Source organism: Thunnus maccoyii, chromosome 11 (assembly GCF_910596095.1).
Source record: "Thunnus maccoyii chromosome 11, fThuMac1.1, whole genome shotgun sequence".
Taxonomy (NCBI): Eukaryota; Metazoa; Chordata; class Actinopteri; order Scombriformes; family Scombridae; genus Thunnus; species Thunnus maccoyii.
This window is the reverse complement of record NC_056543.1, coordinates 24319303-24607660: the sequence shown is the minus strand read 5'-3', so window position 1 is coordinate 24607660 and position 288358 is coordinate 24319303. Positions and strand designations below refer to the sequence as shown.

General features: G+C 39.9%; 6 protein-coding genes and 2 long non-coding RNA genes across 15 annotated transcripts; 2 read left to right on the top strand and 6 right to left on the bottom strand.

Moving 5' to 3' along the window:
* Positions 1–60381: 60381 nt before the first annotated feature.
* LOC121906550 lies at positions 60382–63933 on the bottom strand. Its single transcript, XR_006098667.1, has 2 exons — positions 61485–63933; positions 60382–61397 (listed from the first exon to the last, which is right to left on the bottom strand). It is a non-coding gene; the product is annotated as an uncharacterized LOC121906550 (long non-coding RNA).
* Positions 63934–84479: 20546 nt separating this feature from the next.
* On the top strand, positions 84480–90535 carry LOC121906586. The gene is made up of 4 exons (XR_006098679.1): positions 84480–86298; positions 89231–89371; positions 89898–90014; positions 90355–90535. It is a non-coding gene; the product is annotated as an uncharacterized LOC121906586 (long non-coding RNA).
* Positions 90536–121771: 31236 nt separating this feature from the next.
* Positions 121772–129179, bottom strand: asmtl (acetylserotonin O-methyltransferase-like). Of its 3 annotated transcripts, none has more exons than XM_042426155.1 (16): positions 129097–129179; positions 128121–128236; positions 127226–127357; positions 127084–127131; positions 126928–126992; positions 126769–126833; positions 126536–126644; positions 125089–125416; positions 124767–125009; positions 124296–124458; positions 124009–124208; positions 123762–123894; positions 123535–123675; positions 123244–123366; positions 122542–122696; positions 122037–122148 (listed from the first exon to the last, which is right to left on the bottom strand). In XM_042426155.1, exons 2-16 carry the CDS (start codon positions 128211–128213, stop codon positions 122131–122133), a joined length of 2016 nt encoding a protein of 671 aa, XP_042282089.1. In that variant the 5' UTR covers positions 128214–128236; positions 129097–129179; the 3' UTR covers positions 122037–122130. The 3 variants fall into 3 exon arrangements, with proteins under 3 accessions (XP_042282088.1, XP_042282089.1, XP_042282087.1); XM_042426153.1 differs by having other exon boundaries at positions 122057–122148; positions 122459–122696; XM_042426154.1 differs by lacking the exon at positions 122542–122696 and having other exon boundaries at positions 121772–122148.
* Positions 129180–129472: 293 nt separating this feature from the next.
* p2ry8 (P2Y receptor family member 8) lies at positions 129473–133043 on the bottom strand. Its single transcript, XM_042426782.1, has 3 exons — positions 132963–133043; positions 131349–131665; positions 129473–130799 (listed from the first exon to the last, which is right to left on the bottom strand). Exons 2-3 carry the CDS (start codon positions 131660–131662, stop codon positions 130043–130045), a joined length of 1071 nt encoding a protein of 356 aa, XP_042282716.1. The 5' UTR covers positions 131663–131665; positions 132963–133043; the 3' UTR covers positions 129473–130042.
* Positions 133044–134008: 965 nt separating this feature from the next.
* On the bottom strand, positions 134009–141153 carry upf3a (UPF3A regulator of nonsense mediated mRNA decay). Of its 2 annotated transcripts, none has more exons than XM_042426693.1 (10): positions 140743–141153; positions 138731–138837; positions 138509–138615; positions 138174–138272; positions 137909–138019; positions 137746–137801; positions 137502–137660; positions 137260–137393; positions 136219–136519; positions 134009–135449 (listed from the first exon to the last, which is right to left on the bottom strand). In XM_042426693.1, the coding sequence occupies exons 1-10, from the start codon at positions 140881–140883 to the stop codon at positions 135261–135263; spliced, it is 1404 nt and encodes a 467-aa protein (XP_042282627.1). In that variant the 5' UTR covers positions 140884–141153; the 3' UTR covers positions 134009–135260. The 2 variants fall into 2 exon arrangements, with proteins under 2 accessions (XP_042282627.1, XP_042282628.1); XM_042426694.1 differs by having other exon boundaries at positions 136231–136519.
* Positions 141154–143156: 2003 nt separating this feature from the next.
* cdc16 (cell division cycle 16 homolog (S. cerevisiae)) lies at positions 143157–152605 on the bottom strand. The gene is made up of 18 exons (XM_042426692.1): positions 152393–152605; positions 152142–152196; positions 151776–151873; positions 151518–151556; positions 151237–151377; positions 150192–150351; positions 149976–150070; positions 149211–149344; positions 148258–148337; positions 148061–148110; positions 147908–147981; positions 147673–147798; positions 146947–147099; positions 146166–146229; positions 145995–146056; positions 144799–144934; positions 144178–144268; positions 143157–143965 (listed from the first exon to the last, which is right to left on the bottom strand). Exons 1-18 carry the CDS (start codon positions 152438–152440, stop codon positions 143712–143714), a joined length of 1860 nt encoding a protein of 619 aa, XP_042282626.1. The 5' UTR covers positions 152441–152605; the 3' UTR covers positions 143157–143711.
* Positions 152606–153048: 443 nt separating this feature from the next.
* cfap97d2 (CFAP97 domain containing 2) lies at positions 153049–155129 on the bottom strand. Its single transcript, XM_042425447.1, has 6 exons — positions 154893–155129; positions 154605–154706; positions 154361–154441; positions 153936–154054; positions 153591–153774; positions 153049–153417 (listed from the first exon to the last, which is right to left on the bottom strand). Exons 2-6 carry the CDS (start codon positions 154701–154703, stop codon positions 153049–153051), a joined length of 852 nt encoding a protein of 283 aa, XP_042281381.1. The 5' UTR covers positions 154704–154706; positions 154893–155129.
* Positions 155130–157495: 2366 nt separating this feature from the next.
* On the top strand, positions 157496–287869 carry fgf14 (fibroblast growth factor 14). 5 transcript variants are annotated; one of them, XM_042426751.1, is made up of 6 exons: positions 157496–157676; positions 158820–158922; positions 252198–252308; positions 255829–255932; positions 282875–283073; positions 285021–287869. In XM_042426751.1, exons 2-6 carry the CDS (start codon positions 158823–158825, stop codon positions 285161–285163), a joined length of 657 nt encoding a protein of 218 aa, XP_042282685.1. In that variant the 5' UTR covers positions 157496–157676; positions 158820–158822; the 3' UTR covers positions 285164–287869. The 5 variants fall into 5 exon arrangements, with proteins under 5 accessions (XP_042282685.1, XP_042282686.1, XP_042282684.1 ...); XM_042426752.1 differs by having other exon boundaries at positions 158812–158913; XM_042426750.1 differs by having other exon boundaries at positions 158812–158922.
* Positions 287870–288358: the final 489 nt, after the last annotated feature.

Sequence of the window (288358 nt, the reverse complement as noted above, 5' to 3'; positions counted from 1 at the left end):
TAAAGAGACCCAATGATTTTCTGTTGTTTTTCATGCACTGTTGGAGTGTTGAATTTCTTTGCCAAACACACCAGTTTTTTCTAAGGCAGTGTATATTTTGTTGAGTTCAAGAAATGTCACTCACGACCAGGTGCCATATTCCACATAGCCTCCTATGTATTCAAGCAGTTTTGTATACATCAGGTACAGTTGTCACTTGTTGAGGAAAACATGAGCACATTTTTGGATGCTGCAGAAATTACGGTTCTAAAAAAAAAAAAAGTATCTCTTCACTATTCTAACTAACATTAGAGAAAATCCATTCATGATTTTTGAGAAATGTTCATAATGGAATCAACAAATCCGCATCGTAATCCGAAGCGAGCAGTTGTTTACAATATGATTAGCTTAACTCTGCATGTTATATGTGACATTTCATCCTTAATTTCCAAGTAATTCAGACTGTATTCTACAAATTGTTCCAGACAAAACTGAAAAATTTGGATTGTTTTGGAATTTAAAGATTATTTCGAGAACCTTTCAAACACTGCTGTCAGAGCTGCGCTAAACATGTAGACCCGTTTACGGTCTACATACCTCTAACAGTCTCCAAACATTTTTCTCTGTTAACAGACCTCCATTTAGAATTGTTTATCTATGTCTCCATTTTAAATTAAACATATGCGTGTTTTATTTATTATTTTGTCTGAAAGTTTATGAAAGATGAAATAGTTGAACTACAAGTGTACATTTTTACATGGCTTTGCATTTATTTTTGTATGTTTTTTTAAGTGTTGAATTTGAATTAGGAGGTGTGGCTGTAGTGCATTGTTTGCCGAAAAAAAAAAAAATGTAGCGTGTCCAAGTTTACAAACATTTCAGGGATGGTTGAATTTAACAATACTCCATGGAATTTGTTGTACCCATTAAAATGATTATCATTTCATATGCAAGCATGCCTAAACATGAACCATCGTACAGTTTGTTTTCCCTTTCTGATTCACAAAATATGAATGTACATCTTGTACAAGTAAACTATCAATAAAGTTATAAATATTTGTACTGGAGTTTTAAAATACTTTAAGCTGCACACGAAACTTTGTGTTTTTATGACTGAAGCTGCTGTGGAAATATTTAACTCAGCATACACAAGAAAACAAACAGGATGATAATCCTTAAAATAATTATACGGAGAGACAGCGCAAACCACATTTTCAAGACAACAACAGCAGTCCAGAGCAAATCCTCGTCCCTAATGTCCGAGGTATTTACATCCTGATGCAGATTCTCGCTCTCTCCCCTGTCTCCCATTATGTTGTGGCTGATCCTCAGCAACCGTCTCAACCTGTGGATCAATATCAATATAAGTCTGGAGTTGACATTCACACAGACTCCATGTTAGCCAACCCTGCTCATCACATCCAATCTGAGCCGCACACCAGCGGAGAAAATTGAGCTGCTATAAAATCCAGATGCAGCAGCTCGGCAACAACCCCCTGAATCTGGAGCCCCCCTACACGGTACATCTCTCTCCCCGTGTTTGTCAAAATGACACAGATAGTATTGGTATGGAAAGTGGGGCTGTTACGTCCTCAAATAGAAGCAAGATGGCTGTAACCGGAGTGGGGAGCCTATAAGTGTGGAGGGAAAATAGAAGGCAAGCAAGAGATTTGAGGGATTCTGTATATATGACATGTAATCTTCTTTGAGCCCCACGCTCAAACAGGATCTTTTCTCCTTGTTTCCACGGCAATGATTAACTTTGAGCAGATGACATGAGAAGGTCAAGAGTTGGCACATGATCATCAGCATCTACATTTGAAGTCAACCCCCGCGCTGCCACACACACACACACACACACACACACACACACACACACACACACGCATCCACAAACACACTTGCACAATCCCTCCACTTGCTCTATCCTCACATACTAAATTTTGCCCATCTAAAATGGTTGGCCTCTTTTTCTTTAAGTGTATTAGTTTCCTCTGGGAGTTTAATTCCAGATGTGTGTACACAAAGTAATTACACCATGTGGTATAGTGGCCTATTGTCTGAACCCCATGCAGGAATTAGCCCAAATGGCGTCCTGTTGAGTGCAGTACCCCCTAGAAGGTCGCTGCGCGTTTAATTTGTACCTCGTTGCTCATACATCAAGATTGAGTGATATAGTCGCAGACTGATGGCTCCGTATTTACCCAGTGACCCCTCCGGCTGGGGCCTGCTGGGCCAGCTCTGGAAATAACAGCATCCTTTTATGTGTACTAATAATTAGCAAGGCACACACAGCCATCCATCAACCACCAATGAGCCATGGCTGCTTTGTCAACATGTTGAAGCACATAAAGCTATTTATGTTGGCCACAAGTAACAAATACACAATAATATATTAATAGTAGAGAGGAGTGTGTGTGTGTGTGGTGATATTAAGTGGATGGCTGTGCTTAGTTTTAAATTCACATTTGGGTTTATAGTTTATGAGCTTTTGCTTCTGAATGTGTTTTCAGAAGAGACTCGTTCCTCGTTGACCCGACGTATCATTTTTTATCCTTGGGTGAATTATGCTCGGATGCCCCCGAGATATCTGGAAAACGCAACCCGCCAGATTTTTCTTTGTGTATTTTGATCATTGAGGTTGTCCACTTCTAAATCTCACTCTGTTTGTCTGGTTTGTACAACCACCGAGTGCACAACATGCGCGTCCCAGAAATCTGAGCCCCGGTGCTACGCTGCGCTAGCCTATCAGAGGTCAAGTGCTCAGAGGTCACGTGAAAATAGTTTTTATCACATTTCATTCCCATAATCCTCTTTGAAATGTCACACACAACTATGATCAGACGGAATGTGAGCTGTCGTAGCCTCAACATGAAGCTTTGCGGGGCACTACTAGTAGTGTGAAATGACAGAGCTTAAAGGCCCGAGAGGACGGAGAGTATTTTACACATGGACGTGAAGTTAGAGCTTTTGTCATGTTATGTCACAATAACTCGAGGGGCTACTTGCAACAACTCTGAAAATAACCGTCTGTTTGGTTTAGCTCAGAGTTTTTTGTGAACCAACTTTGTGGTTCTTAAATCCCAAGTAAATCCTGTTCCGGCAGTTTCAGTTTTAGCTTGAAGTGAAGCCACCCAGAGAAACCTCAGATGAAAACAATCGAGCTGAAGTGCTGAAGTCACTACGGTCGGCCATGGATCAAAGGCCGCCTTTCATCCCAGTTTGTTTGGGCTAGACTTTGGTTTGCTTTGTTGGCTAATGCTCATAAATGTATCTGGAGTCATCAGCAGTGCAAAACTATATTAAAACTAACATTTTAAGTCTAGGTCAACACTTTGTCTTTTTTTGCAGTGGAGGTGGAAAGTGTCAAGAATTTAAACTTAGAAAATTGAGGAAAGAGAAAAAAAAACAAAACAGAAACAGCATTAAGTTCACATTCCGTTCAGCCGTTTATGTTACACTCATTAGCAGTTTATTTTCAGTTCAAGCATTCGGCTTGTGTTGTTGTAATCCAAGCAAGTTGTCTAATAAAAACACAATATTTTCTGTCCTATTGCAGTATAATGTCCCATCAATTTGGGGTTATTACTAAATGTATCAGCTCCATCTATAAATATTAAGTCCTAAAACTTTTTCTCATAATAAACAAAATGTGATTTTAAGAATAATTTAAGCTCAAGCCTGACATTGCTTAGGTTAGGTCGTCTTTTATCAGCTTCATCGCACTCATTTATTGCATAGACACATGATTTATTTCATTTAAAATACCTGTAATTACTAAAAAGACAGATGTAGTAAGAGATATGGGATATCTGCACAGTGCCTGTGTTTAACTTGTTTTGAGCTAAATGTTTTGGTTTGGGCTTTAATCCTTTTAGCTCTGGTTAGTGTGTTTCTGTGTAGTGGAGTGTCGTTGCAGCTCCATCCAGTGGGCTCAAAGTATTTCTGACCGGAGTGTTTCCCCTGTTCTCCTCATGTTTCTCTCTCTCTCACTGCCGGAAGGATCCATTCAGGAGTCGGGGAACAGAATCAGCTTAAAGACAGTGTCACATGGCTGCCAAGTCAAAGTTTACTCTTGGTTTCAACACTGTAAAAAATAATCACAGAAGTTCACATGCATAAAATCAACAACAGATTTATTGTTTTGGGGTTTTTTTTCCAGCCACATTATCATGTTTAAAAAGTCCTAATGAAACATTCACCTAACAAAACTTCAGATATGACTTTTTCACAGTAGACATTTTGACATGTGACAGTAGCAAAAGCACAGGTGTACATAATAAAATTAATAGTTTCAGGGTCTTATTGTCATGCTGATTCACTGTCACACTGTCATAAGTTACTGTTATTAGTAACACTTGTACTTTTCCTTCTATGACAAATCAAAATGTCTGCTGTGAAAAAGGACTATTGGCCTAACGTGAGATTAAAGTGTTTTACTTATGAATGAGCAGACCACTGACTCTACATGCCTTTTAAAATACAAAATGTAAATGTTGTTTTGAACAACAGGGGTGATGTAATAATTTTATGTATTCTTCTGGCTGTGAACTTTTCTTATCTGGTGAAGTTATCACTTTACAATAAATACTTCCCGTCCCATTGCACAACAGGTAACCAACACATCAAGCCTGCAAATAAAACACATATCTGTTAAATTAGCAGACATAAATTATAAGTAAATAAAGTAGCTTCTATTCTATTCTATTTTATTCTATTCTATTCTATTCTATTCTATTCTATTCTATTCTATTCTATTTCACAGCACACATGTCTTTTTTAATATACTTCAATGACAATTTCTCTCTCTAAATATCAGTTATTTAGCTCTGTCACCATAGACATAAACAGCTTATGTCAAAGATCCTTATTATAAGGAGGTGTGGACATGTACAGGTTTCTCCAACACAGTCAAAAGAGAACAAACTTGCTGTTCCATCAGTAGGTATGAAAACTGATATTTTTTGTGAGGAAAGTGAAATTAAGCTGATTTGGATGTACGTATTTGTTGTACTTTGTTGTGTGAGTCGATGGAGCAGCTTCAGAAAGTTTGATGACATTACAGATCAGAGTCTTGGCTCTTGCTCATAAACACTCTTTAAACTGCCCACAGCCATAAAGAACATATGAACTCTATTGTTAAGATTTCTCTCAAAATCAAATTGCTTCATTTTGAAGAAAAAAGAAACAATCACTGATAAATGATGCATCATTGTTTTTTCTTTCTTTTCTTTTTTTTTTTTTTTAAACTGAAACATGGTGGATATGGTACAAATAAACACTCAGCAGCAGTTTAAAATCGTAATTCATTTTGAAATGTCCTCCATTGAAGTGCTGAGTAACAAACACTTCACTTAGAGCTGTTTTCAAAAATATGTTTCTTAAAATGTCAAATCTCTTTACTGGAACCTTCTTCAAAGCTTTTTTTAATTACACAACTTCAAACCAGTGTTTAGACAACAAATTCAGCCAGAGAAAATAATCATTGCATATTAATTTGATCAATAATCCCAACCAAACAGCTGTTTCATTTCCAGCCGGGCTGCCTGTTTATCTGCGCGGCACTTCACTGTTGACAATACACTCCAGTCTACTGCGCAGAGAACTTGGATACCATTTGGCTTGTAAGCACAAACAGTTTAGATTATGTTCGGATTTACAAAAAAATTAATCTAAATGGGAAAGCAAATATGATCAAGTTGAGAAATTGAAACAGATGTCAACATTAAACGTTTGCGAAGCATCCCAACAGACCATCAGAGTAAATTCCAAGACTATTAGCTTTAGTTAGCTTTGATTGCCAGGAGGTCTCAAATTCACATTCCTCATCTCAGTATATGTTCATCCAGTTGCACAGTTAAGAAGCAGGTGGTCCACAGTGATGTCTTAATGGCATTTGTCACAGTGAGTGAATCACAGTTAACCGTTAAACACTTGGTTACTGAGAGAAAATCTAAAAAAAAAAAAAAAATCAAAAAAAAATCTAAGTAAACATATCATGTAGGCCTTCTCCTGCCAAACTTTTATGTGAATGTATGACAGAGCAGAATAACTTTCCACATCTTTATTTGAGGCTTATTTTCACAGTCAGTCACCCAGAATGGTTTATGCTAATCTGGACTAAAGCAGAGCAAAGGTCACCAAAATGATTTCTCCTTTTCAGCACTCTGCCTGGAAATCTCTCAGAAGCTTTTTGTTTTGATGTGGCGCAGAAAAACATCTGTTTGACAGAGAATTAGCTCTGATACATTTCTAAAGCCAAGGAAAGAGACTTTGCACCTTGTTAAAGCATTCCTCTATGGACACAAGTATGAGCCTTGTTTGTACGATGTGACAAAATTAACGAATAACACCACTTGTGCCTTGATTCAAATCTGTTTTTCTGTCCCACTTTGCCACATTTGCCCATAATGTATTTTCAGGATTACTCCTGCCACTGATGATGCATTCTAATGTGTTTTTGTATATTTAGTGAACCTCTTCTAATGTACCTTTGATATATTCTCCAATTTGCACAGCTTTAGATAAACAGCAATCATCTCATTTTATATAATCTCATTTTATCTGATCCTGTCTCCTAGAAACATAATTTCTAAGAGGATCTATGACTAATTTGCAAAAGTAGATACATTTTTGAAGAAATGTGATATCCTGATGACTTTTTATGTTAACATAATGAGGAAATGTTATTTTAACATACCTGGCAAGGCACATAATGTTAAATGATACTGAAGGTATCAGTAAAATGTTCACTGACAACCCTGCAATCCAAAATCTGCTCATAGAAACTAAAGCATGATATCATTTTTCATGCACTCACAGCACTTGGTTAAGGTTAAGGTAAGTCAAAACTTGTAGGCTTGATTTAATACAGAAAAAGTTTGCAGTGACTTAACCACACACAGGACTAAGGATGCAATCACCAGTCTCCAGTGTCAAAGTCCTGTGCTTTGTTTGCTCACCATCAGCCGTATGAGTTGTGTGTGGTATAAAGATGGACAGTAGTGCTTCATGCAGTTAAAAAAACATTGCCTGGGAGCAAAACCCACAACATTTCTCACCACAACGTAATCAGAAAAACAAATTAGTACTACATAAATGTAATTTCTAGAAGACAAAGTTGTGTCATCTCATCTCATCTCATCTCATCTCATCTCATCTCATCTCATCTCATCTCATCTCATCTCATCTTATTTTATGTCATTCTACACACTACTCCACAATGCATCTAATCTTATTGAACAGATAAAAAGATAAACCTGCATCATTGTGTGTCCTCTGCAGGGAGTCTGGGTGGAGATTTTTAGAAGAAGGGGCCTTACAGAATCGGGGTAATCAGACAGAGGTTGAATGTTAATGAAAAAGCAAACAGCCCACTGCTGCAATTTGTGCTGGAAACCACGTTTGAGCAATTGCTGCAGCTCTGTACTCTGCTCCGTTCCCCTTGCAAACAAGGAACACTTGAGGGAAAATAATTATCTGTCATTTCCAGTCTGGGGGTCAAATGCATTTAGATGCAAATGAAAACAACTTCTGGTTTTTGAGTCTTACTAATGAAATGGGAAAATGCAAATATGGTGCAGAAAACATTTTCACTGTGATCAAAATTATCTGATCACTGGGAGCTTGTTGGGGAAATGGGCAACTTCGTGCCAAGTTTATCCTTCTCAGACTAAAAAGAGATCATGCGAACAAGAGAAGGTCGACTGGTATTTTGTGTAGTCTGACTAATGAAACATGGTCTGTAGAACAATGGGCAGAGCAGGTCTGGAATAAAAATGAAATGGTAAAGACATGTGAAACTAAAATTTACCTTAAAAAGTTCCCTCCATCAAGGAAATATTCAGTATGTGTCATTCAGCATTTAGTCCACAAAGAGATTTAAGTATGGATGAACAGATTAAGCTTGTGAGTCTCTGGTCTAAACCTGTACTTTCCAAGGCCAAAAGGTCAGACCTGAGTGAATGAATTCAGATTTTTGTCCTCGGGGAACATTTTGGTTGTAGGACTTGTGATTTACATAAAATATGGTCGGCAGCTCTCTGTGTGCAGTAATGAAAAATAACTGAGGCTCTCAAGACTTCACATCAGTCTGATTTGGATCATATTAATATACAAAACTATGGCTAGGATCTGAAAAAGACTTTGTAGGTAATGCTTAATGACTGCAATTGTACCTATGACAGAAATTGCTGAAATTTTGAAAGCTAGGTCAGTAATCTTGCAATCAAGAGGGCCTCACTGACAGAATCAACTGTATCGCCTTACAAAATGTGACCTTATGCGTGAATGGCACCAACTCAATGTTTAACTAAGGTTCAGCTGCAACTTAACTCAAAATGGTAAGAAAGCATTTTGTTAATGGACAATACAAAAGTTATTAAGGGCTGAACCTCATGGTTCAAGACTCATCCCAGTGTTTTAATCTTCTCTGGACTCTCCACTTGATGAAAAAAAAAAGTGAAATTCCTCCCCTATTATTTTGAAGTAATTGAACTGATTGAACTGATACAACTCGCCTTTTCATCAATAACTAAAATTGGACAAAGACTTTGTAATGGTGCACTCCAGGTTAAACCTTAATATGTTAATGGAATAATCATTATAAAATACACCAAATTTCACAATAAAGTGCAACCAGCAATTGAAAAAAATATGATGTGTCCCGTTTACTGAATCTTCCAGCCATTCTTGAACCAATTAAGAGCTGTCTCTATCTCGAAGTGAAACAAATAACTAAAAATCCAGCACTGAAAGATCATCCTACACAACAGTATGTTATGTGGTTCAGTTCATGTCTCTAGAAAAAGGTTTATCCTTTAAAAAAAAGATCTAATATGGTTGTTTATTCAATATTTCTGTTTTCAGCAGCATTTAAAAGATCATCATTTCCCGTAGCGTTGGTTAAATGGGTTAAATGTTACGGCCGTACAGAAGAGGCAAGTCAATATGGTGAGTCAAGGGGTCATGGCTAGTTCAGATGACTGTATGCTGTAGTTTACAGCAGCAGAGATTACAGCTAAAAAGGTGAAAAAAAGACTTAAGAAGAGGGTGCCGGGGAATTTTATAGATATGGACAAAACCAAGCTTGCAATTTATAAAGATTACCAAGTCATTGTTGTTTAACTTGGTTTCAACTTCTAATAGCAAATTCTGCAGAGGATGCCAATTTGTATATGGAAAGTAATTCCCAGAAACTCACTTTATTTTTACATGGAGACCGATGAAAGAAACACACAAAGAGAGATTACACTGAGTTAAAGAAGCTAGTGGAACAGAGGCTGGTGTGACGTCAGGACTTCGGCTCACTATAAAGTTTCTCCAAAGTGACATATTGCTCCTATTAGCTACTAGATGATTTTGATAAGGAAAATATACCCCTGATAAAGACACACAATCATTATATTTATATGGGAAAATCCACCCTTGCATGGCACACACAAAATTCATCTTTTTGATGTGAATATTTTATGTTTTTTGTTTGTTTGTTTGTTTGTAATTTGGAAGAATTAAATAAAATCCAACTCTGATGAGAAAAAGTGAAAGGGTCCCTCAGCTCCCAAAAATATTTTAGAGTATCCCCTCTTGATCAATCTGGAGGAAAATACATATTTCATTTGATGAGAAAGTAGCCTATACTAATTCATAAATGTGGTTTGGAAAAACCTCCTTGCTTTTGTCACTTCAGAAGAGATTTATCATGATCAGCAACAAAACGAGGGCAAGTAATGCAACTGGTACAATAAGCAAACACAATGCGTAGGAAATTAATCAGGCTTGGCCCAGGGCACGCTCTGGAAAAATGATCTCATTTGACCAGACGGGTCGGGGCTTCTCTCTAATCATATCATAGTACAACACCATGACTCCTCATCTCTGTTGTGGTCATTAAGAAAATAAAAACAGCAACTTCAGTTTCAGATTCAAAACAAGTATAAGCACTGCTGAATTCCTAGAAAAAGACTGCTGCAGTGTTTGTTCAGCAACCAATTCATATTTCTAATGATTATGAATTATGCATACTTTCCCTCTTAATAGAAAACAGATGGATGGCAAAATTAACCTCGACAGATTGTGCTCAGATAATGATTTTATGCAAATCGCATCACACAGAAGACAATTTGAGATGTATATTTACAAAACTGACAGTATGACACTAAAATTACACTGACTGTGATCTAAATAACAAAATGGTCGATCTGTTAGTTGATCTTTGGTTTCATATGCACGCTGGAATGATCCTACATAATTAAAAGTTAAATAGTAATGCACAGTCCCAAAATTAAAAATCAATAACTATGCAGTTTTATTCAGCAGTATTGTGTACATATATCACACATGTATATCATACACGTGACCTTGTGACCTTCACGAATGAATCAGAACCTTCTAGTCTGGTTCTAGTGCCAGTCTTATCTTCAGTCTACTACTGAATGCGGCAAATACAGCATTATGAGAAAAATATGAATATAAATGGGACAAAATGCATTCAACAAAACTGAACAATCCCCATGACAGCTAACTTGGGTCCTCTCCAGCCATGTAAAATAACAATATGTCATATACACACATCTGACCTCTCACCCTGGAAGGATTTTACTGGCAAAGAGCAATGCCTTTAGGGGGGCACGTATACTTCCACCACATACTCTCTGCACGATGGGTTACTTATTGTTCTCCCTTAAGGTGAAAAATAGGAGAATATTTCATACGATAAAGGCAAATGGGTCTATAAATTGCCTGAGGGGAAAGCTAGCTTTCCTGATTGCTACTCATCTCACTGTTTCCCAAATGTTTTATGCTCCTCTGACTGGTAATCAATAGTTACACATGCAGCCTCTCAGCTAGCACTGGTCTTTTATAGTATGCCTAAGGAGTAGTTGTCAGTCAATGGCAGCCTTATAAATAGACTGAGGCTGCATGTGGACAGACGGATGCTTTCCATGTCAATTGTGCGATGCCACAGTCCGAACAGTCAGATTTTGTTTTTCAAATGAGGCTGTTGTATTGTAGATACTGTAGAATTCAAGACTGAATTAAATCCTTTTGCAAAAATGAGAACACAGGAAAGATGATTTAGTTTAAAGAATAAATCAGTAAATTTTTCTGATAATTTTTTCCATCAAGTCTTCAGTCGTAAATGTTATTAAGTTGATAATAAATGCATTTTGCAGTCTTTTTCCCCACAAGGTAAGCATTCAAATGATTCATTGGAGAGGGGCTTCCTAATGAACTAAAGAGCTAGTTAAAGGGCAAAGCAAGCATGCTAAAGGGGAGTTAAACACCAGTGAAGGGATTTTTTAGAACCTGGCAACCCTTAAGTTGTTCTCATTAATCCTTATGACTGCTCTATACAGCATTAGGAAACTAAAAAAAATTATCAGCCATTAATAAATCTATAAAAACCTTTATAAATGGCACCTTTTTAGACAGTGGTACAAATAAATACATTATTTATAACTAACCCAGAGGAGAACATAAACCCATATTTGTCATCTTTGAAAAAATCACATTCTTTAGGTGTTTACAGGCATGCGTATGGGCACCCTCAATTGCAGACACTGCAGTGATGATTATCCACCAGTAAAACAGATACATCAGTGAATCCAGCAAGGCTGCTGTTTGCTTTGAAGAGAACAGAGTACCTAATTACCCTTATTTACAGGACGCTTCTGCATAAAGCATCATATTATCTTGCTGTGACAGATTCACTTGCCTAATAAATGTGATCATTAGGATTTTCACTTCTGCAGCTACGCCTTACAGATATCACTGCTTTGCTGGCAATCAGATCTGCACAAAAACACATCTTTGAAGTAAAGGCCAGAGAACCCTATCGTGAGTTATTATGGATGTGTTGGAGGAATTTATAGAGTGTTATTGACGCCTGCAAACCCACTGGGAAGACACATACAGACATTACCACTAATAAAAATGAATGTACTTTATAATCTGCCTTAGAAACAACTAAGAGTGTTTTCTTTTTGCTTGGATGGGCTTGATAACTGTTCTGCACAGCAAATAAACGTCGCAGGTACATAATGTGGGACAAGCTGATGAAAAAGGATCTGCTCTGTTAAGCTACTGTACTCAGTGTCCCTACAGGCATGCTTATGCTATATTTATGAGCAAATTAACAGGGTTGGATTTGACTGGAGAAGCTTCTATTAGCTGAAGCTGTGAACGATGAATTCAATTGTGATTTGAATAGCACAGACCACACCAGATGACTGTCACTGGGAGGCACAAAATTGGCTCCCGCTAAATTGAGTTGTGCTTGTTATGATGAATGTTCAGCAGCAAATCAGTTTGGATTGAATTTATCATCAGTGCTCATACAGAAACTCAGAAGAAATATATAACCCCTCTCTGTAGAAACAAACACTTATTCTAATGTGTACATTCAATCCAACGTGTTTGTTCGTAATACTACTTTGAATTCTCTGACTGAAGCGGTGTATTTTGAATGTTAAACTTGATGAACTCGTCCTCCTCTCTGCTGTTATTCTGAGATCCAATTAGACGTACATATCCCACACAACACTGCAGTTGGAGGCCAGAGTGCGTCTGTTTGTCCAAAGGGAAGAGGCGTGGGAGAAACACATAGTGGTTTTACCCGCCAACACGCTGCACTGGGCATGGTGCATATCAATACAAGCAGTAACTAATAACACTGGCTGCAGGTATGTCTCCCAACATCAGAGGGAGATGAGTGCAAAGGTTGTTTCATCTTTTATAGATCCTGTTTGAAACCAGCAATTGCCTCAAAGAAAGACTGAGTGAAGAACCAAAGAGTAAGAACCAAAGCCAGCGTGTGTGTGTGCGTTTGTTCATATGTTTATGTGTGTATAAATCATGTATGTGTACATTTTGTGTGTATACTGTGCCCCAGCAGTGTAACCAGGCTGTTTGCAACAATCTTTCCTTGTCTTTGAAATTGTTTATGTGGACCCAGATCCCTACGGTCAGATAAGCACAGGGCTGTAGTGTTCCCTGCGGAGGTCAGCCTTTCTGAAGCCCCCCCTCATTTGCGATCGCCCTATGTGATAGCACCCAGCAGGCCTGAGAACACAGGCCTAATGTTCTAGATGGATGGTGTCATGAAAGAAGACAATTATCAGGCAGTGAGCAAGGTCTCCCAGGGTTATGGTTTTAGTCAGATTATTTATTTTATGTAGTTTTTGAAGCAGGAGCTTTAAAGTTTAACAGCCCTAGGGTTCCTTGCTTTTTTTTTTTTTTTTTTTTAGCCCCGGCTGTGTGTATTTGTGCGAGGGTGTATTGCTGGGAATAGGGTTTTTGATGATCTAATTGGCTATTATTGGATGTTTTCAGGCAATAACATTGTGCTGTTAAGGTGTATGTGTTATATTGAATCGACTTCACGCAAGCCCTCTCTACACCCTTGAGCATGTTGGCCAAAGCAGCTGCTGCATACATACACTTGAGAAATACCGGTAGATGAGAGATGAAACAGGGGGAATATGCTGCCTAAACTTACACCTTTCGTTTTGCAAGAAAGTGCTACTTTTTAATTTTTTTTTTACAGATTTTGTAGATTTCCACTCACTGGTAAAATGACCAAGTGACAAGAAACATGCATTTGTAATACTGTATATTGTGTGTAGGTGAGAAAGAGACATAAAGGGATGAACAGAGATGAGAGAGAATGGATGGATGTAAATGAGGTAATCACATGGTAACTAAAGGAAGGTGGAGCTCTATGTAATTTTAGATGCAAAACAGCAGAAACTTTGCTTTACTGTGTTTGGCCCCACCAAAAAGGATGATTACTGGAATTGACGATCTTAAAAATATACTTATTTCCTTTCTTGCAGAGAGTTAGATTAGAAGATTGATACCACTCTTACATCTGTACATTAAATAAGGAGCTGAAAAAACAACCTGGCAACACTAGCTGACTGGATCTTTACTTTTTATTTAACTAACCAAGAAATAGTTACAGCACGTAACAACCCCTAAAGCTACAAATGGTTGTTTTTACATATCTGTTTTAAACAAACAAGATACAGTGTGTTAATTAGTCCGCTTTAGAGGTGCAACTTTGAACTTTGTACAGAGTCAGGTTAGCTGTTTCCCCCCATTTCCACTCTTTATACCTGGCAAAAGTTAATCACCTCCTGGCTCTGGCTCCATACTTAATGCACAGTTATGAGAGTGGTATTGATCATATAATCTAACTGTTAGCAAGAAAACAAATTGTAATGTATTGTAGTGTGTTTCCCAATATAACCAACTAAATTTCTGTATAATTTAAAAATGAAAAACAGATGAGTTTTGAGGAAGGTGGTATGGTGATGGGGAGGTATCGTAACAGGGTAAGGGTCTTGTTCTGTCCAGTTTCTTCTGGCTCCACAAGGCTAACAAGAATACAAACAGCCCATACACAACATATATAATGATACTATATGTTAATATGTGGTGCAGGTGCAAGTGATTAACAACGTGCTGTTGGTTTTCTTCACAGTCAAGAGTTTTTGATCTTTCGCACCTGTCAATAACACTCTCTGGTGTACAGGACCATGGTTGTAATAATTACCTGATTGATTACTGCAAGTATGGCATACAAATATTCATGTTAGATAAACAGATGTGATAAAAATAACATGTTGAATGTAGGACTATCTATGAATACATTTTCTCAAACGGACCTTTTTTTGTGTAAAATGTCCTATTTTGTAGTATGAGATAACGAACAAAGCCTTTTGTAACAAAATGTTGTCTCTGCAGGGTATCTGTGTCTTGTGTGTTTTTCATACAGAGAGAATGAGCAAGCTTTGAGTGTGTGTTTGTATACGCCTTGTGGCATGCTTCAGGCCATTAGCTAAACTGCTGGATGCAACAGAGTAGCATTAGGGTGGATATAGTACTACACTAATCGCAGTGGTGTACCGATCATAATTACACATGCTCAATCCAGTAATTGTTGATGAGTTGAAGTCTGTAAATTAATATAAGCACAAATATTTTGCCACATTATTCCATGGGAAATCCATAGGCTGACTTCTACTGAACCTCCAGTTGTGGCACATTACAGCAGCTCCTTATGCACGGCCAATGATACTACTTCCTGTGCAATCAGCCTCACTACTTTCCCAGCTAGCGGCCCCATGTCTCCTGCAATTACATCGTCCCTCTGTAATCTGTACTTCCACACAAATGAGACCAGCCTGAGTAATTTGCGTGAAGATTCGCCAAATTAAGAAATATAATGGGCGAGAATCCGGTCTGTTCTCCTGGTTATTGAATACAGCAGCGCCAAAAGCGATGCTCTCTTCGTACCCCGTTGTTTTTTTGCGGGTAATCACATTCACCAAGTTCCAACCGGGTGAGCCCAGGCCTCTCCCAAATGGAAAACAAAGGCGGTCATGACAATCTGTAATATTAATCTGACTGGTTTAACGGTGTCTCGGGGGCTCCTCCCGCCTGACTTCTCAACTACCTGTGGCTGTGTTTTAATCTGATTGCACTAATAGCATATTCAAAATCAAGACCTTGCCACCTTCCCCCACTGTTACACATAACTTCTAATAGAACATCCTGTATTCCACATGAACACTCACAAATTTGTAAATAATTACTATCACATGGGGGGAAAATAATAGGCGGCCCCAATTGAAATTCACTAGCTCGAGGCAGTGTGGTAATCATAGAGGAGAGCGGGACAGGGAGAATAGGGGATACGGGGGGTAAAGAGAGAGAGGAAGGTAATCACATTGTATAACGACCACAGAGTCTGACAGTTTGATAAGAAAAAGAGTTCAGAGTGAATAATGAGCAACTTTGTACATAGTACTTATGACTTTATGTGCTACATCATTTGTCAGTAACAACTACATGTTCTTGCTTTAAAATGCCTGTTACACATAGTTAAAACAAACTTGGCACAATCAAATGGATTCATTGTCCGTTTATGGACGGCTCCTTACAAATAGTCAGCTATATTTCAGTGGCTACAGGCTTATATTTGTTACTTAAAAGCAAACACCGCACGCATTCTGGGAAGTTGGTGATGGATTGGATGTGTTATCTGCCTATTAGCACAACAGCCCATTATCAATGTGCCCAGGTTACTGCGCTAGCTATAAAGCAATAAAGACAAGCTGATTCTAGCCACCGCTGAGTAGGAGTTCAGTGGCTGCCTGCGTCCTATCACTTTCAAATGAGCACCACAAATCACTTCAGCGGGATGCCTACACCAGTAATGTGGCCATCAGCATATAAAAATATGTATGGGAGACCATCCAATTTGCTGCAGGCAGATAGAAGGAAGAAACCCGCAGTGTGCTGAGTGATTGTTAGATGGCTGATTGCTGTGCATGCATACAGTATGTGAATGTATGACTCTGTATGTGCATGTCTTGCTCTGCATGTTGTTAATAACAGCAGAACAACATGTGATTGCATGTATCCAGTGTAAACAAGACAACCGGAGGGGAAAGTTGGGCCTTTTCGGTGTCTGTGTTCATCTGCGATTATGGATTTGTTGTGTGTGTGTGTGTGTGTGTATAAGTGTCTGTGGAAACATGTCTGTCCGCTTGTGATCATGCGTGTGTGTTTGTCTGTGTGTGTGCAGCTCACATTTTGTACAAACCAGTCCGATCGTCACAAGGGTGTTTTGTGTGCACTTTGTTCTCCACACTGATGCTTTCCCCGGCAGAAAATAATTACAGTCTGTTTGTGAGCTGCTGCAACGGAGGAAGGGCAACACAGGAACCAGCCTCATTTTACTGCTTCAGAAGACGTCACATTGCCTAGGGAAGAGGCGAGGAGAGGGGGTGATGGAGAAAGAGAGAAAGTAACAGGAGAAAGATGAGATCTATAGATGAAAATGATAATTACTCCACCTCATTTTGGATGTCTGTCAAACCACCCACTTCTCATAAAAAATCTAAATGTGTGCTTAACACACACTTCAAATGTAAGCAAACAGAGGCACATTTTACCTCATAGTTTCTTGTTCAAACAGCTGGAATAATATGGTTTGTCCAAACTGAGAAAGGAGAGGCTCATTTTCGGTAGACAAAACAGAAAAAAAAAAAAGGGGGAAAAAAGTGATAATAGCAAGCTGATTTCAAGATAAATCAGACAACACAGTGTTGGAGACAATGCCGCCTCTTTTATAGAGATTTATGACACACTCTCACATACCCACACCCACAGACAGTGTCGACCCCCCTCTCGATCACTCAACACAAGGATTTACATATTGTACACTCAGACATGCATACACACTCATTAGGAGAGGGGGCTCGTGCATGGTATATGCTAGATGATAGTAGATGATACCCACCTTCTTGACAAGAGATCTGAGAGAGATCCCTGTGTAAGAAAAAACAGCGTTGAAGGCTCCTAATATCTTTGATAGCATCGTTATGGTAATGATCAGGCGTAATGTAAAATTCATGAAGTGTACCTAGCATTTGAGGATTGCCAATACTTGTTCTGCTGGCAAGGAGGAGGATACAGAAATCATGTTACAGAAGTCATGCATGCAGATGTTGTTATGTTTTGCCCTAATTGTTTTTCGACAGTTAAGTGCAGCTAAATGACTTTCATGTGTTGGCACGTGTACACAGGGAGGGAATTGCTTCTTACCTTTTCTTTCAGCTGTTTGGCAGAGTGCTTATTGGAAAAAAAACATCGCCTTACTAATTATTCCAACCATTAGACCTATTAATTTGCCCAGTCAAACAATCCAGACAGACATTGTATAAAAATACCAACAATAGAAATATTGTGATTTCCCAGTGAGCATCTAAGCTTAGCCAAACAGAAGAAAATGCAAAACAATCAGAAGGGGTCTGCAGCGGAAACCTGGTCCATTCTGTCACTTCAAAAAGTCTCTGCATCAACCTGTCCATCATTGACAGTTATGAGTTTGGACTCTCTTGGTGTCTGATAGTCTGTGCGTATCCACACACACGTCTCTTTGTGTATATGTGTGTGTGTGTGTGTGTGTGTGTGTGTGTGTGTGTGTGTGTGTGTGTGCCTAAGATCTCTAAAGAGTGTCTTTCAAACAAATTTCCATTGAGCACTCATCAGTAGGAGGTCCAGGTCCATTGGAGATGGCATAGTCACTCTGGAATCACACAGCTAACCAGGACTGTCAGCCAATCGGGATGTTTTTGATTTTTCTTGAAATCCACGCTCAGTTCAGATTAACCTGGACTCCGACACAGACATCAGAATGGAGAGTGATTAGATGGCTGCGGATGTTCACATCTGGGGAACAATTAGCCCGGATGCACGGCCTAGCTGGAGTGAACAGAAGTGACAGTATTGTCAGATTTGACAAGTGACTTGAGCTGTTCCAAATTTAGAACCATTGAAGTTACATGAGGGTAAAATCAGGTCAAAGACATGCATTGTGAAAAAGGGTCACTTCATTGTTGGAACCACTGTCACCTCACAAGAATATGCAAAAGAACTGTAATAAAGGTTTGGACACAGTAGACATTAAAGAAAATTATTAAGAGAATTAGAATATGACTGTCCAGTTAGTTGACCCCCATCCAAGACATCATATGCTTTCTGGACTGCTCTGGATTTTGTACAGGCTTCATATCAGCAGCTCACCTGTGGTTTTACTGGGAGAGCTGTACATGAGACATTTGCTGAGGAAGGACCCCCAGACCCTGGATGTCAAAAGACTGGGGAAGATCTCTCAGTGCTTAACTGAGCAGCTGCCTGCTGTGTGCTGGAACTGTCTCACAAGGACAGTGGCTGGTGTATGATCTTTGAGCAAATCCCGTCACATCAGTTTATACAGTGGTTTGTTGGTCCATCCTAAACCACCGACTAGTGAGAAGGAATGCAAGGATACATGTATATGAATGTCACACCACCCACCATAGTTGTAGCATACACCGTGTTTCTATGCAAAAACTGATTATTCCACTCACTTTGAGTGTCCTCACTGTCAGTATCACCCACAAATAAGTGGCGTAGATATTACAGCTGAACTGCTTATGTTTGAAATTTCGCTACATGAATGAGGTCTAACATTACTTTGTCCCTTTTTATAAGGAAAATCTCCCAAATGACTGAATAGTTTGAATGAATTCTAGTTTGAAGTGATGTAGCATTCAGTCAACGCAGCTCCAAGTTTGGCCTCACATTATTCACATAAAATTGTCCACTGAAGTGTTTTGCAGTACATGTTTATTCACCCCAGACAGCAAATGTACCGACTACACAGGCATTAGCTGTAGCTAGCAACCTGTGCCTGTGCTGTGTTTGTGTTGACAGCTCAGTTTGACTGAATTTACCAAAATCTAATCAGAACTTACCAAGAACTCCACTTCTTTCTTTTTTTTATTGTCTTCATACATTCATGGATTCATATATAAAATTTTGCTCAAGTTGAATATTTTTCAATTTACAGAGACACATCATTGTCTCTATTTGTGCCACCCAGAGCAAATTTGTATCTATTTGTGTCCACTTGTGTCTCTGCCTCTAAAATTAGCTTTGTGTTCAATCTAAAAACACATTAAGAGGTTTACAGTGATCACAGAACCAGATTTACATTTTTGTTATGTATTATGTTACACTGGCCACCATGTGCACCAGTAGCTACCTGGTACAGTGTCCCACAGAAATGATATTATTTCTGATGTACACACTGATTCAAAAGCTACTTTTGAATATTGGCTTGTCTGTTATCAAAGCTGTTGTCTGAAAATAAAAGGAAATGATTTCCATGCAGAAAGTGGACACTAGTGAATTACCAATGATGAAATGACAAGGATGTCTGTCAATTGGATGTTTGATGCAGGCTCAAACTCAATGAGAGGCTGTGAGCAGTGGAAAACAAACACTCTTTGAAGCGCATTATTTTATGACATGCTGTATTCAATGGTGGAAGTAGTGAATTAATGACAGATGAAAAAAGTCAGTATTTTCCTTTAAGATGATCCAATAACTTTAAGAATAAGAATTAACATATGTGACTTCTGCACCCTACTTCTGTCCACTCAGTTTTTCTCAGCAGAACTTTCTCTAAAAGGCAAGAACTAAAGTTAAAGCTGCTATAATCTACATTTGTATATTAACAGTGAATCAAATGACTACTTGTATGTAAAAGAGGTTGGCTGTGGTCTGTGGAGCATTTCAGCTCATTGTTTTGTTTTTTCGGCTCAACTTAACTGTTCTGGTTCACTCTTACCGCTCTCATCAGTGTCATTTCTACATGCAGCAGGCAGCTATTTTAAGTGAAAAACCCATCGTACACAGCGGCAGACGAAGTTAGCAACTAGCTGGTGAACATAGTGGTGCATTTAGCAGCTAAAAAACTGATATTTCTCCAGTTGGTGGAGAGCAAAATGGAGCTAAAAGGAGAGTTAATATCAGACTTACATCTGTTAGGTGGCCGGACACACAACACCAAACAAATGCTAATGTTGCTCTGTGTCTACTGGATGAGTTAATGAGCAACTGTATACATATAGAACTGCTATGTCAACTTAAAAGGTAATAATATGTCATTGTTGTGTTAACAGCTTGCTGATCCAAGGGGCCAAAAAAATCTGTTTTTGGAAGTTCAAGACTCATTTATAATGTGAGAGGAGAAAGATACAGAGCTGATACAGATAATTATAGGTATTGCATGTTTAAAACTGTGGAAAACAAGATGTGCTGTGACAATACAACAGACTATAATCAACAGTGACACTGTAATTAAACAGATACTTACGGACCTCCGGAGGAGGAGAAGTCTGGACAAATCTCAACGCCTCCCCTGGAACATACTGGACTTATGAACTGACAGCACTTCATACAGGATCCCTGAACTCTATGCACTTTATAAATGTTTGCACTTTATTGCTTGATGTAATGTATTTGTAATTTAGTAATGTAAAATTCCATAAAGATCTATAAAAAAAGAGAGAAAAGAACATCATAATTAGAAGAAGCTTGGTGAACTGTTTGTCTTCTGTCTCAGAGGATAAAGTAGAGATGCTCATTAAGACATAACACTTTGGGGTAAAAATGGAATTATTGCTTGCTCACCAGCCCATGCAGACACAAAACTTGCTAGTGCAAAACAATCCACAGAGTTTAAAGCAATAGTTTGACATTTTGGAAAATATGCTCATTTGCTTTCTCGACAAGCGTTAGACAAGAAGATCAATACCACTCTCATATCTGTCTGGTAAATATAAGCCTACAGCCAGCAGTAGGCTTGCCAACTGTCTCACTACCAAATAGGGGACAAAATGTGGCATGCCACGGCGGTGTGGGTATGTTATTGTGTGAATATACGGTGTATATTCATATTCTTATTCAATTGGAAAGGCAAAAAATGTGTATATTCCATTTGGCTTAAATAAAACTGTATCATTATATAAGCTTATGTGAATAAACCTCATTATAAATGATCAAAGAAGTTACAATTTGGACCTTTACTGCATAAAAACAATAAAAAAACAAACAAAAAAACATTTCAAATGCAAAAGAGGAAAAGACAGACATGACTCACCAAGTCTACTTTTTCCATGGATTTTTTGCTGCTCTTGACTGATTCAAATCGTCCTTTGTCCTTTTACACAAGCAGAGAGAAGTCCTTACATGACAAGTCACAGTTCATTTCAGTTCAGTTCATATTTGAAGTTCATTTTTGATCATCTCTGTGCTGCATCTGTTTCTTGAGTCTGACCATTTAATGGTCATCAGAGAGAAAATCCTCTCTATAAAGGCATTTGAGCTTGGCACACTGAGGACAAATGAGACAATCCTGAACATGTTGATCAAGTTGGCTTTCCCCATGTTTTGGAAAACTGCCACCCACTTCTCACTGGTGGATTTTTTGGTATCCTGTCCAGCTTTCTGTATTTCCTACCAGCTAGCACAAAACTCTTCTTGAGTTTTGTGTTAGCTTTGGTCCATAGTTGATCCATACTGACTGAGTTAGTCCATTCTGACTGCCACCACCTGCCCCAGGTCAGTGAAGGAGAGCTCCTCATAGAGAGTTCGCTTTCACCATTACATTTTCTTGAGAGAAATCAAACCACTTGTCAATGTATACAACGACAGAGTCATAGAACTTCACAATGTCCTGTTGCTGCTTTGACCTTTGTGCTGACACTTGTTTGTCCATCAGCTGCTTGGTCTGGTATCCAAAAGATCTGCCTTGTTTCCGCTGAAGCATTGTCATTTTGAACTTTACAGACTTCCTCGTAAACTTCTGTGATGCAGAGCTTTGCTTCCTCCAGCTTTTTTACGAGTTAGTCAGAAACACACCCCACATTGTGGAAAAAAGCACAGATGAATCTCAGCAGCTCCAGTTTTTTCTTCATCCTCAAAAATCCTCTTCAGTGCCACTGGACAGATCTCCCCCAAGGGACCTGAATTATGAAGTAAGAGCTGGCCAGCTTTGCAGGAGACAATCGACAGCTGGGTGAAGAGAGAAGCATTGTGTGCAAACATGATGTAGACTTTCACGCCATTCAATGTCAACAAAGGCAAAAAATGCATGCAGTTCCGCTCTTTGGGAAGCAGATACTGAGAAGTAGTTGTATATCTTTAAAACAATTGACGCAATATCCACTGACAGCTGATCACATGCGTGCTTTCAGGTGTTATGAGCTATGTGAACTGGACAATTAGCTTTCAGAATTGGCACCACTCAATAACTGGTAAACAGAGTGATGTTTTCCAAAGTTTACATACAAGTTTACATTAGTTTGCATTATCTGCTGCATAGGCTGTGATGTGTCTAATATCCAGTTCATACTGTTCTAGACAGTTCATGAGAGCTTGATGTATGCCATTTGCAGTTTCATCACCATCTTCATAAAAGTCAAGTAACTTGCACTGCACTCCATCAGACGCACACTGGAAACATTTTTCTATTTCCGTTGTTTGATGCATCTGTGGCAACTGAGAAATACACGGGCTCACCTTCATTTAGGGACAGATCATCCAAAATATCCTGCAGTCTTTGGTCCTAAAACATTCATTCTAATCATCTCAGTTTTTGTTCTTCTCAAGTTTGTTTGTGCTTCCCATTGTGTTGTTGTTGCACAGTTTTTTCTTTTTTGCAGGTTTGTAATATTTTATAATATTTGTATTTTCAAGTTTATCCATATTTACACATGCCAAACCGACCAAACAACACCAGACATTACAGAATTTTTTTGCAGGAATTGACGCATTTACGCTATATGTACAACTGATACACATGAGGGGGCCTGTGATTGGATGACAGGTGATCTCACCTGGTTAATATGGGACAGTTGGCAACCCTAGCCAGCAGCCAATTACCTTAGCTTAGCATAAAGACTGCAAACAGGAAGAAACAGCTAGCCTAGCTCTGATCGAGGCTGATAAAATCTAAGTACCAGCACCTATAAAGTTCACTATCTAACATGTTATGTATTGTTTGTTTGATACAAATTAAAAACAACAGATTTTGTTACCTTCAGACATGGCCAGGCTGGCTGTTTCCCTGTTTCCAGTCTGTATGCTAATGCTAAACAACATTATCATTCATTTGGAGTTGTGTTTCTGTCCACCTGGTGAATGTAAGTCCAATATTCACTCTCTTTTAGCTTTTAGTTTTTTCTCTCTATCAACTCCTAGGGGAAATATCTGGCTCTTTAGCTGCTAAGTGCTCCACCATCTTCAGTAAAAGTTGCAGCTGGTCAGCTAAACAATGAGCTGAAACTCGCTATAAAACTCTGTAAAGCTGAGAGGAGCTGCAGAGTCGGGTGATAATTCTGTAGGATCATCACTACAAGCAACGTGTCAAATGACATTACATACTGTCATTTGACATATTGTTATTGTGAAAAATATTGATTAGCCATAGCCGCTTTAAATATGAGTTGAATCTAAGTTTTGAGCCTGAAACAAACCAGGTGTGTGCTGTAATTTTCCAATCTCCCTTCCAAATGTGCTGCACTTTTATTTCTGGATTTAAATTCAGTGTTATAATGCCTTGGCTTGTTTGCTCTACAAGGCTTGTTCTCACCAAAACAGCCAGCACCCTCCTCCCTCTGCTCCCTTCCCCTGTATCAGTTTGACCTAGTGGGGTCCAACTGTGTCTGCTCCCACACCTGTACACCATTTCACCCTCATAGTTCCCACTGTGGAAACATGTTGACTGACAGCTGCACTTCAAAGAACTGTTCCGTCTTTTGCTTTCATGGTTATCATCTGTTATGGGAGTTGTATGGTAGAGAAAGAAAAAGAGAAAGAGGGCGAGAACAAGTCTCAGGCAGCCGGTTGTGTTGTGGGGCCAATTTGGATGATTGGCCTTGAAATGCAAGCTGAAACGGGCTTCCCTGTGTTCCTTTAAAGTGACCCGTGCCCGGCAGTGTAATGTAAAATTATCCTCGCCATGTTTGTGTTGTGTCAGATGTGGTGACTGGCAGAAACTGTTAGTAATTGTCTAAGTGCTCCGGTGTGTCAAAGCTGTCCATCACTCATCCCAGCCCCCTCCTCCTTAGTTCTGCTTCTTCAGCTTCTCATAATATTTTCACTGAACTGCAGAGGACAAACTACTTTCAGTGATGGAGTTGTCACTTTGGTGCTTTTGCAAGGAAAAATATTTTACCTTGGGAAGAACACACAACCAACTGACATGTGTTCCTGCTTTTTGGGAGAGAAAAAATGAGAGGCATACTTGTTCTTTCTTTTGTTCTTTGATACTTTTACAAATTCAAGACTATGAGCTTTTCTTGTCATAACTCATTGAAGTCGAAGCTAACCTGAATGTGACATTATGAAAATACATTCCTGACTAAATCATCTCTAAAAGAATGGACACACGTACATACTCTCTTATGTATGCACTTAAAATGGAAACTATTGCCTGAACGCTTGAACAGCACAGTATCACCATGAAAAGACTGAGCATGAAGTTTCATGTGTTTCTCTGGAAAATGGTTAAAGAGATGTTCAAACACAGCATCATCTACAACACACCAAACACGAAAGAGGCACACACTCAGTATACACAACATGTAGAAGCACTGCAGTGCAAAAACATGAAATTCAAGAGTATCTGATAAAGCATGATGTGTGAATTGCGGCAATTATTAAGTTTTCTCTTAATCAGAGGTTTATTTAGTTATTATGGAATATGGATTTGTCCCTTACGAATGATTTTGCCCGTTCAAGCCATGAACATGTTGGCTAAATGGGAGGAACAATTGGGTAACATATTTATAGCCTTTTAATAACATGTTAAACCAGGTATAAACAAACTGTGCGGGCTATATAGCCTCTTTTATAATATGATGAACCAATATCTGCATTATATGTGTTAACATTTTATTTACAATTATTGCGATCACAATAATTAATGCAAACCAATCTCTGCAATATTTTCAGGGGCTTGCAATTTTACAGAACTCCCAAAATTTCTCAGCAGTAAAGGCGCTACTATGAGGATTTTGACATCAGTATATCATCGTAAATTTAATGTCCATACCTTGCAATGAGAATGAAAGACAAAGAGAAAATTGCAATGAGCTGAGATATTGTGTGCAACCAGGTTGGATTCACAGGAGTTCTGCTGGAGGGATTACGGCACAAAGTAAGCCTTTCCAAACAAAATGTGCTTTATCAGCAAAAATAACTCCTCATTTACAGTTAGCAAGGCTCAACCTCTCTTCTCATCATCAAAACAAAACCCCATTCTGGTTGACCGGAAAAAACGGCGAAACAGAAAGTGAAAGGGTTTATGGGAAATGTAGTCTTATCATGGCTCTTTAAGTTCAGAAAATAAAAAAAAAATTGCAATGTGCAGTATGCTTTTTATCCTAGGAAGTGATAACATATGACTCTTTCTTCATTAGGAAGTAGTTTGGAAAAATCGTAACTTTTTTTCCCTTGACTTGCAACTTTTGCCAATTTCCATAATTTTACTGCAAAAAAATCACATAAAACTTTACAAATTGCACCAAAATTTTTGAGAAAAGCCGCTGCAAATCAAACATTTTTGATCGCAACAATCACAAAAAAACTCCTATCACATCTATGTCATGGTAGTAAATGTACAAATCTAGGACTTTTGGACTACACTTTTTAATCAAACAGTGGTAATGTGATACCTTTTTATCTAGAAATCCTGTTGATCTTGAGTTTCTGTTGGTACCACTTACTTTGTGAGTGCCTGATTGAACAACATTGAACTGACATTAGGTTGAATCATTATTGCATATTACTCAGAAACAGAAGCAGATGTTTATTTGAATAAAAACTTCAGGAATTATTTGTTTAATGTCCAGTTTATTGCTTCCCAATGCTGTCAAACATTGACAGAATTTTTCAAATTTGTGATTTAATGGGCAGTTTGCTCTGTGCTTTCTATCCTGGGCTGCTGGAGAGTAAGACTCAGGATACAGGACTGGTGTGAAGTCACAGCGTATTAACCCCCCCTTCCTGTCCAAACACACTGTCGCAGCCTTCCTCTGGGGAGGAGAAAAATCATTCGTTATTTTAATGGGTGTCAAATATGTTTTCCAAATCTACTAAAAGGTTATCGTTGTTACACGCGGACAAGTGCTTATATCTGAATCAATGTTAACTTTGTTACTAGGGAAATTTACTGCCTTCCCGGGCGACCACGGTGCACAAACTTAATCGGCATGTTTTCACAAAGTGCAGCTTGAGGGTGATTTATATGGCCGAGGTGACTGACTGCTCTTTGATAGAGCGGGAGAAAAAACACATATCCGAGAGGTGTGATGAAGGCATAAATAACGCTCTCTGTATTTTCATTTGAATGTCTGACACATGAAGATTATGTATTGTTAGTGTTAGAACTGCAGGGGTGTGGGGGAATTAGGGCCTGATGGCAGCAAATGTGGTAATATGAATGGATGACATATGACTCTGCAGACAACCTCTGGTGGTTTACACAGCCAGAAACTTATTTAGCCCACCTCAGACCACATCCTACCTTCTGGTCTCTCCTCACCTGCCACTGCGGAAGTCGTTCCTTTTTTGCAATGATCACTACTGGATGAAATAGATCCCTTCATGGGTGAAAAAAATCATTTAAAAAAAGAGGTGAAAGAAAGAAAAAGAGACAGAGAAAGGCAAAGAAAGAAGGAGAGTACTGCTGTTACTCCAGTGCCAAGGCGTCACTATTTGTCTTGGGCAAGTTAGCTTTATCTAATAAAGTGTCTTTGTATTAAGATGGATACTTCAAACGCTCTTTTGTCTCTATAATCACAGAGGAGGGAGGCAGAACTCACACATTCCTCGCTCAATTTATTATTAATAAGTACATCAGTGGGAGAAAGATATCCTGGGGACCAAAACACCCGCCGAGCGCAACATTCATCAAACGTAAACGAATATCACAATACACAGGATACAGAGGCTCCAATAACAGATAATTGATGAGTAAGGTCTTTGGGTGCACTGGATCATTGTTGATGGTTATCATTATACAGTATAACATCATTTCATAGTTTACACCAAATGATGAACTGTTTGTTGAAGGGAAACATTTTTGCTGCCTTCTGTATGCAATTAAGCGGTCTGTTAGCAGCAGTGGGGTCATTCTGTGCTGTGGTTAGCGGCATAACTGCGTCCACTCAATACTTCTGTTTTCTCACAAGACCTTAATCTATTGCAACCGCAGCAATTACCCTTCTTGACAGGATAACAAAACACAAACACAAACAACATGATCACATCCAAGGCTTTTTTTATTTTTTATTTTTTTTTATAATAACCTCTTCATCTTCTTGTGGAATGAAGCTTTGAATTTTGTTTTCTTTTTAAGGTTGTGTATAAAATCTCACTTGTAATTTGATGAAAGATACAAAATAAAATTAAAAAAACTTAGATGAACAAAGATAATTTAAGGAGATGTTTTGCTAGTATCCCCAGCTCTATTTGTAAGTGATAATGAGGCTCTATTCTGCAAGGCCCTGACAACAGGAAAGCACTGTTTCAGATGACAGATGGGGCTGAGAGTGTGTGACTATCATAATAGGCCACTCCCCGCCCTGCTGCACAACCTGTGCTCCGGTGTTGGGTTTCCGACAGCCAGTATCAGCCCTGACACATGTAGCTATAGGACCCATGTCTGAGGGCAGGAATTCAATCAATAAAACTCACCCCTCGACAAGATATACCATGTTACAGCAGAGACACTTAGAGAGAAGGCGAGCCATCTGTTCCTTTCTTTACCACTCTCCTCCTGTCACATGTCAATCTGTGCTGCTAATGTCCATTATATTGGGTTATCATTCATATAGTTTAATCCACCTTCGCTGGCTTTATGTAATGAAGCGGTAACTCGATTGGGTTTGGTTTGCCGTCCCCGGTGCCTGCTCTGAAATCGGCTTGCATCTGTCTCTCTCCCCTTAGGGACCGGTGCATCGCCGTGGAGCCATTGTCACTTTTCAGGTGATACAGTGTTACAATAACACTTCATTGACAAACTGCATGCGTGGATCATCAGAAAACCAAGCACAGGATTCATTTGCTTGATTTTATTTTGTTGTTTGACTTCCCTTAGCTGACTCTTAATTTTGATACTTTCTCAGTCTGGTTTTAATTTCTTCACAACCAAGTAGCTCAGATTAGTGGCAGGTGGAGGTTTGTTTTCCCCCTAAAAAAAAAAAAGGAAAAAGAAAGACAAAACATTTAACTACTATACAGCCCAAATTTGATGATTTGACCTGTAGGGCCTCTGAGGACACTTGTTCTTGGAGAGCCTCTACACAATCAGCCCTGCCTTTGAGGTGAATACAGAAGTCATTTGGTAGACAACCTTTGAGTGCCCTAGAATGAACCACATAATAAGAGCATCATTAGTCACATCCCTACACGATTTGTTGAAGTCTAACAACTCAGGATGTGTTCTGGATGTTTTTAAAAAAAATCCTATTTTTGACTAAAATAATGCATTACATAGCTTGAGTTTAGAGGGGGAACGTCATTCCTTTTTTATGGGCTGTAAGTAGTTTTTTTGACATTTCTAAAGTTGTGATATTCAGTACAAAATGCTGAAAATGTGGAATATGAGTCCTGGTTTATAAGCTCAGAAGCAGATTTTCTAATAATACTGCACTTGAGGGATGTTTTTGAAACACAATCTGTCATGAAACATGTAACTAAAAAGAACTCAGAGCAACATCATGACCTGAATCTGATCTCTTAGTCCATACAGCCTCAGTGTCTCACTTCATTGGGACAATTCATCATTCGGGGTATGATAAAGTTCTCTGTTGTTTCAGTGGTCTGCATAATTCTGGTCTCATAAGAATATGAACACTTCCCCATCTGTTTGGTGTTAGCTTTCAAACCACACTTAGCTGCAAACCCACAGCCATGCGAGACATCTACTGTTTAATTAAAAAAAAGAAAGGAAAAAGTCAGAATAAAATTATACTGCTATAAAAGAGCCTTGCCAACAATAACATTATCGTTTGACACGCAGCATGTCAAAAAAAACCCAGCTTCATATCACAGTAAAGAGAACCGACCTTTGAAGAATGTGTGTGTGCACACGTGTGTGTGTGTGTCTGTGTGTGTGTGCGTGTGTGTGTGTGCGTGTGTGTGTGTGAACCGCTGATTTTAAAGCTTCAAAGATCGCTTTTAGGATACCACAAAAGAATAACCTCTGACACCCAAACAAACAAACATAAGCCACATTTAAATAGCACAAGTTGGAAAAGTCTGAAAGCTCGGTTCTTTGGTGCGTGTGTGTGTGTGTGTGTTTGTGTGTGTGTGCTGTACTGTATGTGTCATAAAGAGCAGGGACATGTCTATTATGCGCAGTTTGATTAAAGCATGATGGCTGGTGTCCAATCTGCTTTCCAGGGGAGCGCTATGACAGCCAGCAGCGCGTCTACCTGCTGCCTCCTCTGCGTGTTAGGTGATTTACGGCTGACTCCCTCCGTTTATGTACTGCCTTATTTTCATTTCTACCCTGCTGAGTGCCAGGTTCAGAACTCCTGAAGAAATATTATGCTTTGCTGACAAAATACAGTGACAGCCATCTCCCAGCCTTAAAAGAGTGCCAGAGTGTTTAACAGTATGAGAGCCTGGGAGACAAGGCGAGGTTGAAGGCATCTGTAAGCACGCGGCCCATTGAAATAACCATTTGATCTAAACCAGCCCTGATTGGGTGGAATGATGTTTATAGCCGAGTTAGAATCTACTTTCAATTAAAAAAATGACACAGGGGGGAAAGGGGAGGTCTGTAAAACAGACGGTAAAATTTATTGAACAACTTTTACTAGGGTCTTGTCTGAGAAACATGTGGCGCACAAATGAAATGTTTGTTTCGACAGACGGGGGTTCGCCTGCAGACGAGCAGGTAACTTGACGCCAGGGACTTTTTCATTAACCCTGAGTTCAAACCCTGCTGCTGTTTCAGGCTTTTGTGGTGAAGCAACAATTTGATGTAAACGGATGAATATAAATACCACTGTTGTTCAAGCGCCGCCATGTTTCCTATTCATTCCAGCCTGTTTTCTCCTTTACAAGAACTACTCTGAGCTGTAATGAGGTGTTGTAGCATCCCGAGGCGTTATCATTTGCCGCATTATTATTTCAAAAGCTTCGACAACAGCGCTGTCTCTGATGTAATTCTCATGCATATGGAAGGTGTTCCAGTGACTTGATATCCTGGTTTTGAGGAGAAGACGACCCTTTCACTAAATAAAATGAGTGATCACAAAGCTAATGAGGCAAATGAGTGTCTGGAACAGTTGGGGCCAAGCATCAGATGGACATGCTGTTGTCTGCCTCTAGCTACATGAGCATTGCTTGTTTTTATTTAGATTCTAGCCATGAAACCAGCACCAACTAATATGAATCTGACGCTACAAAAAAAAAAAAAAAACGCCACCCCACCCCCCCCTCCCTGCATCTGAGACTGACTATAAATAAAGATTGTCATTGTAACCTAATCAAATTATGAGACGTATTTTGGTTAGGCTGTCAGTTGTCTAACGCTCTCTCTCTCTCTCTCTCTCTCTCTCTCTCTCTCTCTCTCTCTCTCTCCTCTCCTTCTCAGCAGACGAGGCAAAGCAAAGTGAATCCCCTGAGGTCCTCTCATCTCTCTTCAGGAGCTGCCGACTCTCTTCTCTTTATGGCACACCCAGAAGGATTAAGCACAAATGGCATTCACATGATTTCAATAAGCTCAGGGAGACAAGAACCAGCCTTTCAGCACATTAGCTTTTTGCTGCGGAGGACACAAAGCAGACACCGAGCAACTGCGGGGGGAAGAAAGAAGAAAAAAAAAAAGAGCCCACAGTTAATAATGATCATAATAATGGACCAGTCTGGCACTGCTGAAATGGAATTCCACCAGCCCAAAAATGGCCCCCTAAGTGGTGATGTCATCAATAACAGCCCGGATTGTGTTAGACGTGAACCTGAGGTGACACTGTCGTAAAAGGTGACCCCCATCCCCCCACCCCCTCACCCCCTGCGTGGCAAAGCCAGAAAAGCGGCCCTTCAAAAAAGCAATTAAAAGAGTTACCTGGAACAAGTCAACACATGTGACAGGTCACTCTAAAGCACTTGTTTAAAGGCACGATCCATGATCCAAATGTAAACAAAAACATCTTTCAAAAATGTGATTGGACCCTGCCATCACTCCCTAAGTGAATTATAGTAACTTTTGATATTGTTTTCAACTAGACTACTAATGTTTTCTGATGCTGTAAGCAGCTTTAAAACAGTCCTATGATTTCAGCTGTGATTAATTAAATCTGCTATGATTTATATTTTTATATTAGCAAATGGATCAAATGAGTATGTGTAATGTGAAAAGGATAGCTTGCAGAGATAAACCCACAGAAAATTATTACCTAATTCATGTTTTGGTTTTTGGCTCAACTTCACTGTTTGGTTCAGACTCCTTGTTCTCATCAGCGTCATTTCCAGCAACAGCAGGCAGCTCTTTTCAGCAAAAAAAAAGAAGTTCTTAAAGGTAGAGTCAGTCATTCTGGAGAAAGATTGTTGATATTTGAACTAAACACCCAAACAAATACCACTCTCCCTCTGCCCCCAAAATCATGGACGCACATTGCCAAGGCAATGACCAAAAGAGAAATATGCAGGAATTAAGAGCGACATGTCAGCTGTAGTCATTTCTCTTCCTCTCACACCTTATCATGAGTGGAAAAAAAAAAAAAATCTCATATGAGCACAACAGTCCATCCACACTCGCCGCCTCTCTGTGGCCTCCCCACTTCTCACTGACCTGTGTTCAACGTTTCTGTCCACAGAAGCAGCCGTCTGTCAGCAGCTGCTCTTGGGGAGCTGAGAGGACAGCGGCTGGACAAACTGCCTTCACCAGGCTGACTGACAGAAGTAGAAATTTACTGAACCAAAAAGTTTGCATGTTGGCTCTGTGGGACAGTGTTTGTATTGATTGATTTATCGATACAGTTAGTAAGTTGTAAACACATATACAGCAGGATAATTGTGTGATTTAAACAGCTGCCTTCTCAGATTACACTTCACTAAATGCGACAGAATTAGATGTAAAAAAATGCGGGGGAATCCATGCGTTCAGAGCAGCCTGAAGCCAGTGCTTTTTATTACTTCTACATAAGTTTACCTCATTATTTGACATTTTGGCCACCTTTGAACATGGTAACATTATATCCATCCATTTTCTTTACTGCTTATCCTCTAGAGGGTCACTGGAGCCAATCTCAGCTGACATTGGGCAAGAGGTGGGGTACACCCTGGACAGGTTGCCAGTCAATCACAGGGCTAACATATAGTATAGAAACAGACAACCATTCACACTCACATTCATACCTATTGGCAATTTAGAGTCACTAATTAACCTAACCTGCATGTGTTTGGTCTGTGGGAGGAAGCCGGAGTGCCTGCAGAGTGCATGCAAACTCCACACAGAAGGGCCCCAGCTGGCCGATGGGTTTGAACCCAGAACCCTCTTGCTGTGAGGTGACAGTGCTGACCACTGCACCACCATGCTGCCTAACATTGTGTATATGACTGAAAATAAGGAAAAGCAGCTAGAGTACCAGATATTTTCCTCAGGAAGGGGTGGAACCCGAAACAGAGCCTAAAGAAGAGTGAATATTAGACTTGGACTTAGACCCCAAATTAATGGTAATGTTGCTCCGTATCTTCTGAATATATAAATAAGCAGGTGTCTGCTAACAGATGCCAACTAGGTGTTAATATGTAAGTGTTGTATTATCAGTTTTTTTCCTGCTGCCCCAAAGTGGCCAAAAACTCAATTAATGAAGGTTTAACAAACAAAATATTTTGTTTTCATCTTTAACTGATACTCTCAAATTTTATGTGCTAATTTACCTGAGAAATTACTGATTCAGCCTTTAAGACTGGCTAAGATTGATTCCGGCCTTTTGGTTACTACTGTTACATAAATAAAACCAATAGACTATCAACAGTTTCTCCGAAGGAACAAATCCTTGTCATCTCATTAGAGCAATTTCAACTGTTAGCTTGTCAATAACGCTTCCCACTTTGCAACCTTTAATCTTTTTTTTCTGTTTTTCCCTTTTTCATTTTCATTATTGCTTGATGTCCTTTCTTGCTGTCGTGTTCTCCTTGTCTACCTCTTTCTTTCCTTTCTCCCTTGTGAATGTGACTAATCGTCTAGCTTGGTGAAGGTAGGATGGTGCTAGGTCTCCTCCTTCCTTCCCTCTTTCCCTCCCTCCCTCACTCTACCTCTCCACACGCTCCACTCCTGCACTGTCAGTGATTTTTCATCGCCCTTGTTGGGGCCATTTTATGCATTGTTTCCCTGATGCAGTGATTGATGTCAGGGGCTGGTAATCTGGGGGAATGAGAGGCTGGATGGTGGCCGCTGAGTCCCCTCTGTCTCTGACACGTGTCGGCTGAGCGGTGGCGCGCCATGCCGCGCTGGGGCCCCCGTTTGGCCGCGGCCACTGCTGAGGCTGCTCACTTTGCTCACTCAGCCAGCCCTCATTTCCATTTCAATCTCAACCTCATGAATGCAAAAACTCTGGCCGAAAATTAATGACACCACGCAGGGGAAAAGTGGGCGCAAGGGAGAGGGATGGAAAGACAGAGAGAGATGGAGAGGAGAGTAAGAAAGAGAATGCGGAGCTGGGATCTTTTTCACCCCTTTTGTTCCTCCAAAAGTGCCCCTTATTTTATTCCCCTCTCTCTTTCACCAGGATCCTCCAATGAATGGCATTACAGACAATGCCATATCCAGAGTGACACAAATTTATTTCGGTTGCAGCGCCATAGTGTATTTCCACAGAACCAGGGGCGATTTGTCTGGGGACAATTTGGTTTCCATAAAGGATTTAAATGGTTTCTGTGGAGATAGTGGGGTGAAATTTAATTTGTTTCTCATTTACTACAGCAGGTATGAAAAGGAGAAAAATTGGACAGCTGATGGGCTAAAAATTGGTGCTGTCCCTCTGCTGTATCCCCAAAGGACCAAGGCCCTGCATCATATAGATTGAGTTCGACCCCCCCAGCCCTCCCAACCACAAGCCAAGCCAATGCACACACACACACACACACACACGCACACACAGAAACGCACATACACACACAGCCTGCCTCCAGCCTGGAGAGAGCTGTAACCTTAAACCAACTTAAACAGTAACCTTTGGGGAGGCTGCCAATCACTCCTAAAACAACGTTTCCATCGATCGGCCTGTCTGCGTGATTTATGGCCTCATTTTACACTAATTGAGAATTAGAGGGCGGATTAGTGGGCCTCAACACTTCGGCCTGATATGCACTCTGAGCAGTGTAATCTGTCACGCTGGGATGTCCGACACTCTCTTACTCACAAAGGAGGAGAGGAGGGAGGGAGCATGGGAGGAGAGCAAGGGGAGGGGGGGGGGTCCTTTCTAATTGAATTTCCAGATAACACGGAAATTAATTTGACACCACTGAAATTTGACTACAGCTCTGAAGCTGTGCTCTCTTGCTCCCCCATTGTGAAATGTATGTTTCTTCTCTTTCTTCCCTTCCTTCTTTCTCTCCCTTTCTCTCCTTCGCTCTTTCTTCCCCTGTGCCTAGCAAATACTATTGATCCAAATCACTTTGAGTTGAGGGCTGTCTGAAGCATGGAATCCCTAAATCATATTTGTGCTCATATTAAGGCAGTTCATCTGCTGCTATCTTCAGCCATATAAAGAATATTACCTTTCATTTTGTTTGACTGTGTTCAGATTATCTTTCTTTTTTTTCTTTTCTATTCGTGGAGGGGAATCTCCTTTCCCAAGGCCAGCGAATGCATGCAGGCGAATGCCCAGAGTCAACAGTTGGAATTGAATTAGGGTCCCAGCTCGCCAGGTCCATAGTCTGGGTAATTTGTCGTATAAGTGGCAAAATGAAAGCACTCTCCACGGTTCTCTGAGCACCTGCTGTTGTGTCACTCATCACTGCAGATACAAAGAGCGAGAGGGAGACAGAGCAAGTGTCTCAAATGCTATCAAAGATCACATGTTAACTTGCTTTGCCATAATCAACTCAGATGTCATCGCAGCTCTTTTTGTCATGGATATATTATGACATCAAAATAATCAACAGTCCTAAAGGGGATCATTTCAGTCTTAAAGATCTGTAATAATGCAAGTATGAAATGCATATAAACACTTTCCCTCTATCATATTATCCCCCTCATTCATAATAAAATTCACAAGTGGGAATTTAATGTGAATTGCAGTAGTGGAAGATCCCAATATCACAGTGTACAAAATATATTACTATCAGAAAAGGTACAAGTACTGATTATGCAGAATAACCTGGTTCAAAGCGTTATGGCACATCTTTGGATTCTGCAGTATTTTAAAGTTTCAGCTTATCAAGTGGAACCTAATTTTTACTACGTTATACAGCTGAAGTTCCCATAAAATGCATCATATTTTATAAACTGTTTTGCATTAAAAAAATCTGCAACAGAACCAATAACTACAGCTGTCAAATACATTTAGTGGAGTGAAAAGCTTCATATTTCCCTCTAAAATATACTGATTGAAGAATAAATGGAAAGTACAAGGACCTTGTATTTTAGTACTTTGTTACTTTCCACCACTGGTATTTGGACGTACTCAGAAGTGCTAACAAATAAAATCATCCAACCTTGTTAACTCTGCTAGGCATCAGAAACCTTTGCAGCTTGCATTGTGTGGGAGTTAAATTTGCACGAGGGCTCTTTAGCAGGCTAAGAGATGCATTTATCTGCGTAATGAACTTTGGACGCTAGCTAACTTAATCCCAGTAATGCCTGCGAGAGTCAATTAGCGCAACTAGATTCAGTGTGGTATTTATCTGATAGAACAGACCCAGCAACTACACACACCAGAACACCCGCACCGTATTGACCATCTTCATCTTATCTTTCGGCTAATGGGACCATAGGGCCCATCATCAACTCCGCTCTAAAGTACGGCGTTAGGTTTTTTGAAAAGCCTGTGGGGAGTTTTGAAATTGAGTAGCTGTTGATTTGCAACACTAACAAGTCTTTTAAGAGTTGATTTTTTTCCTCCCCTGATCATTTTCATTTGTGATCTTATGAGCGTGTTAACCTGTATTCCCCTCAATAAATGCTTGCAGGATATCATCAGCATAGCACACAGGTGACAGCGTATTACAAGACCTGTAACAGATACCTCTGGGATCTTCATCTCCCCTATGACAGGGTCTACTATCTGGAGCAGAAGCCTGAATAGAGAATAATAAATGACAGGATGTGATAAGACTAGGCTGTTAGCAGGCACGGTCATGGTCTACATTGCCCTTCTTGTCTCTCCAGGGACGAGTGCATGCATGTGTGTCTTTGTGCATGCATGACTGTGTGTGTATGTGTGTGCTCCAGCTGTGCTCTCACACAGACCTGCTTAACTTTTACAACAGCGTCAGTGGTGGCCATTGTCTTGTAGCAGGCAGCACACGGCGGGTTACAAAGGTCTCTATCTGCCTGCTTCCTCATTTCTTATTCAGACCCACAGGGATGGAGGGCGAGGAGGGTGGAGGGAAGATCGGGGAGGGGGGAGAGACGAGGGAGAGGAGGAGGAACGGGGGGATAACTGAGAGGCTGATGGAGACTAGGTGACAGGTTGGAATGGGCCATCAATAGATCCATCAGGCGGGTAATTTGGAGCGCGCTTAACATACATCAGTGGAGTCGTAGGAGCTGGTATCTGTCTTGTCGTGGAATCACAGTAAATAACAGTTAAAGATGGTGTCAGGTCTGACCTGGCTGACCCCCCCATGCACACACACACACACACAGACACGCACACACATGCACACACACACCACCCAACCACCCACACCACTGCAACAGAGCAGCAGTGGAAAGTGGTACAGATGGGGATGGATTAACACATAGATTAACAACATTTACATTCACACATGCGAGCATGCATTTGATAGACACATTCAGAGTCACAAACAATGCAAAAACTTTGAATATCATTTAGCCTTAAAGTCAGACTTTGAATACTTTTTGTCACAAAAGAAAAAATAATAGTGCAAAAGAAATGAAATAATTCAATTTTATGTTGTAATAATTGAATGAGAGTTTAAGGAATGTTTAAGGAAACAAGTGGAATATTATCACCTTATTGGCAAGTCTTCATTTCCTTGAATGAGAATTTTACATAGGCAATATTGCTAGAAAAGTCAGTCCTTTCACTTATGAAGCTAAATGCCAGGGAAAATGTTAAATAAAAGAACAAACCTGCTCACAAGTAAATTAACAAATAGGCTGGAGCGTGTTTCATTGACAGACACTCTCTGAGAAAACAAATGCTGCAGGTGCTTTGAAAACTGTGTATAACACCAGAGGGCAGGCAGATGAGCCTCATCCCAGTGGAAGATATGTCTCTCTTTGTGTATAGGTGAGAGTGTGTGTGCGCGCGCTTACAGCAGAGCATGTGACTATAAAAGTGAAGCACCTTAGGCTAACTGCTGTTCCTGCCACTCACACTCCCCGCTAACCTTTCGAACACGCACCATCCAGTCTTGAGGTGTCATCTCACATTTGAGGGTATTTCGGTGGGATAATGCCGTGAAGCTCGATGACGTTAAGCTGCACTTCATGACACGGATTTCTAATATTTAGGGGGGGTTTGTTATCTATGGATGTCAGTAAACTGTGGTGATGTAAACCAATGCTGAGTCAATATCTCCTGTAATTTCTTTGATATGAGATGGTGAAGGCATATAACCAGCAAAGTATACTTATTCTTTTTTGGATTCATGTGTTTTTTCTTCACTGCACAGGATTTAACTGGATAGCTGTTCTCCCCCAAACCAAAAGACCTCTAGCTCAACGGTGAAATAACTAATGAAATGTGAACTATAATCTACCAAAAATGCAAGTTGACATACTTTGCCTCATTTTAGAATGTGTTCAGTTTTTGGTGAATTCTCCAATATTTGCTGTTGTAATAAAATCAATGAAATGTAGCCATTCATAAATAAATGACATACTGCACTCAACTTGGCTCAACTTTTACTTTACACTGAACAAAGTTAATTCAAAGTGCGTTACAGCACTCCACCATCATGTTTACATTTGTGTTATAATATATTTTGACCATCTTGCATAAAAGTATAGCATAAAACATCACGAAAATGTATCATTAAAAAAGAACAAACAACTTTTTCCTTTCTGTTATTTTTCACTGATAGTATGGGACGGGTTGGTGAGCTAAGATATAACTGAAAACTATAATTCATCCTCCATCTCCATTTCTTTTTCTGTCACCCAAAACCAACACATGACAACACAAAGTTGTCTCTGCTTCCTCCTCCTTCCTCATAATTTTATGTTGCTCCTTTGGGTTGGACAGCTCTGCCCACAGTCGTCACTAAAATGAGTTTTGGATCCCATGTGGACAGTTCCTCAGTAAACATGTTTAAAGTGATTGTAACCAAAACTCAATGGGAGCCCATCTCTCAGGCCATATTTATAATTGGTCATGTGACATTGCATACATATAATCACAAGAAAACTACCAAACAAGTCACTACCTGCGCTCACCACAGGTAATGACTTGTTTGGTAGTTTTCTGCACCAAACAGCCACCACAGCCTTGTTCTCTGGCCTGTGGTTGAACACAAATGAGTATTTTATTCTGTTTAGTGGTGGTTGTAGTTTCCCTACACGATAAATCAAATTAGAGGGGAGGAGAAATCTGATCACAAATTCTCACTTGAGAGATGCATTCAGAGTTGTGAACAGCAATCTGTCTCAATTAGATATGGACACAATCTGGATAGATCTCAATATAACATTCTTCTTGTGAGCAGGGCTGCAGTAACACGAGTTTGAATCTGTCTGGTGCTAATATTGGCCTGCAGGGGTTTAGTGCACATGTTTATAGTTGCTTGGTATGACACAGCTTGTACAGTATGTATGTTTGCATGGCTCTACTAAGGACTAAGTGATTGAAACACATACATATACAGTATTCCTGCAGTGAAATGAACCATAGGCAAACAATCAGCAACAGTAATACATATTTGACTGTCCTACTATGTTCAAAAAGGTACACAACATATTGAAGATTTATTCAGTTATTCACTTCTTTTGTGCAGACAAAGAATGATAGAGAGAAGAGAGAATTTAAGACCAAGAACACACATTTATTATCACTTGTGGAGCCACAGATTTGTCACACACACTTTTATTTGTTCATGAACATACTCAACACGCACACACACAGACACACACAGACACACACAGTAACACATACCAAACTGAGCCATGACTCTGACCTGTTCTTCTGTGTTATTGAACTTGTTACAGTCCTCTTGGCCCTGCTTTAATTAAACCCAATTAGCTAGTCAATGTTCCACGTACACTAATACTGTTACTCTGATACAATTTGGCCCTTGCTTTTAGCTTTAAGTGTGTGTAGCTACCTTAATCAAAATTGTCAGTTAAAATGAAACTACAGCTTGAGTAATTAAATTTAATTGGATCTTGTCACTTCTTATGCTGCCGGTGTTTTGATCCTTGTTGAGTGTTTGCTGCCTCAGCTTCGTACTGAGCTTTATTACAGTCTGCCGCCTCAACCTGGCCAGGGCCAGATGCATTAAGACCTGGTTGAAGCTGAAAATGCTTTGAACCCTGATCATCAGATGAGTGTAAAGAAACTGCCCTAATTTGGCATGAGATCATCTGTATTTCTAGATAATATCTGGAAATACTCCTGCCTGATCTCTATTGAGCTTCGAGAGTTGAAAACAGGTTACACTAAATCCATAAAACAACACCTGAAATTACAGGGAAAACACAAATCATATAGAACAAAAGAGATAATAGCACTTTCTGCCATTTGACTCTGTAAAACACACTTACGTTAAGCAATTTCTTGTGAGGATTCTAAATGTTTAAATTGTTTTATTTCATGTTAATGCTTGTTCTGGAAGATAAATCGCCTCTTAAATGCTGTAAAACAGCAAAGCCTAGTTTGAAATCACATTACTTTTTTATCACATCTTCAGAAATGCAGTCCCCATTGGCTATTTCCTCACAAAACTCAATGATTTGATGGGTCATGAGGGAGATAACAATAACTGCTGACGTCTCCATACATTGTGCTTAACGCAGAGATACGGTAAGCCAAAGGTGGAATAGCTTTTCTGGAGTGTTGGCTTCGTGGCCAGGTATTTGTGTTGCCAGAGGAATGAAAAATCTAAATGGAGTGGTCAGGATGGGCTTGGCAGCACTGGAGTGACCTCTTAACCTCCAGACTTGGGAGAATATGGAGGAATTGAACATGCAGCCATGCTACCTAAGGCAGGAGCAGCGAATCTTTATTCACTGAGAGCTGCTTGCTGCTAAAGCACATTCCCTTTCAATCCATTAGAGCCCACCGTCCCCTTCCCCTTCATCACACAGTGCACCCCTTAATTTGACAATGACAAAGAGCCACTTGCAGATTTTAAATTTCATAATTTTAATCTGTCAAGTCTGACATTTAATTAGTGGCTTCCTAACCTGTGTCTGCCTCGCTCTCTGAAGGGCACCGTTTGTTCTGAGAGCGCTGCGCAATCTCTCGGCGGAGGAGAAGAGAGAGTGGATTAATATATATGTACATTACCAGCTGCTGCAAAGACAATACACAGAGAGGGAGGCCATTAGGGCCTAATGCAGACAGATGAGGTTAATAATATTTGGGAAGTGTTGCTCTATTAAGCAGAGCACTGATTAAGACCTGAGTGGGATCCCCCTTCATGAGCCACTGATTGGGACCGGGGCTGCCTTTTGTTCTCTCGCTCCCAGAAAGAGGAGAGAGGGAAAGAGTAGCAGCAGAAGAAAGGACGGGAACAATGTTGGCCGACTTTGTGTTCAGGCTGACAATGACGATATACTTAATGAGAATCTTTACAGACCTGGATGGGTGTTTATAGAAGTCCAACGCCCACTGATAACTTCATTACGACCGCAGAGCAAGCAGATGGAGCCAGCTTTGGGAATCTTTCTTGTCTCCCTCTGAAGGAAGAGCTTCATGATTGCTTTTAGTTCACACTTGATTCCTTTTCTTAGTCACTGCAGATAATGTTGCCAGACTGACCTCATTAATTTGTTTCCATCATTATATAGTTTGTAAGTGTGGAGATTCATCCCCAGTTGTAGTTTGAAATTCTTTCCTCCAAAAAGCAGGTTCTGTGTAACACTATTTCACACAGACAGCTCTGGTGGAGCAACTATTGATTTTAAAATCAATAGAAAGTGAAGGGAGATGGGGTGGAAATGGCTTGGAATTGGCTATAGCCAGTAAAGTGTCAGGTGCTGCAGGTGTGTGTGTGTGTGTGTCTGTGTGTGTGTGTGTATACCAATGTCAAAGTTTAATTATCATAAACATTCTTACTTTCACACAATGAATGTTAAGCTTTTTATTTTATTATTTTATTTTTACTAATTTCACAAAACATTCAGAAAACATTCACCTTTATCCATTCATCCAGACTTTGGGAACATATCTTTTGGATTTGTCATTTGATAAGTTGTCATAGAATGAAAAGGTAAGTCAGTAAATATCAACTCAATCCAAATCTATTGTTGTTTTTCCCAAGTCTTTTTAATATCTGGCCGATGTCCACTGTGTTTTCATTGAATTGTCTCTGGCAACTGGCCCTTCTGCACATTTGCGTGTTGGTGAGACACAGACAGAGAGAGAGAGAGAGAGAGAGACTTGGGGAGAGACATACAGAAGGGAGGTGGGGAGTCTGAGGGATGGGGTGGTGAGATGGTGGGAGGAGTGAGGACGTCTTCCTGGGGCCCACTAGTGGTTGCTCTGCGCCTCTTCAGCCGCTTCAGCCGAGGGGAAGAGCAGATGACAGCCACGAGGAGAAAAGACAGATTAAAGACTGAGAGAGAAAGAGAGACAGAGAGAGTAGAGAGTAGATCCACATGCTCATCGTGCTCCTTCCCTCGCCGCTGCGGACGTGGACGCCTCTTACACCGCTGGGAGGAGAGATAATGCTTAAAAAGGACAGACCCACCTGTTTAACTCCTATAAATCATATGTGTGCTGTATGTGAGTACATCTGCATGTGTGTATCTTTGCATGCACATGTGCGCGGGTGTGTGTGTGTGTAAATCATCCCCATGGCCTAATTGGTGGCTGATAATGCTCTCATTTCCTGTGGAGGAGGTCTAGAAGTCACTGGGGGCCTGCTGGGTCCCTCTGGAGCTTTGAACGCCGCTTGACCAAACCACTGCCTGCTTGACTGCCTCCTAATCTACACCAAACCTTGCTTTTGTAGTGACTTTCGATGTTAATGTGGATTTCTTTCACTTTAGTGTACCTGCAGTTCATGTGCAACTTTGTGTGTGTGTGTGTGTGTGTGTGTGTGTGTGTGTGTGTGTGTGTGTGTGTGTGTGTGTGTGAAAGTAAGTGTGCGTGTCTGTTTGTGTTTGACTTGATCACCGCCTTCCCTTGACAGTGTTCATAGAGAGAATTAGAGAGAGGGTGAGATAATCACATGAATAAAATGCAGCCGGTAGCTCATTACAAACCCTATTATTCATTAATTAACATTATTAAAACGTCTAATAGACCCCGGTTCTCCTCCCAAGCCCCCCTGCCTCTTTTCAACTAGGTCCCTGCTCCTCGGTCCCTCCCGTTTCTCAACATGAAAAGAATAGCACATCAAACGAGGCCTGGTTTCAATGTGTTGGGGATTTGCAGGTGTAGAATCACACTGTGCAGGGGATCTGCTTGTCGGCCGCGCCACGCTCTACTCTTCCACTTCGGCCTCGCCGTGACACATGCCGCTCGTCCGCACCATAACAAACCCCTCATTAGGAGCGGGGAGAGAACTGGGCTGTGCGCTCCCTAATTAGGTCCCCATATGAAACTTTCTGTCTTCCCCCTCATCCCTCGTCACCCCCACCACCACCCCCCCTCCTTCCCTCCCATGTCCCTTCATCACAGGGAAAAAAGAATGCTGACATTTATAGAAGGTGGTTTAATCAGCTGTATGTAGATGGAAAGTTTTGATAACAGTTTGTGTCTGTATGTGTATGCAAAGGAAATACATCCCTTTAATTTTCTAAAGAAACTTGCATGCTGCTTGTGTCTTGAGATTTTGTGATATAAGAAAAGTCTGGTTCAAACATATGTATCTTTATATGTTTATCTACAACTCAGCCACAGAGTATTCATTTTTCCCCTCTTCTTATATTATAGTTGTTTGCTCTTTTATGTATATTCATGTATTAAAATACACAAATTCATCCATGAGATGCACAAATATAGCAGATTAATTTGGTTACGTTGTGGTGACCAATATTCAACTGAGAGAATAATATCTATCAAAAGTTTTTAATTGTGTTGTGTGAGAACCAGCTTTTCAGATATTAAACATGCATAATATATGTGAGACAAGATCTGTAGATTTTATGTCCCCGAAATGTAATGATTAGCATGCATATTCAAATGTCCAAACAATACACCTTAGTTAAACATTAATACCATAATTTAGATACAATCAGTTTAATGTGTCCAGGAAAAGAAGTATTGTTCCTCATTTTGTTCTCATTATTTTCAAATAAACAGGACTTTGTGTGTGGAGAAAAAGGGGCTCAGCAGACAAATGATGAATATGTAGAAACTTGCTGAGATATTAGTGGGGTTTAAACTACATCTGCTGATTACTTTTCCAGTTTTAAATACTTGATGTTCCAGTTGTACTATGACCTTAAACAAGATTTTATTGGAACACAATATCCATACCATTAAGAGAGTCTTTTATCATTCTGATAGGGGCATTGGCTCCTTGTATCCTTTAGTGGAGTCTTTGCACATTAAATTACATTAATATTTCTATTTGTGGCACCACATTCATATGTAACACAATACACCGCATGCATATTGTATAACTCTAAAAACAAATATTTTCTCATGGGATATTTGATATTATAATACAATTTTTAACTGAATTAATTTCTGAAACGCAGTCGCAGACACACAGACAGATACGGGAGTGTGTGTAGAAACAGAGAGAGAAAGGAAATTTGGATATTTATCAGAAAATAATCAAAGCGGCCTTGAAATCATTGGCCATATATTAGTATGGAGACAGCTCTCCCTCTCTTAATCTCTCTTGCTTTCCTCTCACTCTCTCCCTTTTCACACAAGCTGAGTGATGCTTCCTGACAAGTAAATCACAAAAGAGGTGGCGTTTCCCCGTGTGGCTGAAGAACCAGCATCCTTCATTCAGCCCTCTTCTCTTTCCTCTTTCTCTTTTCTTCTCCCCTCTTCCTCCTCTCCTCTCCTGATTAAATCTGCTGCTCCCTGTAGGATTATTAGGATTCTAATTCAATCTGAATTTCAGGAACTTGTTTGCTTGGTTACCTGTCACAGCATATCAGCTTGTCATATTAGTGGTGATCGGTGGCTCCACCTAATCTGCTTTAAACAATTTCATTGGGTGCTGGTCTATAAATCATTCTGTAATGGGATTGACACGCGCAGGCTTAGCTAGGTAAACAAATCAGCTTTGTTTTATGTTAGGCAGCAATGAACTTGGCTTTATCAACTTCCCATCGATTCACACACACCACAAGGTCAAAATCTCTCTGGCTGCTCATCAGTGGGAGTAGGGGTCAGCACTCAGCAATTAGAATATGTATCAGATAGAAGCAGAAAAGCCCATCACATCCTGCTATCACTGTGCCTTTCTCCAAAGCGTTAATTCATTTCTTATCAAAGTGAAGGCATTTCAAAGTAAAGCTTTTGCGGCATTGGAGGGGAAGTAGTCTTTATGGGAATTTGAAAGAGAAAATAAAATGAGTTTGTAGTTTATTGACGGGAAGTCCCAGAAGCTGCTTAAAAACTCATTAACTTTCAAAACGAATTCAAACGTGTTGATTAACATCTGAGGGTTCCAGTTTTTTCTATAGATGGTTGCATATTTTTAGGGCCTATGCTTTTGGATTTTGCAAATATGGTAAAAGTCTGTTTAGAAAACTTGATCTGAATATAATTTTGATTCACCACATCACACCCTCTGCTGGGTTGTTTTGCAAACAGATTGAAACTTTATGTCATCAAAAGCTGAATACAAACAGCACACAAGACCAGAACCAGGGATCCTGAGCTACAGTGAGGTTACACAGCCCTGTCTAGGCTGGATCCCACACAAAAAAGGAACTTAGAGTGGAGACTTTAGAATATATGAGAATGCAAACTGATTGTTAAAAATGCACCAACTCTCATGGAAATTTTTGTTCTCTCGTGTTGAAGAATGCAATGAATGAGGAAGTTCTGAAGTAAGTGGTTTGGGTTCACTTTATTTCCTGAATTTGTATCTTGTCTCAAAGCCTAAATTGCATTATTATATATTAACGTTTGTTTTATATATGAATGATAAATATGAAAAAATGTATGCTAGTACTGATACCAACAACCATAGAATAATACACAATAGAAAAATGTCGGCGTTGCACTTAAAGGCAACAATTGTTGCAATTTAGAATCAAGAAATCACTCTTTCTTTATGTTAAGATATTTAGTATAATTATCATTAAAAATACAAATCACCAAACAATACTGGCATCTCTAAGTAGCTACAGTGTGCTATACTGCATTTGACATTGTATAGCAGGTCATTGGATCATGCATATTGTTTATGCAATGATGTCGAAATGTTTTATTCCACAAAACAAAAACTACTTTGACTCTGGGAATGGTTCTTCACTATTCTATTGTGGGTAGATTTAAAACAAAACGCTGCATGCAGCATGTGCAATATTCTGAAAATAAAGTACTAAACCCTGTATTATAAATGGTGTGCTGAAAAAAGAAATTAAACTAACAAACAAAACATATGTTCAACAGCACAGCTGCTGATGAAAAGACCTCACTGATTAGAGAAGTCAGATGAGAACAGAGGGACGTGCTAACAGACACAAAGGACACAACTCGGTATAAAAGTACTCTGCAGCAGCGTGTCTTACAGTACACACCATTTATACCTTAAATGCACTGAGCTACAGCACCATGTTGAATTTCACTCATGTCAGCTACAAACACGAAAATATACAGTGGACACATTATTAGCAAAACTGGACGACAGACTAGTTTGACAAATCTGCTGTAACATGCTGACGGCAGAGAGTTTTTGTGAACAACATAAATCCATAGATCCATCCATTTTCAGTTAGTTTCAGGAACATGTCAGTGGGGTGTCATTTGTCCAAAAATATCAGACCAACACATAATGCCTTTGGCAAAAGATGGAATGGAGTTTGACATAAATATACAGAAAAAAAAAAAAAATCTGCAGGAACTGGGTGTCAATACTAAGATAGCATTGACCTGGATCTTTGGGGAATGCTCTACTAATCAAGATACTATCAAGTAACTTGAAAAATGTTCTAAATAAATACAGACTGGATTCATGTAGATAGACTAATAGACATTTTTATTGAAACTCTTTCTAAAGCAGACAGAGAGCGAGAGAGAGAGAGAAGGTTTGGAGGCAGGAACAAATAGCAGTAAGCTGACCTGTTCAGCGGCATGTCATGGGATCTTTTCACACCAATACATCTCCCTAATGCAGGCAATTTCCTGCAGCTTTTCACCCTAAGAGGGGATTTGACCTCTGTGGGCAACACTTAAAGCAAATTCTAATGTTTGCCAATAAGGAGGGATTAAGTCGGCTGGAAACTGCTAGAGAGAATGTGAAGGTGCTCTTTTGCAATTAACAGCCATAAATATGTGCATATAAGAAGGTATGAATGAAGCACATTACTTACAGTGTATAAAAATACATTTTCAGATACACCCATGTGCACATAAAAACATACATTTATGGTAAGTCTTCGCTGTTGACATGACTGTTGTTAGTAGGGTGGAGCCAGAGGGTTGGGGCAGCTAAGACCTCGTATATGGGGCATGTTCTAAATGCACATAAAATGACGATACAGTCTGTCAGGTTAGAAGCTGCTTTACGGAAAAGTGGAGGAGCTTGGATGAATATATATCTGCCAAAGTGGTTGACAAGGCATCTGGAGTAAACACAGATGTGTCAAAATCTGCGCATTGATGTTTTCGGGAAAGCCCTTTGTGTTTTGATATTTGTATGCAATATTTTGGAGGGAAACTTTCACCATTTGAAAACCTTCCAAATCGTAGCTGGCATGTTGAGGATAATCTTTTCAATTACCTGCGTCTCTGTTTCTGAGTGTGATAGGCTCTAAGCCTTCTGATTCCCCCAGCACCCAAAAACTGTGTGTGGTTGTTGACAATGAGAGGTAAACAAGAAGGGGGGAGAGAACTCACCAAATCCTCCAGAGGCCTGGAGGGGAAGCCACACAGCCCAAACTCCTTTCACTCCTCGGCTGTGAAACAGCAGCTGCCTTTAAGGCTGTGCTCAGGAGAGACTGACAGCAATTACAGCTTTCTCTTTCCACCCCCCCACTCTCTCTCAGCAACGAGAGAGCCACTCGATGGGAAACCACGAGAAAGGAATGAAAACTCCCCTCCTCCTCCTCCTCCTTCTTACTTTCTGTGAGACAGACATTTACCTCCAGCTCTTGGTGAAGCAATGATTGTTTACTTTGAGTGATGTGCTATTATGACAGTTCAACAAATCAATGTTACACAGGTTTGTGGCAAATGGTGGGATTTTAGAGTAATCCCATGTAAATTATTAATCCTTTCGGGGGGAAGTTGCAACACCGAGGCATGCAGCACATCTCTTACGCACTCCAACCTGACAGTTGCACTGCTGTGCCAAAACGTTTGACAGCCTGCTCTACTTAAGATTTGTTAAGAAGACATTGAGGCAGAGTGTGAGTCAGACTCAAAAGCTGATCTGAGATCATTGCTATGTCTCTTGAATATCAAGAGTAATGGTGGCTTGGCTGGACTGCATGGCAATAAAACATTGGATGTTTAATTTCCACAGTGTGCATCATAGTGCGCTTAGTGTGCCTCATATACTCTAAGCCAGATCATTTCCTATTGTATCATGTGTAATGCGTCTTTACAATCTCAGAGATGATTCCTTTGGCATTTTTATTGGTTGGAGAACATTGCAAGTCCATGAAAGCTGATATGAGAAACATGTTAGCTGAAAAATATAAGAATGACTCACTGACAGCTCATAACCGTTTTAAAACTAGAAATAGATCCACAGTAACTGCTGAGGTGTATTTGCCTCTATTTTCTTCTACTTTCCTCCCTTCTCCCCGCCTCAGCCTCCTCCCCTCTCTGTGGTGGTCAGTGCAAGGATCACGAGGTGAAGCGGAATCAGAGTGGTACACATATTACTCTCTGTCTCGCTCCATTCTCTTCTCCTGGTAGTTAACAGGGCCTGTCTGGCCTAACCCGGGTGGAAAGTGACTCTAATTGTCATCTCCACAGACAAGGTTCTGCAGCCATCCTGGAGGCACGGGCAAAATATACTCAGCTACTTTATCATATAGACAGAACCAAACCACCGAGGCGCCTTATTGACATAGACTTTTATGCAAAGATAGACTTTTTGAATTGGCAGGTCACGTCACCCGCTGCTTAGCATGCATACATAATGAGAACAAAGCTTTTTAGACCCTGGCTGAGACACAAGCATCTGACAGGTAGGGTTTGAGAGTTCAAGGAAATGTATATATTCCCTGCCTCATCTCCTGGACCTAGGCTGGTTATAGATGATTGTGTTAGCTAGGACTGGAGCTTTTTACCAAATGTTCAATGCTCGATAGCATTAGGTTAAAGCTGATGCTGTGTCATCTCAGCTGTACACAGGTCTCTCCTAATGAAAGGTGAATATTTTGTTTTTATCATAAAAAAGTTAGACATTTTGAGAAAGCCTAAGTTGGTTACTTTAAGGTACACCCACATTTGACAGTACATAGAAAATACAAGAGGGACTCATGATCTCCTAATGGTTAAGTCATGTTTATGTATTGTTACAATAAAACAGTTTTATATACAGATAAAACCTTTCGTCATGAAGAACACCAAACAAAATAATGTACGATCACCTTCGTTTCAGTTAGCACCAAAAGCACCTTTTCCTTAGCTGCGTTTCCTTTGTTTTTTTTTTGCTTTACCACACATTTCAGCTGTTGCCCCCCAAAGGTGAAATTACCGTGCTTTTGTATGAGGCCTTTGAATGCAGCCTGCGAATGCCTGTGGGCCTATAAATGTGCTCTGAGAGGGAAAGAGAAAGTTAAGCTGTCCCATTGAATTGATTGAACATTCACGAAACTAAAGTGTGCCCTCCCTCCCGCCTCCTCACATGTGGAAATGACTTCCAGACATCTCCAGCGTCCTGTATGGAACACAGCCGTGAGGATCCCTACCTTACAGTCAGGTGCTGAGCTGTTGCCCTGCAGGCACAATTCAATTGCTAAATCTCGTATGAGTAGAGCAAGAGGGTTCATTTTACCGCTTACAGCCTTACATATGCATGTTTTTGACTTTATTGAAATAATTGCACTGTTATTTTACACGGTATCTCATTTTGTAATCGTGTTCTGCTCAACTGCTCATTGTTGCTTAAAGGTGGGCTAAAAGAGCAAGAGTATTTTGTAGTGAGTAACAAAAAGGTTATTAATAACTCAGGTAACATACTATTTTTTTCTTTTATATTTAAGTCCTCATTATCTGGTAAACATTTAGGAATATTACAGGTATACGCTATATTGACCTATTCGACTTTTTCTCATTACTTTTGCCTGATAATACCCTTAAAAAGAATGAATTCCAAGGGGCTCTCATTTTATGTCAATGTCTGTATATTATCAGTCTCAAAGATGGCAATATTGAAAGCAATTTTCTACGCATTTAGGGGAGAGTCAAACAATTTCTGGAAGAAGAACTAATCAAAATGCATGAGGTATAATCAATAAATGTGAGAGAAGTTGTATGATTCAGCTGAAATGATGAATTACACCAATTCTTCTTTCCCCCATTGTGTGGATATATTTATGTGTATGTGTTTCTACATTCCAGCATGTGTGTTGTTAAATGAGTGTATGCAGTGTGTGTCTTCAACGCACATGATATGACCACAGAGTCTCGTGCACAGCATGCAGTCCACCAACAGACAACATCAGGTCCCTCCAATAAACCATGCGAAATGTTCCACCCAAGGTTACAGTCACAACCACAAAACAACAACAACTAAGACAGCCGTGAGACCTAATCATTATTTGGCAGTAGTAGCGAAGCCATGTCAGGGTGAAGCCCCCAACATTCTGCTTCCTAGTCACATTTTAATCATCTGCAATTAGTTTTGTTTTAATAACACTTACAATTAAAGGTCCCCCTGTTTGCATAATTCATGACACAGCAGCGCTGATGTCAGAAATCAAATGCAACAAATTAGAAATAACAAGTTTGAGACACTGTGATTCAATTAAGATCCGGGGAAACATTGGGCCATGCATAATTGAGGGGCCAGTAAGGCAAGACTCATGTCAGGCCTGTCAGCCCTGCTGCAGCTATTGGATTTGGCCTGTCACACACACTCAAATCAGCCCTGTAAAAATTACAGGTTACATTGATTTCTTGTTTTTATTTGTGAGTGCTTGTGAGTGTGCTGAGTGCGTGAGTGTGTATGTGTGTGCTAATGTGGGAGTGCATGTATGTGTGTCTTCTCTACATGCATGTGTGCACATATACTGTACAGTATATATGTACAGTAACATGTGTACACATGTTTGTTTGTCAGTGTATGTTCTGTATGTGGGTGTGCTCACGTGTGCAGTGCTGCAAGGGCAGGATATAAATCAGGTGTGGGAGACCATGCAGGGGTGAGAGCTGCAGCCACATCTGGAGCTCCAACTTTGCAGGTCAGGTGCTTCAGATGTTGAGTGGAGCTGAGGTGAGCTGTGGGCGAACACACAAGGCTAACAAACCACATGATCATTTCCAATTATTATTGTTATGGTTATAGTAAGAACATCAGTACTAGCACTTGTATTCAACTCTGCCTGCTATTTGCAGCAACTTAGAAAACATGTGCTTGTGCATCCATTTGTGTGCACATCTGTGTGTGTTAGTGTACTGTGTGTGCGTAATCCCTTGATACCGCATGACTGAGGTTTAGAAGGCACCTTACATGGTGTGCCAAGTTGCAAATGTTGTGTTTGTTCACCACATTACGCATCAGCTGTAATAACAAACACATATGCACAAGCTCACTGAGGGGCTAACAACACCCACCACAGAATTAATGTGGATTTATATAAAAAAGTTCTACTCCGTGTTGCGTGAGTGTATTTGTGCTTATGTATGCGTGGTATATGTGCTTTCCCTTCTGTCTTTGTATTCAGTTCTACCTGCAGTTAAAAAAAGTAAAGTTTGGTCACTTCAGTCACATCAGATCATGAGGCTGATCAGGACACATCTATAAAATAAAATCTCTGCACACCAGAGACCATTGTAGCCAGGCAGTTTTCTCCCTAAACTGTGTGTGTTTGCGCAAAAAGAAAGCAAATATGGGGTATAAAATGTGCCCTGTGTTATGAAACACTTACAGGGTTTTAATTATCACACAATTTTCAGGGATTGTTGAAAGCAAAGGAAATGGAATCACTTCTTTGAGTTTGAAAACACCCCCTAATGCTTATTTAATTAAACAATCGTAACCACATCTCATAAAGTGCTCAGAGTTAATAAGATTTCCTAAGCAAACCCACATTAACGCAGACTGCTGCCATGCTTTTGAAAATCTGCATTCTCAAGATGGTGTTTGGCAAACTGAGGCAGAACTGGGGCAAATTACACTATAAAGTTCAATTTTATGTGTGTACTTGGTAATTTAAAAAGTGTCAGTGATGTCACATTTCATTTTAGGATATTGATATTGCCATCTGAAAAAGGGAGGAAATCAAAACCACGTAAACATGTCTACCAAAACACTTCCTGTATGAAGTATTTTCAGATCTGGATCTTGCTGAATTGCTGCAAGGGTAGGAAGGAAACATGTGTTAGTAAACTACCAGACGCAGCCACACGTTGCCTTCAGAGTCAGTAATTTCTGACTGAATAATCACTAATGACTGAGGACCAATAGCTCCCCGAAGCATCATCTCAATCTCTCCTGTGACTGGCTAATTGTAGCCAGACACACTAACCTCCCTGTGGCCTGTGTCCTGGCTGTAACCCTGGCACTTCTCTTTTTCAAATTCAGCCTCTCACTCTTCTTTTCTCTTGCTGTTTTATCAGCCTTTTTTTTTAAATTGGCCCACTTCTGTTCTCTCCCTTTTGCTTTTGCTTCCCCTCCACCCCCCACCCCTTTCAGCTCAGCTCAGCTACGACGACATATGGGAAACTTTTTCAGGCTGATTGCTCCAATCTGATTAAGGGAAGTTATGTAGCTGCCATTTATCGCTGCTGTTGTGATCCGGCAAGCAGCTGTGACGTTAAGGCCCTCAGTTGCTTTTTCTCTCGATGCCTGTTCTCAGTCCAAACTTATCCATTAGATCCTGTTCAGACTCCTCCGATTGTTCTAACTGCCAAGGCTGCACCATGAATCAAAACCTCTGGCATACAGACAGATCTCTCCATAATTGTGCAGTTCAAAACAATGCCATGCCCACTTAAAGCTAGAGTGGCCTGTGCTCACTTAATTTAGAGTCAGACAGAAACAAGAGGGAGGGGGTAGTGGGGGAAAAGTGCTAGAAAAAAAGGAAAAAAAAAACTTTCCCGCGAGAGGCGATTTTACATTACATTAATGCAGTTGGTTTGGGTTCAACAAAAGGGGGACTTGGCCTGAGGAGCTGAGCGGAGAGGGGAATTAGAGCATTTAGCCATCTCCAGACGCAAGAGAGAAATGAGCCTTGTGGCCTTTGTGTTATCTAATCTCGTTTGCATTTCCTTTCAGCATCATGAAAGAGAAATGTAATAGGGGCCTGATTGTGTTTGTTTGGTGAAATTCTCATTTAGGCTGCTGTGACTATGTGCCTCTGCAAATAATTCTCTCTTGGCTATGATTTTGTGTGTGTACTACCCACATTGGTGGTGTGTATAGTTTGTGGAGTGCTTTGAGATGATGAAAAACAGCAGCCTTAAAACCGAAGACATCACCGATTCTGTCTCTGACGCGTGAACAGCTCGGATCATAGCTCTGAGTGATTGACTAGCGGAAGGAAAGTGCAGGCCTGATGACAAAAGAGATGGAAAATGGACATGGAGTGGATTTGACATGATGAGTGCCAATGCCCCCATTGATCAGTAGCATTGACATCCCTCCCAGAACCCTGGAAGGTTAGGTTGGAGTAGGCAGGCAGCTGAAGGTCACAGCTCACTGTCACAGCACTGTCCAATCACATTACACATCATGCCGCCTGCGAAACTGCTCGCCTTCCTCACATGATGGACAGATGACAATCATCCTCGCTCTATTGTCTCACTCAGTCTCCTCAACTCTTAGATAGGCTATGTGTTTTGGAGATTTTGCTCCTATTTATATATTTAAAAAGTGTCAAACTATATTGTTGGTAAAAGTGTCAAACTATAACATCATCTGTATCAAAACTTTTACTAACTTAATGATGATTAATGATTGTATTTTGTTTTCCACCATCCCCAATTTTCACTTTCTGGCCCTGCAATTGCACAGAGCAGCTGATTTATTGCTAGGGGTCAGTCAGAGAAGGTGTTTGTGCTGGTAGCCAATGGGCTCTTTGTGTTTATGATGAGGGGAGAGAGGATGGAAAGGTGATTTAGGTAGACAGCAGGTCTGCTTCTTCTCAGTGCAAACCTCCAGTAGACAGGCCATTAACAGAGGTGACAGGGAAAAGCAGTGGCAATCGCTTTGATTCTGATTTACACCCATGCTGAAAAACCCAAACAAATTAGAGGAACAAAATAATACACAGCGAGAAATAAATCACATTAATGATTAGGCTTTGAACGACAGTCAGACATGAAAGCGAGTGGTGGTGGGGGCATCTGGAGGAGAGGATGGCAGATTATGAGATGATATTAGGAGCTGTCTTCACAGAAAGACTGAGAACAATCAGGCACCAGCAGTAACAAGGAGAAGGTCTTTGTTCTTCTCTCTACTCAGTAACTAACATGTTATTATTCAAGTCAACAGCCACTAGAACCTCGTTAGTAGGCCAAGCAGCTTACTGCTCATTAGCTGACAAAAGGGTGAAATCCATTGACAAGAAATGCAGTAAATGTAGCTCGTGGAGCTTTTTGCCTGTATGCAGAATACAAGATTTGTTAAAATTAAAAAATGCACTTTTTCATGGCACAAGCAATGTTTTTGTTAAGAGATAACATTTTAATTGTCATACAGTATAAAGATATTTGGGATGGGCCTTTTTCAGTTCAGTTATAATGATCACTACAACACAGTAAAGCCTTTCTTAAATATGAATACAGTTTATGTAGTATACAATAGTTACAGTAATTTGGTAGCTCTTTACATTCAGAGCTTGGTAATCACAAGGTAATAGTGGGGTATTATTTAAATAATAAAGAGGTAATAATAATGTAATATAATGGTAATTAATTAACAAGTAATAACATAGTATTAACAATGGGTATAACTAGGTAATATTAGACTTAAATTTTTGAGTAATAAGTGGCCAAAAACAAAGGGGTAATTATGCGGAAACACATCTAAAGATAACAATGAGGCAGAACTATTTAGTAAATAGCACTGTAAAATTTTGGTAACAATACCGTAACCTGCTAATAAGGTTATATCATATTTTTTGAAAAAATGACAATAATTAGGTAATATGGTTCATATTTTCCAAAATATTATGGGCTACTATCAATGTAATACCCTCAAAATTACATGAGAATTCATGGAAGTTAAAATTGGTAATTACCAGATTGTAGGGCTGAAATTCCTCCTCCTTTATGTTCCAAACATTACCTTTTGTTTTAAGGTAATATTGTAAAAATTATTATTTTAATGCTGTGTTGCTTTGTTACCTGGAAACACACCTGGTAGTTTCTGTGTAATAGCCATGAATCAGAGCTGCAAAATGCACAACTACAAGTTCCTACTTAATTTTATGGTAATATTTCCTAAAACTGAAAACCAAGGGTCAGAGAAACAGATATGTAATTTTAAATTTAATAACATGAATCAAGCATGAAAAATACACAACAGCTGTTTCTATTTAGTCCTATGGTTATTTTACAGTACGCGAGAGATGCGCCAGTATACTGTTTTTACTATATACTGCAGTGAAATATTCTGACAGTATCAATACTGCCAAGCATTTCCATTACCCTCATTACTGTGATTATCATTATTTTCAGAGGCCACTGAACACAGAGCAGTGTTCCTGCCTTCATCAGCAGTTTTATTTTGTTTAGCCACATGGAAGGAGCTTTCTACTGGTCAAACAGAGGTACAGAGAACCACTGACGAGCTCTCTGGACATGACTTTCTATATTAATGTTAGCCGTCAATCCACTGAGGTGTGGCTAACTTATGGGTGTTTAGTTGTAATATTCACTGAGAGAGAGCTGACTGACAAAATCCCTGCCTCAAGATCACTCACATCATGTTCTTCCTCACAGGTCAGCTTCCACTCTGCTGGTGTTTGTGAGTCGTTATGTGGAGAAGGTGTGTAGAAAGGCAGTCAGCACTACTGGCCTGTAAGAGCTAGAGATAACAAAAACAGGGATTTATTCATCTCGTATCGTTCCTAACTTTAATGGATCATAACATATCAGGTGTGGAAATAATCTGCAGAAACCAAACTTTTCTGTGGATGTCAGTTTTTGAGCCAACAAAAGCCAAAATGTGGACTGCAACAGACTAGGTAAGCTTTGTTTTTAGCCTAGCTGATTGCTGGAAATGCCTTTTGCTATGTTGTAAGAGATGAAAGTCTAAGCTTTACGATAGGCTCATAAGGAATCTTATCAATATTAATTCGAATTCACAACACAACCTGCTCTCAAGGTACTGAAATTTGATTGATCTAACGTGGTAACAAGGCATGATTGGTTGTCCCTAGCGTAAACAAGATTCCAAGCTGAAGCAGTTGTTGATCACTTGTGGCCCCTACCGGCCAGTTAAGAGGGGTGAGGAGTCAGCAGTCAATGGAGGCATAAAACAGAGCCATCTATAGCATTATAAAATAGTTTTTTTCAAAAATTGTGAATCACCACAACCACGAGAGGTCCTTGAGCATACAGTCATAGATGTATACAAAATATTAGGCTGATGGGTCCAGTAGTATGCGTGATTAGCTGCGGACAGATACACACATGGACACACACACACACACACGACCAAACGCATGATCCCCTCCAGGCTTACACCTGGTGGAGATCAAAATTAATGAATTTTCAAAATATAAATAGGTGCTCATAATCTAAGAGACACAAACACTGAGCTGCATTTAAAGTGATTTCCAGTCAACTGTCTTAAACTTTCAACAATCTACTTTTGTTTACAGTTTTCAAACTGTTTTTGATGTTTTTTTATGAGTCCAACAAAGCTGCAACATACAGAACACTGTTCAGTTAATAAAATCCCAGGTGATCATGTTAGAAAGTCATTTAACTATATTTTAGCACTATTAGTAGGATTTCAGGAAACGTCGATTATCGTGATAATACCATTTACCGTGATATTTCTACCTACGATAACAATAATCTCATTTTACCATGAAATTAAGTAGAAATATGTAGTTATGCATTTTGCAGCACTGATTCATGGCTATTACACAGAAACTACCAGATGTGTTTCCAGGTATCACATCACAGCATTGAAATAATAATTTTTACAGTATTACCTCGTTCTAGTCTAATATTACCTAGTTACACCCATTGGTAATACCACACTATGACTTGTTAATTACCATTATATTACATTATTATTACCTCTTTATTATCAAAATATTACCCCACTATTACCTTGTTATTACCAAGCTGGAGTTGCTACCGTTAATTTTTATTGTTAATGATTTATGTCATTCTTATGTTATATATGTTGTTGCCACTTGAATTAATATTTTCTATGTCTGTTTCAAAGGGACAAATAATGTAAATCCAGTTATAAAGATGTTCTGCCCTCATCAATAAATAGTAAGGCACTTAATGGTCATACAATTGTTTCTGGGCTGATTCTGGCCTTATTATTATGTGTTTGAAAAACCTACAAACAATGTTGGTGTATGAATGTTTTCACTTGTGGCAGTAACTTATTTTTTTAGATACTTGTGGTAGTGGCAACAAGCTGTGAACAAACATTGACACACAGTATTACCACTTTTTAAGTTGATATATTGTTATCTATTTATACATCTAGCAGATATGACACAACATCCGCATTCATTTGGAGACGTATTTGTGTCCATCTGGTGAATGTACACTCACCAAACACTTTATTAAGAACACCTGCTCCTAATGCAACCCAATACAACAGCTCTGCCATAAATTATACCTTTACAAAGCTTATACATTTTCAGTTTTTGTTGACATTGTCAGAAAGGTGATAATTGTCCTTTATGTTTATTATTAAGGGCGTAGTGGGTGGTGGTGGTGTAGTGGAGTGCATTATACTGAAGTAGTAGTATATTTTGCCTCCCTCATGAATGTTAATGTGGTGGACAAAACATTAGGAACACTTTTCAATTTGATTGTATTAGATTGAACAGGTGTTCCTAATAAAGTGCTTGGTGAGTGTAAGTCCCATATTCACTCTCTTTCTAGCTCTGTCTCCACTGACTGCTAAGGGAAATATCTGGCTCTTAAGTCGCTTAATGCTTCATTTTGTCCACCAGGTAGTCGCTAACTTTGTCTGACTGCCAGGCAGGTATGGCACAGTGGTCTTTTTCTCTGGAAACAGCTGCCTGCTCGTGAGACTGAACCAAAACAGTAAAGTTGTGGGACAAGACAACCAAAAAAATGGGCTAAAAGATGCTATAAAGCTCTGTTAAGTAAAGTGCGGAACCCTGTGATAAATCTCTGATGGTTTACCACTATGAGCGACCCCTTTCATATTACAAATAGTCACTTGATTCATTGTAATTAAATTAAAATAAATTCAATTAAGTAAATGTATTATTAAAATATAAATAATTAAAAATGAAATAATATTTAAAAAATTAAGTTTAAGGATGATCCCAGTCAACAAATTTACGTAACTGGTATGAGATTTATCCTCTGCATCAGTTCAGGTATCAGAATCAGTATTGGGAAGAGGCAGGAGGTACATTAACTACAATATAGCAGATGCTTCAATCAGAAAGGGTTTTGCTGCTCAGAGAAAACTGCCAACCTACTGCACATCTGACCTGTTGATAGACTGTTGCTGCTCAAAACGCTGAGTGCTGCTAAATAAACTGGTCCGAGCCAAGTAGCTTACTGCACTGTGGTCCCACGGTGAATTCCAGATGACAGCACTAATGGATGATCCTGTGATGTAATCATCTCTATCCCTACTTCCTTGTTCAGCAGATGGGCTGTATTTCCCATTCAGACCTCTGAGATTGAAAGCTCCTTAATGCAAACATGCAAAACTCATTACACTTCTTATGTATGCACTCCTGCTGGAGATCCACAATGATTACATAATTCCATTTGATTTAAGTTAAATAGCCCCCAAATGCTTTCCTACAATCACATTTGACAGTTGGTCTAGAAGGTGAAGCCTCAGATTATGTTTGTCTCCATCTTTGGAGCTATAGTATGCGAATGATGACTTACAGCTTTCTGAAGGAGGACTGAGTTACATAAATGTTCCTTGTCAATCTGCACTCTTAACAACTGTGTAAACAGAATTAACCACAACATCACAGAACGACCCAATAACACAAACCGCTAATGAGGTCCTGAAATTTGCCATGTAAATCATTGTGACTATGATCCTCAAAGCTTGTTCTACATATATTGTTGACTAGCTGTAATATTAGCCATGTGACCCCAGAATATCTCTAAAATGGGTAAAACTATGAACCACAATGCACATTGCCATTTCTTGTGACAGAAAGATTTCCAGAGTGATAATTCTTCAAGATAAGTAGATGTTTTGACAGTGTTGAATGTTACCGAGGGTTACATTTCCCAGATACACACCATATTGGCAGAGAAATTGCATTTTTTCTTCTTTCTGTCAAGTTGTGGTTGTTTCCAACTCTGTTCTATCCATTCAACCAACAACTTCAACGTCAAATATACTTTAAATATACTGTAGGTATTTGTTGACACAGTTGACAGTCAGGCCCACTGAAGGTAAAGCAGCTCAAACCAGGTTGATTCTTCTCTCCAGTCACTATCAACCAGTGACATCACTGGCAGACAGTTTTGAACCTTTTTTTATACACATTCGACAGGGTTTCAGAAAGACCAAAAGAATTTGTTATAGGGCTGCAACTGCAGATTATCATCTTCAAAATTGGTGTGCTATTCTGCAGGGATAACATTTGCCACTTTTAAACCCAGTGTGGTGCAATCACAAACACCACTTTTCATTGGCAGGCATTGTAAACTTCATTGTAAACTGCAACTGGTAGATATCAATTCTCATTGTGAGCTGCCAGAATTGTGGTAGCTAAGCTAGCAAGGCTAACCATTGGCCTTTGAGGGATTACTTCCTTGCCAATGCTCCGCAGATGACCCAAAGCTTTTGAATTTCTATTCATTATCAATTACCAGTTTTTTAACTCAACATTATCCATTAGAATCACAAAATGTACAACTTGTCTGTTATTACCTGTTATGCATACTCCTGTACTGTAAGTTATTGCATCAATCTAAACAAGATGTGAACCAGATGTTGAATGCTAAGAAGTTGTCACTTATGTTTGGTAAAATAACAAGGTGCTCAAATATTACAGCCAGTAAAGGAGTTGGAATGTGGACGGAAATGATGAGCAAGCTTTCTATGGAATTTTGGTTGCACTTTATTTTATGGTACACTGATTAGATGTTATTTAACATTTAATGCTACCACTGTGGGCCTATGATAACTTAATTAGACAACACAGGCTGTAATTACACAAATTTATTGGGCATAACCTTTTTAATAGTCAGACAAAACACTGAGAGCTCAGAGGACAATGCATTTATTTGGCCTTTATTTAACATAGTTTCACTCTCTTATAGGGCCATTTGTTGCTCATTAGAAGAAAACTGTACTGTAAACTTAAGTCAAACCACATCGGGTCACATCTGGTCACTACTTCACACATCCCTCGTAGCCTGGATGTTTTCTGGAGTTCCATGGAGTTTGTAGGTAGTAATACATAGCCTAATACATGCTTCCTTGACACCCAGTAACATTAGGCTATGGAAGCTGCCAGGACATTGCATCTTTATTTCCACTGTTAGACCATTATTAGACTTTCTTAGAGGGTAATTTGCAACACATTACAACAGAACTGTACTGTAAACTAAATTGAAATCACATATCTGCTACTTGAGACATACCTACACCTTCTTCGGCTGGTCCCATGCTGGATGTCCTTCCTGTGTCTACCAGCAATGTCAAAATATGTCATTACCATCATCAATGTTTCCATTCAGTTGTTCTGCTAAAATGTATGTATTATTATGCATTCTGCAGCTTTATACATTCTATATGTCCAGATTAACAACTTAATATGCTTTATGTTCTAAAATGGTCCAACCAACGTCCTGTCTGACCCAGACGTCTGTTATACATCTTAATGTCACTTTCAAGAAAATCCTTATAATAAATGATATATAACCAAACACTCAGCAAACACATTAAGTATCTTAGTTAAGACATATGCATTCATTTTTACAGAAACACACTGAGTCAATATTAACGTGCAACAGTATTTCATTTGGATAAACAACACTGATGAAAGATGATCATCAAAAGTACACCTTTCTGTAGATAATATAACAATTTGAATTCTTAATTCTTTTAATTCAGTCTAATGCACTTTTCTCCAGTTTCCATCAAGGTGGTGCAGGCTAATGCTAATGCTAACTCCAGGATGTAAACAGCTGCAGCTGCTGTTAATCCTCGTTGTAACTCTGAGGAAAACAGAGGCTATAAATTACTAAACTCCTCATCAACATGAATGTTGTAGAACATACACGCCAACATAATAGCAAACTTACCTGACAGTTATTTCTGCACCATTTCTGTCTTCTTGGTCCTGTTGCGAGCAGCATGTACATTCTCTGCTCTCAACTCTTGTAGTGAACTACATGTATTCTCGTGAGACGGGAGCGTGTCTCGCCCACAAGCATGAAGATAATACATCCATGATGAAGATATGTGTCTCAATAGTAAACCCTTCGTAACTTTTATTAACCCAGACGAAGCTCACATCACTGCTGAACTGTTTAAAACATATAACGCCCAACGATGTTGATTCTATGTGGAGAGGACGTCCCTCTATGATAATCTGCTCTCAACCAATTAATGAATAAAAAAGCTTTTGTATGAAAAATACGAAAACAAAACACCCATAGATGTGCTGCACAGTGAAACTTTGAGAAGTATTTGAAGTGTTTTTGAAGTCAGGTCCAGGTGGACCTTTATTGAACGTGGCAAGGATGACACCCTGTGACCGTCTGCTTACAACAGTTTTTAAACAAAAATTGGATTAGACCTGATATTCATTAGGAGAAACTGACACTTACACCTGCATATCTGTATTCCAAATATGTGCACACGTGACTTGAGATTCATAATTTGCATTTCAGGTGCATGTTGCTGTTTTTGGCATCTGGAGCCAATTTTGGCCAGTGACACAATGTCGCTGTGGGAACAATGTTTGCTGGGATATTTTGGATCTGATATGGCATTGTATTTGATTTCTAATTAGACTATGATCTTGTAAAATGGGATTCTAATAGCTTATAATTCTAATTAGAGCATAATTTGGTATACCAGTGTCTATTGTGGGTCTAATATGGCATTATATGCAGTTTCTAATTACAGCATAATTTAGGTGTATGGTGTCTAATTAGGGTATAACTGTGTTTGTTTACAGTCTAATAAAGAACATATTATTTCTAGTTTTTGTCTTAATAGATATAAAGTACGTCTTATCAGTGTACTGTAAAATAAAGTGTGAAATTTTCATTAAGCAATGAAAGGTAGTGGAACAGAAGCTACCTCCAGAAGTGTTGCTGGACATGTGCTGTCTATATCTGCTCAGATAATAAGAGATGTACTTCCACCTGTCACTGACAAGCCTGTATGTCATCCTGTCCAAGCATCCAGTCTACCAGTAGCTGGGCTACAGCAGCGTCTGCTCTCCCTGGGGAGCAGGGTAACAGAATCCCAGGCTTATACAGACATCTACACAAAGGACAGGCCTGCAGTGGCAGGTGGCCCCAGCATAGATAAGTGCGTTTTCTGTTGGTTTTTTTTGGGGGGGTGGGTTGTGAATGAAGGAGGACTGCTCACTTCCAGCGCCTGTTCTTCTGATGCCGCCCGTGGGCGTGACACAAGGAGGTGGGACTCAGAGTGAAGCAGTACACTGTAGACATGCTGATCTGTTTATGTCTGTGTTAATGCATAAGCAACCCCCCTCCAACCCCAGCCGCCTGCACACAGACACAGACACAGACACAGACACACACACACACACACACACAGAGTCAGAGGGACCACAGACTTTCTGCTCTCTCATGCTTGCCTTTCTGAGGCGGTCCAAGTTACAAATGCTTCATTTAAAGCTTGAAAAACACATACCACGCTAAACTTCCACCCCTCAGTTACTATTGCTACGCACGTTGCTTTCTAATGTAGCACAGCATGTATGCAGTTTGCAGTTGTAACGGTGGCAGATCTACCACGTGAAATTTGACGGCTTTTGAATCCATGGGTCCTTGTAATTAAGCTTTTAATTTCGTATTGGCAACTGCTGATTTTGCTGGCTGAAATGACAACTGTGTTGGCAGATTTACTAAACTGTAGCTAGCTAGCCAATCAATGTTAATCCTGTGAATTAACAGTATCTCTGTGATTTGGTTAAAAATCCAGTTCCTTATGGCTTTTAAATGTCTTAAGCTGATTTGTATGATCATTAGAACTCTGCAAAAGGGTCTTAGATATGTATTTGAAACAAACATAATTCAGGACTGAGTGATGATGCAAAATAGACTAAAACAGTCTAAAAACAGGTCTCAGGTAAAAGTTTGCATCCTCACCAGTTGATGATCTATGTAGAAGACATGGAAACAAATAAGTAGCATCATTCTATCCTGCAACTTGGACAGGAAACACGGAGGTTAGCTTTATGCTTTAATGGTAGTATTTTCGTACAATGTGTTTCACTTTTATGTGTTTCACTTTTAGGAGAAAAGGCTTTGTGAATGAGGACTCACTGATGAGTTTATGTCACAGTTAAACCTCCCCAAATCCACCAGTATATTACCCTAAACTCTGACATAGTAGCATCTAGAACTGGTGTTAGACCAACTTCCAAACAGTAAATGTTCCAGTTGTGGATGCAGGGCTTTTTCTAATTTAATCCGTAAACCCACAAAGTAAATGTAGTTACAGTCAACCCCAACTCACAGCAGTTTGTGAAACAGTCACGAAATTTAATCTATAGATTCATGTACATGGACACAAATGTTCCATTTTTTTTGTGACACTCAGCACAACTTTCAAACCAGTGTATTTCAATTGTGCCTGCACCATGTTTTTTTTTCTTGGTCGGGACTCGGCAGCACTGAAGCTGTATTGTTTTTTCTCACTTGTTATTCATTTTTAACTATAATCACTGCATTACTCAACATTTAATCACAAGATTTTATCCTTGTTTTTACTTCTTCATTTGAATTTCATCAGTAGTCTACAGTCAATGGTCCATATCAATCCAGTGGGTAGACTGGATTTTCCTTACTGTGCTAAAAACGAAAACACAAGGGTGTCCGTAACTCAACAAAACAATAGGTTAATGTTAAGGCCATCAGTTTTATTTCTCCTTTGATTCTGAGAAACAACTTTTTTTTTTGATAGGCTAAAGAAGGGCATTGTGTTGAGGGTGGACGTGGTGCGTTTGACTACTGTTTTGGTTTCACTGCTGTCGTTGGGCTTCATTCCATTTCAAATTGCCGCCAGTCCACCGCAACCAAAATCAAAATGCCACTATCTCTGTTAAGAAAAGGCATTTTATAGCCTGTGATTGTAAAATGTGAAGTCACTCATTTTATATTTCCAAGAATATGTGGCTGAGGATATTTAATATGAAATCATCTTTCTTAAAGCAGTGTCATCCAATAAAGCACTTATTTTAGCCTGTTAGCATCTGCTACCACCAATTTTACTGAGAAAAATACATAAAACAGCTTGCAAGATAATTAAATCTGTGTCTATGGAGCTGTGCAAAAGTTAATCAGGGATCATTTCTAAGAAATGGAACAAAACCAGCTGATGCATCATCGCAGACAGGCTTGAAATAAAGCTGCTACGTTTGCTAGCCTGATTCACTCAACACTCAACAGTACATAAAAACTTCATAAAAACTCTGATTTTAATCCCACTACTTTGGTTGTTAAACTGTCACATTTAGTGAGTCTATCAGTCAATCTCTCAGGTTTTATCATGTTTTATGTGAACAGCCTGCTTTTAGAAAAGGACATCAATAAAATAATAATAATAATAAATAAAAACAATAAAAACAATACAGCGTCTGTGCTCCCAAGTCTCGACATGAAACATACTTCCAACTGAAATACATGAGTTCGAAAGTTGTGCTGCGTGTCACGAAAAGAATGGAAAATTCATGTCCATGTACACAAATCTATAGATTAAATTTTGTGACTATTTCTCGAACTGCTGTGAAACAGTATGTCTAATGATAATCTAACTCTTGACTGTGGAAGTAACACTATACTAGTTACTCTATGTAGTAAGCACATTAGCCAGCTATGCTAATGTTAGCAGCTTGTGTTAGCAGCTTGTGTTAGAGCAGTTGCATCAATGGTTTTGTTTTTAGAAAGCTGATAAAAAAAGCCTCCAAAGTCTTTAGGCATAGAGTGTTGCTCTTGTGCTGCATTCACGTTATGTTGGCAGAGTGAGATAAACAGAAAAGCCTCCCGCTATTCAGACTTGGGAGAGCTCACATATTATTCAAAGATGGCTACTCTCACTAGTAGTCCCACTAGATAAATAACCTAAATTAAATACTGTTGTTTTGTTACATATTTGTAGTAGATTGTTAAAGATCTGGTATTATGGCCTTTTTTGACTAATTTTTATAAATAGTGGGTCTATTTCAAACATATGTGACGTTTTATTCATCAAAAGTTGTTGAGATTTTTCTCTAAATCAATCTTTCCTTACAGCCCAGATTCCCCTCTCTCCTCCAGCAGGCTGTTTCGGAAGCTATTTACATAAAATTGGAATTATTAATGACCACCTACTCCAATTGGCTGGAAGTGTGCCCCCCACCTTCACCCCCAGCCAATCGTAATACAACCTAATGAATAATAATGTAATAATGTAATGTAATAATTTACAAAGTAAAAGTATTTTTTTTTAAATGGAATGAGTAACAGAAAGAACCAACGTTTACAGGTGTGCTTGTTTTAAAAAAAAAAAAAAAGATAAAAAAAAACTGAAAATCCTGCAGTGTACTGTGAAACACACAAACAACCATTAGCCGAGGGAAAGATTGTCTCCAGAAGCTGCTGAACAACGAGCAACACTTACAGTGTCCTGCTTTGTTTGTCGCCCGGCTGAAATGCTAACTCTGACTACAGAAGTTTCGGCAGGAGTGGGCTCATGCTAAAGATTCCTGCATATTTGATTTGGTTTTCTGGTGTAACATAGTAACGAGTAATGAACGTATTAATGTACTCTACACTGCTTGCTCTTGTGCTGCAAATTTCAATATTTCAAATAACTTAAAAAGACAGAGGAGGTAGAATTGAGTAATTTTACAGCACAGGAGGCCCCACCATCACTCTAATCCATCCCAAAGATCTTCTTTTCTTCTTTTCCACAATACGAGCCCTTTAACAAATGAAACCAGAACCCCCAACCTTTACCCAGTGCTTATAGACTGTAGGCTTAGCTTATTTTAAATGAGCTAAATTCACTCCGTTACAGTTATATTCAACATTCGGCAACCATTTTACCAGCAAACTGGTAGTTGTTTTTGTTAGTCAGAAATTTCTGCTATCTCTGACTTGGAATAACAAGTAGGACGCTGACATGAGTGTTTCTTTACCACTCTGCTGCTCATAATGACAGTCCGAATTATATAACGTGAATGCAGTGTTATTTTCGATGCAAACTGCTTCGGAATGCACAAAGCTTTACAGACTTCTCATGCCTAGTTACGGTTGCTAAGCTATTGTCGAATCGTTTTGGGAAGTGGTTTAGTGAATAGTCAGTTAATTGGCAGATCAGCTCTTGGAATCAGTTATATGTGTCACTGCATGCCCTCCTCTTCTCCTCTTCTCTCCCTCTGTCCATTTTCCAATCCTTCCACCAGTCTCACTATTTAAACACACCCATCTCTCACTCCAGCCAGGCTCTGACAGCAGAATTTGCTTTTTTTCTCAGAGGTGAGTTGCAAGATACACAAACAAGACAGAGGCGCATTTATGGTATTTGTATAATCCGTGAAGTGAAAATTACACACTATTTAGATGAAAGGCAATTAGACAATTACAGCTAATGAGGCCAATCCTTTTCTTTCACCCCAAAGAGTCCACAGACTAATTATCAAATTAAAGAATGCTTCTTTCTCCCCCTGACCCCGCGCTGTCGTAAAGGGAGGGTGCTTTGGGAAAGGCAAACATTGGTCTACTCTGTTGGGGCTGAGGCTGGAGAACAGGCAGGCAGCATTTAGAAAGTGATGGGTGTATTAATCACTGCTTAAGTTAAGACAGCTTTATGGTCTGCAGGGCAGCTACACACACAAATGTCAGAGAATATACAGACACTCTGCGGCTCAGACCGTTATACATCATACAGGACCGTACCAAGAGGGCCACCAGCCTAACAGGAAACGTTGTTGCACCCATAGGAAGTGGACCTGCTCAGACGACTAGCAGACCCTGCTGGTGAAACTTCCTACTCTGGGGAGGTCAAAGGTTTCAGTGAAATCCACCTGACACACGCATGTACAAAGACTATATGCATGTTTTGCATTTTTATCTAGGATTTATTCAAGTTAAATAATACACAGACCTCACAACAGATATGGAGACAATGACAAAAAAATGTGATAACAACCAACTGTGTCAGTTTCCTGGAAGAGAGATTCATTTGCTCTTCTCTGCAAAAGAAGCAAAAAAGCTCACACTGATGCTCATACTGACTAATCAAACAGCGTCTGTTTTCTGTCTTAGTGCTTGGAAAGCTGATCAGGCTCAATGGGAGACCAGGGAAATAATTTCCCAGTGTCCCCCTTCACATGTCTGTTGCCAAGTAGTCCAGCTCCTTATGGTACAGAAGGTTTAGCTCCAAAACAGCTCTCCAAAAATGTTCATGGTCTGTTAATATCATCCCTTAATTAACTCTAACTTAACTCAGACCATATATCACCCCCTCCCCCCTCTACACTTTCACTCATTTGCTGGCTTAAACTACAGCTGCACCTACTGGCAACAGAGAGGCACATTCTGAGTGCAGCTCCATCTCTCTGCTTTTCACCCACTGAATGATATTCGACCCAAGATGACTGTTCAACAAAGCCGTTAAGTGTAAAAGTAATACAGTGCTATAGAGAGCATAAATGACTACTGTTTCATTTTCAAGTAATTCTCCCTTGTGCATTTATAAAAAAACATAAATCCAAATAAAATAGCACCTTTTTGACATGGAAAGCATAAAGTGTCACACAGCTATTACATTTCCTCCAGTGTGACAAACAAGCATCGACTTAACTGCTGGTTTTCCATCATTTTCCCACTCTCCTGTGCTTTCTTCATCAAACGTAAAGCCATGTCTTCCTCTGCCACCCATTTTACACTTTGAAACAGTGAGAAGGGTCAGGGTTCAAAGGTTAAAGAGAAGTTCTTTTCACACTCCCACGCCTGCCCTTGCTTCACAGAGCAGCACTACAGGTGCAGGGTGTCTCTGAAACAACTTAACAACCTCCTGCCTTCACAGACAGACCTCTGCGAGAAAAGAGAGAGAGAGAAAGAAAAAAAAAACCCTCTTAATTGTTCCCTGCTCTGTGCCAATGACTGGCCAAAACACTCCTTGTTATTGCATCTTTGCACAGTATTTTTCCAGACATAACGGCTGACAGAGGGGTTGGTGCAAGTTTGCAGTCCCTCCTCTGTGACAGTAACTCCTCCTGTCACCTGCTTTCATAAGGCAAGGGTGTTGGTGTACGGTGAGAGACTCCAGCTGACACGTCTGACATGGCTGGACTTAATGAGGACTGATGGGAGCCTGTCAGTGGAGTGACACATTAAGTAGCTTTGTCAAAGATCATCTGTTGAGTTTTATGCAAAATCGGGCCTTGCGTTTACTTGGAGATGACCTTCCAAAGTTCACTAGAAGTCTTGCAGATGCAGAGCTAGGTCGAGTTTAATTTTTCAACTTTGGATGCAGACATTGTTGAGTTTAACACACATGGGCATGCATGTACTGTATGCATGCTAAGTTATAAATACACACACTCTCTCTCTTTAGCTCTCTCACACACACACTCCTCTAAATTTCACCCCAGAAAGTTCAACTGCAGGATAAAGCATATGATTTTTAAGTACTGAGTAGTCATTAAAGTTTGGACTCTGAGAGCTAGCACTGCTTTACACATCCCTCTTGTGAATACAAATACAAAAACACAGAATGCAACGAGTTTGTAAAGGTAAACAGAAAGCGATTTGGTTTGCATGAGTAAAGGCTTTGGGTAAAAGCTCTGTGGCCTTGCAAAGGCTATGGGAGTTGGAACGATAACAAATATTTCAAGGAGCCAACACAAGGAGAAAAAGAAAGAGGATGGATTTTGCCTCTGTGGATTTCGGATGTATTTTGTGTACTTACTTTCAAAAAGTAAACAAAAGTAGAGTATTACATATTCAGCTACTGACTCTGTCAAGGAAACATAACAAATAAGGTTGGTTTCAGAAATACAATTATTTGACACAAATTAAGCAGAATTACTTTATTGTATGTGTGTATTGCCGGTGGCAATATAAACTGGGACCACATCTAATAAATCTATAAAATTTGTGAATCAAATGTTGATTTGTCAAATACTAAAGTAACTATTTACATCCAGCTATGACATATTTATAGCATATTTGTAGCTATTCATCAAATGCAGATGTGAACTTTTTAAACACAGACCTCCTCAGTTTCATGGTAGTCCCTAAACGTCATAATTCTTAAGAATCACTCCATTTAAACTGGAAATGAGGGGGCTCAGTGCTGTAACTCTCCAAAATAGTCATATATTCCCGTTAAGACTAACATGGAGTTATTTGCTCATTTGTCTGAATTGTAAGAATAATTTGTGTGAATGTGCTTTTATACCTCCCCAGTGGTCCATAAATCACAAACAGCTCTTTGTGGCCCACCAACATAATTTGTTTCCTTTTGTTTATTCCACTTTAGTCACTCAAAGCTTGATTCATAGTGAGACAAATCTTGCTTGCAGAATTTGTCATGTAGTCAGTTTGAATACATTTTGTGCAGTAAATATCGTTTAAACTCATTACTCAAAGCCACTAGTTTGACTTGAAATTTGATGACTTTGGTGACGCCTTGAGTCCCATGATAGTATTTCATATCATCTGTCCCACAGACGGCCCTAACCCTCATACACTCACGCAGACTGCAAAGAGAAGACAAATACACAATGCAAAGGGAACATCTGGTTCAACTTGCTATTGTAGATGTTATTGTAGTTCTTCTGTGCAAAATTGTGCTATCTGCATCTGAGTGTGCATGGCTGTTGCAGGATGAGAAAGGGATAATTTGTAGTATGACCATGTTATGTAAGTTATATGCTAGCTAAAGCTCGTACATAGCACATAAACCTATGATATAGATTAAATGCTAACTCTATTTACATTCAAAAGCATGGAAACCCAGACACCTATAATATAAACCCAAGAAATCTACTGTCTTAGACATTTTTGATGCTCATCATGACTTCATTTTGTTTCACTAGCACTCACTAGCAAACAGACAAAGCAAAGCGATGTGAAGCCAAATGTAGAAAAGCTCACTTGACTAGTGTTTACTTTTGGTTTTATGTAACTGTAGGGAATAATCTGTGTATGTCATACAATATTTAGCTATTTGTATGAATTTATTGAATATTTTGGCTAACTGGCTTATACTGAAAGACGTCTAATTGTGTGCACCACCACATGCAGACTGAATCCATTCTTCTGGAACACATGTTATGAATTTGTTTATGCTGATGATTGTTGAATTATAGTAGCTTCAACACAACGTAATCACCTAGCTATGAGCTCTTTAGCACTGTGCAGCACTTTCAGATGTGTGTGTGTGAATTGCTTTCCCATCTGTAAAGTAGTTAGGCAGTCCTCTTCCTGTTGGTTGAAGCTCTTACTTTGTGCCGGTCAGTTTGCAGGAAAATAAATATGTTACTGTGAAATATTTTTGTACAGCTGTTTTACGGCTGTCAATAGACCAGACCGGCATTGCGCCATCGAGTGCCAAGCGCCAAGGCTGCGCCCCCTTTGCGCCTTCACATAACGGGAGAAACAGGAAATTGCAGAAAAGCTGTTGTGTAGCAGGTTGTAAAACAAATAAACACACAAATCCAGATCTCCGGTTCCCCATCCTTCCTGCAAAAGAAAGGGATCCAAAAAGGGGAGCTTTATGGCTTCAAGCTATCCGGAGACAAGACATGGAGGGGAAGCTATTGGACCCAGTGTCTTCCCATGTATATGTGTGTGGGTCTTTCAGTCTTTCACACTGAGATTTGAGACACACAAATACATGAATATTTACCATCAGTGTGGTAAGTAGATCAATGAGGCTGGTGACAGTTACTACTGATGGGTACTAGCTTGAGTTAGAGGCTGCTGGAGTACAGTCATACAGTGATGTTATAGCAGCATCAGAATATTGTCTAAATTTCAGCCTAACCTAGATTAGTTGGCTATTAACAGGTTGGTTATATACAGACAACACTTAGCCTAATGCTACCAATCATGTGTAGATGTCTGGATAAGCAATGTCCGGCCACTGTGTCGGATTATGGCTGAAGGGGCATGACGGCTGACTGATCAACCAAAGTAGTAAAATAATTACTTGTCTATAAAAACATGTCTATAAAACATGTTTAACACGAAATGAATGCATACAAACTTGTCAAAATTCTCAGCTAAACACACGTCAAATTGCATTAGCATCTATAGGATCTCAGATTTTCTATCCCCTGAAAAGGGGCGTAGCCATGACGTTTTGTGAAGTACCCATATGTGCAGGTCTGGTCTATTTACTTTTGAGAATGTTGAGGTTATGTGTTTTAATCATGCATTTGGTAGTGAGAATGAGCAAAAAATATGTTCATCTACTTTAAGTGGGTAACAATATATTAATTTGTTAAACTATAATGTATATTATTCTGCTTAATTTCACTTGTACTGTTATCTGGCAAAGTTTAACTGTCCTCACTAATGTCACACTGACTCAAACCTGGGACAGGTTTTCTTCTTCTCCAAAGCAGACAAGTTGGAATCCATCATCTTTCTGAGTATGTGTGTGTGTGTGTGTGTCGGTGTGTGAGACACAGGCAGAGAAAAATATTCCAGTTTAGCAGCAGGAGTGGGAAAACAATTGTTCCTGACTGATTTTCCCCTAACCCCATAATGAAGCCCATGTGTACGACTGGCCCTTTCAACAAGCTGCAAATCTGTGCGCGGCCCACTCTCCACTTGATTAAAGCAACAGCCACTCACCTGCTCCTCATTAGCCCGGACCAGGAACAGACCCAGCCAAATAAGTTAGCACCTGTATGTTCCAATTCTGCATGCCTTCTACATGTATGTAATATTTGTGTGTATTAAGCTGACAGCCTTATAAATGATGGCATGGATTTAGCCACGGTGCGAGTTGCTGCTGTGTGTTGTGAGAGAGATGGATGTAAGGAAGCGAAAGGGCCACTGGTGGAGAAATAGCAGGGACATGTTCTGTGTTTTTTGGTCTGTGGAGATAGATGAGGGACTGGGCTTGGAAACACTCATTAGCCATAATCAGGGTCCCTAAAGGAGAGCAGATGGTGGCAGAGAGCAAAAAAAAATGTTCACTGCAAAAAACAAACAAACAAACATACGAATCCCACACAAAATGACCCAACAATAAAGGATATGGTCATCAACAGTAGTATCAAGGCCATTCTGAAGTGTGTATGGGTAAACAAAACACAGTTCATATCCAATGTGGATATACTGTATGTAGTGCTAAATGTGCTCAGACATGCTGGTCATTACAGAACAACCCTAAAGGGCATTGTGTGGGATGGGATCATCAGAGCAGTGTTGTTTCTGTCTGGTTCCTGCTAACCAGTGACTCCTCTGACCCCTGCCTGCTCTGAATGGAAGCATATTAACACTCCAGGCTCTCAGCAACATTTAACCAATTTGGTAAATTATCTGTGAGGCCACTTTTATAGGGCTTTCTTATTATTCAGAAGGAGGGGGAGTGGAGAGAGAGAAGGGAGAGAGAGATAGAGAGACTTGGTGAAGGGATGTGGGCATGAAGAGCTTGCTCCCATTTACATACATTACCAGTGCTTTGCCTTTCCCAGAGTCCCGTAGAGGAAGCACCTGTTAGCCTCTCACAATCTTCCCCCTCTACCCTCTCGCCGCTCTTTCATCCCTCCATCACTGTAGCTTCTCAGCCTCGACCCCCTAGAATCACCCCACAAGCAGGTGTTCTCCGTCAAACAGCCGATTCCCCTCACAAAGCAGCAGAGAGAGGGAGAAACCCAAAAAAGAGGGAACTGACCAGGAGGCCAAACTGGGCCCATGCACGGGGAAGGGGAACACTTGGAGGCCTGGCGCTGGGGGCCCCTCCAGTGGGGTAACACTGAACCTTGCCTGGTCCAGGTGTCTGATACTATCACTTCTTATTTACCACGTGTGGACATACAGTTGTTCCTCGGGCCTCGACTCAAAACAAATTGCTGGAGCGGAGGGTTTGTAAAAGAGATGTCTGTTCTGTCGGCGGAGGGGTTAAAGTTAATTTGATCGGGCATGTGTACTCTGGGCGAGGAGCAGAGAACATCTGCATTCAGTGGCATGGCCCCATTTGTTGCAATTTTGGGTCTCATTTCCATTTGCAAGAGAGATAACTGCTCGCATATGGAAGCAATAGATAGAAGAGGTCAATGCAATTTCTTTCACCGGGGGGACGAGGCAAGGAGAAAAACCCTTATGCAGTAATCTCAGTTGGCATAGGAAGAAACAAAAATCTGGGGTTTTGGGGAAAAGGAATTCCTTTCAGTGCAGTGATTCCTTGATTTCTTTACCAGCCAATAACAATCCCACACCCCTTCCAAACCCACTCCAATCACTCCTATTATCGCCGATTGGATCTGGTGACATGATGTTGTAGATCCCATCCGTGTTCATACTCTTCCTGGGAGTAGCATCTCAGATGGCGTACTGATAGTAAATTAGAGAAAGATATGGCATACTACTCAGATTTTAATCAGACTTTAATGGAGCACGATTCAGAGAGTATCATATAACAGTATTGTTTGAATTACTACTTTGTGGGAACTGAATAGGTCAAAACTTATAGACACTGGATCTATTTCTTTTTTTTTTTTACTTATCTTAAAATTGCAAAAGAATTTAACCTTTAAAAGTCCTCTCTCTGCCTCTTTTGTTATTGACTGACTTGTGATAAACTACTTATAACATCATAAATGTGGTGAAAAAGCAAGTCTAATTTAAAGTAGCAGCCCTGTCATTTGTGATAGATGTTTTTCAGGGTTCTCGTCTTTTTAAGGTTTTGAGTCATACGGGTAGGAGGTGTAGGTATGCAGGCAGTGATAGGACTGATGGAGGGAACTAGGGAATTCTTCTAATACATTAAGGCGATGCAAAAGGCAACCACTGTACTGGTCAGTCATATGGATTAAACATGCAAGTTGAATAACATATCAAATGCTCCTACGACATCATAAAATCTCTCTGTAGGCATCTGAAGACTTGATGTTATTCACTGGAGTCTTTTCTCCCCGCAAATCTAACTATGAAACTCCGGGCACAAACTCCAGACATCATTATGTTGCAGACGATAACTCCACAACACGTCGCACAATAATCAAAACAAGGGGCAATCTAATCTCCATATACTGTCTATGGATGATTCCAATCTTCTCTTTCATACTAGTCAGTCTAAACTCAATACACTCAATCCATGCCGCTCTGAAAATCCCCTAATAAGGCAAGTTAAACCCCGAGCTTGCAACTGGTATGAAGTCACCAGAGAGCAATTATGCTTTAGCTTGATAGTTAGCAAAGGACCAGAGGAATGTCTTCTTTTCCCTGTAACGCTGGGACTTTGGAGACTAATCTAATTGAGTGTCTTTTTTGTGTGTGATTATTTATGATTAGAAAGTGTTAGTGGAAAATCTGGAGGAGATATCTGGAAATGGGGAGTGTTTGATGCGGATCAGTGTCGTGCCGCTCTCCCTGATTAATTATGTCCGGAACGTCTAATGGCTGCTTCTGCTTGGGAGGGGTCGCCTCTCACAAAGACAAAAGCCCCCAAACTTTTTAAGCGTCCTTTGAACTGAAATGGTTTTGGAGAAATTCCTGGGTGTAAATTCTGCGCTGCATGTTGGGCTCAGACAAACTGATTTATGTCAAAGAATGAAAGAAACAGAAAGACAAAGAAAATGCGTTTCTTGGCAACTGCCCTGTTTTCTATCAGTGATCCATTTGATATTATCGTTGGATTCTTTCTTTTCACATCTGCTCTGGGTGTGCAGTGTGTCTGTACCCCTGCATGTGACTGAGCCTCCCGTCTCCTTACCAGTGCCCCCTGAAGCTCTCATTTCCTGTTGGGAGTCAGTGGAATTGGATAAAGGACACAGCTAGGGGCCTCTTGGGGCCCGGATTAGGGCCTGCTAGAGCACAGAGAGTCAGTCTGGACACATCTCCATCCATCAAAAATCAAACTCATTCAAGGACCCATTCAATCCCAAAAGCAGAGAGGAAAAATGTCCCTACAGTTAAAGCAGGTGCTTTTTATTTTTCTTCAAGGAACACGACTCCCGCAGTTGAGCAAAGGGTACGGTTAAGGTAATGGTTTGGACTGTAAGGACATTTTGACCACTAACAGTGGAACAATGGCACTCCTCCACCATGTTTCAGGAGTGTGGGTTAGTTTGAACCCTGGGGTAGGACTGTGCCCAAGAGCTGACAGAGAGACGACTGTGTGTGTTGAGAGAGAGCTCATTAAGAGGACCCATGTGTGTTTAACAGATACCAATGGCTCTCTTTCTTCCAATAACAACTCATTAATGAAGGTTTGTGTGTGTAAGGGAATTAGAGTGGCTGTAGCCATGAATCATGAGACACATCAGTCTTGTGTTATTGATCAGATCCCAAACACCAGACTGACAGAGATAAACACAGCAGCCATGTGAGAAGCAGGAAGCACGACTGTTTATGTATCTCAACTTATCTGGATGATTTCATGAATGACTTTCTACGTGATTATCCTGAATAGCAACATAATTCATTTAAGTAATACCTTATTAATGCTAATGTGGTGGTGTCATATCATATGCTTTAACTCATTTACTTCAAAAAGCATATTTAACATTACTGCCAACCTTCTTTAAAAACATATTTTTTGTTTTGTGTTTCCTCCAGGCATCCACTGAAGAAACTACCAGATTCACACTATCCTTTACATGAACATATTTGTTTGTCCTCCATCCAGATTTAATTATTCTTTTTTTCTTTCTTTCTTTCTTGCTTTATGTATTTCTTTTACAAATGGACAAAACAAAAGACATTTCAAAAATAAATTTGAAAGAACAGGACTGAATGGCTGACTATGTAAAAAACCAAAAAACAAAAGCTGAAATATTAAATTATGAAATAAATAAAATGTGTGAGTCCAGATTTAATTAAAAAAAGATTGTAAATGCCATCTATATTAGCTCCTGAGTTTTGTAAGACAACTGAAATGATGGCAGTAATATATACTGTATTCTTATTAGGTTAAGGCCCTCTGATACACAAAACATGCAAAACACTTGAGTGATCCTGAAGGAGAAAGCTAGTACAGCACCATATGCTTGTCTTTTGAATTTAACGCTGACCTACATCACTTTGATATAAGATACAACTGTACACATCTAATTGACCCATCCTACGTCATACTTTCAATGCGGACAAACACATGCTTGCACTACGACACATCAACACCACAACAGGAAAGTATACTGATTAAGAACTGGTAGGTGGGGGATGGAGGGTATCACATGGAAAAATGGAGCAACGGTGAGCAAACGTACAGGAGGAGGAGGGAGAGAGAAAGAGAAGGAGTTGAGAGTAATCACTTATCACTGCTGTGATTTATGGCCTGTTTTCACATTAAACATGTTATGTGTACAATGACAACACCCCAGTTTATTGCAAAATACCTGCCTGCTTACAATAAAAAAAAGTGTCCCATTCTTCCCTCTTCAAAGAATCTGGTCTGCTGCAGGGGAGGAAACGCAATTATAGAACAATAATAATATCTTAACGTAAAAAAAAGAGGAGAAATGTGGATGATTGGGGGGGGTGGATGGTGGTTAATGGGCAATCAGCTTGGTATTCCTGTTTGTGAGATTTACATTTGGTGCCCAGTCGGTTTCAGAGCTCTCCAACTCATCTTGGCCCGTGCAGCTTCCTGCGTGTTATTACCTATCAAAAGGTTCATAGCTTTTATGAAGTTCTTTACAGAGCGTTGGACAAAGGGAAAAAACTAGTTTAACGGCTTGCTAAGTCAAGGCACGGCCCCACAAGATTCCACTACGTCTCTGAGAATGCCTGGAAATGGGAAACACATGTGCTTTGATGGCATTGATTCTTTTTTATTATTAGTTTGTTTTGAATTAGGCTTGTGATTGCAGGATTCTGGGAGGCTTTCACTATCCATTAAAATGTTGATTTGACTGAATACACCACATTTTGGATAGGTGCCTTTGCACACCTTAAAAGGCTAACCATTGTTAATGACGATCACACTGAAGTAATGTGATACTATTTGGATCCTTGTAAGGGAGTTCTCCTTTTCCCTAGACTTTTTACAGGGAGGTCAGGGGTCACCAGCAGTGTGATCAGTCTCAGACAACTGAAATAAAACTGCAATAGTAACTAAAGTGAACCTGGCTCCTAAAGTGTTTCACAATGTCAGAGCAAGAACGGCACTGCCATGACAATATTTACCAAATGGTGAAATGAAAAAGAGACTGAGGGATAATTTAATTTATTGGTCGTAGTCGTCACACTTTACACGAGAACAAGAGAAGCAGTGATTTTCACTAACAGCTAACACACAGACCTTTCTGGTTGTGTTTTCAGGAGCATTGGATTCAGTGTTTTTAACTTTTTCCACATTCTTTACAAACCACAATTCTTTTATTTGGCCCAGGGGCTTTGAGGTCCTTGAATCCAAAGTACGGATCCCGTGCTTGCCATTCAGTGACCAACCAACCATCAGACACCTGTCATGCATCCAACAATAAGGATGGATTGTATAAATAAGAGCAGCCTATGATTAGAAACTGTGACATGTTCACAGCGCCTTTGTAATCTTTTAAAGAATTTAATTAAGAGACTTTTATTTGACTTGACTAACTTGAAAGTTACTACATTGAATAACAATTGGTTTCGAATGTGGACAAGACCCATTGCGCCACTCACAATAACAAAATTAACAATACTTATTTCCATCCATCCATTTTTTACACCCAGTTTTTCTGCCCATGGTAAATTAAATTCTGTGATTCATTAAAATTGAAACAAATCATCCTCTCTGTGACTTAGAGAATTAGAGCTCCTTCAGACAGATTTTATGAAAGCTCCAGTGTTAAATACTCCCTGGTCAGCCTGGCAAATTGTGGCAATGTTGCGTCTCGTGCCATTCCTTGCACAATAGCAGGTAGCCATTCAAAGTGTCAGCATGGTCACAAGCAATAAGCCAATAGTGATTGGGCCTCCTCGGGTTGGATTTATTTTAATTCACTAATCCTGTAATGGTGGAGCCGTGTCTCCCTGGCTGTGGGGCTCCTTTCTCAGGAATTGACAGCGCCGAGCCACGTCTGTCTCCCTGCCTCACCAGAAAACTCACAGAGCCACTAAGCGGTATTTGACTCCTTAAGCTCCAAGAGTACTAAGGTTAGGGGCTGACAGGGGTGCAGGGATAGAGGAAGGATGCAGGGTTGTTGCTTGGTGTACTGTTGGTGGTGGTGGTGGTGTTAAGGCTCGAGGAGGGAGGGAGTGGTGTGGTAGGGGACTAACAGACGAAACATTCACCCAAAAAGTGCATCGCCTGGACTAATGGGGAAATTATTTATGAACTATTTGCAGTGCACCTGAAAATACCTCCAGTGAAATTATGTTTGGCAACCTGAACTGCTTTGAAGTCAATGGAGTGGCAATAAAAATTAGGCCTTCATTAGAGAGCTGGGCCTTTCAAACTGAATTGGCCCAGTCTCGGCGGGTCAGGGGCATTTAGGCAGCGCTCCGCTTCCTTTAGCTCTGGCAGCCGCAGACACATGGAAGCAATTTGCCTGATTCTCTGCTGTTTTTATGATTTTCCCCTTTAATTTTTTTTCTCACCGCACTGCGCTCCTTTTATGTTGCATTTAGGAAATTAACACTAACCGACAAATTACTTTGTAAATACAAAAGGTAGAGTTTTAAAATGTTGAAACCAGGAGTAGCCCAAGGGCCAGTATTCTCCCAGCAACAAAGAAATCCTTGATAACTGTTTATATATGTCACCCCACAGCCTGGCTTTATTTTATCAAGTGTATATAATTTTTCAATTGAAATAAATGTAAGGCATTCATCTCCCTTGTGTGCAGTACTTGTGCTGCACGTCCACTCAGAAAATGGTAGACTTATGAAATAAAAAAAATCACTTGAAGCATTTCGGGGTCATTTGCAAACATTATGCTTTGGTCAAGCACAAATCTCATTCACAAAAAAATGAAGGCAAGCAACTGAAGTGAAACTGTGTAATCTTCAGAAAACCAGATGCACCAAAGTCCAGGGGATTGTAATCTTCAGAGATGTAAGCTAATTACTTAATCACTTACATTTGTAAATCTTATTATTGTAAAAGAAATTGCTGTAGTGATTAAATTACTGATATTTATCTTCTAATAGCGCTGATTAGGAGGTGATGCTAATCTGTCATTCTGAAAGGCTGATATTAACGGCATCAATCTAACCAAACAATAAACACTTAATATGAAAGAGATGTTTTGTGCAGTCGGGGACCAGATGGCCTGCTTTAGTCTGGAATGTGCAATATTCCGGCCTGCTTGGCTACGCTGCTAATGATGGGAACCAAAAACTGTTGACTTATTTAATTGAGTTGTTTTGCCCCATTAACCTGTTGTCTGACACTGCAGACACGTGAGTTGGGAATGAGAATGTTTTTACTTTATACTAAAATGGAAACAGTCCTAGATTTGTTGTCTTCTATTCAGTCATACTGTAGTTGTAATGCAGTCAAAGGTCTGGTTATTTGTGGCATATTAACATTAAAACTGTAGAGAAATCATACAAAAAAGAAAACTTTGTGGTTTATCATATTTCATGTGCAGTAAATCTCAATTTAAGTTGTGTTGCAGTGTCCTGAGCAGTTGAACGGTATGAATAGCTTTTCTCAAACACACCAGATTTTTATTCTCACCCTGAGTTTGGCATATTTTGTGCACCTTTTCGAAACGCTTTGAAAAATCCCAAACAGTGGTTGTGTGTGAAGCTATTCTCCAGTGCTTGCTCTAATGCTACAGAAGTAGCAATAAATTATGCATCAGGAATATGTATATGTATTGACTTTAATAAGAGCTATTTCCTACATGCCAGCTTTTGTACCTGCTGAAGAATCACTGGGGTGCTTCCTAACACTAGACAAACACTCTTGTTCTCTCACTCACACACTCCTCTACTGACTTTCAGCTGGGGGAAATGAAACAAAAAGAGCATAATTAAAATAATAATAGAGTCTCCTCTTGTTTGGGGGTTCAGATATTTTTTCACAGTTGCATTTGGCAACGTTGGAGGAATTTGCAGGAACTGTCGAGGAGTGTTAGTGTAAATAAGTAAACTCTGTTTTGTTAGATTGTGATACCCAATCAAGTCAGCACTGACAGGAGTTCTCTCGCTGTCTTTCTCTCTGTTCTCTCCTCTTTTTTTTCTCTTACCTGTATCTCTGACGTGACATTCCATCGAGTGTTAGTGCTGAATACTTGATGACACAGAAAAAACAACAATGCCACTCATTTAACAGTGAAACAACAAGCTCCTCGTCTGCAATGCACACTGAGATGTATTCACAAACAAATGTTACTTTGCTTTACTCCTTATTCCCCCGTCTTCCACTTGCTTGTCCCTCTGCCCTGACCCCGAATGAGGTTTACTGTGCTGTGCATGTCATTTTTCCACCTCTCCTTCCTGTTTTCAGCTAGTTGGCCTCTAGTGCTTTGTGTCTATGAATGCTAACATATCTTACTTTGCCGTGGGCGAGAAAGAAAGAGAGCATACCTGGTGTTTGGCCATTCTGCTTCCGTAGTCTCTCTGGAAACCTCAGACAATAACATTCATAGAATCTCACAAACACAAACACACTCACACACACACACACTGACAGTCTGAGGTCTCGCTGGCACCGGTTGTCAAAACCGAATAACTGCTTGTCCTTTCCATGTGTACACTGGCCATGTGGTGCCCTTCTCAGTGAGAAGGAGGCTAAAATCGCTGTTGACACAAGAAGACAGCAAACTCACTGCTCTGACGTGGACTCTCAGTCCCTCATGCCATTATAAAACAATATACTGCACAATCAACATTCCACATAGTAGTGCTAGTAGAAAGGAGGGGGGGGGGGGGGGGGGGGGGGGTCAATCAGTGGCCTGAACTGTGAAAACCACAAAGAAGATGTCATCAAACAAAAATGCTTAGGTACACACGCTGAAAGATGGATGCTAAACAGAGGGGGCAGGGCACTATTAAGATGACATCAGGGACAACCTCTCAACAGCTGCATGGGAGTGCCGTCTGTTATGGAGGACGGAAAATGGAGGGCAATACAAGGGAACACTGATAGACTAGCAACAACAAGGGGAGGGGAATCATCACCAATCTAAGCATGTGCTGATTGAGCCTGGCTCTTTTTAACCAGCAGGCCTTTGGAGACCTGGTAGTTGGCAGCGGGGTCACAAGAGTACCAGAAGAGACACGGCGCTTCAAAAAGCTCTCCGTACTTTATCGAGCAACTGCGTGTTAAGTGGAATGCGTCGCACAGAGACTCACTTAGTCGTGGTGGGACCTGTTCTGATTGAGGTAACAGCTGGGATATGACATCAGCCAGAGTGTTGGCCATGTTTTCACTCACTGGAGCAATTCTGCTCTTAAAAGGTTCCATCAGTACCACTCCGGCGAGTTGCAGAGAGTTGCTTTTCATCTGTGCAATCCGCCAGCTGGTCAGAGTGCCCCTTGGTAAAAAGGACAGAGACGCCAGAGTGCTGCACTCATAAGTGGCTCATTGTCCTTATATGCACACAAGAGCACAAGTGAGATGTGAGCATTGAATAACATAAAAGACACAGATATTAATATAAGACAACTTTAACCATTAGGAGATAAATTTTTCCATTTATGTCTGCTCTTTAGACTGTAACTGAAACCAAATGGTACCTATCTCTCTTGTCTATGACAAAAATGGCTTTCATGTGTGGGAGATGTTTTGGCAACATTTCCCAAACTTTGGTTTGACCTCTGCATAGGTACTTGTGAATGAATTTTCATGAGTGGTGCTGAACTGCGCTGCGCTTTGGATTCAGCCTCCAGTCACAGTTTCCAACAGGGGCCTCTTAAAAATACTAAACTCAACCTCCTCAGAGTACACATTGTGATTTAGCGCTTGAATATTTCTAACATAAAAATCCCTTTTCGCCTGTCTTCTGTCCAAGTATCTTTCCACTGTGACACCAAGGGACCAATTGAGACAGAAATCTATTTGTACTGCTCTGTGGTGCGTATATATCTATGCTGAACAGAAAGCACATATCGCCTGGAGTGAGTAAATCACCAGGGTGGAAGAAAAGAATGGTGAAAAAAAAAATAACAGGCAAAAACGCAGCTACAAAGCAGCTTATCACATTTAGCATGTGCTTATTAGGCCTCGTGCCTCTGCGTTGGCTGCTGAGAGATTGAGTTGAGCTATTTGAACTGGTTCAGACTGATGGTGAGTCTTGGGTATTCTGATGAAATGTGGTGACATAGTCAAACTCACACAGAGGCTTGGTATTGCGGTTACTCTCTTGGTAAAAGGGAAAAAACTATAGCCTACACCTTAGATTAGAGAGATGCACATTTTGATACATATTTGTAGAAGCACATTGAGTATTTGACTATTACAAGCTTACAGGAGCTGTTTAGCAGACTGGATTAAGACTGTCTGTTTAATATCAGTTTTGCTGTGAAGCAGGAAAAGCACCCTGATTCTGCCCAGTTGAAAACAGGCAAAACATTGGAGCATGATATTATTGTTCTTACTTATCAATTTACTAAATGATGTGTCTCTATTCTAGCATTTTTTTTAAAAAAATTACTCTCATATTCACCTAAAAGTATTCTACAATCTTTTAAACGTGACCATGGAAAACACCAGCTGGAGTCACACATTGGTAATTCTCACATCTATAAAATGAGCATTGCATTATGGAATTGTTAGCAGAAGGTAATGTACATGCCATGAACACTTATGTACTTTTTTCATTTCATTGTGGAATTTTTGAGGGCACTATATAGTGGATGAATTTACACGCAAAAAATTCGGACAAATTCAGAAATAAAATGGTGGAGGGTAAATATGGTGCACTTTATAGTAAATAAGGAGTGATTTTGGACCAGGGTTGGGACTCGGGGTTCTGGGCAAAATGCCCCTAAAAAATGTAAAATTGCCCTTGGAATTGGGATGACGGGGCTTTTACATGCCCTCATAAAACAAACGCCTAAACAAAGACTCGTACGTAACTAATATGTTTTGTGCATTCAGCTAGGCTTCCGTACCTGCATAATCCCCGCCCCCTTCTCCTGTTCAAGTGTTGCAAGGTTGTGAGGCAGCTGTAACAGCTACTAATAGTAAGGTTGCCAACATGTTTTTTAATTTGCAGTCACAATCAGTTCGAAATGACAGATGATGCTCTGCCCTGTGTCTAAAAAAGCTACCAAAGCTGTCATAGCACGTTATTTTAAACCATAGAGTGCCATACGTAACATGCCACACAATCAGGCGAAGTTGTTACCTAACGTTGTGTTTATTGTTTATACTTTTGAAAATAAAATATGCATTAACTGGGTAAAAATACTCACACAGTTATAATCTGTAACTGGGATTATAACTCAGTGTGAGTATTTTTAACAATTAAATGTTGCATTATAAATTCGGCTGCTCCCTTTGCTTTTTTTGCTTTGCTTTTTTAAATAGGAGTCATTTCCCATCATTTGAAAAAATTGCCCTGGAAATTATCCAAATTGCCCCAAACATATTGCAGGGCAAATAAAGTCCCTGTAAAAGAAAGTTAATTTCCTACCCTGTTTCAGACACAGCCATAGTTCTGTTCAGGAGTTTAACCACTGTTCTAAACAACATGAACTCACAGATGGCATATAAATAGCATGCCACTTTTAAGGACATTTTACATATGATGTCTATCCATTTTAAGCTTTTCACATGTGATTTAATGCTGTTGGTTAGGTTAAGGCACAAAAACACCTGGTTAGGTTTGGGGTAGAATGATCATGGTTTGGGTTAAAATAATTAATAAAATGCTGTAAAAATGTCCCAACGTGACGGTAAAAATTAACAGTTTAACGGCAGTAAAAGGCCTGACGTGACGGTTAAAATGTTGGGTAAAAATATACCAATGTGACAGAAAAAATGTCCAATTTAACAGTATCCAATATCCCAATGTGACGGTAAAATTGTCCCAATGTGATGGTAAAAATGTCTGGTTCCCCTTCAGTCGATTCACTCAGTACAACACATATAGTATGGGATATCACTGCCCCTGCGTGACCTGACTGAAGACACCTCTACTCATGCCTTTTAAGCAGATGATCTCTGGTGACGTACGTGAGGCCCCGCCTGCAGATATATACATCCTTCACCACAGTCAACCATCTGTTCTTATGCTGTTCACCTTACTAAGGACACCTCTGCTGAGTCAGGCTAGCTAGCTACAGCTAGTTAGCTCAGTTCTTTGGTAAGCTACTCCCAGCTGGAAGTTAGCTTAACAGCCCCTGTTGGTGATAGCCACTGGCTACCCACAAGGCGCTAATTTCATGTGCGTTTCATCCACGGGCTTTGTATCTCGGTATGAGCACCAACCCTAAACAGGTGAAGAAGAAGTTTTCAACAAACCACTGACTACCCACATCACAGTGCCTGGCTATGGACAGTATTTGAATTTGGATGAAGTCGAAAAGGCTGGTTTGGTCAATCCTGGAGCTATCCCTGTTAGTTTATCTGGCCCAATCCCACAACCATTGCGTGGGTGGCACTACAGCCCTCCCATCCAAGCACTGCAGGTTCTTCACATCTTAGCTGGAGAAGATATGCTGGGCACAGGCAGGCATCGCCCATGCTCTGAGCTCCATCACCATGCTTCAGACATATCAAGCCATGTGTCTGGTGGAGCTTGGGAAACCGATGCCCCCTGACAGTCCACTGGCACCACTTCTCAATGAGGTCAGAGTTGCCACGGATTACATTCTCCACGTGACAGTGGTGGTGCAGAGACACCTGTGGCTGACTCTCTCTGATGTTCCGGATAGGGACAGGGCTGTTTATTTGAACGAGCCATTGTGTGCTGAGGGTTTATTTGGGCAGTCAGTCGACACTATTTAGGTGAAGTTTGAGCTGAGGAAGAAGCAGACAGAGGCTCTGTGCAGCATAATCTCCATACATGATGTGAAACCCAAGCAGCAACCCGGTCAAACTCTGCACTCCTCAGCTTGAAGCAAGGCTCCGCCACCAGGCTTCCAGAGGGGCTCAGCTCCTAGGAGGAGAAACCACACTCCTCCTAGCTCTGGGACTGAGCGGAGAGGGACTCCAGCAGCAGGGAGACACTGCTGCCCCTCATCTGTTGCCACCCAAGAGGCCACCTACATGTTCACTTCCACTTCTGTTCAGGGGTCCAGTCCCAAAAGGTATTGCACTCCCCTAACACAGTCTCTCAAGCACAAACCTCCCCCATAAACACAAATGCACTTTTGTTGCCTCAGGTTGTAGCCCAGTTGCGTTAAATGTTTCTCAGGTGGCCACAGCAAGTGTTCCCAATGTTTGTCACTTTCTCAGTGCCCCAATAAAGTTCTTTCAGTTCATTGTATGAATATCATGAATGTTCAACTGTTGAATCCAGTAAAAGGTGCATTTTGTACTCAAAACACTGCAAATCAAACAAATCGGGGCAGACTGGTGATGTCATTTCCTACACCAGAGGGTGACAGCCCCTCCCATACAGTGCTGCAGGTCAGTCGGCTAACAGTTCACCTCCCTCAATGGCGTGCATGCGCAACTTCTCAGTGGGTAGACAGAACCGTTGCCATGGGTTACCAGTTACAGTTCCGGGTCAGACCGCCCCATTTCCTCTCTGTAATAAATACAGTTGTAGGAGAAGAGGCAGCAGTGGTAATGAGGGAGGAAATAAACACTCTGTTGGACAGAATGCAATAAGCATGGTTTCCGCTTCAGGGATGAACAAAGGTTGGTACAGCTGTTACTTTGTTGTTCCGAAGAAAGGGGGAGGGCTTTGTCCTATTCTAGACCTGCGAGTGTTAAGCAAATACCTACAAACTTACAGGTTCAAAATGCTAACAGCCACTGAACGCTATGAGCCCGGGGGATTGGTTAACATTTTGTTAGAGATCTTGAACAGTGCTCTCCTGTGGCTTTTTCAACTTTTTTCTAACTACCTTATAAAAGAAAACAAAGACACATTATATTGACGTCAACTGAAATGCGTCACTTCTCGTCACTCAAACGTAAGTATAGGTCATTTTTGGCGACTGAATTTACGACCTAAATGGGGTGAAATGATACATGAAAAGCAAAAAATGGATAGTCATAACACGCGAAATGACTTAAGAAATTGTTATTCATACACTATTTCCTGACAGCAGGTTGTTCTAAATTCGCAGCTAATTTGTGTGGTGCAGCTCGTTTTAATTTGTGATGCGTAAATCTACACTTCGTAAACACTTGCATCTAACTTACAAGTCTAAACCTACAAACAGCTGATGCAACCAACTCCAGGGCCCCGACATGGGTTCACTCTCAAGATTCTTTGTATGAAAAGAATTTTTTTATTTATAATTTTAAAATTTGATTCAGTTATTTGTAAATGCTTGAGAATAGATGTATTAAAAGGGAAAGTGGGCTCACTGAGACTGGATATCTGAGACTGTCCTTCCAAGAAAAATAACAGGATCGGTTGTTTATGCAAGTGTCCCAGAACAACATGTGTTTATGTACTAGTAGTAATTATGACTGGAGCAAAGGAGGAAATCAGATGATGTTATTTAGAGCGACAAAGTCCATGTGGTGAATGGATGGGACAACAAAACATTGGACTTCATCATGGGAGGTCACTGTTTCCAACCGCAAGACAATATTGTCTTTTTAAAATCATGACAACGATTGTATCCTTACCTACCCACATGGTTGTTATTGTAACCATGATGACGAAGATCCCCTGACCTTAAAGAAGTACTAATTTTAACCCAAACCACAATCCTTAACAAAGTACTTATTTTAACTCAAACCATGATCTTTCCCCAAACCTAACCAAGTTGTTTTGTGTCTAAGCCTAATTAAACCTTTACCATTGCATTATCATCATCATAAAGGGCATGGACAATTTATGTTGTCCCGATAACTGCAGACAGTGGCTTTAGATCATAAAATGCTTACATGTTTATGGACCAACAAAACCGCTGCAATGTTTTAACTTACAGTACCTACTGTACATGTGGGTTGATGCTGTAGGTACTGTACGGTAGTTCAGCCCCATCAGCTTTAAAAAGCTGTGGCAGGTTCTCACAACACGCTACCCGTCCTCTAAGCCTAAAGGGAATCAACAGCATTGTGACTGTCTAGGCATACTTAAGCTTCCCTTTGTTTCTTTGCCAAAACAGGGCTCATAGAGTAGTCGCATGTTACCCCAGCCCATTCTCACATCATTGCCCTGTCATACAGAGTAAAAGGCTTCAGTTAGAGCCGCAGTGTTTAAGGACTAATTAAGGTATGAGAAAGAGTATGAGAGTGACGTAGAGAGCTCACCTGACATGGAGTACTTTAAGTCATATAGTAATTTGACCATGAAAAGAGAAAGGGAAATTATTGCTGTTTTGTCTCTGATGAAAGTCACTTACTGCTGGAGAATCAACCTTTAAGTCAATTTTAGCTGGAGGTCAGACATCAGTGGCTGTTCCTTAGTAAAGAGAAACTGATTTATGTTAATCAGACCATTGGTCAGATTACAGTCATAAGTAATGATCTCATTTTTGATTGCAATTTACAGAAAAGGGATTTAATCTTACCCCTACACACACACAAACACAGATGCACACACTCCTTTCCTTCGTGCTTTTTCAAATCTTGAAGCTACATCTCAGACAGACCTAATCTGGGGCTGAAAAATTCCTAGAATGCCCTGCTTCCTCACCACTTTGATCTGGGGAAAGTTTTGCAAATTCTGTGTGTTGAGAGCAGCCCCCTCCTCCCACCCTGCCACCCTCACACCAACAGCCTCCATCAGCCCCCTGGTTCATTAGCCGACCTTTAGCCACTGAACAACAATTAGGCCTGTCGTTCGCTCGCTAGCTTGACTCTGCCAGGCTGACTGTGCAGCGAGGAATAGTCCCTGACTAATGATTGGCTAAAGAGACCTGACAGCATGTTACAGCCACAGTTGTAATTGAATACAAGCTCTAACAAGCCTTTGAACAGGAGGAAGAAATATTTCATAAGCTTGATGCAATTTGGTGGGTACGTGTAATGAAAATAATGAATGTGATTCCCTCACATTTTTAACTTATAATTGATGGGGGGTTTTTTGTTTTTTGAAATAATAAAACAGATCGAGGCAGACACAGCGAGTGAATAATTTGAGTATTTTGATCCCTCCTCTCTTTCGATGTGGCAAAAATATTTCCTTGGCATTTTTCAGATGTTTACATACCAATTTGTTCTGTTTTCAGTTTTTATAACAAGACTCATGTTTATGGAAGCAAATAAGGGTCATTAATATTTTGAGCTTGTGAAATGATAATTTCACAGCCTGCAGTTGTACCTTTTGTGTGCATGTGAAAAAAAATTGCATGCACGTATCTGAATGTGTGAACTTGTATATTTATATATTTGTAAATGTGTAAGAAAGTTTTGCCGCTGTAGAAATAGTTTGTGCATGTGTGAAAAAGTTTTGAGCACACATATAATTTGCACGTGTAAAAAGTTTTTGAAGCTGTAGAAATATTTTGTGTATGTGTAATTAAAATTTGTGTATAAATAGTTTCAACAGTGAGGTTTCACAAAGTCTGAGAAGCGGGCACACAAATTTCCTACCTGTGTATGCAACACTGAAATTACAACTACAAAGTGCAAGTTACAAGCATGAATTTTGACTCTGATTTTACAGCTGAATCTGACTGGTCAAACGTAGAGTCAATCTGTCCAATCAGAGGGCACATGGTTCTGTTGCGTTCATCCCCCCTGCAGGTCCTGGAAGATCTAGTCGATTTTTTAAGATGGACGACAGTGTGGGTCTCCTGCAACCCAGGTAGATTAAATTTTACTTGAGGATGCTATAGATAATAATGGTAAACATTTAATATGTTGTGTATTTAGCTTGCAGTTAGTTTGCTGTTATTGTAAGGCAACTCAACTGTCCAAATGTATATTTACATATTCAGGAAGGCAGCTTTATGTATCCAGAATAGAACAGTAATGTAGCTTTAGGATGTTAGCAAATGTCTACTAGCATTACCAAAGTAGCAGCATCAACACTGACAAGGAACTTTTCAAGCTGAAGGCAAACCAATTGCTCGGCCATATTACATACTGTTGCTCTGCTTTGTCATGTTTGACTTAATAATGTACACACTACTAGGCTAACCATTAAATGTACTGCACTGTCATTGATGATGTTGAAGCTTTATTTCTAAGATCTGTCTAAGAACGGTAATATCCAGTCTTCCCTTGTGCCAATAAGCAAATATTTCACTTTGTGTGTAGTTGCTAGATACATCTGTGAGAAACAGCACTGTATTTGCTAGTAGACATGAGTTGTCATTCTCCTATTTCAGATACTGAAGGAGGCCAAAGACTACAGCTCCATCCCAAAAGTTCAGAGGGCCATGGTACTGTAATGAAATGAGTGTTATCAGGGTCTAGGATGCCACAACTTTGATCCAGAAGGCCAGGTGAGCCATTCCATCCATTCAGGAGCCATTGTAGACACACAGATCAGCAGGAGGCATGGCATTGCATGAAAATGTATCAGTGACTCCACTGCTGTGCAAGAGGTAGTTGTTACATCATACATACAAAATATGAATATTGTTCATCCAGTTAATCTATTTGGCATGAGAGTCATTTCTGGTCAAACTGTCAGTGCTGCTTTCTGAAAACAGAAAAGTAACAAAGTATTTCAAAACAATACAGGCTGCATCTGTTTGTTATTAATGTTTCCAAACAGCATCTTTTCTTTTTTTCTCTTGGCATTTAAGGATTCTTTGAGATTTTTAATTGTATTTTTTCCAGAGGCCACAGAGACAAAGGCTTGCCCCTGCACCAGATGAAGACCACCTGTGAACTATCGAGTCACCCAACCACATCAAACTACATATTTGCCGTATTAAATTGCCCTCTGTATAGCTGTTCATTTATATTTGTGACTTGTAATCCAATGTTCTATATATAGTTATTCTTGAGACAAATAAATTCTTACAACTCAAAAAAGTCATAATTCATTTTGTATAGCTTCTTAAAGACTGCATGTCATGATTAACTATTTATTGATTTGTCCATGCTATTACTCAAAATTAAGGTGAGGGTCTAGTAAAAATAGTAGGGCTGTAGTCTGCTGTTTGACTGGTCAATTAGTTGGTCGATATGCTCTCGTCCGACTAAATTCTCATCGAATAATCTCTGTGTTATTTTCATAAGGAGAAAAGTGCTACATCAGTAGCTTTCCAGGATTAATCCATTATTTCCTGCGGCGGGAGGGACAGACTAACAAATTACCTGTGAACACCCCCGTTGTTTTCACAACTTTGAACTCACCCAACCTAATTGAGACTGCTGGGTCTAACTGTACTCAATGTTTACTGAACGTACTGAATGTTTACTGAATCTGTGTTTCTCCATAATGACACAATGAGAACCCCCGCTAGGCCAAAAAAATTTTTTTTAATATTTGATATCCGAAATCCGAAATAATATATAATATTATCCGAAATAATATTTGAACTCGATAGCGTTTTGGAGTCTCTGTGCAGCACTGTTCCGGTACGGGAGTCAACCTCTGTCGTTGCCTGGGAAACTATTGGAAGCGTGGCTCCGTTAAGGAGTATGTTTGCGTAGCGAATGGGAAAGAGCGAGGGGCAGAGAAGTGACGGTGGATGCGAGCGGGGCAGAGAAAAAGGTCAGTAGTAAGTTGTCAGTCTGGCAGTAGATGTACAGACTACAGTGTGTCGTTAATAAATGCTAAAAAGTCATGTCTGTTGTTTCCCCAAATGCTGGAAAAGTAAAGGGGGTTAGCTCCAAAGTTTGCAACAATGGGCTAGCATAACCTAAAGACACAAAACAGAAATACAGAACAGAGAAATGTGTGGCTGCCGAGTTTACTGTGCACTCTGTCCCGTTACATCGCCCCCCCCCCCCCCCCCCCCCCCCCCCCCACCCTCCGCGCAACTAATCGATTAGTTGAAGATTATGTACGATTTTAGTCGACCAAGATTTTCTTTGGTTGACTACAGCCCTAAAAAATAGTTAATGGTACAATGATGTAACAAACATGTATTTGTTCGGAAACAATTCACGGTAGTCACTTTATTGTCAAAGAAATAATAGCACAAGAAATATTATATAGAAAATAAAATGTACATAAGTAACCTAAGTAACCTTACAGTATAAAGAACCTCAAACTATTTACAAGCTACTAAGCTACATCCTCATACCGATGAAACTGTACTTTCTGTGACACTGTCACTGGATTTTAGATTCTCCAAAAACAGCAGTTTTTGATGACGGGTGTGTGACCTGGACCAAGAGTTCCACACTGCCATGCAAATACTGTCTGTTATCTGCCACTGTGTCTGGCAGGTCAGCTTTTACCTGGGTGTCATTCCTGAATCTGATCCACTGTGCAACACTTCCTCCTGCAATATGTGAGCCTCCATATGCAGCAGCGTTGGAATTGTCTCTAATCATTGGTTGTAGCATTTCCTTTCCTCAGCGGTCAGTATTTCCCAGCATATCTGACCAACACACTGAGCAGGATCCTCAGCGTCAGAATCATCGACAATCTGCACCGTTTTCCACAGCCCCTGCTGTGCTCCTGTCCACTGTTCACACTTCCACTGTGAACTTCTGTTGGATCACAGAAGTACCCACAGGAATGATCTCAACATCACCTCTACCTGTACCAAGACACAGAATAAGATTAAAATGCAAACCAATTGCAACACAGAAAATATAATCAACTTCCTGCCAATTTACTGGCTCACTTTTGCCATCAACCTTACCTAAGCTAACAGCTAATACTAACATTAGCTTAGTAAGAAAGTCAATATGAACGTGATACTATCTTCACATTTACAATGAAACTTCTGCAATCCCACAGCAGCTAGACTGTCCTACATCCATAAAATTGTAAATACAAAGAAGTGGGCTAGCGTTCATGTCTAACTATGTGTAATTACAGTACATGTCTTCAATCTTGGTTTGCCTTCAGCTTGAAAAGTTGCCTTGCCAGCTGTTGATGCTGCTACTTTGGTAATGCTAGCAGACATTTGCGGACATCCTAAAGCTACATTACTGTTCTATTCTGGGTACATAAAGCAGCCTTCCTAAATTTGAAACTGTGCATTTGGACAACTGCGTTGCCTTACAGTAACAGCAAACTAACTGCAAGCTAAATACACAACACACTGTGAAATTATTTGTGAACATCATTTCACAAGCTCAAAATATTACTGACCCATATTTGCTTCCATACAGTACAGGTTTTGCTGCTCCAAACAGCTGCTGATGGGGTGCTTGACAAGCAGCTTGTTATTTCATGGACAGTTCACATCCAAGGCTCAATCCTGCCAATGACATTAATTGTTGTTATACATGTTCATTGGGCAAAACTCTCCTTTCTGATGCCATTGAGATCCTGGACCGCTTACAGCTTCTCCTGCCCAACCAAGCTTGCATAGCTCATGTGTTTTTCAAGCATACATTCCCAAGTATTCCTGCTGTTTCTACAACATTCACTAATCAGAACACATGAAAAACAAATATTTAGATTATCTAGCTTTGCCCTTATCATAATTTTGCAAAGCATTTGTGAATAATTTGGCTATGTCATTTGCAGGGCACAGCAAATAGGCTCCGTGCAAAATTTGTAAAAGTTGGAATAGAGTGAGGGGAAAGTTTTCTGCACTCGCTGTGGCCAAAATTGGGACAAGAAGAAGGAATTGGACATCAAAGGCTAACACAGCATCAGAGTCCAATAATCAGGACATCCACATTAGACAAATGTCACAGAGCGAGCAAATGAAAGGCTCAAATGATGAATTGGACCAAATTACACAGAAAAAACAATCAAATATTAAAAGAGGGCACACCACTTTTCCCCTCTGACATCAAGGGTACACAGCAAGTAATCACATGACTGAAATGTTCATCATTGCCTCCATTTAGTGTAAGAGTAATAAAAGACATGTCAGAGCTAGGAGAAGAATCCCAGCCTGGCCTCTCATTACCCACAGGGGACAGAGAGACTTTGGGGCCTAATAAGGACATGATTTAGGCAAATCAGATCGTTATGATAATGGGGCTGCTGATAATAAGGCCCTTTTGCTCTTGTTTGTTTTCTTATTTTGTGGCATATTTACCCTACATCGCCACTGAGAAAAAAAGGGTGCATCTGATTGGTTCTTTTCTTTGATTTTAATTCTCCAAGCTGAGCACCCTTGGTGTGTGCTTTGAATTCACCGGGGATGAATCAAGATAGGGTCTGAATTTTTAAACAAGGTCCTCTTTGCAGCCTATTTTATAGGATTATCACTGTCTTTGTGTGGGGGTAGTCTATGGAAGTAATTACCTGTGAGAATTCAAGTGTTCCAAAGTAGGTTAATGGCTAAAAGTTGGAGGCGCTCTCTGAAAGTGCAGTTGCTTTGACACAGCAGGTGATGCATTTGGTGGGTGTGTCTCTGTGTGTTTAATCTATGAAGGGCTTCATAAACAAAGAACAAAGACTATGGCGCTGCAGTGCTGGTACTACACAAGCTATCAACTACAAATCCCTCTTTGGATCTCTTTGTCCAGATTAAAATGTTTGGTAATGGGATTATAGTGGATGCATTTAAACACAAGTTCAGTCAGCCGACTCATGTGGAACGGATTTATTATGCAAGTCAAAAGTATGCAGAGTTGATATTTGGAGTCCAGGCTTTGACCTCGTCAATCCGTGCAAGCATACACCAAGTTCAGCGCAGCAGACTCTGGAGAGCCCACAGGTGGATGCTGGGACAAGGTTAAGGCTTATTAAAGGCTATATGAACAGCAGTATCAGCAGAAGTATTGTTGCAGGAGAGTTTGCAAATGAGCAGTACAGCAGCAGCACAGCAGAGAAATAGAGTGTGCAGAATATTGACAGCTTAAATAGGCATATTTATTGCAAAGGGTGTGCTGGATGTGTGTTGTAACTAACAGAATATGTCATCTGAGTGTGGCAGCAACCAAAGTGCCGGACAATCAGATGATTCTGTAAAGCCCAGGACTACATTCATTGACAATGAATAGAGTAGAATAGAATTCCTTTATTGTCATTGCATAGAGTACAACGAAATTGAGTAGCAATCCTCACGGTGCATTCACACATAACAAACAGCAATTAAAAATAGAAGAGTTCAAACTAAACTAATTTAAGACGCTAAATATGCAAATTATATATATATATATATAAATATATATATATATATTTGCTGTAACCTATAAAACAATGAGATATAAAAGAATACAATAAAAAAAAATATCGGTTGAGATGTTGCACTTGCTGAAGTACTTGCTTGTAGTACTGATAGTCACACAGGTCCCAGACAGTCAGTGTCAGTGTTGTCAGTGTTCAGTTCTTGTATGCCTCTGGGGTAGAAGCTGTTTTTAAGTCTGTTTGTTCATGATTTGATGGACCTGAAGCATCTACCAGAGGGCTGCTGGTCAAACAGATGATGTCCAGGGTGTTATGGGACTTTCAGTATGTTGGCTGCTCTACTGAGGAAGGGAAAGCTGAAGTTCTCTGAAGAGGGCAGTGAGCAGCCGATGATCTTCTGGGCAGTATAATGACCCTCTGAAGGGTTCCCCTCAGCACACTCTTGATGGAGCAGCGGTAGAAGGACACCAGCAGCTTCTCCTGCAGGTTGGGGTTCCTGAGGGAAGTGGAGTCGCTGCTGCACCTTCTTGAGTGCTGCTGTGGTGTTGGTAGTTCAGGAGAGATCTTCAGCAATGTGCATAACTTGAACTTGAATTTGAAAACAGGGACCCTTTCCACGCAGTCCCTGTTGATGTATAGTGGATCAGGGTCTGCACTGTCCTTCCAGAAGTCTATTATGAGTTCTTTTATTTTTGAGGAGTTCAGGACAAGATTGTTCTCTGAAGAGGACTTAACATGGTTAAGGGTAGGGTTCATGGTTACTAAATGTTAAGTGCAGGTCAAACTAAAGCCTCCTACATGAAAGTTGGATGCGCCCATCCACCACCCTTAACACCATACCCTTACTTTCCACCTCAATACTTAATGTACTGGTCAACCCAACCATCTGCCTTGACTGGTTGGGTTAAAGCACCTAGAGCCCAGTTCTGCTTGAGGTGTCTTCCTATTAAATGAGAGTTTTTCCTTGCCACTGTCACCAAGTGCTTGCTCATGGGGGAATGTTGGGTCTCTGTAAATTAAAGAGTATAAATAAAATTGACTTGACTTGTATAGGACGCACTACTTCCTGGATTGGCATGGAACTTTGGCATTGTACATAAATTGTGAGGTTGAGAATCGTCCAATATGAACCTAATTCCTATAGTATACTGGGCTGGTAGTGGTGCACTCCAGTGATCTAGCTTGCAAGCTTTGCCCTATTTCAGTCATCCAAATTTTTGGCTTGGAATTTTTATGACATGTAAGTAAAGTGATACAGAGTAAATGATGATCAGAACATGGAAATAAGCATGAAAGAAAAAGGCCGGAAGTATTGTATATCTTTGTTATTAGCAACAAAAGACCCCATGAAAAGACCAAAACCAACATAGTCAGTTTGTCACTGCTGTCCGACTTCTGTCTGTCTGCCTGTCTGCAGCTCTCAGCCCCAAGCCCATTTGTTCCTGCTGAAGATGTAAATATAAAAATGTCAGGAATATGTACTTTCAGTTTTTAGAATGTCACTTAAACAGGAGTATTTAGAGTATCTGTTGGGGACTATATTTGTCACAATACCGACTGAGCAGAGCCAAGACATCAACTCATGCCTGTTAGCATTAGCAGCAAATACCTCGCTGAAGTGCAACAGCTCATTTATGACACATAACATTTACTCTAGCACCACCCTCAGGACAACATTTTTAGCTTTGCTCTATGTCCTATATTAGGCTGACTGCCATGAACATTTTTGGGCACGTTCATGCTCTCAAGGGGATAAACCCGCTTGCGTTTGTTCCATCCAACACTGGGGCACTAGTAGGGCTTTAGACTTACATTTTGCACAGCATTACCTCAGACATGGAGAGAAGGAGACAAAGACAAAATAACAGCGAGACATTGCAGCTACTTTTCCATAAAGGCAAAAGGGAGAGAGGACAGAATTAATTTGACAGCATTCCCGTCCTTTAGTGCTGTGCTTTCTTCTCCTCTCCTACCCCATCCCAAGTCACTCTTCTCTCTAATTGCACGGTGGACATCTCTGAGCACATTGGGGAATTTCACCCACGATCTGGCACAGATTAACAGTCCCACCATGCTTTGTTGCTGCTTTATTTGCATGATAATTAGTTGGTGGCAGTGTGTGTATTCTAATTTATTTATTATTTCACAAATATAGGTACACAGGGAGAGGGAAAGAGTGAGCTACAGAAAGAGAGGGAGAGGGAAATAGAACAATGTGCATTAATTAAAGTGATTAAAGGATTGACTGAACTTTGCCTTGATGTGTTTATTCAATTAATAAGCAAAGTGGCAGATGACTGTTTGACTTTTATAACGATTAATTGTACCGTTTTCGCTAATTTAGGCTCATTCATCTTACACTCATCCTCTTAAGCCATCACATCAATCTTAGCCTGTTGCCCAGATAATCTACTGTCTTCAGTTTCAAAACAAACTGACTAAAATGTGTCAATTACGAGTTAACCCACTTGTTATTCTTATACGCAGATTCTATACCAATTAATTAGTTTTTATGATTATACTGAGCCTTCAGAGTTTTCATATAGCAGTTCAATTTTTACTGAGTTATCACAGATTTTGACACTAATGACTACATTTTAGAATCCGTCTTCATTTTAATTTTTTCAATTTGGTATTTGCTTTTTTAACATTATTAATATTACTGGACTGGAAAGGACAATGGTTCCAACTGATCATCAGAGAACAGCACATAACTGTAAATCGCCACCACTAAGCCATCTAAAAATCAGATGTATGATTACACATTATTAGGGTAAGCCCATCAGCATGTCTCAAAATTAAAAGTGAAAATTCTGAGAACTACAAGTTGTATGATGAAAAGTGAGATGCCAGTAGAAATAAATGCAACCACACATCCATATTATAAAGGCAGTGGGAGTCATCAATCCATTGGTGCCGATCAGTTTGATGGGCACTCATTAAACTCTTTCTCGCTCTCTCCCTTGTTCTCTCCTTGTCTTCTTGTCTCTATAAGTTTGGGACACAGGGCAGTGTTACACCCTCTTACACCTCCTCTTCACCAGCCTTCTCTGTGCTCACACCGGGGAGATGGAGCGGTTGGACTTGAGAGCTTGCAAAATCAAAACACCTCTTTATTGTCTGCCTCTGTATCCGCCTTATTCCCATTGCATTGTCCAGGGGAACAAAGGGAACCATCTATTTCTCTGATAGAAGCCAATGGTTGGTAAGAGGTTTGATTTGAGTGTTGAGAATGCTATTTGCCTAGAGAAAGCCTGAGGATGAGGGCTGATCGCGCTGGCAATAGAATCGGGCTGTCAGCTGGCATCTAGCAATAATTGCTTCCCATGGCAGGACCCTGTCGGCCGGGAGAAGAGGAGCACAGTGTGGAGAGTCAACGCGGGAATCCATTTTCACCGCAGCCCAGTCATAATTGTTTCGTGAGCACGAGGATACTTGTTGCCAATCTGCGTGAGGGCCAAGCACTGATTGACACCCATTGACCAGAGAGGCCGGGGGATGGAGGGAGAGAGGGGAGAGGGGTTTGGAAGGCCTTGAGTATCACTATGGTTGTCACTCAAAGATGAGAAGTGGAGAATAGAGGGGGTGATGGGAAGGTGAAGGAGAAAGCAGAGAGGAGAGGAAAAAGAAAAGAGGGGGGAAATTATAATTATGATTGCAATGTGTTAGTGTAATTACAGTGTGGCTCAAACCGCATATTTCTGTCCGAATCCGACCCAAGTCCGGGAGAACAGTAACCAACCCCAACCCCAACCCGACAGGCATTCTGTTTTTTTATGTCCGAATGTGACCCAAGCCCAATGCAGTTATTGTTAGCTGAAGCACTTTGTGTTACCCTGTCACGCAATTGTTGTTACCATGGTAACAGCTTGCCTGTTTACCCTGATTACACATGTGTGGGCACCTTGTAGATGACCGTCAAAAGGCATTGTTTTATATAGGCTATAGGTAGATTGTTTTAATACAAACACACATTACGCAATGTCTTCAGCAGTTATAAATATAATAAAATTTGACCGAACCTGAACATCATTTCTAAAATTTTGTCCGAAACCAGCCCGACCCATCAGGTCCCATCGGGCTTGGGTCAGGTATCCACCTTCTAAGTGTAATTATCCAGTTTCTTTTCTGATTGTTTCCTCTTTCATTATTTATCCTTTAAAAATCCAACATTCTCCCTGGTGAACGATCATTTACACAAGTCAATAAAGCAGTAACCCTGAAAACAGGCAGCACAGCCAAACGTAATGATTTTCTCAGCCCTTTACTCTACAGGGGCAAATGTATATTTTATCCGCTTTTAAGCTGCAGGAGAACTATTGATTAGAAATTGATAAGATCATCTTTTTAAATAGACACAGATGCCTGTCTGCTTTATCAAAGAGACCTTCAACTCCGATTGTGATTACCATATGCTATAGCTCAATTTGCTATTGCTGGTACAACTTAAAATCTGAAACCCATGGCTCTAGTGCTTTGCGAGATGGCTCAGATCTATTTGGCAAAAGCGCCCAGGGAACTTATCACTCACCTGTCCAAAGCTAATTCCGTGCGGTGTCAAGCATGGAATTGGATTTAAGGACAGAGAAGTTGCACAAGTCCGTCTGCTGTCAGCAGGTCCCAGTGACCCTCTCGCATGTCACTTCAGTGCTGGGTGAACATGCTAACTTCCTAACAGGGTAAAGTGCCATCACAGGCTATCTGAGGCCCTGGGCAAATCTCTGATGACATTCTCTATTCCCCATGTACCCCACTACTTTGGACCAGGATCCTCAAGTATCTCTAAGCAGAAGCAGCACATTGTATAGGGAATAGGAAGTCAGTGGAGATCCTGACCCTGTGACAGTGATGTCCTATTATCTGTCAGGCAGACACACAAGAAAAGTGCACTCTGGGTAGGGTTTGACTCGAACAGATACACCCTCAATGATACACCTGAAGATTTTTTTTAGCTGACATTTTTGATACAAACCCATAAAACAAGCAGATAAAATGTAAAAACAGTCGTCTTTGAATTAACATGGCATCAGTTTGTGTTTTACGAGTCAGACAGCAGTGGTAACATTCATATGACGACAGAGTAATTGCTGTGGTAACAGTGTTGTTTGGAGATGGATCAGGGTCAAGGGTGAGAGATTACCCTGAAATATTTTTCCTGAGAAGAAATGGCTGCCTCACTCGTCAGCCACAACCTGCTCACTGCTTAGCCTTGAGGCATTCAAATTGACAGGTCTCATTATGTGTGAACTCCCAATATTCCCCTTCGTATTCCATGGCCTGTCAGTCTGCACCTGCCTGCCCATCTCACTTCTGCCTCACCTCCGCACCCACTCGCTGACAACCACCATCTCCTCACCAGCTTTTAGGCTGGGAACGGGCTGGGGAGAGGGAGAGAGATAGTGGGTCTGTGTTTGTGTGTATGTGAGGGAGGGGGTGTGTGGGTGTAGGCAGTGGCAAGCTTTATGGAAAGGGCCCAGCTTTCTGCTGACAATCTGACAGGGGTCCTCTTGTAAACAAACTGCAACAACCAGTGTGATCTTACCTATAGCATTGTACTGCAAATGAGGAGGGGACTCACACCTCACATGCATACACACATACAAGCATACAGTACATACAAGTACATGCAGGTGCATACACATATAAGCTTTCTCTCTCTCTCTCTCTCTCACATACACACACACACGATGGTACCTTAGCAGAATCTTAAGTACCTTATGCAAACTGTATGTTTGTTGGGGAGGCACAGGCAGAGCACTGATGAGTGGCTCATTATGGCAACACCAGCAGTACACACTGGGTATCGCATAATCAAAGCCTGGGGGTACGTATTAATTATCCTTTTGAATAGTGATGAAATTTTAAAAAGCTTCTCCTTAAGGCTCACATCACGGATAGATGAAACAAAGCGCAGCACAGCTTGCGCGCCCAGGCTCACATGTGTTTTTACATCTGTTCAGGATATTTCAATTTGATGCTCAACAAGCTGAGACCAAGATTAAAGGATAATAATGTGTCATCCTCCACACAAGCATCTCTTCCAGAGCGAGTAATAGCACATCAGCAGGCAGGCAGGCAGCTCAGCTTCTGGAGGAAAGCTAGCTAACAGCCATCACAGGCGAAGTCGATAGAGTCACGCATGTGTCTCCTGCTTGTCTCCAGTCAAGGTTGCTGAGGCACTGTCTCTCTCTCTCTCTCCCCCCGCACACGTACCAGTTGACTGGGAAAAGAGAGGGATACAGGGATAGAGCGGCGACGGGAGGGGTGGGGGAGTTGTATTGAGATTTGCTTGAAAGAAATATTTATGAGCTGATTTTTTTTTTTTTTTTTTAAAGAAAGCGTTGTCTTTAATGAACATGTTTAAAGATTGTTTCACCATCTATAATTTATATGGTAGGGCTTCGTCAGGGAAAAAGGGCGAGTTTCAGTTTGTACTTGTGAATCCCGGATCATGACGGTAAAGAGCATCCTGAACATCTGCTTTGCCGGAGAGGTGTGACTGCTTGACACCGCTGTGGCATACCAGGGGACTCATGGGATACAGAGGCATTGTGAGCCTGTATTTGTTGCCAAACAAATACAGGCTCACAATGAGGAGCGCTGATTGACGCTCATTGACCAGAGAAACTGGGGGGGTGGAGGGAGAGAGTTTTGGAAGGCCTTGAATATTAGCGTGACTATCACTCAGAGAAGAGGAGAAGAGAGGGAGTGATGGGAAGGTGAGGGAGGAAAGAAGGATTATGATTCCAGCGTAAAGCATTACTGTAATTATCTGACTATGTCATTTTCTAATCTTCTGATTCTTTCAAAACCCACTAACTTCCCTCCTGGTGAGTTATCCCATCAATAAAGCCGTACTCCTAACAACAGGCAGCACAGGGAAGCCCAGTGATTTTTTTCTCTTTGCTGCTCTTAATCAGGAAAATGTATTTTTTTGTATCTACTTCAAGCTGCAGGGTAGCTATTGATTAGTAATTAATGACATCCCTTCTTTAAAAATGCCTGAGGAGAGAGATTTTTTTTAACACTTATTGTTATTAACACAATTTATTTGATGAAAAAGATGAATGTGAAAGTTTACTTTGGTAGTGTGTTGTTATAGGAGATCTCCAACTAATTAGTGTTGCACTCCCATAAAGTTGAGGGACATGACTGCTGGTCAAAACTGAAGCAACAGATATCATGACTTTTATTCCTTAGTATGGGTTGAACTCCAAAAACACTGGATCCTGCATTTCCCATAATGCAAACAATAGTATAATTTTATGTTTTTTCAAACAGCATGTCCCCTGTGTGTATTACACACATTTTTGTGATAAATTTGTACTCCCCTAGACAAGCTAAGATAACTCCAATGACATTTTTTACGACTCTAGAAAGAAGGCATTACACGACTGTTTTCATAGGCTGAGTAGTGCTCCTCACGACGAGTAAACTGACTGTTGTGTAAAAATCTCCAGGGAGATGTAGTATGTTCATGTGTCAAACACAAGGACATACATACTTCTATGCAATCAAATAGAACCTATGATAAATCTTATAAAAAATACATCTCTTCTTGGTGAAGCTTGACTGTGTCAGAGAGGTCTTTTGGAGGCCAAAGTTTGTGGCAGTGTTGTACTAAATCATCATTGAAATATTTTGTAGGTGGGCTACTGTAGATATTAGAACCAACTTTTAATATGCAATTCTCCATAAGAACGGCTTGTAATTACTAACGAATGGAGGACAGTATGGCTATGATGACAAAAATCACAAAGGCAGTGCACACCTGTACATACAAAGAGGCTGGTTGCTTTGTGAGCTTTTGAGAGTCTTGAGATTGAGATTTTTTTCCCCCCAAATAGGAAATAAAAAAAACTGTTTTTTTTGCAGTTAAACAATATCAAAAGTCAAGGAGCCAGCCTTCATGACAACATGCATCAGACCTCCTTTGGTTCAGCAGAGCAACGTTTGTCTGGATGTCTCCTTCTATGACCAGAGTGGATGATCTAATCGCCTGCTGCTGTTGCTGTAGATACACCTTCAGTGATGACAGCATGGCTGAGCAGGTGAGGTCACAGCCAATTGTCGCTAATGGGAGCGAGATCAGCGGCGGCACTAGCAACTGTGTAGAAACTCTAACCTTATTATTTACAAAGCTGCACCTCGAACCTTATCAGTCTCAAACGGAAGTTTGCCTTCAGCGCGTGCAGCTGAACGGAGATTATCACAGTCAAAAAAAAGAAGAGAAGGGAAAACAAGCTATACTGTAGCTGTCAAAATTTCATCCTGTCTGAATTTCTCCCTTTACAAGTGCCTCACTACATGTAAACACAAGCACACACCCACACAAAGACACATACGCAAATACACAACCACAAAAAAAAAAGTACACGCCTGTGTGCACACACACACTGCAATTTTCCAGTCTAGGATGTTGGAAAACCTGTCAGACTCTCACAAAGAAAAGCAAATTTATTTATTTATTTGAGTTCAGAGTAATTACAGGCATTACCGTGGTGCTTGGCGGTGACATCTCTTTATAAAATCAGGTGTCAGAGTGCGCCAAGTAGAGACGTGCCAGGGAGGAAATGTGACTCTTTTCCTCCTCTAATCTCTAATCAAATTAAATAGGTGAGCACTTTTTCCTTCTCTTGCGCTCTCTCTTTCTCTCCTTCCCATCACATGAGACGAGAGAGGATAAGCTTTGCCTGAAACTGCCAAGTGTACATCTAGATACCATGAAAAAGTATTCTTGTCAGCTATTCCATAGATTTTGGTCCTGAGGAATTTTTTAATATGACTGCATGAGTACACATACCAGCAGCTCAAGGAAAACACCAGAGCCAAGAATCCAATTGAAGGTATTTGTTTCCATTTCCGGCTATTTGGCAAAGATGAGATAAATATGTTATTCATTCCTGCTGAACATTGTGGCTTCTGAGGAAATATGTTACTCTTGCCTCTTTTCTTTGACTCTAAATAATTGAACAGAGAGAGGAAGGCCTCTGCAGGGTTCATATTGAGTTTTTACTGACTTTCCCCACATCTGTTCCTACTGGCTGTCTTGCTTTAACACACGCATACACACACACACACACACACATAAAAATTCACACATACACACACACACACAGATCATATGACAACACGTCTGAAAATTCACCGCTTTGAGCTTTTGACAAAATAAGCGAGATGAAGACGAGCGCAGGTACAATATGGTCAGACTCCGCTGGGTTTGCAGATGCTTACACTCCTCCTCCTCTAGCACAAGCACCACCAGGCGCCCCAGGGCCCTGACAGAAAAGATATGACATATTTAAAAAAAACTAGAAGGGGGGAATAAAAAAAAGCTTCCCTTATGAAAAAAAAAAAGCCTGTGTTTTACATCTCTTTCACAACGACAGCTTCAGGGACAGTTTATGTGCGAGAGACAAAGATACTTTGACATTGTCAGCTTCTGTCACTGAAGCTACCAATGGTTGCTGGCGAGGAGTCGCTACAGCAAAGCGGCCTGCTCCTCTTGTGCTGATGTGTTGATCTGTGTGTGTGTGTGTGTGTGTGAGACTGTGGGATGGCTGGGTCTTTTGTGTGTGACTTGATATCTTAAGGCCTTTATGATAATGAATGCTAGGTCTTCCCCTACTAAAACATATCAATAAATAAAACATAGGAACTCCTCCATTGTGGTTGATTCACACACCGAAGAGGCACAGGCCCTTTTAGCTCACTGCCACTTTAAGGGATACAAATACACCATCATAAACACTTAAGATGAACAATCCACCTGAGACCGAGAGAGCAGCCCTTTTATCCACGGTGAAGGAGAACTATACATAATTAAGAGAGGAAAGTGTAAAGATGTAATTGGTATGTTGTTGATAATCTTGATTACCATTATTAAGTAGTTTTTAAAGATACATGACTCTGAGCCATATTTAGAGGACCTAACTTATTAATCAGGCAGCTGTTTGCTGTAGCTCTTTGGAGAAATGCAGAAGAAGAGGTACAGTAATATATCAGTGTGGATGTGTGTATAGCGGGAGAAAATATTACATTGTTATTTTATGCTAAATTAATAATCAAGTAAGAAAACTGAATTGAGAACTTCATTGGACCTGAAAAAGTCATATTTGTAATTATTAAACGTAACATTCATGAGAATATAAAAAACACTGCGAAAATACAAATGGATCTGACAGCAAGAATTAACACAATCAAAACCTATTTTAAAATCACTGACTACATGAAAACAAATTAAGAAAATTACTCTACTACAGTAGGGTACACAGAGGGCCCTTTGTGTCTTAGTAAACATGGCAACAGTCTTTGTTTCTTTGTTTTCACTCTGACTGTAGAGGTCATGTTGTGGGTCTTACCCCCAGGTTTGAGGTTGGCTCTCAGGTGCTGTCTGCCGTCCAAGCTTTACTCACCCCCAACCATCCCCAGGCTCCACTGCTGCTCTTCAAAGACTGCTTGAAACAAAACGTGGCTGAATGAAAAAAAAAGAGAGAATTAAACATTGATTTGCGAGAAAATATTGGTAGATGTTTATTTCTAGAGGCAGAATACTTGTAAAAGGTAAGAGACATTTAAGCAAATAGGAACAAAATATCTACATGAGCCATTTTAAAAATATATTTTAAAACATGAAAGCCATGATGGACATATGTTTCAATCTTTAAAATTGTGTTCTTAAACCTTATTCAACATTATGAATAGAAAATTATCTTATAGCATAGTGAAAATCTGTTACTCCAGTATCTCTCAGATAACTATGCTGGACAAAGTAAAGTAAAACATCTTTTGGGCTGAGAGACTTCAGTTAAATTTTTGGAGTCTAAGTAGAGTAGACTACAACATACAATCACAAAATGTTTTTTTCTTTTTAAATGAACAATCTAACATATTTCCTCTCTCTTCATTCGTCAGTTATAATCACAGGGTGTAAAACTTTAGTGTCACATCTGAATGACAAAGAAGCAAAATTCATCATGTAGTATTTATTATGCACTGTATCCCCACACATCAGTGTTTTGGGGGTGTTGAACAGAGCTTATTTGGGCCTTCACTTTTGTGACGATGCCTGTCATCATAGTCATACTGCCCTCCATTGGTTAAAAGTCATATTACAATAAATGTGCTGAGTTTTAAGTCAGCACTGTCGTTCCAGTTTGACTAAGAGCAGTTAAGGGTTGTTAGAGAAAAGTGTGATAAAATTATTGACGATGGTGAAAGGCTTCATTGTGATGATATGTAACATTTTTTTAAAATATGTGTAAATCATAACAAGGTCCAACTTCCAACACTTTGTTGCTCTCTCTTCATCTCATCTGCACTGTTTTCCTCCCTATTAATCCAATCTCACAGTCCAAAGTTATGGCAACTCCATGGCATACAAGTCAGTATTAGATATTAAAAAAAAATCAGTTTCATACTATTTGCCAATACTGATGAATTCATTCATATTCTTTTCATAAAACAGCATGTCTGTGGTTTATGCAATCCATCAAGCACTATTATACTACACGTAACTGCATTTAGTCATCACTGGAAAATCAGTTTCAATTAATTCAAGTCCTATTCACTCTTCTCTTCTATCTCATGGTATATAGAAAAACAATGAAGACATTACTGCTGAAACTTGTTGCACTGCACACATGGTTGTTATTGAGGATAAGGAGTTGTAATACGTGATATAGGCCAGGTTGTACTTTTCTAACGATCTTCCTAACTGCTTTGATACCTAAGGAGGGTGATCAAAGACGGAGGGAATCACTTGTTAAGGTCTGTCAGATATTATTGAGAAAAACTAAAATTCATCAAACTTGATTTAAAACATTGTTGCTTTATTGACAAGTGCAGTAAATTATTAGGTTGAATTAAGTAAACAAACAAAACAAACTAGATGCTGAAATTTTTATGTACTTGGTTTTGATTTACATGTTCAGGCTGACAATTAAGCATTGTCATTGTCCTTATCTACTTATTGTATGCACTGTATTATCAATGGTAAGAAGAAAAGAAAAGAACAGAGGAAAAGTGGTTTCTTATTTATCTTACATATATTTATTTTCATCTTTATATTTATTTTAAAAGCTGCAGGATGAGCACTGACTAAAGCAAATACTTAAATATATAACTCCACATCAGTGTCACAAACGTTCCTTAGACTTATTTTGCACTCGTGGCAGAGGAGCTTCTGCACTTTGTTATGAGGGTGCTTCCCATAACACTGCACTCACAAAGTGATTCAGTGCAGAACCGGTCCTAACCTCCCTGTGGCCCTAAGCAAAATTCTGCTAAGGGGCCCTCCTACCTGCCCATTGGTGTTCATCAAATAGTTGTATTTCACTCTCACCTTTATCAAACACGTCATAGAACACAGCCCTGGAAGTGGCGGGCAAGCAAGGTTAGCGAGACAGACAGACTAAAGAGAGATGCACTGCAAGCTAGCACATCAACATTAACGTTCCTGTTATTTGATGACATCAAACTCAAAGTTTACCTGATTGCTGTTCCTGCAATTCACTCTCATGGTGTTTTTTTTCTCTTTTCGTGACCAAAAGGATAGTTCTGCTTCATCTGCTTCAAAAAAAAAAGATTTAAAAAAATGCTTTGACACAAGGAGGAGGCGGGGCCCTTGCATAATTTGCGGGGCTTTACACAACTTGGTTAGTGAGTGTATAGAGTCAGCCAACTCTGGTTCAGTGATTCTGTTGAATGGATGACACTTGTTTGCTTTTGAGGGCACATCTATGACTTCAGACAGTTAAGTGATTGAAGACGTGACTGGGCGGTTTTGTGGTCAAGAGGTGCACATCTTTTTATCACAGTAGGACACGAAGCTCTGTCTGTCATTAAGACCCTACCAGCCTGTTATCACCAAATGGTGTATGAATAACATGCCAATTTCTTAAGTCATTTCACATGTCAACACTTTGGTTTTCGCTTGCCGTTTCACGCCATTTAGGTTGTAAATTCAGTCGCCAAAATGACCTACATTTGAGTGACAGGGGAAGTGACAAATTTCAGATGATGTCAATATAATGTGACTGTCTTTTCTCTTATAAGGTGATTTTGGCTTACTAAGAGGAGGCGGTTTGGGTGGATGGCTAGATAGGTAGTAGGGGTGGGCCCGAATACAAATACATTATTTGGCAAAGCACAGAAATTTATGAATATTTGTTTCATACAAATATTTTAAAAAATTGTTTGTTTTTGTGAAAGAAAAAAAAACCCATGTCAAATACCAGTGTGCAGGAAGGTTACATTGTTATCTCAGTCTCTCTCCTCTGCTCCGCTGTTACGTCTATCAACAGGTTTCAACGAGGGGAGTCACATCCACCTGCTACATGACGCACACTTCCCAATTTGGATATCACTCCTGGAGTTGGGGGTGTTAACCAGAGATAAAGCTGAGCTACTTACAAACATGAAGTGCTCCCAAGGGACACTCCATAACCTTTCTCCTTTCCACAAAGTTAGGTTGTAAAAAATAGGCAATAAATGAAAAGTGCAAAGCAAGAATCGCTTTGAAGTTCTTCCCTACACATTACATGCTGTGCTGTCTCTGTGTTATGGGTGTATAAATAGGTAGAGGTCTGTCTGCAATGAGGTGATGTGTAAAGCTTTAGCTCAGTAATCAGTGCAGTCGTCTATAATATGGGAGACTCCAGTTTGAGACCTGGTGTGGGGACCTCCTTCGTAAGGTAGTTTATTCATGAACACATATTGTAACACTTAAATTTCCTAAAATTAAAAGCATAGTAAAAACAAAAACAGGACATTTAAGCCTCCTTCCACTTTTATTCAAATACAAATACAAATAATTTTGCTGCCTCAACAAATATAGATACAAATACAAATACTGGGCTCTCTGCACATCCCTAATGGGTAGTTATCAAAAAGTTGCAAAAGTGGCAGGAGAGTACCATTCAAGACCACTAACTTTTCATCGTCACATCAGGACATTTTAATTAGACTTTTTTACCGTTATGTCGGGATATATCCTGCTGTTAAAACAGATATTTTTACTGTCAAGTCCGGACATTTTACTGATCATTTGAGCCCAAACCATGATCTTTCCCTGACCCTAATCAAGTGGTTTTTGTGCCTAAACCAAACCAACGGCGTTAAATGACAAATGCAAAAAGCTTAAAGTGTGTAGACATGTCCTTAAAAGTAATACGCTATTTATATTTATATTTATATTTATATGATAAAGAGTTGCTGTGTTGTTGGTTGCACAATCTGATATCGCCTTATTGGTGTTGTTCCTACGACATCATAATTAATGTTGCTCCAGGACCATCATTGCAACTTACCAATTACATTGATGTGATGTCATAGCATGGGGGAAAAGACCTGAAAATACAAAAGCATGGCTCCTTGCCCACTCACACACATACTGTATGCAGTGGGAAACAGAAGGTAAGCATTAAAAATACTTTATTTAATAACAAGATAGGACATTTTAATCCTGAGATTTAATTCTGAGAGTGAAACTCTAACCCTGTTACTCTCCCATGGCCAGCATTTGGTAAGACTGACTCATTTATCATTTATCTTTATTTAACAGCAAATATAGCCTTCTTTGGCTATTTTGGAAGTGCGTGATAGAAAGAGCTACTCATTTTTAATACTATATTTCTTTTTAAAACAGCTGTTTGCAGGATGCATAACGATGAGGTAATGTATCTATTTGTGGCTATGTAAGAGTAATGATTGTAATATGATGATGGTGAAGCAAAGTAAACTTTGTTTTAGTACTGTTCATACACCTTGGTTACATGTAAGGCTGCATTCACACCAAATCTGGCTATGCAGCACCTTCCTGCAGGGTTGTACTGAGGTGTGGGCGTGTTTGTATGTGCTTTGGAACATAACCACTGTGAAACAATCAGAAAAAAATGTTTTATTTCTCAGATTCACTCCTTTGTACTCGCTACACCACTGCTCACTCTCTTCATTCATTCTCTAGCTCACTCGACCACTGCTGCTCTCTCTCTCTCTTTTGTCTTTTTTAAAACTAACGCAGTGCCCATTCAAAATGTGCCTGTTTAGAAAAGTGAAGAAGAGACAGACACACATCCAGACAGAGACTCCTTCCTTTATAGTTAGATGAGTTGAGAAGCTGACAACTTTACTTTTAACATTATCAAGCATAGAAAAGTGTCCTCTCCTCGTCCTCCCCTCGTCCTAGTAACATCTTTATACTCCCTCATGCTACAATACTACATGTAATGTAAACATAGGCTGTTCTGGTCTGCATGCTGTAATTGCTGGGAATCCAACCTGGTGGCAGGCATATAGAACATATATATAGAAATAGCCAATCTTCTTCTTCTTCTTATATAGGTCATATAGCGGCATCATGAGACTTGTTTCATAACCAGTTAAAAGTTCCTTGTAGTAACTTTAACAGACAGATCATACATTAATTAAATGTATCATAGATCATACAGCAAGCCTGAAGTGTTGCAAACATCCCTCATTTTCTAATGAATTCTTTCTCATCTCCACTACCCTACAGAGGATCAACAAGAAGCGGCTAAGTATAATACAACTGGCCTAATGTTTCCCACATGTATGTAAAACTTAAAACCAGTTTGTTATAATCAATTAATCTGTTTTTTTTACAAACTCTATTGTGTGATAAAACATTGTTTAAACTCACAATAGTGGAAGATCACAAAGTTTTCAGTGATACATCACGTTGGAGTTTTTGTGTTGATAAGACTCAGTGAAGTGCTCAAACAATATAGTGTATATGTATATATCATACATACAGTAAGAGATATTATCATACAATTTGGATACTTTGTTTGTGCCATGTTCAGAGGACTCACCTTAAACTGAAACATCAGAATGTAAATGTAAATGTAAATGATAACCTATAGTTCCTTTACAAGATAGTTTCAAAATGCCTTAATGTGTTACGGAGTTAATTCAGTGAAAATTGCAAATTACCATAAATTATTTGTGTACTGCAAATGTATTGCATCAGGGTTGCTGCACACTTTTTGAAATCAAATTCAATGCTTTTTAAGACCTTTTTAAGACCTCGACGGAGAAAATTTAAAACCCTTTCCGCAGCAAAACTAATGCACATTAGGGCTGAGCTTTATGTTTGAAATCAACTTGACAATATTAATAGAGATATTTTTCTGGATAATTTTGTATCTCCATATAACAAACATATGTAAAATCTTATAAAGTAATCAAATTAATGGCAAATGCAGTGAACTGTGTCCCACTGTTATGCTTTACATTACCATTAAATCTGTAAACTCCAGCTAAGACACATATACATTACAGTATATCTACATTTCATTCACTTTAACAGTCCATTAAATCTGTAAACACCAGCTGGTGTGGTCACCTAATCAAAAGTCCACTCCTCTCCTTCATGTCGCATGTTGGCTGTTGCCACTCTGCAGTGCAAACATTATTATCCAAATTCTAGAAACTATCAGAAATAAGAGAGGACTTTGTGTCTACACTGAAAGCCTCTGGCTAACTGTCTTTAGCTTAGCATCATTTGTACTGTTTTGTGTTACCTTCGCGGGAGCAGGCGGCCTGTGGAGAACCGATCAAAACATTACCAGAAAAAGAAAGAGCTGAACTGAGTCGTGACCGAAGACTAAACCATATTTAAGTAAGTAAATCCTGTGTGGAGATATTTCTCATGCAACTAGGCATCACCACAAAATTTAAGACTTTACCATGATTAAAAATAAGACTTTTTACGACATTTTATGATCTTAAATTCTGAAAATCTAATTTAAGGATCTGCGGGAACCCTGCTGCATTTAATTACCACCAATGATTTATCATTCATTCTCATTGAAAACAATCACAAAAAGCTGCCCTAGGCTGCTAAAAAGCGCTTTGTCTGATCGGGGCCTTGTGTGGACATGAGATACTTGGACAGCCAAGTATCCCAGAATGCATTTCGCACCAACCAGCCGTAATGGCAGACATTTCGAGCCAGGCTAAAAGCTGTTGTAATTTTCACTGTAGGACCGTGTCACTTTATTAAGTTTTAATATTTTTTCAGGCAAGAAAGTAACCATTTAGATTCCCAATATGTGGTCAGTTTATCCAAATAACGCCGATGTGGAAATTTGCTCCAACGTTTTTCTAATAATGTATCTGATGTATCCCATGAGATCATGTTGGCTCTACACACACGGGATACACGGGTGTTTAAACTTACTGTGCCTGATTAAAATTCTTGAATGTGGTGGTATGTACAACTTGCTCACTCTCCTATTTGCTTTGCTGTTCCTCTTTGAGCGAGACAACTTGCACTTTTATTACTGTAATAATACACATAGTACACAATACAATACAGGAGTGCTGATAACATATTCAAGAATATAGTATTATATAGTATTATATAGTATTTAGTATTTGTAAAGAAAAGTAATAAATGTATTAAATGAAAGACAAAAAAAATATTACAACACATTAAAAAGTATATAATTATATGAATGAATAAAAAAATTGCACCTTTATTATTGTTATAGGTACATGTAGTTTGATGACTTCGCATAATTCCCAGCACAGCCCTGCCCAACTTCCACATGAGGAGAGGTCTAATTAACGAGCATAAGTGAAAACACCTGTGTGGGTGTGCAGGGTAGTTAAAGGTCTGAAGATAACATGCATACACAGCCTCCTATACACTTAAAGAATGACATGTGAAATCAGAGAACACCAGTTAAACAAATAAGCGAGGGACTGAAACCTGTGATAGCTAGTGGCTGAACTGACAGTTAAATCTGTCAGAAGATACCACTAAAAAAAGTCTCTGGAGGTAGCTGTGTGAATTCATGAAAGGATGTGTTTTATAGTTTTGAACTAGAGTAACATACAGTAATGCACTACAGTAAAATAAGTGACAAAACATTGAACACAATAAATTGTCAGAAAGGGAGCTGCAACAAAATAAGGCCTGGATTCTGATAGCCTGAATTGTTCCTTAAGGCTTCCAACAAGTGGCTACACCCTTATTGCAGCAGTTAGTAGAGAAGTTTATGGGAAATGTGGTGCTGATTTAGTAGCACATCTGGCATGAGACAGAACCAGGCAGTCATATAGACCATAGTTTAATTTGTTACTATGCCAAACAATTAATTTTAAGATGATATATTACTGTTTAAAATGCTAGCTTCTATAAATGAGATCAAGCTAGTTGTTTAGCACCTAACTACATAACTACTAAAGTCTTTCTCTGCACATTCATTGGTCACTGTCTGCTGTTCTGATAGCCAGTGTAACACACACACACACACACACACACACACACATAGTTTGTGTATCATGTAGACACATAATAAAGACATACAATGATGTCATTGAGCTGCTTGAATGATCCACCACATTACTTTACAAATCTTACTGTTTATCATTCCTCTTGGTTGATGACACTTTACTCACTGCCTTCATTGCTAAGGCTGAGGATTAAGTGACAAAGGTGCACAATAAAGTAATACAATGTAGTATTTAAAGTTTTATAGACAGTAGTAGTAGATTTGGAGCTACTTGGTTTAAAGTGGACCCACTGTCCTTATAGATGCAGGCAGTTTCACAGTACAAAGGATGGTTGGTTAAAATGGACATTTCAGGCACATTCACTTTGATTTTAATTTCCAAATAAAATTGGTCATTTGTTTAAAACATTAAGTTTTCCTTTTAAAAATACTTCTCCAAGTTCACTGTTGAGTTTCATTGTATACTTGGGGAGAAATTTTAGGATTTAAGTGTGCTATTGGTTGCAATAACAAAACTAGGATTGGTTGTCTATTAATTAGTCTAGCAGTAATATTGTAATTGCATTCTGTGAAAACTGAGCTGAGTGGACATGAGGCGTGTTTTAAACATATAAATATACTCAGCTTCGAACAATAATTTGTGTCTGATATGTTTTTCAAAAAAAAAAAGTCCATTCTCAGCGTTTGTGCACTGGAGGCTTTGAGGTTCCACATCACACTTGTGAAAGTTTTATACTGGACCACGATTGGCTCCAAACTAGTTGTGATGTCACAAATCCGGCTCATAGGTACACATGTTAAATTCAGGTTAAGGATGAGCAAAGTGAAACTTTCCACCTTCAGCAGATGAATGTGAAAACAGTCTTCTAGTGTCAAACTCTGCACATACATCATTCTGCACGGTGAAGCTCAAACATCAAACTGTAGTAACAAGAAGCAAAACACATTTTTGAGTGGAGGGGGGACTTTAATTGTAAAATTGCAAATCTTTATCTGATAGTGCTGGTCAACAACTAAAAAAAAGATCTCTGGAATTTTATTAGTGACCAAGCTAAATCACGAAACTTCATACAGAACTGACCATTATGGATCACGTTATAGGATAAAGTGATGATTAAGCCGCTCTGAGGAAAGCTGAGTTCTATGTTCTGTTTGGGCTGTGCTGGTGAAAACGTTGTACTTTGTATAGCTGTCAGAGAGGCCTGACTAGAATAATGAGTGGCCTCAAACCTCAAACATCTGAGAGGCAAGCTGAAGGTAGCAGATTCAAGAAACTGGTCATGTTTAGGATATTGCTCTGATTGAAAACAGATGGCACTGGGAAAATACACACTTTTCATTTTTCATTACAGTCTCGTTTGGCGAAAGTCCTTTAGATGTAATGTCCCACTCTTGAAGATGATGAGTCTTAAAAGTAAAACCCATGTCAAACTGCCTGCAATTAATTTCTCAATGGAATCGATAAGAATACACTCAAAGCTGCAGTTTGTAAAAAACCTGGCAACACATCTCCAGCTCTGTCAACAAACTAATAAGCCTTGATGAAAAACGCCCAATGAATCAGGCCAAAGTTCTTTCTCCTCATTCACTGAATCAAAGGCCTGGATATGCAGAAGAACCAACTATGGAACTTGTCTAATATAAAACCCTCAAAAACCTTCCATGCACCCACGTAATATCTATGCCTGTGTGTGCATGTGCACATAAAGCCACAGTCCCTCAGGGCCAGGAAGATGGTTTGGCAGGGGATCACGAGGAACAGGTCAACACAATGAGCGAGAGAAGGCAAGGCAAGGCAGACGGAAGAGTCAAAGAAAGCCAGAGAAGTCTTTGAATCCAGTGGAATTCCTCTCCTCCTCCGCGGCTCCTCTGGGAGGCGTCAGGAGCCTGTGGAGAGAGCGAGGTAAGACGGGGCCTGTCAGGAACAAAGCTCCAAATTCATATGATATGTTTAGCTAAAAGGGTGAAAGAGAAATGAATCAAAGCTTGGCGGGATCAAAGAAACGCAACAATAAAGTCAAGGCGGTTGCCATGGGACCAGCAGGAGATGCATATCATTTATAAGTTGTTCTTTGGCTCTGTCAGATGTGGAGGGAACTGATTGTTATTGTTTGGAAGATGAGCTGCTGGTGGAGGGGGTTAAGAGCAAGGGTCATCATCGCACAGTGAGAGGAATATATCTTCTCACTTGTTTTAAACAGCAGCCGCCTCTGATCCGTGTCAGAGGCCACTGCAGAAGCACCTTCAACTCACGATAACAGACAACAAGACAGACACAAAGACAACTTTGTCAACCTCGTAAATATCTTATCAGCACAAACCATTGATAGGCTAAACATTTGTTTTGCATCTTACACTGTCAAAGGTTATGAACATTGTTACATTTTTGAATGTGAAATCAAACAGACTTAAGCTGTTAACTGGAGACTTTCATTTTCATTCATGTAGCGTAACTTTCAAATGAAGAATGTTGACGCACAACTGCAGCAAAGAGTATGCCGTTTTTCAGGGTCAGTTCAGACAAATAACAAAAAACACTGTTTCTCACTTAGCACTGGTGGTGTCTGCCATGCAGATAATTTTGGTTTAAGAGATTAAAACCTTCCATGAGACTCAAAAGCAATGTGTCTTAGCAATGTTCTTGTTACTCTGAGTAATTTGTTGGAATGACATAGAGTAATTCAGAGCAATTTTTTGTTGATTATCATGATATCTCAAAACCTTGGCAGGGACAAGGATAAGTGAGGGAAATATGCTGGGCGAGCCGAGCTTTTAACTAGAACAGAAGAGTTTTGATTTGCACAAACGGAAATAACTCACATCCAAACAACCTGAGAACAAGCCCTAATCTTCACTTAAATTGCAGACTTTCATTACTATAACAGATAGAAATTAAACAGTGATCCCCCAAACTCCTAGTTCACTGTAGAGACTCAGATTTATGGAAGCCCAATTCCACCAGGTAAAAAAAGAAATTAAAGTTAGACATGATGAAAATAAAAATTTATGAGACAGCAAGTCAAATTTTGACTTAATGTCAAATACTATCTCTCTTTTTTTTTTTTTTTTTTTTTTTTTAACATATCATGAGTATTTTTTTTGTATTTAGTTAGTTTTGTTCTTTTTTTGTAAAAACTTTTTACCACCATAACTTGGCTTCCATATAAATTATATTGGATCACATGGAACAAATAATTCCTCTGCACTGAAATACTCTACTTATGTCTCAATTACTGAGAATTAATGGTTTTTCCATATGCACACATATCTCCAGAAAACTAGACAATTTGATTGACATGACAGTGAGCATGTCATTACATTTTTTTGTATATGCAGGTGCCTGTTAGTGTGTGCATGTGTGTGTACCTCTGTGTGTTTGTGTTGTGTGTGTGTGTGTGTGTGTGTGTGTGTGTGTGTGTGTGTGTGTGTGTGTGTGTGCGCGTGTGTGTGTGTGTGTGTGTGTGTGTGTGTGTGTGTGTGCATACTGGTGCAGAGATGAGACCCAGTCTGTCTGCTGCTCTCTCAGATTGCACCCATGAGAGATCCCAAAATAACAACAAAGAGCCCTCAGTGGGTCGGATGAAAGCCCTGTCACCAACCATTTCAGCACAGAGAGTCTCCTCCCCTACTGTATCTCTGAGTGACACCTCACACATCACATGAAGACAGGAAGGGGAGACAGTCTCTCGCATCTGACCGCAACAAATATTTCCATATGTTAATGAGATTGTTGTTGGCTTTTAACAGGGCCAAATGGGTTGTGGTTCTAAGCTGAATAGTTGTGTGTTTGCTATTTCACCACTGATGTAAACATATCCTGGGGTTTGGTAAAAGTTAAAGTTATGAGCAATCACATCATCATAATGCTTATTCCATTTTTTTTTTTTTTTTAAAGGAATGGTTTGACATTTTGGGAAATACACTTATTTGCTTTCTTGCCAAGAGTTAAATGATGTCTGTGGAGTATGCATACAGCTAGAGCTAGGAGGTGATTAGCTTAGCTTAGCATAAACACTTGAAACAGGGGGAAACATCTAGCCAAAATTTATTAGTGAGCTTTAAAGGTGCTGGTTGGCGTAGTTTTGAACTTTGGATAGAGACAGGTTAACAGTTTCACCCTGCTTCTAGGCTTTATGCTAAGCTAAGCTAATCGCCTCTTTGCTCCAGACATGAGAGTGGTATTCATTTTCTCTTATAACTCTCAGGAAGAAAAAAAAAAGGCAAATAAGCATATTTTCTTTAATTTGAATGACCCAAACAATTATATAAATATATATAAATCATCCAAGGCACTAAAGAGAAAAGCAGACATAAATCAATTTAAAATCGCTGCAGAATCACTGTAGTATTAGAGTACAATGACTGTATAATTTGCTGATCTGATGCACCAGAAATAAAGCCCCTTCTCTAATGAGAAGCACTCTTTTACACAGTCCCCACCAGCACTTAAATCCGCAGTGAAAATCCCTCCATGTTCTACTACTGATGTCAGGCCAAAAAAACTACAAACAGCGGAGAAGGACTCCATTGTTATTTCTAACTGGTAGAAGCCCTGAGGTTATTTTTCCTCTGCCTTGAAACAAATCAATGAAGCACAACTCACTTTGAACAATTGCACATTTGCTGAAATCAGATGTGGGTTGAGGAGCCAGCCATCATTGCGTTTATTCTGTTTGTTGACAGAGGAGGACTTTGATAAACAAGCCTGTTCTTTGAAACAGGTGCCCAAGCATGAGTTCAGTTTTGAAAGGCAATTCAGACAACCGACTGATTAGAGAGTCATTCTGCATGCAACCATTTGGATTCTGTGTATCCTTCCCTTAAGTCACAGAGACGCTTTCAGTATAAACAAACTATTTATTTTTCAACTAAGATAACATTAAAATTTGACATGGATCTTTGCAGAATTTCAAATATCTCAGCAGTGAAATTGTCTTTCCTCTCTTGTCACGTTGATAAAAATGTCAACAAACAATTTAACTTGATAAAATCAGCCCCGTATGGAGGTTTTTTTAGCCAACGTTGCCCCCAAGTGGTTACACTAGAAGTTGCAAGTTTATGTTACACAGCAATTAACATACTTCAACCAAATTCTCTAAAACTTTGCACCCACTAATATTTAACGTGTTTTGATTACATCATTCCCGTTAAATGTATACTCTGCTTTCTAGACTGAAAACTGAAAAATTCATGACTTAACCATGATCTGTTTTCACTGGCTGTTCTACAACAGTAAACACAACATTGCAGTCCTCTCGGTTCACAAACTCGGCTTATCCTCGCTATCAACATATGGAAGTGTTTTCAAATTGCTATCTACTAGCAGCAAATGGTCTTAAATCAGTCATTTTAATATCAAAGCACTTAACACTAGAATGATGATTACTTGCAGGTGGATATCCATGCTGCTTGTCAAGACTGCATTTGAAGAAAATGACTGAGCTCTTATCCGACACGTACAGTACAGCCAGTGTTCAATAGGCAAGATCACATTACAGAAGATTACTTTAGAGTTTCAGCAATTTTCCCAAATTACACTGGCCTTTGGTCTCTGGTAAACTTGATTGACTTGAATGGTTTTCATTAGAAAGCCTCGCAGAGGCTTTGCTGTTGATGTTCGTACACAAAAGTTGAGGCATTCAAGGGTGAGCGAGTGCAGCTGGGACATTGGAAGTGAACGGATATGCAAATCCTTTCATGGAAATGCTTCATCATGTTTTAAGGGAACACAGACTCTGCTATTTGATTTGTGATGCTCATCTGTATTTCACAAGCCTGACATTCTCCTACTACACAACCATTTTGGTGTCACTTAGTTGCCTTTAAAAAGAACTGATCAGTAATGCAATGTGTATGAAGCACTGAATTTATTGAATTAGTGCAGGCTTTCACAATCAGCATGGAAGGAAAGTATTGCAAATATGTGGTGTTTTGATGCATTCAGTGTGCGTTAACAATAAAACAAACCGTATGTGATTTACAGTCAGTGTCATATTTGAACTTCAGTACACCCTCCCTCTGTCTCTTCCCATCGAAAGAACAAAATCTGAGTAATGGAAATCAGTTTGATGTCACAAAAAGCCTGAGCCCAGACTGACAAGAAAATAGCCATGAATAACATGACCACCCTTATTACCCTTCTAGGAAAATACTTAGGGAGGGATCCAAAATGAAGAGTAATCCGGATACACTTTCAGTGTCACAAAGAATAAGAGCTATTCTGGCCAGAGATATTCCCACATTCCCATCAGCTGTTTGACTGCTTTGCTTCAAAACTGAAATTTAAGAGGTATATCTGTAAGGAATTAAGGGATGGTGTCATATGCTTGTATGCATTAAGAGACTACGCTCCCCAACCAAATGCATAAAGCACAAATAACTCATCTACCTTGCAACATAAACCTTAATTCTGATAGCTCAGTTTCACTCAATGCTCGAACAATCTTTACAGCACATGTAGCTGTCACAAGAAAAAAATACACAGTTTAACAGGACGGTTTTCTAAAAGGTTTTCTGGAGAAATCTGCAGGTTTTTGATGCCATCTTGAGGAGATTTACTGACATGGCAAGAAACTAAAGCACTATGCAATTCTTTCAACTACAAAAAAGATATTTGGGTTACATTTCCAGAATATCAATTGAGCTACATATAATGTGAGTAAAACAGTTACAGGCATGTGGAACAGATTCATGTCACAAGGTACGAAGTCAGAGTTTTGATTATCTTCTGACACCATCTTATCCTTTGACAGTTATCAATACACTTTTTTTTTTTTTAATGTGTATTGACAACACGCAATGTGAGAGGATAAGAAATCAGTTTGAGCATCGTTAACAAAAACAGTAATAATTGTGATTATTATGGTCAAGGAAAGACGGTTAAAGCTTAAATAGCGATTGTAGGGTTACCAGGGTGGTACCAGTTTGTCAGGGTGGGAGGGTGAGGGTAAACTTTTTAACGCTATTATTCAATGATGTATTATTGTAGATGATATATTATGATTGATGATTAAGACTGATGATGATTATTGTTAATAGCGTATTTTATTGAATGTGTTCTTTTTGCTTTTATGTATGTAAATTCTCCCTGAGCAGAACATTTATATCTAAAGTATATGTAAAGTTAAGTAAACTTAGAAAAATGTGCTGGACCCATCATACAAGACAGAGAAGAAGGCCTCACCCTGGCTGCAGAGCATGTTTGACAGGCTTTGAAGAAGGCCCCCTCATCACTGGCAGTCTTCCTCTGCCACTCTAAAGTGAAAGAGGAAGTGAGTGTACATGAAGTCATGTCCCCTGGGGAGACACAAAAATTACATCTACGTACTACAGAGATAATGCTACTTAAAAGTGATTATTTCTTCTTTAATCATCTTAGCTCCATTGCATCCAGATTGCATCATAATATGACATCTCACAGTATTAAAGAGGCAGGGTGCACACTCTTGCCACAGCCGTCACCCATCACGACCACAGTGTAAATGTTGCTGTTTACAACAGCCTGTTGGTTAGGTAGACTATCCACATCAAAAGTGGTATCATTAATGCTGAGAAATTCAAGGTTTGACATGATGTATGCAGACATATCATGTCATTCATTTTGTGGGGCTCTCTGTTAGTGTTCCTGTCTTATTTTCTACACTTCACTGTTTTAGAGATGCCAAAATAGAAAACCCAGCCCAGTAGTGTGAAATATCCCCTGCAGAGACAATGTGGCCCTGTTACAGATGCATCCGATCTGACAAAAAATCTCTTCTTTGGGCAGTCTGGAAACTCTGAGAACTTACTGATCCAGTGAGTTTTAGGGAACAGGATCCAGGGATGTATCTGCAGCACCAGAAAGTTACAGGGAAAGCAGTGCTATAAGTGCTTATCCACTCCCTTTAAGAGGATCTGTGCTTCCCTTAAAGCAAAGTTAAGTACTTGGGTGGGTAAGTATGTGGATGACATTGGCTGGATTTCAATGCCATTTGGATGCATACAATTCTTTCTACAATGCCCTTGCACGGCTTTTCAACTGATATGTCTGCTGACATAACGGATCTAATGGGGATTAGAGTAAAGCTGCAGATCAGATAATATAGATAACTCTCACACTAACTACAGCAGGCAACCACAGGTCTTATTTTAGCATCCGTAAAAATTGCAGTGTATTTGTTTCATTTGTCATGGTTATCATTTGTATCAGCGTAGAAAGGAAATGGAGTCAGTTGTTTCACACGCACATAAAAAAATATCTCTAATCACTTGCTTATCAACAAACTAGATATAATTCCTGCAGCTTGTGGAACAGGTGCACTTATTGTACATATATAGCTTCTGTGGGTGATATATCCATCATTTCAGTTATTGTTACTGGCAGTGGTGGCACACATCATAAAAACTTAGTGTATATAGTTTCTTATAGATTTAACACTCAACAGAATATAAAATTAAAATTATATCTCTCTCACACACACATATAAAATATTCTGAATATCTTCTAAAATGCTTATTTTGCACATACTTGGACTACATTTTATAGTACATGACCATGGCAATACAGCTTTTCACCACACATTCTACTTATATAATGACGCATATGACAAATGAAGATATTTTTTAGACTTAAAGATTTCAATCACAAGTTACTGAAGTCCAAAAAAAGTTATAGGAATATTGGACTTCACCACATCAACTTAAAAGATAATATATTAATGTAGTGTTTATGATGCCCCCACATGTCCAGAAACATCTGTTATTGCAGGTTTAAGTAAAATTTTGAACACAGGACTTTTATCAATAATCAAGTTTATTGAATTGTTGCAATAAAATTTTTACTTCAGTAAAATATCTCAACATATTTTCCAACCACTGATCAAAAATATCACAAACCACAGCGATCTTTTGCCATAATCAACTGAATAAAAAAACGTTAGGATTCAAATGGATGATTCACTTGCTGCTACATTTTAACAGCAATAAAAGCATCTAGAAAGTTCTTAGTGTGAATTACACGTGTGTCCCCAAATCCATGTTTGCTCAGCAAGTCTGCATACTGGCTCTCTGTCCTTTCCAGTCCCTCAGTCTGGGCCAGCATGTTAAGAGACTGCAGAGTGGAGTAGGGTGTCTGTCGGTCCAACATGGTCTCAGCTACGAGCACTGCACATCCTACGGCCCAACACAAGAGATTGTTCTGGTGCTTAGTGTATAGGACAATTATACAGTGGCTAATTATACAACATTAAAAATGACAATGTATATACCTCTAACATACACACTTTTTTAATTAGATATTAGATATATCTTTCTATAAATGACTCAAAAAACAACTACCTATATTTGTTGATCAGCAAAAAAAGGGTAGTGCTGAACATTTGTTATTGGTTTACTTGCTTTAGTGACTCATTTCATCATAAAAACAGTCCTGATCTTAGCTTTTGATTTTGGCAAATATTACCAACAATATAAATCACAAGACCTTCTATATAGTCTTGCTGAAAGTGTCATCAGTCAAACTTTGATGCAGAGCATAGCATCCAGGAAGTTGTCTGTATGTCTGACTTGTGCTGTGGTGAAACCATGGCTCTTCAAAAGCAGACTGTATTCTGTTGCGCCTCTCTGTTTCCCCTCGCTCATACTGAGGGCCTGGAGCAGCCCACGACTCGGGCCCCTTCTGTCTTCATCCAGGAAGATCTCACTCAGCAGGAGTCCACAGCCTGGCAGCATGGTGCAAGTGCATGATGTGTATGCAGATTTTTAGAGAACAACAGTAGTGGTCTTGTACTCCCTTATCTCCTTACATTTCTTTGCCTTATGGCAAAAAATGAAGCTCAAGAATAACAAGGGAGACATTAAACCACTATCAAGATTTTGGTATTTTAGTTCTGCTTTGAACTTGCAATCCTCTTGCAATATGTTGTTTTACATTTTGTTGCAATGCAATCATCTCAGCTTGTAAACAGGCTTTTCTATCAGTTTCAGCAGTCATACAAAGGTTAAAGAGTCTGCAGGTTTCTGCGGAAACTTAACTAAACAAAAGTTGTTTTCATTTATTAACAATCATTCAACCAGAGCAAGAGATCTAATCAATGAAATCAGTGGCTGCAGTTTTACTGATAGTCTGCAAACTCTAGAGTTTCACATGACTGAGAACATTATACTAATCATATACCATAACAATTCATGGATTGAAATTATTAACATTGATCAGTCAAACGCATAATAAAAAAGATGAAAAGATTGAAATAGCTTTGTGAAATTTACCTGGTGTACATGCATCTGCGATTTTACTCAGCAGGATATGCACTTTCTCGTCTGGCCAGTCATGGAGAATCCTTGCAAGGATGTACAAGTCAGCTTTGGGTAACTCGTCTTTAAAGAAGTCTCCTATTCATACAGTGAGGACAAAGCCATGAGTTACGCTTACAGAGAGAGTAGGTGTACATTAACATTTCTAACTTGACAACCAAGACCAACAGAATAAGCTAATTACACAGCATCAGCTAGCAACACCAACAGTCATGACAGTATTTTAGTGTGGAATCACAAACTGACCTGCTACAAATGATACCCTGTTGTCTGTGTGCTGCGGGTGGAAATGTTCACTCATTTCAACAACGACTGGCAAGTCAAACACCGTCACAGACAAGCCAGGATGGGCTTTAGTAAACTCATAGGCCATGGCACCTGTGCATCCTGGAAAAAAAACAGAAAGATGAAATGCAGAAGAATGGTTTATTATCTATGAAAACTTTTTACTTTTACGTTCTATCTATCCTTACCTCCAAGGTCACAGGCGGTTTTAAAACGGGAGAGGTCGAAGGCTGTTGCTACAGCTTTTCCCGTAACTTTAGCGATGCTGTGCATGGCATTCATGAATCTCAGTTTGACCTCTTGACTGTTGTAGAAAGTATCCTGTAAATAGAGAAAAATTACCAGGAGAAACCAGAAAATAGCATTTATAAAACAATGTCAACACGATTTTATCCACATTTTAACAAATCTAAGACTGAACTTGGAGATAATCACCTGAAACATATCCTTAGATTTCTTGCCGAAGGCCTTCTCATGCTGGTTGGTTCCCTCCCTCACAGCGCTCTCCAGGTGGGAGAAAAGAGGCCACACAGTGTTGTTACAGTGCTGGATGTAGCCGTGCAGTGAAAAAGGAGCATCTGACAATAAAAACCGCTTTGCCATGTCCGTGTTCTTGTACACTGGCTTCTGGTATTCTGGGAGTGAAGTCAACATAAAACATATGAGATATTTATTTAAAGTTAATGCCTCATCTTGTAATTATCAGCTGAGTGCTGACTAACTTCTCTCTTTGCTCTTCAACAGTCCCAGAGACACACAAGCCTCCAGCAGGCATTCAGTCCCTTTTGTAGAGGCTTTGATCTCCTGGGCCACCTGTGCTGCATCCAGCCCTGGTTTGCTCTGTAGAAGGTCGAACACACACATCTCGGATGCGGTAAACAGTGCCTGGGACATTTTTGGAGAGGCAGAATGGATACAAAGGCAGAGTTTAATTTGTTTTAACGATCAGCTAAGATGATAAAGCAGATTTTATCTTTTATTTTGATGATATCACACAACAAAAACCATGTGCTGGAATCTAGAAACACATGCTAAATGATAAAAACATTGTTTTATCATTTCTGTTCATTAAAAACATTACACCATTTTTTTTGAGTCTTAAGTTCAGCTAAATGTTTCATTACATCTTATAGAAGTCAACTACAACATAGATAAACATTCTTATTTTGCAATCACAGTTTATTCCTAATTACCTTTGAGGCTTTGAATCCATCCATCAGTTCAATGATTCGCTGCAAATCCTCTCTCTTAGGTCCACTGTCCTTATGCTCTCTCACGTTATGCTCAATCAACTGCCCTCTGTTGGTTGTCAGCGGTAATGTTGTATTCTCAGAGCCTCTGAGCTCAGCCTCTCTCTCATCTGTGTGTTTAGACAAGCTGTTGAGCAATGTCCAGGAACTCTCACCCACTTCACTTTCACTGCCTTTCCGTTTGACCTATAAAAAGGAGAGATCAGCTCTTATAAATAAGGAGAAAACAGTAACAAATTGTGCTCTTTGTGTGAGAAAAGCAAACCTTATGGATGGGACTGGCTGAAGGGCTGCTCTGGGTGTGCTTTGTTTGACTGGCAGAGGGACTGTTGGGTCTGGGGTTGGATGAGGAGCTGTGTTTCGATGAAGCTGGCAGGTTGGATGGAGGCTGAGTGAGTATCAAGTGTGTGCCGTTGTGGTTTAAATGGACAGAGCCACTTTCCTGATCCAAGGAGGGACAGCGGTTGTAAATAAGGTCCAGCTGTTTGCAGAAGTGGTTGAGGGGGAAACCCACAACATTGAGGAAGTCTCCATGGACGTACTCCACCAGCATGCCACCAAGAGCTTGAATACCGTAGCCGCCAGCCTTGTCCCTGACACACACAGACAAACATTTCATTTCAACATACAGTGCTGCGTGAAAGTTTGTGAACCCTTTAGAATTTGCTCTATTTCTGCATGAATGTGACCTAAAACGTGATCAGACTTCCATTCAAGTCCTAAAACTAGATAAAGAGACATCAGTTAAACAAATGAGACAAAAATCTTACACTTCTTCGGTTCTGAGTTGTACCAGCAAATTCTACAGGAAAATGTCAAGGTATCTGTCTGTGAACTGAAGCCCAACAGAAAGTGGGTCATGCAGTAAGACAACAACACTAAACGCACAAGTCATTCTACCAAAGAATGGTTAAAGAAGAAGAAAGATAATGTTTTGGAGAGGCCGAGTCAAAGTCCTGACCTTAATCCTATAGAAATGCTGTGGAAGGACCTGAAGCATGTAGTTCATGCAAAGAAGCCCACCAACATCCCTGAGTTGAGACTGTTCTGTAAGGAGGAATGACCTAAAATTCCTCCAAGCTGATGTGCAGAGCTAATAAACAGTTACCAGAAACATTTGGTTGAAGTTATTGCTGCAAAAGAGGGTCACACCAGTTACTGAAAGCAAGGGTTCACATACTTTTGCCCCTCACAAATATGTAAGATTGGATAATTTTCCCCAATAAATAAATGAAAAAGATGAAAAAAATGACATTTTTTTGTCTCATTTGTTTAATTGGGCTCCCTTTATCTAGTTTTAGGACTTGTATAAATATCTGATCATGTTTTAGGTCATATTAATGCAGAAATACAGAAAATTCTAAAGGGTTCACAGACTTTCAAGCAACACTGTATAATAATACAAAAACACTATACACAAAGGGTTTGTATGTATGTATGATACGTTCCTCAAATGCAGAGCAAATCAAACAATACACTCACTGACCTCACTCCAGATTTTCTATCTTGCTGACACAATCACTTCATGTCAAATAGGACAAGACAAACAGAGCTGGAATAAAACTGTGGCATCAAAGTCCAACAAGCAAAAAGTCCATGATGCTCATATCCAGTGAACATGACCTCCACTGATTAAATGCTTGGTGCGGTTACTACACCAAAAGAAAATCAATAGTTCTTACATGTATGAAAGTTCAGGCCATCATACTCACATGGGTTCACCACTATTGATGTACTCCCACAGCATATCTTCTGAGAGATCAGCAAACTTCACCTTTGTTTCTTCGTAGAAGTCTATTAACTGGTAATCCACCTCTTCGTCTGAGGGACAGGGGAGTTTAGAAATGAAATGTGTCCACTCATGGAAGCACTATACTACAGTGTAAATGATCCATTGCTTCATCAAATTTCAACAGAAAAACAACTGCAACAATTATTCACTTACTTTCTTTCTCATGGCAGAGGATAATAGCTACACCTGTGAAGACACTGTGCTCTTTACCACTCAAGCTGGAGCAGGAAAAAAAAGAAGAGAGGACTTATAAACAAGGCTCTGACTGTTTTATGTCTGTAATGTAATGAAATAATGTAAAATTATACTGACCTTGACAGCATTCTGTAAGCATCTTGCTTGTCCACTGGCTTCTCCAGAATCATGCCATCTACAGTCTGTGGAAATAAAAAAACATCAGCCGAAAGTGAACAGGAAACATGCAACATACAGTATACTGCAGACAGTAAGTCATCTTCCTCCTCTTACCACAATAGTGTCGGCTCCAATTACTATGTCTGGAGTCTTCAGGTGTTTCTGAAACAAATTAATACAAAATATGTTATCAATATGTCATACTACAGAAAAAATATATACTGTATATAGTCATATAAAAAGTAGATTAACTCACAAAGGGCATCCTCCTGGCCACCTCCAGAGCCTTCTGCTTGGCTGTCTCAACAGCATACTCATGAGGTGCTTTGAAAAGTCCCTTGTCAAGTGTTTCTTTAAACCAAGATGGTACCACTTCAAATCGTAAGCCCTGATATGTAGGAGAGCACAAAACAACAATAAAACATTCATATTATTGTTATTATCATTCAATGTAAGAGGTGTGACAAAGCATTCATCATACATTTAGCCCAAAGATCTGAAACCTTACTGTTAGGTCTACAAATTGACACAGATACCCCAAACCCCTTAAATAAAGAGTTTGAGCTCCTTTAAGGTGGAGGTGTAGACTCTTCAGGGCCAGGTGCAATAGACAGAGACACTACTATTTGGGATGTGTAATAAAATCACTTAATTTGCAACCTCTATACTAATTACCAGCACTGCAGCGCTGAAACTATATGCTACATTACAATACATTAAAGTGTATTCTGATTTATTGATTTTACCTGTTTTAATTCATTTTTACTCACTTATTGTTTAACTGCTATAGTGTGTTACTTTTTCTATTACTTTAACTTTTGGATGACTCTGCTTTGACGTGTATATTTTTCCTATAATGCAAGCCATATTTCCCAGTAGGATATGTAAAGAAATAGGTTTGATTTGTATAGTAATATGTATATGATCCAATAAAATGATTCCAGCATTAGGAGAGTTGTCGAGCTGTCTGAGTATAAATTACTTTCATTTTCTGATTTGAAAAATAAGAGTTTTATGATCTAAAAGTGGACTCATGGGCCAGTAGAGAGTCCAACTCCAAATATACAGTTTTATGTGTTCACGATCAAACAAATTGTGCATACCATGATAAATATACAAATCCAATGAATTAAACCAGGTCGGACACATACCGCATTGCGGAGAATCTCCTGTCTCCTAGGAGAAGCACTTGCCAGCACAACCAGTTTACCAACAAGCTTGGAAATGACAGGGTTCAGCACCATGGTGGTCTTCTTGTCTTACTGCCCTGAGGGTGATGAACAGAGTTAAACATTACAGATGTGGCCTAGTTAATGTCAGAGGCTCAGGAGTAAGAAATCAGATGACTCGATTACATGATCGACATAACATCAAATTTGATAATCAATTTGTAATTTAAGTCATTTATCATGATGCCAAACATTCCTGCTGAGTCCTGCTTTTCAAAGGTGAATATTTACAGCTTTTCTCTATTTCACATTATTGTAAATTGAATATATTTTGGGATTTAGACTGACGGTTGGACAAAACAATTTTCACTTTGGGCTCCGGAATATTGTGATGGACGGTTTTTTCTATCTTCTAAACATATTGTAAAAAATAATTGACGAATTAGCTTATAATAAACACAATTAAAGGTAAATGCTGCATTAGGCCTATATTTCTCATACATGTGATACAGTACTGACTTAAAAGAACACAATGTATTGCTGTAAGTATTGTAGATACATTTCCATTAAGTATAGTAAAAGTAAAGTAGTATAGTAAAGACATCGCAAGTATTCTCTAATATGTGGCGTCTTTGAAAGTAGCTCAGGTAAACATGTTACGTTATATAAGCATATGCCTAATTTACTAATTTAACAAACATAGCACACACCTCTGCTGTCCTACTTAACGTCATATTAACTTGGTGTTAGCTATGTCAGTTAATATCAGCTAACTTTGTTTTGAGGACTTAGTGTCCTGAAAAAGCTCCTGTATCAACATTTTAACGTAACGCTACTGTAAGGACGTCGGTTAGCCAGTTTACCCACAGCAGCATGAACACAGTCACTTTAAAACCATCTTTCATGGTCGGAACATTACATTTATTACAGTAAACATACAGTATACCATTTGGCTTACCTGCACAAGTCAGGAAACGGCGAGTGGACGGCTTGCAACGACAACCAGCATGACGACGCATACGTGATGACGTTTTATACTGTGGGCGGATCTACCAATCGCAGACAGAGGAGAAGCACGTGGTGCATAGCATGAGACAATAACCATAACCATAACAATGACGAGAGGAGGAATACTTTTTCTATTATTTATTTATTTATTTATTTTTCATTATTATTATCAATTGCACACTGCATATACTCCTGGTCAATATTTTGTAGGGTACATTTCATCTTATTCTCTTCTATTTAAAATGTCAACCTACAGCAGCTCTTCTCACTTAGAATATATTTTGCATTTGTACATTTACATTTACAATTGTAAATCCTGTCTTTTTTATATTATTTAGGATTACTTCATTTTGTGTATATGTTTGACTGTTATGCATTACAACAACAACAAAGCAAACCTACATGGCAATAAGCCGTTTCTGATTATCTTTTGTTGGAAAAAAAGAAACGAAAAATGATGAAAAGAGGAACTTATTTATTATTTACCGAGGCATTAACATATACAATGTAAAAATTACATTAATCCAGCTATACTTGGACAAAGAAGGCTTATGTAATATATAGACTTTATTGATATTTTATTTACACTCATACATGCTACATCTGGCCAGATAATCGTTTGGGTGACAGATAAAATACACAGTTCTTTAAAAACAAATATTCTCTAAAAAACACAAATAATAATGGAAAAACAAAGATAAAGTTTGAAAAGAGATTCAGCTCCTGCCAATATTCACTTATTCTGCAATACACATAAAGAAAAGAAATGAAGTAAAAATATGTTGAAAGAGGGTGACACAGGGTAACCACTAAGACACTCTCTCTATCTCTCTCTCTCCCTCACTTTCTTTTTCACTGTTTCTCTCCTGTTTTTCTGTTTCTCTCATTCCCTCTTTCTATACTCTGCTGTGCTGCTGCACCAAATTGCTGTGTTCAGTCTCACGACCTTCTGTAGTGCAGTGTGCAGAGTATATGCTCTCTCTATTCTCCATCTTTGAGTCCCCACTACTCAAGATCTGCAGATTGATGATCTGTCTCAGCTTTTGTCTGAAGTCCTTGCAAGCAAAGTAGTAAATGAACGGATCAAGGCAGCTATTCACACAGCTAAAACAGAGAGACAGTTTGTAGGCCATGTAGAGAGACTTCTGATAGAAGAGTCTCATCACAGTGTGAGTCAAGAGGAGGATGTTGTTGGGAGCAAAGCATAGGGTGAAGACCAGGAGAACAATGAAGGCTAGACGTATCGCTCTCTCTTTCTGGGCTGTCCTGGAATCACTGGCCAGTTTGTGTATGACACTGACATAACAGAATACCGTGACACAGAAAGGGAAGAGGAAGAGGACAAACACCATGCTGAAGAGGAAGGCCACCCAGGCCAACAGGGACGGGAGCATGTCTTTCTTAAGCACGTCAAAGCATGTGGTAATCCCCAGTTCAGGAATGTTATAGGTCAGGTCTGTGGTCATCAGCGGGTACAGAACGCTCAGTACCATAGCCCACATGAGGAGGCAGCTGATGACAGCGATGGACTTCCTCCCCCTGGTCTCTCTGAACAGCATGGGCCTGACGATGCCAAGGTAGCGGTCAATACCAATGGCCATCATGGTCAGGATGGAACAATACATATTGGTGTAGAAGACAAGGGTAAGGAAACTGTGGGTGGATACATAGAAAAAGGATTTTATTTAATCACTGGTCAAAGCAAAATCATGATTAAAAAGTTTGAAGGAAAAGTTTGACATTTTGGGAAATGTGTTTTTTGCTTTCTTGCCAAGAATTAGATGAGAAGATGGGTAGACATAGCAGCCACTTTTTTGTACAGACTTAACAAACGAGATATAATGTGTTAATTAGTGAGCTTTAGAGGTGTTTGTATGCAAATTTGTTACTTTTGGACAGAGGAAGGCTAGCTGTTCCCCCCTGTTTCCAGTCTTTACGCTAAGATAAACTAACTGACTGCTGGCTGTACCTTCCTATTTATCACACAGACAAGAGAATGGTATCGATCTCATCATCTAACCCCTGGCAAGAAAGTGAGTAAACCTACTTCTCAAAATGTCGGACTATTCCTTTAAGAATGTCCTAAATCAATGAAAGTTGAAAACATCATAAGAGACAGTTTCTCCCAAATTTCAATGAATTTCTGTTAAGGACATCCTTTATCGTATACTTTCAGCAGTGTCCAGCAAACACAAAGGATACCTGCACATGTTGGGTCCTAGATTCCAATGGTATCCTTGGAGCTGGTAGGCGATCTGGAAGGGCAGGGCAGTGCCCAGGGCCAAGTCGGTGAGGGTGAGATTAATCATGAAGATGATGGAGGGAGTCTTAGGAGACGTGTGGAAGAGGAGGAGCCACATGGAAAGGCCATTTCCTACCAGGTTAATGGCAGTAACCAAAATGTACATGACAGAGATGGTGATGCTGGTGTTTACATCCTGAAACAGGTTCAGGGTGGCGTTGTCTAGTTTGGTGCTGCTTGAATTCGACATGATTGGAGGGGAGCTGCCTCTCATCACCTGTGTGCCATAAATCAACAAAGGCTTCAATGAGGCTTGTGGTAGTGTTAATTTTTCTTACAAAATACAGGCAGGAATAAAGCAGTATCATGTACATCTTAATTTATGCGTATCATGTTATCATTTGGTAATGTCTGAATGTATGAGAAAAATATTAGATATCATAAACCACAAGAAAAAAAAACCTTCTCAAGCAAGAGTGGTGCATACAACTGTGCAAAACTGATTGAACTCAAAAGTGTGAAACAGATAGTGTTGCATTCATTTCATAATTCCACTGCTCTGTTTTGTTGATTGCGTGACAGTAGCACATGTGTCGGGTGGAGTTTTCACACAGGAAAAGGACACGCTCGATTTGTGGTGACAAGAGCCAACTGTCGCTCAAGGTGGCTCGTGCGATCGGCACATGTAAATCTGGCTGTGAAGTAGACTGCCAGTGAAGATATTATAAAAAAGCTTAAACCAAGAGCTTAAACAACAAGTCTAGTTGCAGAAAATGGAAAACAAAACTGAATTCTATCTCAGTGCCATGAGGAAATTCACACATCAACACAGACGAGAAATACACTTTCACTAGACACTTTCTCTCGCATGTTGTGCACATGGTGGTTTGGAGGGAATTACCACAAACCAAATAAGCAGAAGACGCACTTAACTTCAATGAGCCATTGTAACATTCATTGGAAGTTATGCAATGGAAAGTACACTATTACCACAATGATCAGGAGGATCACTACATCATGCTCAAGTATTTTGACAGATCAGGAAAACATATTGGATTGCAATAATGAATATTTGTAAGTTCTTTTTTTCTCTACTTTCTCTCCGTAAGAGTATTTGTTGCATCACTGTCCACTAATGAGGACTGAATGTTTCTCTATATATACTAATATATGATGTTTTTACATTTGTATTATTTATGAGTGTGCAATTATCTATTTGTGTGTGTCACATGCTATGTACTATGCACACCATACTAATATTGCAGCATGGATGTAAGTCAGACGTTTATTTCTTGTGACTACTCTTTGTTAAAAAGAAGAAACATGTTGAAAACATGGTACAGTTTTTTTCTTTTTTCACTAAAAATACTAAGTCAAGTCTATTTTTACTGGGCACCTTTAAAAACAACAAATGTTTAAAGTTAAAAGTAGAGATCTAAAAAAAAAAAATCACACTAAAAATAAAGAAATATTGACACGCGGTGCATCGTAAGTCCATTTCAAGACAATATTAACTTAAATTATATAAAGTATAAGTACTGATAAACCTTAGTAAAAGTCAGTTGTACACTCACCTCTATGAACGCAGTGGTAGACCAGAGGGAAGTCAGGTAGGCAGACGAGTGTCAGTTGCAGACTAAGGTACAGATATTGACTGCTGAGGAAATGAGGTTTGTGCATTTGACAGCGAGAGATAAAGAGAGGAAATGGATCATGTGACAATCTCTATCCTATACCAACTGAAGAAACTGCCAACACATTACAATCCGTCTTGGAGATGACTCTTAAGATGCAGACATGCGAACAACACTGAAAGCATACACATTTACTCATCTGTCTCTTTCCTCACTATATGGTTCATGAATTATCTATAAGAGTAATAAAATCATTTAAAAATTACAAGACTGTAGTCTACTCTTGAAGGTTTTTAGGTTCATGACACATGTGTTTGATCTGTATTTTTACTCATTATCAGTCATACTGCTGCTGTGATTGAAATGTGATGGGAAAAGTCCAAATGACTCTGACGTCTACGCAAATGCAGAGGATAGAATATCTTTATATGTGGGTTGAGACTGAAATGAGTCACATAGAGTAAAATCTATGAGATATCTTTTAATAAGTGCCAAGGCACCATAATAGAGTTGGGGCTTAAGGTAAATACACGCTTTCACACAGGCAGAAGGAAGGTATTGTCTTTAAGTGAAGTGAGAATGCCAGATTTATGAGATATGCTGTTGTGCTTCCTGTTGCTTGTGATAGTTCTGCTTTATCTGTGTGACAATGTGACAGACACTGTCTGATTGAGTGACAATTCAACAAGTAAAAAGAAAAAAAATTAACATTTGATTGATCATTTAGAAGAAAAAGAAAGAGGAGAGTTTTATTTAAGATTTGGATAATCTGCCTTCTGCATCACACATGAAGCAGCCAGACATGACCACACCCACTAAAGCTAGGATTCAGTTATAGATTTATTCATTGCTAACTGTAATTGACTCATAACTAGCATTTATAAACGTGCATTATGGGTAATACAGCCTGCAAATACTGCACCACCCTAACTGTCGTACATTTTCAAGTGCAGAGACTGAGACTGAAACAAATGTTGAATCTCTCATAACTGTAGAAGAGCTTTATTTTTTCACAGCATAAGGAACGAAACCCAAACGATGTAAGAGATATGATAGACAAATGTTAGGTCATGTGCAAAAACATTATACAGTAAGGCTTATTAAACAGATCATATTACTATAGCAATATCTGTGGCTTTTCCATTACATTTAGTTGATAGAATTAATAGAAAACCATGCAAACATCTTAGAAAATCAATTGTTTTCATTTATCTGTGTCAAGCTGGGAAATCCTTCATTTTATTTCTAGGAAATGCTTTATAGAAATGTAGACAATGTGTTCTTCCTGGCTCATGAAGCTTTCCTCACAGAAAAAAAATCCTATCTGTAGTGCATGAAACCTTAGAATAAGATTATGGACAAAATGTCATAAAACACATAACAATTAGGAAAAAGTGGTAGAACATGAAACATTGTGTTCTTAATCATTCATAACCTCCTCTCATTTGCTCACCTTCACACACAAAAATACACACAGGATTCCCACTCTTACATTTTCTACATCCATTGTCTGTAAGCTCTACTTACATTATATTTCTTTTTGATAAAATCTGTAGGATCTTTAAAAACATCCAAGTTCAGTGGACTCTACAAAGGCTTGGAAACAAGATCTCTTTTGCGGAGGATGAGGTCATGGTTTCACCAGCAAATTGATGATGGACACTACAGGTGAGTTTACAGGTACACACACACACACGACCAACAGAAATGACACTGGACTGCCTCTAGTGACAAAGATTTGATACAATTTGATGAAAACTAAAATAAAAAACTAGAAAGCAGGCAGCAATTTAAAAAATTAACAGAAAAAATCTCATTACGTGCATCAGCACCAAGGTAGCACATGAAATATACCACACAGTTGTGACAAATTGACTTAATTGTTGTGCTATCATATTAATACCCAATATATATCAATACTCGATCTAGTGGTATTGTTGGATAACTCTCTGAATGCTGAACAGTGAGACAGTTAAAATATTTATGTAATAAAAATGTTCATGGTCCAGAAAGAAGAAAAACCTTGACCAACATTCAAAGCTCTGAATTTTATTACACCTATACTGATGAAAATGACTAAAACAAAAAATAAGAAAATAAATATTACTAAGTTAACTTTTCCCTCACAGGGGAATATTATTTTTAGAAGCTCAATAATAATCAGTCAGACTTGTCAGCATCAACTTAGGTTGAGAAGCTGAATAATTTATTTGTATTTCCTATGAACATCCAAACTGCTCACTGCTCATCTTTGCTTTTCTCGAACCCCTTATCAAGCCCTGTTGCCATGGTAACAACGTCATAGCAACGCTCTGTCCCGGGTTCAGGCGAGTGACCAACAGGGATGCAGTCATAGCCTTTGCCTGCTGAGCTCATGCGCTTGCGGTTGCGTGCGCCTGGCTGGTAGAGCTGCATGGCTGGACGGTCCTGCAGGGAGACAAGAGAGCAGGGCATGGGAGAGAGAAGCAGCACACACTTTCATTACATAGATCCATACATGTTCTTAATGCATTTAATCCGCTTACACAGGGATGAAGTGTATCCGAACATGCACAGGGCTAGCAGGTAGTGACACACCCTAGATAGGTCGCCTGACATCACAAGTTGTTGAATCACCACCACCACCCACTACCACTAGGGCTCTGAGACACTACCAGGAAGTTGTAAAACTCTGCTTTTGGGCCTGTCAGGGTTTTCCTTCCAAACCATAACTGAGGGTTGCGCAAAGAGACAAACTACGTGCGTTTTATTTAGTTAAAATGTCATGGATTTGTTTGAATGTAAAATGGATTGTTTTGTATCATATTTATAATAGATTAATCATAAATTCCAAGGTGATGGATGTAAAATGTTCTTTTTGATTGGTGATATTTTGTTTTCATGTATAGAAAAATCATCCATTCGTCCATCCATCCATCCATCCTTGAATGATTTCTACTAATAAACTGTTTGGCTTTTGGATCCTTGTGTTTAAATGTGCACCTCACACCAGATGTTCTGTGAGCCAATGCCAGTAACATCATTGCAGTTTTTTCAAAGGGCCAAACACAGATACACCACACAAACACGTATTCATCCTTATGAGCAATTTCAGGTCAGTCACCATCTGTAACAAGTCATAACAATGAAGTTAAAAGACTATATCACGAGAGACAAAGCAATTAGTTGTCACCGTTCCCCCCCATCTCATGCTCACCTTCTCGCTCACCTTGTTTCGGAGGCGTTCCTTCCTGTTACCCAGTTCCTCCCTGTCTTCCTTTCCCAGTTTGTCTCCACTGTCAGGGCAATAAGAATAGCCATGATGGTGCCCCTCTTTTTTGGCTCGGTCCTGGCAGTAACCCTTTCCCCATTTTGTTTCATCTTTGCGGCGCATGAACTTGTCAAACTCATAGTGGTGTCGCTGACGTTTCCTTTCGTCATCCTTCCCTCGATGATCCTTATCTCTTTGTCTGCGGCAGTGCTGTTCTCTCTGCTCCTTGTCACTCTCAGGCTGACCTCTAGTGGCCAAAGGAGAGATTACATAGACACCAAATACATGATTATTACAAAGACATTATTACATTACATCACATTATTATTACATTAAGAATTAAGAGAGGAGTGATAGCAGATTTCAAATGTGTGTTTTGAATTTAGGTACTTATTGGGGCTGTACTTTTGTTTATATTTGGGTCATGGACTGTTACTTCATTTGTAAGTAAGAAATGATTTAATACTCAACAGATCAGCAATTACTCATTAGTTAGCTCATTAGAATATAAAAAAATATAACATGCATCTTCTGCTAACATTTGGTTTAGCAGGTTGTGAGCTCACACTTAAGAATCCACCAATGTAGCTTGCACAGTATTTTTAATTGATCATGAGGGACCTCCCGTTGACCACTGACCTTCCATTTATGTCTTATTAGTGGTCACCCCACACAATGCTCTGAGTTGTAAATGTTAACATATATATTTTGTTGCAGATTCTCTGCAAGGAGTCAGTGGAAGGGTCCTTCCTATTCAATCAAGGAGCTTATTAAAAGCAAGCTTCTCTGGCAGTGGATACATAAACCAACAGGATCCCTTCAATTATTTACTATTTGTAAAATTCCTAGAGTGACTAGTATTTACACACTAAGTATGCTTGAACATTAAGTGGTACCAACCAGTGGTATTATTACTGACCACCCCACGTGATGCTCACTTTAACAGAAAATTGCCCAGCTACAATGAAGGATTTTGATGATCCTTACTTTTCCTTGAGGTCCTTTGACTTCATTTGTCCACCGGCTTTCTCCCATTTCCCTCTCTCTGTATCCCCAATTTCACTTTTGTCCTTCATTCGGTCTGAATCCACGTCATCGTCCCTGTCACTCTTCTTTAGGAGCTAAAACAGATAATACAAGAGGCAACAGATTCCGTAACTACATGCTACACCATTTAAAGTATCCAAACAACTAGGATATACAAATAAGTATGATTTTTTAATGGTTACTTTAATTTTGATGTCTTTATCAGACAATTTCTTCTGCTTCTCTGCCTCTTTCCGTTTGCGTCTCTCCTCCTCTCGTCGCTTTCTCTTCTCCTCCTCCCGTTGCCGTTTCTTTTCAAGCTCTCTTCTTCTCCTCTCCTCTCTCTTCTCCTCCCTTATTCTCTGTAGGGGAAGGATGTGGCGCATTACAAAAGATGTTTGACATCTTTAGAAACAATTAATCTGAGTATTTTTTATTCTGTCTTACTTGTTTCTCAATTTTCTTATTTTTGATGTACTCCAACAGCGGTGTTGTCCGTTTAGCTGAAATTGATCAAAGTGGGAAGAAAGGGGAGAGAAAAAAACAGAAGTTCAGTAATTTTGTAGGAGCTGTTACTCCGAAACTCGTGATCATTTTGTTTGCGACTCACCTATGAGCTCTCTGGTCTTTGCCTCTATTTCTCCCAACAGAGTCTCAGGATTGGCCATAGACTTCTCCTCATCACAGGAGTAGTTCTCCAAGAACCGCTTATATTCTGGGTCTGAGGGGGTTTAAGATTACAAGGTGAATAAAGATTACAGAAACATATGTTTGAATACTCCAAGATTACAAAGATTTATTTTCTTTAGCTCTGAAATCCATTCTGGAACAATATAATGATAACTGTTTAAAATGCAAGCTCTGTATTTCACTACCTTCTTCAATGCTCCCAGCTTTGGCATCTTTCTTTTTTAGCTTCTTCTTGGAGATTTTCTGGAAGGGGGCAAACTCTACCACTGCAGGGTACTCCTGGCCTGAGTAAATATTGAAATAAAAGGCAGCTTGTCACTTCACACCAGTTATCAAATGGTAACAATGGCAACAAAAGCTCTAAAGCCACCTCTCTGTCCATTAAATTGGGTTTGCAGCTGTAAAACAAACACACTTTTGTTTGCATTTAATATTGCAGAATGGGTGGTGGTGTATGTCCACCTTCACGGCACCACAGCGGCATCAAAGTCAAACTGAGTTTAAAAAAATCAAGAGTTACCCTTGTTGTCAATGAAGACATAGCCATCAAATCGATCCCGAAACAGAAGGATATCTTCAGGGTTTTTAAAATTGATATATGCCCTGGAGAACAGGTGCGGGTAGAGACTGTGGAGACAACAGAAAAAGTCATCAATGTCTGTATAAAAGGGACAATGCAACAATATTTGCTATCTTAAGCATACGTAGTTTTGTGATTGGCTGAAGAGGCTATCATGGTTACCTTTGATCAGCTGGAAAGAACTCAAAATAGTCATAGGATGGAAGTGGACTGAGCTGCTCTTCTAACTGGTCCTTTGACAGGTTAGGTGGGAGTCTTCGAATCACCACCTGTAGACAATCATTTACATATGATTTTCACTTCAGAAGGAAGAACATTGTTGGTGGTGCATTTTCTGTTCAGGGATAATTCATCCTTTGCGTAGTAGTTATTTTATATACCAGAGTTTCTCAACTGTGGGCTCAGGTCCAAGTGGGGTCACTTGATGTGCAAACTAAGTCATGAGAGAATACTGTACTAAAGACATACAGTACACTGATATTTGTTTGACATTTTTCTCTTGTATAACTAGATTTGAAATGCTCATAAAGGGGTTTACCACTGAATTGTCAGTTTATTCATCATGGGGAGTACAACGCATCCAGTAAAAACAATTGCGTAATGTTTTCTGTGGCTCTGAAGAAGCTTTATAAAGACATCAAATTTGTAACAGAAAGCCCAAGTTAAAAAAAACTGAGGGCATGCAGTTTAAAAGACATAAACCAGGCAGGGGGGATGTGGCAAATGATTCCAGTAATTTGCATTATAGCCTCCAGCATTTTTGTAGCTTGGCAGATAATAGACACTAAAAGTGATGATATATTGGCCTCTGCTGCTTGGATACTGACACTGTTTTTAAACATGTTTCTTATGAGTCCCCCAACTTTATAGAAGTGCATTACCCAACTGCTTGAGTACCCCTTTAAAAACTTCAGTGAGCTGCCAATGGGCCAAAGTCTTACTGTGCAGGCAAACATTATTCATGCCCAGAACTTAATTTTAAATTTAAGCGGAGATCTCAAAGTTTCCAATGACACCATATACTGTATGTAAGGCTACATTTTGGGCAAAAGTGTATAAAATGATTCACATCTAGAATATTTCCATTTCATGGAATGGTGCAGCCATAAAAGATGGGATTGGATATGTCAATTAGCAGAAATATCATATAGCTTCAACAAAGGCTTGGAACAAGCTGATACATATATGATGCTGTCTGATGATGTGGAATAAGATTATTCTTTCAATGTTGAAGCTACTTTCTTCACATTATCTTTATTCAAAGTATCAACAACCAGGATTGTGACAGTGTCAGAGGGTTTGCAAAATATATTTGTCCTAACTTCCACCCACCTGAAAAAACATTGGCAATAATAATAATAATAATAATAATAATAAGAAGAAGAAGAAGAAGAAGAAGAAGAAGAAGAAGAAGAAGAAGAAGAAGAAGAAGAAGAATGCACACTATCTTACATAGGATGAGTCTGGGTAAACTAGGTTTATCATCTTAAAGCAACTTATAAAGTGTACAGTACCAGTCAAAAGCTTGGACACACTTTCTCATTGAAGTGAATGGGAAGGTGTGTCCAAACTTTTGACTGGTACTGCATGTTAAGGTGTACAACAGAACACACAAATAATAAATTATCAAATGCAGACAGACAAAATTATCTTTTCAAAAGCACAATTTTGGGATGAGCCATCAGTCATTTTTTGACATTTTATGCAAACTGTATTAAAATACACCTACTTCAAATAACGCCTTGACAACTCTCGAGGCTACTGGGGATATGAGCTATTTTGGGGGCTTAAACCGGGATTACAGACCGTGCAAGGCTGAATAAACGTATTATAAACCATTCGATGATGAAGGAATTACTATTGTAAATAAGAGCACAATTATGATCAGTGTTTGCTACATTCCTTTAATCACTTAGCTGCCAATGTCAGCTTCTTTTACAGAGAAAAACAATAGTTACATCAACAAAGTCAGAGAGGAGTGTGAAGTCTAAACTGATAGGAGGTTGTAGATCTAGCTGAGGGTCTGGAGGAGCAGTGGGATCGTCGTGATTCCAGCAGCGCGTCCTACTCCTGTCGCTGTCCGCGGTGCTGAAACGATCCCACCTTCCTCCGAGCCTCCTCCATGTCTGTTTTCCACGCAGCGTAAACAAAACGACAAACCCTCGTCTTCCTACCTTTGTAAAAACCTCTTTCTTCTCTTCTTTCTGCTTGGGGTTACCGGGAGTGTTTTCTTGTTCTCTTTGGATGTCCCTAAACTTTATCTCGACGACGTTTTTCTCCTTGCCCACCGTCATTTGGTCCTTTTCAGACCTCATTTCTCTCCATCTCCCTCTCGCCAGTGTTGTCACTTTGTACTCGCGAGATTACAGTAATATCGCGAGTGGAGGGAGCTTTAGAAAGACGGCTTTGATGGCAATGCGACTGAGCGGTGTCACAAAACTAGTACTATCAACTGTGTCATTAAAAACAAGAAAATGGGCATACATTGATTGCATACTGCTATGAAAGGTTTCTGTTAGCGCCAGCTGGACCTTTCGCATTTCCTCCTGATTTCCATTTGATTGAATTTGTAGCCACAATATGTCCAGTAAGTAAGTTTTAGGGCCCCAAACTCTAATTTTCCCAATCATTACAGTTTTTAAAAGGTACTGTGAATATGTGTAATGCTGCAATACCAATAGTTTACTGTACAACTCACAAATGACGCAGACAGAGCTCAAAATGATGTTTTTAAACTTTTAATTCTGTCTTATTTTGAGTATGTAACGTTTTTAAAATTCTGTTCATGTTTTGCAAATGTTTTGAAATGTTCAACATGTAAACATACATTCAATGAACGTCACTTTAGTAGAAAGCGTGCAGCTGGATTTTGAATATTGTAATCAACAACCATCATTACAAAAACAATTAAGTTCAATCAATTCAAGAATGCATTTATTTCTTTCAGGATTTCATCCATAGCTGGGCATATTTTCCACTTGACCCTTCATTTCATGACTGCATATAGAGCTTATGATGGTACAGTTTTTACATCCAACAAGCAGTAGCCTATGTGGTGTGAAAATAAACCAGCTTCCACCTGTTATGCGTATGTTTTTATGTCCCAGAGTCACTGTGTAACTGCAGATTGGAATGAGTTAATGGCTTTGCAGCCCTCAGCTTCAGTGTGCGGGTCCGGTGTCTGGCTGCGGGGCATCATGTTGAGTTGATCTGTGCAGGACGAGCTGCATAAGAGGGAGTTTCCCGCAGAGCTCCAGGATTCAGACCAGGACGATTGACTCACTGACCGACCGTGGACGTCTCGGTGAGGTACTGGGGAGCAGATGGAAATATTTAGGCCATAAAATGGTCCAGAAATCTGACTTTTGGATTTCCGTTACTGCGTTTTGTCCTTATTGGAATAAACTGGACTTGCATCTCCAACTGCGATTTTTTTTTCCCGGAGCATGCATGAGACATTAAATCTCCATAAATCAGAATCCATGCGCGTTTTGTAACAACTTCATCAACTCACCACTGAGGAAAGTTTGCCTCCCACTGCTGGTGTCCATACGCAGCCGAGGTGAGGGTCTCTCTGGCGTCGACACGGAGCTCTTCAGGCTTGGGACAAAAGTGGAGCAGGTGTCCAGGTCCCGACAGACCCTGTCTTGGGTGTAAATGACGGCCGACTTAGACGGAGTGCAGCCCATCTCTCCTGAAGTGGCTCCAGCCGCTCTCCATTGGAAAACAAGACCCGGAGGTAAAGGATGAAATGCTGTATCTGACCGGTGTTTGTCAGAGGGACAATGGAGAGGAGATGTGTGTTTTCATTTGAGGCAGGGAGACCTCACTCCTCCCCTCAAACGGAACATGACATCTGAGAGGATGCTCTGTGCTTCAGTTAGTTGTCTCACACTACATGAATATCTCTTTGCATGTTATTGCAAAGAGATATTCCAGAGAATATCTCTGGAAGGGTAACTGAAATATAAAATCTGTTCTACAATGTGAGTTTCTCTGAACAGGAAATCTAATCTGCAGTGGATTCCCTGTTTTAAAATATGCTCTAAGACAGGACTGAATACTTTTCCACAGTTTTGTACCCATAATGATTAATGTGTATTGTAGGACAGTTGGGTGACATTCAACTCTATATAAAGAGAATAGATGCTTTTGTGCCTTTTTGTTGTATAGGAAATTACTGAAAACAAAATCTTTGTAGCATTCTAACTTTGCTAAGTGTCATTAGGTTTACTTATATATCTACTCTAATGACTTAAGCAAATATCATAATAATTATCACAGCATCTTTATAACAAAATGTATTTGAGTATTAAAAATGTAAAATGATAGTCTTGTTTCTTCAGTCTGTTAATTAAAATGCTCAGTGGTTTACTTATATGTTTGTATGTCTGCAAGATCTAAATGTAAGTCATCAATTTAGACACCAGAACTCTAATCAACAATATCTCAATAAGGATTTTGTCATCGTTTGTCAATGATAATATTAAAATACTCCTCAGCCATATTGCCATGATCCATGTTCTGCGGGGTTTTACAAATTAACCACTTTATTCCAATTAAGACAAACAACAGATATGATAAAATCTTTAAAGATAAATGCATGGTTTATTCTAGAATTACCAGTAACTTGTTTCACCAAAACTGCTTGTATTTAGCTGGCTCTTTTTCCAGGTGAAAGTCCACAGGTTAAGCAATACGGAGGGTCCTGCCATAGGCAGTAATAAGTGACTGTAGTCTTTTAATTGTGACATGAGGCGTACGGCTGTGTTTGCTCCGTTCAATCAAGTGTCAGAGGATCACATCTTTCCAGTGACTTCAGGCTTAACCCAAAGTCCAATGCTCAACCCAGTTCTCAACCCCTTAACCAAGGCACATGTTAATTCCCCTTTCAAAGTGCATTCTTGCTAAATTGATCTGATGTACAGCAGGTGCTGTAAACAAATTCACTCACCCACTTTTACTCTACACAACACACACTATACAACACAATCATATCTAATGCACAAGAGGGGAAATCCACAAGAAACCTTTGGTGGAGGCGAGGTGCCCAAGTTTAAGTTTGAAAGCTGTCCTTGGGCTTGGATATGTGTACCTATGACAACCTGTTGCTAAGACAGTTCCACCCCCTGGCAGGATCAAATCACGTGCTGGTGTCTGACAAGGTCTCTAACATCACGTCACTTTCGTACATATCGCACTCCAGGGTTAAAGAGAGTCGCAGGGGTGTTTCCAACATCATCTTGTCCTGATTTGACAGTGGTGTTTCCAACGACGTGATACTGGTGTCTTCCAGTCTTGGTGTGGCTAGAAGCTCACTGGGTTCTGATGTGTTCAGCATCTTCATCAATGCTGGAGTGTTCAAGCTTCCTCGCACCTTGTCATTGAGGTCGGTGCCTTAGTGAGAAATTTAGAGACAAATATCACATCATTAATGTGAATGCAAAAAAAAGATCCAAATACCACTTTAATGAAACAATAATGAAGTATTTCCAGGCAGCCTTATTAAAAAAAAGCTAAGGGGTGACATGTTGAAAAATGGAATTTCCTTCACAGTAATTAAAAGAAAATTAAATTCTCTGGCACTGCTGCTTCTAGCTGTATCATACCTATATAGGCATCTGTGTCACCAATGTACATCTCAATACAGTGGCCAAGCATTGTCACAGAAAACGTGTCGTCCCTTTTCAGTCCAAGTGCCTGCCGTGGAAAGAAAAAAACACAACATGAGAAAAAAGATATTTGTTGATAAAAAGGAAATTCATTCAACCAATCACAGAGGATGCTCCATATTTTGGTGTTTAGTGTGACTAATGAAACAAAAACTGTCTCATATCACCAAATATATACAATGTATTTATGTACTATGTAATATGTTTTTCTTTCCATTCTTTAATTTTGTTTTAACTGCAAAATTTAAGAATACCACTGGTGTTTTAACTTGAATTTTTGAGTGTTATTCATTGGTCCTGTCTTATGTTTGATTTTATGTTTGTGATTTTTGTTTTTTTTAATGTTAGAACCAGCCACACAACAAATTGACCTTTGGTGACACTCCATTAAAAGGTATACCGATTTGTTGTTGTGGTTTCCATGGAAACTTCAGTTCTTGCTCGAACTCTCAGAGGAGCCCAACCTTCCTTTCTATGAATGGTTCTTGCTAAATTGTGACCTCAATGATGTAAAGCAAGACACAAAACCCATATGGACTGAAGAGAAAGGAACTATACCGTATGGAAGTAGTCAATCGCACTCTCAAAGTCGCCCATGAGGCTGTGGACGTATCCGATGGCAGCATAGGTGGAGGCATGCTGAGGGATTAACACCAGCGCCTGACGGTGGTACTCCAAAGCCTGGTCGTACTTTCTACAGAAAAACATCAGAGGATAAAAAAGGTAAATATGAAGGGATTCAACAAAATTTCGTAAGCAGCTATTTGCAGAAATATCAAAAAATGAACATAATACATTACTTTACCATGAACTGCACAGCCTAAAGATGCTTTAAAACATAATTTAACATGTATATACTTCCATAGAAATGGTCACCCAACTTTTGGCACATTTCACTATGAGTATTGAGAAGTAGTCTGACAGTGACCAAAACAGCTCTACCTTGTAAACAATCACCTGGCTGAGTAAGCCAGTTTCCTGATGTGCGTTGTAACTAAGATATACAAATGGGTATAATATAGTTTTGTTTTATTATTCCAATAAATATTAATAAATGCTAGAAGGTTTGTGGACTGGACACTGCAACATGCCTATAAATACATATACAATTGTAGATGGTGGAGAAAATAAGATATATAAATACTTCAATTACAATCACTTTAAATAATATAGAAAGGATACAGACAGAGAACCATTAGAATCAATAGAATACAACAGAGTGGCAACCGAAGGTAGCAACACATCATACCGGACCATGAATGTATCGATGACACACCAACAATCCACATGATGGATTCACTTTGTGTGGTTCAAATCCTTCTTCTACATATAAACTATCCAATCCTTTCAAGACAACCACTTGTGTGGCGCACATTCTGCAAGCCCCTTACATCTATTGAATGGTGGCTGTGCATAATTCATTTAAGTGTATTCAAATGAATTTTCAATGACGGCCTACCTATGCTTGAATTATACTGCAACAGAACAACTGAGCACGACTTTGAATCTAGTTTGAAGCAGGCAGGTGAAAGAAAATAAAGATGAGGGGAACGAAAAAAATCAGTAGAGAGTGCCCTCCAAACAATCTTGGTTCAATCATTCACTCAGGATAAATTTATCCTAACATATTTGCTAGCACTATATGTCCCAACTCAGAGGAGAGCATGAAATCCTTGTCATATAGAAAAAAAGGCAGGATTCAAGATCATTCATTTAAACATCAGACTGCACAATAAAACTGGATCCATACTTACTTCAATTTTCGACACACATGACCCAAGTTGTTTAACAAAGGCTCCCATTTGTCCACAGTTACCTTAAATTGAATGAAAAATAGTATAAAGCATACATGAAGCAACACTTACAGATGCGGTCATGTTTGAAGACGTTCATCATTCACACAAATTTAATAAATTAGCAGTTACCTCATTCCCTATGGCTTTGATCTTCTCCATCGCATCAAGAAACAACCTCTCTGCTGTCTTCCAGCTGAAACAGATGTGGAAAACATTCCTACAGCATGAATTTTCTATATAATAAACCAGATACCCTGTGTGCAGTCTGTGTGTCCTCGGTGTGTGGCTGCTGTTTCAGTTCCTCTTTAAATCAGATGTGTGTACTTTGTGTTTATACTACTATGCTTTCCTGTATTGAAAGGATCCGTTTACCCAAATTAAATCACATTATGCATATTTATTAGTTTAAGATGTAAAAACAAGGGAAAAATCAAACTAAAACTCTAAAAAACTGTCAGTGAGAAAAAATGTTTTTTGTATAATCTTAGTGAACTGAAAGATCTTTCCCATAACAATGTACTAATTAATCACTGGGAGTTACATCAACACATAAGTATTTTCTGATGCTCAGAGTCATTAATTGGACTAATTTCATGTAAATCTCTCAGCCAACTGTTGGACTGCTAGAAAAAAATGACTAATAGTTTAACCCGAAATAGCGAATAAGCTGCTCTGAATTTTGTCAAGTAGGGACTGTTCATCCAGTCATTTCATTCAGCCTGTGATAGTCGCTTATATGGCAGCTACATGGACAGCACATGATGTTAATTCACCCCACCTTCTTAGTCTACTTTCAGAAATAACATTGCTGTGTGCCAACATTCATATGTGCTGCAGTATATATGCTACCTTTGTGAAACTAGAGGCCTCAGCCACATTAAACAAATGTGTTTGCGGACGCATGACTCACTCTCCGTTTTGAAAGGCAACCACTGCCACCTCATGTATGACAAATGGGTCCTCTGGAGCGATGCTAAGAGCCTGGCTGAAGAAACGTTCTGCCAGCTTGGAGTTGTTGGTCAGACCGTACTCCAGGCCGATGTAGAGCATGGGTAAGTGACACCTGGATGGGAAAAGGAAGGAGACATCAAACAAGCTATTCCTCTTTTTTTATCTCATTTTATTAACACTGCCTAAAATCTCAACTCTCAAAAAGAGTTTTGAAGCCTAAATGAAGTTATGTTAAACCTAAAAAACTAGCAGTATGTTTAAATACTGTATAGTATGTTAAACAACTAATGCAGTTGAAAAGTTCAACACTTAAATCTGCCTTTTTTTTGGCAAGTGTGAAAAATAAACATGTCACAAGATTAGAAAATTACAAGTTCAGACACTTTAAACTGACCAAACTAAAAAACATTCACAGAAGTAGCAACATTTTATTTCAGCTGTATACTAAGAGCAGCAAGTTGGTGAATGTTTTTGACTGGCAGGACTTGCCCTTGTTATTCTTCCTGTCTGCATTTTATGTGTCAATCATAGCAGAAAAAAAAGTACCTCTAGATGCACAACTTGTGCACCATTAGTCATGGCAATGTGGGGGTTTTATTGACTGATAGCTTATGTCAGCTGTTCTGTGGCATTTCAGAGAAGTAACGCAGAAGAAAATTCACGGATTTGTCAGTCATTTGCCTACCCTTTCATCAGCTGGGCAGCAGTAAAGTAGGCAGCCATGGCTTGGTCATGCTCACTTTCTACTGCAAATGAATGACCATAGGCGATCCATGCGGGACCATATGTCCTCTCCAGGGTGGTGGCTTTGCTACAGGAAATATACAATATCAAATATGTGGCACGTAGAACTGAACCCAAATATAAACTGCCTGAGGCTGAAAACAGGATGGACTTCCTTTAACAGTGCTAATACATACCTAAGGTAGCGCCGAGCGTGTTCATTTTTATGGCCAACCATGAGATAGTAGCACCCAACAGCAAACCAGGACACCTGGGAAAAGGTTTTCATCTGGTTACCAAATAGATTCATTTAAGTAAACAGAGAGAAGTTATATAGTGGCAACACTTACTGGGTTGTTGGGATACAAGTCTACAAGTTTGTGCGAGAGGTAAAACAACTCTGAAGGGGAAACAAGAAAAAATAAAGAAGCTTAAAACTGAGCAATATCAATACATTATAAAATAACTCTTATTTAAATCTCAATATTAATGAATAGGCCAAGCAATCAAAGTGGTCTTTATGGCTGGTATATTTTACATATTTTACCATTTGCTTTTCCAAGCTCTACCAGAGTTCCTATGTGGACTGGCAAACAGTTGGCGTGGAAGGGATCTTTAACCATCACCCTGAAATACAAACAAACAAACAAACAGAGCTGCATTAAACAGTACAGTGTATACAGACACTATTTAACATAGTGTTGAATGCAACTCATTTGCCCAATTTAGATTTTTAAAAAAAAAATGTTTTCAGCCTGAAATATATTCATATTTTGGCCAAGCAACCAGGCACAACCCTTCAACTGGTATTTGGATCGTTTGGAGTAAATACAAAATGACAACTCATATGAACACCCCAGTGGAATAACAATCAAGGAAAGACAAAAGGTAATAAAAATCTAAATTGACCAAGTGTTAGTATTAACTGTGATTCATGAATTGAAATGTATAAAATCTACCATACTTGTAAAAGAAAGCAACATTCACTGGTTGTTATGGTTGTTTTTAAATTCATAAATTCAGGTGACTTGAACGTGAGTGCTTCAGTGGTGACAAGCACATGTCAAACTACCGTAGCCTGATTTAGATATTTGCATGAGTGGCAGCTGCCAGATAAAACAAGGAAGCACGTGTGCAATGTGAAAAAGCACATGTTTTTGTAATAAGTGTTATTTTAGGAAGTGTGTATTATTGCTGTTTTGTGTCATAAGGGTACATTTATGTGCTTTCTTGGTTTGACCGTTCTGACTACATTGGTTCCTCATTGGGTGCGTATTAGACAAAAGCTTTCTCTAGATGAGAAAAGGTATGAACAGTAAGCAATAAAGTAAAGCAAATAACACATTTTGTAAACAGCTAATCATAATGACAATAGCAAAATCCCTCTAGCTTTGTTATATAATGAATGTAGACCCCAAATTTCCAGAGCAGGTGTTACAAATCTGTCCATTATTTTGCACAACACAACACAAATCAACAGCTGAAACTGAAGACACCCACATTGATGTGAGTTTGTAGCACATCTTGAAATCACAGTTATAATAATGCCTCTCAGCGAGAGACACCACTACATCCAAGTTGTCCTGAAGACCATTGACCATCTCTGGCACCACCAAATCACTGGGCTTGTTATACTGCAGTAGAAAAGAGGAAGAGAGACAGGGTGTGTGTGTGTGTTCAGGTATGTGCACAAAGGGTGGGTGCAAGTGAGTGGGTGGGAAAGGGGATAAAGCAAGGTCATGAAAAAGGAAAACAAATGAGACAAATGAACAAGGAATTAGACAAAAACAGGGCAAAATATCCATGACATGCATTTGCATTTCAATTAATATTAACTGTAAAGAAATAAATCATGACGCTCTAGAGCGCCATTATATGGTTGGTTGTTAGCTCTCTCTGAAGTCAGATTAAAGGATAAGGCGGGATGGTGTATATGGGATTGACTCAAAATAAACTACAGTGCCAATGTTCATCATAATGAAGGAACATGTGACCCACTGCAACAGTGTGGCTTTTAATAAAGTCGTCTTTGGACAACAATGGGGGTCTATTACAGAATAAACTATATTAGCTATGGATATAAATTTAATACTTCTTAGTAGGATAACTTCCTTGTTGGTTTCAGCCTTTTCATGGAATTTGTTGACAATAACAAAAATATAAAATACCACCTGCCTTATCCTTTAATAAATAAATAAATTAATTAATTAACAGGCAAAGGAAATACACAATAATTTGGGAAAACTCAAAACACAGCCCCTCTACCTTCTTTAACTTATTCTCAAATAGGAAGTGCAACAGTTCCTCCTCTTCCTCGGTGCATTGTTGACTCAGAGGAAGTGAGTCAAGGAAGTCTTTCTCTATGGAAGAATGAACAAAATAGGTTTCATATATGCTGACATTATACAAGACATTTACATGGTAACAGACAGATCATTTCTGTAGAAACTTGAAAGATATGTACAGACACATCAGCCTCACCTTCCTGTGCGGTCAACATGTGGTGCGAAGTTAAAAGGTCAAAAGCTTCAAAGCAGTACACATCCAGTTTCAAGGCCTCTTTGTAGCTGGAGGTGGCCAGTGGCCTGTTGTCCATGGCATCATAGATCTTACCCCGCAGGAGGCAGATGGAGCTGTTGATCTGAAATATTTCACAGAGAGAATAGGGAGAACGGAAAGAAGGGGCCAGTGGTCAAAGTCTCTAGTAAATGTCTGTAATATTACTCATAAATTCATTTAGTGTTGAAGCTCTGTCAACAACATTAACAAGCCTGGCCACAGGAAGCAGTTTGAAATGACTCATTGTATAAAAACTGCACAACAGAGAGAATATTCTATTCCAAACATTTTATGTCATGCAGCTTGCCTGCTCAAAATAATCCTTCTGCTGCACTACTTTTGCTGCAAATCTAACTCCGGAGCAAGTTTTTCAACCACTGGGTTCAAGCTAGTATCATATTGTTATCATTTATGTTTTTGCTGTGAACAGGACTTTTACACTTTATGCCAATCAAAATCAATGTATGAGGCTACTGTATGGTATGCAAAAATGGGAAAATAAATGATAGAGATTGCATATATGACAATACATTCAAGGATTCTTCTGACATTCTTAAATTTATTAAAAAAAAAAAGAATACATTCTCCCTCAAAAATTAGGATTAAACACCAAGAACGAAAGTAACACCAATGAGGTAAATACAACTATCCTTGGTGGTAGGAGTGGTTGTGAGGGCTAGAACTGCACTGGACAGAAAAGTCTGGACACTCAAAGAAGACTCCTTTGACAATACAGCTACAGATTGCTCCAACAGACAGTATTTATCAACAGGAAAACATCATGAGTGGGGGTGTGGATATTTTTGTGCTGACTGTGTTTTATCAAAAGCAACACTACAGCATATGCTGAGTAATAACTGAAGACTTTTCAAAACTAAGAAAAACAATCTGTGACCTAACTGAGCTTTGAAATCATGAAATTGTGTGCTATATTAGATATATTCCAGTGTTTCAGTGGCAGACTTACAGAAGCAGGGGACATGTCCCAGTCCTTGGTTGACTCTGGTGTCCCACTGTCCTCCTTCCCACTGCTGTCCAGTAGCTTCTTACAAGCTGGCTCCTCTGCATCCAGGATATCCAAGGCCTGCTGGAACTCTTTGGCAGCATACTAGAACAAATAGTCATAAATAAATACATCGAAAGCACAAAATATATCTAGACGGATTCTCTAGATGGCATTCTGAAGTTTATTAACAAGCAAGAGAAGGTTTCAAATTCATACAGTAGAGGTATGTTCAAGTCACTTACATGGCACCTAGCAGCAAGATACTGACAAGCTCCATACAGCTGTGTGAGAGAAGACAAGTGTTGTTTCAGACTGAGGACTGACACAAAGAAGACTATGCTACTGACTTTGTTGTCATAGGGTTAATTTAGACTTTAACACATAAATCATTACACAAATTAAAAACACAAAAATACTAATGTGCGTCATAAACCCAAAACTCATTACTCATTGCACATGGCTTTGCACATATCAATAATTCACACATAGCCTGGAGTTACCTTGTCAAGTTTTCGTGAACGGAGGGCATGCGAGGCTCTGTGGTACTGTGAGGTCAAGTAAAGGCACTGAGCAAGCCAGTAGATATCCTGGGGGTCCTCTGTAAGCCACACAGAGAGATAACTTACGGTCATTTATTTCTGAAGTTAGATAGTCATCGCAGACACTGACGGGCTACACTAAAACACTGCAGCTCATGTGCTATCCGCCACATCCACTGGTGAAAAGTTGCATTTAAGCTGTGATCGTACAACATTGATAAATATAACAGGAACAAAACACGAATATTGTCCCTATAACATAAGCTATGTAACTTTAGGTGACAGATTAGTAAGTACGCGATCATAAACAGCACTAACGTCACTCACCGTGAGACAGGGATGCTATCTTGTCGGCCCAAAACAGAGCACTTTGATACTGTTGCTGTAAACACACGTACACACACATACACATAGACATGATAAGAGTCACTCAAATGCATATTATTGTTGTGGTTTGTTGACTTGCTGGCCGGGTGACAGTCTCGAGTATGAAGGTTTGTCACCATTAACGCCAGGTTTGCTCGCAAGCTAGCATTAGCTAGCAACACAGAAACTCAGTAAGAAATCATAATTGTTACCTGGTCAATGTATTGCCGCACTCGCTTCCGAAGTCTGTCGAGATTCATTTTGATTGTTTTTGAAGACGACGCTTTGACTATCAAATGTGTGTCATTCTTAGAGACAGAAAAAAACAATCTATCAAACTGTGCGCCTGTAATATGCGCTAGCTTGCTAGCTGCGTAAAATCAAATCCGCGGCTTCTTCTGCTGCGAGTGTTCCGCTAAACTACGTCGTAGGGAAACTCGAGTGTACAGAAGGTTCCACTTTAACTCTAATTTTTTTCCACTTTCGCTACATGTTTAGCTGTAAAATGATTTTATGAGTATAAAAAACAGTTTTTACACATTTATTTGATATTTTCTTATTTATTTTTTCTTTCTTTGTGTCCTTATCAAATAAACACATTACAAATGGTTATTGAGCATTCTTTGTGAATAATCAACGGAAGTATTGTGATCATTAAATTATCCTGGTACACAGCCTATACATAAGACTACCAATACTGTATTCAATTAATAGATTAATAGTACCACATAACATATTCCTGCTATACAATATCTGGGTTCAGTTTCACTTGGAGCTAAGGTTATCTTTGTCCAAAACTGCTCATAGTGGAACTAACAGAGTATCTTTACAGTGCAGAAAATGATTACTTTGCTACTGCAAGGCATTTTTATCCCTCCTCAGTACTTGTGGTCTCCTGCTCATTTGTTTTAGGTGTGTGAGGAGTGTTGGACATTTCAGGTCCATCACAAGCCAAGGACGTTTCGACTTGAATGGTGTCAGAAAAACCAGGATTCTCAAGTGTATCTGGTGAGATGGATTTCTCAGGTACATTTGGTTTAGGGGCAGGGTGTGTAGTCGCCTCCTCTTGCTCAGTTCCAGTGTTCTCTTTCTTGGTGGTTTCTTTCCTGCTTTTATTTTCCTTAGATTTTGCTTTGCCCCTGGTCTTGTTGTTCACAGGGCTGTGTGTGGTTTCATCAGCACTGGTCTTTTTTTCTTTCTCACAGCCACAACTCTTCTTACTGGAATTTTCTTGGCTCTGAAATTGACACACAAAATGAAATCTATATGGTACAAAATCCTTCTGATACAGTTTAGGAGGTCATTGTGATTCTGATTTGTATATAGAGTGAAGAAGATATTGCGCTTAACAGGTGAATCACAACAGTAATGTTATACTTTACAATAAGTAAAAAGAAAAAATAAAGCAACCTTTTGTTGATTTGCTCCTCGTGGGTAACGTGCAATGGCGTCCATCACCTTGAGAGTTTGGAGCCAATCCTCATGCCACCTCCTCACATTATAGTGAGGCCTGCACTGGCTCAGACGGAGCAGGATCATTTGATTCTCCTTGGTAATACGGAGCAACTCCAGCTGTCGCTTCTCCTTGCCAAGGCTACAATGAAGAGTAAAGACAGGCTGGGTTTTTAGTTTCAAGGCCCACCTTATTTTCTTGGCAATACAACTTGTTGCCTTCCCATGTTGACTTTAAATATTTACTTTTCCCTGTACTGATTCATTTGCTGCTGTGAATGCAAAGCACAAACCTCAACTTACCTTTTCCTTTCATAGTAATTCCTGTTGTCAACTCCTCCGGTTGTCCTCATGATGTGTGATATTTTGTCCATGAGCATATTGTTTTCCCTCTGAATCTTCATTATCCACTCCTCTTCAAGCTTAATGCAATCACATAAGATTAGAAACAGAAACACAGCATCAGGGGGAAAACATGATGAGACACCTGAAATAGTCAATCAATCTTTTCAATATTTTGACTACTGTAATTTATCACTTTTTTAAATCACTTATGGTTAAAACAATATTCTAAATTGAATTGAGTGCAAAAACATTCTTATAATTTCCTCAGATATTCATTTCTAATAATTTGAGACTTCACTCTATGGTTTCAGTACTGTAATATCTGCTGCCACCCCATGGACATGATGTGAGCTAAGTCGAAAACATGAGAGATAAAAAACAACCTTTAGTTTCTTCAGCTTCAGAGCCACGTGACCATAGGTCTTTGGTGGAGTTGTGTTTATTGTTGGTTTAGCTGACTTCACCTTGGGAGACACATACAGCACATACAGCTTATATAAGACACTGAATAGTAATAATACTAATTTCATCATGCACTAACTGGATGGGTAAAAAAAGGTTAATTTGGTTGGTTTGTAACTTGAATAAATGCTTAAGTCACAACTCAAAATATATGTTGCGCCTAACCTTTCTCTTGTGTAAATCATATGAAGACTGGTCCCATTTCTGCTGAAGATATTTGTTTACAGTGGGAAGCAGAGGTTGATATGCCAGATGGTGCATCATATTCTGTAAAGATAAAAACATTGGACAAAGTGGCAATACTACAAGCCCCCCACTCCCACTAAAAAAACCCCAAAACAAACCAATTAATGTTAACAACAATAATGTATTATTATACTGTGGTCCAGCACTAATCACATAAAAGTGTACAGTATGCCAGCTAACCCAGTCCCTCAGGGCTCTCTGACTCACCTCACAGTCTGTGGCTGGCCTGGTGTCTCAATATCGCAGCTCTTCATCTGCCCAAGAGTGTGTTTATGCCTAAACCCTCCGGGTTAACTGGAGCTCAGAGACCGCAGTCTGTTTTCTGCCAGTCATACATGGTTGCCATGACAGCAGCTGGAGAGCAGGGAGATGAATGAATGGTTTCAAACCATGTGCTTGTTTAGCAAGTTCCACACAGAGAAACGCATACAGGCATAGAGATAGGCTAATTAGTGAGGAGATGGCGGAGAGAGTGACTGTAAAATGAGCTGCTGTGCGAAGACACCGTTTCACACAGTTCAAAGCTGAAATTGAAATGGGATACAAACCGAGTTTTCAAAAATGTGTTCATGCTATTTTAAACTGTTGCTCATCCCTGAAAGGAAAAATGAAGAAACAGACTTTCTGTTAGAGTCAAAGTTCAATGGATCTGTTAAACAGGCTGATCCAGAAAAAAATGAAATCAAATGTAGAATTATTACATATAATGGAAAAAACCAAAACAAAAACAAGATAAAATCCCTGAGGTCAAGGGCATGAATGTTACTGTATTTTCCTACTTGCTGCGTAGAGACAATTACAGCCTTGGTAACGGTTACTTGGAAACTTACATCAGAACAACATAAACTAACACATTCGGTGCAACATTTTATACAGTTTATTTATACAGAAGACAACCACAGAAAATCTAATCCACATAGTAAACTGATACCTGGATACAAGAATAAAAAAATTACATAGAAAATAGGTTTATTTAAAGGTATAAAAAGTATAAAAATACCTTCAATTAAATTGAATACATACACCAGATAACAATGTTTACCATGCTCTAGTATCAGGTTAAATTATGTTATCATATAACATACCCAATATATCTTCCAAATAATACAATACAAAGGAGTGTATCATCAAAGATTTGTTGAATGAATCCCATTGAGGTAATATGACTTCATGAATGAACATCTATCTACATTACAACACCCCCCTCTACTGACTAGAGCTGGCTATGACTATTTTTAGTGCAACTGAGATCACAATTGTTAATAATTCAAATCTCATGCCAGAATGAACAACCAAAGCACTCATAAAACTGTAATATATAACAGTAATAGATGATTATGTCACTCTTTTTTCTTACACCATGATAATGAATGAATTTAGTGTTTAGCACAACAAGACTTAAAGTGCTTTTTAAGGCTGGTAATGAACTCAACATTAATATACACTATGCAAAACCTGTGTTACTAACCATCAAGGCTAAAGCAATGTTTTAGCAAATAACTGCACACATGTAACTTTCATGAATGTATTACAAAAGAGTACAGTTGTGTAAGATTGTAGGAGCTGTTGTAAAGCTGCTATGGCAAAGGGTGATTCTTCATGTCTGACATCTCCCCACAGATGCCCTCAAAAGCCAATTAACCGTTCTCCCCAGTGCAGTCACATCTCAGTGCATAGGAAGAGCCTTCATGAATGAATTATAGGCAGTAAAACGTTTCCTGCCCAATTTGTTACTTTGTTGTATAAGAGAAGACGTCTTGATGGGACAGATGGTGGATACCAGGGTGTTAAAATAGGAACTCGACCTCTCACATTCTTTCTTTGTGTTTGCTTTTTCTATCACATTTCCAAAAATGAAAATTCCTTGTTACGTAGCTGAGTCTCAAATGGGGCTATAGCAAAAAGCATATACATGTTGCCTTCAAAACCTTACTGTTATGAGTTGAAGGAACGCTGTGTACAATGGCTGTAAAAAGACTTGCTCATACCTTCCTAGACTTTTTTTATGTTTTATTTTTATTTTAATCACACTGGATATAATTTGTTTGACACTGACTAACATGAAAAAAATCTTGAATCTTAATACAGAGAACACATCTCTACAAATTGACCTGAATTTATTAACATTACTTAAATGTAAAATAACTAACTGCTTAAAGATTTTATGAGTTTCAGAGTCAGTCTGTTGCATCTTTGCTGATCTGGACACTGCAGATTTCATCCATTGTTTGTGAATCTGTCAAGTTGCATGGGGACTGTGAGTGAATAGCAATTTTCTGCCACAAATTCTCAACTGGATTGAGGTCTGGACTCTGACATGGTCATGCCAGGATATCAACATTTCAAGGACATGTTTTGAGAGTTGTTGTCTTGTTGAAAAAGAAATCTTTTCCACAGTTGTATTTCTCTTGTAGATTTAATTCGACTCCTCAGAAGCCTTCCAAGGCCTGCTGAAGAGGAAAATTCCTCACAGTATGATGCTGCCACCACCCAAGCGGATAGCGCTCTTCTGAAAAGTGAAGCCAATGCGGAAGTGCCTTAAACCTGCATTCTCTCTAATGGCCATCAGCGGGCGACTCCACTGGTTCCGATTGTATAGAAGTCTATGAGAAAATGACCCTACTTCTCACTTGATTTATTACCCCAGTAAACACTTTCCTAATGAGTTTATTGTCTCAATCGCTAGTTTCAAGTCTTCTTCAGTACAGTATGATGTTCATTTTGTAAGTTATGGACCCGTTTAGAGTAAAATAGATGATAAAGCAGCGTATGCTTTAAGGCGTGGCTACGTTATGATTGACAACTCGCTATCACGGCGACAACGTTGATTACGTAACGTAACCATGGCGTAACCTCAGAGTACGAGCGTAGCTGCTGCTATTTCACAGTGTGTTTTCAGTTCATGAAGTTAATTGTAACGTTTTGGTCGCCTTTAAAAGTGTTGTTCAGCATTTGGTTGTATTAAAAGACACTCAGTGTTCAGTGTTTCCGGTAAGTACATTTTGTTTTAATGGCTTTAAGCCCGTTTTTCGCCAGTGAAAATTAGCATTAGAATTACCACAGTTAACCATAGCCTGTAAATGCACAGTGCTAACTAAGCTAGCAGCTAGCGCTAGTGTCAGTTCCATACTCTCGTCCAAATATGGTAACTTCTGGCTCCAAAAATCAAAGATGGCGACGGTCAAATCGCTAAATTTGAGGCTTCAAAACGGCAGTCCACAAACCAATGGGTGACGTCACAATGACTATGTTTGTATTCTTTTACAGTCTATGCCACCACCAGCCTTCATGGTGGGAATGCAGTGTTACTCTCTGCTGATGTGCGGGGTTTAATTTAAACAAAACAGATTTTAGTATGACCAGAAAGCATTCTGGCAAACACTTGCTCAGATGTCCATTTATTCCTGCTTCGGGTTGTAGGGTGCTGGAAGCTTTCCCAGTACACACTGGGCAACCTTTCATAACAACATTTAACTTACAGCTTTGGGCAAAAGAGCCACTAGTTCACATAAATTGCATTTCTTTGCTCTATGGGAAGAAACTGGAGCACCTGGAGGAAACCCATGCAGACACGGGGAGAAAATTCAAACTTCTCACAGTTGTTGTATATACAGCATCTCCCATTTAAGCCAAGGAACCTTGTGGCCACCAAAAGGATCTCCACAGTTCTCTTGGCGACCTCACTTATGGCCTTACACACAAACACTCAGGTCTTGAGTACGACCTGCTCTAGGCAGATTTACAGCTGAGCCAAATTCTTTTCATTTCCCTGATTGACCTTACTTGACTTTGTGCATCAGAAATCTTGCATCCTTTCCATTGACTGGTATTTTTCAGTTAACTTGTGGGTTTGTCTAGAGTGTTCCTCTGCATTTATTTATTGGACCTTCAATCATTTAACCAAAAATCCCTTTGTCACACCTCGATTACACACAGGTGATCTCTATTCAACTTACAATGCCACTTCCAAAAACAACTGTCAAAAATTACATTTAATTGGATTTCAATGTTGTGCAAATACAAATATGGAAAAGTGTAATTTTTTTGTAGTATATACCACCATCATGTGAGATGGGAGATAATGATGCATTTAAGACAATGAAGCTTGTTTTTATGTCCTGTTCAGAATGGCAGGGGATGCTACCAGTTCCAGGGAAGTCTCACCGGTGGATCTTCCATTGCACTGCTGTGGGAATTGATGCTAAGAAGGAAGGTCTCTGTGGGAGAGGGAAGTACAGTAAGACCTGATTCACATATCAACATAACAGAGACTGTGTGTCTGGTGTGGATGTGTGTAATATTTTTCAGATGAAGCCAATCTTTAATATCAAAGCCCAGATGCACATATGTAATGTATATTCTTTATAGTACTACAACTTCAGAGAAAGAAAAAGGAGACAATGTATTGCTATTGGAGGAGTGATTAAAAATAGGACATCGGGCAATTTTGTTGCATTATTCTCATGCAATTCCAACATGTGTGGTGTATTTTTGTCCATTTTGTCAGTGTTATACTCAACTATGGGATTGCTGCCATCAGTGTATGAATGTGTGTGTGAATAGGTGAATGTTGGCATGTATTGTAAAGCGCTTTGAGTGTTGGGTAAGACTAGAAAAGTGCTATATAAATGCAGTCCATTCACTCTGATCATCCAGTTCATCTAGTTTGGTAACCCCATCACCATTTGTGTTGGATTATGTTAGGCAGTACATTTATATAGTTGTCTCTGTTTACAGGAGAATAGTATAATACTTCACACATTTGCTGCTCTGTTTACCTCAGTATGGCCATTGAACAGTACCACCCACTGTCTCTCCTGTTGGCCGCCCTGTCTCCGCAGATTGAGACAAATACCAGGAGTTCCCTCAGAGCTCATGTTTTTCTAGTCGATGCCTTTGGCCAGAACCACAGAGAGATCAGCAGGAGGCCTTTGTGCATTTCCCCAAGGTCAGGATCGAGTCTTTTTTTTTTTTTAAATCTGAGTGATGGAAAGTGACTAAGGTAACAGGTCCCATGAGAGGATCCTGTTTAGAGGTGGCTGCATCACACCGCCTCCCAGCCTACCTGTTAAGATTACTGAACAGACACCTGCAATCAAGACGTTTTGTTAGTAAAAATATGTGTTTTTCACCTCTAGCTTTTATATTTCATTATTTTGTTAAGCCAAGGTAATTCTAATGTCACATCAGACTAAGGTACTGTTGAAATCAGAACAATTAAACCTTTATTGTGTCTGCATATGTATGCAGTTAGTTGGCTCAAATGTATCACTTCATACCTTTCAGATCAAGAGGCTTTTAAAGTGATGGACCAGGAAGCTTTTGCCAGCAGAAGGCATTATAAACACTGTCTTGACCTTTTAAATATAGAAACAGACATTAGAGACATCTCAAGGGATACTTCTTACTTCTTTTGGAGTTGACCCTGTTCCGCCGCTATCTACATGATAAAGTTATAAAGTATAATGTATATAATCTTTAATCATATCATATGTAAGGGTGTTATCAGCCCCTCTTGTTTTTCCCCTCACCTGCACCTTTCTTTGTGCAAAAAAACCCCCAAACTATTCTCTATACAGTTCCCCTGGTTCATGGTGGCAAAAAGGTTAACCCTAACAAAATCTGAAAATCTGTCTTACCTGATATATAGAAAGTAGTTTCAAAGTCAACACAATTTTCAGCTAATGGATGCTAGAATAGGTAACGACTCTAAGGCACTATACTCTCAGCTCTGCTGCTCCATTAATGCTGCTGAGCTACAGAGGAATGGATGCTTTGACTCGGAAATAGGCTTTATCCCTCTAAAAGTGGCTCTTTTGATGACAGTTTTGCGCACACATGCTGCACTTCCTCCTGGATGCAGGAAGTTTGTCCCATTTTTATACTCAACCCATACAGGCCTATATCCCAGATAGATCTGCGCTATGAAATGGTATAAATAATGAAAGATGCAGTCTTTGCAAGTTAAAAAAAGACCCACAGTGCCGTTACATAACAGTGGTATGAGTTATGAGGATAACAAATTAGCGGAGTGAGGGCTGAGTACAGTAACATGCCTGACTAATCGACTGCAGTAAGTGAACACAAATGCAGATTTACAGTATGATTTGTCCTCTTAAATGTAACCTCAGTTTGTTCACAACTATAAATGTTTTCCTGTTTCCCTTGGCAACTTCACCTTCTCTTAACATCACAGCTTCTTGGTTACTGGCAATGTTCCTCTTCCTTTTATCTTGGTTCAAAAACTGTAAAAACAATTCCTCTGCAGGTTATTTAACCTTCTTCAAATTAGATATTCAGGAAGTCTGTGTTTGACACCATACTGTGCATGATTTTTAAGGATACTGTATTTTGAAAGTGAAGAATATTAGGCTCCAGTTTTAGAGCTTATTCTGTGTGAAATGTATGGATTGTACATGGCTGTTTTTTGGCCACTTTGTAACAAATCATATTCTTTTTAATGACTGGTCATACAATCATGTGGTAGACTGTTGAGTGTGATGATGTGTGCAACAATAGTGAACTTTCAGAGACTGGAAACTTGCATAAGGCAGATAATGCAACTCAGTGTGTATTTCTTTTATGTCATTGTATACATCTTATTGTTGCATGTTAATGCAGTAGAAAATGTGAATGTGAGCATCTCAGAAATATGAGATATAGGCTAAGCATTAGCTGCTGAACACAGCTGCATTCAGGAGCTAATGTATGTTGTGATGGAAAGGATAATGTGAATTTGACAAGTCCACAGTGATTTTATTTCAAAACAACAAAAGCTTCATTAATTAATTTGTGACTTTTTCACAAGATGACTGCACCTACTACTGTGTGTAATAAAGGGGATGTGATGCCACATTAATCAGTTTTCCTTCAGTCACTTGGGGCAGAGCTCCACATAAAGCTAAAAATTACAGACATTTGACATATTATTGCCTGTTATGTTGATATGGCTAACATGTAGGCGAAGTATTGCCTGCCAACACATCCTGCAGACGCAGAACTACATGAACATTCATTTGGAGTCTTGTTTCTGGCCACCCAATGAATATTATTATTAATCATTGGGTTTCACTCTTCTTGTAGCTCAGTTTTGGTCTCCAATGTCCAATGACTGAGGCAAATATCTGTCTGTCTTTCACCAGCTAACTTTGTGTGTCTGCCGTTTAGTAAGGGGCAGTTTAGAGTACAGTGGGTTTATTAGAGCTTTTCCACTGAAAGTAGCTGCATGCTGCTGTAGATGTTACTCATATAAAATATTGATTACTGCAGCTTTAAGTCATTATAATAAAATGTACTTAAGATACAAAGTTCAATGAAAGTTTAAAGAATATCATTATTCATCCATAGATACAATTGATCCAAAAACATATGCAAAATTAAGTCTTTTTCAATATAAAAGGGTTAAAAATAAACCTGCTAAGTGACATGTGTAGTACTGTATCTCTGAATATAAATGATGAGCCAGTTTGATTGCATTCACAGTCACTGAACCTGCCAGTCAGGTAGTGCAAAAAACTGCACCCTCCAGTGTGGAATAAAGAAGTTCATGAGGAAACATCCACCTCATGTCTGACACTTAAAATAACCTGATAGTATCACATTATTGTCCCCGTACTTGTTGCATTTTATTCTGGTACAAGTAGTACAAGATAATCTTATATCCTTGTCTTAACAACGACTTCTACAATCCGCAGAGCAGGTACAGGATAAATACAGCGTACAAGAGTAGAACAAAGTAGTTCACTACATGGCAGATCAGCGCCTAAAGAGGGGCTGAAATAGTTGAAATATTGATTATCTTGTTGGCACTGCAGGAACCAATCAATTGCATGACCGCACATGGCTGCACGTTTGGGTACAACCTCATGAGCACGACTATGTAACTGCACTGTTACAACCATATAGAGTGCATCTCACAGCCATGAGAGAAAGAAAACTTGGACAACCACATCCAAAATAAAGCTCTTCAAATCACCAAAGGGGTCAAACTGAACTGTAAAGTAGCCGTGGAGAGCTCAGCCAGGCTAAAAATGGAGGGTGCTTTCATGATAAGGCGGGAAATATGTTGATTATGACAATTCTCTCTGGACAGGAAACTCCCTGAGAGATTATTATAAAAGGGCGTGATCTGAGAGTGGGCTTTATTTTAGGCCCTGTGCATCATTAAGACATGTGTGCATCGCTTCTGGGTAAAGTTTAGAAGAGGGCGTGGGGAGAAAGGCCAGAGGAAGGGCAGTGGTGGCAATGCCAAACGATGCTTGGCATGAGAGTGACCACAGTAGCATTCATTACTAATATCCACTCACTTATTCACCGCTCCATTTGACTCACAGGCCCTTCCTCATACTTTGAGTGACTACTCGATGAAGGCACTTCTTGCCTTGTCTAAAACAAAACTGATAACATCATACTCATCCATATTTCAACCATTTGCCCTCATGACAAATGTTTTCATAGATCTCATTTCATAACAGACAATAAGACTGCGTAGATGATCTCTGAGCTTTTTTGGTTGGTAATTGAGGGGAAAAAAAAGACTTCTCATAAGAACAGAGAATGCCAGTTTCCAAGTTGAAACGAGCACCAAGAGGTTCATTAAAACATGAAATCAATGCAAAGTTAGTCACATCTCTAGTTGCTCCTAATAATTCTGAAACTCAACAAGGTACATCGACCATCTATGACCCTGAAGTCTGGTGGTAAGAGAGGCGGAGGCCTAGAAATAGTACAACATATGAAGGGAGTGAAAAGAGGCTTTTGATGGACGTTCTGTTAGCAATGACAAGATGTCACCTAATTGTAAACGTAGTCATTATCAGGGGACTATTTTACTATTCGGACTTTTTAAAAGACTGTTTTTGTACCATTTCTACTTTTACATGTACAGTGCACCATGAAGATAGATGAAAGGGGAGTGTGTGTGTGTGCTTGTGCACATGTGTAGTGGTAGATAGACTGGAGATTCTCACTAAACTTTTGCTTTTTGAGTAACTATAGCTTGCTTGCACCACAGGGACGTGGTATAATTCCAAACACAAAGCAGCTAACTAATGTTTATGGGATTAGATACAAGCTTTTTTCTTTAATTTCCCAAAACTACAAGTTTACAGGACAGTAACACTTCTGCAGCTGAGTAACAAGCAGGCAATAGGAATGTTAACGTCGACCTTGTGTTGTAAGCATCCATGCCCCAAATCCATATTTAATGATAAATCAGAAAAAAACATGACTTTCCTTCTGCTTATCCCTCGCAAATTATCGACATGACATGTTGTTGTGAGAATGTCATTCATAGCCTACAATAGCCTAAATAAACTTTGGGAGCACATCAAGCGCCTTTACGTAAAAAGGAAGTGCTTTGGACCTGTCTGATTGGATTGAAATGTAAATTCCCGTTTTATGTTCATTTTACCTAAAGTCTTAGAGTGGACGGGAATGATTGAAACGCATTTTTACTGTAAGTTTCGCAATATAGGGGCATTTACGGGGATACGGTGATTCACGACTTAAAAAGAATGTAGAAGAAGGGTAAAGTGTGTGTGTGGGGGGGCGGCGGGGGTCAGCAATGGCCCTTTGGACCCCCTGCTTCCAGCGCCCTTGCACTGGCCCAGTGTCATTGCCCTTATCTGTCTGCAATAATGAATACTGTTAGTCACAATGGATTTTAAAGAGCAGTTGGTTATTATGTGTGTGGGATTTCTCAATTTGTTCTATTGGTCTTTTGCCCTATTAGTCACAATGTGGGTGCACTGGAGAGGTTTTGGAGCCCTGCGCTAAACATCACATATGGTGTTGCATATTAGCAGAGTACCAGTGAGCAGGAAATCAAAACTGGATGCTAATATGTGCTGAACATATCAACTGTCCTGCATGCCTGTGTTTTGTATTCCATGTGCAGTATACACACACAAATACACCTACCCATTCTGACAAAATTTATATCTGTAAATTAATCCAACCCAGAAAGTTGTTTAATGGTGTTTATAGTGTATTGAAGCTGTTGGAGCACAGTGCCAAACATAAAGTAGTTCTGGCCCTTCAACTCTGTGCCTGGACATAAGCGACTGTGTTGCAGACAACTTGAAGGAGGGCATTCACTGGGCAAAGAGAAGAGTGGTGATGAACACAAGCTGGCTACAATTTGTTTACATGCACAGTTTGTGTTTATGTATATGTGAGTGTGTGTAATGTTTAAATGAAGTCTTTGGTCATGAAGTGGTTCACAGCAGCTGTTCATTTGCGAGCGAACACTTGCTCTAAGCAGTGCCAAACACGGCCCACTCTCCTTCTCTGATTGGTAGACATCTTGGCTGTGGGCATGCTGGGTGAAGGGGAGCGGATGGTTTTAACTCTGCTACTGAACATGGACATAAATGTGGTCCCAGTCTAAGCATTCTCTGAAAGCCTTGGGCATGACTTGGACAAATGCACAAGTTCCTAAATTAAACTACAACAGGCTGATTATGAAACATAATGCTTTTTACATGAATAACCAAATGCAATCGTTTTGAACAGATTGAACTGTAGAAATGTTTTATTATATTGCAAAACTAACCTCAAATCCATAGAATCACACTCCTGTATTAACAACACTGTTTTGAAATCAATAGTCCAAATAGATTTATTGTTAAGTGATCTTCAGTTGTCCAAAATTGTTATTAACTAGTTGAAGCACTTAATGTGTTTTCACTGGCTAATTGACATCACTTTCAGTTCATTATTGTCCAGTATTTTCATCCCCAAACAGCAAAAGGCAAATGGCTTAAATATCTTCTCCTTTCAAAAGAGCACATTAGAGTACTTTATGCTGTCATGTGTGGGCATTTATCATTTCAAGTTAGCAATTAATACTGAAAGGAATGCTTGAATTACTTCAACAAAGCCCATCATGCTCACTGTAACCTTTTAAACTCTTTACACTTTATTTGAATATCTTCAGTCTAATCCAAAGCGTAGCACATGTGGCTCATTCATTCATAGATTGCGCTCACTACTTTAAAGGGTCAGTTCACCCAAATTAAAAATATACTGTATGTGTGCAGAACTTGTATCCTAAAATAGTCAAAACAGCCTGTGTTATCAAACACCTCTTTAAATATTTTCAGATCGTTTATGAATCCCTCCATGTATACCATATATCTCCAAATAATAACACCCATTCATGCAATCTTCACACTCCCCCATGTGCGAGCCTTTTAAATGTGCACAGTAAAGCCACAGAGACCATGAGTAAAACTGGAACCAGTCCATTTATCTCAGTGCATCTTAAATCAAGTTATTTTTCGCCATCAGGAGAAAAGAGGCTGTTAAAACTCACAGGGGAGCCACTTCCTGCTGGCCACAGCCCGGGCAATCAAAAAGAAGTATTCTAATGATCCCTGACAAAATTGTCAGACGATATCCTCCAGGGTGTGATGATACTTTACATTACGGTAGACGGATCGATAGAGAGGATGACATGAGAGGCATCTGCGGAGGGAGAAAGCAGGAGAGCCTGCGGTGCACTGCTCCGACTTGTGCTGATTCCAGCGAGTCCATTTGACCTCACGGGACACGTGTGGAAGTATACAGCACACGCATGGAAATATCTTTAATTGCTTAAGTAACTACGTATGTCTGACGTGGTGTGCTGTGTGTGTGTGTGTATGTATGTGTGTGGTCTGGTTAAGTGTGTGTGCACATTTAAAAGTCTTAGCGGCCACACGTGTGCATACTCTATCAGTAACGAAGAATTGACAGCTCCCTCTTAAAATCAATAAGACATTCTTTACAGTTGGCCTTTTAAACAGTGACACAGCAAAATGATGCTGCTGTGTAAAGAAAGTCAATCTGGAAACATTTTGTTTCAAAGTGGCCCACATCCCTGAGGACTGAGGACACAGACAACTGACAAGACCTGGGTGCCACAGAACTAGGTCATTAAAGTGGATTAATGCTGTAATTCAGAGACGAACACACAACACAACCCCACTAATGAACCCCTCCAGTCTCACATCAAGCTTCCTGCGCTGTGGTTAATATTGTTTACACAAACCTCGGCTTTTTGTCTGTTCCACTCACTCAACGTTACATCGGACAAAAGCAGCTTCTGATAATAACGCAGAGTTCAACTGTAATGTGTCATCAGTTGTCCACAAAAAACATGACTATGAAAAAATGATTATCTCAAGAGTTGTGAGATGTACATTTTGCAAACATAACATGGCAGTAATACATATCAAAGTGTTACGTGCCAGTTTTGGAGGTAATTTGGAGAATGGATGGATCAATGAGTGATCTAATGCAACACTGTTTCATTATGAATCAACCTTTTCCCTTAAGTTTATTTACAGCAAATCACTATGTAAGTAAAATAACTCAATACTCATCCTTCACAAATTCAAAATCACAGGATCAGTTCTAAATGGGTCGTTTGCAGTCATTACGTTGGTTATTTGTTTTTCTTTGTATGACAGCCTTAACGAGGATGACTTACTGGCAAACTGTGTCCAACACCTGTGGGTGAGCTCAATACTGAACAACTAATGGGTCCACTTTCAAACACTGGCAGACCAACTGACTTCTGCCATTTGTGCTGAGAGGGAGTCACGCTGACAGATCCAGGATTATTAGATCTGAAGTACGGAAAACACATACAACAGAGGGACAAAAACACTACGGGAGCCAAATCCAATATAAAATGGTTTCGGTGGGAAAAAAATGAATTTTGCCTTTGCACAAACACACACATACACACACACACACAACCCCTACCTAGCAAGGCAGGTATGATTAGGGAAAACAATGTTCTCCTCCCCCTTTAGTCTGTGATGGAAAACCTTTAAACCCATGGAGAAATGGAGTCACACAGTGGTAACAGTCGTCATGAGCAACACTTACTGGCCCTCGGTCCTCAGAGATGAATGAACAGAACAGAAACATAAACACACAATTTTACACATGAATGTTTTGTCAAATAAATGACCCAGAATTTTTCCCTTGAAATTTGTACCCTGTAATTATATATTTACTGGCGGACCAAATAGTTTTAAACATACGTTTTTCTACCTTGCAATCTTCTGCATTAACTTCTATGGTGAATACATATTTTCTGCTGCAATTGTTGGATTGAATTCATTCAACCTGCCGAAGTAATAGATGATCTGTTGCAGTGCCCTATAGGCTGCAGCTCTGCTTTAGCAATGCTTGACACACACACTCACGTAAAGCGTCCCCATCAACCATATTACAGCAGGTGAGTTTTAACACCTGTGTGCGCAATTACTCGATTAACATACATCAAAGCTGCAACAACTTAAGGCGCCGGGAGCAAAGAAATGACACATCGAGTAGAAATTGAATGAAGACGAGTGATGTATATGTGGACTCTTTGACGTGCGGTGCACTAATGCCCCGCAAACGCACACGATCTACTTCATACACACCGTAATTTCCAAGAATTTAAGCCGGTATACGGCTTGTGACAATAGTCTGAGTCGGATCATAAAGATTTCCGAGAGCATCACTGATATGACGGCGCAGAAACCACGTGTTTACGTAATGGAAAGCCAATCTTTCAATTTAACCCCTCCTCCCCGTCTATTTCTAACAGAGGTCCGACGCTAAAAGGAAATTCATGCAAATGTTTTCGTACAGGCGCACCGTACTTTTGGAGATGCCAGTGGCGTGGCGCTGAAAACGGCTTGAGGAAAATACCCCACAAAAAGGGAAGAAACGCACACTCCAGGAATCACGGACACACACACACACACACACACACACACACACCAAGAAACCCAAGTCTGGCTTCAACAGAAACGTTGCAGTGTGGGACTGTAAGAGATGAAAACTGCGGCTGGTGTTGTCTGACCTCACCAAACAAGCTGGTTTATAGCAGAAACGAATTGGACTTGATCCGGCAATGTGGTGTTTTGTTGGGGCTATCATTGCAGCAGTCTGTGCATAGGATGCATCCTCCCTTGGCTTTTGATGCTGTGCAGATCCACCCTCCTCTCCTCAGAGTGATGAACTAATAGGCAATGATTTTCTCCTCGGAAATCCACCGTGTTTTACTGTTTTCACGTTAGTTCTGTTTGTTTACTGGCGGCCCGTCTCCTCCCGGTGCGACACATGCAATTTACAGAGTATATTTTCTATTATCGACTAGTTGAGGAGGCATCCTTTATACGCCAGAAGAAGAAAACACACCGTTATTACGAAGTCTGACAGATACTGAATATTTTGCCACGTGAATGAAAACGCATAGGAGTTGGATATACCTATTTTTCTATGATACAATTGGCAGCCTTGTCCTGGAGAACTGATCCAATTGTGTTATTATGCAACCGCAAGGATCTCATCTATATCTGGGTGTTTAAGCCACTGGATTGCTCTTCGCCCAAATCAATGTGGTTTCTTTGGAACATTTTCAGCAAAGGAACGCATATGCTGCAGTGTCTTTGTGGCAAGAGTCTTAAGAAAAACAAGAATCCAAGTGGTAAGCTCATCACCATTATGCCTACTCCTCCGTTTCGTTGTGAACCGGCGTTGTGCGTGCGTGCACGCGTGAGTGTGAGTGTGTGTATGTGTGTGTTTGTGTGAGAGAGCGAGGGAGAGTGTGTGTGTGCGTGTATCTGCGTTATTCGTTTGTTTGTTGTAATAGTGATAGATCTGCAATCATTTATGCAGCGAGTGGATCATGCAGAGGAGCTGGGAGGGAGGAACAACTTATTCTGTGCAGCTACTATCGGCGAGCCCAGGTTTGGGGACGCGCAGCGCACATTACACACACACACACACACACACACACACACACAAAGCCCCCCCCCCCCCCCCCCCCCCGCATCGCCACGGCACCATGATCTCCTAACTTTTTATATAGCGCTCTCACACACTCTCACACACACGGGCTAGATGTTATTTCAGCGGATCAAATCCACGCATAGTTATTCTGTCCAGCGTGATTCCCTATAACCAGATTATTCCATCCCGGGGCTTACTGCAGCAGCATTCCCCCCTCTGCAACACCACTTCTCGATTAAATGGGCTACTCGCTATGTCTTTTTAGCAAGCCAGCCGGAGGAGACAGACTATTCTTTCATGTCTATCTCTCGGCTGTTGCAGGCCAGTACTCATCAAGCGGGTCTATAGGGAAACATGATTTTATATCAGCACTTGAGTTGATTTAGTGTTGAAGAAGCCAGGGGCAGCTGAGGTGCGAATAGTGCATGTCGAAGGGCTCCACTGCACTGATGCAAATCCTGCACCTGAGCAGTCGACATCGTTTCGACTGAGATTCTTGACTTTTTGTGTGTGTGTGTGTGTAGTATGTGTGTGGATAATCAATGCACAAGCCGATGCCTTCACTACCAGCATTAATTATATGCTGTTTCTAATACAATGCAACACATTGCAGAATGAACAATGTTTATTTCAACAGGCTGTTGTAGGTACGACAGAAAAGCCCCAGGTGGACAGCATGTAGTGCGGGCTACTTGTTACCTCATGCTGAGGGTTTGAAGATGATGTGCTCAGCAGCAGTACAGTTCCTCGACACTGCAGCTGCAGTATATCATCATCACACTGTAGCGGGACCAGTTTGCCTTGCTGACACTGCAGGAGCAACGTCAAAACATTGTCTACTATCAGCTATCGTGGACGGTGGTTAACCTAGTTTGGTGTGAACAGAAACAATTAGCTTCAGCGTGTCTCTCGATTTCTATATTTTAGACGTTCAAGTCACAGAGGAGCTAGCTTGTTTCTCTCTGAGACAGATACACAAGCTAAGCTTTGAAAACCTTGCAGGTTGTTTGACAACACTTACAACTGATTTGAAGACATTTCTAAATTCTTCCAAGACTTTTCAAACATCAGGACTAGAATTACTCAAAGGTCTGCACAATTAAGACTATTTTTAACCTATTCAACCCCCCCAACACCATCACCACTACCTTCTTAAGACAAGTGTAGCTTGTAGCAGGAAACAACAACAAAATAGAAAAATGAATTATCATATTCATGTTAATCTAGTTATTTATACATATGTATACTGTATCTATATGTTTATGTATATTTTTTTCTATTATTGTATATTTTAATATATAAATTGTGCCAACGCATATTTTTCCTAGCAAGGAGATGCGTCACTTGCGGCTGCCATCTATGTTTGGTTTCAGAAACAGCATCACAACTTGGAATTGAACATATTTTATTCAGTGTAGCAGACTTAATATCTTTTAGTCAGTATGGTTAAATGACTCTGAGGAATCAGGAAATGTCTCCAAAACTTTTCTCAGTGTTGTCAAACAGCCCTTTGTATGTGTGTATGTGTGTGTGTGTGTGTGTGTGTTTAATTTAGTTGGTATTAATCTTTTGCAAAAAATGGATAGCATTGCATGAAATTATCGGTGCACACGTTTAAAAATGCTGATTACATGAGAAGCACAATCTGGGACCAAACCACAGTAGAGTATAGGGTGATAACTGACCGAGGCTCAGTGCTGCAGCAAGACACTAAGTCTGTATTCAGACCAAATCAGGCATTTTGGCGAATATGCCAGTCCTCCCATTCATTTGAATGGAAATAGTATGTTCAGGCTGTGGGGATTTTGGCTGCAGCGGCACCGCACCGGCCTGCAGCGAAAAAGTTGATCCAGAGTCAACTTTTGGAGAAACGCAACCTGACGTCACGCTGCGGTGGCCAATCACAGTCGGAGATCAGACTGATCAGAGCTGTGCAACCCTGCCATGAGGGAGTACAAAGACATTACTCAGAGGAGGGGAGGACGTTTCTCTTTGTTTGATAACTTTAAAAGTAAAGTTGGACTTCGCTGTAGGCTTCCCGACTCATTTTTTAAAAAAAAGCTCAGCACCATGCAGCCAATGGATCAAAGTTGAGACTTGCTGTCAGGTGTCTGAAATTTGAAGCCATGTGGCTTCCAAAGTGAGAGTAACCCAACTTGTGGAAGCTCATTATTGAATTCACTTAAACTGATGGTGCTGGCACAATATGGTCAGGAATGGTGCCGATGCAGTAAATAGAGCTTGTAGAACACTGGAAAATGAAGTAAAGACCGATATGCAGACTGTGTCAGTGGGGTGCTTGTAAAGATGCCAACTAATTGAACATTAATTGTCAAATAAATCCAACAACAGATTTGTTTAAGCTATGGAGGTCCCTTGAACAGCTTCAGAGGATTTTCTAGTATCTTTTCGTAGTAGGACGGAGAATCCTCTGTGTGGCCCTCTGTCAGCAGAGGCAGGTGTTTCCAGTGTAGTGCTCACTAAGCCTGAACTGCAAAGGCCTAGATATGGTGCTCCAGCTCTGTATTTTTAGTAACACAACATATCTGAGAGAACACAGAAAGACTAAGCCAACCGGACTGTATCAATAAGACTGTCAGTCTTTGTCAACATAGACACACTCCCAACTTTTGACTGGCACCGTACATCACCAGGCCATCTGAAGAGGTTCAGAGGAGAGTGTCAATTCTTTATGCGTCTTGTGTTTTCTGTAATATTTGCCTTCTGTTGGTAGTATGAGGTCATATGTGTGTGGAGAGTTTGTCTATAGGTGCCTGTCATTATGTGTTTCAAAATTTTTAATAGCTGAAAATATAAGGTTGACACAGCTGTGTTTGTAGTCTATATGGAAACAGTTTTCTTCATAAACAATTCTAAACAAAGAGCGGAAGCTGCAACCGGATCAAAGCTACCATTGTTGCAGAAGTACAGATTGGAAAGTAATGGTATAATCATGTCAGAGACTTGTTTTCCAGCATCATCGCATTTAAAGTGATACATCATGGCTTACTTATTAGGTGATTTAAAAATTCATGCTAGTGCTTTTAGAAGTTGCATGTTTGTCAGCCTTCAGTGTTTTCTCAGAGTCATGGTAGATATGTCGTCAAAGTATGAAACATCTCATTTCTTTGATTCATTTTCACTTATTTCTGTTTGCAGTTGTTCATCTTTCTCTCCAGTATTATCCTTAAAACCTGTCCGCATCCCTTTGAATTTTACTCACATTGTGACATTCATTTAACGTACAGAAAGAGGGCAAGTAAGTATTCATTCTCAAACTAAGTGGTAATGCATTAGTCTCAGCTGTAGATACATATATATAACATTTCTTTGTATAGACCACATTGTTTTACATAGAGGCCAGATGCCATGAGTGCTGTGTTTCTGTGTGGCTTAATGGGTAGTGCATGGCACAAACATTACACGAGTTAAGGCATCTCCTCCCTTTGGAGTCATCTGCACTGAACAAGTTGTCACTTTGCTTCATGAAGCTGTGGGTAAGATAAACCACCGAGAGATGATGTAATTAAAACGTTGGGTCAAAGTTGTAAACAGATCTACTCACCTCCTTAGTGCATACATGGCAGTTTGGTATTATATAAAGACTACACATCCACTTTTAGCCCTTTTACACAACTACTTCCCAATAAAGTCTCACTAAGCCTTTAAAGTCACTGAGTAGTTAATATTCTCTCAGCTGTGCTACTGTTTTCCAGCAAGATCTTTGTCTCATCTATAGTAGATTGTCCTTAGGGTTGGTCGTCGAGTACAACTGCTGGCCTACCCTTAATTCCCACTCTCATGTCCCAGCATGGCTACACGGCTTTGAGTGAATATACTTCATTAAGTCAATTAAGTAATGAACTAGCTCAGTGGAAGGGATGGAGATACAGTAAGTTTCACCCTGCAGCCTGCATGTGTAGCAGTAATGGTCGTGCAAATGACCGCATAGCTGTCATCTTGAAACTTTATAAATGTCATTGAACGGCACATATAGCCACGATGAACGACGGCGGTCTAATGAGGGCATTTGGTGGTAAACGTTAAAGGAGAAAGTTATGTCATGAACTGCCATAAGTAATAAAGCCGGACGTTTGATCGGAGCCCACTTACATATTTTGAGCTTTGTAGGTTTCGTGAAGCGTCGAATGCTGTAAACGTAGACGGCGAAGTGTATCCAGGTTTGCTGAAAGAGCAGAATTGCAGTGGATGTGTGAAGTCAGTAGGTGGCTTCCTCAGAGTAGCACAGCAGCGGCTCATTGACAGCAAACTGACAGTACAGGTCACAGAACACCCAGGCATCCACGTGATGATGGTTCATAGCGTATCAAGTAAAACGCAACTCTATGGTGTGTGACAGAGCCAGGAGGCAGATCCAGATGCTTCAGCAGTGTAAGGCTATATTGTTCTTGTTTGCTCCGTGGGTATACAGAAGCTTTAATGCTCTGTCTTGACCTCACACTGAAGCTGCGACCTGAGATCATTTATTTGAGTCTTTGGCATGGTCAACCATCTAATCTTGTATTGGCACTAAAGACTACGATTAGACTAAAAAAAGACTACAATTTAAATGTTTGGATTTGTGGCATCTGTGGATTTAGATTTGTGGTGGCTCACATTATGTAAAATCATAAAAGCTCTGAATAAGTAAGGACATAGATAAATAAAAGGTACTTGTTTGGACAATGTCATTTTCTTTAAAAGACTTAAGTTTACATGATCTACATTGTTATAAACTGTATTTGACAAGTTGATTATGGGGCTGTTAATATATTTTTAACAACTACTGCCTTTGCATTCAGCATATTTAATGACCCTGTGATAAGATGAAATTTCATCTGTCTAGATGTTGTTTGCTGTCATATCAGATTTATGAATCTCTGTGCGTAAAATATTCTTTTCACTGTGCGCTCACTATTCGTCGCCGAGTAGAGTGTCATCTGAAATTGCTTGTGCATTTTAATAACTAGATTCTGCTGCTGGTGTCCTTTCTGCATGCAGTTCTGGCCTCAGATCAATATGAGAGCAATACATCTCCAATTCTGTTCTTTCCAAAAAATCAAGTCTTTTAAAGAAGAAAAAGGGGCCAGAATTTTTGTACAGTTAAAAGTTGCTTGATTCATTTGTGTACAATACACACACTAGTTTAATTTGTGGTAACAAAGGAAAAGCACTGTAATTAAACGGGATGGGTACGATTCAAACAACTCCTACAATTAGAATAACAGCAGGGTTGGCTAAAAATATCCTCCTCCAACCAGCGTGGTACGTTGCTAGGTTTCATACAGAAACATTGCAGTAAGTTTCTAAATGGCTAAACTGCAGTATATTTGAGAGTCCACAGCTGACAGTGTATTCATCCTTATATTGCAATTAATATAGGGAAAGAGGATGGAAGTGTGGCATTAATGTAAAGCAAAATTTTGTGGTTGTCAAAAATTATTTTCTTCTCATGTAAAACCTCAGAAATGCTGTGAGCGAGTAATCGGAAAGGGATGGCGCTGTGTGTCACTGCAGTGGGTCACAAGACAACAAGACACATTGTTTCACTCTCATCTTTTTTGGGTGTGATAATGACAGCAACATCATCAGTTCCACAGTGGATTAATTTGCGTTGTCTCTATCCTGCTCTTGAGAAATATGACCCGCAGGGGTGATGAGATTCAAGTCCCTGACTGCCATTCTACCTCCTTCTGAGAGACAATCAAGTTTACATACAAATCAACTCAGATGATAAGGTGAATGTACTGTATCAGTATACATACATACAGAGAGAGGGAAGTAGGGTGTACAAGGGTAAAGGGATTTTTAAAAACTAAAAAAAAAAACAACTGAATTTACATGAAGCATCCCCTAGGATGCTCTAGATAGTTCCCAGATGCTCCTGTTTGCAGTGGTGAGAGGGATGATGGCCCATGCGGTCCTGGCTGGGTGCCTTTGAGGGTGACTCTGGCCACTGGACCTGCAGGTGGATGGTTTCACAGGCCGTACATCGAGCTGCTCTCTGTTCCCTCAAGGTTAGGCCTGATGGGACTCCACTTGAAGAAGAGGCACCATGAAATGGTTTAGTTCTCTCATATATTCTGTGATGGATAACATCTTTTCATTTGTCTTATTTGGTGGTTTGTTAGTGAAAGTGTGTGTTTATGTGTCTGTGTATAAAAATTAAAATGCCCTGATGTGGTGAAATGTTATGTCTCTTACTCTAGTCTGTATGGCACTTGTGGGGATGTCCTGTGTCTAATTTCTCTCCATTCTCTCTGAGAACTGAGTCATTGTCCTTTTTAAGAACTTAAACTAAAATGGTAATTCTGTATGTAAACATATCAAGTCATCTTTATTTGTATAGTAACTTTCATACACAACGGCAGTTCAAAGTTTAAAAATACAACAATTAAAAATGAACACCAAATCAAACACACACACACACACACACACACACAGGCACACACAGTAGTGGTTGATGTGATCTGATATGATACATAAGACAGTAGACACGACTGAAGGACAGGATTCAGTTTTACTAGAGAGTCACTTGATATCCTGTTTTTGACCTATTCTGTCTGGTCTTTAAAGCCAACTTGTCTAATCTGATCCACTTTCTGTCAGCTCATAGGTCAATATGAGCTTGTATACCAGATAATAACACAATGAAATTGTCAGTCTTTCCAAATAGAAGTAAAGCATTGAGGATACACTTGTGTTTCAAGCTAATGGTGTAAGCAGGCTACCTTTTCTGTCATTTGCACTTACAGTAGTACAGTGAAGACATTAGAGATAATATTGTTGTTTCGAACAAACTGTGGTAGCCCTGGTAACCACTTTAAAAGGCTGTATTGTTGTTTGGTAGACCATCTAATGGACTTTTCATTTCCTGGAAAATGTATTAAAACATTTCAAGCTAAAAAAAACCCATTTCTGTTTTGTTCAATGTTGGTGTTGAAGAACATTATCAATTTTATATACACAACATTTATAAAGCAGATTGAATACCTGCTATATTTGTTACAACCTTGTTAAAGGCCAGACAGATATCCTCAGAATGAAGTGCAGGTAAAATGTGAGTGAGGAGCGATGATTAGTTGATTGCTTTGTGAAGTGAGTCATAGACACAGTTTGCTACCTGCGGTGTGACAGGTTGCTGTGAAGAACATCATGCGGTTGAATGAGAGTTACAACGTGATTACTGTGAATGATGCTGATTTAGCAAAATTAGACGGATGTGTTAGTGAGTGTTTTATGTGTTTTTTTTATTAGGCGGGCTACATGCCATATACAAAGCATAATCAAAGCAGTCACACTGAGGAACCTCTGCTAACAAATGCTTGAAAGCGTTTCACACTTTTTTCCTTGCCACAGTTTCTGATGGCAGCTTTGTTTCTGTGGCTGTTCTGAGTTATGTTTGACACAGAAGGGTGAAATTGGCCATTTGTGGATGGGAACTGACACAGTCTTGTCAGATTTGAAGGAACAACTTTAGATAGGGTAATAAATTGTTCCTCAATTGTCAGTTTTATGAACTTTCTTGTCCTCAGTCATTTTGAGTCATTTAAGGTGAGTGAAATTTCTTGTTAGGCCATGAGTGATATGTTGACTGTACCCTTAAATGTGACACTGAGATCAATGTCTAATCTCACAACACTAGAAATTACAGTAAGACGACTTTAAACACAATTTTACTGTATGTGAGAAACTGTAGAACTTGAGTTAAGATAGATGTTACTGTCTGGACACCTTTGAAGTGACTTTGTATTTTGTGTCATGCACTATTTCACCATATGTTAAAAATGACTATTCTTAACCAGGACCAGATTCCAGGCAAACAGCAGAGACCCCAGGAAGTTTCTGACCTCAGCCCAGAAATAGACAAGCAGTTGTAGTTTTTAGACCTCAGTTTTTGTATCGATTAAACAAATCAGATATAACATGTAAATGAATGGGCTTTAGAAGTGCTGGTAGGTAGATTTTGTGACTTTTTGACAGAGCCAAGAAAACTGTTTCCACCTGTTTCCAGTTTTTATGCTGAGCTAAGTTAGCCAGCTGCAGGCAGTGGTGGCTTCAGTCATAGTGTACAGACATGTGAGTGGTATCAATCTTCTCATGTCTAAAACGCATTTCCCAAAATGTTGAACTTTTCCTTTAAAGAATGGCTCACAGCCAAGAAATAGTCAGACACAACCCCCTGTAAAACAGCAACATGACAATTTTACACTTCGGTTTTTGTATGGATTAAACAAACAAGATAGGTGTTAATAAGTGAGCTTTAGAGGTGTTGGCAGGTGGATTTTGTTACCGTCTGCTTCTAGTCTGTATGCTTAGCTAAGCTAACAGGCTGGCTGTAGCCTTATATTGACTGACTACGAGTACGGTATCAGTCTTCTCATCTAACTCTCAGCAAGAAAGCCGATAAGAATATTTCCCAACTTATCGAACTATTGCTTTAAGCTTCTTATAACAGATTAATTTCAAGGACTTCCATAATTTCACTGACCTCACTAGTTTATACAGTAAATGGCTTTACCAAGGACATGCTCAATCCTGATAGCTCCATTCTTCTCCAGGAACACCGGGAAATTCACATCACATCTCAAAATAGTAATCACACAAGGATAGTAAAGCCTGTGCTTTTCTCCAACTTGATTTTCTGCCCTGTGTCTTATGGAGGCTCTATAAATCATCTTGTAATTTGGCTCATCCTCTGCCCTTAATAGCAGGAGCTGTGTGACATATGCCCCACTTCAGTGAGTGAAGGTGCGGCATTGTGTGAGGAGCAGAGGTGTAACACAAAGCAGGTTCTCTCTAACATATGACACATCTTAACACACTACTTCCAGGATCTCAAAGGACCGGATACATAATAGCTGCTGTGGAACTACTGTGATTTTCCTGGAGCTGCTGAGCTCCTGTGGGCTGACGCACAGAGTAACTCTGATTCACAACGAAATGACAAAGTGATGAGAACGATAGACAGAGAGAGCAAGTGAGAATAGCGCAGTTAGACGATGAGGTTATTGATTCACAGGACCAGAAGTTTGAACAGTTGTACAGCAGAGTTGACACAGATGGATGCACCGTTTGAAGTTCATCATTATTACTAAAAAAAATGCATGGTGAGGTGTCAGAAATGCCTCTGTGTACAACTGATGTTAACATTGTGAAAGTGGATGAGGACGGTTTTAATGGGTGTGTGAAGGGCTTTTGTCTCCAGAGAGAGCATTTGTCACAGGGTTCAGGGTAAGAAGACACTGCTGGGACATTTCAGTGTAATGTAGTCAACATTGTCAACTACAGGTACTATGTTTGAAATTGAAATAATCAGCACAGATTGATATTACTATGTAATATGAAGAGCATACATGGCATGTTGACGTCCTTGTCTACTGTAACAATGTAGTCATGCTTTCTGGCTTTAATAGGGAACAGACGTTACTCACTCCGGGGGCGGATATTGTTATAGTAGCAGGTCAGTGTCAAGTTTTCCAAACTCTGCATCATTAACAGAGCATCAGTAAAAGTAATGAAAGGTCAACTCTGAGCGCTGGTGCAGAGGTGTGTGAATTCGCATCTGTCATAAAACATTTGTTTTAATAACGATGATTTGCGGTAATTTTAGAATTAACAAAGACGACGACAAACTAGATATACTCTCTTTGTAAGGGAGGATGTTCTTTCAAATGATTTCTGACAGTAAATGCTTTGACTAAAGCCGAACCTCAGAAACCTGACACAGCAGGTGGCAAGCTTTCCTCTGTGTTTGAGATCAGTGACTCACGGACAAGAGTGTTGTCCTCAGGGATTGGTAGCGAGAACCGGAGTTAAATTGGTAACAACTCCTGACTCCTGCGCAGTTGTTGCTGCTTTTAGTATTTGAACGTCATACATATTTCTCTGAGGTCCTTAGTTTTATTATAGTCATGTTTATCTTGATGTACTGTATTTTCACTGAAATGAAAACAAAACTTCCAGGCAGTTTTTTTGTACTTTTCTCCCAAAAATAACATTTTTTACTGGTATTGATACCTGCCCAGCTGTCCTCCATGTTCTCTTTTTACACTCTTGCTGCAGCCCTTTTCCTTTATTCAGTGCAGTAACAACTCTTAAATAATCCTCTCACTCACTAAAAAATCCTATTTAGATTGAAAGCTGACGTGATTATAGTGGAGATGTTTTTAAAAGGAGTAGTTAGCTACCACTGAAAGAAACCTGGAGAGCTATAATTTTAGCTATACAAGTCAGCATGACACAATCTGAAAAGCTCCATGGTCTGATTGTCTACATGAGGGGCCCAAAGTGGTCCCCAGTGACATAAAGCTGCTCTGTATTGACAAGGCTCAGTGATGAAAAATACCCATATTTTCTTAAAAGGACAGTTTAAACTAATTTTCACCTTCTCATGCATTCAAAATATCCTGCTATGAGAAGCACTTTTCACTGCAGTTAACTAGTAAACTATACCGTGCTTGCCACAGTCATTGACTACATAGCTCCTCAACAAGGATGTAGATGTCAGAATTCCATCCAGGCTGCCAAAATGGGTGAAATAGCCCAGGTTTTAAAGTGTTCCCTTGGAAACCTATGGTCAATGTCAGCTAGCTGCTTAGCCTTTCATCTATCACACACAGGTTTTTGGTGGCTCTTTGTTTGGTAGTGATTCCTCTCCTCTCCTCTCCTCTCCTCTCCTCTCCTCTCCTCTCCTCTCCTCTCCTCTTCTCTCCTCTTCTCTCTCCTCTCTCCTCTCTTCTGCCTCTCTCCAGTATTATGCTGGATCTGGATCCAACCCAAAGTAGTGTTGTGGTTTTATAACTTGCAGAGATATGTGTATTACTGTAACACCGTAACATTGATTTATGCTCGTGTAGAAAACAAACAATTTAACACACTATGAGTGTATCTAAAGCTATTTCAGTTTTGTTTCCTATATAGCTCACCAGAGCCCTTGGAACAGTTCCAGTACAGTCACACTGTAGATCTAATGGATCAGCTTCTACTGCATAGACAGCTGCACCACTGTAAATGGTCTAAAGGTTAATGGACAGACCAAAACCCTCCAGGTAGCACTCACCTATTTATTTCAAGTCATGTCAAGAGTAACATGCTAATGTTTCTTCCTAGAAGAGAGTTTTATCACAGTGTCATCCAAGATGGCTGCACAGTGATATCTATCCATACACAACAGTAGTCGGTGCCTTTATCCAGGAAAAAAAAGTCAGTTTAGTTCACTGAAGAGTAGACGTTACTCACATTTTCATGCTAACAATAAGTCAGGTGTAAGTTATGATTTATGGTGTAATTAATAATGTTATACTACCTTCAACTGGTATAAATAATATGAAAATGGGTTTTCAAAAGGAAAAAAGATTTCTGTTATGCTTTTCTGAAAGTGTAATTAATATTTACTCACAGAATATTGGTTGGTTATTTGTTGAAGTGACATTATAAATATTTCTTAACAAATACTGTAACAAATAAAACATAATTGTAACAGTTGCTACAATTTAGCAACTAGCAAAAGTAGCTAGGACTACTTTTGCTAAAATACATGTAATCTCATTTATCAGCCACAGCTGTGTACTGTTGATGTGTGTGCATGTAAACACCATGTAGTTCAGAATATTTATATAATTGTGAAATTAGTGATATTATTTGTATGTACATTTTCAGTGTTTTTGGTTAGATAAGCCATTGTTTTTGTGGAAGTTTAAAAGTACTAACTAAAGTAAAACTTGTCATGAGAAAAGAACATATATTACGTTCACACTGCATGCAGAAACAGGAAAAAGGCTTCCCAGAGTTTGTCTGACTTTCCCTCAAGGTGATGGGATAGAAAGGTTCACTTTTTCCCTAAATGATGACGAAAGTGGCAAATCAGGATAATGATATTACAAAATCCTGGCACAATTACAAGTCAATTTTAAAATTCTTCTGTGTAGACCGGAGTGATTGGACATAATGTTTGCACACGAGTGATCCTGTTGTCCTGAGAGCAACATGATGAGGACAAGCGGCAAAACCTCATGCTTGATAGGGCCTGATAGAAATACAAAATAAAGGAAGTGGAAAGAATACTGATGCAGATCAAATGAAATAAGACCAACAAGTACTGTAGAAAATGAAGCTGACAAACCAATGAAGTGTGTTTGAAAAACCAAATAATGGCACAACTCAAAAATGGGGAATTTGGTACGACACAAAATCAACATTCATGGAAATCATTAGTTTCCAATATTGTGATTTTTATACAGACAAAAAGAAGAGAAGCGTTGGACATGGGAGGACTTTGATTGGTCGGATCAATTATATATCATTTCTAAAATTTTTGGACACTGTCGCTGTTCTGTTTATTTGTACTTTCAGTAATAATAATGTGGAAAAAAATGTGTTTCCAGGCCATCATCTGTGAGTGAGATATGATGCAGTTGCATTAGCATGTCACTGGTGCTATATGGCGCGAAAGTTGGGTCATGTTCCCTGTGGCTCTGATGACAGGAATGTAGCGTCTTTAACCTTTATCAAACACACCAGACTGAACATATTGGTGTGTGTGTGTGTGTGTGTGTGTGTGTGTGTGTGTGTGTTTGTTATTGAGCCACCGTACGTGTTACTACAAATCATACAGCCAGAGGCACACTGCTAAAGTGATGGCTTTCTGCTGTTGTACCGCTTTAAAACAAAGAGCTGTTGTAACGTTTAACACTTTTATTAATATAAAACATAACCTCGTCTTGGCACCACCTCCCTTTTTGGTTAGAATTTGTTAGTGCCAGGAGGAAGCACTAACCCTTATTCAATTTAATTAATGAATCAGTCTCATAAACGTAAGTTCTTGTCCCAACAGTGACCTCTGTTTACTGTGCTCAAAGAAATCACACAACAACTTCTTAGGATAAATGAAGACATTTATTAATAGCTTAATGTCTTGAGGATAAATGATAAAGCATACGATATTAAATAAAAAGAATAATAAAGCCTATAAATGATAATAAAATAAAATAATAAAGAAAAAGCTTGAGAAATAGTGGCTCAAAGTGTGTGACTCAACATATTGCAACGGGGAATGCTAAGGGAAAGGTGATTAAACTTCTCTAAAGAAATTGTCTTTTAATTTATTCGACATCAACTCTTGATCACGCAGCCATGTTATGCCTTACTGATGATGAGTTTCGTTGCTGTGGAGATGTCGTCTCAGCAAGTCTAGTGTTGTTTTGGCGGCAGGCTGTAGGCTACAGCTTGGTGCGTTGTGCCCTCTGATGGGCCGGTTTGAGTCTTTGCGGTGCAGTGGTGTTGAACCACTGGCAGAGAGGAGTGAAGCCGTTTCAAGTTGCTCTGGAAAGAGTCTTTTCGGTTTAACTCATAGTTGGCCGACTGTTGCCCACAAGTAGGCAGAAATCCAGTTTCAAGCGTCGCTATCTGCTTCCAAGCAACAGTTTGAATGAAGATTTCAGGCTTCGGCTAGCTTCTTGTAATTTTACCTGAATGTCGAATAAAGTTTAATCTGACTTCACTCAAATCTTTAGCAGCGTAAACTTCAAGATTAAAATACTGTACGCGGAAACACAAAAACAACTGATCCTGTTTCAATAAAAGATTGAAATACTCATATACTTGGTTGAAAAACAAAGAAAAGAGACATCTTAATAAGAATTGTCTTGGCTTATGAGTTTTTTGGAGGCTAGCTCAGAGGGAAAATCCCTCTGAGGTTGTCTCTAAGTTTGGATAAAACAGGTGGAGTTTTGGGTGTGTTTTAAAAGTTTTTGTGCTGAATTACTGATGAATATTCAATTTCTTTGTTTCAGGGGAACTCTTACAGTGTGGTTGACTTTGACATGAGATGGCAAAAACCTTTTCTTACGCTGGAGAATCAAGTTTTGAGTTTTAAACGCATAGTTCACACTTCTTAGTCACTATGTCCGAAGACTTCATATCACTTTGTACCATATATTGTATTGTTTCCATTCAGGAAAACAGTTCAGCATTATATATTCATTTCATAATAAGTCCATTTGGCAGCGCACCACTTAGCTGTAACATGCTCAAAGAGACAGAGCGCAATTAAGTCCCGCCCACCCCGGAGGGGAAAACAATTCATTGCTCTCCATTGACTTAGTATTGACTGAAGGCGCCTCCTTGTCACTTCAAAATGCCTAAGAGCTGCTGTGTGGTGGGACGCACTACCAACAGAGTGAAGAACCCAGAACTACGTTTTTATAAGCTGCCAAATTGAAAAACTGAGTCCTTACAAAGACAAACGTGGATAATGTTACAGGGCTGTGTGCCTTTGGGGGAAGAGACAAACCCGACCTGCGCTGCACGGACAGCCTGCAGCTCAAAAACCTCCAACACATATATATCTGGACACACTGCTAGTCACAGAGAACACACTGGTTGAAAGTAAAAACAGAACAGATATGTAATTGAACGGTATGTAATGTTTTTAATACATGTTTCACAGAATAGCTAACCTGCCTTTGGCCGAAATACTAACTGCAAAAACAGCCTGAATGGGAAATGATTTGTTTACAAACTGTAGTTGCCGTATCAGCTGTGAAAAGTGTTATGCCTGCCTGTTATATGGTGGCGTTTGCTATACAGTTAGGCTATCTCTACTGTAGACGTGATGTCAGCCCTTGCATTTATGTATTGCATCTTAGCGTATACAATGTGACGGGTTTCAGCATATGCTATAAACTACCTTTTCCTATCTGGTAGACGTAGGGTGCTAAAATAATCCTTTGACATGCTGAAATCTAATGTTTTTAGCGAGCTACAGGCATTTTGTTAGCATTTCAGCCCTTGATTGCATATTATGGCGCTGATTGTTTTCCCCTCCTGTGGGTGTGGTTATCAGCATGACGCGTTGCGCTCTGTCTCTATTGATGTAAGCTAGCCAGCTTAGCCAAGGTAGCCTGGTTAGTACTGTAATGTCGCTGCTAATAGATAAACAAACGACAGACCCATAACAGTGACCAAGTGCAACACTACTATTAAAATATGCACCGTTATCTCCGTAGTGAAACAATACCGCGTCTCCCCGATCCCCTCCCCACTCTGTGATGGTCAGCTTTTCCCTCCACCTTAGAGTGAAGCCATTCAGAACAGCAACAAAAACACAATTACAATTACAGTTTAAGTAGAAATAAAACACAACAGATAGAGGATACAAACATCAAACACACAAGGAAGAGACTAAATCCAGCTCCGATGAGTCAGTTGCAATTTTCAGTTACATGGACATTTAACATGGCTTTAAATTTTCCCATATAGTGTCATATATGACATCATTAGATAATTAATACTGAAGCATCAGTGTTAGAGCAGCATGTTACTGTCGTAGCTGCTGGAAGTGGAGCTAGTTTCAACTACTTTATATACAGTTAGACCATAAATCAGCATAAACAGCTGTCAGCAGGTGTCCTGACTCCTTGCAAGAAACAGAAAGGTTGTTTTCCTTTTTCCACTGCAGCAACTAAACTGCTTCAGTAATAGTTTCCACTGCAGCACAACTAAACTGTTTCAGTAATAGTTTTGGCCAATGAGCCATTTTTGGATGTTTGCATTTTTCAAAATTAAAGACCAATTTTTTCTACTGTACTGAAATTGTACTGAACCGTAACCCCAAAACCGAGGTACATACTGAACTGTGAATATTGTGTCCTGTTCCATCCCTAAGAGCGCAGTCAGCTGGGTCTGCTTCTTTCCTGTGCTGAGAATACATTTTAATGATTTGATTATGACTGATTGTTATGATGATTTCGTGACTCACTCTTGGCCTGTAGCTCATGTATTACTGTTGTCCATAATCTGACTGTGCTCCCTCAGAGAACAACCTGAACAGGATGCTCTCTCTTCTCCTTTCTCTCTCTCTGTTTTCTCTGGGTTGCCAGGTTTTTTTCTGTGTCCACAGTCTCAATGGCCAGGTTTTGGTCACTCAGTCTTTCTCAGTTTGTCTGTCTGTCTGTATTCACTCACGGTGCCAGGATAATCTGCCACTTGGGATTGTCTGCTCAGTGCTAAATTGCTTTGAAGTTCACTGGTTGGTCCGGATTGTGTTGAGTCTTTGCTGAGGCTGTGTACTGTTAGGCTGCATTCACAATAACAGCCTTGTCATTCATTTGAATGAGGCCACTCCATCGACCCAGCAAGGGTGAAGAGGCCTCTTACAAATAAAGTTGACCCTGGTTTAACTTTTGCTGGCCTGCAATGTGACATCATCCAGCAAGTCGCTGAATTGGCCAATTAATTTCCTGCGAGCACAAATTACTGATAGATTACTTTGAAGTGCCATATTTCCACTGGCGGTTCAAAGTACCTCATGATTATTGTGATGTAAGATAAAACGACTCCTGATAATAGCACTCAAGTCCTTCCTCATAATGTCATAAACTGCTGCACAGTGTGTTGGCATCTGATAAACCTTCAAACTCGCGGATGTATTACTCATACAGGACTTCCTGGATCACATTTCATTGTCTCACTAGTACCTGAAACAACATACCCCCCCCCCCCCCCCACACCACCCCTTTTTTTTCAAACGCAGGGCTGTGTCTGTTCTGAATGCCAACTTCGAGGAGCTGAGCCTCACGGCCAGCTGGCTGAGAGGAGAACTTCTCTCCATCTTGTCATCACAGAGCTCTGTAACAGTAGGAGTTGGGGCTCACTGGCTTTAAGGTGGCTTTTTTTTAAAATCCTGATTAAAAGTGGAAATTGGCCTAATCATTCAAGATTCAAGATTTAAGATTATCGTCACTCCAGTTGTACAAGTACAACTGTGTGAAATACTTTGGCTGGGAGGCTCCATTACAGAAAATCATCTGTGGTTTGTTGTGTTTTCTGTGGACTCAGAGGATGCTAGTGTGCAGGATTTCAGTTGAGTTTCTCTCTCTTTTTCTTTGTTTTTTCCCTCCATATTTTTCCACTCTGCATATTTTCACTGAGTACATGCACATTAGTATACTGGTTTTGGCGTCTTCACTTGGTTTTGATCACATTCAGGATACAGCATTTACACGGAACATGAGAAACAAAACGGTCGTTCATATTCCTGTATACATGATCACAAGTTACCCAGGTTAACCTAATGGCCACATAACCTCCATGTCCGTGGTTCAGTTCCCGTCTGAAGGACTGTTGTTGTATGTCATACACCTCTCTCTTCCCATGATTCCTGTCTCTCTCTCTCTCTCTCTCTCTCTCTCTCTCTGTCTCTCTACATTGACTGTCAAATAAAAAGCAAAATACCCCCCCCCCCCAAAAAAAGTTACCTCACCAGTTGCAAATGAACACAGGTTGGTTTCTGGCTGTCTGAATTCTTAAATACGGTTTGTGTGTCTGGTTATGTTTTCTGTTTTAGCCCTCACTCCGTGTATCACTCCTCTCCCTTCCGTTCAGGGGTCTGTTCTGTGCAGTGCTGGAGGTTGTGTGGTGGCTACGGTATGCTGTGTAGATTTTTGCTGCAGTGCAGCAGGCAGTATTGTGCTGCTGCTGCCTCTGTCTTTCCCCCGCTTTCTCTCTCTCTCTCTCTCTCTCTCTCTCTCTTTCTCTCTCTCTCTCTCTGTATAGATTCATTTTTGTTTACAATGTTGTGGAGGAGTGGAACACTTCCAGACAGTTTTGCTGAAAAAAAAAAAAAAAAAAAAAAAAGAAAGGAAAAAAAAAATGACATTAGCCCCAGAGCTTCCGTCTCATTCATCAAACCAGGCAAGCCCAGCACTTTGTTGCCTCCCCCCCCCACCTTTTTTTTTTTTCCCGGGCACTTACATAGCTTTGTCAACATTTTTATGATGACCTTTCTGAAGTTCTTATTTTCCTACTTGTTTTCACCTCTTGCACACTGCTATCTTGAAGTTCAATTCCAACAGTTTTCGGCTGGTCCCCCCTGTGGCTGTCCTTTATTCAGACAGGGAGAGAGAGAGAGAGAGAGAGAGATGATGGGGTGGGCAGTGACAAAGTAACCTGTTTGTGGTGGTGAGTGTTCGGCTTTCTGCGCAGAAAGGCCAGTTGATTTCAGTTATACACACCAGGCTAGAGACAGCGAAGCACTCAGGTACAGCGTGTCAGGGAGCACGCAGATCCAGCACCAGGCAGACCGGAAGCTGAAACACTTCTCACTGTATAGCCCAACTCACCGGCCCCACAGTATTTTTCAGACCTTTTGTTTGTGCACAGTCTCGCCTGCTGTTGCATGCCATACAGGCAGCTTATATGCCGCCACCAACAAGGCTTCACCAACACCATTTAGCTGTGACATGACAGCACTTGACATTGCTGGTAGGTTACCTCAAGCCAGCTGAGAAAGTGTCAGTACTATCTGTGGGATACGGTTATCTGCATGTTGGAAGGTTCTAGTGGGGAGATGGTGACGGCGTCTTTACAAGTAGGCGACAGGCAAGGTATGTGTGTGCGCGAGTGTGTGTGTGTATATATGTGAGTGAGGGTTAAAAGGTTGCGCCGAGCTCTGCGGGACATCATGGCAGGGGTGTGAAAACCTGAGCAACAATGTGGAGGATATCTTGGTTCTAAATCCTCTTAACTCCATTATTAAATATAATTGAAAAAAAAAAAAAAGCTAGATAAAAGTATAGACTGTTGCAGCCAAAAATGGAGACAACATCTTTTGCTAAGATTGTGGAGCGACGTGTACGCAAGGCAATAAAGGCTGAAGTACAGAATGGTGAGTCCCAGCAGAGAGTTTGGTGAGCTATCGGATAGAGCCTTGACAATTAGTTTTAAACTGGTATAGAAGAATAGATGTCATGACATGTAGACAGTTTAAACACAGGACATATTTTCTTGATTGATTCACAGTGTGGTATTATTGATACATGAAGAGTTTTGCGACACATAAAGAAGCACATGGAGATGATGTGAACTCCATATGAGCAGGGGAAAAGTCTTATCGATGCAGTCTGCTTCCACATCAATAAAACTAATCACTGCATTGCAGATGATCAAACCTGAAGGTCACACTTTGTAGTGTGTGTGTGTGTGTGTGTGCGTGTGTGTGTGTGTGTGAGAGAGAGAGAGAGAGAGAGAGAGAGAGCATGTTTGCATGTGTGTACATGGTTCCCAATTATTTTTTATGCAGCTGCATGCCGAAGAGGAGAAGGAGGTGATTTCATTATGTATGCAATGCTTCTGGAATTTATTTCATATTATATGTCCTGCATAAAATATGAACCTTTTTCGAGGCCAAGTAAGAAAGCCAAGTAGATTGATGCATGGAAGTGGATCTACAGTGACACCAGACTCTTCTATCCTCCTTCTCTTCTCTTCTCTTCTCTTCTCTTCTCCTTCTTATATTCTTCTTACATTCTTGTGAAGTATAGTTTTTTGAAGTACAAGTGATCCGTCAGCTGTGTCTTGACAGACTTACACAGCTCACAGCAAGTTAGTCCGCAGTCACGCCTAAACACCTTACCTAACATGTGATGTAAGAATGGCTCTTTGATAAAAACTAATAGAATAGTCACTTTGCTAGACCTGCTCGTAAAGCAACAGTCTTGATCCACTGATGCTGGACATCCAAGGCTAAAACATCATGGCTGCCTTTTGTGATCCGCTCAATAGAATCACCCCAACTCAGACTTTTCTTTATGTTCAACGGTTTACTTAAAACATACATTAAAACACATCACTTCAATATATTAACATATATAAGTGTACAGTATTTAAAAGAGAGACAGAAATATCACCAGATGTGATGTGAGGATAAATTAATGCCTTTGCTATTTGCAGACAGCGACAGTGGGAAGTTTGTCACCGAAATTGGCCGATATGTTATTCCTTATATCTGCACGCTTTTTTCAAAAATGATAATATTGACTTGTTTTTTTTTTTAAAGACATGTGAGAAATGCTACAATATCTGTTAATTATGATCTCACGGGGGCCATTTGGGCGTAGGACTGTGATTGCTTGTCTTGGCTCTGCCTTCTGTCTTGCAGCCGTGCAAGTGTTGGAGGAGCTGAAAGAACAAAGTAGGAAGGAGGAAGTAGGATAGACAAGGACAGGATAGGATAGGATAGGATAGATAGACAAGGTGGTATAGAGTCCAACGTTAGTGTGTCATTCGCGCTGGTTTTGTGCAACGTGCACCTTTGTCCTAATTGCATGTGTGTTTTGCATGGAAAATTCTCCACCTCTGAAGACCGGGTGTAAAAATAACTCCGACTGGACTCGCACAAGTCACAAGAGAGGTGACGGGGAAAAGAAAGGTGAATTATCCTTTATTCTACCTCAATGGCATCAGACAAAGAATGAACACATTGCAAAAAATATCTAGAGAAAAAATACATTCATGAAAATGACAAAAAAATGATTATTAAAATAACGTAGAGTAATAATTATTGATAAAGACACCCATGATTATTCTGTAACAACAGCAGGGGATGGGTTTTGTGCCTTTTGTTCACAAACACAAAGTCATTTTGACGCACATTTGTGCCGCGCCATTTTCTGAATATATCTGGTCGTCTCTGGTGACTGCTGTTGTTGGAAGCTCCTCAGTGTAATGGATGTTTTTCTTTGCTGCATCATTAAGGGTTTATATGGTGCTTTAATGATGGTTCCTGCGCCTGTTGCAACCTCCCTACGCTAGGACGGTTTTCAGTGTGAATGTGGGAGTGTGTTATACTCCGTACAGCTCAGCGATGAGAGAGTGAGAAAGAGTGAGGTCTGGCCAAGGTTCTTCCACAATACCTTGCTCAGGCAACAACCAAGGCCTCTGGTCTGTGTGAAAGCGAAATCCCTTTTTGCTGAGTAATTTTACTGTCTGACACTCTCAGACCTCAGCTTACAGTGAATCTGTTGCTCGTTTTCTTCTTCACCTCTCGGGCCCTCCCTCAATGGATCTGATCAGCACAGGACTGTGTTATTTTGTTTCATGACTAATTTATGATTCATGACGAGTGTGTGACTGATCACCTTTTATTGATTTAAAAGATCTCAGGAAAGAGGGGCCGCATAGAACAATATGACTTTAAAGCAGGGAGCGTAAATGCAGGGGAGGAACAGCTGAGCAGAATGTGGTTATATAAACACTCGTAGCTTTGATTGTGTCATTTTCCAAATAATAAATGAACCTGAGAGCTTTGGTTTTCTTTAAAGGGTTTTTTAAGTTTTCCTTCTTATCCAGAGTCATACAAACTCATGGGAATGTGTGTTTAACCCTTTGAATCCTAGTGCGGTTTTGCTTGTATTAAATTACTTCAGCCTTTATAGGCTTATGGCATAATCACTATATATGTCTCCCAGGCATACCATATGTTCTTGTTTTTTGTTGGGACAAGTTAGGCTCTTCAGAAATAGTTTTGCATGTGAGTAGTGCTACACATGCTCTAAGAGACTTTTTATGGAACCCCCCCAAATTTTTAATCTTGTAACTTTTGTATCCAGAAGTGTTCAATACAGCACAAATATACAGATAGATATAAAAACCATGTTGATGGGACATTCTGAGCCTTGGTAATATAAAAAAATGTGTTGATAATGCCAAACGAACAAATCCCATTTTCACCAATTGTATCACTCTTATAGTTTTTCTGATTGTAATTGTTCAGATGACGAAGCATCAGTATGTTTTATGACAGAAACTGGTTGATATTAAGTTGTAATTTCTGTATGTCTTTGGGAAAGAAAGAAGAAGACTTTTTTCTGCATCCTTCTGGTGTACACACAGGTGTGGATGTTGTAAAAAAGATTTACTGGGTTACTTTTACTGGAGAAAAAGTCACAAATTTGATTATTTTGGACCAAGATCAAGTTATAAGGAGTGCCTTTTTCTATGCTTTCAAAGTGCTTCACTGCTTATCCTTAAAAGATTGCGCAGAAACAGCTATCTTTAAAGGGTAGGTTCCACTGATTTTTTACAGTGTGTGTGTGTGATGTGCACACACATCATGCACATTGCATCCCTTAGACATAAAGGGTTAATATCTCCGTGCAGGTTAGAGCAGTGAACTTAGTTGAGCTCAAATTTGGTTCAAATTGCAGACCTGCCTAAAAGAATCTGCATTCTCCAATACTGAGGGTTCAATACTTTGTACTTATTAGCTTGATTATTTTCTTTTCTTTTGTTTTCTTCAGTTTTCTCAAATTTGCTGAGATGTATTTGCAACAAGACGACTGCATTTACTGTAAACTGCAGAAAATATTGTCTTCCTGCTGCAGGAAACACATCAAACAAAAGTTCAAATCAATTTAAACCGATTAGCTTTTCTTTGCTTTGTTTTGTTTTGCTCGCCCTGAGCTGAGCGTCTCAGGCGGTGCTTCAGGTTGTACACCACCGCCAACGAGCTCCACCAATCAGATCTGTAGAATTAGGCAATAGATGGTTAAGGTTTGAAACAATTATGATTTGTGATTTTGATTTGTACTCAACTTGAAAGGCCCGACACACGGCTATAGTTATCTTTCAGCATATAAGAAATTTGATCATTTATTTGTTAGTTAAACTGTTAAATTAATTTTATACACATAACAAGGAGAAATTCATGACGACAGCTTAGCTCAGCCGTGTATATGGTGAAACAAAGCTAAAAAACAAAACCATCCATCCTTCTAAGTATTTCTCCTTATAGTCACTGTAATTGATGACCACTTGGTGGTCTGGTTCAAAACCTCCTAAGTACCGAAAACAGAATATAACATTACAATGCTGACCTAACTGTCTGACCTCCCCATGCTATTCATCTTTGTGATATAACCGCCTCACTGTTTCCAAGGAGATCAATAGGGGAGCAACCATTTAAGCACTCACACTGGGAAATACTAGTCTATAATATTCTACTCTAGATGTACTGAATTGTAAGATACTCTTACCTCATATTGAATGTTTCATTCATGGAATAATGCACAATCCACTTACAAGTAAATTGTAACTAAATTGAGATGAAAGAACAATGCGGTTTAAAGGTAGAATAATAAGTAAGCTATCCTCTCTGTTTATATTAAGAGTGTTAAATTTAGAAACAGAGGGGTGGAGGGGTAAGAGATAGGCGTTTAGTTTTCCCAGTAGAGACAGAGGAGGCAGCCTTTTTTGGAGGTAAATGAATGAGACAGGAAAGGTGAAGAGAGACTTTCTCCTACTGCTGCTGCTGCTGAGAATCACACAGCAGATTGACAAGGAGAGGAGTCTATAGCCCCTTTCACACATGCACTCCATCACTGAAACGTTCAAGAACAATTCCTGCAAGGTCTCATGTGTGAATGGGGTTCATATTCAGGGAAATCTGTACCGCCGATTTCCCACCTCAAGAACATTTCAGGGAAAATGTCGGCATGGCTGTGTTGTGAATGAAAGCAGTAACATTGCATGGACAAGAACATAAAAGTATTTTTTTGAATGTTTAAATATTTTAAATAAAACGTTCACACTCTTTTTCTATTCATGTAACATCCAAATCATATCCATAATGTTAACTTATGGAGAGCAGAGCAAAGTTTTGGTGAGCAGGCGAGAAGGAGAACGGAGATGTGGGGTGTCACATCCGTGGAAAAGAGACGGCAAACCGGTTTGTAATTAAGGATTTAAAATTCACTCGTCTCTCCTGCTGATTAACGGGGCTCAGCGGGCAGACATGCCGCTCCGCAAGAAACATCTCTAAATGTAGCTACAGTAGGAGCATTTATTCACTGACAAAAAGCCTAAACTGTACACACACACGGCACTGATGTTCACAGCTAACATTATACTGCTAACTTTATACTCTCTGCTCTGGTCTGGAAGCCACCATCACACACTTGCTCTTACTCGCTACGCACACAACCTACCATCCCCTCTTCCCTCGCCTCAGCTATTCCGGCATTGCCATGGCATGTGTGAAAAGGTGCAAAACGGACGTGCTCCTGAATGTAGCTGCATGTGTGAATAGTGAAAATCTATGTATGGAACTATGACAGACTATGATGGAGGCTTTTGTCAATGATCAATGAAGCAAAGAGCAGCTAACAAAGGTCACTGCCCTGTCTGTGTAAAGCGAGAACTGTGTTTAAACTCTGCTACTGATACAGTTATGGGAAAATGCTGCTATCACATACATGCTGTTGAAACCCTCTCATAATGAAGTTTAGTCCTCCTAAATCACCGGCGTAAAACAGTGATGGATACACTGGGGAGAGAAGCAATCACTTGTGAAATGTCATAGCATATGAATGGCTCTGCAGGTAAATTAAAGTCGTCACAGGACGGTTTCTTGAAGTTCTCAGAGCTGACAAATCTCCGCACTCAAGATAATAAATGCCTGACAGTGCTTTGCTTTGCATCACATGACACAGTCTAGTCATGTCTCATTAATTATCCTTTTAGATTGACAGCTAAAAATGTGGTTAAATCCACATTTTAGTCGATCTGCATTTTCCAACGTAGCTTTGAAACCTTTATTCTCACCAGAATGCAGGTGGGCTCCTGCTTGGCTCTGATGAGATTTTTTTCCTGATGTTAATGTTAAAATGACAATTACAACATGTAGCCAACTAACTGACAAATCCTAAAGTAATAATTCAAAATTCAACACTTGAGAAATATGCTTATTTGCTTTTTTTTTTTTCCCCCTGAGAGTGAGATGAGCAGATATCTGTCAGTCTGAGTGTTAGGCTGTGTTGAGAACTGCCATGTGTTAAAACAGTACAAGGAGCTGCTGCGGTGGCGTGATGTTTGAGGTACCGGTGAGACAATGAAATACGATCCAGGAAGTTGAGTTGGAGTCACAGATTAATGCATTTAAAGGTTTATCAGAAGCCAAAACACAGCGCAGTGGTTTGTAATACTCACAGACAGGATTTTACAACTCTGGAAAGTTATTACAGCGGCGACTGTTTTATCTTTAGTCGCAACGACTGCGAGATAAACAGTGGAATACGGTGTACATGTTATAAAGTAATCCACCAGGAATGTGGGTTGCATGCAGTCAGGATGTAGTCAGCTGAGTTAGTTAAAGAGTTAGTTTGGCACCTCTGTAGCTCACTAACTAACAAGATACAAGATTTACAGAAATGACAAAAATGACAGTTTATGGTTTTACTGTAGGGGGAGTTATGTGTTGTAACTATTTCTTGATAAACAACAGTATATCTGGCCACCAAGTTTCTCTTTGCAGCAGCTCTGGCTAGAGTGGGGGTTGCCAGATGTGGTCAGTGATAAAGGTTTCTAGTAGAGGTCTCTGTATAGGCATGATGGTACCTCACCGGGTAACCACAAGACTTCATGAAGTTGTGTCACTGTGTCCAGCTGTTTTGTCAAGAAACAGTTACACCAAGTAACTCTCATGAGAAGTAGAAATTTCACTTTTTTCACTTTCACTTAGGAGAGAGCCAGACAGGCTGTTTCTCCTTTCTCCACTCTTTATGCTAAGCTTGGCGTCGTGCTCCAACCGCATACTTAACGTAAAGATATGGACTCACTTTCAGAGAAAAAGCAAAGAAACACATTTTGCTAAAATGTCGAACTATTCCTTTAAAGATAATCCATGCGATAGAGAAGTAGAAATCATTAGAAAACAAAGAAGCATGAGAGAGAAACTGAACTGAAACTAAACTTTATTTGATATTTGTGAAATGTAATTCTGTGTAACCGTGTGCTTTGACAGTAAAGTGTACTGATATACAGTTGCACACTTGAATCTCTAGATGTCGATGCCCAGGGGTTAACCTATGACAGGAAACTCATGTTGAATGTGTTCAGTAGAGCGTGTCATACGTGGGTTTAAGATAGGGTATAATTAATGCAATCATATGGGGACATGATCCAGACAATATGGTTTTGGTGCCATGAATTTTATTGAGCTTTCTTTTTCTCTCGTCACACTGAGTGTATTCTACGGCTTTAATGTTTTGCGTTTGTTTTAGAGTGCTGGTATGTTTTTATTGTTGTTTTCTCAAATCAGCTCCTGTGATTGATTAATCTGACTGCTGCGTCTGTCTCCCTGGGACATTCAACATGTTAATTGTTCACTTGCCTTTCTGTTGCTATAAAAATTTAAATCTACAACGCTTGGCTTATGCCATGTAATGCTACATATTGTATAATGTATACTAGGTCAAATGTCAACAGACACTGTAGATGAAGTCAACCATTAAACTAATTTTCTCTTGGTTTTCCTGCTTGTGTGTATAAGCTCTTATATGTATTTGCAGTTGACCGTAACATTGGATATTTGAGTGCTACCTCGAGGTCTTTCCATGCCTTTTTAAGCCAACAGTCTAATCCGCCACGGTCTCAGTGGTGGGCTCCTTATCTCCCTCCTATCTGTTTGTGATGCACTTTATTTCCTTTTCCTCCTCCTCTGCTGTATCACTTTTCTCTGTAAGGGCAACATCGGCTCCCCTAGACCTGCTCCAAAATGACCTGTCAGTAAAATCTGATCCTTTTAGACTGAGCAGGACTGGTCTTTTGCATGCCATAGTCTTGGTTGATGGGGGCCAAACGTCCTCCCGATGACCTCCAACTCACCACGGCAGCAAGAAAAGGTCTCCTAATATCTCCACAGTAACTCTAGATTCTGTCGACACCGACACAAAGAGGGTTGCGACAGCAGAGGGGTGCACGCATTTCTCGCTAACCAAATCAGCAGTCTTTTTGAGAGACAGTGAGAATAGAGTCGGAATAGGGATGTGCGACAGTCATGGATCAATCATGGATCAATGAGCAAAGAGCAAGAGCAAAATATGTCAGATCTGAGACTTTATAACACAATGAGCATTGACAGGGAAGCTGAGCCCCGACTACTGCTGAATCTTCTTGATCAGAAAAAAAAAGGAAAGTCATCACGTCTTTTTTTTTTTTTTTTTTTTTTTTTTTCCAGACAGACAGAAAAGTTCCATTTAAGAAAAATATCCTGTTCTTTTTTCCCCTCTCCCTTAAGTGTAGTGCAGGAGAGAATTGTTTCACAAAGATAAAAGTGTTCATTATTAAATTATGAAATTAGACTAGCTTGAGTGGTGTATGGTCTTAAAATGACTGAGGAACATGCAGGTTTATCAAGTTTGCCTCACTCACTGTGTGTATGTTTTATATTGTACTGCTCCATCATCATTAATCAAATTTGATCTCATTTTGTTAGGTTAATGGTGCTTTTTTTTTTTTTTTTTTACCATTGTCTGAGTGATGTGTTTTTCTTTTTCTTTCATATTTCCATGACTACAGTAGCTGAAGCAAACATCTGTCACCGATGATCAGAAATGAACACTCAGTCAACTGTAGTTTCCTTACTCATGATATTAAAAATTAGAATTTTTCACCATGAAGGCCCCTCAACATAGATAATGCGCAGAGGTGTCATCTAATGTCATTACAAACAATCTTAGTGTATACGTTGCTGTGTTTGTGGCATAGCCGTGCAGTCCAGGCTAAATCCAGTTGTCAGATTTACTGATTCGCACCGCTCCTTATTTGATTACCCCATTGATGTGAGATGTTGGCAGCAACGTTGATGGTGAGGAAACGTAAGAGTAACTGACAAGGACACTCAGCGAAGCACCAAGGTCCTTGTGTCATACACACCCTGCACGGTGCCACTCCTTGTTGCTGAGCTCTTCAGAAAACTGCCTCCTCAGACTCTCTTTATTAATATGTGTTTTGAGCTGATCTTATTAAATGTACTGGGATATAAATAGATTGAGGAACAGACCACTGAACACAATTTGTTGGGAATTGAAGGTAAAGGAGAAAGTGGGTGACAGGACACCTGAGGGTTAATGGCATTGTGGTAAAACTCCAACATAAGCAGAAAAGCCATCAGTGCAGTGAGATGCCAGATGTGCATTTTGTCAATTAACAAGTGTTTTTGTTGTAGTTTGAATGCATGTTGCAACATAAAAACCATATAAAATGCACGGGGAAGTGAATTTTTATTGTCTTTTGAGTGAATTCAGAATTCTATCATGACACTACCCTTCATCATAAATATGTCAGATGCTGTCAAGTCATGCTCACAAATTGAAAGTTGACGCAACAAAATGTATTTCTGACATAGTGAATATGACTGTGACTGATGTATGTCGTGTGTGCGGTCTGAAGTCTCAGGCTCGCCTGTTTATCCATGTTATGTCATGGCAAGAGAAGGATCATGGCCCTTTTATGGTTCAGTATATCACTCAGAAGATAGACAGCCATTATGTCCAGGCCCATTCTTCTTGCCCTGCGGTACAACATGATGTATAGTGTAAGACAACATGTAAGGCAGGAGATATGATGTGCTACATACGGCCTTTGCTCCAAGCTTTACTATATGAAAATGCCACAACCTCCTTTGAAGATGGGACCTGAAGAAAAGATTTGTGGTTTTGTTGATGTTCTAAGCCTCCATCGCCTGGGATGATGGGTATTTAGTCAGAAACATTTCTGTCATAGTTGACATCGTTGACATGGCTGTAAATGAAACTGACCCAAGTGTTACATGTCCTTTCGGAGCAGCTTCTCAGCTCAGTGAGAAAGCCATTTCATACTTGGCAGGATAAACTATTGGGAGTGGAGTGAACACAGCTATAATAACAATAACAATAAAGTTAATTTATGTAGCATTTTTGTGGCCAAAGTGGCCGATTATACAAAAAATGCACAGCACTGTCACCAGAGTCTTGCTACTCCTCCCAAAAATTGGGTGACTGCAACAGAAATTTACTGTCCAAAACAAAATATTCAAGGGGAACATATCATGCTTTTTGTGATTTTTTGTCATTTATATACTGTTATGATGTTTGATCTGTTAAACATAGTCAAAGTTCCAAAACTTGAGATGAATGTATGTAAAAATGCTCCCTGAAAGCATTTCCCTCTCCCTAAAACTGCCTGTTTCAGACAGAGGCTGGACTGAGGGTCTGCAGAAAGGGTCAGTATAAGATAAATAATGAGGTTTTTTTTAACAGTAAATCATGCAAAGATATTCCGGTAGAGCCTCAGAATAAAAATATAGACATGGAAATGCACATTGCACACAGGTTATGCCGTAGCTGACGTCAAAAATGTAACTACATCAGTGGCGACTGAGATACCACATATCTTTTACCCCAGAAACATGTTTCAGAAACCCTCCATAATAAAGAAAACCAATTGAATTACATGCTCCATTATATGTATGCAGATGGGTGTGTGTGGGTGACTTCATGTTCATGTCCGAACCTTTATTATGTGCTCTTTTATTGGATACATTTTTATCACACATGCACAGAAACATGGCATAAAAATGACTATGATGGCTCGATTATTTCCACCATGAAAGTAGGCTGACGGGGACATAAAATTTCAGTTGCCACAGTTGGAAAGTGTTTTTTTTTTTTTAATCTCTTGTGGGTCCTTTTACAAAACAAGATCATAGTTCCCAGGAGCAAAAGAGGCACGTTATATAATAAAACCCAAACCATACAATACTTCATTCAAACTTATTTTGAGGGCCAAGTGATAACTGTCACTTCAGTTTCTGCTCTGGATGTTCTTGGGGGTTAAATAGCTTTTTGTGCGGAGGCCTCGGTTCAGGCTGCAAAAGCATTAACTATTCAGCAGCGTGTAATGTTTTAAAAACATTACAGTGAAATATTCATAACGGAATTGTCATGGCTTAGAAAAGTGTTATTTATTGATGCAATGCATGTGATGGAAATTGGGGAGTGATTGTGTGTGGATAAACATGTTAAGGAAAAAGGGGGCTTCTGTGCAAACCTATAGAGCATTTAAGCTGTCCTGGTCTTGTTTCTCCCCACTCTCCCTGTCCCACATTCTCCTTACAGTAGCCAGGAAACAGCCCCTGCTTAAAAGCCAGTGCTAGCTTTCTTTTTTTTGCTATCAGTGATGTTGCAGTTGTTAAAAGCTGCTTGTTTGTAGTCGGCCTGGGGAGACATGACCTCTGTAGATGATAACTCAACAGCATGTCCAGACTTGGAAGTCCCACCTGCTCTCACACAGAAAACATGAGCAGTGAGGTTGTGCTTTGATGATATGATGATCGCATTTTTCTTTTTATAAGAATTCTCTCTGTCCTCAGAACACTACTTTTTGTTTTTTTTTTCCCCCTGTATTTTGGCTGTCTCCCACCAGCAGAGTAAATCCCCTGTATGGTTATCTCAGTGAATTAATTCACTGAGATAGCCATGCTGTCACAGCAAAAGGCTAGCTACAGGTATTGCAGGTGCTATGTGTGTGCATGTGTGTACAGAGGAAATGCTGACGAGCAGGAAATCAAACTATTAGGGGTGTTTTAATGAAACCTGTGAAATACAGCATACTGTGTGTACAGTCTATGTTGACCTTTGTGTGTGTGTGTGTGTGTGTGTGCGTGCGTGTGTGCGTGTGGTCCTGTGTGTGTCCAAGGAATCGTTTTTCATTCCACCTGTGTATTATTGTTGTGAACCACCTGTGTTCACCTGGGATTCATTCAACACCTTGATGCTTTTGTTGAGTCCACTCTCACCCAGAGTATCCTGTACAGGAACAAAAGCCTTCTCCCACAACATATTACTCACATACACACACACACACACACACACACACACACACACACACACACACACACACACACATACACACTTGCATATGTTTGTGCATGCACTCACACAAACCCACAGCTCTCGTTTTCACTTCTAATTGGAGTGCCATTGTTTTCCACCTAGAGTGAAGTCTAGACTTGTTTGTACTTGGGAAATGTGAAAAGGTGTAATTAGTCTGGGTCAATAATTGTGAGTGTACAGTATATATAGGTGTGTGTGTATGACTCGCAGCTAAAATCTAAATGTATTACCATAGTTTTATTTCCATGCTCCTTGCTACTTCTACTGCCTTTAAGTTTGAATGGAGCTCTGTGTTGTAGCCTGATGCTTTACCAGTATTCCATAAGGAACTGCTGTCCACTGCAAGCACTCAAAATACATATAAAGCTTTGTAATACAGCACTCACGAGTTTGTTAGTGAATGAGCGTATGTGTGCATATATGTTTGCGTGCACGTGTGTGTGGTGGGGCTGTGCTGCCCTGGCACAGTTGAATACAGTACAGCAGCTGTTGCTTGCACTCTGTCCTGTTAAATTTATAATGGTTTTAGCCGCCCCCCACCCCCCCCCTCCCTCTTTAGAACATGGAGCAGGAAGCACTTTCGCTGCCTGTTGTGGGTATGGAGGCACAGTGGAGCTGCCTCTTAAGTAACAGTAAGGAAGTGATGGGTTTCTTTTAAACTAAGAGCCATGTGCATCATGTATTTTGTGGTGTTCCAGTTAAACCATTATTACATACGTTAGCATCACAGTACAGCAGCAATCAAATTAATCATTATTCTTCATGTGTGTTTGAGTGTGTGTGTGTGTGTGTGTGTGGAGGAAAAGTTTTTGAAGAAAAAATGGAATGGAATAGCATCGTCATATTGTTATAGCGTATCAGAAAATGAAAGTATCAGTGTGGTTCAGTGCATCAACCTGTATACCCACATACTGTATACGTATAATATTTCATAGACACACAGGCAGTTGATGGGTTCACTGACAAGAAGGTTGCTGATGCCAGCTCAGAAAGTCATTGGATGTGATGCAAGGCTCTTTTTTGGGGGAAAAAAAGATCACTAAAGGAGACTGAAAAGTCACAAAATTCAGTAACAAAACTGTACACGTATTCAGGGCACAAGCCTCAATTTATTCCTCAGTGGTGACTGTAATCATACTGCGTTTGATCAAGTTAGACTGATTTATTTGAAAGACGTGTTAGTAGACAATAAAACTTTTTGAATTTTGAAAACTACATTGTAAGTACTGTGTGCTCTGCAGTTGTATAGACCATATGGTTTTTAAATCCTGGTCCTGGTGGCTCTCTGTCCCAACTTGTGAACAGCATTCACTTTGCATAATAGTTAAAGAATTAAAAGGGTCTACGGTGGCCAACATAGCTTTAAGTCTAGAAATGAAGTCTATGTAAAATTACAATGTAACAGAGACATTAGTATCTAAAGAGAACTTTGTCCATAACTGAGATTATGTAATTTTCAGTCTGAGTTATGTTAATTTCAGTCCTCCTGGGTTGTGAGCATGTCTTGTGTTATAAAATAATTAGTATGCCTTATTCAACCAGCTTGAGCATCATGCATATAAATTTGATTACCATTACTATATATTCTTTTATTGTCTTGATGGAGCTGGGGAACACTCTCTATGTTTGCTCATTGAGTGGTTACAGTGATTACAGCAGCATAAAATGAGATCTAGTCAGCAGGAGTGCTGACACACAGCAACAATAACTTATCAATGCACGTGCACATGTTTACACATGTATGAACAGGCGTGCTGCACAAACTCAGTCCTGTGGGTCCTGTGCAGGGTAGTAACGTGCAACCAGAAGGGTTGAAAATGGAAAAAAAAAGTCAGAATTCCTGAAATGAGTAACAATGTTAATGAGAGAAAACAAACAAAACAAAACAGTTTATTTTGTACCTTAAATCAAGACGTAGGCTTGCCTTTTACTGATTGAATCCAAATATCCTCCAAATATCTCTGATGGCTTCTGAAATGAGATCTCCTCGTCAGGCTGTTTTCTGCAAGCGTTTGTTTTTTTTTCCAATAAACTAGCAGATTAGTTGAACAGTATCGCAAAACTGATGAGGGAATGAGAGTCAAAAACCAGGCTTGAGGAGCTGCTGGAGGAAAAAAACTGTTAGATGTGCAGGTCGGGGCTATAATTCAATTAGAATTTTTGGCTTTGGACGATACTGAAATTACTATGAAATTATTTAAACATTGATTTTATTCCTGGCATGCTCGTACAGTAGCAAACAGTTACTCGTATAAGCGCAATAAATTTTTCTTGGCCCTCCATGTTATTTGCAACCTGTTTTATTGTGGCATATTTATGTTTTTATTTTAGTTGAAAAAATACAGAATTAATTATAGCTAATTGTTTTTTATGGCCCATTTGACTTGAATCAACTTTGTCTCTCCGTCATCCATCACAGCAGAGGAAGGGGGTGTTTGGCTCAGACATCTGATTTATCACCGCTGACTGTTGGCAACTAGAAAATGTAGGCTACTAAGGCACCCATTAGTCCAAGTAGGACATTTTGGTCAGGACTCGTGTTATCCTCATCAACTACTACAGCTCTAAACAATTTTCCCAAATACCCCCCCCCCCTTCCAAAAAAGGAAGGGGTGTGGGTGAAGAAATGGCGCGTTCATGGCTGAGAGAGAAGTTTGTAGAGAAGACAGAGGTATAAACACAAACCGGTACAGTAGCTGTGACCGTCTCACACACCTGTTACTTGTTCATGAATTGGTGAAAATTGTAAAAAAAAAAAAAGATTGCACCCTTGTGTGTGAGACGGAAAGAATGAGAAAGTCTTTAAACATTTTAGTGTGCATGTAGACCTTTAAACTGTCCATCCACAGTTTGATTGGAGTGTGGAACCACCAATCACAGTTTGGAATGACCATGCTTAGCCAATGCTGGGAGATGAACTGCACAGTAGCAACACTGCCTTCAGGAGTCTACAGGCGGACTCTTTACATGGACACTCCACTGGGGGCTGACACTCGCTGTCATATCATTAATCAAAACTGCTGGCAGTTTTGATCACACCACTGCACAAGAATCAGACATGAATAACCAAATTAGACTATTTATGTTCTATACAAATATCATATCCTGAATATAATTAAATCTGGGATAATCTGGGTATTGTGCATGTTGAGGTGCACCCTCAACTGGAGTAGTGTAGTAGTAATCTGTTTAACGAAAGACACAATGATAAAAGTTTGGATAAAAGTGAAACTCAGGATTTCCTGAGCCAATCCAGAGGGTTGAGATCAGGGCCAATCCAGGCACTTTTGATTAATGTAGCTTTGATAGGCTGCTGGCGAAGGCTCCCGGAGTGACAGCTGCCAAAACGCTCACACACTCTGTTAAAACACTGACGGTACAGCGTTGCACTGCCACAAACAGCAGGTAATTTCAATTAATGATGTGACAGCGAGTGTCATTTTGTAATTTGAGCTGAATTGAGTTTTAAAAATGTATGTTTTGCATCTCTTTCAGTGACATTTTGCAGGTGAAGCACACCTCCACAGGGATGCTGTTGGTTAAAAATATTGGTATTTTGTTCATGCTGAGGTTGAAGAGAGTCAGTCTGATTTAAATCATAAACTAGAGCTAATCCCTGTTGGGTTTAATTAACTACTCCACACAGCACTATCACATCCAGACTATGGATGTTAATATTCTTTTTTCCCCCCCAAAGCCTGTGTAACAAATGTTACACTAGTGTTTTAAGACTGTATAACTTCCATATTCACACAGACCGCCTTCATCTGTCAGAGGAAGTGACTTCACATCGTGATTAACACAAATATCTCTGCTTTCTCTGTCAGCAATGGCGGCGACAGATTGGAGAGCGCAGCACATAAATCAGCCGCCGGATTCATCTGTAGTCAGTATATTCAGTAATACCAGTATCATGCAGTCATAACGTTGAAACTCAAAAACAAAGCTGGTTTTCCAGCACTAAACTGTGCATCTGGGAGTGCTTTAGTGTCTCCTGGATTTTTATTTTGTGTTGTAAGTCAGTTCTGTTTTACGATATGCAATTTACAGCGTTTATGTATTTGTTTGGGTTTTCTGTATTTGAAGTACATTTAAATTTGTGAATGTGTTCCTTAATTTGTGTCTTGTCCGTTGGTGTTTTGTTCATTTTTTGAGCTGTCTCAGCCACCGTACAAAACATACATTAGTATTACTTGACCATGACCGTTATACAGCTGCATGTGGTGGGATTTATGTGGCTAGATAGTTTTTCCCATCATGTTACCTGCTCTTTTGGTCGGTCACTTTCCATTTCTCAGTAGAAAATCTCCAGTGAAGTGTACTGCACCCATGTGGATTAGCTTAGTTTAGCTGTGTGTATAAGCTGAGTGAAAAGTATTATAGTGCGGTGCAAAGGTGGAGCACTCTCACGGCAGGGTGGGATGTTTATTTGTGCTACTACTGCATGTGCATGTTTCAGAGAGCAAGAAATAGGAAGAGTGTACTTCCATTAACGTTTCTGTGTATAGCACACATCCTGTGTGTGTGTGTGTGTGTGTGACAGTTGGTGTGCATGTATGTGTGTATGTACGAACTTTATGTAACTTCTGTGTGTATTAGGGTGCGAGGCTGGCTGCTTGTTCTCTCCTGTCCCACATCAAAGTGTATTAGCCATGCAGTTTGTCTGAGAGAGCACGTTTCATTTCAGTATTTATGTAAGTGCGTGCGCTGTGAGTTATAGCGGTGGGGAGGTTCTGCCTTCAGATACAAATGGCATCCATCCAGACTAGAACACTGTAGCTCTGATGGATCTGTTTCAGTGCAAATTCTCCCCACAGCAAAGCCACTACAACACTGTCTACTGGAGCATATTACATTAATCTCCTCCTCTCCTTTCTCTGTCTCTGTATGTGTATGTGCGTTTTTCTATATGCGTGCGTTTGCTTGTGTGTAATACCGGACTGTGTGTGAGGATGCAGGCCTCGTTTGCATACAGTATGTACGTCTTTTTCCACTGCCAAGTATGTTGCCAACCCAATCATCAAATTTTCAAAGTATATCATTTTATTGCATGCTAGAAATTCAGATTTTAAATATTCAGAGAAATATCTCTGTTCCAAAAGCGCATGCAGGGAGTAGTTACAGACAACTTCAGCTTTTGTACTATTTTTAAAGCTAAAATTGGTGCCTTTAAACTACAGCAAACACATTATCAGTTGACCAGGTGAGAGGATAGCATGTGCTTTATAGGTATTTCATACAGAACATGACCAGATCAACATTTCTCAATAGCAGAGCATGAGGAGTGTTCTCTCCTATGGTAACTATACACCATACAGATGGAACATGGCAAGAATATATTCAGTTGTAAACAAAGCAAAATCATACTTTTGATAAATCTTCTGACATATATAGTATTCATAATTTCAATTGCATTTTGACAGACTTGACAGGTATTTTTTTCCTTGTTTGGGTGTTATTAATGCAGCATTTCATAGCGTATGTGTGCATTCTCATAGCAGCACAAGCTAGAAAGTCTTGTTGGCATTCTTTCTGAACATACAGAGCTGTTACTCCCATGGTCATCTAATATCAATCATACATTTGCTTTCACATAAGTGGTGAACTTTATATAGGCATTTGTATCAAACTCTGTGTGGTCGCTGTCACATCTGAGCACCATAAAAGTACCATATAGAGTTTTTTTTTTAATCCCAAGTATCCCTATGGAGTGTTTTTTTATAAGTGGGCTACTCTTTGGTTTGTCACATGCACAAGGATACACGTCACACAGGTAAGGCTATTTTTCTAATGGTTTCACTTTATTCCACTGATGTACAGGTGGTGGTTACATGCAAAACGAAGCATAGCAATGTGCCAGCAAAGGCAGGGAACAAAAAGACTACAAGCTAGTAAACATGGAGATATATAAATCGGCTTTGCAAATAGTTTATGAGGAAAGAATTACATTAGACCTCAAGGATACACACAATGTGTTATGGTGAGTAACACTCAATGTGAACATAACTTTTGCTTGTTTAAAATCAAACTCCACAGGGCACCTTTATTACAATACTCACATGCTGTGTGTACATTATTCTTCCCCTCCATTCATGGATTTGATCTGATTTGGCTAACACACATTACTGATGCCTCATATCAGTTTAGGCAGAACTTTAAAATGTGTTTTTGCCCAGAAGAAGAACTGTGGATTTCATCCCCCTTCTTCTTCTTCTACAGCGTAGTGGCTCTGAGAAGGGGTCGCTTGATGATCAGGAGGAAAAGATTTAATCTGTTTAATCTCTTTGAACGTTCATTTGGCGCGTGGATGTTGTATTAAGATAAACTTGGGAAAAAAAATCTTTGGTTTAGCAAAATAGGTAATGGTTAATCCAGTGCACTTCAACCCATTAAACTGTATACTTTCCTCTCTTTCTTTCCCATAGTTCCTCTGTCACTATACTAACTCTTTTTCTCTCTAATTCACACAGACGCACACACGCACACACACACTCATCTCCGCCCTCTTTCCCCTCTCTATCTCCCCCCTCTTTGGTGCATATGGAAACTCTAAGAATAGCCCTGTCACCTGATGGGCCTGATAATACCGTATTGATGCCAGCCCTACACTGCCCTGCGCTACCCTGTGCGGGAGTGTATGCTGCAAAGTGAGGGAGTGACTGACTGCTCGAGTGCCTGCGCATGTGTGTGTGTGTGTGTGTGTGTGCGCGCATGTGTTTCCCACCAGGAAGCAGGGGATCAGTGGGTTGTTGACATCCAGAGTCCTGTTCTGCAGGAGCTTAAGTCACCCAGGGGGACACTGTGTTGCTGATTAGTGCAGCTAGACTCAAGGGGGACAGGGGACACACTACTGCACCTCTCTCTCCCTCTCTCTCTCTGCCTCTCACTTTAACCCTCTTTTCGTCTCAACCTCTACCTACCTGCCTTTTTTTTTTCTCCTTTCCATCTTTCCTGTCTCTCTCTGTTTAGTCATGCCTCATGATCCGACAGATTTCCACTCCTCTTTCTTCTCTCTGAGTCACACGTCAATATCTTTGTGTACACTTAACCTTTCCACGTTTTTCCTGTGCCTCCCGCCTTCCTCCGCTGATCACACACAGGATCTTCTGTGATGACACATGTGGTTTATTCAGTGGAAAACACTGTGTACTCTGCCTGCGTGCTATTCTACCGGAGAGAAAGAAAAAAAACAGGAGGATTGAGAAGCATGGGGAGAAAGAGAGAGATGGCATTCTTTGTGGTGATAATCCAGCCCGAAATTTTCAAAAGACGGTATTTGAGTCATAGTTAATCTAAAGCTCTCCTGGAAGGAACAGACTCAGACCTGGACTAATATAATAATTCCTGCGCCTGTGCTTTCTCACAGGAAGAAACATGATCTTATTTTAGTCTGCCATGTACAGTATAAGTGGAGATCCACCGTTGGTGACTCACGTAATGGTGACATGCACAGACTGATGCCTGCTGAAAAAAAAAAAAATGCAGTTGTCTAAAAGAGATGCTATATAACTATGACATCCCTGCTTTGAGACTGTGTGGTGTACCTCTGTCTCCCAGTTCACTGCACTAGCAACTATCAAAAAGGCAAAAATGCAACAACAAACAAAACAAAACAAAAAACCAAGAAGGAAAATATAAAAAGAACAACTTTTCTGTAGCAATTTGCACTAAGTTGCCAATTTACAAAGTATGCCTTTTTTGTTGTTGTTGTCAGCTTTATACTTTAAATGTTGCAGTTTTTAATATCATATTATGAATTATGCTGAGAGGTGTTAATGGGAGATGCTAATATTTAGTTTTGTTTCTAATATTCAGTCTACCCCTTGGAATAAATGGGCTCCCCCACAGTGTCTGACAACAGATTTCACCCTCGAGAGACAGAAAGCAATCAGTGTATTTCTAGTATATTTATTTGGGTTTGAGACTGATTCTACTGTACATGCCGTGTTAATGTAAATGGTTTGGCTTGGTCACCTCTGGTGTATTTGTCTGCTAGCTGAGAGGAGTGTGTATGCATGCATGTAAGCAAGTGTTTATATCCATGTGTATATCTTACGCCTATGACATGCATATCTGTCTCCCCGGGGGCACTCTTTTATATGGATGGTGTTGTTGTTGTTATAGCCATGCAAAATCTATCCAAACCTATCATGATCAGTGGTCTCCGGACACTTTTTCCTGCCCATAGAAAGGCTCTGCACAGCTAGGGGTTGAGGAAACTGGCAACCTGCGCTAAAGTAAGCCTGCTGTTGTCCTGATGTCCAGTATAGGCTGCACTGTGTATGACAGCGTGAATGTGACACCAAAAATGTTGGGAAGTGTCCAGATCCCAGAGCTGAAATGATTGTTCAATAATAATTAGTTAATTAACAGAAAGTGAATTGTGTGTAATGTAAATAAGTAAAAATGCAAACAAGTCCTGGCTACAGTTTCTTATACATAAGGATTTTTTTTTATCATTGTGATTATCTTTGGATTTTGAACTGGTGGTCTGACAAAACAAACTATTTGAAAACGTCATCTTAAGCTCTGGGATATTATAATGGGCGTTTTCACTATTTTCCGATACAGTATAAACTGTAAATAACTGACAGATTATTTGATAATGAACACTAAGGTGCAGTCCTGCTAGATTCCAAAGAGAGCTCCTTTTTTCACAGACTATTACATGTTTCGTCACTGTCCATCTGCCAGCGTATAAGCTTGTTCTCTCACTCTAAAAACACATTCAAGAAACAACTGTTACTGTTTTTAGAAAAGACTACTGCAGTTAAGCGTCCTCTTACTGTTGCAGCATGAAAGAGCAGTGCAGCAGCCATCACTTGTGTTTTACCCCGCGGTAGAAACTTGTCATATGTGTTATTCCTCCAGATTCCAAGTGAAGTGAGTGTTGTCTAATTATGACATAGTGCAGTTAGTGTGTGTCACTCTCCCTAATGATAAGTGACTGGACACAGAGGATAGGCCTTGTCGTACACCCCACATGCTTTATTCATGTCGACGGTACAAGGAAACTGCATTGGGGCAGACAAGCATGTTTCTGCCTAAATCTGAGGAGAGACGCTTCATTTTTGTGAAGAGGTGGAACGGGAGTCAGCAGTTTTCCTCAAGCTTTAATAATGTAGCATATGCTGTTGTTTTTAAAACATTTAAATAAGCAATATCCCACGCTCATTTCTTGTTTGGCTTACATAATCTAACCAAGTAACTTTGGCAGATACAAATGTTTGTTGAGAGAAAATTCTCACACTGTGACATAAAGGGTTGACCTACAGTAAATATAACAGTATTAGTTGTGGAAAGTATTAGTTGTGGAAAGAATTATGTTAAAAATCAGGAAAGTCTGACTTCCTCTTTTGAAAAATATAATGAACTGAAGCTGAAAATTACCAGTATCTTGGAGGCGTTCCCCTCTCCACAGCATTCTTCTATCTAGGGTTGGGTTATATGTAGAGTTTTTGCAATATACCAACTTTGAAGAAGCTATTCATTTAAATCTCCTACCCACCGATAGTCCACCTACTCAGGTGTTCATTTAAGTTGCCTGATGACCTCCTTTCAGAACTGTGTGGGCTTGACCAAACTTGGCTTGATTGACATCTCCCTCATTCTCCTGGTACAACTTTCTCTGTTGTCATTCTTATTGGTTTATAGAGTTGTGTGACATCAAATGATTCCATCCAGTCTCAATCCGACTAAAGGTCTAATCAGCCAAAGTGAAAAACACCTGTGTAAGTGTGCAGGGCCTTTAATATCCCTGGTTGTTTTATGCCATAGACTTCTTTCACTGAAGGCATTTTGTCATGTCACAGTAGGAAAAGCACAGGTGTAAATAATAAAATTAATGATGGCAAAATTCCATTTAGCTGCCTCATTTTCAGGGTCTTGGTATTGTGCATGCTGGTTCACTATCACACTGTCATGCAGGCTTACTGGGACACTTGGAGCCATCGTTAATGTTATTAGTGACACCTGTGCTTTTCCTGCTATGACAAGTCAAAATGTCTGCTGCCAAGAGGGCTGTGAAAAGTCGTCCACAACAGGTCAATGTTACACATGAAAAAGCAGGACAACTTCATGGCTATATTGGATTACATGTCTCTCTGTGATGAAATACCTTGAATTGTCATTTATTTAATTCACTTGATTAACCAACAAAACATTTTCTATTGTAGTACATTCATTCAACTGAATTTCCAGACAGAAAATGTATATTATCCCAATATATGTCACTGCTGTAATATACAATGACAAACACTGCATGGCTTAAAGCGCGGGCCCCCTCAGTACAATCATATGTGACCATTAAACATCTCAAAACCATGGGCATTAACATGCTGCTTTAACATCCTCCACACACTCCTCTTGCAGTTCTGACAGGTTGGAACAGGAAAGGTTCTTCCTCAAACTGTAACCACAAAGTTGGAGGTTAGACCCATATTTCAAACTAAGGGACCTAGCCCAAATCATGAAAAACAGTCCCACAACAAAAGTATCGATGGTGTCCATATAGTATATATTTACTTCAGAAGTCCACACTTTTAGAATAAGGGTTGTTGGTGTTGAGAGTGAGATGTGAAACACACAGGGCTGGCCCCAGCACATTTGCTGCTCCAGGCGAGCTTCACCTCTCACGCCTTTTGGACCAACGTGTTAGACAGAGCTCTGCACCACCATCATCAAAACACCAAATAAGAGAATATCTCTTGGAAGAATGGTGTTCATCCCTCCAGTAGAGTTCCAGAGACTTGTAGAATCAATGCCAAGGCGCATTAAAGCTGTGCTGGCGGCACGTGGTGGTCCAACACCTTACTTAGACACCATACTAAGACACTTTAGGTTGGTTTTACCTTTAATTTATCATCTGTCTATATTTTACTTTTTTTTTCTCTGTTTTTAAATAACATTGAATGGTTTTAGTCACTGTGATGAAGTGCTAATGAGGAATGTACCATCATTTGAAACTTATCACTTTCAACTTGTCATATTACCTGCTAAGCTAATCATGCACAGGCCATTTTTTGCATTTTTTGAAGAACATTTTAAACCGTTTTCCCCCCTGTGCCCCTGAAGGCAATAGTGATAAAGCATAGTAAGCCTTCTTTACATGGCATGTAATGGTAGTATGTAATGAAACATCCCTGGTTCCAGTCAGTGGAAGTTAAAGAAGTCTCCCCACTGACTACAGTATCTTTTCCATTAACCTGTTAGCTTATAATCTCTCATTCTCTGTACCTCTCATCTCTAGGTGCACTGTTTGTCAATTCTCTACAATTCTGTGCCTTTTAACAACCAGTTATTCTCATCTTTGAAACTATTACTCCTCTGTCCTCTCACACCTCAGCCTTGCTTTTATGTATCTGATGTGTTTTTGCCATCACACCTTTGAACTGGTAAATGTCAGCTATATTAGACTGCTCCACTCCTTGCAGTGTTAACTCATTAGCCCTCTGATCCTGCACACTCCCTCCTGTTGATCTAAATGGCTGAAAATCCCTCACACCTGAAAACAGAAATACTGTACACTACACATGCACACATGAATGAGCAGTTTTCCTTTGAATGTTACTTTATTGTGTCTAGCACATGCCAACTCTTGCTTCAAAAGCAATTGCATAACCACTGAATCTTTGTAAAGGACCAGCGTGTAGGATTTCGTGGCATCTAACATTGAGGTTGCAGATTATATCCAAATGATAACCCTTCCCGCTCCCCTTCCAAGTCTGTAGGAGAACCTACAGTGGCCATGAAACTCACGAAAAAACGCCAGTGTTTGGTTTGTCCGTTCTGGGCTGCTGTAGAAACATGGCGGTACAACATGACGGGCTCCATGGAAGAGGACCCACTCCCTATGTAGATGTGTAGATTTTATTCTAAGGTAAAGAAAAATTCTTATTTTCAGGGATTTTACACTAATTAAAACATACTTATGAATATTATATTCCATATCTGCCAAGTCTGTTCTGCTGGATGCCACTAAATTCTACACACTGCACCTTAAGTTAGTGATGTGTGCACCCTGTTCAGAAGGTCATCCGCTCTTCACCAGTTTCCAGCGAAGTCCCTCTTTCAGCCCACTCACAGTTCACATGCAAAGTCTGTGGCCTTGCGGACATGAGGACAGGTGGTCAGGACACATGGTCAACATGTGAACAGACAGTGTCAGGATTCTCTGCACCAATCATAGATCTCCGCTCAGCTGTCGAACAACTCAGCACCTCCTCAGGGTGAAATGTCTGGCCCGAGCTGAATAAGAGAAGTTTCTGGACTTTTACTTCACTCACTGCTGCAGTTTCTGGACTTTTATTACCTTTAACACTGCAGTTGTTCTGGACTCCTGTTTGACTTGCGGCTGCATTTTTTTTCTGGACTCTTGCTTCATGTTTTCTGTGTTACTCTCTCCTGTGCGTACATGAGAATGTGAGTACTCAATTATTCTTGTTACTTGCAACTAGTTTTGCAGTAGTGATTTGGTATTGTGCTGTCTAGTGTATTATGACAGTGCTTGAGTCTCTGTAATAGTTTGACAGTCTCGTCACATTAGTTAACCATTGCAGTTGTTCTTTACTGCTATTCCTTGTAATGCATATGATCCCTTACGATGTTATTTGTTGATTAGTGATGTATCACTGTGCCGTCGAGATGTTATTTGTTTATGTTATGGCGGCATGGTGAGAGTGCTGATGCGTCCATTAAGGGACTGAGGTGCATTTCTTTAGTTCGTCCTCTGTGTGCATTATACCAGTAGAAATAGATATGAGCCTTTCTAAGCTAAAAGGTTGCTCCTTGTTGATACTCCCTTACAGTTATTAGGACTCTATTCTCTTCATTTATGCATCTTTGTACTGTTTATCCTTGTATTGGATTACTCTTGCATTGTGTGTTCATCGAACCCGCTATCTTGATGACTTCCTGGTGAGTCTTCTAAGAATTACCTCAGTCCCACACATTCCCTGACCACTCCACTGAGGGAGATAGCAAGTATCACGAAGCACCTAAAGTCATTCCTGATGGACAGACACCCCAGGACCCTGTCCCATAAGTGGTCTGGTATATTGCGGCAGTGTGAATGCGCAATCTGGAGCAGAGGCCTTTGTGAAGGAGGCACCGCTGTCCTCAAACTGGAGGAGATGCTTTTGATCGAAAGCGTTGAAGCATGAGGTGGGAGGTTGAGGAGCAGCCGGTGGTTGCAGTGTAAGAGCGCTGAGGAGGGTTTGCATCTCTTGCCTGAGCTTGTTGTTGTCCTTCCTCATTTCTCTCAGTGCTGACAAGACAGCCCCTCAGCCAACCGGAGGATGACCTGATGTGCCCTGGCCTGAGTCATCTCCCCAGTGTGCCCCCATCAAGTTGGTGAGCCACTCCCTCCACCACTGCCACCAGTGTCCTGTCCTCCCCCTGTCAGCACAGCAGCTCAGGGCTCACTCCTGTGGATGCCACCTCAACAGTATCTTCGACTACCATCTGTTACTCAGCTTACTGAGCATCTCAGGAACATGAACCTGAATCCAGAGAACAGAGAGTGGACAGAGAATCCACACCAGAATAAGCAGAGCCATACACTCTTCCTTGCGGACCACCTGCTCACTTTCATCATATGTCAGGTGATCTATCTCACTGGCCACCAGCAGAATCAAGGGAATGGAGAAGCTACAGTCAGCCATGCTCTCCATCTCATCAGGAGACAATGTATCATGGACCAAAGCCTCACATTCTATACTTCACTTATGAGACCACTGTCAGTTTGCCCACTTGAAGATAGCACTTGACAACATCCTACCCAACAACGCTACTGAGCGCTTCAGTCCTCGTCAACCATCTCAAGCTGGACGAAGCCCTTCTGATTGCTGACTCCTACAGCAATAGCAGGTACCCCTATAGCAAAACCATGGGCTCTCTGATAGAGCTCTACGGCCAGCATCATAAATTGGCTCTGCAGCACATCACTGAGGTCCCGGCTGAGCCTGCAATCAAAAGCAGTGACGGTAGAGGTTTCCACCTGTTCGCGCTGAAAGCAAGGGCCCTAGTTGGAAGGCTTGCCCAGCTGGAGAAGTAAGGGAGAATGGAACTGGAGTGTGGGTTGCACATTTCATGCCTGCTATCAAAGTTGCCACATGACCTGAGAGCACAATTCAAGCTCTTCATCAACCCCATTTACACACCCATCCCAACTTTGCTTGATTTTTCTGAGTAGTTGGAGTATGAAGTCCTCATTCAAGATGATGACATACAGACCCATCACCCCCAGTTATCGACAGAGGGGCAACCAAACCGTCAGAGAGGACTCAAGTCCAATCAGAAGCCTGCAGCGTGCTCCGCCACTGTCCTACTTGGATTTGAAACCACAGCAAAGGAATCAGAGCCTCCTACACAAGTATGGTACCAGGCAAACAAACCAGAGAAGCCCCAGAAGTATTGCCCCTTCTGCAACAATGTTCACCATTACTTTAAGCGGTGCTCAGAATTCAAGAAACTCACAAAGGAGCAGAAAGTGGCTTGGATCAAAACGGGTTAGCAGTGCTGGACATCTGGAGATCATCAAGCGGCACAGTGCTACCTCAAGGCCAAATGTCAGCTGTGCAACCAGACTCACCTGGAAGTGCTGCATGAGGCCAATTTATCAACAGCTGTCAGACCAGAGAGGCCAGCCCCCATTAGATCCTGCTTGGAGAAGTAGCTGTGTGCTGCTGAAGATGGTTAAGGTGTGCTTCTACAACGGCAAAAGGAAGATTGATACAGATGCCATCCAGGACGATGGATCTGAGCGTACAATTCTCCTCCACAGTGCTGGTGAAGAGCTGGGACTCAAGGAACAGAGTGAGAGCCTGGTACTCAGAACCATCCGCCAAGATACCAGGACCGTGCCAGGAATGTCTCCTTCTCCATGTCCTCCGCCACTCACCCCCAGAAACAGTTCTGGATTCACAGACTGTTCACAGCAATAGAGGTCGGTCTCTCCAAACATTCTTATCCTGTTGACACCTTGCTGAAGACTTACTGTCACCTCAGAGGTCTGCCCCTCCACTCAGTCAGGCACAACCATTGCTGCTCATTGGCTCAGACTATCCTCATCTCATCACTCCAGTCGACCCTGTGGGATCATCTTTTCAGATGCATCAGAGAGAGCATATGGGTCTGTAGTCTACCTTCTAACAGTGGACCATACAGGTGAAATCCAAGTTGCATGCCTAGCAGCAAGATCGCGAGTTGCCCCAGTCTGTCAGCAATCTATCCCAAGACTGGAACTCTGTGCTGCCCACATTGGTGCCCAGCTCGCTGCTGTCCTGAAGAAGGAGTTCACCCTCCACATCTCCAGCATCACCTAGACTCCACCACAGTCCTGAACTAGCTGCCCACTCAGGACCTCAGAGAGTCTTAACTGAGCTACGCAGACAGTTTTGGATCCTTTGCGGGAGAGAGGACATCTGCAAACACCATTATAATTGTCCTGAATGTCGGAAATGGTGCAGCAACCCAATCATCCCCAAAATGGCTGACCTTTCCACCCAGCATTCTATTCCACAAGTGTGGACTGTTTCTGGCCATGCTTCATTAAGATGAGGTGGTGCACAGAGAAATGATGTGACATAGTATTCAAATGCCTAACAACCCATGCCATACACCTTGATCTGCCAGTTCGTATGTATACGGACTTATTTCTAATGGGAATTAGTTTGTTGCTTCTTAGCAAGACGAGGAAAGCCCTCCGTGCTGTTATCTGACCAAGGCACAAACTTCAGAGGCACCAGCTCTGAACTCAAAGATGCCTCAACTCACTTGCCCCAGCTCTACAGTCACAACTCGCCAGTCAGCCAATTCATTTCTGGTTCAATCTGCCACAATTTGGCAGTTCCTGGGAGCATGAGATTTGCTCCATCAAGTCCACTCTACACACCACCCTGGGATGTCAGACTGTCACAGAGGTCTTGAGGAGGTCTTGAGAACAACACTGATTGAGTTGGAGAGCATCATCAACTCCAAACCCCTGGGTTACACTTCAACAGATGTTGCAGACCCAGACCCATTCACTCCCAATATGCTGCTGATGGTGTGGCCTGATCAACAGCACAGGTCATCTACCCAGACACAGAGCTCCTCAGTCATCGCAGATGGAGGCAGTACCAAGACTTGATCGATCAATTCTGGATCCACTTCATCGGGGACTATTTGCCTTCCCTTCAGACCAGCTCCAAGTGGCAACAGGAAACGGATGATCCAACTGTTGGCACAATTGTCCTTATCATTGACCAGCAGCTCCCTGTGGCCAGTTGGCAGTTACGGCAGTCATTCCTGGTGCTGACCGCCCAGATCCAAGTTCTAGACAAGACTTACACATAGCCGGTTACTCGGCTTATCAGACTCCCAGCACTCCCACAAGCCACTCCTGGCTGGACTTTAAATGATTCAGTTTTGCTCCACTAAATTGGGGCTGTGGCAAGGAGTAGCCCAAACTATCAGCAATAAATGAGTGGCATGTCAATAAGTGTATGTGTGTTAAGAATTGGTTTAATTGACCCATCAACATTGTTCCTGTTCTTACCAGACAACCTGTGGAGAGTGCACCTTTATCCATAGAACCAGCCCCTGTAAACTAACATCTCCTTTATACACCCAATGTGTAGATTAATCTTGTTAAAATACAACAAAAGAGAAAAAGAGAGGAGAAAAAAATAATAAAAAAGTTGAAAAAGTGAAAATACATAAATACATATACACAAACAGATATAAATAAACAGAGTAAGCTTAGTTTGTCTCATGTTGATGCATGCATGTTGATTTAACATACAACTTCTAAGTTATTCATTTCAGTGCAGTTACTCTTAATATTCTCAACACAAAATCTCTTTTGTCTAGCATTTCTTTCTGCAGTTGATGAAAAAAATGATGGCATATACATTAGTATTAGCATATACATTTTTTATCAAACATGATTTATCAGCCAATTGTAGTGAAGAGATTGGTCACTAAGAAATATCCTTAAATTGAATCTTGGTGATATTGGTTCTTTATGTTGCATCATCCCAAATGGCCTTGCTTGTAAGTGATAAATTAACAGATGACTATCAGGTGCCATTTTCCCACCCTGTGATTCAGCTCTCATCATGTTCCAGTAGGTGAGAAGCCTTCCTAGGTTACAGACACAACAGTCGCAATCACCTCCCCTCCTGTAAATACCTCATTCGCTGACAGAAAGTGGCGCCCCTGAATGTCTCCGACAGAATGTGACTCCACAGCAGATGATTCACTGGCACTGTATTACCAGTGGCCAGGTTCACTGTGTTCAGGAAGGGTCTGTCTATCATGCAAAAGCAATAAATTAACCATTAACCTGTTTTGCCGTCATCATGGTCAACAGAGAACAGATGGTGTTGTCAGAAGATCTTGTAGCAGTGATATATTTTTAATGTGCTGTAAGTGCTGAGGCTGAGAGGAGGTAAGGAAACGTTGAAGCTCAAGGCAGATGGCCGCCCACCTCAAGCCCGGTTCTGCTCAAGGTTCGTTCTTGTTAAAGGGGAGTTTTTCCTTGCCGCTGTCGCCAAGTGCTTGCTCATGGGGCAATGTTGGATCTCTGTAAATTAAAGAGTGTGATTTAGACTATGTGAAAAGTACCCTGAGATAACTTGTGATTTGGAGCTATATAAAATTGACTTGACTTGACTTGCAGTTGCCACTCATTTGACAGGAAGGCATTTGAATGAATGGTGCCACCATACTATGGGCAGTGGTGGAAGAAGTATTAAGATCCTTTACTTGAGTGAAAGTACCAATACAGCAATGAAAAAACACTCCATTCCAAGTATAAGTCCTGCATGAAAAAAATCTACTTAAGTAAGAGTACATGAGTATTTTCAGCAAAATGTACTTAATTTATTAAAGTAGAAGATGATTAATGGGAGAGGAAAGAAGAAAAAACAGTGCTGATACATAAATCTGTTTTCAGTTTTTGGAATTTTTCTCTAATCTTTGATTTTTGGTGAAATATCCATTTGAACATTTATTGAAATGAAACCATGTGAGAAGTTTAAAGGGAAAAATCACTGTTTGGTGGAGCTTTTAATAACTCATAGACATCTGAAATGTGACCCCGACACTGCTTTTTGTAAGACATCAAAAACTAAAAAGGTTGGAAACCATTGTTTTAATTTTTGTGTTGTATTTTAAAAGCTTGTGTATCAATCATTTTGCCTTCATCTGAAAAATAAGTAAAGCTGTCAAAAAATGTGATTGAGTAGAAAGTACAATATTATCCTCTGAAATATAGGGGAGCGGAAGTATAAAGTATAATAAAATGGAAAAACTCAAGTTAAGTACAAGTACCTAAAAATTGTACTTAAGTACAGTGCTTGAGTAAATGTACTTAGTTACTTTCTAACACTGACTATGGGCACTCAGCTTGAACACAGAGTTTATGTTCACCGTACAATTGAACGAAAGTCATATCCTCAACTGACATAAAGCCTGCAGATACTGTAACGTATATGTTTAAAGGGAGAGAAAAGAAAAACCAAAAGACCATAAGACCATAAACACAACAAATGCCTTTAATTTCACAAAACAATCCTAACCATATCATACAGTCTTTATCAGCAAAGGGAGTCAGTTGTCATGGAGATGGATCTGGAGATGGACATGCGCCCTGAGTAGCTGTTATGGTTTCATCCATAACACTTTTACTTCAGTCATAACCCCTGATATAATCCTAACTGAAGGTCCACATACTAGCTTTTTCCAGAGATTTCAATCATAATTTCAACCTTTTAATGGTTGATCTGGCTGTGAGGACTGTATTATGTAAGTGAATGAACATGTATCTCGTGTTTGGTGCTTGTTTTGTCGCTGTGTAAATATCTGTGTACAAAACACAGTTCTGATGCTGACTCCAAAAAACTGTAACTGTGATTTTCTGCCTCCCAAGGACTTGCAACACTGTTAAACACCCTCTTTTAAATTTTATTTAAAATGAGAAGTAGTTCAACATTTCAAGCTCAAATTGGCTCTTCTTTGGAGGCAGAGGAGTTACATTGTATGTATATATCCTCCTCCCTCTTTTTTACGCATTATAATAGTTTCATGTTCTGAAAACATAAATCAAATTTTCCAAAATGTGTAAATCAGCAGCAAGGAACCTTTTTTTTCTACACCTTTTTTTTGTGCCTGAATGAACATTTAGCTGCTCTTAGTTATAGTATATTTGTCTGAAATTAAAGTTATCTGACCATTATGTTAACTTATTAACATGTGTTAATTAGCTCAGAGCACTGCAGAGGCTGTGTGTGTTTGATTAAGTAACTGCTAGTCTTGAACCCTTGTAATATGTATCAAAATGTGGAGAAGTTTTTGTTGGTGTAATTACTTTAATAATATCTTTAGATGTATTCATTCAGATACTATGGACATTGTTTATTACTGTTTTCATCTTGTTGACTAAAGATATTGTAATGGAATAGAGTTTCTGTAATGAAGTCCAGTGACCTGAGCATCCTCTCTGATCTAATTCTCGGACCAAAGTCACATTCATATCGGTCGACACAAACCAATTACATTTTCAGGCCCCGAGCCTTTAGTTTATTTGGACTTGTACTGTATCTTCAGATCAGTTTTAAAGGAACACAGTAAAGGATCACCACTTGTGTGCATGAGTGACAGATGAAAATGGGGAGCAGGGGGAGGTGGATGCTCCTAGACCTGAGGTGTGTCAGTGATCAGTGATTGTCTTCATACCTATGTATGTGTGTGTGTGTTTGTGTGAGCATGAATGCACTTACACATGTGGTGCTACAGTAGCACATCGTTGAGCATTTAAGAACCACTTGACATATTCATGCCCATCTGTTGTTTAGAGTCAACACAAGGCGGTGCTCCAGAGAGACGAGAGGAGGTGTCAGACCACATTGGGTTTGTACCACATTGAAGGTCCAGACAAGGTCATTTCTATTTATTGGGGGTGTTTTATTTGCATGTTGACGTCAACTAGCAGACTGAAACTTTCTAAATACTTTATGGAGCAGATGGGACTGGCCATGATTTTTAGCAGCCCCCCTAACTAACCCCTAACACACTCACTTACAGTATAATGTATGAAAATGTGTTATTTCTAATGCAACCCTATTTTCATGAGCAATTTGGGTGCACTGCGCACAACCAACCACCAAAGTACCCAGTGGACTTGACTGGGCTTTATGCTCTGTGCCTTGATTACCGAACTAAGAATCCCAATGTATTCATGTCTTCAATTCCATTAAAGGGGACCTATTATGCTTTTCCTTATTTTCAGTCATGTATATAATGTTGCAGTGTCAGATGGTCATATTAAACGTGGTCAAAGTGTCAATTAATGAGGTAAACGTATGTAGAAATAATCCCTGTGAGCAGAAAGCACTGGCCTCAGACTGCTCTGAACGCTCGGTTTCAAACTATTTTTTTCTACTTTCAGCCTGAGCCGACGTCGGCTCGTGACAGATTTCTTTATATGGTTAATGCACAGCATGTGAGTTCGCTGCTCCACTCCTCTAACACTATAGCATATTTCCATTGTTTTGAGGGTAGTCACGCCGAGCCATGACTTGTGTTGAGCTAACACGCTGTGAGTGTTCTTCCTGTTGGAAGTGCTGCGTCTTCATCAAATATCATCATCACTGTCGCTATTCCTGCTTGTGCTGTTCCTCCCTCCCTATCCACTGAGCAAAGAACTCCAAATATCTCCATATGATGTGTCGACTGGTCTTTAGCGTCGTTAACAAAACTCTGCTAATTCAGTGAGGAACATGTTTGATTTCCTGTAAATTTTTCACAATAAAAGTCTCCTGTTATTTAGTCATTTAAAAGCATTTAATATGAAGCAGTAAAGTAGGAAATGTTGGGTTTGCATCGGCGGTAACAACTCTGATATGGCTGCCCCTTGGCAGGCTACCGGAAAGCTGGCCAATCAGAACAGAGTGGACTCATTAGTAGGGAGGCCTTAAAGATACAGGAGCTAAGACTGTTAAGAGACAGAGGCTGAACTGAGGGGCTGCATAAAGGGCCAGTATAAGATAAATAAGGAGTTTTTTTGAATTGTGACTCATACCAAGCTACTTTAGAGGAGTCACAGAATAAAAATATAGAGCTGGAAATGAGCATAATAGATCCCCTTTAAATTTAACATTATTGTCATTGTATTTGCAGTCACTGCGTCAGAGCGTGCTGCCATACGTCATTCTAGTCATTATCTCTTAATGTTCAGTGTTTTTTGTGTCTGTAAAGCGCAGTTGTTAGTACTATTTTTGCAGCATAGACAAAATTACCCCCAGTCTACATTTTTAAAAGACCATGATTCACCTCTCTTTTATTGTCAGTGATGAAAACATCTGTATTTGTTTTTTTCCTGCTGTGCTGGTGGTTTACACACTTTGTACTCTGTATAATGTGAAGCTGAGTACGTATGAATGATAGCTGTGTCAGTTTGGAGTATGTGAATGAGAGATGGAGTTTGTGCATATTACAGCTGAGTATCTGTGGATGCTGAGGAGTGGCAGTTGTGTGTGCAGTGGCAAGACCCACTTACAGTATAATAGGAGAACAGTTGGATGAAGCTAAGCAGGTTGTCCTGGATAGTATGGTCAAAATATGGGTCAAGACCGGATCCTTTACAGCTCCCTGCTTCACTTTAACCCTTTTGTGCCTGTGACTCAAGTGTGTGTGCCTTCATGCAGGTGTACATATTTGAGTGGAAAACTGCATATTAATCAGCATGTGTTCCATGGATGTATTCCACAAAATGATGTATATACATACATGCAGAACACTGATGTGTGCTCATAAGTTTGTCCATCTTACTGTATGCATTATAACAACTTTAATTGTCCCTCTTGAATGCAGAAGTGGAGGCAGTGCTGTCATTGGCTCTTTGTTTTGCTTTGTCACGTCTTTTTTTATTAATTTGTGATTTGAAGAAAGGATGTCACAGCTACACCAGTCACATACTACATTACAGGTTTTCTTGTTCTCACAGTTTTCATTTGTCACACTCCTGTATCATTGATGTCACAGCTTTATTTGTCCCACCCGCCCCTCCCACCTTCCGTGGTGAGTCCTGAGTATCCTATGGGTGTCACAGCTTAATCAGTCCCTGTGGCCACTGTGTAGTCAGAATGACTGATGAAGGGCACCTCTGCCGTGGATGCCTGAGTGGTCTTCTGAACCCATCAATCAGAACCAAAGTCTTCTGCCCAATCACGTCTGGACACAAGTTTGCATACACATCTTAGTGTGTCTGCATCTCTGATTTAGGTTTTGGACAGGGTCTGAAAGCCAATCTCTTGATTAAGAGAGCACTCCTTCCCTCCTACACTTTAAGAATACTTGAAGTTATTTTGGAATTATATACATATATTCAGTATATCTTTTTTACTTAGAGCTCCAGTAACAATCCTGTTAAGAGAGTGTATAAAGGAAAGATTACCACCTGTACCCATAAGTTTTGTTGTCACCCCTAACATGAGATTGCCCATTCCTAGTTACTGACATAAATACAGACTGTATTTGCCTCATTTACTTTGCATTATAACTGAACTGTTGTGGAATGTTGTCCTATAAGTGAAGTACAAAAAAGTTCACTATAAAGTGCACCAAATGTGACTTTGACACAAGGTGTAAATCATCTTATTCTCACTCAAAGTTTTCCCACTTTTAGCCAGAAATATTTTCTAATATTCTCTATATATTTAATGGGAAAGTCAGTTATGAAAAAGATGAATACATTCCCTCCTTAAATAGTGTGCTCACACATCTGTGTATTTGTTATTGTCTCAAGTATAGTCTCAAGAATTCATAAATCTCCTATGAAGACAAAGTTGCCAACATTTGAATGGCTGTCAGCACTGTGTTAAGACCCACATACAGTGTGATGACAGTTGTCCGTCTTGATAATTTTGGCTGATGGTGTACAAACTCAGCATTTCCGTAGTGCAAAATTGCATACACCACGTAAAGCTGTGATGGAAGTCATCTGCTTTGCCGTTGCTGTACTACTAAAAAACACTTTGGAATTCACACCCCTGTCTACAGTCTCCCCCTTTCAGATTGCTTGCAGTTTGTAGATCTTAATATCATCCTGCCAGCTCCTTGCATGGCAGCTCTGCCAACCCCCGGTGTGTGAATGTGTGCATGGGTGAATGAGAGGCATTGTAAAGCGCTTTGTCCTGCTTAGCTTGAAAAATGCTATGTAATGCAGTCCATTAACCATTTTCTGTTTGCTGAAGGAAGCTCTCCTCTTTGAATAGGCTCACTATAGTATAGACTGGTGGTGCTGAACTTCACTATCTGAATTCTACCTGGTCCAATCTACAACCTTCAGTTTTTTAATATATATATAATATAATATATATATAAGTTTCTGAGTTCATATCTTGAATGTTTGTTGCTCCCATTGCAGATTTTACTTTGTAATTCATGCCATGTGTGAAGAATGTCAAGAGTGACTTAAAATGCCTTCCAGTGCATTATTTATACATTTCTGAGTTCGAGAGTTTGGGTCTGTGCCTTTGTCATGTTATATTTCCATCAAAGGCATCCCTTTCAGAGTTAATTCATTTTGCAGATACATTTTCCTGTTTCCTATTGCTAATAGCTGACAGCCAGAGAGAGAGAGAGAGGAAGAGAAAGAGATGTTGCTTTGTCTAGTTGTCATTTACTAAGCCTCTCTTGATTACCATTTGACATCAGCAGCCCCATGCTTCATTACACTCCTCTGTGCCCCTCTGAAGTGACTGTTGGGTGGTCAGCTATCATCACTGTCATTTCTTCATGCTACACTCTGTTTGCTCTCTTCTGTGAAGGCACTGAAGTCACAGAAAACTTTGGTGAGTGACCTACAAGGCATAACATATTCTTTACATGTATTAAAGGGGACGTACCACACACATTTCCAGGTTTTTATGTATATTCTTGGGCTATACTGCTATATATTTGCATTATTTACGTTTTTAAAAAACCCCTATTTATGTTAGACTTGCACTTTATGTAGCCCTTCAATTCAGCCTCTGTCTGAAACAGGTCGTTTTAGCTCCTGTCTCTTTAAGACTCCCTCCTGATGAGCTCACTCTGTTCTGATTGGCTATTCTGGAAGCTACCTACCGGCAGACTTCCGTCAGTTCCAGAGGCTATGTAAACAAACCGTAGTCGTGGGATTTCACTTCTTTTTCTCATTCTTTTCTTGAAATGAAAACTTTTCCAATATATCCGAACATATTTGATCCCAAAATCTGATCAAGTATATGTGAGTGATAACCTTAGCAACAATCTTATCAACAAAGGCTACCAACAGATGACCGTTTGTGGGCATGCCAGACAATCTGATGTCATCACGAGGAGAAAGTAGAGGTAACATTACAATAAAAGCGTTCAAAGCTGACTGAAGCCCTGGCTTTTGACTTGCTGGGAGCATTTTTACATACGTTCATCTCATGTTTTGGAACTTTGACTATGTGTAACATAGACATCCAACATCACAACAGTATAAAAATAACAAAATCACAAAAAGAATGATTTGTTCAAATCAAATTTATCTGCAGTCGCTGTGTAGTCTTAAGTTCTTTCTGCCACTCATCAGAGAAGCTTCATCAGTTTCACAGAGTGTACAGACTACACAGCTGGTCCATTTGCCTTCGATTTACTACTAGAAGATATTCCAAGGCCAGATGACACTGAGTCATAGACATTATACAGTATGTTTATTTGTTTGTGTGCACATTGTTGGCTTTGTATTATGAGTATATGTCATATAATGTAAGGAGTGAGTGCGTGATAGCTGGCGTATAACCTTTAAAAGATTGTTACCCATGAATCACTGCAAGGAACTGTGTCGGTAATGGATACAGACTGTACTGTACTGTACTTAAACACACTAATTAATTTTAGTACCTTAGTTTTATCCTTTTTACCACATCAGCTGAAGAATGTGTAGAGCTTATGCATTGATCATACTCTATATTGTTTTGAGTAATCTTAGTTAATCTGTATCAGCATAGATAGGTAGGTAGATAGATAGATAGATATAAGCTGATTAAGAGATAGATACTGATAAAGAGATGGAGACAGAGAGCATCCTGGGAGAGAACATCATGAGTAGGAGGTATCCAAGCCTCTTGGGAACTTGCCTGCAGGTTAAGTGCGGCTCTTGGAGAAGCTGGAGAGCCTCTTTATTCATTTAATTACAGGTTAGCACAAAGTCTGTGATTAAAGACTTTCTTATTGAATTCAAGGTAGCTTTAACCATGGGTATCTACAACTATTGCGCAGTACAGCACATGCTAAATTACCATAGAGCCTTCATACTCAGTGATGGTGCCTTTGGTATTTTCACTCTGATGCACATGATGTGTACAGACATTGCAAAAGAGAAATGAAAAGATGAACTTATATGCATTTGGAGTATATATTAAATGCCATATACATGTTTTTAAAATGCTTAATTCAGCCTTCTTAGTTTACAGGACACAGCGTTTTTTTAGGAAACTTGTCTCATTCATCAGCAGCTCCACATGAGTCGACAGGGCATTTTGTCAGTAAACCTGTTCTCACGTGGAGGACATATGGTGTTGGATATAGGATGCTCATAGATTACAAGAGCAGTCTTGGCTAAGCGCCCCCTACCAGCCCCCCTTTCCACTTGTGTGCACCCACACACACTTATTTGCTTACTGTAATCTTTTTTGTTTTGTTTTGTATCGTGCCTTTTACACCAGAGCTTCAGTAATATTTTTTAAAAAGCAAAGAGCATACAATATGAGAAACTACACTGTAACCTTTATCTGTCCATATTGACTTTCTCTCATCTGTAAACATCAGTGGCAAGAATTATTGATGGATGTTGAGTATTTTGCACAGAAATAATCAATGAAGAACTACTTAATCACTCACAAATGGTTGTGGTTAAGGTTGGAGGGTTTGTCATCCGCTTAATCATGGATATACTCTCAATTTCCATCTCAGCTAACATGTTGTTGGGTCTGGAGTGGTGCTCTTTGAGCTGGGAGGGAAATGATGTTTGAAGTATTTAAGTTAAGGGTAGGGCTGAACTTTACTGTTGCTAAAATGAGATTTTCTCAGAGACAGAAGTACACATTGCTACACATGCACACACACACACACACACACACACACTTATGTGTGCCGCAACATCCCAGATATACACAGATCAGGCAAAAGTTCCAGCATCTGCATTCGTTCTACTTCTTAAACTTTTACTTTCAAGTGAACTCAAGGATGCCAGCGGATCCCTTTAAGGTACCAGTCTCTACTGTCCACTCATGAGAGTTCAATATGAACTCTGCTGGGCTGTTTAGCTAGGTGCCTCTCAAAGTAGGCTGTTTGTAATTGAGGGGGTTTATTATAGAAGGCCAGAGGATATTTTAAAACAGATAGGAGCGTTCTGAAAGCCAAGGCTAGCTGTAACAGCCCTGATTCTGTCTTGGTGATTTACACCACTGTGTAGGTCTTCTAGAGGCTTTTAACACAAAGGACTGGGTCTCTGTTGGGGCTGTATACATGATGAATTACCTGGTGGTTATGAGATAACACGTGTCAAAGTGTTGCTGTCACACTCTCACAATGCCTGCACAGCGGTCACACACAGAAAACAATGGCTGGTGTTTTTCTCACTCGAAACGGAGAATAAGTGATGACAGGGAGGGGTGGCAATATCGCAGCACCTAACTGAATTAGAGAGATCAGAGGTGTTTATATAAAATATACGAGTCAGTGTCAGTGACAGGCAGAAGAGAGATCCGCTAATTATTCAGGGCGCCTTTGCTCTACTTGAACTGAGAACATGTAATGCATCAAAAAGCCTGTTACCACATGTTATTATATGTTTGATACAAGTGTTTTACCCTCATGTGATGCCTGTGACTTTAACCCTCTCTGTCTTTATCAGCTACTTCATGTGAGCGCCTCTCATATATAAAACATTCTCCTCTTTTCTCTGACCTCATACAGTGCACAGTACAGTATGTGTGTTTTTCCTGCACTGTGCACGAGTGGCCGCACTTAGATCAACATATTGGAACGGTGCTGTTTGCCTCCCAGTGCTGTTGAAATGAAGGAGCAAAGGGAGGCCGGTGGATGAGGAAGCGAAGCGGACCATCCGCAGGATTCACAGTCCTTCATGATGCCCTAGTCCACTCTCAATGACAGGTTTTCCCCTGTCCACCTCCAGACTCATCACCTTGGAGCAGGGGAGGGTCATGAATATTCAGCAAAGTGTCCACTGTTTATTACTATGCAGCAAAGATCAATGTGTGCCCTTTGCATGTGAACACATTCTAATCTCTCTGTTACCGCACCAGCCAGAGCACCTGGACAGCAAAGGCCAAAGCACTGAACCATCTCTTGCACTGCACACTGACACTTTACTGCACTGAATTATGTGAAGTATAGAGTACTGGAGAAATAATGGCTGAAGTACGAGGAAGACGCATTAAGGAAACCTGTTATGTAGTTTCTGTCTTTGCTTCTGGATGTCCTGTACTCACTGTTTTGGCTTTGTTTCTCAGTGGAAACGCCACCTCTTGTACATGACACTGGTGCTAAAATGCTCACCATGATTAAGCTGAAAATTAAACATTTAGATAGCTCCAGAGTGAAACAACTCTCCCTCCCGCCGCATGCCAAATAAATATTGAGTTTATGAGTTTGTACTCATTCTCTAATTGGCAGCAGAGTTTGACTGTGACACTGTAGAACAAATAATTTAATTCCAATTTGGTATCCCTCCAATCATTTACTTTCAACTCTGGAAATAATACAACATAATAGGCCTCATATGTTATTAAGCTCTGTAATTGCTGACTAATATGATACAGAGTAAGGAAAGAACCAAAGTCAGACCCACAGTATTATCAAAATTCATTGCAAACAGATTCCCGACATATATGACTGTGCCAGCCGATGCACATTTGTTTCTCCAACTCTTTTAACATGGGTGAGATTATATTGTTTTTAATCAGCTAATGCTTCACTGGGTTGTCTTATCCTGATGAAGTCATGTTGACGCTAGTATTGAGTGTCTGTCCGACTGCAGCCACTTATTCAATCCTCAACCCGAAGGGAGAGGGCTCATAATAAAAACAGTTTTATTGGGAATACTCGAACTAGCACATCGAGTGTAGTGGGAGGAAGGAGAAGGTGGGATGGCTGGGAGATGCAAGGGGTGGTGGTCATGGTGGTAGAAAGGACCAGACAGAAAGAACTTATGAGCTGGAAGTGTTTGTGTATGCGTGGGGGTCTGTGTGTGTGTGTGTGTGTGTGTGTGTTAATGATGGACTAAGTGTTAACTGTGTCAATAAAATACAAGTTGTACAAGTTTACGCGGAAAACAAATTTGCCTCACGTACATCAAGAACATGTTGGAGTGTGTGAATGAGAGATGGACTCGGTGTGGGTGGATGCTATGTGTGTGTGTGTGTGTGTTCCTGCTACTGTGCATATTTGCTTGTGTACACACATGCATATATGTGGGAGCAGGAGGCGGACCAGTGGGTGTGCACACCAAATGATTCAGCACTTCATGGACAAGATTCATGTTTTATGAGTATGGGCTCCCATAAATTACATGGCCTGGCTTTTCTGCTGCTGCAGCATAGCGTCGTTCTCTACCCCCCCCCCCCCCCCCCCCCCCCCATCTCTCTCTTTACTCATTCTCATACTCACTTCACTTTTTCGCTCACACTCTCACATTTATCTCCTTTTGACCTCTCTGTTGTTGTTTTTTGTTGCGCACTAAATGTCATTAAAATTTATTGTGTCATTATATCTTAAGATGCTGAATGCCCTTACGTAAATGTTGTCAAAAAAAACAATCACCGTCAGTAGAAGTGCCTACGTAAGTTTGCTGCTCAGCCTACTCGTGAGTGTATAAAGCAGACTGTGGCAGAGAGACGCCATGTGTAGGCTTGTGACAAGCCACTGAACTTAGTGGAGTGTACTTCGGGGAGCTTCCTGTGTGTTACTTAGCAACGGTGAGCTTGCATTGCGGAGTCTGTTTTAGTTTTCTTAAGGATACCATCTCTCCCTATGTCCCTGTGTAATTGTGTATTTTGAATGTGCATACAAACAGAGAGACCAAAACACAGAGCTACTTTAGAGAGAGAGAGAGAGAGAGAGAGAGAGGCAGAATTGACTTCTCTGTTTGGTGAATCAACAGATGTGTCAGGGGAGCTGATGGAATAGCTCGACTCAGGGGAGTAGGTTCACCTGCCTGTGGAACTGGACTCATACCTGGTCTCTGTCCCCAAATCCTCTTTGTTGCCAAGCTGACATTAAAGTCATACTCAAGTCAAAAGTTTAAATCAAAAAGCATACTACTCCATCCTGTTTGGTTATGTTTTTGAAACATCTGGACTTTCATGCACGTAACTTCTGTGGTTACACTTGTGTTATGTTTGTGCTGTTAGTGTGAGATCAGTCGGTCTATCGGTTCATGCATCCATCTGTTTTCATTCATTCATCACATTTATTCACAGAAAACAAACATGTTTCTGTGGATAGTCGTGGTTCACAGAGGATAAAAACTGATTCTTTTAATGCTTTAGGACGAACCCTTTCTATTTTGGACACTGCTTGTGTTTTCACCTTGTGTCACCTTAAACCTGACATAATTCAATTTTTGGCCAGTTTGGGGGATCACAACAAACAGTAAACACAACAGTTGATATGAGGAATATTTTAGCAACAACTATTTGCCTATACAAAGTAATATTAGCATTAACCTGGAGTTGTTCCTCTGTATACGTGATGAATTTAAGTCCAGTATTCACTCACCTTTTAGGCCTGTTTTTGGTCCACCAGCTCCTGAGGGAAATATCTGCCTCTGTAGCTGCTAAATGCTCCACTTTAGCTAGTTTAGCTAATTTTGTCTGTTTACTGTTTGGTGCTGGGCAGGCAGTGTACAGTGGGTTTATCAGAGCTTATATTCAGAAAACAGCTGCCTGCTGCAGGAGACAAGGTTAATGATATAGATCTTGAGCTGCTGAGTCAGGTGAGAATTCTGTGGGTTAATATCACACATAATCTTTTTTGTTTTTCAAATTATTTATATAAAAGTATTGACTGCTGCTGCTTTAAGACTGAAATGTTAACTTTGCATGCACAGTATTTAATCTAATAATAATTAGTGAGTGCATTCATGCTCACCACTCCTGTGCCAGATCAGTGAGGGGTTTTAGTGCCATCAACACAGGACTCTTTACAGAGTGATTAGGGATTTGTAGTCTGATCAGTGATCCTATCAATACCTACATCCTCACAGGAGTATAAGTACAAACCACTGCTTTATAAAGCATTTTCTCTGCATTCATTCTCTATTCTTGCAGGGCACCAAAACCTGCCTCTTATAGTGATGAGGGTACGCTATTATCTGTGAACAAATGGATTTGAACATGCTACGGTTGCAAGTGTTCCATGTATTTGCTGTTAGCCTTTAGAAACAAGACTCTGACCTCTCTATAAGACAGATGAGTTAAACCAATCTAATTCAAGCACATCGATAGGAAAGGAGCGCATTTCCCTGAGCAGAAATTGACCAGGTGTCAGGGGGGGCTGATGGAGAGGGCAGTGTGGTCTGTGTGTGTGTGTGTGTGTGTGTGTGTGTGCTAATGTGCCTGCATGTGCGTGTCCACTTTTGTGAGTGCAGACATTTGTGTGCACCTGTACTTCACAAGCGTCTTACTTATCCCCGGAGCTCCCCTTTATTTCGGTGTGTGGCTATTTTTAAAGCTGTGTTGAAAGGTTAACTCCTCCGGAATCACTGAAACAGTGGTTTAACAAAGAAAAAAAATAACATGCATCCTCTGGGAAATAGACACCGCTTTGTTACTGTCACCTGCTACATGCTTTAAATTACCCCAAACAAATCATTGTGATGGCACTGTGTAATGTTAATCTGACTGATGGTGTATACTACAGGCTGCTTGGTATATTGATGAGTACAGTGCTTTTACCTTTTAGCAATTCACATCATTCAGCTTTCATTTTTTGGAGTCATCATTATGCCTCAGTACACCATAACCCAACTAAATGTATTACTTTCTTACCCAGACGGGCAGCAAGTTAAAAGTCCTATGAAATAAAAGACAATGCAGGTATTGTCTTATCATCTAGTTCTAATGCTCTGAAGCAAATGCTCAGTATTTTCCAACCAATCATAGTCGCCAAAATATGGCTGCGCTGCGTCTTTGTTGTACTATTTTCCTCCACAAAGCTCCAGTGGGAGCTTTGTATTTAGCCACATTTTGGTGAAACAATGACTGGAACATACTGAGCCTAAGAAGAAGTTTCCATGGATGTTTTCCACCTTCATATTATTCCACCATGAAAACTAGTAGGAATCCATTTGTAAGCGACATGGATTCAAACTAGAGAAAGGCGCTTTTCTCCATGAAACAGTAAACTGCTAGTTTACCTCAGAGGATGAATATTTGAGACCCAAAATACAGATTTTGGGGTGGAGTGTCACTTCAAGCTAATGTGAGGTAGCAGCAACAGTAACATGAGGTCAGAGGTGTGTCGGTGTGCAACAGCAACATCAACATCATCTGCAGTTTTCTCTTCTGCCAAAACCTTGAACATACACACCCGGAGGCCCACAATAAAAACACGTCTCCTCCACCTCCTCCATAAGTAGGCGTGATGGAGGAGGTGAGTGAGCTTCAGCGGCACAGCAAAGACCAACATCGATGTCCACATTGAAAGCTTTGTCCTGCCAATTTCTGAGCTCTCTAACCCAACATTCTGTTTCACGTGGAAAGAAAATAACAATCTTAAAGCTTTTTTTTTTTTTTTTCTGCATAAACTTTTTTTGCAGCCATTTTCTTCTTACATTTCAAACAGTTTAACAAACTCTCCCTTATGTATAGGCCCGTCATAAAGACCTGGGTTCTGGCATCTCACTACACACCAGCTAATTATAGTCCACTGTAATTACAAATGTGTCATTTCTCATTAGGCCCTAACAGCAGACATGCAAATGAAACACTCTATTTGACAGAAGGCCTTTTTTTTTTATCTTTTCCTCCACTCTTTTATATCTCTCAGAGTAAAAAAACATCTTAAAGGTACTCATCCCTCCATTTTAATAAAGGCTACATCTCTATCATTATTATTTCATTATCCTGATTTGCATATATGTTAATTGGGCCTTTAGGGCATAAACAGAAAGCGTAGTTTTTAGTCTTTGATTCTGGTATTGTTCTGTCTATTGTGCTGAGTCTTACCCACTGTGATTTTCTGCATCGCTTGCTTTTCGTGTGACTACTTTCTCTTCTAACCTGCTTACACGCACAACTTAGTTCTCTACCAAGACCTTTAACCTGTGGCCAAAGACAGAAAAAATGAAGCCTATTAGGTTTTACAAAAAAGTCTTCATGAGTCCGAGATCATCTATGTTTGTGTCATTTTGTCTGTGCCATTAATAATCAGTGATTTGTTTTGACAGAATCAGCAATCGACTGCTAAAGGTCAATGTCTGCTTTCTACATTAAATCAAGAACACATAAACACAATGCCGGGCTGTGGTCATCTGGCTGTTCACATTAACAATGACCAGCTCAGTGAGTTTGTGTGCAGTGTGATCTTACGGCACTGCACCACTGACTGTTATTGGAAACTGTGTGCCCTAAGGCTCTGATCTATATATCATAGAGCCCTCTGTGCCTCCATTGCATAACATACGGAAATGAAAACAAATGTCTCTTTCTTTTCTTTTTTTTTACTATTTTTCTTTATTTCTATCATACTCTCTATTTTGTTTCCCCCTGTCCCCCGTCTCTGTCACTCATGCACATACAGTATATGTGAATTTATGAGCAGTACATACATACATACGTACATACATACATACATACATAGATACATATATAGCAAATAGCAGTCATCAACAGAGGATCAATGGATGTTTTTCAGCGCCCAGAAACCCACAATCAGTTTATGGCTTATCACTACTGACTAATATTAGTTACCACTCACAACACAGCCTCACTTGCTCTAGTTAGGTCATAACTTCATGCACAGTCCAACACTGCTTTCATCATGTTGTCAGAACCATTACGGGCTCATTGATTGATAGACAGGTTGATAGTTTTGATCAACTAGATCAAGTTGGACACTGGAGGATGTCATTGTCCAATCACAGCATCTGTGATGTAGCCTGTTTTGGCCACTTGAGGGCATCTTGGTTGACTTAAGAGAAGAATGTTTTGTTTCTTGTTAAGGGTTCCAGTTTTAGCTCAGTCTGGTGATCTGACAGCTTGTTGTCTAAGTGCAGTTAAAGGGTTAAACAGCTAAATATAGTGGTTACACTCAGGATCTCAGGATAAAGTACCAAAATGACAGACTGGTACTTTCCTAGAAGTCTATGTTTAATTCACTGGATTATTTCAAACAATGTGTTGGCCCATGACAAATTGAAGTTGATGGGTTTCCATTTAGTGGTTTCCTCTTAGCTTGTATGTCAGTGTCGAGGCCATCACAAAACCTTTCTTTCAGGGAAAAAAAGAATAGAGCTACATGATATACAGTATGTATTCTCTGTGCAGAGCAGTTTGCATCTCCTGTAATCCTGCAGCAGTGTCCTGCTGAGCTCTGCACTGCTCTCTAGTGGCTGAAAAATAGTAAAGCAATTTGTAAGAAGTAAAGCAGTTTAAGCATGACAGGATGATACCCTGCAGCATCTGCATTTTCATTATAATTTTAATACAATAGAGTTGGAGATTATGTGAAGTTGGCATGACACATACAGTACAGTGTGTTTGAAAGCATGTAACGATACTACGCTGCACCAAAAACATGTAGAAAATGAACTGGATAATGAGCTGGAAAACAGCAAATGCTCTTCTTTTGTCTGACAGTTTGAAAGTCTTCAGTATCCTGACACAGAAACTATACAGCAAAATATGTTTCAAGTTTACAATGTAGCATCTAGCTTAGAGCTACTGTACCATGACATCATAACATTTACACTGTGAGCAACATGATCGACCAGTGATTAAACTAGTGAGTTGTTCTTTTCTCTAAGTGTTATTGGTGCAAGAGGCTTCACGTTCATCTGTGTAGTTATTATAATGATATTGTGAAGCCACAACATTTTGAACTAGCAAATCATGTATTTTCTTTCTTCTTTACTGTTGTCATAATGTCACTGAATTCCAATGAGATAATAACGCGAGCTGCCAGGTGCAGCTCTGTTTGTTTTCCAGAGCTGTCTTGAAAACAAAAATATCTTCAGTTTTTGTAAAATATAACTAAAGGAAAGTTATTGACACACAGACACAGAGGCTTGCATGCTCACATAATCCCATATAAGAATAACAAGTTGCAGCTGTAACATTCTTCATATTTTCATTTGTCCATACAGAAAAAAATGGCTTCAGTATTGTTTATCTCTGTTTATCCCATTTTATCCCTCTTTGTGTAGTGTTGTTGTGTTTCTTCTACTGCGCATCTTTGATGACAAAATAATTTAACACCATAAAAACAACATGACAGTTTGGTCCCACTGACACATTTAACCGATATTCAGTCCACAAGTCTAAATATTACTTTGCATTTTTAGAAACAATAACAATGTTTATCATCCTTTTGCACTTTTGACATTAAGTATAAATCCATCTGAAGGGAACAAGTGATCTGCATTACCTCAAAATACAGCTGTCTTACTTTACAATGTGCTGCTGTGTCAACATGATTAACCGGTTTTGCTGTACAATTTTAAGGAATATTTCTTCTTCCAAGAAGAATCTCGTCTGTATCTTTACATAATTCAGCTGATTGGTTTGTTTGCCTCGGCTCCTTGCCAAAAGCTGTGATTATCTCTAAAGAACCAAATGATCAGGGTATGTTCAGGGTTTGTATTAGCAGGTGAACAAATCTCTAGTGCAGGCTTTAGGTGTGTGTATTCAAATATGTGGATGTGAGTGTGTTTTCCCAGAAATGAAAGATATGTATAAAAAACAAGATATTAAATGTTATGCCTTAACCATGTTTGACACTAAACTACTATGCAGTAAAAATGCATGGATTACAACACAGTGACAAGACGCATGCTGTGCCTGCTTAGAGGCAAAAGACTCCGTCAAAATATGCAGTGGTGGAAGAAGTATTCAGATCCCTTCCTTAAGTAAAAGTACCAATACAGTAATGTAAAAATACTCCATTACAACTTAAAGTTATCCCTCTGACTGATATATTATTATATATGACATTATTAGCTTATTAATACTGAAGCATCAGTGTTAGAGCAGCATGTTACTGTTGTAGCTGCTGGAGGTGGAGCTAGTTTCAACTACTGTATATACAGTTAGCTAGTTTAGTCCAGTGGTTCCCACCCTAGGGGTTGGGCCCCTCCAAAGGGTCTCCAGATAAATCTGAGGGGTCTTGAGATGATTAATGGGAGAGGAAAGAAGAAAAAACAAAGATACACAAATCTGTTTTCAGTTTTTGGAATTTTTCTCTAATCTTTGGTGAAATATTGGATCATTTGAACATTTATTGAAATAAAACCATGTGAGAAGTTTAGAGGGAAATTTGGTGGAGCTGTTAACAACTCAAAGACATCTAAAATGTGACCCCGACTACACACTGCTTTTTGTAAGACGTCAAAAGCCAAAAAGGTTGGAAACCACTGGTTTCATCTTTAACCATGTGTTGTGTTTCAAATCATCATCTGAAAAGTAACTAGTAACAAATAAATGTAGTGGAGTAGAAAGTACAGTATTTCCCTCCGAAATGTAGTGCAGTAGAAGTATAAAGTAGCTTAAAATGGAAATACTCAAGTAAAGTACAAGGACCTCAAAATTGTACTTAAGTACAATACTTATGTAAATACTTATGTGAGTAAATGTACTTACTCACTTAAATGATACTTTCCACCACTGAAAATATGTATACTATTGACTTAAACTAGCAAACCTAAACTTCTGCTAAATAGGATAAAACCTAATAGAGAAACTAATGGAAAATACTGAACAGTAACATATTGTCTTGAATCATCATTGTGTGTAATTTGGAATCAGTTGGATTTAATCCTGTGTTTTTACACCAGGGACGACAGACTAACAATTACCTCTCTGTGGTACACATCTGATACGACTGAGTGGATTGAGTACATGTGAAGTATTTAATATATTGGGTGCTGTGGTAACATTTGATCTGTGACAGTGTTAATGGGTGTCTTAGTGTGTGTGTAATGTCTGCCGGTTAATGATTGCTGTCATCCTCAAGTATTAACCCCGCCACTTCAGGCTAATCACTGTACTTCTTGTCCCCCTCTCACCTCCATTACCTCACACTCACACTTTTTTTTTTTTACTGTAGCGGCAGGGTATCTTCTCTTTTTTTCTGACTTTATTTTCACGACCAAAAGGGTCACAGTGGCCACAGTGCAGCCTCAGCTAATGACAATTAGTGTCATAACTTTGGTCATTACAGACATCATTAGTGTTTCATTGTCTCTTGGGGAAAACTTTATTGCTGTTCTCAATCAGAGGTGGCTATGGTCCCATTGACACACTGTTTCATTGGAGATCTATGGTGCATATCATATGAGCACACCTTAATAGACCTCTAGGAAGGAAACATTAAAACATGAGCAATGTGAAACACACTTAGCAGTCATAATATTTCATGGAGGTGTAATAATTTTATGGTTATGGCTGGGATTCATTTCATTAGAGAGGAGACATTCATCGTGTTCTCTCACACATAGTTTATGATTTATACACTAGTTTGTTTATGAAGTTCACTTTTTCATACATTTAATGCTCCATTAAGAATTCTTTTTAAATTAACATTAAATCAAATAACTATCCTCTTGCAATGTGAAATATATACTGGTAATACCAATCTTAATTAAAGTTTGCAGCTTTTTGCAGTATTCGTCTGTTTTAACTGCTCATTGTGACCTCTGTTTGCCCTTAAACTTGCGTGGTTGCATTTTTCGCATATTGTTGAATTCACAATTGTATCTTAACCTGAACTGACATCAACCTCATTACCATAGTGTTAAACTTCTGAACTATGCCCAGGCTCTTTCTTTGCATCAGAAAATTATAAATATTAATGAACACACCTATATAGTCTATGCATTCACATGCAGGTGCACACATTCTGTTTGCTTAAAGTGCCTACACGGTCATGCACCACTGAGAAAAAAACACAAAAAGCATACATACACTCATTTATACACATCAAATGTCCTTACAACATTAACAAGATGAGGAGGACATGAAGATAATTTGTTATGGTTTGCACTATTGCTCAGTTATGTCTGGATTAGTGTTGAGGGTATCAAAATTGAGGTGTGGGTTTACATTACACATAAAATGTGTGTGAGTCAATTTACCTCATTTGGCCTGTACAAAGCTCTCTTCCTTGTTCATGCTATCTGATTTGATCCTGAATACCTGCTAGTGTAAATGTGTTTGTCAAGTATGTGCGTGTGGCAATTTGACAGAGGTGTGTAGGAGCTGTCAGTAGTGGTAATTCTATCAGACAAGAACCAGGGATTATGATGGACCTGTGGGCTTCTTATGCCTGCATACACATCAGGTATCATCTGTGGACTGCAGCTTGACAGGGAGGCGGCTTAAAAAAAAAAAGTCACTGTCCACACCTGAAGGTCAGTGGCTACACCATTTATGTATTTGAAGAGAGAAGAAAAACAAAAAAAAAATACTTCCCCTTAACAGACATTCTTTATTAAACTCAATCTAAACTTTACTGAACTGTGTGTTTGCAAACTTGTGTTGCAGGCTCGACCAAACTGATACATTTAACATTCACAGGAGCATTTACAGACCTGATTTTCTCCGTATCACATATCTAAATTCACAATCGAAGCTTAGTCTGACCTGACATCACCCTCATTACCATTCTGTTAAGCTTTCCACAACTGAACTATACCCAGGCCCTTCACATGTATCAGAAAATGATTAATATTAATGTCAACACCTACACTCTGCGTTTGCAAGTGGGTACACACTTTGCGTACCTACACGCGAGACACAAGCAATAAAGCATGCACACACACACACACACACACACACTCACACACATGCTTATACGTCCGGACACACTCGGTGTCAGCCTTCAGCTCCGGAAGCAGGCCTTGCCAGAGGGGTTTGGACTAATTGATATTCTCCCACACTGCCCAGGGCTTCTCCAAGGAACCTCACTCTGCAGTGCTGCTGACAAGGCACATTCCATCACTGCTGCAGACTTAAAATAGGATCAAAGGATGGAGCTTTGTGTGTGTGTGTGTGTGTGTGTGTGTGAGTGAAAGAGAGAGAGAGAGAGACAGATAGAAAGAACAGAACAGAGAGGATGTGTGTGACTAGCATGTTGAATTGACACAGTGTTGTTGTGCCTCAGCCTGTCTCGCTCCCTCTCTCTATATATTTGTATGCTTGCTCACATTAGTGTCCTTAAATATCCTTATGCTATATCCTGCTTCATCCCAAATTCTGCACCATAAGTAGGTTGTTTGTGATTTGGGCTGTTATTCAGCAGTCAACCAATCACTGCTGGTGAGAGGCTGTGTTTAATCACTTGCACTTGTACCCAATTGTTCTCCTTCCACTTGCTGCAATCAGGTGTTCTTTAAATGCGCAAAAGTCACAGTACACAGCGAAAGAGCCCCCAGCCATTTGTTTTTTTCAAACAATTGACCTTTCTTTTCAAAGTTATAGTTACCAGGAAGACCTAATTAGGTTGTTCCATTAGCCTTATCACCATGAAAACTCACAGTTCAGTCAAGAAGCTGTTATGAGACCCCCGACCCAACATCATGTCCAATCATTCCTCCCCACAAGCCCGTCGTCCTACGCAGCCTCTCTTATTTGTTCAGTGACAGGGGCAGACATTAAATGCATGGCAGCTGATTATGTTTATATGTAGTTCAGCAACATAAGTGTTAACACATTTTTTTTTGTGTGTGTAATCTGGGAGTAAGCTATTTGTGAGTGGAGCTCACAGTTTGAAGCCCCTGTGTTTCATTAATGTCTCCGTCGGAGGGCTCCACACCTCAGGTCCACTTTAATCTCATCCCTGGGGGAGGGGCAACACTCTATCACGCTCACAACAGAGAGACATATTGTAATGTGGCCATACATATTCTCAGGTGGCATATTTAATACACCTTGCGGCGATTATGTGATGTACATTTAAACGATTTTATGACGCTCCGCATGAGATGATGGACCAGCTATTTAAAGGTCTGTGAGCAGAGGCTTAATGTATCAGCTCTGCAGCTCGCTTGGAACCAAATCTCTCAAGGGTTGTTTTCAAACCATTTCAAATATATTATTCATTGACAGCTTTGCATTAGCAGTCTCGTTGGCAAAAGAGCAACACTTAAAGATTGCTTCTCAGTTGATCACTCCAGCAAGATCATTCATTCATCTGTTATCAGTCTGCTGTAAGAAACCCACACAAATGAGGGGCAATGATTATGAGAGAAAGCACTGTTTTAAAAGCCCTGCACATCTGTAATCTCCTCACCCTCTACTCTCTATTCAAGACCCCATCAGTTACTTTCCTGTTCCCAGTCAAAATCCAAAGGAGATTTAGCCTTTTCCATTGCTGCCAACTACATCATTCAACACTTTTAAATCCCATCCCCTTAACATACAGTTTTCCACTTTTCTTTCCCTTTAAGAAGCTTTAAAGGACATGGCTGGCGATTTTTCATATTTTTCTGATTGTCAACAAATCTCATGTTCAAACCAACAATGAATTAATCCTACTTACAAGTACTGTGTGTGTATCCAAAGCCTGATTTGATTTGAACTAAAGCTCTTTGAGAAGTTCAAAATTTACCAGCCTCATCCTCTAAGGTTGTTAAAATCATATTATTCTACACTGCTTGACTGCATTTTAATATACTGTGAATCATTTTATTCCAGCTCACTGACGCTACTGTATATGTTTCCACCGAGGGGAAAATATTCAAACCCAAAATTTCATGTTTCTTATGGCTGCATCATTCCATCAAATTGAAATATGCTACTCTTTTAATTGAAGACACGTTTTCCTCCAAAGTTCAGCCTGATATATTTGGTGTTTTTTGAAACCTTGACATCTTAACAAGAATTTTAAAGAAAGTCATGTGGCTTTGAACAATGTTTGGCTGCACAGCATGAGTTTGTATTGACTTGTTGAGGGTTTAAGACCTATCTTTTGAACTGTTTTTGAGTCCTTACAGTTCTTAACATGACTACATTACTGTAGTTATTTCGTCTGTTATATATGTTTATTTAATTTTTTAAATGTATTTTTTTTCCCTGTAAAGCACTTTTGTCAAGATTTTTTGCTCTCAAATGTAGTCTGTAAATAGAACGACTTTACTTGACTATAATAACTCTCAGCAGACACTGAATAACACTATTAAAAAGACAAACTCACTATATAGTGAACTATATAGTGATTATAGGTGAATAGTTAACACACAAAACTTTGTCTGGACATTCACCAACTCTGAGCCTTATCTCCATAAAAATTGGCATGTACTGTATGTTTATAGTCCTCAGAATATGAATCTTAATAACCCCCTGACCTTTCTGGCCCACCTCCAGGTCCTCACCATGCAGTCCAATTTGTGACCACTTAACAAAAGCTCTCCATTTTCATTCCCCGTCATCAGCTCTTGATGTGCATAACTCTCTCTTAGCTCTCTGATTAGCTTGTACGATTAGACTCATCAAAACAAATGAGGCACATACACAGTCATGCAACCCAGAAGCACACATTGTAGAATACTCATGATGCATAAGCGGGCTCTCTAAGCTTTTTATTACTCCAGTAGATGGACTCATGATATTCATTGATTAAACAACTGAAGCATGGGGAGGAACAGTGCGACAAAGGAGAAAAGAAAATGACATAAATCCTAGCTAAGCAAAATCATTACTCATTTCAAATTAAATTAACTTTCTGTCTTTTATTATGCAATGTAATTTGATCCTGGCAAGTTAAGCTTCTTTTATTTCACTGGGCCTGAGAAGTGCTGAGTCTCACTGACTGTTTTTCCTATCAGGATGGGTGATAAAGGAACATGGCCCTGAAGCAAAGTAATAGCAATAATCAAATGGGTTGTTTATCCCAGTTCCATTGGGTGACATTTGTTGTGCCTGAGCAGCAGGACATCTAAATAACATTAATGTAATTTCCTCAGAGAAGATTAGATTAGAATGTTCTGACCTGATGAGGATGTGGCTTCACAAGTCTGCATCAGATTCTGCATCTTAGTGCATTTTGGTCTCCACAGTTTTCCATACAGGTTGGGTTTGGTATTATGGTCTCTGGTATTGTGTCAACAATGTATTGATAATAGAGGAATACAAGCTGATATGCCCTGCGTTTCACCTCTGTGTCTTCTTTGGAACTGGCTAATTTCTTGCAAATTACACCCTAAGGCAATATTTAGTCTCAGGCAAAGTGTCTAAATGTGTTCATCTAACTGTCTTTCTCCGTGACCCAACTTAAAGAATGCCTAAGTGTCGAAAGTGTTCGTGAACAAATTAATGTGAACAGCCCGGGGCAGACTGTCAGTTCACCGTAACCATGTTAGGTCCTAGAAGGAGAAGTATAAATGGGACATTAGAAGTCACAGGAAAAGGTCTTGGCTTATAGGGCTTTGGAATGGGACTGCCATGGACTCTCATACGTTCACATGTAGGAGGAAAAAAAATGTAGGTATGTGTGCCCTTGTTTTGCTTTATGAATGTAGATATGTGCATTTCACAGGGTCTTGGTGTGCTTTCTGACACCCTCTATTGTATTCGTTTGCATTCTCATGGATTATTTTTGCTCCTCCAGGCTTGCGCATGCTATACAGCAGATAAGTCCATGTCTGTGCTATGTGTGGAAAGCTTGTCTGACCATCCATGCATTCAGCCTTGTGCTGTGTGACTGAGAAGGTAAAAGCCACTGCGCAAAGCTTCTCTCCTCCTCTCTTCTCCAGTATTATCCCAAACATGGATCCAGCCCAAAGCGCTGCATTTTGTGCTTTGCTGGAGTGCCACATTTGTAGAATTTATGGGGATACTTGTCCTGTGCAAGCAAACCAACACTGATGTATGCTTTTGTTGAAAACAAAGAATATGACATAATACTGCTGCATACAGTTTGAAAACATTTGTTTTCTTTGGGCCGGTTGTAAAGTTATCTTAGCAAAACATGCATTTTGTAGCACATACTTTCATACTGGGTCTCTTTTGCCATTTTTCCCCACATTTTTCCAACTCATTCTTTGCCAAATTCTTATTCTAAAGTGCTTTTAGTTTGTTATTGGCTGTAATAGTATTATTATCATCATGTGAATACAAATAACTGTTTGTAGAAAGTAATTAAATCTAATATTATGCAGCTGCATAAGATTGGCTAAACATGCATGATTATAATTCCATAATTTAGAGCACTCCCTTGTTTTACTGTTTAGCTGAGATTGTATTCAAGCAATGCAAGTTCCTCTAATCCTGGATGATTCTAATTGAAGAAGATCGATTATCTACAGTATGTGAGCAGCACAGAAGCCCTCTCCGTTTCAGAACTGCCGTGGGTGAGGGACCATTGTTGGGCTGACAGTGTCCGCTGCTGGTTGGAGCGTTAACTGCAGTGCCTCCTACAGCACTGCGGAGCGGGAGGCTGGTGAACAGCCACGGGACATAAACTCTGTATGCACCCCCTCAGCTCGAGTCAGTGGAATGAGATCAGTACAAAAAAATGCGCCTAATCATCATCACACAGACTTAAGCATTATATTATTTGAGGAGAATGGTAAATACTCCTACATGTACATTTGATAAACCATCTAAAAGGTGGTTTGTATGCATTTTAATTCTATAGGCAGTGTTTTTTTTATAGTCGCCATGCAGGGACACCGCTATCACTCTGTCCTGCTGTTTTAATCTGTTCTCACACACTCTCTTCTGTAATGGGAATGGACGAATAAGAATGGCCTTCGTGCAGTTGTGCATCTGTCAGTTGAACCAATCCTATATTCATACATCCGTACAGCTGGAAATCAACAGGTGCGTCTGGCGTGCGGAGAGCGAAAGCACACCAGGGCGATGCAGTGCACCGCTCCAGTCCCCTATGAGCTCACACGTTTAATTACAGCCACAAACAGCAGATGGCTCTCTTGAGTTTTAATTTCTGTGCCTGTGATTGAGACTTAGATGATATTCAGTTAGAAACAAGGATCAAACGTGTTGTCTTACATGGGGTCTTATTGTGTGGAACCGACGTGTCCGATTCAGAATCTAAACAGAGGAACAAAATGTTGGGTGGAGTGGAGCACTGGTTTGGAGAATATATCCCCAGTTGCTTGTGGTTCACATGAGCCATCCTGCAGTATGTGGTGGACATGCAAGTAAAGGATGTCTGACTGAAGGAAACGTTCCCCCCTCATCACTGTTCGGTGCTGAAATAGTGTCGCTGTCCGTGGTGCTGAAACCACACATAGAGTAAACGGAGCGCGCAGCCTGAAGGGTTTGCAATTAAAACAATATGAATTTGCCCCTCTATCACACGGCATCAGCTGAAACTAATATTTCCCCTCTGGTGAGGTGGAGCATAAAGTTATTATAAGCTGTAAGTATTTCTATTCAAAATGTGAAGATTTGACTGTAACAGTGGGATGAAAATAACATTTTATAAATGCCACTCTGTCAGCTTAATCCACTCCTTTAGCATTAACAACAGAAAAGGAATGTGTTTTATAGCTTCTGTCTAATTTTATTGCAACTGTAGTGTTTCAAGAATGAAATCGTACCATCTAAAGGCAGCATTCAGACCAGCTTGCTCATTCTCCTTAAAGCAGCGGCTTGTTGTTCGAGAGGGAGGGAGTGGGGGAGGGCATCCTCTTCACTCAGGCGTGTACTAACGAGTGGTTAGGACTTGTTGATGGGGAGGATTTGTTGATCTGGGGTACATAGACAGAGGCGAGTGACTACCACTGCCTATCGGGTTCTTTTTTCTTTGAGCGTGGGAAAATAAATGTGCAGTATACCAGTGCCGGTATACTTTCCTTATTCCCATTACGCGCCGGTCGTCATACATGCATCTCCCACGCCGTGGGCGCTATTGGAAAATCCACTGGGTCGAACAGTTTGCTGATCACCGGGGGGTTTAAGTTTATATATTTGTATGCAGCTTGTCACACAATGCAGACGTCATCTCCACAGGACTCAGATCATCTTTGGTTATGTTTTTTTCTTCCTGGCTCCTATCGCGCCCAACCGCCTGTGTTGTGATTGTGGTTCTGTGTGTTTATACAAAGAACTGCCGAACGGAATACAGAGTGAAGAAAATATGTTTTGAAAACGTTATCCGGCAGATCGTCAGGTAGTTGGAATATAAGTTTACATTCATATAGCCTGCTGCGTTAATTTATAACTACATCCCACTACGGTTGCGTATTTCATTGCATCCCCTAATGTGCGACTGTTGATCAGTCATCGCAGTCATCTCTGTCGCGGATTGCCTCTTGCAAACTTGGAGTTCGTTTCGCCCGGGCTGCTGTTTCTTCACTCGGGTGGTGATCTTCGTAGGAGGCGCCTGATTGCTGGCGGCACACATGCACATGCACAGGCGTCCCTACAGCGACTTCTGATCAGAGCAACCTCGTCTGACACAAGGAGGAGAAAACGGAGGGTGAAAGGAGGAAAGAGTGCACGAATGTGCTGTGAGGACGCTGCCGCCGGTATTGGACATTTAAGGAGGCGATTCCACTTAACATGTTTCAGACAATGAACAAAAGCACCAATGTGCAGGTATGAATAATCCTCTGAAAGCTCGGTCCGCGTGAGTTTGGTATAGCTCTTCATCAAGACTATGGTTATTGATGCATGTATGGAATTACGCATGAACTGATCTCATTTTTTCTCCATCATGTCCAACAATTTTGCGGGTGATGACACAGACAGCTGTTTTAATATCGCAATTACCATGTAGTGTTTGGACAAAAAAAGGGAAACCAGCTCTTAAAAAAAATAAAATTGACATTTGACATCACGGAACGGACCACTTAGCCGCCACCATGGGACTGTGACCCGGGCTGCGAGCTCTGAGAGGCGGCTGTTTGTGTAGTCTGTGCTCCGTGTGCAGACTGGACCTGAGCAGTTGTGACATTTTGAGCCATGGCTGCTGCTATCGCAAGTGGGCTGATCAGACAGAAGAGGCAGGCACGGGAGCAGCATTTAGACCGGCCCTCGACCAACCGACGGAGAAAGAGCCCCAACAAGAACAAGGGGCTCTGCAATGGGAACCTGGTCGACATCTTCTCTAAAGTGCGCATCTTCGGCCTCAGGAAGCGGAGACTACGGAGACAAGGTGTGAGAACTTTAGTGTGCAAGGTGCCTGCTTTGTTGGCGTTGTGCATTCAGTGTTAACATGTGCATATCAACCACTGGTTGATAGCTCTAATTAGGCCTGTAGCTCATAATTACATGTGGTGAAAACATACAAAGTAATGATGAAATTAATAGTCTAGGCTACTTAATATATAACGTGCCAAATTGCACCTGCGTGCGTAAAAAGTTAAAAAGAGGGTGAGAAAACATTCTATTAGGCCTATATTGACAGGTAAGTCAGAGGTCTGTGGGTTTGGTTGAAAACAAGAAAACTGCCTCTGATTTACATGCAGTCCCAGGTAGCTGACAGGTTCCTGACGAGTTGTACTGAATGGTTTAGACAGGTTTACCCAGCTGTCACCTCGGCGATCTGGAAAGGGCCCCCGATCGTTATGAAGCTCATACACGATTCGCTGAACTGCTTAGTACATAAGCACACCACAAGAGCAGGAAATGAAATTCATTTATATGCAAGCAAAAAGGTCAATATCTCCCACGGAATGGAGGTTAGGCCTCTCAAACATAATCTTTTCTCGCATAATTTTAAGAATTCGTGGGCCAGTGGCCTCCAGCTGATATTCGTTCCACTTATGAAAATGTCATGAACGTTTTTTGCACTAATGTGGCAACCTGGGATTGTTAAAAGAGCACTGTCAACAATTATTTCACAGTTCGCCTCGGTGCCAATTGTGAGGATAATTTTTCTTAGAAAAATGAATTAGGATAATTCATTTAGGAAAGAAATGACTCCAATTATTTCCCCTTCTTAGTGAATGATGGAAGGTGGCTGTATGTTCCTCTTGGAATCATCAGGTATCAAACCTGTTGCACCAGACATATAACTCTAACTTATTAAACAGCTGTGCGCATTTATAATTTCATGGTAAATTCACATTAACAATGCACCTAGAAGCAATGTCAAGTCTTTCATCTGGTTCACAAAGAGAGCCATTTTGATAACTGAGTCTCTCTCTTGTCCCCTGTATGTGGTTTTATTAATATTGGAATTAAACAATACTCCCTTCACCAGCCTTTAGTGATTACATGGATTAAAATGGGTTTGATATAACAGGATCTACATAATAGCACATAGAGGACACATCTGGACATGGGTCAGAGTCTATCAAAATGGCAGGTTATAATCGGCTATCCTCCAGGCCTGTGTTTCTGCTTCTACCCGCTGTGTGCGTGTGTGTGTGTGTGCGTGTGGATGTCTGCATATTTGTCTAATTGTCTGTCCTCCTCTGTCACCTCTGAATTAGCTTGTGGCGCATCTATCTTTTTATTTGAAAACCTCAGTTGTGTCCAGAAGCTCCCACAGATCAGGGGTGTGGACAGACGATGCTGTCATTTGGTCAGGGAATTAACGTCTGGCCACGCTGAAAGGAAAAACCATACAAGATTCTGTAAACTGGCTTTTTTTTTTTTCCGTTGTGTGGTGTAGGTTTTAGTATGGCACAAATAAACATGGGAGTCAGAAAATGTGGATGCCAAATCAACCTGCACTGGCAACCCTGAAATGACTTGACAACATCACACCTGGAGTGGCCATTTTATAGAGCAACTTCTTTCTCTGTGCATCAGAAAAATGATGATAATCCACAATAACAGCTGGACCACAAGTGTTGCTGAACTGTGTCGGAGGGCCTCAAAAAGCATGACCCCGCTGCCTGGTGGATGAGGAAAAACTCCCACTAAAATTTAAATAGAATAAGGGTAAACCTGCTTTTAAACGGGTGTTTTTATCCGCATTTCTGAAGCTCTAATCGGAACGCAGGGCAAACACTTTGTTTTCTTTTGCTTTCATTTTGTGCTATTTGTGATTAAAGGCCTAATGGGAATACGCTTCATTAATTTCACCCTCACATGAGAATTAGGAAAATCTTTAACAAGTGATATCAGACTCTACTGTCAGGGAGCTGCTTTGAAAATACTGCACACTCCTCACCCCTCCACACCTCTTCTTCTCTCCCTCTCTTTTTGTATTATCACAAGAGCACACAGCTTAGACAGACTAATGGCTTGTTTGGTGTGCTTAATTTGATATTGAACCCTCAGAAGGACATTTTTTTTTTGTAAGTGAATAAGACCAAACACACCACCGATTATATGTGTTGTGACAACACAGGTAGACATGCAGAGTTGTCATTATTGGGCGACAGTTGATCCTGCAGAGAACAGAGCAGCTTTCTAACCAGACCATGATTATGTATTTAAGTCACATTCAGATTCCCACTGAGATCTGCCAGAATGAGGGAGTATAGGTGTCTGAAATGTACTCTAACACCAGTATTCCCTTTGGCTTTGATTATTGAACTTCTGAGTGAGACACTAGAATAGCCCTTATGGGTCGTATTGATTGGCGCTGATATAAATTGTGTTTTTGAGTCAGAGCATTCTGGTCAAATTCAAAGAAAATATTACCATAACTGTCAACAATCAATACTAATGATCCTCATCTTCATTCTGTTCCACTTTGTGTTTGAAATGTTATTATTATCACAGGCTTTTAATAAAAAATAGAGTAACTAAAGACCTGTAGATAATGAACACAACTTTCAAAATATCAAGCGTTGTCTGCTGTGTTAATTTGAATGCACAGATGTGATTTCCTGTCCTCCTTCAGCACTTCAGGGAATACACCGGGAACACTTCTTTCTGTTTTCTCTGCCCGTATCAGCCTTAATTTCAGACAATTTTTATAGCAGATGCAGAGCCAGTGATCACACTGAATTTTTTTAAGGGATTTAGATTTGAGTTGTAAATCCTATTACACTCAAACCCAGTAAGTGAGCTGGGGGCACATCCAGCTGGGGCTCGCTCGTAATCTCACTGCTCTGGCTCTAATTATCTCTCTAGATTAGATCCATAGATCATTAGATCATGTTACATAGATCAGACCGTTAGATTAGCTTACATGATCTAGAAATCCATTTGAGATGAATGCTTCCCTGTGCGGTGGCTGTTTATTTGAGGGTATGTTGACAGCACACAGCACAGTGCCTCATCAGTCAGCTTTCAGAGCTGTCTGTATCAGATGAGTTATTGTTGAGATGTCGGAGATGTTGTTGATATGAAAGAAATGGGATAGTGGGAAAGGGCTGGTAGTACTGTAGCTTACCTTGCTTGATCTACTTTTCCATGACAACAAAAACAACATTGGTGGGGTTTTTCCTTCGCAGGCTGGAAAAGCCCTTCTCCTATTCCAGAAACATCCAAAGTGGGTCAGGCAGGGTAGGGCTGACAGCAGTTTACAACTGCTGCTGCAGCTGTGCCTGTGTGTGTGTGTGTGTGTGTGTGCTTCCTATACTCAGTGCTCTGTTTGCTTTGCACAGAGCTGAACATATGTCTATGCGCACACAGAGATGACACAACAGAAAATAAGATAGGAAGGGAAAGAGGGAGCTAAAGATGGACTTTTGAAAAAAGACTAAAAAAAAACCTAAATCACAACCTTTTGTGACAGTTCAGTAATATGCCAAGAGGACTTCTGCCGCAGAACAACACAATTTGAGATCTTACAGTTCTGATGCTTGTTGTTTTTCAAGGAAACCCCCTGCTGCTGCCAAACCACCACTCTGTTTCCCTAGAAACAAAGAAGTGGCATGTAGAAACACACTAAGCTTCTGTTGTAAAAACTAATACCAGTGCGACTGGGAAAGTCCAACTTTAGTAGAGGTTGGATACTCCATCTGTGATTTAAAAAAAAACAACTGTTATTCACTATTTGGCTGTGTTATAGAGAGAGAACATTAAAGCAGACAAGGAGAAAGAAAAAAAGAAAAGAGAAAGAAGAAAGAAGGCGAACGAGTCAAGGACCCTCTCAACTTAAGGAAATTCCACAGAGACGTTTTCAAAGCAGTCTTAGAATTTAAACAGCATTTGCATCATATCAATCTTGAAAACAGTTATTCTAAAAACATTTGAGTCTTTTCTCCAGATCTTTGCATTCAGCACTTTTATTTTCTCATATTTGCTTTTGCATAGTTTTATAAGACAATTCTCCTTCTCTCATTTTCATTCTGACTTTTTAAACTTAATCTTAATCTCATAAAGAGGGCACAAACCTTTTTTAAGGGAATATATCTCTAAAACATAAAGCATTTCATCTATTGATCAGTGTTAGGTTGGACCGAGTTGCATTAATGGGTTGACAGCTTTGTAAGAATTAGAAAACCTATTATGTCGCTGTGATGTTAAAACAGCTGGTATTCGAGGACATGACTGAATTCTAGTCATAATATTCATTCAGAGACCCTGGAACAGGATAATACCTCAACTACCATATATCACTGAGACTTTGCTTTACCGTTGCTTCATGTCTTTCTCATCCAGTTTAATTCCGTTTTGATAAATTAGCTAAAATGGTACAGATTTCAGCTCATTCTGGCCGTAGCTCAGAAATACTGGAGCCCGAACCTAGATGGCAAATCTATGTGTGTGTGTGTGTGTGTGTGTGTGCGCGCGCGCTTGAGACATACTGACCGACTCTCCACAGGGAATACAGCCAACATCACATGATTTATAGCATGATAGAGGAGCCAAGTTCACCTCCACACACATACAGACACTCACATACATGCACACAGAGGGAATATTCACCAGCAAACCAGTTATGCAGTTTTAATTATTACAGATTGCCCCCACTGATCTGTCTTTAAAATCAATCTCACTCCCGCACATTGTTTAAACGCTGCTGATCAAAGTCATTAATCGATCGCAGGTTAGCCAACTACGTCCACACAGAAAGTGTTTGCTCATGGGAATTGTGCACTCAAATGACAAAAAAATCCATGTGAAACTATGTGTGTAATGCTTATGTTCGTATGTACGGGTGTGTTTCTATCTGCGTGACCGTGTTCCCCTGTGTTTCCCTCTCCCATCTCTCCCATCAGCAGATTGTTGGCTAATATGGGTGTGGTCTTGAGGTTGTATGGGATCTGATGTCTGCATGCTTTATGTGTACTTCAACCAATGTCTTTTGTTATGATATTAGACTGGAAGAAAGAAAGAAAGAAAGAACGAAAGAAAAAAGGGGTTGAGATTGCAAATCTAAATAAAATCAGTAGTACATTTGAATTTATTTTCCCCCACTCTGATTCTTCTTGGTGGTTTGAGTCTCATTGATGCAACATGGATTGTGTTTCTGATACATGAAGAATTAATCGATTAGTTGATCAAAAGAAAATAAATAATTTACTGTAAGTCATTTATCAAGCATTTGTTGGTTCCAACTTCTCCAATGTGAGGTTTTGCTGCTTTTCTCTGTTTTATATCATTGTAAAATCAACATATTTGAGTTATGGACTGTTAGAAAGACAAAACAAGACGATAGAAGAAGTCACATTGAATCAGTTAATCGAGTAAATAACCTACAGATTAATTGCTGGTGGTGGGTAACGGAGTCAGAACAATAAAGGGATGACAGTTCTAGAGTATAAGTCCATCAGATATTAAACTCAGCAAACAGAGAAAGCATGATGTGTGCACAGTAACATCTGTCTCTCGCTGAATGGCTGCAACAGTTTTGACTGGGCTGAACGTTATTGTTAACCGGAGCGATACCGTCACTGTCCTGTCAGCCGGCTCAAAGCTTAGCGGAGGCACTCTGCTGTAGCCACCTTTTCATTGTTCTGGTGAGCGGCTCTGCTGAATGCCGCCGTAGCGTTATAGCTCAGATAGACTAGCAGAGAGGAATTTTCTCCTCTTTTCAGGCAGCGGAGAAAGGTCTCAGAGCTTCCTAATGCCATCACCTGACAGAGCCATTTCAGAAGAGACTGCCTTGAGCCGTACACCGACAGAAAAACAAAGCCTTTTCTCTGCCCTCAGCAAGACCTCTTGCATTGTCCTCTGTGGCCATGCTCTCTCTTTTTCTCTCTGTTTTTTCCCCCCTTTCTCTTACACCCCCCTAAACCTCCCACACACACACACACACACACACACACACACATAGAGACTTGCAAGGAGCATGGCTTAGGCTCAGGTGAAGTTGATTGTTCACTTCCCCTGGGCTTTCTTAGAATGAAATCTGGTGTGATGGCTGTCTCTACGATAAGACTAATGTTGATGGTATATGACCCCAGTGGTTGTCCATGCGCACACACACACACACACACACACACACACTCGAGCACACACCCAGATGAAGAAATCGAGCACAAGCAATATTTTTCCAGAGACTGCCAATGTGCAACCACATGCAGGTCTATTAAAATGTATCCTTTTCACTTTTCCATCCCTTTTTTACTTTCTACATTTTCACTTTTCTTCACATTATTACAAATCCCCAAAATGCCAACTAAATTGCAACATGACTGTTTGAGCTGCAGTGCTGCTGGGTAATTAAACCGTATCGGTGATTTATTTACAGTGGATATGCGGCTAATTCCCCTGTTGGGTCAGCTAGAAGGGACGGAGCACAGAAGCTCTCACATCCTACACACTGAGGACCCAGAGAGGGTGCTGTTGGGTTCATTATGGGAGTCAGGCGACCACAGATTAATTCTGCTGCCTATAATTGGATGGCCTATCTCTATGCAGGGCAGGGCTTATGTGCCCAGAAAGTTGGATGTGGGATTTGCCTGTGAAAACACACAGGAGTCACAAAGTATTGTAAAATAGTTCTGCACTGTGTTTCATGGTGTTTTGCAGCTTAAGAAAAGTATTATAAGAAGTATTACAAGAAAAATATTAGAATATTCTTGCTACAGTAAAGCAAATATCTAATTTGTTGAATCTTATTGTAGTCCTTGTAACAAGCTTTTGTCTAAACATGCCTGTACCTGCTACTCTGATGGTTTTTCTGGCATAATTTTTCTAATCTTTGTCTCCTGCTGTTGTTTCTCCCTGTTTCTCTCCTTCAGATCCCCAGCTCAAGGGTATAGTGACCAGGTTATATTGCAGGCAGGGATACTACTTGCAAATGAATCCCGATGGCTCTCTTGATGGGACCAAGGATGACAGCAGTAATTCCTGTGAGTACCTTGACTGTGTCTGTTGGCCTCCTAGATCAAACACGCTTTAGGTGTCAAGAAACATTTGAAGACTTGCTAACAGAAGACACCATGAAATGCAACTCAACCGGTAGTACTGTCAAGATTTCATTACTTAAAATCTAAATTGAATAGGTTACTTGAGCACAAGGGTATTTCCAGTTACACACTGCTTTACATTCACAGTTCACATACACAGAGGGATCAGGGGTGAGTTCCTGGCTCGCTTTCAGGTCTAGATTTATCCTTCAGGTGCGGGAAATGAACCAGCAACCCATGAGTCACGCTTCTCTAACCTTCAGGTCAATACCTTCCCTCCAGTAATGGGTCTAGAAAAACTTGAATGGGGAAGCCAGACTGGGTTACACCCTCAAAGACGGGACAGATTTGAGTCCTGCTCTTAATAATAATAATAATAATAATAATAACTGTAAATTATTAATATGTAAATTGTTTATTCAGTTAAAGAAATGCCAAATACACAACTATGTATTCTGATAATGTCAATAAGTAAGTACCCCATTTGTAGCCATAAACAATAAGCAAAAATGTTTTTCAACCCAGAAATTACTAAGTTTTGTTTTCATTTTTGTTTCATTTTATAGTTATTCAAAGATTAACTTGACTGAGAGCTTTAGAAATGAGAAACACTCTGTGTTTGCTCAGGGGTTAGTTTCTCTTTTCTACAGCTGTTAATGAATGTGCAAGTCAATATTTTAACAAGGTTTTAGTTTAAAAGTGTCCTTGCATGCAATAAATCCAAACAGTTTAATTGGTTTTGTACAACATATAAATATGCAGAACCCCAAATAAGCTGTAAATGGCAGATGATGTCAGTTTTCAGCCAGATTTAGGTTTCAGGAAACACTTTTTTGTTTGTGCATCAGGACAGACACCTGGGTAATGAGGCAACAACTATAACTTATAGTATAAATAAATATGTCTCCATTATTACTGTCACTTGCCGTTATTATTTACTTAATCAAGTGTGATGGTCACATTCAGTTAGTCATATGACATGACTGAAGGAAATTAGGTTTGGAGTTTTGCTTAAATTTAAAATGTCCTGACAGCTTCGGTGGACCACAGGATTCTTGCTGGATTTTAAAAAGCAATGGCGGTAAATGACGGTTATATCCTGGTGCCGTGTCGGAGGGTTTAAATAATTTATGAAGTCACTGGTGCTGTGTGATCCGTGAATAAATAGCGCACTGCACCTCTTTCAAATTGGAGACTGTGGATGAAGTGCACATATCATTATCCAGCCTTTAATCATAGACTGACTTAACAGCATTAGAAATTGTATTTTGGACATTGCAATCTATACCAAATACATTAATTTTATAGCAAAGTGTAAGAGTCAAAACTCAACATGAATATGAATACACATTGGATTTAAATGATAAATTATTAGCAGTGATTGTTATTTATTATTATTTATATTGATAATGATTTATTTCAGCTTAAATTTCAATCAATGCTCATACCTACCTGTTCTACATTAATTTATACTCACAAGCAACAGACAGGTGACAAATTAAAGGAAAAACCAACTAAAGTGTCTTAGAAAGGTGTTGGGTCACCACATGCTGCCAGAACAGCTTCAATACACCTTGACATTGATTCTACAGTCTCTGAACTCTTCTGGAGGGAGGAACACCATTCCTCCAAAAGATATTCCCTCATTTGGTTTTTTAATGATGATGGTGGTGGAGAGCGCTAATACGTCAGTCCAAAATCTCCCATAGGTGTTCAAGTGGGTTGAGATCAGGTGACTGTGAAGGTCATAGTATATGATTCACATCATTTTCATACTGATCAAACCATTCAGTGACCCCTCATGTCCTGTGAATTGGGGCATTGTCATCCTGGAACAGACCACTCCCATCAGGATAGAAATGTTTCATCATAGGATAAAGGTGATCACTCAGAACAACTTGATTTGCAGTGACCCTTCCCTCTAAGGGGACAAGTGGACAAAAAACCTTGCCAGCAAAATGCCCCCCACAGCATAACAGAGCCACCAGATCCTCTCACTGTAGGGATCAAGCATTCACCTGGCTGTAATTGCCTACACCCCTCTGAATCTGGCAGGGGGTGTTTAATCAGATTTCTGACAGGCCCATGCCACCCCTCTGGTCCCGCCACTGCTTCCCTTGTTTTTTTTAGCCTTTGAAGCAAAAATGTCATCTTAAATGGCAGCTACAGTATAGGATCACACAGATTTGTCCTTCTCTCCAAGAGGGAAAGTGGACCAGGAAACAGTAGGTTTAATGGGGAGAAAGGGTATTATTAGCTCATTCTGGCACTTCTCCTCTATAGAGCTTTAGGCTAGGTGGTTAATTTAATTCCAGTGCTTGATGTTAACGCTAGCCTGACACTCTACATTGTGTCACTTACCCCTGTCAGCATGAAAAGATGTGGCACATGTCACATCAGATAGCCTGACTTGTAGGACTTGTGGTGAAACAGTGGGCATACAGATAGTGTGGACAAGGGACATTTTGTATCATTAAAACTCCAAAATCAAAATCAAGTGCTGGCACTGACTGCTGCACATTAAACTTTTTTAAAATTGGCCCAAAGCCACCAAAAACCAATGGTCACGCATCAGTTCTCTAGCCTTCCCTAGACTCCAAATCTGCCAATACCAACTACTTATGGGGTCAGCAGAGGTCATTATGTAGTGCCTTTATGTCTCATTTAAGGCTGATTTATGGTAGGTCGCTCGACACTTGATAAGTGTTGCGCAAAAGAAATGAAAGAGTTGTGCAACGTTTTCAATTTATACTTTGGTGAAAGGTTAAACTAATTAAACAAGGATGTTACAAGTTATCTGAAATTACAGACCAAAATATCAATAAGGAAGTTCAGTGAAAACTACAATCTCCATGGCGACGTTAGTAACACTACCCAATCACACATGACAAAATATGACAGTGTCTGCAACATAACACAATTCTCCAGGTGCGTGACATGAAAGGAAAGTGTCAAGCGCACTTTTTTCTGTCAGAAATACTTCATTTCTGTCAAGTGACGCTTATCAAAAGCGACCTACCATAAATTACCCTTTAATGTCACAGCTAGGCTAGTCCTGTTGTTTCTCACCAGCACAAACAACAGCCATTGCCTACCAGGCCCAAGGAGTCTGCTACAACAACAAAAGGGCTATTAAATCTACCACGCACCAGTGGTGGCCCCAATTACAGCTGTTTCTTAGGTGGCTCTGGGTGGCCGAGGCTATGCTAGGCTTGTCACGTTCACCAGCCATACAGAAATTTATCTTCAGAGATTACCTAAATGCAACAGCTATTTACAGCAACTATATTATCTATGCCTTGTGAAGCATTAATGATAGCGGCTTGCATTTGGATGATGAATTGTACCATAAAGTTTCACTGCATTTAATGTTCATGTAATGGTTAGGTCTGTCTATAGCAACGGTGTTTGGTAATATTTTTATATAAGTGCATGTTTGCCTGTTCACCTGTGTGTTTTTCAGCTTTGTTCAACCTTATTCCCGTGGGCCTCAGAGTTGTCGCCATTCAGTCTGTGAAGACAGGATTATACATCGCCATGAATGGGGAGGGCCATCTGTACACATCAGTAAGCAGTCTGATTCTATTCTAAGGTCCAATTATCTGAACATGTCTTGTAAATGTACTTTATTATGTTTAAACGTAAGTGCATACTAAAACCTACACTACACACAATCATGATGCATTATGCCAAACATGTGTCCTGATTTAAATCATGTTTGTATCTGTACTGTGTGTGTTTTACATGAAAAAAGAACAAACAGATGTAGATGTAGATATTTACCACATTTGTGACAGGATAATTGCATTTCAGTTAAGGTGAGGGATCCCATTAAGCAGAAATTCATGCATACAGATTTCTATTCATCAGGTTAAATGTCCCCAGAGTTTTCATAGAAAAACACATTTACATCAGGTGACATAATTCAGGGGGAACACATATTACACTCTACCACATGGGAGCTGCTTACTTACTATTACAGAGTATATTACAAAGCATCAATCTTTTGTTCTGTTGCCATATATGAATTAGATGTGCGCTATAGCAGTGAAATGCTGTGATGCCGTGACAGATGTCGTTAAGTGAAATGCAGAGCTGTGTTTTACCAGTAGTGGGACATCTGAGGAGTAGCTATTCTTTTTCACTACCTAGGCACACCCCGTTATTGACTTCCTCGCTACAAAATAAACCAGGCTTCTGTCGGCTAGACAGCCAAGGGGGTGATAAGACCCCACCCAGCACAGATAGTGCCTTTTGTTTCACTCCTCCACCCTGTCCTCTCCCAGTCAGTCAGATCAATCAGCAGGAGGAACATTGGGAGTAGTGCTCCTCTCCCCGACAGGAATATCCATCAGAATCACTGTCTCTTCTTCCCTCTGCTGTCCTCATGTTCCTAATCCTCAGAGCACGGAGTGGGAATTGCTATCTTATTCTTCATTCATTACCTTGGAGGTTTAGAGGGGCTACTTCTCTTACTGTACAATGCACCGGTATTCCCGTGGAATTCTCTAATACTTAATCACTGCTTGACTTAAGCCATGAAATGAAATTCATTTGAGGAGGATTGACCTAGAATCCTATGGATTTTGTTAAGGAATTGCACGGTGGGGATTACGAATTAATATATAGCATGGGTGCCCTATACTGCATAACACACAAGAAGACATAACTTGTTCAATTTGTTGATTGCACTCTATTTGTTGCTGTCTTTCCCCTCAAAGAGACACAGTCTAACTCAGGTAACACTGTACTTTAAAATCCCCCTATTTAGCATTTATAAGCAGTGTATAAACACTTAATAAATGGTTTATAACACACTATAATGGAGTTATACGCAGATATAAAGACATTTTGAAGTGTTTATTAATGTATAATATTTGTCAACAATCATAACTAATCTCCCATGAAGACATATTTTATATTATTACAACTCTATTTACTATATTGTTATCGATTATTTGTTTATATACCAGCCTCCACTTATGGATGCCCATAGGAGTTGTCATAATCATAGTTGTGGACAAATACATTAACTGTTTAAATACTCCTTATGAATGCTAAATAGGGGAAAATAAAGTATAGTGTTACCCAAATATATTTAGGCACTAGCAGCGTATCTCTGTAAATGCAGAGCTCCAAAAATAAAATAAAAAAATATTTTTTAGAAATATTAATATTAATAATAAAATATTCTGTGATTTGTATATCCAACGGTTAACTTTTAAAAATAGCGTAAGCATCTTACTTTAAACTGTATGTGTTGCATTGCTCCATCTTGGAAGTCTGTTTGAATATTTAATTTTATTCATTCTTTTTAACAATGTTGTAAAACTATTTGTGTAGCATCATAGAATCAGTGCTGAAAATTGATCATCAATTGATTATCATTTATCTGCATTACTATTAGTGCCCAGTAATTACATTAATAAGGTTGTCAACAACAGCTACAACTGTAAAAATGAGGAACCTGTTTGTTTATATAAATCTCTAATAATACAATACTGAATATACAGCACAAAGGTACTACATGGGGTAGACAAAATAAACAAAAAAAGATGATGTCAGGCTCCTTAGCATGGACTATGCTTGAAGACTGTATGCATAGCTACATTACTAGGAATGACTCTCATGTCCATCACCACTTCAATCATGTTCAAATTTCATGTCCTTCATTCCCTCCTTCATGCTCATCTCAGTTCAGTGCTGCTATGTCTCTATGCTTCTCTACACTTTGCAATAATGTGGCAATTCCTGCTCCATGCGAAGTACTCACTATTTCAAACTCTATTACAAAGTGAGTCAAACTAAATGTCACATGCCAGTTAGCAATATTTTGAACCCCCACATATCATTTCTGTTGGTTCGATTCATCTTGTGATTGCTGTTCCTCTTTGTCCACACAGATTGTCTGTTCTCATGATTTTCTATGCTACTCCATTTGTCATATTCGATTATTATGAAGGGTTTTTAACGCCTGCAAGTTGATTGCTGATGATTTGGCATCTCTGTAGTAGACTGACAATTGTTGCTGTGAAAACTCACAATCAAGTGTTGATTAGCAGACCTGCTTCATAGCTGATAAACGCTGTTAATACTTTATGTGTTCCTCCTTAAATCATGTGATACATCCTGCTAATTGGCATTCAGCCTATAGTTTGTAACTGTGATGACGTTATTTCAGAATTAAGTGTTTATGTTATTTTGTCCATTAGCCCCTGGACATGTTCAGTACAGGCAGAAGTGTTGTGAAGTGGGTCTCATTGAGATTGGAACGCTGTGTTCCTTCAGCACAGTTTGCCCCGCTCCTCTCTTCATGCAGCTCCCTTGCTCCATTTGCAGCTTATTCCTGTGCTAATGGAGGTTCTGATCAGACCTCAATTATCAAGCCACCCACTCAAAGGTCTCTTTTTGCGCCTTAGTCTGTGAATTACTCCGGTAATGGCAGCCTTGAAAGATGTTATTCATCCTCCTCCATCTCCTCCTCCCATTTCTCCCTGCCTCTTCTATCCTCCTCTGTAAGCAAGGTACAACCATTCCTCCCATTATCACTCAGTTCCTTTGTAAGGGAGGATCTGACAGTCGACCTTTTCTACCTGTTAGGTGTGTTTGATTGTCGTGCACTCACATTTTCATAAACTTCTTGGAAGGTTATATTAGTGCAGAAAAACAATGCTTTTGAGTTAGCGTGGTAAACAGCATGTAGGGAAATTCATCCACCAGCAACCTGTTTTTATTGGGAAAAGTATTAGTTTTAATATAGCCTGATGTCCTTAAAGCCAGGTCATATGTAGTAACTAGAATTTACTCAGTCAGTTGTTATTCTGAAATACCTTACTGAGGCTTTTACTGTGATGATGTACTTTGATAATGAGAAACACTGAATGCTGTAACAGATGAGGTGAATCAAAGGAGAGTCCCACTCTTTCAGAAAATAGATGGAGAGCCCATTCAAGGCCTCTGGTAGTGCATCATATTCCTTTGTGTGAGGCATGGAAGGCGCAGTGTGTGGTTCGAATGACAGAGATAGCATCAAAGTGACTGTGCAGCCTGGCACAAAGGACACACCATGGAATAAAGGAGAGTTCAATCATCTCACCCCTTTTCAATCTGCTGCTTTTCTATCTGAGCCAATAAACTCCCAGCTAATTTCTCCTCCAGGCTGCTCCCTGAATCAGGCGTTTCTTCTGAAATGTAATAAGAGGGGGGGAATTCTTTCAGTTTGTTGTTGAAAGTAGTGGAAACACGACTTATGGAAGCATCTAGATAACTGTAATAGCACTCTTTATGCAGAAACAGACTAATTCAAATGAGATAAATCCTAAAAAACTGAATTATTCTACGGGGAATTGATATAAAATCCCTAAAAGCAAACAAGGAAGTGTGGTTTTGTTACATATGATGAAATGATGGTGCTAGAGAATGCAACTCCTGTGTGCTGTTGTTGCTTTTCTGTCCAGCTAATACAGTCTCCTACCATCTCTCAAGTGTAAAGGTTGGGCATTTCATGGTTGGCTGGTTTTCTTTAGAGCAAGTTCCCCATTCCCTCACTTCACTGGAGTCTCTCTCTGCAGGCTTTCTTTATCAGGAGCCTGCACTTGTTAGTGCTACCTTTTATGATTGTCAAATTGACTTGCCACATCACTTGAGTGGTCCTATAAGAAATGCAATCCTTGAGAGGACCAATCTGGAGGCGTGCACTGGCTTTAGCTTCACTTGTTAGAGGCTGTATCATCAGTCGTATGAACACAGAAGACTGAGAGCCTCTGTTTCCTGTGGTAGTGCCCGGTTCAGAATGTATGACAGCCCCAAGGAACTTGATGTGAGGGCTCCCTCAGTTAGCGTCAGTATGAAAATGAAAGTGCATGGCGCCTGTGTGTAGGGAGGAATAGAAAAGAGCAGCTTATTCAGGAGTCGGTGTGAAACTGAGAGAATCCTTTGAGAACATTCAGGCAAGGAGTCCCTCAGGTTCGGGTATTTGACATTTTCCTACCAACATTCTTATTCATCTTTCCAACCTCTTTGGCCATTTTTCTGATGCTGCTCTCAAACAATCTACCTATTATGGACACCCTCCCACGGATGCCCTTTGCTCCCCTGCTTTCATCTTCAGGTGTCTTGAGATGTGTGCACTTTATGGTTTGTATTTCCTCTATCTATGTATAGGGATCTCTTGCATTTTTATTGTTTATACTGCTGACAGAAAAAACAGTGAAAATTCTCAGCGTAATCTGTAATTAAAATTTAATCATAAGTGGATTCAGTCTCGACGGTGGGATAAATCTGCGTTGGTCTTATGCATTAACTTTAACTTTGGTGAGCTTCGCGCCGTTAACGAACACCATACAGTCTTGAAAGCGCGGACCTTTGAGGAACTGACAGCTTTACTGATTTCTGTCAGGACAACATCATTTATCTGTGTTTTCCAGAACCATTACAAACCACTGGTAAAAATAATGATCTTTTATGATGTGACAACACTGGAGTTAAGGTCTGGTTAGGTTTGGGCACAAAAACCACTTGGTTAGGTTTAACCATGTGACGTCACGGCTGCGTTGCCATGACTCCCGGTGGTGTTGGTGCGTCTCTACCAATGAGAGATGATTTCACACCAAGGTGCGAACTGAGCAAAGCATGCTGGGAGATGGTCCATTTTGGACTCCATTTACTTGACTAGATGCCCTTACTTTTTATCAGGCTTTGTGACTGTGTGCAGGCCTGCCTTTGTCTCATGCACATGGAGTATGAGGCCCAACATATAGAACGTCATCACAACTGCACCACTGCTCTGGGTCATAATTACTATGGCCACTAGATGGCATCTGTCATTAAATGTGACTACATGTAGTTTTGGGGCTACTAACTAGCATGGAGCACGATTGTGATATGCTAATACTGACATGTTTCCAGCTAGCTAGCATATTGCAGCTTGCTTGCCAGTAACTTTGTTAGCTGAGCCTCAAGCACTACCTATTTTGTGAGGACGCGTAGATAAACTTTACTGTGTGACCAGGGTTTAAGTGTGAGCATAGAATGAAAGAGAAAGTAACAGAACATGACATAGCTATTCTAGCTCTGTATGTGCAGCATATGGAGAGCATAAATATAAATAAACGAAGATAAACAGAATTGTGACACCTCTTCACAAGACACCACGACTGTAGAAGCATACACATGTGCTTGTGTGTGTGTGTGTGTGTGTGTGCATGTTTCGTCTATATGCAGCATCAGTGCCCGACAGATGGCTTTGTTGTTTGATGGCATGCTTGTTTTATTGGTGTTGATTGCAGACCTGCCGTGAATGAAAAAGAGCTCCCTCAGTTTCATGGATGTTTTATGGCAGGATAAATATTGAAGGTAGGGGATCAGGGGCATCTCCAGTTCTTTGAAGCCTCTGGCATTTAGATGTGAAATACTTACAAGTGTACAGCAGTCAAACTGACATTCCCACTTTTGAAATTTTTCATTAAGTATGTATAATTACATTTGAAAGACCTATTTCAACAGGGAAAGTGATTCATTATTCATCTCCTTGACATACCATAGCAGTATGAATGATGGGAAATCACATACAAGTGACAGGTCAGACAATAATGTTGTGATTGAAGACTTCTCACAAATGTGAAAAAGAGTCACTGCTAGCTTGGACGTTTTGAGAAAATACCAAAAAGCTAAAATCACTTTTTTTTAAAAAATGGCACCCAAAAAATCTAAAGCAAGGAATCTGTCTGTTTGTCTGTCTGTCTGTATGTATGTTAGGGATGTGCAGAGAGCCCAGTATTTGTATTTGTATCTATATTTGTTGAGGCAGCAAAATCATTTATATTTGTGTTTGTATTCGAATAAAAGTGGAAATAGGTGTAAAAAAAAAAATAAAGTGTTTATGAATAAACTGTCTTATGAAGGAGTTCTCCACACTGGATCTCAAACTCAAGTCTCCCAGATCATAGACGACTGCACTGTCTACTGAGCAAAAACTAAATGCATCACAAATATACAGACAGACTTCTACTCATTTATTCTCCCATAACACAGAGACAGCACAGTGTGTAACGTGTAGGGAAAAACTTGAAAGGCGATTATTGATTTGCACTTTCATTTATTGCCTATTTTTTTACAACCTAACTTTGTGGAAAAGAGAAGTGGAACAACAGGTTATGGAGAGTCCCTTGAAAGCACTTTGCGCGAGTCAATAGCTCAGTTTTATCTCTGGGGAACACCCCCAACTCCAGGAGTGATGTCCAAATAAGGAAATGTGCGTCATGTAGCAGGTGGATGTGACTCCCCTTGTTGAGACCTGCTGATAGACGTTAACTGTGTAGCAGAGGAGAGAGACAGAGATCGCGATGTAACTGACCTGTGCGCTGGTATTTAACATGTTTTTTTTCTTCCCAAAAACAAATAATTTTTAAAACATTTGTACAAAATAAATGTTCGTAAAAAAACCCACCATTTGTGCTTTGCCAAATAACGCATTTGGATTCAGGCCCACCCCTGATGTATGTATGTATGTTTGTCCTTTGCATATCTCGAGAACTGTTCATCCGATCTACTTCATACTTGGCGGGTGTATTGCTGGGGACCCACGGAAGTGCAGTGTCGAATTTGGTGCCATTTTGACACGTGACACATTTAATATTAATAAACTTTGAATAAACAAGCAAACAGCAAGCCGCTCGGTTCTGTTTCTGACTGCACTGGGGGCTGTTTGATATAAACACTGTCACATCACAGCAGGGCGGGGCTTCTGGGCTCTGACTCGACTTCACACTTGGCAGGTGTACCGCTGAGGACCCAAGGAAGTGCAGTGTCGAGTGTGAAGTTGTTTGGATGCACAACACATTTAATTAACTTTGAATAAACAAGTGAACACTATAGGTACCAGAGATCTGTGGGAATGTGAAAATATAATGGTCAGCACCCTTCACTGTTGTTCTGCTATGTTTTTTTATGTGAGTCTGCGGATTTGTTCAAGTGGTTAAAGACCATAACAGGAACCTTTTAGAGGCATGGTTTATGCCAAATAACATTTAAGTGTTTTAATCTGATGAGCCGATTGAAGTTATTTCTCAAGAACCGCATATGTATGTATCAACTGACTGAAATTAAATGGTTTGAATGCAGACAGAAACTTCACCAGTGAGACTAAACTGAGGTTGAATCATAGAAGGAGTTTACGGCCTTCCATTGGTTGATTCTGCTGCCAATCAAACATGTCTGGCTTGTTTTACTGCCTCCGTCTCTGTTTTTTTTCTCCTGTGTATGCTTGTTCTTCTCTCTTAGGCAGTCTAACTGAGCGGGGTGCATGCCTTTGTCCTGCTCAGCAAGTCAGAGCCCAGAAGCCCCACCCCGCTGTGATGTGACGGTGTTTATACCAAACAGCCCTCCACTGCACCTAGACTCAGAGCTGAGCGACTCACTGTTCACTGGTGAAGTTTCTGTCTGGATTCAAACCGCTTAATTTCAGTCAGTTGATACATACATATGCGGTTCTTGAGAAATAATGAGCAATCGGCTCATCAGATTAAAACACTTAATCACCAGTGAACAGTGAGTCGCTCAGCTCTGTGGAAGGCCGTAAACTGCTTCTGTGATTCAACCTCAGTGTAGTCTCACTGGTGAAGTTTCTGTCTGCATTCAAACCATTTAATTTCAGTCAGTTGATACGTACATATGCGGTTCTTGAGAATAATGAGCAATCGGCTCATCAGATTAAAACACTTAAATGTTATTTGGCATAAACCATGCCTCTAAAAGGTTCCTGTTATGGTCTTTAACCACTTGAACAAATCCGCAGACTCACATAAAAAAACATAGCAGAACAACAGTGAAGGGTGCTGACCATAATATTTTCACATTCCCACAGATCTCTGGTACCTATAGTAATTACTCAGATGATTTCCCATCCGGAGGAGTGTCGGGCTCAGAGCTAAGGTGGGGGTAGCCTCATTATTTCCAAAGTGTTGCTCTCTCCTGCCTTTAATGCAGCATCAGTGCCGGGAGGGGTGGTGGTCATGAGGGCTGGAGGGGGAGCAGCTTCATGAATTAATGAACAACAAGGTCGGAGGTGGGCGTCAAAGCTGAACTGGTGAACTGTTGGTCAGTGCCAAGAGGAGCTAAGAATAGAGCTCTTCGGCCATTTAAAATCACTGCCGTTATTAATGGCTTTCTAATGGATGTACACTCTGGCTTGTAATAAAATCTTACACACATTTGTAGAAAATTATTTTTCCCTTCTTTGCAGAATGTATAGAACTTTGGTTTAGGTTGTGCCACTGAAAAGAGGAGTTTTGCATCACAACAGGGAGACCCCCACAATGTGTTAGGCTTTACCTGTTTGCCTCTCTGAACAAAAAAATCTTCAATATGCAACACAGCTGATCTGTCCTCTATCTCTTTCCAGGTCAACAACTTAGGGTCTATTAATGTCTCATTTCCCCCTGTCCCTCAATCCCTCTGTTATTCCCCTGCTAATGTGCGGTAATTAAAGTGTTGTGAAATGTATGTGCAGCTGTTATCTGAGTCACTGGTTATTCATAACATGTAGTATCGCAGTGCAGTGACTGAATGTGCTGGGAGGAATATCAGGGAATACATAATGGATCAAGAAAGTGCCTTAACACCCTCAAGTCTAGAACATCACCATTAATCTGCCAAGTTGTGTACTGTACATACCAGAAGGTAGGAGGCTTTTAAATTCAAATCAGATTTTTTTTTTGCTGTAAGCCTTGTTACGGTATCATCCTACCCTTTCATCATGCGCTCATGTTATAATGAATTTCAGTGAGATTCCTGCAAAGTAGTCCTGGTGGATATGTACCATATATGGAGCATTGGGATCAGGCTACGCTTACACTTACTGACTGGTGTCTGACTAGCTGAGCTGACTAGTAACATTAGATCATTCTTCAAAACCTTATGACGTTTTTTCACAGTTACTCTGCTTATACACTCAACCACACAAGCTTTTGGTATTGTTGATTTAACTAAGATCTAATGTTCATGTATGTGTTTATTAGTTTAGATTAGTTCTCCCCTCAGAGAGAAGAGAATATTCCAAATCTAACTATTTATAATTGCTATAAATGGTCAGTTCCTTCACTAATGTGTCTCTGATTGAACTTAGTCTTGCTAATTCCCACATCTTGTCTCAAGGCTGCAGACCAGTCGATCAATTTGTTATTTGTGGTTCTCCTCTTTTCTTGAAGCCTGAAAAATATTGTAGGTGTCTGCTATCTTACTATTGGACAGCATCCCATTTATGTAACCAGAATGTGAACTTAACACAAAAGAAAACTGGAAATACAAACATATTTTAATCGAGGAAAAGAAAGAAGAAAAAAGCTCAACAAAATGACAAATAGTTTCCTTAATGTTTTTAAGAGCCAGCATACAAACCTTTCCATTTTAGCATTTGCCATCTGATTTGCTGATTGCTTGAACTTCTGCTTTGCTTAAGTAATGGCCCTGTGCCAGTGCTGCACAATGTCCTTTCTTCTATTAACCAGTATTGTGTTTTACAAGACCGTAAATGCACAGTTATAGAAATGTAAATGATGGCTGCTCTGAGAGCCTTTGCAAGGTTCTGTGAAATACCAAGAAATCCCCTTTCTGCATCTCTAAAGTTGTTTATCTGTATCTTCATAAAATCATGTACCAGCTATATTTCTTCCCTGGAGTGAACTGACTTTCTACTGTGGTGGCCACCAGCCAACTATCGATCTGTCAGCTACAGCTTACACTGAATCTCCCTCATCCATCTGGGATAATCCTTACATCTCTATTAAAATGGAGTAGCTAAAAACACACAAACAACGGTCAGTTGGTATGGTATGGATGCTGCAGAGATGGCTATAAATTATGTGCTGTTGACAGATAATGAGAAAGCAGGAGAATGGAAAGAATACAAATGGTGCATCGACTGGTTGGGAGACAGAGAGTTTGGAGAGAAAAAGGGAGAGGAAACTCCGAGGTGTGTTTGGCAGGGGAAGCCCTGCTGTGGTCAATATAATCAGTGTAGCATGCAGACCACCTCTGCTTGTTGCCCCCATTTGTCTATTCTACCTTCTGCCAAAAGCATTCACCATTTTGAGCAACACAAAAAGAATTCATCCAACAACACCAACAGCCTTTCATTTCTCATCATAGCAGGTAGAAGTAAGCCTTGTATCGAATGCAGGCTACTATTATTTGTTGTCCCTGTGGCTACTAAATGAAAGGACACTGAAAATGTTATGGATCATTTCCATAAGGGAGTCCTAATCTATTCATATGGGCTGTGCTGTGGTTGCTTAGCTGTCCTGACCTGTTGATACCCCCACTTTCTTCCTCATCACTACACTAAGTGCCTAAATTGCTAGATCCAAGATAAGATGTTTCAAATTTGGCTTAAGTGTATTTTTAATTGAATATTTGATGTAATCGAATATGGTTATGCGTATTTTTGAATGCTTTTGTCAAGTGGTTCTAATCATGTATTAATAAATAACAAACCAATAAAAAATTAAAACAGACTTTTAAATAAACATAAGAATGAGTCTGTTGGGTGATTGTGATTCATCTCTAAGTTACAACAAAACCTCTGAAATTAGATCACTTGTCAAAACTTTTTGACATAGAAATTATGCATTCTCTGCACAATATCTTGGATTTTTACAGTTAACCTGCCAAAAAGACCTGGCTTGGCTTTTTCTTCTTTGAGTGGGATATATTTTGTGCTCATCCTGTTAGAGGCTCAGCATTGCTACTTTTATAGTTGCAAAAGAAAGACTGTAGTTCAATAGAACATTCAAAGCAGCTGTCACAAAGTTGTTTTGATTTGAAGTGGATATTGACCTTATGATACTGCAGGGAAAACAGCTAGACTTTGAGTTAATAAGTTGTCTTATAGACAGAAGGATTATAGTAACAGGTTTTTATGAAATAAATTATATTTTCATACAACTTACACTCTCCAATACAAGCAGAATATTGTATCAGTGAACAAATGTTCTTGATGAGGTTCTGATGCATGGCTCTGCCTGCAATATCTTACTGGTCTGCAAGGTTCTTCACCGGGTACATATCTCAGTATATGCAGATATAACATATAGTAAGGTTTCATCAAATTTAACTTGCTTCTGGAGTAAAAGCTTTGATGCAGACTCGCCTGTTCTCTCCCAACCTGTTTTCTTTGTCACACACTAAATCATCGGACAAGGTAACTGCAACTATTACTGCAACAATTATACATTAACACCTGTGCAGACAGTTCACAGTTGATTAGCATTCTGGCAACGCTCACCCTTTGCTCAGTGATGTCAAATTTACTTTACTCACCTATGTATCGAATAAGACTGGCAAAACGAGGATGTTTGCCAACCAGACACAGTTGAAAAACACTTTTGGGAACAGTAATGACTTGGTAGGTTGTAATTCTAATAAGCAGTGACCACCATCATGGTTTGGGATGCACCTCGGTGCCCCGTCACCTAGCAGCTACCATGTGCATTTGTTTTTGTGTATGTATATGTCTTGAGGATGTTTGCGTAGTTTAAGTGGGGTTCTTAATTTCATTTGCTTGTGAAAGACATTAGAAAAGACATATTTTTTAAGGTTTTACACAGTACATTATATAACACATATATAGTATCTTTAAAACATCAGCAGTTTGCAGACATAAACCATTGATCCATGATGACTATGACTCATTGACTTATTATATATGTTTTCTTTTAATAGTTTTATTTTTATTTATTTTGTCTTTTTTTTTTTACCTGAGATCTTATCCGCTTCTTTTACCTTGACCTAGCATCGGCAACCACCACTATTTATTCTCACCCACCACTATAAGCCTCTGTTAGTGTCTCTTTGTTTCAATTGCCTGTATTGTCTTGTTTCCCTTTGAAACCGCTTGAAAAATGCATGTTCAAAGAATGGGCCTTTATACTGCTTAGATTCAGGCTGCTAGTGATAAACAAAGACACATTTTTATTGTGTAAGTGTGTGTTTACACCACTGAGCAGCAGAAATGAAGGCGAAACAGAAGAAGAGTAGGCGCAAGGATCTTTAAGATTAAGATTTCTTTATTTTTCTTTATTTTATTGTCATTTCCTTTTTTAGTCTTTGTATGTAGGAATGCATATGGCATCATTGATTACATATTGCAGTGACTATCAGAGCAAACATGTCTAGCCTGTTCACTGTATTAATGACCCTAGTTCTGTCCTAATTGCTTTCCCATTGTGTAAATGTCAAGCACCATGCAAATACAAATGGCACACTTGTGCTTGTTGCCTCAAGAGCAGTGTAATCCACAAATGAGCAGCAGCAGTCTGAGGGCTTGCAAAGCAACAAGTAGTCCTCAGGAGCTCAGTATCCAAACAGTAACAGGATGTGTACCACTTGCAAGCTCACGCCAGATGATGCACTTAAAGGGGTACTCCATTGATTTTGCATCACACTCCTGTAACACTGACTCATGATGGACAGTTTTCTATACCTTCTCCTTCCTTGTCAAAACCTGACGCCTACTTTACCCACAAAGCAACTTGACCACCAACAGTTTGGTCATACATTCGGGCGTGTTATGCTAGTGGCACATGCTAATGCAGCCTTGAGCCTTGAGCCTCAAGCAGATATGAGGAGGCTACAGAGGTGTGGTTACCTCAGTTCTTCCTAACTCCACAATCCCAGATATTTTTTTCATTTTTAAAGTTGTAGTCTTCAGCCTCAACCAACGCTGCCTCAAGTGACATCACTTTAGGAAATGCATCAAATTTTGCATAGCTCCCTCTGGAGTCAGAGAAGTCTTTATACAATTTCTTTCACATATGCAGTAGTGCCCCCCCAGACTTGTAAACAGACTTTGATGTGTAAAATTGGTAGGGTTCCTATTTAACAGTCCCCTTAGATATCTGTTTTGTAACTCTAATTCTGTTATCACAGTTTAGGCTTTATGTCCAGTTAAGCTTGCAGTGATGGGAAAGTTCTAACAATGTATCTGTATTCATTTAAATATGATGAAAATGGTGACCTGCCTCCACTGACACAGGACTGAGACATCAAATTTCCGGTAGCTAAGTATAAAGAGCCTGTGAGAAATACTTTAGTCTTGCATTTCTTAGGAAAGTTGCAGTAAAAATGGTATGGAGTACGCACTGATTTTGATTTATCCTTGATGCTCAATAGCGTGCAGTGATTTATAAAGAAAAATTCTTGAGTGTTACGGCTCAAGAAATTCATAGGTTTAAACCTCAGAAGGACTTTTGTGTCATGCCCAGGAGGCTGTAGGTTCAAATTTTGTTCAAGCTGTTCTGAGTTGCTTGGATCAAAGTGAGGGTGTGTGTGTGTCTGTGTGTGTGAGAAGGATGGAGATTCTTTTGCAAAGACAGAAAAGCTCTCGGTGTTTGGCCTGCCTGCAGGTGTAATAGCCACAGTCTTCTCTCTTCCTCCACAAGAATCCTTCTTCCTTTTTCTATTCCACCCATGAAATGAAAGTAACATTTTATCAAGCTTCACCCCCGGAGTTTTAAAAATCAATACAGCAAGAGCTCTTACAGAAAGGTTGTAAATCATGAAAATTCATTCTCTTAAATCTGAGCTAAGCCGCTCTCCTCTTTGTCCAAGTGTCTATTCACACTGTGAGCCAGTCAACACAACAGCTACTGTGGGAGCACTGGAAACTGCAAGTTCAGTGCGTATACTGTGTGTGTTAAATATGGAATACATAATCTGTTCAAGATTTGCATTATTCATTAGTGTCATAGCTCATGTAAAACTGTAAATAATCATTATGAGGTCAAGCAGACAGATTGCATTTACTATAGTATCTCTCTCTTCATGTAAAGATAGCTCTGACCTGTACACGTAAAAATTTGTGTTCTACGATCTTGTGGTTCTGGCACACACCACAGCTTCACTGCAGAGGTTAGCAGGTCGGAGGAAGTTATTATATGATACATCCACACACACTCCTCCACTAGAGAGTGTTCATACTAGAAAACACACACATGTACAGTCCACAGGAAAAGGAAGTTTATCAGCAGTTGAATATCAGCACTTTGAAACCTTGTCACAGAAATGTTCCTCTTGTATTAAGTGCAGAAACTGTATTCGGAGTTACAGAAAGCGCTTGACTGCAGTTATAGCCTCCAAAGGCTGTGCTACAAGATATTAAATTAAAGGTACCAATATTTTCAGGCACATCTGTAAATGAGGTAGTAGCTAAATCCAATTACCAAACCCACCAAGTCCTGCTAAAGATAACTGGCCTAGCAGACTTGCAGTAACCACCATCTCAGCTCTATACTCTGATGGACTTAATGTGATTTGGTGTATTTAAAGTACCTTTAAATCACATGTTTAAATGTATCAAATTGTAAATAAATCTATTATATTAATAATAATGTATGGTAATATATTGTAAATATTAATAGTAGATGGACAGTCAGACACCTGGAAAAACTGAGATACAACTAATTTCTAAAATCTTTAAATAACAAAATTTAAGTTTATTTTTTTAACTAAAGCAGTAAAAATAAACAAAGCTGAAAGAACATGTTGTAAATATGCAATATCTGCATTTTTTAGGTATTATGTAGGTTCTGTGGCAATGATTATTTTCTTTTTGTGGTCAAATAATCTGCCCAGAAAGACAGCTCTCTGCCTTTGTAGGGCCCCTCCAAAAAAATTTTCAACAAAGGGCCTGACTTTATGGGGACTTTCTAAATCTGAGTGGCAGCAAATGGACTCATCTTTACATTCATCACGGGCTGTGGAACCAAATGCTGGTCTCCTTTCCCGGCTGAGTGCCACTGTTTTCCCTGATAAACAATAAGTTTTGCCTCATGCAACTACATGTTGTGCGTGTTTGTGTTTATGCAATAAAGAGCAGTTCTGAGAAATCGAGTTTTCTTGGAATCACTGGGTGAGGTTGTTGGTAAGACTGGAAACACTTTGTTATCTTATGAGTCAAGTGTGAGCATACTGAAGTCTTATGGTAAATCATGCCATGTAATCCTGGCAATCCTACAGAAATGGAAGTCCTGGTTAGACTATTGATAGTATGAATGGTTGGTCTTTATCAAATATTTCACAGTTGATGTTTAATAAAAGACTTATTAAAGTCAGTTTCAACAAGTTCATTAAAAACTGATGTTACTGGTATCAAACTGACTTCTTTGAGGAAATGCTGACATTGCTGATCTTAAAGACCATCAGTGAAACGTTTCACTGTGTGATATGAAAATGAAAAATTAATTGAATTTGTGAATATATACTTATATAGCTGTGGTCCTGGGATGATATTGCTGAAGCATTGATTAGTATTTTCCTCCTCCTCAATTGTGTTTGGTCCCTTTGATATTGAGACAGATTAGATGTGTTGGAATTGTGCATAAGAGCTTCAGGCAGTGCAGTACGAGTTTGATGAGCTGTAGATGATATGCATTCATGATATATTTCCCAGATCAAGTATGGCAGCCCCACCCAACTCTGTTGCACCCACCTTGTGACATACATCTTGTGATGCACCTGGACACATCATCAGTGATATAACCTTGTTTCAGGTCTTTCAACAATCACCCTCACCTAGATGACCCAGCCGGGGTTGATCAAGCCTCAGGTTGTGTCCAGGTAGTGCTACCCCACCCACAATTCTCCTCTCCTGATCCACAGCTACCTTTATGCAACTTCTGCTACCTCAGTGGCCAGCTTGATGGCCCCTTGCCTATAGGGCCCTGTGATGCCCAACATTTTGTAGGTCCTGCAGACTCACCTCAATGGATTCGCACCGAGCTCACCACCCATTGCTTTGGCATTCTTCCACTAACTCAGCATACTTTGCCCTCTTCCTCTTGTTGACCTCCTCAGTGTGGTCCTCCCAGGGAATGGTGAGCTCCAAGAGAATGAGCTGCTTGAAGGTTTCCAAGATCAGCACCATGTCTGGTGTCCCAGGTCAACTTTCAGCTCCCAGTCTTGTGCTGTTGCTAGCAGGCCAGAGGAGGTGGTCCTGGCAGATGATGTCAGCTTCTCCCCAGCCCTGACGACAGCAAAGGTCTTCTTCACTGGGCAGAGGCACTTGCAGTGGCTAATCACACTGTGTCCACCATGGCCTTCATGATATGGTTATTGCGCCAGGCCCCTTGCCTAGGGCTTTCAAACAGCAGCTGAGGATGTGCTCCAAGGTCCCTCTCTTCAGGCACAGGGGGCAAGTTGGTAACTCCACCTTCCCCCAACAAAACAAGTTGGATGGGCTTGGTAGAACATCATAAAATGCCTTGATTAAGAATTTTATTCAATGGGGCTCAGCTTTCCAAACCTCGGCCCATAAGACATTGTGCTCCGCTGTTTGCTCCCATCTTGTCCAGGCCCCCTGCTGCCACATTCCAACCATCCTGCTGGCTCGCTTCTCCTCAACTGATGCTCACACGTCATCCTGGATCGGCAATCTCTTATCATTCCCCTGCAACTTGTCATAGCGAGGTGTTCTGCTGCTACCTAGGCCAGCCCTTCCACAAGACACTGTGTCCACCAGCACCCTGTGCCTTAGCCACAACTCAGTGACATCCACGGCCTCTGCTGCCCTCCACTTCCATCCTGTTCTGACCTTGATACCAGACTGAGAGGCTTTTGGTTCACAGGATTATTAGTATTGCAGCACCTCCCTAATACACCATGAATTCTTCATTCAGGCTGCTGATGGGGAGCTTCAGCTTGTTGTTCTGCCCATACAGGGCGATGCTACCACATTAATATCAGTGGCTTTAGTGAGAATATTTGTATCTTTGGATTCCATTTTGTTTAAATTCAGTGTGTGGCATTTCCACAACAAAAATAAACCCACTAACATCTTGATTGAAAGGATTTGGCTTGTGATTGAGTAGCTGATGGGCAGGCCAGTTGGTTTTGTGGTTCCTTTCTGGCAGACTGGTTGAATCACTCAACCTTCCAGCTGTAGCCATGCCACACTTTATCCTCAGAGAGAGACAGACTGTTGGGGAATCCTCTACTGTCTTCCTCTTATGCACAGACGCTTAGGTCAGCTCTGGCTGCTTGTCAACAAGGTTTCAGGAGAGATGGACACTGTGAAGTGGCCCCACTACAGTCAAATTTTAAAAATACCAAAGGGAAAGCAGGATTCTCTGTAAGCAAGTCCCTCAATCCTACTATACATTAAAGCAGGCACTTTGAGGAAATCACAGCTTTAATCTAGTTGTTGAGATTTAGCTGTTGAGGGCTACAGACTTACTGCAGTGAACTATCAACATCTGGCTTTATGTATATCCTTTATGTGGTGGTAGCTGTGTGATAATACCTGGTGTTCATGGAGTCTTCATAATACCAGCAGAAATAGTTACATTTATTTATGTAATTCTCTGGTATTCAGATTATGCACTGCCCTAAAACCATTGCCAATGCATGATAACCTCTCGTATCCATTTTTTATCATCCACAACAACCTCTGACATGTCTCTGAGAAACACAGACAGATGTAATCTGTTGGGCTCGATTTACATATAAACTTGACGCACTAAGTCAGGCAATAAGCACATGTTGCTGTGGCCACCTGTAATAATACTGTTTATAAGGCAAAATATATTGTGCTGACTATCCAGAATGAATGGTCTATGGAGTTGTGCATTAAAGGATAAGGCTTGCGATTTTTTATATTTTTTTTATTGTCAACAAATCTCATGTGGAGACCCAAACAAACAATGAACTCATCCTACTTACAAGTATTGTGTGGGTATCCAAAGCCTAATGTATCATATTCCTTTGCACCATAGAGCTCTGTTGTTGTCCAAAAACTATTAAAAACATGTGAGCCACACCACTGCACTGGGTGACATGTTCCTTCATTACGAAGATTATGGGTATGGTAGTTTATTTAGAAACTGCTCCAAAGAGTAGTAACAGTGATCACGTTTGGATTTGATACACACACACACACACACACAATACATGTAAGTAGAATGTGTGCAATAAACAAAAGAGTACTGTATGAAAATTTTTGCCTCCCTGACAAACCCTCAAGAATAGCCCATAATCCATCAATCATAATCCAGACATCATAATCCCTGCAATATTCCAAGTCCTCTGTTATGTTTTGGGCCCCCTGAATCATTCAAGGTCTCCCTCTGTAACAGCATGCCTGGCATCAGTTAAACCATGACATGCATTTGTGTGAAGGCACGATGTCATGCCAAAACGCATACCAAAATTGCACAGCACTACATTTTATCTGCATAAACAACCTCTTCTGTGTCGTATCCACTCAATGCAAGGTGCCAGTTTGATGCCACAAAATTACCAAAAAGAGGCAAGGGCAAAAAAATTCAGCTGTGTCTGACAGAAATGGCATCACAACTGCATTTGCATTCCTCTGCTTGTATGAAAATAGAGCCCTGTATCCTTCAGCCAGACAAGAGATTCATTTGTAGTTACAAAACTAAAATGCTGCTGCAAGTAAAGTTCAGTTCTTGCCTATGTGAGCACAATAGAGTGAGCAGAGTACTTTAACTCTAAAGACAGCTATGAATTATTTCATTGATCAGCAGAGCAGGACATCCCTGGCCCATCAGATGATCCTGTGATGAGATGCAAGGTTATATTTGAAAGCAGGGACCATTTATAACCCTACAGTGACAATACAAGTGCCAGCAAGAGGTTGACATTTATGGTTTTTGGTGTCTCGACAACTATGGGATAGATTGCGATTAAATTTGATTCAGACATTAAAACTGCAGCAACGGCATCAATGGCACCACCGTCGACAACAAAAGAGATGCAAGTCTCTCTCTCCTTAGATGCTGAAATTTATTTATACAATATATATGAAGCTCACTACAGTTGGGAGCTCAGATGAGTTTAATGTTTTAAGTGCAAAGTAGGAAGAGTTCGAGTCACTGACAAGTGAATCTACAAGGAGAGGACATACACTTCCTCTGTAAAAGAAAACTGGGACACTGTTCCTGAGGGTGTAAACAACACAAACAGAGCAGAGACAGAAACACATACAGAGAAAGTGAAGAAACAACTCTATACCTGCAGACACCTCTTGCATTTTTATTTCGGTATTTACACCATACTGTGACTCTGCCGTATAATGGACTTGCACAGGGCAGACTGCTGGCTTGCCTGACAAGAGATGACTAGCCAATCTAGCAAAAATCTGGCTGCCTTGACACCAATCTGGCACCAATTTACGGAGCAACAGTAGCAGAATGGACAAACACACACACACACACACGATACAGACACGCCGAGAAGTACTTGAAACCCCGCTGATCTAGACGTGGGTGCATTCGCTTTGTTTGTGTGTTTTCTCCCCAGCAGGCTCTCTTTTTATTTATAATGAGCAAAGCATTTTTTTCTGTTGCACACTTCACTGTGGTATTCAATGAGTTATTCCTAAATTTTATGATTTTTTACAGTTTCAAGGCCAGGCTTTTGGCAGTGTGTGGTTGTCTGGGCTGACCCCAATGAACCTTGAGTATAAAGCCTGCTGTTTTGAACAGGTTTAGGCCAGTATTTGTTTACTTTCTTCATTGCTTTAAAACCTATCAGAACTCAGCTCCAAAAATAATAAAAGGAAAGCGTTAAAGGGGAAATAGCGGAAGCTAAAGTGGTCAATAATTTCAACATTTTAACACAGATTCACTTGATGGTTGCCAAAAATCCTATTTAAGGTGGAAAATGTCATCATTATTTAGTCAGATAACAGTCAGTGCCCTAAGTGCAGTTTGCGTTGTACTGTATGTGTTATGGAGAGCATCAGTGAATCATTTTTCTTTGAACTCACCTCAAAGCATTTGTAGAGTCTCTTATTCGGCCAGCAGGAACCTTCACATAAGAAAGACACGTTTATCAAATGTTTAAAACCCAGATCCTGTCTTGAATCTTTATTTGACGTTGCATGCCACAGGTTCGTCTCCCACTGAGAATTGCAACACTTCTTTGCAAAAGCATGGGGTGTGTGTGCGCGCGTGTGTGTGTGTAGAATGAGCCAGGGGAGCTGTTCTGGGTCAGTGTTAAAGGGTGTCTGCCTTCAGGGAAACTTTACTGAACACTTAAGTGCTTCGGGTGACCAAACCCCTTAAAGGTGTCAGAGCCTTTTGTCATCCTTTCGGAAAAAAGTATACAGCATAGTGAATAAACCCTTTTTTGCTCACTTCGGTTAAAAAAGCAAGTATTACAACAGCATGTTAAGGTGACTGTATGTAAATGGTCTGATAGGAATGGTTGTCGTATTTCACCCAGTAAATTGGTATTAAGGCTTTTGAGTGCAGTCTGCTGCTTTACTGCTACATGGCTGCAGAGATGGGTGTTTTTAGTGATCTATCTACTTTAATGAATAAAGAAATGTCTATAGAGTACAGAGGGAAGTGAAAAACTGTATATGACACAAAATACTATCAAGAAATACCCTTCCCATTTGATCCCTGTGTCCTCTTCCTTCTCTTCAAAACTTGACTAAATTGCAGAAATACGCAATAGTTTAAAAAACAGAAACATCATATACTAAGCTACTTGCTACATTTGAGTTTTTTGAGTCCTCCCTTTGGTCCAGACTGAAATATCTCAAACCTTGGATACACTGACATATTGTAGAGACATTCTTGGTCTCAAGAGGATGAATCCTACTGACTTTGGTGATCCTCTCACTCTTCCTCGAACACTACCATGAGGTTGACGTTTCTTGTTTTAAGTGAAATTTCTCAACAACTATTGAATGGATTGCCATAATTTGCTGGATAGTTTAGTCTATTATAATGCATCATATTTTATTTTTTGATCTGCTCGTAATCAGCAAAATAACCAGTAACAAGCTGCCAGATACACACAGTAGAATAACAAGTACGATGTTTCCTCTGAAATAGAAGAGACCTAAACCTTGTACAAGTGAAGGACACAGTTGCATAAAATGCAAATATTCAAGCGAATACAATTACCTTGTAACTAATTAAGCAGAATACCTCAGTAAATGTACTTTGTTGCTCTCCACCATTGGTATTATGGATGTTGATGATCGCCATGGATGCAATAATTGACCTGTTTTTCCTCTGCTTACCTGATACATGAACTGATCATTGAACCAGCCAAAGAAAAGTAACTAAATTAATTTTCTCAAAGGAGGTACTTTATATGAATACTTAAATTTTAATTTCTAATCTACTACATTTGCAGATTAATATTTTATATACAAAATGTTATGTTTCCCTTCCTATCTGTAATAATAAATAAGTAAATAATAACAGAGCCTCGAGCTCTGTGAAGCCAGACTTTTCTATGTATGTTCATGTTTTATGAACATGAATGCTTCCAGTTATGTCATGTGTATTCAGATCATTAAAGAAAAAAAAACTGAAACCGTACTGTACATCTGTGTATACAATTCATCCAGCTGTTTACCGGTGATTCGCCTCATTCGGCCCCTGTCTCCTCTTCCTCCTCTGGGTTTGATAATCAGACAGGTCTGCCGAAACCCCCATTGTCTGCACACAGTAACGACGTGACTCTTATACATATGAGAGCGTCTTATAGCATTGTGAATGCAGCTCAGCTTTCTGGGGGTTGACCTTTTTCCATGAATTAATAGGTTTTATGCTGGCAGCATTAATAAACAATTTCTTCGTTTCCACAGTGGGGTAGTGAACAGTCACTCTGCATGTTAATGTGCGTCCCCCCCTCCTGTATGAGCCTCCTCTCACCTACTTTCAGGCGATCATGCTCGGCAATCACGACCCGTTTTGTGATTTTTCCAAAGGATGTTTGTTTTAGGCTGAGTCTATTTGCTCTCTTGTCTTTTAATGCCTATTCACTCTTTGTCAGGGAGTTTTATTTTAAACTCCCACTCTCTCCATCTGTCTGTATTTGCCTCTTTTTAATCTGTTATTATTTTTGCAGAAACTGTATTCTTCCCTATATTTCCCCCTTCCCCTCAACCAGTCTCCTTTCTCTCTTTTAGTCTAATCTCTTTTTTTTTCTCTTCATATAGCTTTTTCTCTCTGTCCCTGTCTTTTTGCCTTGGTGACTGGGGCTGATAATGCGGGGCTGAGCCCTCACACTGTCTGTGGCCAAGGTCAATTATGGCCTTTCCATTCAGAGCATAGCCAATCATGGGCCAGGGAGCCACTGATGTGGAGCGCCAGGCGGGGAGATCGCACGGGGAAGAAAATCAACCATTTGGTGCCTCAAAAATGATTTGATTTGCCACTGGTGTGAAAGTGTGTGCTGTGTCCCAGTCTCCTTCTCCCTTTTTTCTCCTTCAATGTCACCCACATCATTTTTGTTCAATATATTAGTCTGATGTTGACTAGAATTATACTGCAAATAACTCACAATGTGAAGGTCATATTGTCACACATCTTTTCTCCCTGGTTTGACTTTGAAATTCATCATATGACAACATTACAACATAACACATTTTTAATGGCTTATATAACAATCAGGTCATTTGATAATGATGTATGTGACGTTATATCAGGATAGAAGTTTTTTTTAAACTATTTGATCCCCAAGAATATAAAACATAGGAGGGAAAAATAACTTGACATGTAGATGTTATAAGATTAATCTCATACTCTATGTTGAGCTGTACATTAAAATTGCATCCAATCGTCTTGTTTTGTATGTATTGATACGAGGGGGATGCCCAGTACCTTCCAACAGCACTATATTGTCCTGGAGCCCCTCTGTGTTGCCATGGAAACCCAAGAACAAATCTATTTACATGTTCTGGGCTCGGAGAAGAACAACAAGAAAAAAAAAACAAAAAAACGAACGATGCAGACAGGGGAAAAGTTTGTCAAAAAAAGCACAATAGGATGTGTAGGGAAGGAGCAGTGGTTGTTTTATCTTAATTCAATTTACAAGCTGATGATCAAAGTGACGATATCACTGGTATATTTGCCATTCCACTGATAGAAAATGGTTAAAAAGGGTAACAAGAAGATTCATATAAAATGTTACTTCGTGATTCATCATGCTCCACATGGCCAAAAGTGTGTGGACACCTCAGTCTTCACTTTCACTTTCTCATCCTTTGCTCAAATTAAGGCAGTAATCACAGGTTGTTGTTGGGTTTTTTGGCCATTTAGGGGGAGCAGTACAAGCTGTAAACAAAACATTGACATATTATCACCTTATTAAGTTGTTATGGCAAACGAGTTAGCCAAACATAACCTATATACACATCCAGGAGATATGGAGCAATATTATCATTAATTTGGAGGCCAAAATAATAAAGTTGGGGACTGTAAAACTGAAACAATGAACTGAAAAAGGCTAAAAAATAAAAGCTTCCTGGGAACTGTGGGGACTGCTGAGTGATCCCTTTCACATTACATGCGGTCATTTGATCCTTGTGTAAAAGTATTGATTAGGGCAGCTTTAATGCAAATAATGGTACAGTATACAAGTGTGCCTCCACATGTGTGTTTGGGCAGAGCCTCTCTTGTTTCAACATGACACTCTTGTACAGTGCGAGTTCAATAAGATGCTCAACAATAATATATGGATGTAATGTTTGGCTGTCCACATACCTTACAGTCAAAGAAATGATCGTGTAATATAGATTAGCAACAATTTCTGTGTGGGGAATTATTGACTGCATACAAGGTGCTGTGAGAAAAGAGAAAGCTCTTTCACACAAAGGAAGAATGTGATAAAAGCATTCAGCTTGATATTGACGTTTGACATACTTAAAATGCAACAAACAACGTGTCTTAAGTCAGCTACCTTCACTGCTCTGATCTTCAAATCAAACTGATTATGGTGACTGACAGGGCCACACTTTTGTTCAGCATCAAACATAACTCCATAAACAAACCACCTCCGCTTGCTCTGCCTCTGTAAACAAAGACAGACTTTTTGTGCATCTATGTGAAGGCATTTGATTAGCCACAATTATGGCCTTGGCACCAGCTTGTTTGATTACTAATACTCTAGGCTGTTTTGTAGGTGCCGTATACGTAATCAGTGCTTGGCTAAACCTGGACCGGCATGGAAATGATCTGTCTAATTACAGCAGCCAACCAACCTGCGGTGCAGCTCACCTGACGAGAAAAAAAGTAGAATTAATTACCTAATTGAAGCAACTCAGGGAACCATGAAGGTAAAACTGTTTGCCTTCTAATCGGCTCAGCAACAGAGCTTCAGCATGAACAGAGCGTGTTTAAACATTCTTTCAGAGGACAAAGTTTATTTGGTTTAACAACTGAAGCAGCACAATGAAGACATTTGTTCTGTGTTGTTGGCTAGAGATTATCCAAGTGCATTTTAAGTATAAATCACCTTCTTTTCTTGAGATTTTGTATATTGATTCATCAATTAAGTTGAATGTGCAGTGCAGAGTGTGTAATATATCCTATTCTGTCACCTGTCTGTCCTGGCAGACAGGACACAGCCCTCCCTTTGCGACAACTTGGACATAATAAGCAGCCATTTGATAAACTGCTGCTTGCTGCTGATACAATAAATCCTAATATGCATGACAAGATGAATAACAGTGGGGTCGGGCCTGGGCATCGTCCAGAGGGAATGTTTATTTATTTGATATTAAACCTGCCAGAGAGCTTCGTGCTCAGGGTTTTATCATGTAAGGCTGCATTTGTTTTTGTTTTTTTGCTTCAGCCTGCAATGTGTCTGTCTATCAATGGATTGCTCTGTCAGCATGGTCTTCTATGGAAGCAGCATTAATAGTTATAATCTTAATCTCTACATTTGCCGCTAGAATAGTCTGAAGTTGAGTCCCTTGTGTAATGTAATTGCCGGCCAGATCGAGCAAAGTCAGAATGTAGGATTTTCTGACACATATCTCACATAACAGATCACCACTCTGACCTCTCAATGCCTGAACTGACAGATTTGTCTGCGTCTCGCTGTAATTGCGATGTGCAGAATCAGAGCGGCTCCTCCTGAGTTTTTGACATCTCAGTTGGTGCTGATGTTGTGCATCATGCATTTGTGCTTTCCACTCAGAAATGCCCATGAGTCCTCAATCAAGGGTAGAGAGGACACTCAGAATACAGCCACATGCTTCTTAGGATCATTATGGTCATCCCATGTGTCCCTCTACTCCTTCCTGCTCAGCTCTGCTTTCAGCTGAATACTGTCTGGAGGATAAGCTCTGACAGGAGTAATTTACCAAAGGGCTAATTACACCGTAATCATGGCATGGTGTGTCCTGTGTTCTAAACTGAACATTTAGCTCATAAATAATGTCCTGTGATTTACAAAGAGTAAAAGAGAAAATGTAAGGCTGGTGAAAAATGGAAATGTTGCTGAGAGCAGGGGAAAAAAAAGAGTTATTGAGTATTAAAATTATGTAATTTTTTTGTTTTTGCCATGCTGGTGACAAGGCTCTTGAGATGATGTTGTCGGTCAGTCAGTTCACCTCTTTGGTCCAGACTAAGATATCTTAACAACCACTGGGTGGATTGCCATGAAAGTTTGTACAGACATTTATGGTTCCCAGAAGATGAATCCTAGACTCCATTTACACCTGGCATTAAAATTGCTGCTTATTTTAGGTCCCTCAAGAATCTCCTGAAGGATCACAGACCTGGACATTGGAAACCACTGTGATACAGGATATATCCATTTCTAATGTAGACTGTCAGTAGCTCTATGAGCCAGCTCAGTGTGGATTGCTCACAACAGATGTGGTGAAACTCCATTGTGATGAGTGTGCTTTGATTAATACACCACGATGAATGCCTTTATTTTTAGCCTGGCAGGGCGGACAATGTGGAAACGCTTTTTATTACCCTTCTGGTTGGAGATGAATGGGCAACAGCAGAGAGAGATGTGGTGCCTCGGCATTCATTCGTCATTGCCAGATTGAGGTGTGGATGGAGGATGGAGGAGTCACTTGATTAGCTCTATCATTATTCATACAAAGTTCAGAAGGCAGTCATAGACACATTGATAATAGAAGGATCCCCTTTGGGTTTTACCAATTTAAAAAATGAAACAAGCCAGGAGTGTCTAGCTGGACTTCTGGGGGAAAAAATGCTGATTTTTCTGGTGCTAGGGTCAGTGCCTAACAATATATACTTTCTGCTGGGAACATGAGCTAATTGACTAAACGAGCACTCTTACATCTGATGTCAAGGTTAAGGCCAAGGAGAGAATGAGAGTTGCATTTCATCAGAGCAGGTCATTAGGCTCGGCTTGAATCAGACATGAGTAGAGCGAGATAGACTCTGCAGCGCTCGTCCTTTTCATGACAGGTAGAAGTATGAAGTCCATTTCACCTGGCGAGGCAGTTTCTGTGCCTGCCATAACATTATTCTATATATTGTGAGTGTAAAATAAAGATGGCATTTGTCCTGGTGACCTCTGTATAAGTTCAAATATGAATAATTCATCTGACATCTGTTTCATTTTTGCACAATATGAAGCCTGAATTATTAATTTGTGTCCATTGTAAGGTCTCAAATATATATTATAGGCATGTGTAGTGTTTTTTAATAAATAAAAAAACCTTGTCCTTTCATTCTGTCTGGTCCGTGTGTCTGTCTTTGCAGGAACTCTTTACAGCAGAGTGCAAGTTCAAAGAGTCGGTGTTTGAGAACTACTATGTGATCTACTCGTCCATGTTGTACAGACAACAGGAGTCGGGGAGAGCTTGGTTCCTCGGGCTCAATAAAGAGGGCCAAGCCATGAAGGGGAACCGAGTGAAAAAAACAAAACCAGCTGCTCACTTCCTGCCCAAGCCATTAGAAGGTATGTAATAGACTCAAATGAGATCTAATAACAACATTTTTCAGACTGCACTGTAGTAAGCATTTAGTTCTGACGTGGCAGCCATGGCTAATTGCTAGAGCTCCTTTTTTTAAGTAAATTTTAAAAAGTCATTGTTTATTTTAGGTGTGGTGATATTCTATATTTTTCTTATTGTCAAATCCAACAATGAATTGATCATACTATCAATTATTGTTGTGTACCCAAAGCCTGATATATTCTTCTGTGCCATAGACCTCTATTGTTGTCCAAAAACTTAAATGAAAAAACACATCAGTGAGCTGCACTGTTTGACTGGTTGACATGTTCCTTCACTATGATAAACATGGGCACTTTATCAATCCCACATAGATTGTCTTTCTGCTGTAAATACTCACTAGAGCACCAAATGTGTATTAATCCACCACAGAAAACAGTCCTCAATAAATGCACTATTTACTCCTGTATGAGAAATATTTGTGAAAAACTACAGTGGCCAGCTCTTTAAGAAATGTATTTATCCTTTTAAAAAAAAATGAAAGTATATATTCATGATCCATATTTATTCTGTAGAGACCAGTGGGCTTGGGGTTGAATGCCAAAGACAGGGTATGGAGGATGGACGGACTAACACGGTTTTGGTCTTTTCCAGGAGTTTGTTGACAATGAAAAAAAGACTGAATATCACCAGCCTTATCCTTTCAAGGGTCAGATCACCCAAATCACGAAGTAAAATGTTGACAATTTCAATTTCATGTGTAAAGGTTTTGAGATATACACCTCTGAATGTTGTGTACCTACCATCATATTATGGTGGCAACAGAGTTCTCAGAGATAGAGATCTCACATTTTGGGCAAATAAAGCTAAGACTATCCGTAAGGCCAGTTTACACGAGCAGTAAGTGATTTTTTTTAATGACTCAATGTTTGGATGAGCAGTTCAGCTAAAAAAAAAATCAATAATACAAGAAAATTGCAATATAAAAACACATTCTTAAGTGTAAACACTTGTGATTTTCTGTTTTGTTCTCAGACGGACTCAAGGGGCATAATCAACAGCTCGTTTGCATTTATTCTTCATTTTCTCTTCACATACTGTTACCTGAAGCAGTCTTTGAGCTGTTAATGTTGCAAAAGACCTTACTACTGCACAGTCTCACTGTTACTTACTTTAAACCAGGGTGATCATTATCTTTTTGCAGTGCAAAACGTAACCTTTGGGTGGAAACATACTGTAAATACATCTGGATATTTTGAGGTACAAATCAATAAAAAGCATGACTACACCTATTACATGACAGGACAGATGTCCCATACAATAAGACATGATCCTACCCTGATTAATGGCACCACTATGTTAAATGTATTTGAGATATTATTGTATTTATGTGCTAATTCATTATTTTTCTGCTTTTAGCATACAGTGTAGGAGGCAAGACAGCTCTGTACTGTAAGTGCAGTATGAAATGTTGATAGTCCAGTGGATGCCACCATCACTCTCGTCAGCCACCACCAGCCTGATTGCTTCCTATTATTTAAACACGGAATCATGTTGAAGTGTCCTGTCAAGACAGTAATACAGCTGTAGTGTAGTGGCTGTAAAGTGAGGGATAATGAAACACTTTTCGCTGTTTGTCAAAAACCCCGTGCTTAGATTTACAATCAGCCCTGACAGGAAAAGAAAGATGGTAGTATGAAGACTGTGGCTGAAAAATCTATCAGCTTTTTTTCCATCTGTAAATTGCAGGATGTCTTCAGTGGATGTTTTGAGGGATTTTGTCTGTATATGAACTTTTGAATAAAGGAAGCAACATCAAGTATTGTTAAGGGGAAAGATGCTGCATGATTACTTTCAGACAGGTGAAGTCAAACGTACAGGATAGAAGCTCTTGCTAACATTTTTTTTATACTTGTCTCTCTGCTTTATTTTCTTGTTTTCTGCTCCTGCAGTTGCCATGTACAGAGAGCCATCGTTGCATGATGTTGGAGAGACAGTACCCAAGGCGGCAGTACCTCCCAGTAAAAGCACAAGTGAGCCAGCAGTGATGAACGGAGGTAAACCCGTCAGCAAGCCCGACAAGCCCACCACATAGCCACACCTGACCAGTGCCCAGTGTGTGTGTGTGTGTGTGTGTGGAGGGGGGGGAACGTGATGGAGGCAGGGCTTTTCCCCACAAGACTCCCGACCCTCTTTCTTCTGTGGATCAGATCCAGGCAAACCTCCCTCCCTTTCTTCTCTTGCTCGTCCTCTTCTTTCTCCGCCTTGTCCTCCCTTTCTCCAGCGGTCTCAACATGGGTGGATGGATTCTGAGGCGGCTGAGTTTCTCCAGCACAGGAGGGAAGAGGACCTCTGATCATGGAATGCCTTTAGATTCCTCTGAAACTGTGAGAATTCATGTGAATAACACGTGTTTCACAACCACCACACTCGTGGTACTTTGCTTGCTGACGGTTCATCCAAGAATCCCCCCCTCCCCCTCTATAATGCCCTGTTGCAGAATGAGTCTGTGTACCTTCAGATCTATTTTCTATACCACAGTTCACCAGCTATGTTCTGGGATAGAGACTGTATAGATAGAGTAAATATTTGGACTGTCGTCCTCTATTTTTTACGAGTATGTTCCCCTCTCCCTCTCTTTCTATCTCTAGTCACACACTTTTCTCTTTGTCAAGTAACCTAGAAAAGATAAAAACATTTTGCAAGGGAGTTGTGTGATTTTCTAAGAAACACATTCACACAGATGTGGCAAAAACAAACATATATATATATAAAAAAAATTCAAATTTTCATCTTGCCTACGACATGCACACACACACATACAGACACACACACAAAGTTTGTGGGGAAAATCAGAGATGTTGCTTTTTACGGCCGATAAAAACACACTGGAGGCTGGCAGATAGCTCCTGCAATCACAGTTGATGAAGTGCTAATTACCGCCACTGCAATCAATGCGAGGAGCTCCCTACACACATACAAACACACACACACACACACATTTATAAACAGATGTGCGTGTGGGTGGGAAAGCGCTGTAAGGAATGGTGTATACATATCACTATCTAAGTCCCACCAGCGGTTCAGTCCGCCTTCTCTGGTAAATAGAAACCTGAAGTCTATTTTTCTTTAATCTTATTTCAGAGCGTGGGCTCTAGGAATATCTCTAGGCCTTGTAGGCCTTTGTCCCTTACTCGCTGACTTCTTTGGACTACGAGGCAAGGCTTGTGGCTTTGACCCAGATGGTCTATAACTGCAGCACTGGCAGCCATTTTATGGCAGCGTCTACTTAAAGCCAGAAAACAACATGGCTGAAAACCAGTAGGCGACATTTATACTGGCTGCATCCCTATTTGGTTCAGCAAACTAAAGCATGGGCAAGGTTAATATTGTGTTCTCTCTTCTTGCAGCAGTTATACAAGAGATGGCTTATATTGTAACATTTTCACTGTATAAAACTTAGGGAAAATGACTATTAAAAATCATAACTTTTTAAATGACTAGATATTATTATTATTATTATTATTATCATTATTATTATTATTATGATTATTATTATTACTATTATTATTATTATTATTATGATTATTATTATGAGAGGATTTGTCTCCTAGCTCAGCATGCAGAGTCCAGTACTGATCATCTTGGCCTATCACGTGCCTGTTTGGACCTTGATTCCCGGCATGCAAAAACAGGTTCCCAGTCCCCACTGGGCCAAAGGTGCCTCACCCACCCGATACATCCATGTAGAGGACACGTAGCATAATCCATCGAAAAATCACACTCAGATCTATTCATTCTGAAATGACCAAAGTCTTTTTTCATCCCAGAAGAACTGATTCTTCAAAAGAAAAAAAAGAAAAAAAGAAAAGAAAACAAATCTGATTTTCTCTCTGATTAAATCCATCGAAGCTTTCACTGTGATAGCATTTGTTCTGTCTGAAAGAATCAACCCTGCTCAGACCTTTGCGTGACCCCCCCAAAGGTCTTGACTTGATGTCATTTTGGAGAAGTTCGTATACCTTGAATTAATCACATGCATGTATTTTCTATGAAGAAAAAGGTGTATAGGAAAAGTTCTTCACTCTGTGTAAGCTGAAGAACACTGAAGCTTGGTTTGGGAGTTGAATGGGCATGTTGTAGGCTACGGCACACTCACAGCTACTCTGAAGGTAACCCACTGCACTTTCTGTTTGCATTTTCATCATGACTGTTAGCAGTTTATCAAAGTTCTATCTGATCTGATCAATCAGTTTATAGCGTTTGTCTTGCTTTAATGATTTTTCCTAATAGTTTTGTTAGATAAGATTTAGACTATTAAGTAGATTGTTGCTGCTGTATGCTGCTAAAACTGCAACTATATTAAGAAATTGATTTGGTGAATATAATTTTCTGAGTTTATTGGGATTACACATGACCATTATCGAAGCACATTAGTTAGCCTTCAATATTTTCTCTGTACAAAGCTGTTTATGCTATAACAAAAATGGCGTACTATACACACAGGAGCTGGAAACCACTGTTGTTGTATTTGGGGCTGATGTTCTGTCCCCATTACAGCCAATCACCCTCCACTCTTACAAACTCTACATGCTGGGCTGGCTGCTGCTCCAGCCCTGCAGTCCAGTTAACTGGCTCCTCCGAGGCTGACTTTATTTTTGTAAATGACCGGTGTGTAAATGTACATCTCTGTTTGGATCTCTGTAACCACCGTTTGTTTTTGTTTTTTTGGTTGTTTGTTTGTTTGTCTCCTCATTTCTCTTGTATACGGGTCGTATGTGATGTCGTCTCCTGATCCCGACAGCTGTCACTTCTTTGCTTTTGCCCCCCCCCCCCCTCCCCACCTCTTCAGATGCGTTACAAGAATATTCTACCAAACTTAGTTTCTTTGTTACCTGTGCTTCTGTTCTCAACCTCTTCTTTTTGTACGTTGTCCCATCTGTTGCATGGGGAGAGGATGGCATTGATGAACTGCATGTAGTAGGCTATGTCTATCAAGAACTGTTGGTATGTACCGCTAATTTTACATACATATATGCAACGAGTTTGTCTACACTATACAGTTTGTGTTTGTTGTATACACATATACAACATATTGAATAAAATATTTATATAAAGGTGTACTGTAATGTCAGTAACATACTTAATGCAATATAGTGTGCAGTATATTATTGCACCTGTCATTTTGATAGGACAAAGAAAAACAGAGGGGTTGGCTAGTTTAAGCATGAAAAAGGCCAAAGTAGAATTTACATTAAATTTTCTTTGTGACTTCTTATCGGTCCTCTTT

Excerpts from the sequence above, each read along its gene's own strand:
- fgf14 (XM_042426749.1), top strand. The coding sequence starts at position 245,122 with ATGGCTGCTGCTATCGCAAGTGGGCTGATCAGACAGAAGAGGCAGGCA. Across the intron at positions 255,933-282,874 it reads AGGGCCATCTGTACACATCA|GAACTCTTTACAGCAGAGTG; the intron begins GTAAGCAGTCTG and ends CTGTCTTTGCAG. Across the intron at positions 283,074-285,020 it reads CCTGCCCAAGCCATTAGAAG|TTGCCATGTACAGAGAGCCA; the intron begins GTATGTAATAGA and ends CTGCTCCTGCAG.
- cdc16 (XM_042426692.1), bottom strand. The coding sequence starts at position 152,440 with ATGAATCTCGACAGACTTCGGAAGCGAGTGCGGCAATACATTGACCAG. Across the intron at positions 144,935-145,994 it reads CATGTGTGTCGAAAATTGAA|AAAGTACGACCAGGCTTTGG; the intron begins GTAAGTATGGAT and ends GTTTTTCTGTAG. Across the intron at positions 144,269-144,798 it reads CGATTGACTACTTCCATACG|GCACTTGGACTGAAAAGGGA; the intron begins GTATAGTTCCTT and ends TTTCCACGGCAG.
- asmtl (XM_042426154.1), bottom strand. The coding sequence starts at position 128,213 with ATGGTGCTGAACCCTGTCATTTCCAAGCTTGTTGGTAAACTGGTTGTG. Across the intron at positions 123,676-123,761 it reads AACCGCCTGTGACCTTGGAG|GATGCACAGGTGCCATGGCC; the intron begins GTAAGGATAGAT and ends TTTTTTTTCCAG. Across the intron at positions 123,367-123,534 it reads CAGGGTATCATTTGTAGCAG|GAGACTTCTTTAAAGACGAG; the intron begins GTCAGTTTGTGA and ends CTGTATGAATAG.
- cfap97d2 (XM_042425447.1), bottom strand. The coding sequence starts at position 154,703 with ATGATGCACCATCTGGCATATCAACCTCTGCTTCCCACTGTAAACAAA. Across the intron at positions 154,055-154,360 it reads TGAAGCTGAAGAAACTAAAG|CTTGAAGAGGAGTGGATAAT; the intron begins GTTGTTTTTTAT and ends GATTGCATTAAG. Across the intron at positions 153,418-153,590 it reads GAGGAGCAAATCAACAAAAG|AGCCAAGAAAATTCCAGTAA; the intron begins GTTGCTTTATTT and ends TGTCAATTTCAG.
- p2ry8 (XM_042426782.1), bottom strand. The coding sequence starts at position 131,662 with ATGAGAGGCAGCTCCCCTCCAATCATGTCGAATTCAAGCAGCACCAAA. Across the intron at positions 130,800-131,348 it reads CTAGGACCCAACATGTGCAG|TTTCCTTACCCTTGTCTTCT; the intron begins GTATCCTTTGTG and ends ATCCACCCACAG.
- upf3a (XM_042426693.1), bottom strand. The coding sequence starts at position 140,883 with ATGAGGTCTGAAAAGGACCAAATGACGGTGGGCAAGGAGAAAAACGTC. Across the intron at positions 138,020-138,173 it reads AGCTGGGAGCATTGAAGAAG|ACCCAGAATATAAGCGGTTC; the intron begins GTAGTGAAATAC and ends AAACCCCCTCAG. Across the intron at positions 136,520-137,259 it reads TCAAAGGACCTCAAGGAAAA|AGGTCAGCCTGAGAGTGACA; the intron begins GTAAGGATCATC and ends TTTGGCCACTAG.